This window comes from Coffea arabica, chromosome 2c, assembly GCF_036785885.1.
Source record: "Coffea arabica cultivar ET-39 chromosome 2c, Coffea Arabica ET-39 HiFi, whole genome shotgun sequence".
Lineage (NCBI taxonomy): Eukaryota > Viridiplantae > Streptophyta > Magnoliopsida > Gentianales > Rubiaceae > Coffea > Coffea arabica.
In genome coordinates, this window is record NC_092312.1 from 6,690,235 (window position 1) to 6,950,556 (window position 260,322).

At 36.0% G+C, this 260,322-nt stretch overlaps 26 protein-coding genes, 3 non-coding genes and 1 pseudogene across 69 annotated transcripts; 19 read left to right on the forward strand and 11 right to left on the reverse strand.

The window, feature by feature from the left end:
* Nucleotides 1-1,450: 1,450 nt before the first annotated feature.
* LOC113725490 (ubiquitin-conjugating enzyme E2 7) lies at nucleotides 1,451-6,673 on the forward strand. Of its 4 annotated transcripts, none has more exons than XM_072073954.1 (7): nucleotides 1,451-1,845; nucleotides 1,974-2,076; nucleotides 3,148-3,245; nucleotides 3,370-3,470; nucleotides 4,029-4,140; nucleotides 5,080-5,157; nucleotides 5,939-6,333. In XM_072073954.1, exons 1-6 carry the CDS (start codon nucleotides 1,797-1,799, stop codon nucleotides 5,124-5,126), a joined length of 510 nt encoding a protein of 169 aa, XP_071930055.1. In that variant the 5' UTR covers nucleotides 1,451-1,796; the 3' UTR covers nucleotides 5,127-5,157; nucleotides 5,939-6,333. The 4 variants fall into 4 exon arrangements, 2 of the variants coding, with proteins under 2 accessions (XP_071930055.1, XP_027104475.1); XR_003457347.2 differs by lacking the exon at nucleotides 4,029-4,140 and adding an exon at nucleotides 6,379-6,673 and having other exon boundaries at nucleotides 1,489-1,845; nucleotides 5,939-6,104; XR_011838851.1 differs by lacking the exon at nucleotides 4,029-4,140 and adding an exon at nucleotides 6,467-6,673 and having other exon boundaries at nucleotides 1,489-1,845; nucleotides 5,939-6,104.
* Nucleotides 6,674-9,714: 3,041 nt separating this feature from the next.
* Nucleotides 9,715-11,341, forward strand: LOC113725491 (CASP-like protein 4C2). The gene is made up of 2 exons (XM_027248675.2): nucleotides 9,715-10,587; nucleotides 10,761-11,341. Exons 1-2 carry the CDS (start codon nucleotides 10,186-10,188, stop codon nucleotides 10,983-10,985), a joined length of 627 nt encoding a protein of 208 aa, XP_027104476.1. The 5' UTR covers nucleotides 9,715-10,185; the 3' UTR covers nucleotides 10,986-11,341.
* Nucleotides 11,342-15,131: 3,790 nt separating this feature from the next.
* Nucleotides 15,132-20,357, forward strand: LOC113725492 (uncharacterized). 2 transcript variants are annotated; one of them, XM_027248676.2, is made up of 7 exons: nucleotides 15,132-15,521; nucleotides 15,917-16,300; nucleotides 16,868-17,001; nucleotides 17,963-18,031; nucleotides 18,284-18,540; nucleotides 18,982-19,202; nucleotides 19,890-20,357. In XM_027248676.2, exons 2-7 carry the CDS (start codon nucleotides 15,947-15,949, stop codon nucleotides 20,256-20,258), a joined length of 1,404 nt encoding a protein of 467 aa, XP_027104477.1. In that variant the 5' UTR covers nucleotides 15,132-15,521; nucleotides 15,917-15,946; the 3' UTR covers nucleotides 20,259-20,357. The 2 variants fall into 2 exon arrangements, with proteins under 2 accessions (XP_027104477.1, XP_027104478.1); XM_027248677.2 differs by having other exon boundaries at nucleotides 15,922-16,300.
* Nucleotides 20,358-23,949: 3,592 nt separating this feature from the next.
* Nucleotides 23,950-35,466, forward strand: LOC113723782 (coronatine-insensitive protein homolog 2-like). Its single transcript, XM_027246755.2, has 5 exons — nucleotides 23,950-24,069; nucleotides 32,923-33,259; nucleotides 34,102-34,189; nucleotides 34,456-34,957; nucleotides 35,032-35,466. The coding sequence occupies exons 1-5, from the start codon at nucleotides 23,950-23,952 to the stop codon at nucleotides 35,125-35,127; spliced, it is 1,143 nt and encodes a 380-aa protein (XP_027102556.1). The 3' UTR covers nucleotides 35,128-35,466.
* A 46-nt stretch (nucleotides 35,467-35,512) lies between these two features.
* On the reverse strand, nucleotides 35,513-38,174 carry LOC113725494 (uncharacterized). 4 transcript variants are annotated; one of them, XM_027248678.2, is made up of 3 exons: nucleotides 38,037-38,174; nucleotides 37,302-37,402; nucleotides 35,513-36,111 (listed from the first exon to the last, which is right to left on the reverse strand). In XM_027248678.2, the coding sequence occupies exons 2-3, from the start codon at nucleotides 37,317-37,319 to the stop codon at nucleotides 35,752-35,754; spliced, it is 378 nt and encodes a 125-aa protein (XP_027104479.1). In that variant the 5' UTR covers nucleotides 37,320-37,402; nucleotides 38,037-38,174; the 3' UTR covers nucleotides 35,513-35,751. The 4 variants fall into 4 exon arrangements, with proteins under 4 accessions (XP_027104479.1, XP_027104482.1, XP_027104484.1 ...); XM_027248681.2 differs by having other exon boundaries at nucleotides 37,144-37,402; nucleotides 38,037-38,152; XM_027248683.2 differs by lacking the exon at nucleotides 37,302-37,402.
* Nucleotides 37,617-37,689, reverse strand: TRNAR-CCG (transfer RNA arginine (anticodon CCG)). The gene has a single exon. It is a non-coding gene; the product is annotated as a tRNA-Arg (tRNA).
* A 111-nt stretch (nucleotides 38,175-38,285) lies between the features above and the next one.
* On the reverse strand, nucleotides 38,286-38,357 carry TRNAH-GUG (transfer RNA histidin (anticodon GUG)). The gene has a single exon. It is a non-coding gene; the product is annotated as a tRNA-His (tRNA).
* A 1,758-nt stretch (nucleotides 38,358-40,115) lies between these two features.
* On the forward strand, nucleotides 40,116-44,476 carry LOC113725495 (UDP-glucuronic acid decarboxylase 6-like). Of its 4 annotated transcripts, none has more exons than XM_027248686.2 (13): nucleotides 40,116-40,298; nucleotides 40,949-41,058; nucleotides 41,352-41,438; nucleotides 41,567-41,654; nucleotides 42,077-42,168; nucleotides 42,386-42,450; nucleotides 42,524-42,612; nucleotides 43,078-43,155; nucleotides 43,310-43,403; nucleotides 43,612-43,678; nucleotides 43,758-43,821; nucleotides 43,927-43,967; nucleotides 44,098-44,476. In XM_027248686.2, exons 2-13 carry the CDS (start codon nucleotides 40,969-40,971, stop codon nucleotides 44,281-44,283), a joined length of 1,041 nt encoding a protein of 346 aa, XP_027104487.1. In that variant the 5' UTR covers nucleotides 40,116-40,298; nucleotides 40,949-40,968; the 3' UTR covers nucleotides 44,284-44,476. The 4 variants fall into 4 exon arrangements, with proteins under 4 accessions (XP_027104487.1, XP_071930058.1, XP_027104486.1 ...); XM_072073957.1 differs by having other exon boundaries at nucleotides 40,116-40,295; XM_027248685.2 differs by having other exon boundaries at nucleotides 40,117-40,281.
* Nucleotides 44,477-44,627: 151 nt separating this feature from the next.
* Nucleotides 44,628-45,342, reverse strand: LOC113725496 (histone H4). Its single transcript, XM_027248687.2, has one exon. It carries the CDS (start codon nucleotides 45,098-45,100, stop codon nucleotides 44,789-44,791), a length of 312 nt encoding a protein of 103 aa, XP_027104488.1. The 5' UTR covers nucleotides 45,101-45,342; the 3' UTR covers nucleotides 44,628-44,788.
* A 1,165-nt stretch (nucleotides 45,343-46,507) lies between these two features.
* LOC113725497 (ATP synthase small subunit 6-A, mitochondrial-like) lies at nucleotides 46,508-48,623 on the forward strand. Its single transcript, XM_027248688.2, has 3 exons — nucleotides 46,508-46,713; nucleotides 46,855-46,914; nucleotides 48,421-48,623. The coding sequence occupies exons 1-2, from the start codon at nucleotides 46,593-46,595 to the stop codon at nucleotides 46,902-46,904; spliced, it is 171 nt and encodes a 56-aa protein (XP_027104489.1). The 5' UTR covers nucleotides 46,508-46,592; the 3' UTR covers nucleotides 46,905-46,914; nucleotides 48,421-48,623.
* A 1,133-nt stretch (nucleotides 48,624-49,756) lies between these two features.
* On the forward strand, nucleotides 49,757-59,527 carry LOC113725498 (methionine--tRNA ligase, chloroplastic/mitochondrial-like). 2 transcript variants are annotated; one of them, XM_027248689.2, is made up of 12 exons: nucleotides 49,763-50,737; nucleotides 51,182-51,325; nucleotides 51,423-51,572; nucleotides 52,643-52,810; nucleotides 54,336-54,460; nucleotides 54,811-54,904; nucleotides 55,719-55,817; nucleotides 56,192-56,372; nucleotides 56,481-56,596; nucleotides 57,986-58,141; nucleotides 58,650-58,778; nucleotides 58,908-59,527. In XM_027248689.2, exons 1-12 carry the CDS (start codon nucleotides 50,393-50,395, stop codon nucleotides 59,076-59,078), a joined length of 1,878 nt encoding a protein of 625 aa, XP_027104490.1. In that variant the 5' UTR covers nucleotides 49,763-50,392; the 3' UTR covers nucleotides 59,079-59,527. The 2 variants fall into 2 exon arrangements, 1 of the variants encoding a protein (XP_027104490.1); XR_003457349.2 differs by lacking the exon at nucleotides 58,908-59,527 and having other exon boundaries at nucleotides 49,757-50,737; nucleotides 56,481-56,592; nucleotides 58,650-58,703.
* A 2,053-nt stretch (nucleotides 59,528-61,580) lies between these two features.
* LOC113725500 (ACT domain-containing protein ACR9) lies at nucleotides 61,581-66,119 on the forward strand. The gene is made up of 6 exons (XM_027248690.2): nucleotides 61,581-62,039; nucleotides 62,800-63,018; nucleotides 63,104-63,209; nucleotides 63,660-64,011; nucleotides 64,536-64,820; nucleotides 65,004-66,119. The coding sequence occupies exons 1-6, from the start codon at nucleotides 61,883-61,885 to the stop codon at nucleotides 65,148-65,150; spliced, it is 1,266 nt and encodes a 421-aa protein (XP_027104491.1). The 5' UTR covers nucleotides 61,581-61,882; the 3' UTR covers nucleotides 65,151-66,119.
* A 2,300-nt stretch (nucleotides 66,120-68,419) lies between these two features.
* On the forward strand, nucleotides 68,420-74,315 carry LOC113725501 (pentatricopeptide repeat-containing protein At4g33990-like). 7 transcript variants are annotated; one of them, XM_027248695.2, is made up of 4 exons: nucleotides 68,420-71,701; nucleotides 72,730-73,043; nucleotides 73,122-73,200; nucleotides 74,015-74,315. In XM_027248695.2, exon 1 carries the CDS (start codon nucleotides 69,179-69,181, stop codon nucleotides 71,627-71,629), a length of 2,451 nt encoding a protein of 816 aa, XP_027104496.1. In that variant the 5' UTR covers nucleotides 68,420-69,178; the 3' UTR covers nucleotides 71,630-71,701; nucleotides 72,730-73,043; nucleotides 73,122-73,200; nucleotides 74,015-74,315. The 7 variants fall into 7 exon arrangements, with proteins under 7 accessions (XP_027104496.1, XP_027104494.1, XP_071930060.1 ...); XM_027248693.2 differs by having other exon boundaries at nucleotides 72,730-73,200; XM_072073959.1 differs by lacking the exon at nucleotides 73,122-73,200 and having other exon boundaries at nucleotides 72,730-73,121.
* A 275-nt stretch (nucleotides 74,316-74,590) lies between these two features.
* Nucleotides 74,591-75,571, forward strand: LOC113725502 (enoyl-CoA delta isomerase 1, peroxisomal-like). Its single transcript, XM_027248697.2, has one exon. The coding sequence runs from the start codon at nucleotides 74,735-74,737 to the stop codon at nucleotides 75,455-75,457; it is 723 nt and encodes a 240-aa protein (XP_027104498.1). The 5' UTR covers nucleotides 74,591-74,734; the 3' UTR covers nucleotides 75,458-75,571.
* Nucleotides 75,572-78,636: 3,065 nt separating this feature from the next.
* Nucleotides 78,637-79,661, forward strand: LOC113725504 (enoyl-CoA delta isomerase 1, peroxisomal-like). The gene has a single exon (XM_027248699.2). The coding sequence runs from the start codon at nucleotides 78,788-78,790 to the stop codon at nucleotides 79,526-79,528; it is 741 nt and encodes a 246-aa protein (XP_027104500.1). The 5' UTR covers nucleotides 78,637-78,787; the 3' UTR covers nucleotides 79,529-79,661.
* Nucleotides 79,662-83,136: 3,475 nt separating this feature from the next.
* On the forward strand, nucleotides 83,137-101,181 carry LOC113725505 (uncharacterized). Of its 14 annotated transcripts, none has more exons than XR_011838864.1 (20): nucleotides 83,206-83,817; nucleotides 85,333-85,412; nucleotides 86,560-86,610; nucleotides 87,717-88,235; nucleotides 88,335-88,592; nucleotides 89,659-89,724; nucleotides 90,494-90,673; nucleotides 91,198-91,249; nucleotides 91,324-91,608; nucleotides 92,745-92,855; nucleotides 93,438-93,629; nucleotides 94,356-94,631; nucleotides 96,345-96,968; nucleotides 97,589-97,641; nucleotides 98,174-98,675; nucleotides 98,757-98,817; nucleotides 98,901-99,179; nucleotides 99,953-100,066; nucleotides 100,175-100,493; nucleotides 100,674-101,181. XR_011838864.1 is itself a non-coding variant. In XM_072073961.1 (18 exons), the coding sequence occupies exons 1-17, from the start codon at nucleotides 83,605-83,607 to the stop codon at nucleotides 100,022-100,024; spliced, it is 3,603 nt and encodes a 1,200-aa protein (XP_071930062.1). In that variant the 5' UTR covers nucleotides 83,206-83,604; the 3' UTR covers nucleotides 100,025-100,029; nucleotides 100,333-100,493. The 14 variants fall into 14 exon arrangements, 1 of the variants encoding a protein (XP_071930062.1); XR_011838863.1 differs by having other exon boundaries at nucleotides 98,901-98,969; nucleotides 99,953-100,029; nucleotides 100,668-101,181; XR_011838854.1 differs by lacking the exon at nucleotides 97,589-97,641 and having other exon boundaries at nucleotides 83,137-83,817; nucleotides 98,182-98,675; nucleotides 98,901-98,969; nucleotides 99,953-100,029; nucleotides 100,668-101,181.
* A 1,527-nt stretch (nucleotides 101,182-102,708) lies between these two features.
* LOC113721426 (THO complex subunit 4A-like) lies at nucleotides 102,709-105,645 on the reverse strand. Of its 2 annotated transcripts, none has more exons than XM_027245549.2 (5): nucleotides 105,314-105,645; nucleotides 105,103-105,195; nucleotides 103,976-104,044; nucleotides 103,712-103,893; nucleotides 102,709-103,087 (listed from the first exon to the last, which is right to left on the reverse strand). In XM_027245549.2, the coding sequence occupies exons 1-5, from the start codon at nucleotides 105,539-105,541 to the stop codon at nucleotides 102,955-102,957; spliced, it is 705 nt and encodes a 234-aa protein (XP_027101350.1). In that variant the 5' UTR covers nucleotides 105,542-105,645; the 3' UTR covers nucleotides 102,709-102,954. The 2 variants fall into 2 exon arrangements, with proteins under 2 accessions (XP_027101350.1, XP_027101349.1); XM_027245548.2 differs by having other exon boundaries at nucleotides 102,709-103,090.
* Nucleotides 105,646-112,521: 6,876 nt separating this feature from the next.
* Nucleotides 112,522-123,495, forward strand: LOC113725506 (uncharacterized). Of its 7 annotated transcripts, XM_027248709.2 has the most exons (12): nucleotides 112,547-113,049; nucleotides 113,625-113,742; nucleotides 114,242-115,129; nucleotides 115,248-115,372; nucleotides 116,862-117,059; nucleotides 117,155-117,475; nucleotides 117,656-118,118; nucleotides 118,659-119,171; nucleotides 119,248-119,579; nucleotides 120,455-120,553; nucleotides 120,634-120,759; nucleotides 121,320-123,495. In XM_027248709.2, the coding sequence occupies exons 1-12, from the start codon at nucleotides 112,843-112,845 to the stop codon at nucleotides 123,081-123,083; spliced, it is 5,154 nt and encodes a 1,717-aa protein (XP_027104510.2). In that variant the 5' UTR covers nucleotides 112,547-112,842; the 3' UTR covers nucleotides 123,084-123,495. The 7 variants fall into 7 exon arrangements, with proteins under 7 accessions (XP_027104508.2, XP_027104510.2, XP_071930064.1 ...); XM_027248707.2 differs by having other exon boundaries at nucleotides 112,522-113,049; nucleotides 117,155-118,118; XM_072073963.1 differs by having other exon boundaries at nucleotides 117,155-118,118; nucleotides 119,248-119,297.
* A 1,706-nt stretch (nucleotides 123,496-125,201) lies between these two features.
* On the forward strand, nucleotides 125,202-130,947 carry LOC113725508 (elongator complex protein 1). 3 transcript variants are annotated; one of them, XM_027248713.2, is made up of 6 exons: nucleotides 125,202-125,561; nucleotides 126,105-126,438; nucleotides 126,545-129,614; nucleotides 129,932-130,021; nucleotides 130,125-130,444; nucleotides 130,560-130,947. In XM_027248713.2, the coding sequence occupies exons 1-5, from the start codon at nucleotides 125,403-125,405 to the stop codon at nucleotides 130,432-130,434; spliced, it is 3,963 nt and encodes a 1,320-aa protein (XP_027104514.1). In that variant the 5' UTR covers nucleotides 125,202-125,402; the 3' UTR covers nucleotides 130,435-130,444; nucleotides 130,560-130,947. The 3 variants fall into 3 exon arrangements, with proteins under 3 accessions (XP_027104514.1, XP_027104515.1, XP_071930067.1); XM_027248714.2 differs by having other exon boundaries at nucleotides 125,209-125,561; nucleotides 126,105-126,434; nucleotides 130,560-130,665; XM_072073966.1 differs by lacking the exon at nucleotides 130,560-130,947 and having other exon boundaries at nucleotides 125,263-125,561; nucleotides 126,545-129,573; nucleotides 130,125-130,288.
* A 1,044-nt stretch (nucleotides 130,948-131,991) lies between these two features.
* Nucleotides 131,992-132,063, reverse strand: TRNAC-GCA (transfer RNA cysteine (anticodon GCA)). The gene has a single exon. It is a non-coding gene; the product is annotated as a tRNA-Cys (tRNA).
* Nucleotides 132,064-132,741: 678 nt separating this feature from the next.
* On the reverse strand, nucleotides 132,742-136,644 carry LOC113725509 (pentatricopeptide repeat-containing protein At2g39620-like). The gene is made up of 2 exons (XM_027248715.2): nucleotides 133,380-136,644; nucleotides 132,742-133,261 (listed from the first exon to the last, which is right to left on the reverse strand). Exon 1 carries the CDS (start codon nucleotides 136,280-136,282, stop codon nucleotides 133,589-133,591), a length of 2,694 nt encoding a protein of 897 aa, XP_027104516.1. The 5' UTR covers nucleotides 136,283-136,644; the 3' UTR covers nucleotides 132,742-133,261; nucleotides 133,380-133,588.
* A 2,307-nt stretch (nucleotides 136,645-138,951) lies between these two features.
* Nucleotides 138,952-141,143, reverse strand: LOC113725510 (actin-depolymerizing factor 2). The gene is made up of 3 exons (XM_027248717.2): nucleotides 140,970-141,143; nucleotides 139,451-139,716; nucleotides 138,952-139,346 (listed from the first exon to the last, which is right to left on the reverse strand). Exons 1-3 carry the CDS (start codon nucleotides 140,970-140,972, stop codon nucleotides 139,187-139,189), a joined length of 429 nt encoding a protein of 142 aa, XP_027104518.1. The 5' UTR covers nucleotides 140,973-141,143; the 3' UTR covers nucleotides 138,952-139,186.
* Nucleotides 141,144-146,997: 5,854 nt separating this feature from the next.
* On the reverse strand, nucleotides 146,998-150,665 carry LOC113725511 (uncharacterized). The gene is made up of 10 exons (XM_027248718.2): nucleotides 150,480-150,665; nucleotides 149,824-150,012; nucleotides 149,684-149,732; nucleotides 149,429-149,529; nucleotides 149,113-149,270; nucleotides 148,466-148,651; nucleotides 147,975-148,049; nucleotides 147,748-147,813; nucleotides 147,386-147,442; nucleotides 146,998-147,255 (listed from the first exon to the last, which is right to left on the reverse strand). The coding sequence occupies exons 2-10, from the start codon at nucleotides 149,963-149,965 to the stop codon at nucleotides 147,118-147,120; spliced, it is 972 nt and encodes a 323-aa protein (XP_027104519.1). The 5' UTR covers nucleotides 149,966-150,012; nucleotides 150,480-150,665; the 3' UTR covers nucleotides 146,998-147,117.
* Nucleotides 150,666-155,718: 5,053 nt separating this feature from the next.
* Nucleotides 155,719-158,034, forward strand: LOC113725512 (small ribosomal subunit protein uS8z/uS8w). The gene is made up of 4 exons (XM_027248719.2): nucleotides 155,719-155,858; nucleotides 156,923-157,069; nucleotides 157,158-157,318; nucleotides 157,664-158,034. The coding sequence occupies exons 2-4, from the start codon at nucleotides 156,937-156,939 to the stop codon at nucleotides 157,760-157,762; spliced, it is 393 nt and encodes a 130-aa protein (XP_027104520.1). The 5' UTR covers nucleotides 155,719-155,858; nucleotides 156,923-156,936; the 3' UTR covers nucleotides 157,763-158,034.
* Nucleotides 158,035-161,605: 3,571 nt separating this feature from the next.
* LOC113725513 (ras-related protein RABE1c) lies at nucleotides 161,606-165,789 on the forward strand. Of its 2 annotated transcripts, none has more exons than XM_027248720.2 (9): nucleotides 161,606-161,820; nucleotides 162,048-162,175; nucleotides 163,232-163,304; nucleotides 163,896-163,996; nucleotides 164,458-164,523; nucleotides 164,827-164,924; nucleotides 165,099-165,161; nucleotides 165,238-165,330; nucleotides 165,453-165,789. In XM_027248720.2, the coding sequence occupies exons 2-9, from the start codon at nucleotides 162,103-162,105 to the stop codon at nucleotides 165,534-165,536; spliced, it is 651 nt and encodes a 216-aa protein (XP_027104521.1). In that variant the 5' UTR covers nucleotides 161,606-161,820; nucleotides 162,048-162,102; the 3' UTR covers nucleotides 165,537-165,789. The 2 variants fall into 2 exon arrangements, with proteins under 2 accessions (XP_027104521.1, XP_027104522.1); XM_027248721.2 differs by having other exon boundaries at nucleotides 161,709-161,835.
* Nucleotides 165,790-166,213: 424 nt separating this feature from the next.
* LOC113721452 (uncharacterized) lies at nucleotides 166,214-167,821 on the reverse strand. Its single transcript, XM_027245550.2, has 3 exons — nucleotides 167,619-167,821; nucleotides 167,233-167,311; nucleotides 166,214-167,113 (listed from the first exon to the last, which is right to left on the reverse strand). The coding sequence occupies exons 1-3, from the start codon at nucleotides 167,640-167,642 to the stop codon at nucleotides 166,482-166,484; spliced, it is 735 nt and encodes a 244-aa protein (XP_027101351.1). The 5' UTR covers nucleotides 167,643-167,821; the 3' UTR covers nucleotides 166,214-166,481.
* Nucleotides 167,822-171,546: 3,725 nt separating this feature from the next.
* On the forward strand, nucleotides 171,547-177,556 carry LOC113725514 (uncharacterized). Its single transcript, XM_027248722.2, has 9 exons — nucleotides 171,547-171,744; nucleotides 172,008-173,679; nucleotides 173,871-174,097; nucleotides 174,178-174,510; nucleotides 174,710-174,956; nucleotides 175,313-175,441; nucleotides 175,528-175,743; nucleotides 176,084-176,207; nucleotides 177,061-177,556. Exons 2-9 carry the CDS (start codon nucleotides 172,126-172,128, stop codon nucleotides 177,294-177,296), a joined length of 3,066 nt encoding a protein of 1,021 aa, XP_027104523.1. The 5' UTR covers nucleotides 171,547-171,744; nucleotides 172,008-172,125; the 3' UTR covers nucleotides 177,297-177,556.
* Nucleotides 177,557-179,339: 1,783 nt separating this feature from the next.
* LOC113723783 (2-oxoglutarate dehydrogenase, mitochondrial-like) lies at nucleotides 179,340-183,818 on the forward strand (annotated as a pseudogene).
* Nucleotides 183,819-204,757: 20,939 nt separating this feature from the next.
* Nucleotides 204,758-206,149, reverse strand: LOC113722288 (ribonuclease S-2). The gene is made up of 2 exons (XM_027245695.1): nucleotides 205,810-206,149; nucleotides 204,758-205,392 (listed from the first exon to the last, which is right to left on the reverse strand). The coding sequence occupies exons 1-2, from the start codon at nucleotides 206,059-206,061 to the stop codon at nucleotides 204,937-204,939; spliced, it is 708 nt and encodes a 235-aa protein (XP_027101496.1). The 5' UTR covers nucleotides 206,062-206,149; the 3' UTR covers nucleotides 204,758-204,936.
* Nucleotides 206,150-236,925: 30,776 nt separating this feature from the next.
* Nucleotides 236,926-238,256, forward strand: LOC113723784 (uncharacterized). The gene is made up of 3 exons (XM_027246756.1): nucleotides 236,926-237,103; nucleotides 237,211-238,006; nucleotides 238,106-238,256. Exons 1-3 carry the CDS (start codon nucleotides 236,926-236,928, stop codon nucleotides 238,254-238,256), a joined length of 1,125 nt encoding a protein of 374 aa, XP_027102557.1.
* The last annotated feature ends 22,066 nt before the right edge of the window (nucleotides 238,257-260,322 follow it).

The following is a 260,322-nucleotide window of genomic DNA, read 5'->3' on the forward strand; positions in this document are numbered from 1 at the left end:
CTACATAGGTTTAACTCAAAAGACCATACTTTTCTTTTCTGTTGTTTGGCTAAATCAACTCCCCGTCCAACGGAGATACAAAAAGTTAATTAACGAAGTCTCCTAGCCAACAAAATTTATCTGGAGAAACTTTTGCAGCAAGACGGTAAAATTTCATATTTAGCTCAAAGAACCCAAGAGTTCTGTCATTCAGATATAAGGTGATGAAAGTCTTTCATTTCTGACCACAAATTTGGGAACAAGAAGTACAAAAAAGGACGAGGGCTATTAGAACAAGAGGAAACAAGGATGACTTGAGAGGTTAATATATATAGCGTGAAGATAATTGTTATTGCAAGTTTAAACGAAAACCTTCAAGTGTTGCGCAAGCAAAGAATGCATTCTTCGTTTTTGGGTTCCATTTGGTGAATTTAGTCATCCTTCAACTAAGTATATCCTTTTATCTTTGATTTGTGTATTTTTCGAGTTAAGCTTTTCTTTGTGCGGTTTGACTTCAAATCTTCAAATGACAAAAAATTTGTGTAAATACTTAACTTTATTTTTTAAAAAAAAAAAAAAGTAAGGGTAAGCTTCACTTCTAAAGTTTAAAACACCAAAATATCAGACATTGCATTTTAATTATTCTTCATAGAATATTTTGAAGATACATGCAAGTGTTTGTTCTTTGGCAGGGTGCACTTATGGGTTTGAGCTGAAGATTTTGATCTTATAGATCTTAATCTACAAGTAAGGGTTCTAATTGATTACTTCAAGACTAATACTAGGACCACCATGCCCTAATGAAATTATGAGCTGCATGTTGAGGAGAATCATAGTCCAGGGTAACATGATTAGTACTTTATTAGAGAGCCTTTAATTTAGTAGGTGTGGCTGATTTTTTAGAATTGTGCGCTAATTCGAAACTACTGCTGCAATAAAACAAATCCATATAATAAGGGAAGGTGCTCGTTAGATGATACTTTTTCAGGGGAATATAAATGAGAGGTTTCGAATTCAAACCCTTCTACTTATACTTAAACAAAAAAAGAAGAAAATGCCTTTTATTTATAAATTATACCGACAAAATGCCTCTTGTTTAATCATACGTTTTACACTTATTTTGACCAAAATCCACATTACATTATGATTGATCTTACCATCCTTCGTTGGTTAATAGGTTATCAGAAACCAGATAATGTAGTGGTGCATCCTTTGGAATTGATCCTGAACACATTTTCCATTTTTTAAACCTAAACAGAATAATTCCTAGCTACATTTTGGGAAACAAAATTTACATGAAACATGCACAAAACCAAACTTTAGGTTACCATTTAACATAATGAAGCAAAAGCAACCTTACTTCATAAGAAATACAATCACCGATCCCCGTCAATGATCAACGCCGCATTACCATTTTACATTACTACCTTCTGCCACTGGGGGAAACTTTTGGATCAACCCTCGACCAAGGTAGAAAGAGTGGAATACTAAAACCAGAAACTTTTCTCCTTCATTTTCTCCTCCTATATAACGCAGGATAGGCTTATTTAGGGAAATCTATCCTGTTTCTCCCTCATATATAACGCCATGCATTTACATCTGAAGAGACAGACGGTACTAGTCACTAAATAAATTTACTTACTATAATACTAGCACAATATATAAAACTCCCTGATTATCTTTCCCTCCCATCTCTTTCCCCACCCTAGAACCTTCTTCTCCAAATAACTTCCCCCGTTCCCTTCCCACTTTCTCAACCCTTTTCCATTTCTTGTTTGTCTTTAATTTCTTTAATTGTATTTGTCTGTTTTTCTTTCATGGCGTCGGCTTCACAAGCCAGTCTTTTACTCCAAAAGCAGCTCAGAGGTATGAAGAATTATAAACCCTTTTTGATTTTTTAATTATCTTGAATTGAAATTTAATTGGCTTAAAGGGTTTTGGTATTTCGTAAATATCAAAATTTGTTAACCAAGATCGCTGCCTTTTGCTTGCAGATCTCTGTAAAAACCCTGTGGACGGATTTTCAGCTGGTTTGGTTGATGAAGAGAACTTATTTGAATGGAGCGTTACAATTATTGGACCCCCTGATACTTTGTAGTGAGTACTTCTCTTTGTTAGGTGCTTAGGGATTGGATTTCTAATCAATTGTTTTCGGTCATAGTTTGTCTTCTGATGTCAGTCGTAGATTCGTTCCATTAAGTGCTTTATTACTTCTTATGGAAGGATTTTGAGTTTTAATGGCGTGAAATTAGGGGAATTCTACTTGCTCATTTTTGTACAGAGTTTGTTTTACACTTTTTTTATTGTTATTCTATCTTTGGGAAGGAAAGGGTAGAATCTTTGCCATTGCAAATAAAATTTCTCTTTATTGTTTTTCTCTTTATTGTGGGCCTTTTTTTGGGGGGGGGGGGGTGGTTAGCTAGGGGCATGTTCAATCAGTGCGGATAATTCTCTGATGCATTTGTTGCCAATTGTTGGTTTTTGGATTTTTTCCTTCTCACCAGGGCTTAGGTGCCAAAAGGGGTTGCCCATCAGGTCATACATACAACGCGTGTATTTACGAAATTCAATTGTCCAGAATCGTTTCTTTTATTGTTTTCTTCTCCCCTAGGGTGAGGAGCAGGGTTTGGGAAGGAATTATTGATTGTGGGGTGGTATTGGTTTGCAAGTGCTTGCAGCATCCTATAAAAATGGATTTGCTATAGTGAAGTGAAAGGTCAGGCATTGTTGTCTTCCTCCAATATGTGTCATGAATTGAACGTACAATAAGGTTTCCTGGTAAAGCTGAATCATATGATATATCTAGAGCTCATAGTGGTGATTGCCTCATGCAATTAGAGCTAGACCTCTTCCAAAACCTAATACAGATATATCCATTGTGCAGTGTACCAATCATGCGGCATTGTTTTGGTTTTTAACAATGTTCATTTTTGGGGTCAATATATTTACTTGATTCTATTAATAGTAGCAGTTCTAAAGCTAAGAGAGCCACCGCCCCACTGATCTGTTAATCTGTGAGGTGTACAATTTATTTACTCGTCTCTTATAGTATACTGTTTATTTGAGACTTTTGTGCAAGGATTGAATGATTCCAGAATAAATTTTAATTAATTGGTTTGAGAAAAGGATCTGTTTTTGGCCTTCTGACAGTGAAATTTTTATGTGTAGCGAGGGAGGTTTTTTTAATGCTATCATGAGCTTTCCCCAGAACTATCCAAATAGTCCTCCTACAGTGAAGTTTACTTCAGAGATCTGGCACCCTAATGGTTTGTGTTCTTCATGCACCTTGGACTCTTATTATTGGGTTTAAATGTTTCTTATTTTATATTATAATGCAGATTTTTAATTTTACGATGAGCCTAAATTGCTGAAATTTTGAATGACCTCCAGTTTATACTGACGGCAAGGTTTGCATTTCAATTCTTCATCCTCCTGGTGATGACCCAAATGGATACGAGCTTGCTAGTGAACGCTGGTCACCTGTCCATACGGTATGGCTGCAGCTAGTCCTCGGGTCAATGTTCATTCTATGATTTTATTAACTTTCAATGGATTTCCATGCTTACCTCCTTTTGCATTTTCTCATTGCATTATTTCTTTATCCTATTTCTTACCATGAAGTTATCTATAGAATAGAGGTACACAGATGGTAGATGCAGGAATTGAGTGTTGTGAGGTGCATTATCCATAGAGATGTGCATCACAGGGAGATATTCCTATTTACTGTAGACAGCTGAAAATTTTTGTTAAAATTACAACTGAAAATTATCATTTTTCTTAGGGTACAGTATGACAAACTTTGCAATCTTTTGGTTCAGCTTCCCTGTCTATCTCTTCCATTCTTCAAGTTCTGGGTCTCTATCTGCCTTCCTAAATCATCTACATACTGGTTCCTATTGTAGCTAACAAATTTGATATTGGACAATGCATTACTCTTTTTTAGTCAACAAAATCCTTTGTTCACTTCTACTTTTCATTTTACTCATTGTTAAGGTTGCTAGTCTCTTTCACTTTTGATTTTTCTTACCTTTTTCTTTTTCATAAGTTAGGGGGACGTGGGGACAGGCAGACATGAACATTTCACAGGCCCATCACAGGCCCATCAGAAAAATGTTACCAAAAAGTTATTACTGAGTACCTTCACAGGCCCATCAGAAAAATGTACAGTTACAGCAAAAGTTCTGTGGCGCGAAGCTCTCTTTGATGTTAGGTTGTAAAAGTATGTGAATATTAGGGTGGTCATGCTAAATGATTGAATGTGATGCTGTTGTGCTCCTAATTTTGGTATGGTTGAGGATAGTTTGTGTAAAAATTGAGGTACTTTCACTGTGAAAATCATGTAATGGTATACTTTGGTGGCTGAAATTACTTGTCCTGATCCTAGTGACTGCGATGACAGGTTGGTGCTTCTCCTGCCATTCTGTTTAGGAAAAGAGTATTTGGTGGAGTTTTTCATGTGGTGGCTAAGTGTAAGATTTAAAAAGAAACCTGATTTTGGTGCTGGTATCAGACCCCAAATAAACCTCCTTTAGAAATCTATGCTTCGGAACTTTTACAGTTTTGTCCACAGGGACAAGAACAACTGAATACAAGGAGATATTGGACAGGGTTCTGGCTCTTTTTCTTTTTGTTTTGTGCATGCAGTTGAGAGTTACTGACTAGAGTGGTATTATTTGACAAGGTACATAGATGAGAGAGATTCTTATCTATTTGTTTTTTCTAGATGGGAAAAAATGAGAAGGAAAATGATGAAAATTTGGTGCAAATTCTTAAGAAGCTTAAAATTGTGAACTTATTCTGTTTGTGGACTTTATCACTTGGCCACTTATATCAACGATCAAAATCTACGAGGGTGGGAATTAAGGTTCCCTTGGATGCCGGAAGCCTTCCCAGTTTATCACCTATGTTTGATCAGGGTGAAGAACCTATCCTTGTACATTTCTGCTTCGATCTGGAATTTCTTGTTTTCTTACCATTTTGTCAATTGCCAGCCAACTAAGTTTCATATATCATTGACATAGATCAAAATAAGTTACATGTTTAACTTAATTTTTCTAATAGAATATTGGCTTTGGAAGTTGATCAAAAGGACTCTTTCAGGTGGAGAGTATAGTGTTGAGCATCATATCAATGCTTTCAAGTCCTAATGACGAATCTCCAGCCAACGTTGAAGCTGCTGTAAGTATTTTGATGAAGTTAATTCAGGGGATATTATTATGTTCTTCCCTTCTCTTTTTTAGGTATAAATCTTGGTCATTAGCTGGGAAAATTGCTTTTACAATGATGGAATTTTGTGAATATTTCTGAATGATGTCCATGGGCACTATTCTATCTAATTAATTGATCTCTGCAGAGGCATTACAAATATTCTCCCATAGAGCAGTGGAAGCTTCTAATACCTCAACCCCTAAATTTTGCTTTGAGATTTAGGTGATTCAAAAGGACTAGTTTGCCTTGTGTTTGGATAATCTTGATTTTGCGTGCAGTTGTCTCCAACTATGAGGAGTCGAGAACATAGTCTTTCATCTTTTCAAATCTTAGATTTGTATCAATAACAAAATGAATGGTATTGCTTGCTTGGCCTTGATTGACTTCCCTTTTTGATATTGGTGATTTGACCTGCTTAGTTGTGCATTTGAAGGTGTTGAAGATCAACAGTATGATTTCTAGGTCATTCTTTTTTCAACCATTTTTCCTTTTGGAGATGATCTTTTGTAAGACACGGAGATTGAAGTGTTTGTGCTTGTTAATGTCATTCCTTGGTAATTGCTACCCAATGATGAATAGGATGTCACTGTGAATACTGTTTCCTGACAAGGAAAGTAGCTCTTGTCACGGTTGAAATTTGTTGTTTGCAGAGTCTTCTGACATGTTTGCCAGTATGAAATAAATTTTCTGTGTTTGGGCTGCTTTTGACGGAACTAATATCTTATGCCTTTTCTCCTGTTGCCAAATGCAGAAAGAATGGAGAGATAATAGGGAGGGCTTCAAGAAAAAAGTTAGCCGATGTGTTAGAAGATCTCAAGAAGAAATGATGTGAACTCCTGTAAATGTTGCAGACTGGTCCAGCTCCTTGTCAGATGAAAAAGGATGTTTCTCTGAGAGAGTGGCGTCAAATCAGGCTTGTATGTGTAGAATTGCTAAAATGGCGTCCAAGATTTACCTTTTCTGTATTTTAGATGATTACTTTTTCCTTTTCATGTTAACCTAAACTTCATTCCATTGATTTGGTAGTGAAACTTCTAAAAACAAGGTCTAACTTGGATTATCAATTACTAGATCCCAGGTCTCCATGTACCTTGCAGATATTTTTTTTTTTTTTCAATTGATTGAACCAATCAAACAGTTAAATCATCCATTGCTTGTACGTTTTTGCCTTACTTTAGAGCCTTGCTTCAGGATACTCTGTGATCACCACAAGACCAGACTCAGCTGCGAAGATCAGTGGATATTTGATTCAATCATCTAATTGAACTTCCCTTTGCAGGATTCAGTAGTTGAGGAGGACTTAATTTATGTATAATCTATATTCCTCCTCCATTTGGCCGGAGTGGACTAACATGGAAAATGGAAAGCCTGTGCTATTCAGACAGATCATATTTTGAGGCTTTGTACTAACTTTAGCAGGAATGACATTCTTGTAGTTGGTTGGCTTTGAAAGCTTGAAATTCGTTTGGTTTTGCTCTCTTTTTCATCTGGCGGTTTTGCTGAAAGAAAGTCTCTCTTTTAACGTATTAAGAATCTGGTGTTCTGCAGATTGGAGTAGGGAATGAGGAAGGATGATACAACCTTTAACAATTTAGTATTGGTATAAGATCGAATATATGGACGTATTGGTGTGTGCCTGCAACACATTCCTTTCAGTTTTCTGCAACCGCAACTTCTCTTTCACAGGTCTATTTGAGTTGTGCTGATTAAGAGTACAAGTTGCAGTTCGTTTTCCAGGACAATAATTTTGTTGTTGGAAATAAGATAACCTAGAATCTTTTAGGTACGGGGAGGAGCATTTGAGTTCCTCGGATTGTTGTAAGAAAGGATGAGGAAGAGCTAAGTAGAAAAGATGAAAAGAATTTCTCGTGATTGATAGAAAAAGCCACCTGAAATAAATTAGTACGTGAGATTGATAGAAAAAGCAACCAGAAAAGCGGAGCAGGCCCAACTCTTTTAGGAGTGCCTTGGTAGGGGATGATAGACGACCAAAGAAAGCACTGAAACTTCTTTCTTTTGTTTGATCCAACCAGGCTTTTCTTCGTCAAAATACAAGCAAGCACAGATCACAGTTGGCAAACAAATCGACATGCCCTAATGGGCATGCTTCAATATCACTTCCAAAAGTAACAAAGAACGTGTGGAGTTGATTTAAAAGGTGCTCATTGTTTCTGAATTATTGATTCTGCTTTTTCCTACCTTTCATTAATCATGCATCATTGGATCGCAGCATGATAATTTACAAGAACAACTAAAGATGGGAGCTAACTTAAAACTCTTCTCGTTCGAGTTGATTGCCAGGTGAAATATAAGGTCGGAGTAAAGGTCAAAGAATGCACAAAACAGTGCATTCCTTTGGTCTGAAATCCTCTCTCTTTCTAATCCCCTTCAACCCAATTAGGCCCTTCCGTAATATAGGTCGGACAGAAGGAGCAATCCAGAATCCAACGGCGTCAACGCTCAACGGGAAGGAGACCAGTTTCGTTTGCAGGTGCTGTAGTGTTAAATTTCAAGCGCTTCTTGGAACCACTTGTACCACGTTGAATTAATCCTTGGCAAAATATTCAGGGGTTGTTTGGTAATTTTGGTGTAATTTTTTTATTTATTTATTTAGGGTTCTAAACTGCACAAAAATGGCTGTTCTGGCTGCTCAAAAAAGGTAGAGAGTAAATTGCTAGATTTGTAACATGATAATACAAATCAATCAATCTTATCTATAAATAATACCCCCTTGGGATATCGAATTGGGTAACCGATTTCTCTAATTTCCAATAACTCACTGGCTTCTTTCTTCGTTACTTTCTTTTTCTTTCTATACTAATTTATAGACCCAAGTGTCAAGATCTAGTAATATTGGCCCAATTATGGATGACATTTGAATTGCTACGAATGTTGCTAATATCAATTGGGTTCTCAGAAAATCAAATAAGGTATCTCATGAATTAGCATGATTTTTTTCACACAATCAAATTTACATCATATCATATAATATGAATTCAAATTTTAAAATTCAAATCATATATATGTGGCATACATTTAAAACTACTAATGCAAAAAAAAAAAAAAAAAATCGCTACAAAGAATAGGGGCCTGTTTGGCACCCTAGTTTTTTAGTTACTAATTTTTTAACAACTTTTACTATAAGAATCCAAAAAATTTCTCAAAATTTTTTATCTACACACTTCAAAAATCTATACACAAAAAATTTTTCAAAAACTTTTCTTTCTCCCTCACCCAACCTACCACACCAACCACCACCTCCACCACCTCTCCCGGCGGCAGTCACCTATTCCGGCGCCAATAACCTCAAAAAAAATTTCTCTAATTAAACCTCAAGGGAGGGGGAAGGAAGAAGAATAAGAGGAGAGGAAAGAAAAGAAAAACGAAAGAAAGAAAAAGAAAGAGAAAGAGAAAAAGAAAGAGAAAGAGAAAAAGAAAGAAAAAAAGAAAAGGAAAAAAAGTTTTTTATTTTACAAAAATTTCTACAAAATTTCTCACATTCCAAAAACTTCTACAAGCAAAAACTTCTATAAAAATTTTTTTCAGTGCACTACAATAAAGTTTTAGACAAACTTTCAAAAAATTCAGGTTCTAAACAGGTAGATTTTGGAAAACAATTGGCGGGCTAGTTCATTAATAAAATTTGTTCTCTTTTCTTATAAAAAAAAAAAAGCGCGTCAAACTTATCAGAGAACTTGAGATTTTTGAATTGTGCTGTCCTAGGAGTGGACCGGTTCTTTCAATAATTTTTACTTTGTCGTGTGACGCGACGTTTTGTGTCTCCACCCTGAGCACAAGTCGCGATTGTAAGTCGTGTGCAATTTACAATTATCACAAAGTTATGACGCGATTCTTTCGACTTCATCACTTTAAAGCCGAAGAATAATCAACGAAAACAAATTCGAAGCAGCACGGCTCCTTCCAAACATAACCGTCACAATTTTCACTTCTACTAACGAATCAGGAAAACAAATGCAAAAGAAAAGGACCGGAGTTATCTTGAGAGTGAAACACGTAGGGAGGCCTACTCGACCTTTTACCTAATTGCCTTTGTCTGCTTGTCAAAAGAAAAGTCAACATAGGACATAAGATTCACTCCAGTTTGGCATTAGTATTTATCTATTAATATAATAAGGATGAAAGCGCTGCTAATTTAAACCAAACTCTTAAACAGACTCTCTGCTGTTAATTCTGCTCGATTATGTTCAGACCGCAATCACTCACTATTGGGCTTAATTACATAAAAAAAAAAAAAAATGTACAGTTCTACAACAGTAGAAGTACTGTAGTAACTTTTAATCTTTATTTATGGCACCATCCATGACGGCCGAAGAGAACGCGTGAAGATACCCACATCTTTCTTTCTTCTTCTTTCTTTTTTTTTTTCAAAAAAAAAAAAAACTCTGTTCTGATGTGAAAAAATGTTTGAAACTTGAAAGCGGCAGGAGTCCCGAATTAGTAATATAGAGTTGTCCAGTTGTTAAAAGAGGGTAGTATTCCCCTGCCTTAACACCCAATGTGAAAAACTGGAAAGAAAAGAAACAAAAAAGTGAAAACCCCCCACCACCATTCTCCTCTCTCCTCTCTCTCTCTCTCTGGCTGGCTGCTGTTACTGTATACCAGTCCCTCACTCTTTCTTGCTTTTCCTTTTCACACTTTCCCTCTCCTTTCCTCTGCATCCTCTCACCAGTCGCCCCGCCCCCCGCCGTCTCTCTCTCTCTCTCTCATGGAATTCATGTTATGCCTCGTGAACCCGTCCCTCCAACTCAATTTCACGTCCACAGAATCCATTTCCCCTGACTAATTAAAAACCCCACTCTTCCAACTTTCTGCATTCGTACCGTCTCATTCTACTCGTACCTGATACGCACTACTACTACTACTACTCCTAAATACTGGTGACTGTAACTCTTTTCACACCCGTTGGCGTTATTCCTCTATCATGATCCTTCTTTACTCTTCTTTCCACCTGAACATTACCTTTATTCTTCGCGATATATGATCATGAGGTCGCCTCAGCGCCAGCCTCAGCCTCTGCCTGAAGACCGACTCCGAAACGGCGGAATTGAGACGCCGTCGCCGCGCCCCAGAATCCAGACTCACTTTCACTCCACCGTCTCGGAGCAGAAGCTCCGCCGCTTTAACATTTTGATCCTGATCTTCCGGTTCGCCTCCTTGTGCTTCTCCCTGGCCGCTGCCATTTTTATGTTCTCCACTTCTCGGGTCTCGAATTCGCCCAGCTGGTACGACTTCGACGCCTTTCGATTCGTCGCGATTGCCAACGCCATCGTCGCACTCTATTCGCTGTTCGAAGTCGGAGCTTCCGTTTGGGAAATCTCCGGCGGGACCACTCTCTTTCCTGAGGTTTTACAGGTCTGGTTCGACTTCGCCCACGACCAGGTGCTTTTCCACCTCCCCACAATCTAGTAGTAGCAGTAGTGATTTTATTATTAATTTTACCATTTCCATTAATTTATTCCGCTATGAATACGATTAGAAATAGAGAATTCTGCTTTTCCTCCTTATATTTAACATCTCGAGGCTGATACGCCGTCGTTTTATTTTCGGCTAAGGTATTCTCGTATATGCTGGTGTCGGCGAACTCAGCGGGGACGGAGCTGGCACGATCTTTGAAGGACGGGGACACCACGGGTACGGACAACAATGCGTTTTCCATACAATCGGACATATCTATAGCCCTAGGATTCGCCGGATTTTTGTTCCTGGGCTTGTCTTCGTTGCTTTCGGGGTTCCGACTCGCCAGTTTCATAGTCAACGGCTCTCGTTTTCATTTCTAGAGGAGCGGGATTAATTGTTAGCGTATAATTTTTCCGCATGGCCTGGAGTGGTGAACCCAATTACAAGTTTGAGGGTGAATCCAATTTACTGCTGCTCTCATCTGTGGCATGTGCGCTTGAGGCGACTGCTGTTGGCGGCGGTGGACGTTGGTATTGTGCATATGAGAGTCCTCCATTCTTCATGATTTTATCCCTAAAAAAAATAGTTAAATCCTACTCAGTTAGTTAGTTGTATATTGTACAATTGATAGAAACTTTTTCGATGATTCGTCGAAGGATTAGAGGTGTGACCAAACCTAATATTTCGTTTCTCTTCTTTCTGAATATAAAACGTGGTGGATTGTTGTACCGATTCATGATTTATGTGCCATGTCTCTCTTCAATTCCTCCTTTTGTAATCTTGTCTACACCATTCATATATGTTAAAAAAAAAAAAATTTGTTTGGTATGTGGAGAACTGCGTAAAAGTACTAGTTCACACGGGCATATAATATTGCTGTCACCCTGCATCTTTCTTCAAACAAAAAAGTTGTCCATTTCACAGGGAAAGTATAAAGAAAAGAAAGAGAAGGCAGCAGCAATTAGGCTTTGTTTGGATTGAGCTTTATTTCTTAAAATTTATTTGCTTACATCATCATTACAATTTCCAATACACCTTTTTACTTTTCCAATTACCTTTTTATCTCACATACATCACATCACAAAAAGTGCTACAGTAAAAATATCTCTAATAATTCACAATTGAAACAAGTCTGCCGCATAGAATGTAGACAATCCTGGTAACAGGCTCTATTGCGGCACGGCTGGTAATTTCATATTCAATGACTTTTCAAGACTTGTGGATTTGACCACGCAATCAAATGGCGAGCCGCCGATCCACTTACAAGAAAATACTAACGGAGTGATAATTTAATAGAAAAAATATGCAGTTCAGTTCTTAAATATTCAGTTATTGTGCGATTTTAGTCCTTAAAATTTTAGTAAAAATAAATTTTGCTCTCAATACTTAGCATATGTGCAGTTTAGTCCCTAAAGTTTTCGCAAGAGTAAATCTAGTTGTCAATGTATCCAATTTGAAGCAGGTTTAGGACATTTGAAAATTTTTTTCTCAATTACTGATAGAATTTAGTCACGTCTAATAATATTTTAGTTAAATTAAATTTCGAAATAATGAGGCAAAACAGTAACTAAACACTAGTAAAAAGTAGGAAAATTTTTGTCTAAAGAAAATTAAAACTAGGCAGAGCATCCCGTTCATTGATCCAAAATGTGTTGACGATGATGCAATTGTGTGAGATAGTTTTTTATAAATAAGCAACTATCCAAAATTCAACAGACATGCGACTTCACATGGTTGATCTCGTCTATATTTAGAAAAATCTTTTCAATTGTTTTAAGTGTGCTTCAAATTGAAAACATTAGGGACTAATTTTGTTTTTTATGAAACTCTAAGGATTAAAATTGTACCAACGACCAAATATAGCGGACTAAAGTTTATTTTTGTCGAACCTTCAGAAATCAAAATGGCCCTAGTGGGAAATATTCAAAACCAAACTGCACTCCCTAATTTAAATATTTAATTGGGCAATAGGTTAGGGTGGACTGAAACTGCGCGGACGAGCGCCACATCCTGGTGGTGTGCCACCAGTCAAGCCTTCGTTTCCTCATGTTAACGGGTCAATTGATCAGAAAACTTGGCTGGCTCAACAACGCAATCATTTAATCAAAGTCTACGATCAAGTCTTCGCGACCTTTTTGTCATAACGCAAAATTGGATCGTTAATTAGCGACATTGACTCCGTCCACAGTTTGTTGCTAGAAGAAATAGACTGGTGCAAGACTATACATCAGGGGAAGGAGGTAAAACTTAAAAGGATTTAGGGCTTTTATAATTATCAGTGGTAATTATACAATACAATGTAAACAGTGACATGACAAAAGTGGATCTTAAAATAACTAATACAGACACTAAGGTTGTGTTTGAATTGCATTTTTCATGATTTTTCATGAAAAAATTACTGTAGCGATGTGATGTATGTGAGGGAAAAAGGTAATAGGGAAATATGATCACGGAAAACAACGTAATTTTCCGACGAAAAATAGCAATCCAAACAAGGCCTAAAATAACAACCCTTATATAACAACTAGAGGTGTCAAAATGGGTGACTTGGGCGGGTTTGGGTTGGGTAAAATGGGTAATGAGTATAAGTGAGTCAACTCATTTATACCCATTTAATTAGATGGGTATAAATGGGTAAGTCAAAAAATGAATTGGGTAACCCAATTACCCATTTATAACTCATTTATTTTAACTTTTTGCAAACTCATTTAAATTCATTTTTGCAAACTAAGTTATCAATTTATACCACTCTTTGTACCCATCATTAGTTTTAAATATTTACTTATAATGTTCAATAAACTTAATTACCAATTTTTTTCATTTATACTCTATGTCACAAAATTACCTATTATTTAATAATTGAATAATACGAATATAAAAATTTGAATTAAGTACTATAAAAATTAATATAAAAACTTAATCCAAAAATTTTGAACCCCTAACATTTTTTTCATATATAAATTTAAAATTTCATTTTATAAAGATAAGTAAATAGGCTAAAATTTATCATAAATTGGTAATGTTAAAAAATGAGCAAGTTAACAAACTAAGAAAAAATAAAATAATAAGATAAAACCAACAAATAAGAATAATAATAATAATAATGTTAACATCATGACAAAATGAAAAATTTGAAAAAAAAAAGGTAGGGGAAAAGAAGAGACTTGGGGGGAGGAGAATTTTAAATGGGTTAATTGGGTTTGATGGGTTACCCAATACTACCCATTTATTTTATTAAATGGGTATTATTGGGTAACCCATTTAAACCCATATACAAAAATTTAAGATACCCATACCCATCTATTCATAGGCGGGTATGGGTAAATCTAGTTAAGTGGGTTGATTTGCCACCTCTAGTCACAACTAGAGGTGTCAAAATGGGTGACTTGGGCGGGTTTGTGTTGGGTAAAATGGGTAATGGGTATAAGTGAGTCAACTCATTTATACCCATTTAATTAGATGGGTATAAATGGGTATGTCAAAAAATGAATTGGATAACCCAATTACCCATTTATAACTCATTTATTTTAATTTTTTACAAACTCATTTAAATTCATTTTTGCAAACTAAGTTATCAATTTATACCACTCTTTGTACCCATCATTAGTTTTAAATATTTACTTATAATGTTCAATAAATTTAATTACCAATTTTTTTCATTTATACTCTATGTCACAAAATTACCTATTATTTAATAATTGAATAATACGAATATAAAAATTTGAATTAAGTACTATAAAAATTAATATAAAACTTAATCCAAAAATTTTGAATCCCTAACATTTTTTCATATATAAATTTAAAATTTCATTTTATAAAGATAAGAAAATAGGCTAAAATTTATCATAAATTGGTAATGCTAAAAAATGAGCCAGTTAACAAACTAAGAAAAAATAAAATAATAAGATAAAACCAACAAATAATAATAATAATAATAATAATAATAATAATAATAATAATAATAATAATGTTAACATCATGACAAAATGAAAAATTTGAAAAAAAAAAGGTAGGGGAAAAGAAGATGACTTGGGGGGAAGAGAATTTTAAATGGGTTAATTGGGTTTGATGGGTTACCCAATAATACCCATATACAAAAATTTAAGATACCCATACCCATCTATTCATGGGCGGGTATGGGTAAATCTAGTTAAATGGGTTGATTTGCCACCTCTAATAACAACCAAAGAAAACTACAACCAAAGAAAATTCAGATGATAAAACCCTTATATGTTTGTTCTTTTCTCTCTCTCTATATATTATATATAATTTGTTGTTTATGGAGAAACTTTGAACCTTACAAATAAGAAGTAAAAAAGAGAGTAGAAAAAAAAAAAAGAGGAGAGATTAAAAAATCGAACGGAGAAGTAGTTGAGTTGAGTTGGATATCGTTAAAGGCCCAGTCCCATGGTCGAATGGCATTGGGCCACTGAAAGCGTTGATGAAAAGCAAATTTCAAGTAATTCTTGTTTCAGGCTTTGACCATACACAGCCTAAAACAAAAAAGCCTACGACGGACTGAGCAGCCGAATATTGGCTAGTCGCTTCAGACTGGGAGGTGCAAATCACGTGTTTCATTCCCTCCATTAACTGTCCCTTTCTGTTCCATTCCCACTACGTTTCTCGTCTCTTCCTCCAAAGTTTCAACGTAGCACCACTAAACTTCGACCCAATTCCGGCCGTCTTTCAAATCATCCACACATCCAAAAGTCCAAAACCCTCTCCCCACCGACCTACCCTTTTTCCTCTCCCATACCCAACTCATAACATTTCCAGTACTCTTTTAAACCCTTTTCATACCATCACCGGTCCGAGAAAACCTACGGATTTTATTTTATTTTTTTACAATTATCCTTTAATTGCGGTTGCTATGATTTAATACTCTCGATCAAAGGCCGAACTTGTTCTTGTTCCAGGTAAGTTTACTTCCCATGTTCTCGGCTCATTGTTCTAATTCTCTTCCCTAGGATATTAGAACAGAAAGTTCCTTTTTTTTTTTTTTGCATAATTTTTTCCCTTCTTAAGTTCGGTTTGATGACGACAGTTGTTTTTTATGTATAGAATATATTTGTGTGGTTTTGTTTCCATTTAAATATATTATAATTTGATTAATTTTGTCTCAGTAGGGGATTCTTTTAATTTAAACTTCTTTAAGATAATCTTTTGATAGGGCTAATAAATCATATGTTATCTCCTACCTTGATATGCTCTTTTTCCTGTATAAACGCAATTCAGCTAATAGCTATACAATTTGCTATTACGATTGTTTGGAAATTGATATGCTAATTGGCATGTTGTTTGTTGGTTGAAGGGTAGCTATAGGACCTGCTTAAATCACATCATGGGAGACTCTTTACGGGCATCTAATTCGGATAGAATTCTTGAAGCGAGGAGGGCTATATGTAGTAAAAGGCAATCAATAACTTACTCAGCTTTTGCAGCCTCAAAAGTGTTGTCACAGAAGGCTTTGAAATGCATAACTTCGGTGAAACAGCAGATACAGGGCAGTGGGGTTGCTGGTGATATAATGGTGTTTTTAGTAACTACTGCTGCATTAGAGGTTGTGAGAAGGTTTTCAAAAGCCAAGTGTCCCTTTGTTTGGCGCGCTCTTCAGGCATTGCAGATCCTGTGTTATCCGCCATTTAAGCGGCTACAAAGGTGGCAACCTTTTAAGGGATTGGTTAAACATTCAAAGGTTGGTTTGCTGCAGTTGCCGTTACTTGATTTTTTTGATAATGAATTGCCTGGATGGTTGGACCCTATTTACACATGGTAGTTTATGATCCTTGGTATAGGCTTGGTGTTTTGTACATTTTCACCAGCTTCAACTGCATTCACTTCTGTTCTAAACATATTTATTTATTTGTTATGGGCATCATTTACTACACGCTTGAAGACAAAGAAAGAAGGGATAAAATAAAGCATTTAACTAGTTTGACTTGACAAGTTTCTTTACTGATTTCTTTTAATAAGAAGCTACATGTCTCATCCATATAGGCTCATGTCATTTTCCTTTTGTCCTCGCCCGTAGCATACTGGAGAAAATTAAAGAAACAAATATCAATTTTTAACTACCAGCAATGGCAGATCAGTCGTCAATCTGAAATTGTTATACGTGAACAAAGACTTGATTCAATGCAGTCTATAGAATTTCCTGTGGCTTTTTTTTCCTGTCTTTTTTCCTACATTTATTTTATGTACTTTGTGTTTCAATTTTTATCTAGAATTTATTTTGATAGTAATGCTGCGTTTTTTCTGCTAGAAATTGTCCAGGCCAATGTTAGTTCTCTCAATTTCAACACTTTTCTCTGATCAACCTGGATATTCAACAGAATCCTTAAATGACAGTAATGAAATTCAAGATGCATCTTCCCAAATGCCAAGGCCAGACACTAGGTAACTTTAGATGCACTTTTCGGCATGATTGAAGTCTAACTTAATTGTGAACTTTGCTGATGTTTATGACAAAAATTTTGATATGTTGAAAGGCATTAATAGTACTCCCTTCTTTGTTGTTAATGCCATTTTTTTTTCGATTTTGTTATGTCCCTGAAGAATTGTCGCTTATCCAATATGGCAATCTTTGTTTTCTCTAATTTCTCGTTCCTACCCTGCATTTTCCTTTGGAGTTGGCCGGGCCTCTATGTTTGCTATTAACATGTGTAGAAGATTCAAACTTGCCACAGCTGTGTGTGAAATATATACTAATGTTTGTTTCACAAATTATCAACCGTGTTCTGATGGAGAAACATTACATCAGTCATTGGATGTGAACAAGTAATGATAATATGCAATTGTTGATAAGATGTCTGCCAATGAAAGTGGCTACAAGAGGAAAGCTAGAGTCATTTAGTCCCAATCTTTTTCCTGTGCATAAAAACACATACTCCTGAAAACAATTGAAAGATTGGAAAGTGAATTGGCCAAATTGTAATGGTCGAATAAGTTATGCAGTTGTTCATCTTGTGCTTTTACCCAGTTTTTGGTCTTCTGAATCCTGTTTGAATGATCGTTTAATCCAATTTATTGAAGACATCTGACTGTAATGCAACTAAATTTAAACAGTATGGATCTGGATTTCCTTTAAGGTAGAGTATGAACATATTATTGTGTCGAACGCTGTGGGGTTACTAGTTGTTGGATTGCTCAGGTAGGTCCACCTTTGGCTCTAGAGTATCAGTAGGCTTATCTTCCCTATATGGCATGACGCAACATGGGATGAGCCATCTTTGGGATGCCATTATATTAGTGAACTTGTTGTATATTGTGATTCTCCTATGTTTGCTACAGCATGACTTATCCTCCTCTAACTAACAGCCTTTCCATTTTATTGGCTAATTATAAAGTTTGTGACTAGTTCCTCAGCAGAGTGGTTGCTAGAACTCCGCAGGGAGCTGAGAAAGCATGGCAGAGAAGTTCCTGAAAGGTATGGTTACATTATGTTTGGCTATTTTCCTTAATAAAGTACAAGGATATTATTTTATGCTTTACTAACTAGTGTTTATATGCCTTAGGGCTCTAAATGATTTTGATTTAATCACATATCTCATGATTTTGATTTTATGCCTTAGTGTGCATAATGTTCTGGCTTGATTCTGTTAAGTAAGGTTATGCAATTGATTATTGATTTACCTCCTTAGTTTTCATGCATAATTCATTGGAAAATGTGTCTGAACAGGCTTGGGGATGATGAACTCCATAGATATTATGCTGCTGTAAATGGTGATTTTTCAAAGTTGGTTTCATCAGTCAAGAAGACAATTGATTGGAGGCAGAGTTATAAGCTCTTTCCACCCCACGAACTTGAGGCTTATTCTCATTTGGTCTTTTGGCATGGACACGATTCGGAGCGGCGACCCTGCCTCATCATTCGCCTTGGACTTGCTTGCTCCAATCTGCAATCTGATGACAGGCCACTTTTCATTAAAGCAGTTGGTATGTGTTTCATGTTTGCTGAATGCTGATGAAATTTGTTCAAAGTTGAGAATGATCTTTGGTCATTGAATTGTTAATTTTATCATAGCTTCATATTGCCTCAAAATTCTTCAGATGCAGTTCTTCTTTTCATAAATTAACATTTTTTGAGATAATTTTATTTCTGTATGCATGTTATTGTAGTTATAAATGTTAAATGTGCAGAGTTTCCATTTATATTTTGGAAGCAAATCTATTGCTGGTTTTAGAAAATGTTGGCCATTAGGTGTCTGTTTGCATTTAGCCAGAATGATTGCTTCTGTTTAGTATCCACCTTCATATAATATGGGTTTCCTGGATGCTGTTTCTGAAATGTTTTCATTGTCTCAGTATTTAATGTTGGTGTGTGTATCATTTTTGTATTTTTGTTAACAACAATTAGATGTTCTACCAAACGTTCAGTTTCCCAGATAGAGCATGGTGTTTTGAACTTGGTTACTGTGGATCAACCTCAGATTATGGTTTTGATGGACTGTGAGGGGCTTTCTCCATTTGGATTTCCTATACACATGATGAGATCATGTGCTACACTTCTGCAAGATCATTACCCTAACCGGCTCGGCAGTTTGATAATAATAAGGCTTCCCCAACTTGCTCGAGTAATCACACAGGCACTATTCCAAGTAAGTGGTTAAGAAATGAAATCTCTTCTCTCATGTTTGGTGGCCATTGTATAATTATTTTGAATGTTGAGCTCTTAGAAGGACCTGATTCATATGAACTATCCTGAAAAACACTTAGTTGACATTACCAACTCTCAGAGTTGATCAGATTTGAAGATTTGGAATTTTTACATTAAGAAGAACCTCTTTCAGTTTTGAACCTATTGGATTGTACTTTTTAACTTTCTTGCATATGGTCATTTAGTGTATGGAAGTAACCAAAGGAGATTACCTTCAACGTCAAACATACTTCTTTGGGTACTTGAAGAAGTTGTCGCTGTTGTTTCTAACATCATGACCATCTGTAAGAGGTTTATATCTCCATTGAATGTAGCTTGTCTGTAGTTTCTTTTTGTTCATTTCTCATAAATAAAGAGTAATTTAGGCCAATATGTTATGCCTTACATTACATGGTCTATATTTCTATTCCGTTTTCAATGACTGTCCTCCTGAGTTTGAGTGGTCAATTGCCTTTTAAAAACGATGACTTGTAATGCATAGATAAGCAGAAAGCCAGTTAGGCCATTTGCTCATGTCTTATGCTTTGTTTATCTATGCGTCATGTTGTCTATGCTGCATTGCACTGGGTTATATTTCTTTTTGCTAATGTAAATAAAGTGTTCCTGATGTGGAATATGCTCTGTGCAGGTTTTGAAACCAGCCACACAGCGCAAAGTAAGAACTGTAGGAGGGAACTATCAGGAGATTCTCTGCCAATGCCTTCGGCCAATTCCCTCTTTTCTTGGTGGTAATTGCTCATGCTCAAGATGTTCAGACCCGCGCAGAGTGCAGGATAGAGATGAAGACAGTGCTTTGATGCCGCCAGAAGCAGAACTTGTGGCCAATAATTCTCTAGATATGCATCTTCCCGCTCCCACCGATACCACTGAGGACAGGAACCAGTTGAAAAGGACTGTCATCATGGTTCTGCTGATGTTGTTGATGCTTATTCTTGTAATTCTCGAAAAACTTTATCCGGAAAAGCTTTCACTTTTGTACCAGCAAATGACCAAATAAATAAGTTTATGATGTAATTTACAATTGGTGCTAGTTTGTGCGGATTCAGTATGATGCATTCTTGGAGCTCCGATATCTTTTTTGCGGGGTGAGGATTCATGATTCTTTGGTTTTAGTTCCACTTCTGCTCGAGTAGATGTTTGAAATTGAGAGTGCACTGGAAAGTAAAAGTGGCAAATTTTCATTGTTCTAGCAAAATTGCTGAGTTCTTGTTGCTCAATTGTCACGAAAGATTGGAGTACACGGTAAGTTCGCGTCTTGCATGCATCGTCTCCAGGATTTTCTGGGTTTTTGTTTTTGGGCTTGTCTTCGCAGCTGTTGGGTTCCTCGACTCGTCAGTTTCATCGTCAATGTTGAACTTTTTTCGTACTCTGTTTTGCCTGATCGAGTCTGAGAGGCTGTGGTTTGAATATCCTAGTATTGTCTGTGTCCCTGATTACAGGTTTGACGTTGGATCACATTATTCATCTGTTGCGTGCTTGAGGCTAGTACTGTTCGCTTTGGTGGTTGTACCATGTGAGAGTTGTACGTTCTTTATTGCTACTTGCTCCAAACCTACTCAATTAATTGGTTGTTTTTTTTTATACCAGCGAGAGAAAATTTTTCGATGATTTGTTGAAAGATTAGAAGTGTGATCATGCCTAATACTACTAATTATCTTCTGCATATGGAATGTGCATGCCAATTCACGATTTATGCAGTACATCTCTCTTGAATTTCCGCCTTTGCAATCTTTGTTCAAGCACAATTATCTATTGCTGAGTGGGCAGAATACCGTAAAGAAAAAAGATGCTGCAGCACATATTGTAATTTCTTACAAAAAAGTGTGCCACGTAGAGTGGGGACAATACTACTGGTAAATAGACCTATGACGGGATATCTCGTTTGGATTGTATTTTTTATCATTTTTCATGAAAAAATTATCATAACAATTTGATGTATATGAAAAAAAAAATAATAAAAAAATATGTTTACGAAAATGATGCAATTTTTCAACGGAAAACAACAATCCAAACAAGACCTTATTATTAGTTTCTTTTTAAATGATTTTAGTTATCACGAGTTCGAATATTTTTTTGTTTTCCCAGAAACGGAAAGAAACACGCACACATAATTAGAACAAATACAGGAGTTAACTGCTAAATCGATCCGAAAGCAATCTAAGAAAAATCCACAAAGAATCTATGTTCCCACCATCCTACATCAAAGACTCGAATACTTGATCGTGATCAATTCACTTGTACGAAATACTAACGAGGAGATAGTAACTGAATTGAACAACCGGTGGGACTGCAACCGCAAGGCCGAACCCATCATTATGGTCTGGTTACCGTCAATCAAGCCTTCCTTTTTCTCATGTTAGCTGATCAATTGATCAAAAACACGACAGGCTTAATGCAATCATTTAAGGGAAGTCCCGAATCAAGCTTCACTACCTTTTTGTCAGACAACGAAATTGGAACTCTGAGGGTCATTCACAAATAATACCTATAAGCTCCGGTGAAATTTACAATTGAATGTTCAAATTAAAAGATTTGAATTTTATCAGAGAATTTTGAACTCTTGGATAAAATAAATTAGAGAACTAGTATTTTTTTTTTCCCCCATAAGTGTCATGCATATAATTATTTTAAGTGGGTTGGTCCTCAAATTTGCAAACAAAAAAAAAAATAAAATAAGAGAAATATGTCTTGTATGGAATCACATTACTGGAAAATATGTATTGAGTTGTGAAATTCACTTTTTTCCTACCATTCCCGGCAACAATACAACACATATTTTAGGGGCGGGTTGGGTTGGATAGTAAAAATGAAGGGATCGTAAGTATAAAATCATGAGTTCAAACTCTTACACTTAAAAAAAAACACGTATTTCCCTTTCATTTTTGCAAAGTTTAAGATCTACTTACTTCAAATAATTACATGCACAACGATTTTAGGAAAAAAAAAAAAAGAATATTAGTATTTCAATTTATTTTATCCAAATAATTCAAAGATATTATTCAATGGTAAAAATCAAATCTTGTAATTTGCACATTCAAAGAAGCTTACAAACCATGTAGAAGCACATTTTCAGCAACTCGAATATTTTAACGATCAATTTGATAAGTTGAACTGAAATAGGGGATAAAATAAATGTTAAGGGTAAACCGTAACTTTAATCAAATCTTAAGAAGAGTTTTTTTATGACCAACCCATCAGAGCAAGGAAGCCAGACGGCCTAAACCCTGCGAAGTATTGTCAATACTCAATAATACTTTATTATTCTGTTAATTCAGCATAAATTCGGACGGAATCCTCAGGCGGCAACCAAACATGATTGACTGTAGAGGACTCTGAAACGTCTTTCTTGTTTACCTTGAACGTCTTCTTGCATGCCTAGTGCCTGCGTATGCTTCGTAAGTTGTGGACCAGATAATGATGCATCGATATAGATGGATAGATGGAGATGCGCGTCAAGCATCCTCTTTTAAAAAAAAAAAAAATTCACAACCAATAATAACCTATTTTCCTTTTCCTGGTACATTTTTTTATCTTTTAATTTGCACTTTCATATTATTTTATTGTTATTAATTTACATTTTTTTTTGGGTAAGTAGGAGGTTTTGTTTTGGACCGGGACCAACTGACTAATCCTCTCACTAGCACCTACATAAGACGGCGAGCTTTATTAATAGAGCTGTAGAAGTAAGGTCTCTTTCAACTGAGTTGGACCTAGTCTCGGCCTTTGGGTACCCAGGGATTGAGCAAATTATCTGGTTGGCCACTAAACTTTTGCAATCGTCGAGTTTTGGTCACTCAACTATTAAAAGTCTAGTTTTAGTCACTCAAATGTATAAAGTTAAAAAGCGAAGCCATTCTGTTAGATTTAGCCGTTAAATTCGTCAATCTATCTGTTCACACAATTTCCAAGACAAAAGACAGGATTAATTTAGGAAAAATTTAGTCCAGACACCGTACCGCACCACTTTGTTAGGGATAATTTAGTAGTAGTTGCTACAATGACAACAACAAAGTAGTGAAAGCCAATGGATTGGTCTTCTGATTGAATTAATTTCAATAGAATTGGGCAATAGCGATGTGTCACAGGGTCGGCTGCTGAATCATAATCACCACCTAGTTTTCAACCATAACCTACACAGGGAATGCAGATGAACCACCGGCACCCCAAAAACCAAAAAAAAAAAAAAAAAAAAGAAGAGGGATGATCGATAATAGTGAGATATCCCACAATCCAATCTTTCAATCAACCATCTATGCTAGCCCAAATTTAATTGTTAAGGAACAAAAAAAGGAGCAAGATCAGCGAGTTTGTTCATGAGCAAGATCCATGAATTTGTTCATGGACTGCTCATCTATATCCGCCTCACCACCCACCTATCCCGGACCCTTTTCGGCAACCGCCCATTTCATCTGAAGTCCCAGCTCCCAAACGAGGACTTCGATTCACTCATCTCCGTCACCACTGATGACGACCTCCAAAATATGCTGGAAGAGCACGACCACATCTCCGCCGTTGCATCTCCTACACCATCCCGCATCAGATTATTTCTCTTCCCCATAAAGCCAGAGTCTCCGAGTTCAGCGCTTCTTGATCTGAAAGCTGGCTTGTGGTTTTCTGATGCTCTGAATAACACGAGGATTGTTTAGAGGGGTCAGTTTGCTGATGCTGCTGGTTTGGGTCAGGGACTAATGGGTTTGGATATTTTGGGTAGATCGGATTCTAATGCAGCCTTGGAGAATCCAGCTGAAAGCATGAGTAATAATGGTGCTGAGGCTAAGAAAATCAGTAGGGCTGTGCTGGAATCGTTGGTATTAGAGAGTAGCTCGTCCTTTGGGTGAACAAGTTCTTCAATTTCAATGTCAAGTGAAGGCCAGCTGTTGGATCCATTGTAAGGATGAGAGCTTCAGTTTGTTCGAGAGGAAGCTCAGAGTACCCTTCTAAACTTTCTGTTTTTCAAGAGGTGCAAATGCTATTTTCAACTTCCCATATTGACCCTTTCTTTTGTCTTGGAAATCGCGCGGACGGAGCGATCAAAGAACTTAACGGCTAAATCTAACAGAATGACCCCGTGTCTTAATTTTATATATTTTAGTGGTCAAAATTGAACTTTTAATAGTTGAGTGACCAAAACTCAACGATCGCAATAATTTAGTGACCAACCAGATAATTTGCTCCCCAGGGATTTGGACCATTGTAACTTTTGGGGAGAACAATTCCAAGTAATTCTTGTTTCAGGCCAACCCAGAACCAACGCCTACTATTCACCATGGGCAGTAGAAACGAAACCGGTGGATTCGTAAACCCCCAAATCCAATACACGGTCAAGAAGAGAGGAGGTGGGAGGGCGTGCGTGCAAATCACGTGTTCCATTCCCTCCACTTTCTTAAATCTGTAAAAGAGTCAAACTTGCCACAGCCGTGGGTGAAATGTATACTGATGTTTGTTTCACAAATTATCAGCCGTGTTCTGATGGATTGACATTGTGTCAATCATTGGATCAGAATTGGGCAATCTGGATTAACAATTATTTCCTTTAGTTTCAGCTTGAACAACCAAAATATGAGTAATGACTCGTGGAGATTGCTCGTAAACATTCTCTCTCAGATTTAGGCATGAAAATGGATTCCATATCATAAGACAAAAGAATCAGAAAAAAAAAAACCAGAATATGCAATTCACTGGAACCCTTACAATGCAAATATAAACGAACAGGAACAATATTAAGATATTGATTCATCGAAGTCATCCACAACAAGAAACAAACGTTCGCAATATCCTTCCCATTGATCAAATATATGGTAATCAAGTCATCAAACATAGACGACAACAACGAAACACCCCAAACAAAATTCCTTTGTTCTGCAACATCAGGCAATAACAACGCCGGCAACATTTTTTTTTATTGTTATTTTGATATTAAGTAGGTGAAGTCATCCCGACAAGTAGTCTGGGAAATCAGCGGTACTGAGTTCATATACACTGTCACCAACCGCCGCGAACAAGCGACTTCCATCATCAGAAAAGCGCAATGCATACACTTTCTGGTTGTGAACAATTTAATTTAATTTGAGTATTTATTTAATTGACTCAATATGGAGTAGGAAAAACGACTTTCTATGAAGAATTGAGCGTTTCATTATTAAGTAACGGCGTACACAGAAGGAAGAGCAAAATAATTGACACATACTTGCCTCCAGCTTTTTTTCCGGCTTTTTTGTTCAGATCATGTTTGTTTGTCTCACTCAGTTGCTTGATGAACACTCACCATGAGCTAGAAGCTTCGTTCGTAACACCCAGAACTTCTTCTTCGTAGTGGCTCCTTTCCATGCCTTATTTCAGCGGGAAATTCAAAGTGACTTTATTTCATTATATTCCATCCATGCCCCAATTCCATTCTTTTAATATCTCTTTGGTGTCATTGACATAATAGATACCTCCCCTGAGGTTTTTAACAATTGCAGAAAACTCCCCTCAAATTTTAAAAATTATATTTATCTCCTCTATTTTCACTATTTAAGTAACATTCTAGATCCAAAAGTCTATACTTTTTTCCAAAATTTCTATAATACCCTTGAGTTATAATTCACAACAAAAATGTAAAGAAAAAAATGGGTTACAGTCTCTATTTTATTTATTTTTATTTCCTCCACCATTACCTGCCCATCAACATCTAAATTACCATTAAATAAACACTTATCTTTGTTCTAATGTTCCTCTTTTACCTAAAATTTTCAATGTTGACCATTGTATCAACTATAAATGCTACATCATATACCCAAAAACTTACCTACAATGTCATAACAATATCAGATTTTACTTAATATACTATAATATTCAACAATATTCCTAAATTTCAATTTCATGACTGCCACCTTTTTAATACAAAATAATCTAAACCATCACTACTAATATTAATATTCAATATATTCCATTGACACAGAGTTCAAAATCAATCATATTCCCTCTATAGGAATAATATCAATAATTGTAAATCAAAAATAGAAACGCAATGCAGTTATAAATATATATCGAGAACACTTTTTTTCATGATAACCATAATAGTATAACTTATTCCTATTCCACGTCTTATCCTTAATTTTTATTTTTTATCACTTTCACTATCTTCATCTCCATCTAATTTGATAATGAAATTAGCAATCAATTTGTCATTTGACAATTTCAATTTGCTAATACCTATCAAAAATTGAAAACAAAAATGGGCGTAAGGAAACTATTTACTAATAATGGAAAATCGATGATTGGGAATAGATACTAAGATATATAAGTATTGGTGATTTAGTGTGTATGCTGATTTTATTAGTAGCGACAGTACACATTTGATTGATAATAATAGATAAATGGGTTTGACAGAAAAATAAATATATGAGAAAGAAATATAGATAGTTAAATAGAAAAAACTGTAGTTTGAATTATTGGTTAATAATCGATGAGAGATTTTTAATATTTGATAGAGTTTTTTAATGAGTTGACAATTAATAAAGGGTATTATTGTCTTTTTATCACAACAAGAGAAGTCTCTGTAAGTATGTAAACCTCAAGGAAGCCGAGTGAAATTGTCGAAAACCTCAGGGGAGGTTTCTGAAATTATCCCTAAATCTAATGATTAATTTTGCTTTTGTTTTAACTTAGAAGCATAAAATCAATATGTATAATGAGCAATTGAATCTGAGTATCTACTTCATTCATTCAATACGAGTAAGAACAACGAGTCCAGAAGAATTCAGCATTTCAATATTAAGTAATGACGCACCCTTCCAAAAGGCTCAGGCCTAATTCGGGATTGGCAGGAAGTAGAGCCATAGATGCCAATAACGTCTGCCATGCAGCCGAAGCCAAGAACATCCATCCAACTTTCAACTCTCAACAGTTTTTTGCTCTCTCAGTCTCAGTGTTCTTTCTTTCTTGAGCATCAAGGCTGCATGCATTATATAGTGGATTTGTCAAGCCTGAAAGATCAAATGTTTCTAGGGACTTCAGAAGCAAACAAAGGCGGGAGATGATGGGTGCCTTCCATGCTGATGGATGCTGGGTCTACTCAATTCGTTGTGGCTCCCGCCGACGAGACAAAGAAACGTTTAGGCGCCAATGGGTAAAAAAATATAATAAAAAAAGTGGGTAAAACCAATAATATATATTTTTAGACAATAAATTTCAGGCACATATAAACACCTCTTTTGTTTGTGTGAAGCAGTTCAAGTCTCAGCAGGGAAAATTAAAAGGAACAGGAATACATGAATATTATTGGACGTACACTTGGAACTTTAAGAAACGAAGGGCAACCGGCCAAATTATATGTAAAAAAAAAAAAAAAACCAATTATGTGGAGTGAAATTTGATAGCGAAACGTAACTGATTTGCTTGGTTAAATGTCGGTTTAACCAATATATTATTCTACTCAATCCTCTTTCTACCCAATAACGCCCACTATTTTAATCTTTCCCCAGCTAATTTGACTAGTCTGCAATTCATTCATTCAGTTGTTGTTCCTTTTTTTTTTGGAGTTGAAGATTAATTGCAACAAAAAAATCAAAATTAGTATTTAACAGAAGATGCCAAAGAAGTACTAGTTGTATATAATGCCAAAGAGGTACTTATAGATAAAAAGGAAAAATTGTTTAAAATGATCCTTACATTTTATTAGATAATTTTTTTTATTCTTCACTTTTAAAATATTAATTTTACGTCCATTCCAAATTCAAATCAATAAAATTTTGTTTCAACCTAAGTTTTTAAACATTTTTTTAATCTGAAATTACGACATAATCACATGTGATCATCTTTCCATGTACAAAACGACTTGTTCTCACTTGTTTAGAGGTGGAAACGAATATGAATCAGATTAGATAATACATTTTTGGAGAAAAATGATTATAGTTTGAATCAAATGTCATTTTTTATAGGCAAATTTAAATATGGATCGGATAACTTATTTAATTACAAATGATATCTAATTTTTCTTCCTAATAAAAAATGATCAAGTGTGAGTTCCTTGATGAATTCAGAGTAAAAATTGGTCAAAATTTTAAATTAAGACTAAATTTTACTGATTTAAACTTAAAAGTGTCGTAGAGTTAATATTTTAAAATGAAAGATAAAAAAATTATTTAAAAAAATTTGAACGACGTTTTAAATAATTATTCCTATATAAAATATTGAAGTACTACTATTAATCGTCATAAACTGGCATGGTTATTGGTTAATCAACCCGGTAAAGTGTTTGCGGACGAAGCACTCCAGCTAAGGTGGCAGCGGGCGACGCATCCAAGATAAAAATGAATGGTGTATACACTTATGGGTATTTAAAAAAGATAACTTCATACAAGTTGAATGTGAATTTTAAACTTTACCAAAATAAAAAAATTAAATTTTACACGTCACGTGCATCTAATCGTTAGGTTATAAATTGTTAACATAGAAAAAATTTAATTACATTTTTTTATAATGTAAAAAAATTAATTAATCATAGAAAAAACTAATCATATTTTTATAATTAACGAACAATAGTATATTTGAATATTTCCTAAACACAAAATATCTAACTGCCGATAGTTAATAAGTTTGTTTGGATAGTATCTTATATGGAAAAAATTTATTCGATTACATTATAAATGTGTTTTCTTAATCACTTTTTTCTAATCTTTCTATCTATTTTTTTTTAATGTCACATACATACATCATATCAACAAAAAAATTTTTTAATATTTTTTAAAAATTATTCTAAATAATCTTCTATCCAAACACACTCATGAAGACTAATATACTAGTATTACTTCTTTTCCGTCGCAAATGAAAGAAGTGAAGGAAGAAAGCAGTGGTAATCATTAATCAAGCGAGTTAAACTGTCGAATGGAAATAATACATGGATCGAACGAGCCACAACCCTTAGACCCACTACCATGGCCAGTTGAAAGGATCACTTCAATATTACAAAACAATTAATATGTTCTTCAAACTGTTTTATTTCTTCAAACTGGTAGGAAAAAGAATATAATAATACCATGTGAAGACGGTCACCTCGACCTTGCCGCTATAAAGAAAGGACCGGGGCTTCCTGTATTTCCGGTCACCTCGGTCCCAGGTTGTATCAACTTGGCTCCCAGTGAAATGCTGAGCTCTCGGCGTCTCGACTAATGAATTGTCCCTAATAATTGACACCTTGAGGGACCCTTAACACCTATATGGCAGAAAGACATGACGTTTGACAAGATTTGACCGCTGCTACATCTTGTCAACATAGACAGGACACACAGGCTGTCAGATCCTAGGGAATTGGAGTCTATCATCCTTCCCTCCGGTTGATCTTCTATAAATGTCATTCTCTCGTAAATAAAGGGAGAGAACTCCCTATTATTTTCATTCCTATTATTCATTTTTCAAAAAACTAACTTAATCATCGGAGATATTTTGGGGGGAAAAACCCCGTCTAATGTGTGTATCAGAAAAAGTACAGCACAAAATCATCTCGCTCGGAAAGATGACGTATTAGGAAAAGTTCGACTTGACCGTCCAGAAATAACCTTTTCACCATGCACTGAGACTCGAATATATTGCTAATTGATAAAACATGTCACATACACCAAATGCTAAACAAGCCAATGAAAAGCAATGAGCGTTTGATTTATTAATAGGGCATTGTTACTACCACTTAATATCTTTTATAGTTTTTACAAAGAAGAAAATAGAGCATCATAAAGAAAAAAAATGTGAAGTGGTTTTTTAGATAAAATTTGTTGAAAACAAGAAAATTTTGTGTTTGGATTGCATTTTTCATGAATTTTTTGTAGAAAAATTACTATAGCGATTTGATGTTGGTGAAGTAAAAAGGTGATAAGAAAATGTGTTCACGAAAAACAAGATCATTTTTTGTCAAAAAATGGTTGTCCAAACAAGGCCAAGAAATAAATGGTGCAGCTTTTCCTCTTCGAAAAAAAATTATAGCATCAACCAACTGTCGTGATAGTCAACCAACTTTCTCCATAACGTATCTGAGTCAACTCGTCATATTTCTTATGAGAAAAAAAAAAGAAATGAGCAAAGGGTGGTTTATTCTTACAACCTTCTCTAATTCAATTGTAATTACTAATTTATTAATTTTTTTCAAAAATATAATTGACTGAGTAAAAATTGTGCACCAAGCTACAAAAAGAAATGGAATTGTTTTTTTTTTAAAAAAAAGTTAAAGCATTATTTAACGTGAACTCATTAGTCTTGAAACATTATTCAACGTGTACTCATTTACAAACTAACAACTCAAAACTCAACTCGATTCGATTCCAATCCTTTTTAATTTACTTTGTTTAGAGCAAACTTTGGTTTTTTGTAGATTAGAAAACACTCAAAAGTAATCGAAATCCTGGTGCAAAACACAATCTAAAATGGATCCCACAAACAATACCATCCAACCAATTGGTAACTGGAAGTGCGGCTGAGAACCTTAAACCCAGGGTAACTACCCCACAATTTTTCAATGTGGGACGGATGACCATCTCCCCCCCTCCCGAGCACACCCTCACCAAATATTATTGGTTTTTTCAATAAGTCGAAATTACACAACAACAGTTATATTAGAAAACACTCAGAAGTAATCAAAATTCTGATGCAAAACACAATCCAAGTTGGAACTCACAAACCAACACTATCCAACCAATTGGTAACTGGAAGTGCAGCTGAATAATTTAAACCCAGGGTAACTATCCCAAGCTTCTGAATTAGCTGTTGATATTCCCGTGCTTCTCCGCGTTAGCCAAAATTTGAAGGTTAAGAACTACTGACAAAGAGAACTACAGCAAACAAGTTAAACGTGGCTGTTCACGCGCGATATAGAAATAGATGCAAAGGAAGATACAACCATACTCGGAACATGGCCAATTTGGGAACAGAAGATAGATGCAAGTTCCCCATAAAAATAAAATCGTTAGCGGGCTGTTTCAAGATTATGCCAGTTTGTAGGACGCTTTAAGCATCATGTATCATGACACAATTCAATTTGACCTGCCAGTTCCTAATAACATTTCACGCATAAGACACAAAGTACAGGTCTTTCTTTTTCTTCGAGTCAATGAAGTTCTTGTTTTCTTGTTCTACGAAGATGATGAAGGTCTAGTTGCTTCTGTATTTTGGCTTTGCCATAGCATAATGGTAAACAATAGCCATAAGAAATATGAACAGACCGAGAAGGCTCGCAAAAAATCCCAAAGCCTGATCATCCATCGCTGCAATAACAGATATTCAAGACAATTATTTAGCGTTAGAGTTAAGATGATTATCTCAGTCAAAAGTAGAGAAATTTCTAACTTTGTGATGAATTTTAAAAAAATTCTACAAAAGGGGTGATTTTGGCGAGAGAATCCGTCGGAGGGTCTTCGCATTTCTGGAATGCGAGCTCTTCTGAGCCCAGAAGTTGCTTACAGAATGCTTTATATTACAAATTGACTCGAGACGCCTAAATGATTGTTGTATTCAACCTAAGGCCAAAACATCACCAGGACTAAAACATCAAAGTCCGCATGGCAGTGAAAGTTTTTGTATTCTGGAGGCTGAAGTAATCAATACAATCATTACTACATAAGTTAAAGTTATTGTGGATAGATCTTTATATTTGTTGCAATAATTAAGATGACGATTATTTCACAAGTAATAGAGCTGTGAAAAAGTAACTTCGGCATGTTTTTCATCCTGTGATTATATGTTGATCTGCTTAATCTTTGAACAGCATCCCTGTAGAACTTCACTCCTCCTGTCAGAGTGCAAATATTGCAGCATATTTTAGACACCTTTAGGATCTTGATTCTTGCAAAGAAGAAATAAAACCCAAAAAAAAAGAGAAAGATTTCAAACTTATATTCTTGAAAAGAACGCTTCTATACCAATTAAGTATGATAACATATAACACAAATAATGCACCTGTTCTTCATATGCATCCATAATTCTGAGAGCTCCTTTGTGTGTAATGGCTTCACAAGATAGTCAGTAGCCCCAAGTCTCAAGCCTTTTTTTTTTTTTTCCAAACACAGCTCGCATTCGTGGAATGCGAGCTCACATTAGAGCTCGCATTCGTGAAATGCGAGCTCAGTGAGCTCACATTCCCAAAATGCGAAGACCCTCATCTGTAGAAACAACTCCAACAATCGCCCTCGTTGTAGAATTCTTTTTTTTTTCCATAATAAAATAAGAATTCACCCGTCAAAAGTAGTACTTTATTGAAGGACGTAGTAAAATGATGCATGCTCTATTAATTCCATGACAGTCAGTAAAATCTGTCACCTTTGCTTGGAAACGTAAAAAATAAATACAAATAAATAAATAAATAAGAACACGGAGCAACTTGCAAACTACAATCCTCAGCTGGCAATCAAGGATTTCTGTTATTGCTTCTTCAAAATTTCTTTATTTGCTGGCTTTGCCTTTTGTGTGCGTAAAACAATACTCTGTAATTAACGCACAAATGGGGTACAGACTTTAGGTTGCCAAGAGTACTGGCAACTATAAACACAGACCAAAAATAACCTTTCCAATGGTGAGCCTCCGACGTGTTTGGGCCTGCCAGCATTCGACAGCCGCCAGAATTGTTTGCCAGCTATGCCAACGCAGCGCCTTACTACTCAGTGTAAGGCATTCTTATCTAAGAAAATTCACTGCAGTGCATTCAAGTGTCATCCATTTATTCCGGCCTTGTCCCCTCCACCACCTTCACCTCCAGTGTCGGTGTCCTCATCGCCTCCTCCTCCTCATCTTTCCTCTCCTCCACCGCCAGTTTATACACCCCATCACCTTCACCACCCCCACCGCCACCTGTTTACTCTCCTCCTCCACCGCTTTCTCCGCCATCGCCAGTTTATTCTCTGCCACTTCCTCCTCCCTCACCCCCTCCACTTTCTCCTCCTCCTCCATCTCTTCCACCGCCATCTCCACCTCCTCCTCCAGCTATCTCATCACCTCTACCTTTCCCTCCATCTCCTTCGCCGACTCCGCCAAACTGTGTGTGCTCACCGCCACCTTTACCACCAAATTCTCCACCACCTCCTTTATTCTCTCCACTACCTATCCTCTAATATTATAATTCACCACCATCTCCGCCACCAAACTCACCCCCACTTCCACCACCAGTGTACATTTACTCATCGCCGCCGCCCCCCCACCACTTGTACACTCGCCACCTCCACCGCTAGTTGTACACTCCCCGCCTCCACCTCATTCACCTTCACCACCACCTTGTATAGAACCCGTCCACCACCATTACTGCCGCCTTGTATAGAACCCCCTGATCACCACCCCTTGATTAAATCTCTTTGATTTGTTATGTTAGTAGGTTAATGAAGTTCAGTGGGTTTTCTCACTATAAAAATGTGTTGGTAAATTTTCCCTTCTATTTTACTTCTTATCTTGTTACCTCACCGGTGAAGTATTCAAAATACCCTTGTTTAAGTGCTCAATTAAAAGTTTGATTAAAATTATAAGGTGATTGGTGAAGTACTCGAAATACTCTTGTTTAAGTGCTCAATTAAAAGTTTGATTAAAATTATAAGGTGGCCGCCACCTTATAATTTTAATCAAACTTTTAATTGAGCACTTAAATAAGGGTATTTCGACGATAAATAAGTATATGGATTAAATTGACCAAAAAAATTAAGTGAGAACTAAATTGACAGTAAAAAATAAGTTTATGAACTAAATTGACCATTTTTCCATAATTTCATATAAAAATATACTCTATACTGTACGCAATTTATAACCTATATTGTACTCGTAACAACACAAATGTTCTGTAAAAATTATATACTTTTTCTTTATAAATGTAAATATTATCTATGATTATGCAGTCATTGTAAAATTGCTTTGGTCCCCGCTTGCAATACAGCTAGTTGCTTTGGTCCACGCTGTTGAGCTGTGCTTTATAAGAACTTTAAGGTCTTTGATACGTTCAGCCAAAGATAAAAGAGCACAACGGAATATGGGGACCTTTCTTACCCTGGGGGTGAATTCTTAGTTTATGATGAAAAAAAAAAAGAAATTCTACAACGAGGGTGTTTCTTGGAGAGGGTTCTACAAATAGGGTGTTCGCATTCCGGGAATGCGAGATCACTGAGCTCGCATTTTAGGAATGTGAGGTCAGTGAGCTCGCATTTAATGTGATCTTCTTTTGTGTAATGTGAGTTGTTTTTACGTGATCTCAGGAAGATTAGAGTGCTCGATTTGATTGAGTCAGAGTTGATAGAAGATGAAGTGGATTGGATTTCATGTTTTCCACAGAATGGAACTTGTCTCGAGTCTTTGATATTTGACTGTGTGGACTCCCCTATTAATTTTGAGGCATTGGAGAGACTTGTGGTTAAGTCACCGTCTTTGAAGATGCTTAGATTGAATCGACATGTAACAATTGTGCAGCTCTATCGTTTGATGGTTCGAGCTCCACAGCTCACCCACTTGGGAACTGGTTCATTTGGCCCCGGAGGGATTGTTGCTCAGGGTAAACAGGAGCCAGACTACGTTTCTGCTTTTGCTGCATGCAAATCTCTAGTTTGCCTTTCTGGATTCAGAGAAATCAATGCTCATTATCTGCCTGCAATAGTTCCAGTGTGTGCTAACCTTACCTCTCTGAATCTTAGCTACGCCACAATCAGTACTGAACAACTGAAATCCTTTATCTATCATTGCCATAAGCTCCAGACTTTGTGGGTAAGTAAATGGAATTTCCGTTTGAATGTTGATTCTGTCAATCTTTTGGTTTTCCTTACCCTTGATTTATGCAGGTGCTTGACTCGATATGCGATGAAGGACTGCAGGCAGTGGCTGCAACATGTAAAGATCTCCATGAGCCAGTGCAGGTGTCATTTGGGAGAGATTAAATTCCCAAAGCTTAAATTTGGGAGAGCTTGCATTCCGCAAATGCGAGCTCAACTTATTGAGCTCGCATTCCGAGCTCGCATTCGCGGAATGCGAGCTCTATTGCCCTCCGAAAAAAAAATTACAAAAAATTCTGCTGAGCTCGAGCTTTGGTGAGCTCACATTCGTGGAATGCGAAGACCCCCCTACGGAATACCTCACCAAAATCACCCCTTTTGTAGAATTTTTTTAAATTTCATCACAAACTTAGAAATTTCTCCCCGTCTGGACATTATTCACTACTCATGAATTCAAAGAACTACGCCTCAACTGCCCCCTTTACTCCACACGGGCTACGAAAACGACTACTTTGTTATTCTTGAGTACACCATTCTCCTTGTAGGCTAATTCAGACAGAACCTATCCGTACTTGCAATAATTCTCATCTCAAATGTCAAGTTTAGCAGGTACATTTCCCAAACACAGACTATGGATTATCAAGAAATAAGATTTAGCCACGTAAAATAATAATAATGTAACCCTGATTCTTCTAATCCTTGTCACAATAGCAAAGACCCTCCAGTTAAAGAAAGAGGGATTCAGAAAAATGCATGCCTGCTATTCTTGAATGGAGTTGATTCTTAAACTTAAACTAATTTGACACCTGCTTCCCTCACGGAATCAATTACTGCTTTAAATTTGCCATGATGCTTCTGTTCTCTCTTCAAGAAAATTGAAACAGCCGGAATACCCTTGAGAAGCAGTCGCTCGCCCAATATCTTGCCTATTTTGCCAGCAGCTGCAACATCCCTTGTACTTTCTTTGGCTTTTTCCATGCTTAACCGCAGTGCCTGCTCTTGTGAGCTGGCAGAGGATGCTACAGTTGCTGTTGGTGTGTGGATTACTTGAGCAGACACAAACTTATTCGTGAAGTGCATCTTCAGGACATGAGGCTTGAGAAAATTGGTAACTCTTTCTGGCCGAACTGCAGGAGGGATAACCATTTTCTGCATCACCAAAGAAAAACGACTTCATGAAACACACGTGTAATAATAATAAAAAAAAATCAATCTACAACATTTTATTAAAAGCCAGTGCAACTTGTTCATTTTTGTTTTCCTGACATCTAACTTACAAAAGATCAAGCACATATGTCATCATATAACACAAAACACCCATATCCAATTAGGAGAGAGTGGTACCTGCGATAACTGTGTATTTGCAAGAGCCAAACGACTTGGACAAAAATAACAGGTATGCGAAAGGGAAGCATAAAGTGCAAATACTGGATGAGATAAAAGTCTTTATCCAGAGAGTTGAAGTATACTTTCTGAGTTTGCAAAAGGATGAGACGTGGATAACACTGTCTTTCATTTATATCCAGACGTCAGACTTGACACACCGATACCTATTCAGATAACTCAACCATTGATGTAAAACCAGCTGAGTTGGGTCAATTTCCAGTTCAAAACCTAAATCTCACATTATTTTATGCATCTTCCTGATGTTCCCAGCTTTTTACAATCCTCTGTTTTTCAAAATGGCAACCTCAATTCCCTCAAAAGACAAGATCCTCCACCCCCCCACCCCCCCGGCAGGAAAAAAAATAAGTCAACTGCCTTTTCGTAGTACCAATTCATTCATCATTTTGTTAAACCCCTATGACAAGAGCACAGCACAATGAAGTGACATCGATAATAGACGCCCTATAGTGTCAATGCACCCATCTCATTTTTAATCTATTCCACAACAAAACTGGGTATTTCTTTCACAAGATTCTTACAATCTTCGTTGATTGGAGACTCTAAATAACAATTATTAAAGAAAGTCAATATTATTTTCACAACGCCACGGTATCAAAACAAAACAGGCAACCATCAAGAATGCCACCCTTGACTCATCGTACTCTTCACATAGGAAGTAAATATCTGATCGAAGAATTATGGCAACTGTCCTCAATAATGTATCCCTAGCTCATTATATATGAATCACGCATCAAAATCAAGAACCCACCTCAAAGATTCCTACAACATCCTTACCTTCAGTAATTGTCATAATAACGTCAAAAGAAATAGTAAGATAATCCATCATACACATGTTTCTTCCTTTTTTTTTCTTTCCTGAAAAATGGATGCATAAACTATTCTTGATTAACTTTATCCCAGCTAATAGACACAAGGAGCCAGCTTTGACACACATCTTTCTGAATTTTCATTTTATCCAAGAACTTGCAGCTGAATCAGCTCAATTCTCTGAGGGTACGAGCTTTGACGCTATTCTTGTGACTCAGGTAAACAACTGCACCATAACGAGGGTCAAAAAAAAGAGTAGCAATTAGCAAATTCACAAACATATTACACAGCTATTGGCCAAAGTCATTCCCCCCCCCCCCAAAAAAAAGAGAGAATTCCTGATAGTTAAACAGGAACAACTAGAATAGCCAAATTCAAAAGGGAGAAAAGATGGACAAGAACCGGGGGGAAAAAAAAAGAAGAAGACGGAAAGCAGAAGGCGATCGCAGTGGGATTCGAACCCACGACCTTTAGATCCGGAGTCTAACGCGATATCCACTCCGCTATGCGATCCCTTTCTAATTTTGCATTGGAATTCTTGGTTCAATTCAGAAGAAAACAGCATACGTACGAAAGAAAGTGACAATTGAGATCTGAACTTTTAGCCCGGTTTTCAGTTTTCACCCCATCTATCATCATCTGATCTAAGACAGTTACGAATGTCATAAATGGTTCCAAAATGAAGCTAATGAATGCAAATACAACCAAAACCTTTTGTTGTCTCCACTCTCACTGCTTTCAAAAATATGAGAGAGTCCAGTAATTTATTTGTTACGTGAGGGAAAAAATTTAGAAATATTGGACGCATGCACGAGATATTCATACAAATAGAAGGAAGGACAGATCGCTGGTGATCGTACCTTTTTCCGATGATAAAAATAAACAAAAGGCCAAGAGTTTCCGGTTAACGGCGGACGTCGACGTCTTTCGTCCTCCTAACCCAATCACGCTCGCGTCGCAAATGAAGAGAGCAAACCGCAAACGTTAGTGAATGAGGGCCCAGGGTTTATTGCTAATTTATAGAGGGGTACTTCCGGAACTGCGGCTGATGAATGAGGGTAGTTTGGGGGTTTAGAAAAATGCACCGCAGAAAAATAAGAAAATGGATCTGTGGCTGCTGGGATTCGAGCCCAGGTCTCCACGGCCACAACGTGGAATTCTTACCACTAAACTACAGCCACTTTGTATAATTTCGTTTGCTAAATTAACTAACACGAAATAAGCAATCAATTTTTTCTACCTACACTTGAAACAAGACCTAGATTGTCTAATGACGACACTAAAAGTAAATTGATGATATTCAGTGCTAATAAAATCAGTCTCTTATCCTTTTCCAATTTAGAATCGCTAGCAAAGCTACTGAAAATTAATCTTTGTGTCTGTATATTCTGCCACAATTATCATCAAATCTTGAATCTAAAATATCATGCGTATAATTTCTCATATTTTATCATTCAATTCATTCGTTCCCTAATAATACGAGATCCGTACTGGTTAATAGCTATTAAACTTTTGTAGTGTGTTAACAAACATCATGAAGACTTTCCTTTGGCGCTTATCCTTAATACATGCATATATATTCTCTCAGATATTTCATTAAGTTGATAGAAATTTCCTCATCAAATAAGATCCTATTCGTACGTTTTCAGCCTAAAAAGGGCAGAAAGTTACAATTTGGTATATAACTTGCGTGTAAGTGACACAGCTGATAAGAATGAAATCACCAAAGACGAGGACAGCTGCTGTCCGATAGGTAGTGCACACTACGTCACTGCAATTACAGGCTTGCCTAACTGGCAATAAATCCAATCGCCCGAGCAACCAAAAATGTCTAAAACCCATAATCACCCAAATTAATTTTGCTAATGCATCAAATTAACTACAGCCTACGTGGCAGGTCACCGCTTGCATCAGCTCCTGCAATACAAAGTAGTTGATAATTTTAGAAATCACCCACGAGGTTTCTAACTATTTCACTTGCCTTTCATAAGTTTCAAAAATTACACTAACTTTATTGAAATTAATTATCTTGTAATATTTAACTCCAACCAATACTTACGAAATGATATTAGAAGAGAGAAAATAATATGATTTTAACATTGCCCCTCATCTACTATATTATTTAATTAATTTAATATCAATCTACATATTTGACAAAAAAAATAATATCAATCTACATATTAAAGAAAAATACTAAAATTTGTTGTTTATCAATAGGGATCAAATCATATATAGCATTAAAATTAGTATATTATTTTATATTTTTTACGTAATACAAGATTCAAATTATTCTTTTCATACTTACTGCCAAATATGACCAACAACAAATGATCAAAAAATTTGCAACCAATATTACAGAGAACAAACTTTAACATCATAAATATTCTTATCAATATATTCAGGTTAGTTGTTAAGTTTTTTATGTTAAATTTGCTCGTTGTAATAGTTTGATTACAAAATTTTCAATTATTTGTTATTAATTATGTTTGACAATAGATTTGTAGGTGAAAAGAGTAATTTAGATCTTATATTAAGTGAAATATATTGAATAATATATTATTTTTGATATCATTTGTGATTTAATTTCTAATAGTAAATAGCAAATTCTAGTGCTTTCTTTAATAATTGGGTTGGTATTAAATTAATTAAACAATTAGTAGATAAGGAGCAATAGTGAGATCATATTATTATCTTTTCTCTGCTAACATTATTACTTTTTAATTGTTGGTTGAATCTAGATATTACAAGAGAATAAATCTTAAGGGTGATTAATGTAATGTTCAAAATTTAAAGGGAGGCCAGTGGAATGGTTAAAAACTTCATAAGAAGTTTCTGAAATTATCCCTGCAAAGTAATAAAAAAAAAAAAAGAAATTTATACACCGCTCCGATAGTATGAAGATGTGGCCCACCTTGACTAATTAGACGGCTTACGAAGAAGAAATCGCCTAACTGGCCGAACACAGGAAACTACTGCACTCTTTCTTGCTCTACGGGACCCCCCCCCACCGCAGCAGTGTCGCAAGCGGTGTATATAAGCGTGGAGACATCAACGTAGGACTACGTTTTAAAACCTCAGAATTCATCTGATTCAGACGCAACAGAGGTAAACTGCAAAACGTGGTGGGTTTAACCCTTTTTGTTCTTTAATTTGTATTCAATATATTCTTAATGATCTTATGCAATCAACATGATTGTTAAACATTTTGACATGTTTGGGACACTTGATTTGTTTAGATTTAGATCTGAAATCGTCAGGTGTGGGACTACACTTTCGTTTATTTCAAGCTTCCATCACGCTCTCCACACACTCATTTAAATCTGGTTTTTTTTTTTTTTTTCTTTTCTCGTTGCCGTGATCTTGAAGATTTTTCAATCTTTCTGTCTCTCTCAAAGGTTGGTACAGTTTGGTGTGGAGCCAATTATTAATGCATGCTTTTCATGTCTGTTGTTTGTCTGAATTTTGCTGTCGAGCATTAAAGTTTTTCGGTTATATAAGCACAAAGCTCAAGTTTTGCCGATTGCTGCATTTTGTTAATACAACTACATTCTTGAGAATTGTATCAGGTGATCAAAGCTTCAAATTTCTCTCCGTGGGAATGAGTTGGGGATTGCAATTAAATCTTCCTTTGTTTTTCTTTTCGTCGTTATTATTGTTTTTAGATCATTGTTTGAATTGGTATCAGGATGCAAACTTTACCAGAATTACTATGTTTTATTGGGATTGACTTGAATTAAATGGCCATTTTTGGGTTTTGTTGGATTTGGTTCAGAAAGTAGAGAAGTGAGACAAATGGCCAAGGAAGTTTCAAACGGAGAGAACCATGTGACCACAAAACCACCCCCGGAGCCCTCGCCTCTGAGAAATGCCAAATTTTTTCAGGTAAAAATATGCGTAAACCCCCTTCATCGTGGATTTTTTTTCTAAATAGATAATAATGGAGTTTTAGGAGGGGCACAAGCATAGAACAAACAGAAAACCATTATAAGATAGAGTAGAAATTTGAAAGTTTTAAAAACATTTTGACTGTTTATTAATTTTGTTCCTGTGGTTGGATGCACGTTCATGTGCACTTGAATCCAATTCTTTTGTCTGATGGTTACTCCAGATTTCTTTCTCTTTTGCCCTCCGTTAATTCTTGGCTGTCATACGGAAATCGTTTTTATCCTGATCAGGCAAATATGAGAATTTTGGTAACTGGTGGCGCTGGATTCATAGGCTCTCACCTGGTTGACAGATTAATGCAGAATGAGAAAAACGAGGTGAAATTCTTAGCTCATGCTGTTTTTTGCAGCAGTTAGTATTAGGATATGGCTACGTAATGGGCTGTAGGCATTGGATATTTGTTCTTTTTGGTCTTTATACTAGAATTTACTGTGATTTTCACTAGGTGATTGTCGTGGATAACTACTTTACTGGGTCAAAAGACAACTTAAAGCAATGGATTGGACATCCAAGATTTGAGCTTATTCGTCATGGTATGCTATTGTCTTAATAGTTATAATATCCTTAGTATGAGAAACTAATATATTAGGCACCAGATTTTCTTGAATTATTATGCTTTCAGTGATTTCAACAATATCAAAAATGAGAGTGATAAATAATGTTTCTCATCTGATGTTTGTGGAGACTCTGAATACTACTTTAAACAACCATGGATCACATCTCCTCAACCATTGCAAACTCTGGAACCAGGGTTTCTGATTTAGGTGTTCTTCCTCTTCAGTTGCTCGTTTAATATGGAGATGCTAATCGTTTTCTTCTTGGTTTTAAAGTCTGTCACATGTTATATCCTGTTTCCATTTTGTGTTTGGATTTAAATATATTTCATTGAGTTGAAGATTCTTTAGATGGCATTTCAGGTAAGGAATGTTAATTGTTTTATTTTTATGATTTGCAGATGTAACAGAACCATTGTTAGTTGAGGTTGATCAAATATACCATCTTGCTTGTCCTGCATCCCCTATCTTTTACAAGTACAATCCTGTGAAGGTTTGTAACCAGGATATTCTCCGTCAACATTTTTATTTTGTGGCCTGTATGTCTGCTACTCAACTAATTCTTGAACTTTGAGGGAGTTCTCCTTCCTCCTCCTTATTGTTCTTTATGGCTTAATCTTGTCAAACTTGTTTTCACGTATAGACTTTTTACAGCTGTGACTTCATCATTGTTAACTTCTTCTGGTTCTCACTTTTTCTTGTCATGGTAGACGATCAAGACTAATGTGATTGGGACGCTTAACATGTTGGGACTTGCTAAGCGTGTTGGGGCAAGGTACTTTTCAAGTTCCCCTCTCTCTATATTTGTTGAGTAGAACCACATTTCATTATATTTGCTTTTGCCACAGGATTTTGCTGACATCAACTTCTGAGGTTTATGGAGATCCTCTAGTGCATCCTCAAACTGAGAGCTACTGGGGAAATGTTAATCCAATTGGTATACTGATCAACCTATCTTTTAGTTCTTGATGATGAATTTGCTAACCCACTAAATGATTGATACTCGAGGAAAATTTGATTTCTTGTATGTTGCCAGTGCTCATGACTGCAACCAATGAGCGAGTGCTTAATTATGACTTTTTTTCTTGTAATTGCTACAGTTATTGCTAACTGATTTTTCTGGCTCGAAGTGTGTAAAATTATAGATGTTGTAGAACAGTGATTCATATTTCACGCCAGAATTTCTTGAAATAGCTAAATATTAAACTCCCTAGCTTAGAACTGGTTTTCTGCATCGCTTGGTTTTTCCTTGGAAGTTCAGACTAAAGACAGTTATTGTCTGCTTTATCTATGGAACTGTAGCCTGAGTTTCATCAAACATGCGAAGAACATGCCTCTGGTTTTATTTGAATGTGATCATGCAAAGAAAAGCACGTACTTATTGCCTCTATGTTAACTGCAGGAGTTAGGAGCTGTTATGACGAGGGGAAAAGGGTTGCTGAGACTTTAATGTTTGATTACCATAGACAGCATGGAATTGGTAAGTTCTCCGCTCACTCTAGATCCACTTGCTCATGGAAAACTTTCAACATGTAGTTAATTTCTTTTCCAACGTAATGCATTGTTTAACTGCTATTGAAATGTTGCTAATGTAATGGATTTGTAATTGATGTGGAACTGTAACTATGTGGCAGAGATACGGATTGCTAGGATCTTCAATACTTATGGACCTCGTATGAATATTGATGATGGTAGGGTAGTCAGCAATTTCATAGCTCAAGCAATTCGGTATGTTACTTTAGTCCTTAGCTCCTAGCTCTCAAGTTACCTTTGCAAGTCTTACTGCAAAAACATTTTCTACCATGTTGATTGTCCACAATGTTAATGGAAGAGTGCTTTAATGTTTGCCATCTGCAAGATGATAGTCGCGTAACTTTGAGATTTCTGCTAAATTTACTCACAAATGCCACTACCTGTTCTTCCTCCACATGCACAGCGATGAACCGTTGACAGTCCAGTTGCCTGGTACACAAACGCGAAGTTTTTGTTACGTCTCTGACATGGTATGCATCCTTATTGAACTGCACACTTATCATGTCTGACTTTGCCTTGATGCCTAATCCATAAATTCAAATCGTGAAGGTTGATGGTCTGATTCGTCTTATGGAGGGAGAGCACACTGGTCCTGTTAACATTGGCAATCCAGGTGATTTGCTCTAACTTTAATTTAATATTTCCCCTGTCCTTGCTTTCTCATTTCTATTAACTCCATCTTTCTCTTTTTCTCGTGTTGCCGAATGTTTTCAAATAGGTGAATTTACTATGATCGAACTTGCGGAGACTGTGAAGGAGGTAGCATCTTGACTCGTGCTCGAATAAGAGGAAAAAATAAAATCTCAAAGTCACTTCTGTACATTTTTGAAGTTCATAATGAACTAACTGGGATAGCTTAGTAAATCTAATTATTGTCGTGCTTTTGCAGCTTATCAATCCCGAAGTGGAGATCATCACTGTTGAGAACACCCCTGATGATCCTCGTCAGCGAAAACCGGACATCACAAAAGCCAAGGAGCTGTTAGGCTGGGAGCCAAAGGTCAAATTACGAGAAGGCCTTCCCCTCATGGAGGATGATTTCCGAAAGAGGCTTGAGATCTCCCGGAAGAATTGAACTAAAACTTGTTCAAATACTTGATACGTCCATGTCATGCTGGAAATTTCCTACTCTCTCCCCTTATTATTCCTCCTCATCCCTTTCGCGCTTTAAGCTGTAGAGAATGAGCTACATTCAAAATTTGCGTCATAATATACAAATTAGTGAAAATGTGAGTGGTCAGACTGGCCTCCTTATGTTTGAGACTCAAGATGGTTTTTATACCTTTATGTGGTGGTCATTGTGTTAGTTGAACACAAAAGGGCTTTGAAGTTGGTCCGAAGATGGACTTTTTTTTTTTTTAAAGGAAAACTAATACTAAATAAAAGAGCGAAAGAAAAGATTTGTCCAATGTGAAATACTAACTGAAATTTTACTAAATTTCTCATAAAATTGAAACTTGATTCAATTACATTGATCAAACCCAACCAGATCAAAGTAAAAACCCATTGAAAACTAAAAAAAAAAAAAAAAAAAGGAAAAAAGAAGGAAAGACAAAGGGGCGGGCCAATCCACCTAAAATTCAACCACCGAAGCCATAGAGAGTCCTGCCCTGCCTCTTCAAAGCGTAAACTACATCCATGGCGGTGACGGTCTTCCTCCTAGCGTGCTCTGTGTAAGTGACGGCGTCGCGAATCACATTCTCCAAGAAGATCTTAAGAACCCCTCTGGTCTCCTCGTAGATCAGCCCACTGATTCTCTTCACTCCACCCCTTCTAGCCAGCCTCCGAATTGCCGGCTTCGTGATGCCCTGAATGTTATCTCGGAGCACCTTACGGTGGCGCTTTGCTCCTCCCTTGCCCAATCCCTTGCCTCCCTTTCCACGGCCTGACATTTTCTCCACAAATATTTGTGTGACTTGGAAGTTACCCAACTTCTGTTGATTGTGGCAATTGGGCGAGTAGACTGGGTTTGTTTATATAAAGGGATCTGAAGGTGAAAGCGGGGCTTGAAATTCTGGCGGCTGTTTTAATTTTTGGTTTTGGGCAATTGGGCGGTTAGTTGTGAATTTCCATTTACTATTTGATTTTTTATGGATCAGGCGAAAATCGACGGTGGATATTTCGCTATTTCTTTGGTTCAATCTGGACCCATGACCTGGCCGAGTAGCGAGTCGTACGATTTACGTCTGATGGATGGCGGGACCTCGAATTTGCTCCAAGGCTGATCCTTGACGTGGAAGCATTTTTGTTTTACGATTAGCTAATCTTTTTGCCCTTTATCCCATTCCACGCCTGGCCATTTGCTACACTGGTGCAGCCCCCTAGTTGCTCCAAGCCCCTAAACGTCGAAAACATTTTTGAAAACATTTCCGAAGAAACCTGCGGAGGCTGTGCTGGGCGTATTTTGGAAGTGCAAATGTACACACGTACATGTTGCAATTCATTGATTTGGCCCTTAAATGTTGAAAAATGTAATTGTAAAATAATTAAGCATCAAGACAATAGTTGTGTTGAAATTTTGTTAGTTCCACACAAAAATGAACAAATAAATTACTTAGATGTTCCTAATGTTCCTAATTACTTAGACAAATAATTCCAAGCTAATGTTCCTAATTACTTATATGCTACAAGAGATAAGTCCAAAAGTATTCGTTACTTCAACCTAGTCGCAAAACAATCAAATAAATTAAGGTTTGAAGATTTTAAGGTAAGAGATGTAGTGCATGCATAAGTTGTATTGCATGTCAGCCCATTATCCACAATTATTTAGATTTTTTTATATATAGCCAAGAATCTTGTTAGGGTTACATGCAACATTACTTGCTATAAAACCTAGATTTTGATTGAAAATGGAAGGAAACATGGTATGTTTGGATAGAGGTTTATTTGCCAAAAAAATTTTAATTACATCACAAACATTTTTTTTATAATTTTTTTAATCTTTTAAACTACCTTTTTATATCATACACATCACATCAAAAAAAGATGTTACAGAGTTTTTCTTTAAAATATTATTTCAAATAATCTCATATCCAAAATAATTTTGAGGTCCATTACCCTCTAGACGAAATTTTTTTTTTTTTTTTTTGAAAAACCTCTAGACAAATTCTACTAGCAATAAATTTCATGGGATTTTGAAAAGAATATTCTTGATTCATGGTAGCTATTATAAAGTATACGCAAATGGTATGTGGCCCAGTCTCCGTCAAACATGACCTTGTTAAAATCGATTAGAGGCCCAGCCCAATTCAGAAGCTAAATTGAGCCCTTTCACTGACTACTTGTGGGTCTTTTTATCTCACGTCTCAACTCGCAGGAGTCTCATTACCAGTTTTCAGCTGACCGCTCGAGTGTATCCCAATTCCATCGAGAAGTGAGAGAGAAATGAGGAAATTTGATCCGTGGCCGGTGTTTTTCAGGAGAGAATGGAATCGGTGCTGGCCTTTCCTCGTCGGCTTCGCTGTCACTGGCACCATCATTACTAAGATGTCCCTCAGCCTCACCGGTCAGCCCGCCGGCCTTTACCCTCTTGCTGTTTTCCTGTATTTATTTTGTATTTGTTATTCATTTTCTATTATCTTCATAATTTTTGTGCCTGACTTTTACTTTTTAATTATCTTGGTGGGATGATTGATTGATCTGGCAGAGGAGGACGCCAAGAACTCTCCGTTTGTGCAGAGGCACAAGAAACACTGATTAGAAAATAGTAAGTCCGTTATCTGTTCTATTACACTAGCCCTAGCAAAGCTTTTCCAGATTTTAGATCCAATCCACTAACTCTCTTTGTTCGTTACTATTTTAATCGTGGCTCTTGATTCTTACATTGTTTGGTTTATTTTCTAAGTTCTTCGTTCGTTTGGAGAAAAGTTTGAGTCCTTAATTGCGCCGTTGTTTTAATTGTAACTGACTGAAGCAACATTAGGTTGATTGTTTGGTTCTCAAATCTCAACATTCACACACTTGCCCTCCCCTAGTTTTCAATTTGCCCATTATTTGCAAGTGGAAGTCAAAATTGTCTGCGGATTACATTCACAAACCCGATATTTCTTGGTGTATGGTTGTTGGTAGTACCATATCATTATTTTTCCAGGGTGATGCACATATTGTATACTTTTGTGGCATTATTCGAATAATCCAAACTGTTGATGATATGACGGACATCGTTGACTATGAGTTAGCATTTGACCTAAGTATAAGATGCCCCATGAGTTCATAAATTCCGCCATTGCCAAGCTCTTTACTCAGTTTTGTTAGACTAATAATGACAGTGGTATCTACAATGAATGAAATAATTTGAGTTGTTTCTTGCCCTCATGCATGATTATTTATATAATATAGTACTTGAACTGACTCTAATTGAGGCATTGTTGAGAGTACATTCGAGAAGTTGCTCAGTTAAAAGTTCCTGAGTTGTGCCTTGCACGAGGAGCAACGTCTTTGTGGCAACTGGAATTTCGTCTGAAAGTATAAATCCACTTGCGGGCATGATTATGTTTGCTTTAGTTATTTATGACTAAAGAAGTAAACTACTATCCTGGGAAAGTTATGTATAAGGGAAAGTGCATTTTGTGTGCAAAGTTTCAACAAGTTAAAACTAGTATGAAATAGCAGCTCCAAAGGTACTCTGAAATTTACATTTTCCCAGCTAAATATATGACAGGTCAAATGCTAACTATGCAGAAGCTTGCTGCGGTAGATGATTCAGTCTGTCTCCTTAATGTGCAATTATGCTTATTATCAGCGTTTTTCATGTAATTGTGATATTTTAGATTACAACTTGAGATGTCGCTACCCTACCTATTTTCGTCGCACATCATAAGTTCACTAGCTATTTTTACAATGTATGGCTTTTGTTTCTAATAAATCTTCAACTTTAATTGCATTTACGGCTTTGATGTCCTGATTATTTGGCTATTGTATTCTGATTTGGCTAAATATATGAATTCACCTAGAAGTTCCCCTTGATGTAAAATAATCTACAAGTAAAAGATTAATCCTTCTTGTGTTCTGGTTAGCTAAAAACCATTTCCTGATCGTCAGCGTCACCTCCTGTATTCATTCTGGTTAATAATTGTTATCTCACATTTAAGTTATGAGCTGGTGAACAGATTTTTTCTTCTTTTAAGTTTTTATGTACTAAAGTACAGTCTAGACAGGACTAAATATTTGTATCTTTTTCATTCTACTGACTTTGTTTCATTTACATTTGCAGGTGAATTTCTTTACGCATGATTTCCTGATAAGTGGAGACTCTTTACAGTGTTGGAAAGGGTTTCATCTCTGTAATTTTCTTTTCCGGATTTGTTGAGCACTAGTATCAAAAAATGATGGCTCTGGTTGCATAAATGTTCTCTTAACCTATCTGGGTGCAAAACTAGCTTGAGTTTCTATAAACTGATACTGCAAAGTTCGGGATTTTGTGGTTTTATTGGTTCAGTTTATTCAGACATGACCTTTGAAATCTTTCACTGCATTGAGATTCTGTTATGAAGGTGACAGATGTGGATGTGCAAAACAGTTCCCATGTCCGAGATTAGTTCTGAATAGTTAGAACTAGGGGTGCAAACGAATCGAGCCGCTCGCTAGCGGCTCGATTCGAGCTCGAGTCGAGCTCGAGCTGCTCGAGCCAGAGTCGAGCTCGAGCTCAAAACATTCAGCTCGGCTCGCTCGAGTATATATATATTTATTTTTTTTATTTTTATTTTTAATAGTAAAATTACATAAATATTCTTAATATTTTATTATTTATTAAGAAAAAATATTATTTTATTTATTTTTTTAAAAATAAAATAATTATTTTTTATTTTTTTCGAGCTCGAGCTTGAAAATTACCAGCTCGTCGAGCTCGAGCTCGAGTTCGAGTTCGATGAAATTAAGTTAAGGCTCGACTCGATAAGGCCAAAGCTCGACTCGACTCGGCTCGTTTGCACCCCTAGTTAGAACTGTGTCTTGCACGCATAACAGCAGAAGCAAATTGGTAATGTGATGCCATTTTGCCTTATCTGAAATCATAAATGGAAGTACTTAAACTTACTACCATCTAGACTGCATGCATGCCGTGAAAATATGCATCATGAGCTGCAGTGTGTGATCGAATGGCTCATTCAAGCATGAGAGCTATTGGAGTGCAACCAGTTTTAATCAATACGTGCAGGAGAAATTATCATTAGCTGTGTTAACTTGGTCCCGGAACCATTTGGATATTTTATGTGTGCCTTTCGATCTTGAAATAAAAAAAAAAAAAAAAAAATTCTTGCAGGCACGTACGGAGTAGAACAATTTTCTTGTGAATGTTTCACTGCATTAAGATTCTACTGCACTAGGCTTCATTAAGGAAGATTTCAACTTTTCAAGAGCAACTAAATTTCGGGCATGGTTAATTGTAGAACTGGATACAAAGAAGTCAAAACTCTGTAGTGATTCTCTGCAATCTGCACTCTGTACTGGTAGACACAAAGGGTTGGTCCAGCTCAAAATTCAGCTAATTTTGGAGTTAGATCTTTAAATTCCTTTTCTAGCAAATTTTTGGATTGCAAGAGATGGTCCTGAACATCCGACCAAGGAGCTTTTGTTCTACTTGGTCATTTCTCCGCGGATGAAAGTTCTTGAGAACCCCATGAAAGTGATGCTGTACAGAATGCAACGAATCAGACTCGGAGTGAATACGTTCGACTTCTCCGTGCTTTTGTTTGTTCAAGAACCGGACAAGTGAAAACAAAGAAAGAAAAAGGCAATCAAATTGACGAAAGAATCGATTGCATTTTTTCCCTTCACTGTATTCAACAGTAAAAAAATATGAAGGCTCTTATCTGTTTCAGAACAAAGTAGTAATCCAGCTATACGAAGTGAAAATGCAATCTGGAATACTACAAGACTCGTCGCATGCCCTTTCTGGCGCCATATCACCTTATCCTAGTCTTGAGCACATAAAATTATTGCTCCTCCTGTTCCCCTGTTTCTTCCCCCCGAGACTGCTTAAAGCCTCAAACTTGCCTTTATCCTCCCAAAACCTCCGGCTACGAGCCTTCTTCACAACGTTCGAGTTTTGAGGTGGCGAATTGGTGACTACCGCACGTCCCTGCTTAATTAAAAAATTCACTCAACAACATGTATCTGTTCAGTCTTTTTCAATAACTAGTAGCTATAGATAAAAGCTTCGGCAGAAAGTGGAATAATACAGAAAAATGGCTTCTAGAGTTCAAAATCCCATACAAAATAGGCTGTGGTTGCTATCATTCTCAACTTCATCGACTTCTTCTTTGTGCAATTCCGTAAGTTTAAAGAAGACCCGTTTCACAAATAGGTCCCTTTTCGGCAAGAGAATGCCGTGGTCTTCTTCAAGACGAAATCTTTACTGTACTTGCAGTACCAGCAGAGGCAGCACTATGGATTCTAATACTAGTCCCAGTAGTGGCAGGCAAAATGCTGAGCCTTTTGTCATCACAACTCCGCTTTATTATGTGAATGCCCCGCCTCACATGGGCAGCGCCTATACTACCGTTGCTGCTGACGCCATTGCTCGTTTTCAGGTTCCATCTCTTTGTCCTTTCCATATTTTTTTTCTCCCCTTATTTGGAGCGTAGAATTGTTTATTTAATTCAAAATATTACTTGGATAGGGGTTAGTTGTCTCTTCAATAATTGTCCAAAGACACTAAAAGTTTGAGATGGAACCTTAGAAAGATAAGGGTACAGTCAAAGCAACTATGGATGGTATCTTCGTTTGAAAATCAAATAACTTCTTAGGGTAATTGATGCTAAAGTTTCATTAATTTTCTCTTGGGGTAAATGATGCTAATGTTTCATTAATTTTCTCTACCAAGGTGCATTTTTGCCATTTAATCTTACATCCTGCCTTTGCATGCAAAAGTTTTAGTTGAGTTATTCTTGTGCTAATAATAGAAGGGAGCCGCCTTAGAATATAGGCTGATAAGGAATGTAAATTTTAATCCTTGTTCATAATTCTAAGTGCAGAGGCTTCTGGGGAATAAGGTTGTATTCATTACTGGCACAGATGAGCATGGGGAAAAGATTGCTACTGCTGCGGCTGCCTGTGGTTGTAGCCCTGCTGAACACTGCAATGTCGTATCACAGGCTTACAGGACACTCTGGAGAGATGTATACTTAGATGCTTCTATATGACTTTCTTAATTCTGAAGCATCTAACTAGAACGACACTTTGTTCTTATTTCAATCCTTTTTACTCGGATTGCAGTTAGGCATAGCTTATGATAAGTTCATCCGGACCACTGATCATAAGCATGAAGCAATTGTGAAGGAATTCTACTCTAAGGTCTTAGCAAATGGTGACATTTATCGGGCGGATTACGAGGGACTGTATTGTGTAAATTGTGAAGAGTACAAGGTCATACCTCATATTTAAATTTTATTTATTTTGCTTTTGGGTTGTTTCATTATCTTTGTTATATGCATCACTTAAGCCTGAGTTGCCTGATTTACCAGACATGAAGTGCACACAATTTCTGCTTGTTAAAAAGAGCGCATGCTATATAACTATGCAGGAAACTTGTAAAAACTTATTCTTTCTCTGGATCCCTCCATGAATAGAAATGCTTAACCTTGGGAGTGGAGATGTAAACAGTAAAAGTTTGGATAAAGTTCATAAACTGTCTGTTCAAGTATTTGAAACCCGTGAATTTATATTTTGGGATAGTTCATTACTTCGTTCTCTTGTTGTTCATATCACTTTCTCTGATGAATGAGAGTTTGTTGTTCCTCGGATTGAATTTAGACATTGTACTTATCGCTTTAATAGAACAAGTTTCAGAGAGATTATCCCGGAGAGACCAGCAGGGGCGAACATTATTTGGGAGGTGAGAAGGGGAATAATTACCAGAAATCATGTGTTTGCAAACGGTTAATTTATAATTTTATATTTTCAGTGCAGTGAGAACCATCAATTTAGAATAAAATAAAAAAATAAATCAATTTAGGATCTAGGATAGGTACTAGTGGCACCTTTCTTGTCCCTGGATAAATTAGGAAAGCAATATGGTTGAGAAGGCTTCATAAAAGGGGTGCTCCACCTTGTGCTTTTGGTAGAGGGAGAGAGAGTGCCTAGCTAGCATTACTTATTCGTTTGTCTTTCTTTTGTTTGAGATGTTATAAGCTCCTTTGTGTTTCACCGACTGTGGCAGTACATGGGATGTTTTGCCTTATGCATGTACACTTTAAGTAGAAACTAATCATCAGCAGTGTTTCCTGGTGAAGGAAAATGAGCTGCAGATAACTTAGCAAGTTCATGATGTATTAAGGATATCCAAAACAGTCTGTTACAGAAAAACTGAATGGTCTTCTGCTGTGTGCTCTTTAGCCTTAGTTTATAGTGTTTACCATATGCTATAAGCAGTGAGCTATGGTGGTATTGTTTCTTTTGCATCTGGTTCGGTAAAATTTTGCTCTGTTAAATTTCAGGAGGAAAAGGAATTGCTGGACAACAACTGTTGTCCCATCCACCTAAAACCATGTGTTGCCAAAAAAGAAGACAATTACTTCTTTGCCCTGTCAAAGTATGAAGGATTCCTAGGAAAGATGCTAAGTGAGAATCCAGAATTTGTGCAGCCTTCTTTTCGCTTGAATGAGGTATGACAGCACAATCTTATTGCTCCTGGATTTTTTATGATCTTTTTTGCACGTACTATTTGTTTGACTAATATGTATCATCTGATATAGTTGTGGAGCTGTGAATTGAATAATTGATTGAGCTGGGAGAACCTGATGCTGGCTTGCACATGACATATACACTTTTCATATGTTAAAAAGTTTTATGCATCTATCTGTAATTCAACTTATGCTTCATTTTATTTTAGTAGCTTGATTTCAAGTTCTGAGTTTTTAATTTTTATTATTAATGTGAACTTCATTGCATTTACCACCTTTGAATTTTAATGGAAAAATAATTAGAATCCGAAGAATGTATACGTGGGTTCTGATTAGATTGTTTCAATTTGGTTACTATCTCTTAGACCTATTCCTCGTATGCAACAGTTTGAGGCATATGGAAGTGGTCAGTAGGAAGGGACACCAAAACTTCTAATTTAGTCTTCTATTCTTGAGTCTAAACTACTTTGGAAATTGTAGTAAACTGACCTTGAGCTCCGTAATATACTCAAATTATGCAAAACATTCAGTTCCATGATTGAAATAGATTATACAGTCGAAACCTTGTGAAAGTGGAGAGGATTCATGGAATTGGAGAGAATAATCACTGCAGATCCTACTACAACATGCTACGAGGATGACTGGAAAGAAGATTTCCTCAGTATGCTATTTGGGGAAAAGGCTCCAAAGGAAGCAGCATTCTTGTCCTCGCAGTAGCGGGAATGTAATAAACTTACAAACCAAACAGCGTATGGGAGAGCTGGTGAATATAGAGGAATGGTTTTAAATAAACTTACAGTTTGGACTGTCACGTAAATGCGGGGTAATGGTTTTAAATATGTTAGGATGTCATTGGGTCATACCAAGAAGGGTTTCAGATGTTATGTTTTGTTGGAGAAGGCAGGTAAATATAGAGGAAATGGAAGACCTTGGGAATGTGCAGGACTTGCAGTGTTTTGGTAATCTGGAATGATAGAAATACGGGAGCTTCTCAACACCTTAAACCTCCAGCGAGCTTGAAGCACTGGTTTTGTTCTGTATGTTCTCTTGGAGTGGGCAGACTATTCCTACATGCATAGCTTCTGTCCAAACTTCAGTTTGTATTGTATACCTTCTGATAGAGGGAATACCCTTTTTTAGTATAGTGCTGGATTCTCCTTTTGCTTAAGAAAAGCAACCCTGGTGCACGATAAACCTTATGTTGTAATGTCATTGCTGGAGTAGATTGAACTAAATACTATCCTTCCAATTAAGAGTATTCATTCAAATTTCTACTCATAAAACTTAAAGGGATGACTTCATTGAAATGATGATTGCACTCATGCCTATATATTTTTACCTGGCTCCATATGCATTTTTTTTTATTAATTTTTATCTCCCACTAAAGATGTTCTTCATTAAGCATTACTAAAGTCCTGCTTCAGAGTACATTATGACTAGTGGGTGTTATCTGTTCCTTTATCAAGCTCATTTTCATTTTTTATTTCTGACGTAGAACTCTATTTAGGTACAAAGCTGGATTACAAGTGGGTTGCGAGATTTTTCCATTTCCCGTGCATCAGTAGATTGGGGTATAGAGGTCCCTAATGATGCCAAGCAAACTATATATGTTTGGTTTGATGCTTTAGTAGGGTGAGTTACTTAATTCATTCTTCAAAACCGGTAGTTCTTGACTTGAGTTTAAATGCCTTCTCCATTAATCTGACTGTTTGGTTTTGCATTGCTTCATCTTTTAGCATGGAATTGCTTGACAAACTTCCTCAAACTTAATTTTGTTCAGTTCATCTTCTTTCTTACTCTTTCGATTTGTTTCAGTATTGTAGCAATCTCACTTTCAAGTTTTTTTTTTTTTTAATTTCCCTTTTTTCATGCTTTTTCTTCCTGGTTTAAGGTGGAGTAGCCCCTCTTTAGAGGTTCCTCCAATACTTCTTTTGGTTATTCTGCTTATACTTCCTTCTCTTTCTTTTATTTATCTTGAGCAGTTATATTTCTGCTTTATTGAATGATGGGGAGCAGCCAAACTTACAGACTGCAATCTCATCAGGCTGGCCCACATCTCTGCACTTAATTGGCAAGGTATGGTGTCTTTTTGCTTACTTTATGATTAAGGCTGTGAAGCTTCTCTTTTTATGCTTACCTCAGAGATATAGAGATGAGATAAGATGTACATGATATATTATACTCCTTCCTTCTTGGCTCCAAAATCTATTGCAGCTACAAGAACATGAAAAGGACAACTGCTCTGTATGTTAGGTTCTTATGGTGTTCATCTGATATGAAGAACTTCATTCCACTTATTTTATAGCATTTAACTTCTCCAGTGAAAAGCAAGTGAGTCTTATAATATTATCATGCTGGGCAAGCGTTTACAAAGTCTCTTGATTACAGAAACATCACTTTTTACCTTTTAATGTTTTATTTGCACTTATTAAGAATTTTCTGATCTACAACTGCATATTTCTGTTACTTTTTACCTTTTTTTGTCTTCACTGTTAATGCAATAAATTTTTTCTATATATTCTGTTCTTGTTTCTTTAATTTGTTCACGAGAGATGTCTGTATTACCCATTTTAGGAGGCAGCTTGTAAGTAGCATGTGGTTTAGTCTGTCAAAATCAAACCATGTACATCCTATTGATGGGAAAACCTTTGTTCTGCTTGGCTTGGGATAATAACACGTGGTGTAGCTTTTTAACATTCATTCCCGCTTGTCTCCTCCAACTTCTTATGTTTTATTAATTATTACCTTCAGCATATAGCAATAGCAGCATCAAATAATCTACTTGGTCCTCATTGCAATCTTGCCCATCTGATTGAATTTTGTGATTTAATGTGTTCAATATTTCTTATTTTAACAAATAGATGAATCAATTTCTGACATTTCCATGCAGGATATATTACGGTTTCATGCAGTTTATTGGCCAGCTATGCTCATGTCAGCTGGACTCCAACTTCCTAAGATGGTATTTGGCCATGGGTTTTTGACAAAGGTACTTAATCCTGAATAATATTTGTATTCTTCTTTGTCTTAATGGAATGTTTTCCTAGAATTCTGTATGGTAGTTTTATTCAATTCTTTTTGGACTTGTTATATATCAAGGACCATGATTATGTTAGACGTCCAGAAATTAACTCTTCAGTTATGGTTCATAATTAGCTATTCCTGCTTTTAAAACCTTCCATGGATCATTACTACAATACCTTGGTTTTAGAATTCCACGTAGTAAAGGTTAGTATTCCTCCAAAAAAACTATGTATTTTGAACTGAGAAGAAGAATTGAATGATAAGTGATGTGATTTCACTATTTATATGATTTATATACCTCGATTCCTGCAGCAATGTTTTTCATTTTAACAATTTTAGGATGGCAACAAGATGGGCAAGTCACTAGGAAATACACTAGAACCAACTGATTTGGTGCAAAGATTTGGACCTGATGCTGTCAGGTACTTTTTCCTCAAGGAGGTTGAATTTGGTAGTGATGGGGATTACTCTGAGAGCCGTTTCATTAATACTGTCAATGCACATCTTGCTAACACAATTGGTAATTTCCAATTCCTAAAATTTGGCATTGTTTGGGTCCATCATCCATTCCTCTTTAGGTTCTGGTAATTGGTTTTTTCAAGGCTGACCTTTTAGTCACTTCTGCAAGGGAATCTTCTGAACCGAACACTTGGGCTTCTGAAGAAAAATTGTCGATCAACTTTGGCTGTTGATTCAGCCATTGCTGCTGAGGGAAATACGTTCAAAGATGCAGTGGAGATGTTGGTAAACTATGCATATTACGTATTCTATCTGTAAAAAGTCTGGCATGTGATAGTCGTTATTGCTTTTGCAGATATCTTTTGTCTTATAATATACAGAGAATTAGTGGGGGAGATTCTACAGTGCTTTGTTTTAGTTTATTTAACTCCACAATATGTGTACGTGTGTAAATCAAAATCATTTGGTGTAGTACTACAATCACTGTAAGATACTAGTTACCACATGCATAGACTTTTAGGGCTAGGGTTAATAATGAGCTTCTATGTACATAGTTGTGCCAAAACCTTTTCATATGGATAGGCTCTTCTGTATCTGTCAACTTCTTCTTGAAGTTACCACTGATCCTTGAGTTACATGTTTTTTCTCTGCTATTTATCCAAAAAGGGTGATATCTTTCACTTCTTATAGTTTGAAAAGTAACTTTTGATCATTTAAATGATCTTCACGTGTAGGCATATTCCATAAAGCAAATGTTGTTTTCTTGTGATTCCTGATTAGGATTGTTGCGTATGCAGTTCAATTTTTTACAGCTTTTATTCTGCATGGTCTGAACCAGAAAATTTTCCCCCTTTCATATAGACTGCAGAGCTCCAATATTAAACAGTCATTCTGCAGCTGTTACCCTCATGCTTAGTTTGTGAATATATACCATTTAGTCAGCCATTTTTGTTAAGACAAAATCAAGTAATTGCTACCCATGCAAACTCTTGGCAAATTTGTCAGACTAAAGAAAAAATGCCAAGAATGAAAAAATCTAATTTGAAGTTTAAACATCTGTTGGGAATGTTTTATTACATGTTATTTTGAAGGCATATAGAGTTGACTGTTAATTACTTGTTGGAAAAGACAAAAGTGTTGGCCAGAGGAGGCCAAGGAAGAAAATACATAGCAGAAGTCAAATTTATAGCAAATTCCCTTTGGACAGTAAGACTTTTTGTTCAAGTAAATTAGATCTCCATATTTAGCCATTCACCATCAAAAGAACATTATAACTAGTATTCAGGATACTGTGTCATCTTGGGATAGGATTCCTCAATCTCAGGAGAATTGGAGACTGCCAGTGGAGTGGGGAATCCGTACTAGTTGCATGAGGTAGATTAGTTGGTTAGAGTTCCAGCAGTGTAATGGTTGTACAAGGAAGATTAGTTAATGTTTAGAATTCTAGCAGCTTCCCTCTTAGATAGATGGCACACTTTTCAACCATCTGAGGGTTCACAGATTAGGCCCATCCCTCTCTTCCTTGTCCTAGCTATATTCAATTTTCCCTGGACTCTTCTCCTGGACTGAGAGATTCCTCATGTGTTGTCTCTCTCTCTCTCTCTCTATCTCTCTCTGCTCTTTTGCTTTATTATGAAATTATTCACAGTGTTGTTTGCTTGATTTCGTTCCTAGGTCACGAAGGCGAAAACTCATTATGAAACCCTTGCTCTCTCGTCAGCTTGCGAAGCTGTGCTGGAGATTGGTAATGCTGGGAACTTGTACATGAATCAACAGGCGCCTTGGTCTCTTTTTAAGCAAGGAGGTGCTGCTTCTGAAACTGCAGCGAAGGTTCCTTTCCTTGGCCATTTGCTTTCATGAGGAATAGCTTGCATGGAATTTGTTATAGTTTTTAACAGACATCATTATGAAATAACTCATGTTTATATGTTATGCAATGCATCGTAACATCGGGTCTACACTGCATGTCCAGTTTTTATATGTGCGGTAGAAGTGCAAGTAAGTTCCTTTTGGTACGACTCCTGAAATTCACCAAAAAATCACTTCACTGGCATTAAAAATTGCCTTCATTGTGCACCTTAGGTCTACCTGTTCTTTGTGTAATTCTATGGGGTTACCCATTTGTTGCTTTAAAGAGTACAGTAGCATAGGGACTACATGGACATTTATGATTTCTGGTGATTTCAATTTGATGGTTATTTGAGCTAAGGTTTTGTTTTTTTGCTTTTAAAGATATTTCTCTTGCAGTTATGATGGACCTTGCAAGTGTGCACGATAATTTCTTGATTTTGCTGTCACTGTTATTGGTGCTAAGTGTTTGTTTCTAAGTTGTGGATAGGAACTTGTAATTGTGCTGGAAGCAATGAGGATCATAGCCATAGTTTTGTCCCCTGTTACACCAAGCTTATGTTTGAGAATATACAACCAGCTGGGCTACACAGAGGACCAATTCGACGCCATCACCTGGGTCTCTTTCTCTCTCTCTATTTGAAATGCACACTCACCAAGATATGCACTGCCATATCCACATGTGCACATACATCACAAAATTTTGCTGCATCCTTGCTTGCACATGACTTGTTCTAGCATCTTGCAGAGTGATGCCAAGTGGGGTGGGCTTAAGGCTGGACAGGTTATGGCACAGCCGAAACCTGTCTTTTCCAGGATTGAGAACCAAATAGAAGATGGTAATGCAGGCGAAACAGTAAAGGCGGGAAGTAAAGACAAGGAAAATATAAATCAAAATAAGAGCGCTATTGAAGTGTGAAAGTTTTGGTTCCAGCGCAGGTAATTGATGAAGTCCTTTCCGATGATCCAGAGGAGTTGGATGAAAACCTTTTGAAGAGGTTGGAAGCAGCTCATTCATTCGGTGAGGAAACAGAAGAGCTACTGAATGGATTTGGAACAGTTGATTGAAAAATCTGTGGAGAATTTTCTCCGTTTTGGTGTGCTTGCTGCATTGCTGGTTCTGATGTTTGACAGGCGTAGCTCTGATATCATAATCCGCTTGCAGGAGAGTCTATTGCCATTCTTCTTGATAAAGCGAGATAAAAGTCTCATATTGCAAATGTGAAGGTAGTTACCTCAAAGGCCTTACATTGTTTTTGGCCCTTCTGGCATAATGCTACTGAACTTCCAATTGTGATCCATCAATAACTTAGATGACGATGATCCAGCTACCATTCTCCTGAAAAAGAAATATCTTTGCTTTGTTTACATTTACTCTTTTAGTTCTTTTTCTTTTTGCTTTGCGTTTTATTTCATAATATCCACACACCCGAAAAAAAAAATAGAATTTCTTTTCTCTAGCATATGTTGGCAAGTGTTCTTTATTGCCAAAGGTCCCGAAGCATTCACTACTCTCTCAGTGTTAGCGTGGTACATATATTGCATTTTCGGCAAAGTAATTTATGAAATGAAATATTTGTTAATCGCCTAGGAGATTGCCCTTTCCACTGACAATGGAATGAGTAGCTTACTGTTGATGCTAGAAATATCTTTCCCTCTACTCTTTGTTGAAGTGTATCTTATATTGGTCCCTAAACCAAAGCATCCCGAAGTACTTTGCCTCTGGCTTCTTAGTGATTATGGCTTCCTTCTAATGCTAGGCTTCGTTCTGCTGGGGATCAATGTTGACTTGTGTTGGGTACGAGGAGCCATGGCTGGCTTCTCAATGGGGAACTGGATCCATTTGCTTTATAATGGCTGGTTGTGCAAAAGAACTGATCAGGTCTTTGACTTTATGAAAAGGTTTTACCAGTACAAAACGTTCATTGGGCTCAGCTTGATCAATTTTATTAGTGCGCTTGTTTTGATCGTCCAAGTAAGCTTGCTGATGAACTATATATTTTCAACTTGAGCAAGTTTTGTACATCACATCAAAGCAAACTAGTGGTTCGCTTGTTCTGCAGGGCATAAACCAAAAATTCTTTTGATATGCATGCATGACTTTATTCTTTTTTTGTACTTTAATCCAACGTCCCGAAAGAAATGAAGTTCTTATCTGCGACAAGATTAAATTAAAAATAAACCAGAAAACAGAATAGAGTTTTTAGAGTTTATCTTCAATGGAATGATATCCGCCAAAGAAAATTCAGCTCGACATGATAATTCTGAATTTTTTAATTTTGTCTGCACCAATAGCTTCGCCGTCGAATGTTTGTTTTGTTGCTGTGATAATTAATGTGCTCCAATCATTCGCTGTTGGATGCTGATGTTTTACACATTTACGGTGCAGGTTGCCCAACAGGCAACAACAACCATCCAGTGCTCCCCTCTTTTACTGTTTTTTTATAATTATAATAATGGCATATCATGTACTCCCCCGTCCCACTTTGATAGTCCTGTTTCTTTTTTCACACAGTTTAAGAAAAAGTAGTTAACTTTGTTGGAAAAGTAAATTTAGATTGCTATTTTCCTAAAATACCCTCACATTAAATAGAGTACAACTTTATGGGAACTTGAATTGATGGTAAAAAAAGAATCAACTCTCATTAAATATGGTAGGTTTATAGCAACAACAACTTGTATTGAATAAGGGTATTTTAGGAAAATGAAAATATAACTACATTCTTCAATTGGAAAGTGGACTGCAATTTGGGACAGACAAAAAAGGAAAACAGGACTATCAAAGTGGGACGGAGGGAGTATATATATTATAATTATCACTTTTCATTTCATTTATATACTTTTATTATTTACATTTTTTATTTATTTATATTTCCTCGTTAATTATATACTTTCAATATTTTCATTAATATAATTTAATATTATATACTTTTGGTTTATTTTTATTAATTATTTATATTGTGCTTGAATATATTTTAACGCGTGTTCAACATCCATCTATTATAGACAAAAATGAAAAGAAGTTTAAATTTTAAAATCATTTTTAATTATGACGAGCAAGCCAGGAAGATGTATTTTTTTTTATTTTTAAGGAAAAAAAAAAGGGGAGGGGGGGGCTTGAGATGGCTAGGCATCACAGGAACTGTGACAACAATGCTATCGTTTTATAAATCACATCAACTCTCTCTCTCTCCAACACTCCGACATTTGATTGGTTCAATTGTCGCTATCCTTGGATCCTTGGGATTTTTCAGGATTCCTAAAAGGGCCCCGACAAACCCGAGAAAAAAAAAAAAGACAATCAGAGAATTACGAAAAACACGTGGTAATTTGGCTGGTGAATGACGAAAGCTTACGTGGATCAGGCATGGCCTGTGACCCCACGCCACATCCCGCCAGCCCTGCTCGACACAGCCCTCCAACATCAACTAGCTCCCCGCCCCCCCCTCGGGGCGGCTCTCTTAATAAAACACAGCACAGCTTCTCTTACCTGCCTACCTTTCTCGAAACAAACAAAACTAACTTCCTCCTTTTTTCTGATTCTTATTTTCTCATAGAAATAAAAATACAAGAGATTTCAATTTTCAGCCAGGGTTGTTCTTTTCCTTAAATTCGACCTTTCTAGTACTGCAGCAAGTACAACAATTATGACTGTAGATTAATTGATAAGAGCGAGATTTCCTAGCCCTTTCTTATTACTTGTACGGGTCCAGGAAGATAATAATGGGGATTCCTTCTTGGGACGATATCGTCTTGATCGAGCATGGGAAGAATTCCGGTGAACCGAGCGTTGTCAAGGTGAACTGCCCTGATAAGGCCGGACTCGGGTGTGATCTCACTCGCATTATTCTCGAATTTGGACTCTATGTCACCCGTGGAGGTTTGTGATTATACTAACCATTTTCAATTTTAGATTGCATTCTTCATGCAATTCCAATCTTGGCAGTTGTGGTTTACAAATCTCTTTGCACGGGATGGATTTCTGATTTTATTCATGTGTGTTGAGCTTGACAACTTGCAATAGTTTGTCAGAATTGTTGATGATGGAGCTGACATGCATGTGCATGTAGTGCTGTTAGCTTCTTTCCAAACCAAATGGTTGGTTTCCAGATTCCATATAAAACATTAACGATAGATGATAAACAGGGCATGGGCATAGAGATCTGCAGACAAGCATATCTTTTGGTTTGAGTATTATACCTTGTTCTCATGATCAGAGAATTTTCTTTTCTTGTTATTTTGTTGGTAGATGGTTAAGCTGCTCCTCAGGTTGATGCTCCATTGTGAATCCTTTTTGTTGTTTCTCATAGTCAGTAAACTAGGAATGGTTAAGGAAACAGAGAAGTTTTTGGGCTAATCGTTACGTCCTTCTGAAGGCATTTATTATTTGATGGTATAGGCTCCAGATGATTTTACATATGAATAACAGTTTCTTGAAGGAGCCACATGGTTTTTGTCTTTTTTTTTTTTTAATCGTATGTCTCTTCAATTAACAGAATCATTCGCAATTTTTGTGCTATGTTAATTTATGCAGTTTCTCTAATTCTTGAACGCGTTGATAAAAGATTGGAGTTATATGCCTTTTTCGTGTACACAAGATGTTGCATATAACACACTATGTTTTTGTGTTTCTATTACAGATTTCTCTACTGATGGAAAATGGTGTTACATCGTGTTGTGGGTTGTTCCACGTCCAAGCTCTTTGAAGATTGATTGGGAGAGCTTGAAAAGCCGGCTTCTCTCTGCTTGCCCATCATGTTTGATTTTGTCCTACTTCAATCAACAATCTAGTTGTTCCCCTCCCCCCCAAGTCTACTTGCTGAAGGTTTTTTGCTTGGATAGGAAAGGACTCTTACATGGTAAAGTTAGGACCCCACTTCCTTCTTTCCATTTTTCGTGTGTATTTTTTATTTTTTGACAAGATTCTGTGGGTTTTTTCTTCAGATGTAACAAAGCTCCTTTGTGAGCTTGAACTAAGCATTCAAAAAGTCAAAGTGATGACAACTCCAGATGGCAAAGTGTTAGACCTTTTCTTCATCACGGATGGCATGTGAGTCATAAGCCTGACTCTTTAATAATTGCAAAGAAGGTTTTTTGATGCATCTGTCATCATCTTGTACTTTTTCTGACTTTCTCTAGTATTGGAACTATGGATATTTATTTATATTGTGAACTATTTATGTGACACGTGATGTTGTTCTTGAGCTTTCAATCACCTATTTCTTGTCATTTTGTGTAGTGCTTGATGATTTTGTTGTTTCTCATTGCGTTGCAATAGTTAATCTGGAACTTTCTTGAACCCCTCCCCAGACTTCTCCTAAAAATTTTGATTGTGTTGGGACTAGTGAACAAATCCCTTATGATGCTGCCTAATGTTGCTCAGTTTTTGTGTCATAAGATCGTTAGTCACTGTTGGCCACTTTGAAGGATACACAATTGACAATTTTTGGGTCTCCTGCATCATCTATCCTTTGTCTAACTTTATCATCTATGACATCAGGGACTTGTTACACACTCAAGAAAGACGGAACAAAACTTGCAAACATCTTGGCCTTGTTTTAGGCGACTATTGTATCAGCTGTGAACTTGAGCTAGCTGGGCCTGAATATGTTGGTCAGCAGGACTTCTCCTCTTTGTCACCGGAAGTTGCTGAAGACTTATTCAGTTGCAAGTTGTCCCACAAAGATGCTTGTTCACAGGTTGTCACTTCTAAAGTGGCAAGGGTTAACAAAGCTACGATCACCGTGGATAATGTGTTGAGCCCAGCCCATACATTGCTCCAAATACAATGCACTGATCAAAAGGGCCTCATCTATGACATTTTGAGGACGTTCAAGGATCTAGATATTCAGGTATGCCATTGCAAAACTTCTTTGGGTGTATTGCTTATAACTAACTGGAACTGTTATCTTGTACTAAATTTGGTAAAACAGCACCCTTTTTTTCCCTCTGGAAGTGCTTGTACTTTAAGGACCTTGAGTCGTAAATTTATTGACTGGATTATCAAGAATTTAATGGTAGTTGCTTCTGCGCTGTATTGAGTTTTCTGTGCATTATCCAGGATAGGCCAGTTTATATAGTTTAGTATTGGACAATTGTTTAAAGGATCTTTCTTGGATAAGGGGGTCAGGCTTGATGTTAGGTCCTCCATATTTACAAGCAATCATTTGAATCTAGAGCTTCTCACTTGAGTTGACATGGACTGAAATACTGTGTGGGAAATGTTGCAATGCCAATTTTTGCTGTTTTCTTCTAGATTGCTTATGGAAGAATTCCTCCATATTTCTTCTAGATTTCTTCTAAATTGGCATTCCTTGATTTTCTTTGTAACTTTGTGGGAAATGTTGCAATGCCAATTTTTTCTGTTTTCTTCTAGATTGCTTATGGAAGAATTTCTCCTACTGCTAAAGGATATCGGAACATGGACCTGTTTATCCAGAAAAGAGATGGGAAAAAGATTGTAGGTCATGAAAGTCAAGTTGCTTTATGTTCTCACCTAAAGGAAGAGATGCTTCATCCGCTGAGAGTCACCATTACTAGCCGTGGCCCTGATACAGAACTCTTGGTTGCTAATCCTGTTGAGTTATCTGGAAAGGGAAGGCCACGAGTTTTTTATGATGTTACATTTGCCCTAAAAACACTTGGGATCTGTATATTTTCGGTATGCAAACACATACTTTAAACAATTACACGATCTTGGTTTCTTTTGCTCTTCCAGCTCACTGGCCTTCCCCCAGCCCCTCTCTCTCTATGTGAACGAACTTACTTTTGTGCATTTAGAGAAGAGCGAGAAGTCCTTAAATTATACCTATTCAAATTACTTATCCTTTTGATTCATTTGCAGGCTGAGATTGATAGGCATTCAACATCAGATCGCCAGTGGGAAGTGTATAGATTTCTCTTGGAAGAAAGCCGAGGATTCCCATTAGCTAGCCAGCGAGCTCGAAGTGAAATTGTTGAGAGGGTTAAAGGAACTCTGATGGGTTGGTGAATTTTCAATTAATACCTCACTCATTGAGAACTAGCACTTTGTCTCAGGGTGATGTGTTCATAAGGCATCAGGTTTCTGAAGATATAAGAGCATTTCTGCTCCACTTGAGTTGAGAAGGCTTGCTGTTGCAAACTGTATGGCTCGTCAACAAAGGTTTCAACAAATGAAATACATCAAGCTCCTCACCTTCTGCTCATGTTCTTGTTGTAATCCTTCGATCCTTCGTGTAGCTTAGCAAAAAATTTACCGTTGGCTTTATTTGGTTCTTTTTAGTATGCTCAATTACTTGATATAATTTGTGAGCGTTGTAAAATGAAGAGTGGAATTACTTACCAAGACCCAAAAAAAAAAAAAGAGTAAAGAGGAGAATGATAATAAGCTGTCATGGCTTTGAGCCCCCTAGTAGGAAGTATTCAAGGAGAAAAGAAACGATGATGAAAGTGGGCATGTGCTGATGTAGGAGTAAATTCAGTGTGTATCAGCCTGCTATAGGTTGGACATTGTTTTAAATGTTGCTTAGGAAAAATGAAATTAGAGGATGAGAGGGCAATCGCCTGGTTGCTTAATCAACACTTGGGGCATCTAATGGTAACCTCAAAACTTGACGTGGCATTCCCATGGACGTATGATGCAAAGAAGTCCCAGCAGAAATGGTGTCCAATTTTGCCTGGATATCTAACTACAGGAGTGTACCTGCAAGATCTTGAAGTCTGGAAGCGCAATTATCAACATGTAAACTCAGAGAGGGGACTAAAGGTGCTGAGAAATTGGCCAAGTTCGGCCTGTCACACAACTGTGAAGACGAATTGGCCCTAAAGTTTGAGCAGGCATAAGTAGTCTCGTATAGTGGCCTCATTTTAGAAATCTATTGTACCCAGAAGAACATATAAAAGCTCCGGCCAGGTCAGCAATGGTTTTACCGAGGCTCAGCCAGCCGGCTGGCACGTCAGAAAACAACTTTCATTTTTACTCGTGGAGATAGGCAGTCCTATTTTCTTTCTTTCTTTTTTTGTTTTAAGCCTCTTTTTCTTGGGATGAATCCAGGTAAGTGCTTCTCGTGAGCCATGAGGGAGAAAGACTAGAGTGTGACCAAACTAATAAGAGTGGACGAGTTTTTTTAAGCAGTTTTAAGTAAGCAATTGATTGGATCTTAAACAAGGGAGATTCTCTCACACGGAAAAGAGCTAAGAGGGAAATAGGAGGATTTCACAGTCGGGAATATGGAGTAACGACTTGATCGAGTCTTAATTAGTTTAATTGGCCCAAGGAAGTTTTTTTCTTTGAAGGACAAGGAAGTTTTTGAAAAGCGAGTAACATCTCGACCTACGCTACAAGACTGCATATTTTACAGAAGATACTTGTCAAGCCGCCTGTGGGCCAAAAACAAATCAATTTCCTTGTCATTGCCACCAGTGGGGTGGCCGCGTACCAAATCTTCATTTTCCAGTTTCCTTGTGCTCTATTTTATTTTTGGGGGGTTTGGGGGGAAAACGTTGAGCCTTTGGATTGAGTGATTGAAGGGAAATGACCTGAGTGGAAAGGAAAGGAGAGTTAAGAAGAAAAAAAAAAGGCAGGTTCCCTTTAATTTTGTTTGGACTAGGGTTCCGTTTGATAAAACTGAATTTGAATTCTGAAATCTGAATACTGAAACAATTAATTTGCTGAATTTTAAGCACTGAAAAACAATATATAAATGTCTGAATTTTAATGCTAAACCTATTTATACTGTTTGATAAATATTTATAACTGAATGCTTAATAAGTTAAATTTGACAATTTTGCTTTTATATCTTTTCATCCAAAAACGAAATAGAACATATGATTTAATTAGTTAAAAATGTTAGGTATGAAAATGACAATATTTATTTTTAAATCAAATTAATATAAAAGATAAATTTTATTATATGAGAAGTATGGAGAAGAAGTGAAAGTCATTCAAAAGGGAGGAAAAGAGAAATAGAAAATCATTAGATAGAGAATATTAGGTTGTTTAATTATATTAGAATTTTTAACATAATTAATAAACAATGGTAGATTTGGTAGATAAGATAAGGTAGTTGAAGTAATTCTATTGGTTCTTATCAAAATTAAGCATTCAATTAGGATTCTTGTGCTGAAAAAAATACACACAAGTTCAGCACTACTTAACAAGTTCAGCAAATGAATTTTCATTTATCAAACACTCAAAACATCTGAATATCTAAAAAAGTTCAGATTCAGCACTTTTTTATGTTATCAAACAAACTCTAAGTATGAAAAGAAAAATAAATAAACAAACACCAGTGTTTTATTTAGATTAAGGAAAGTAAAAGTTCAAGTCTTAATTAATAGAAAAGAAATGGAATAACATATATTTAAAAATTTTAAATTATTTCATTTAATTTAACTCTTTTTTTTCACCCATTTTTGGATGACAATTAAATGTCAAACAAATAATATAGACCCCTTCCTACCCTTTCTATACTTTCCCTTTCCTCTTCAAAGAAAGGAAAAATGAAGGTCATTTTCCCACTGCAATGGATCTTCTGTTTTACACTTTGTGCCATTCTTTGTCTCACTTTTTATTATATTGCTTTTTCTCTTTCATAAATATTATATTTTAGTTATTTTTTAATTTTCTTAAGATTCAATGACTATTAATTGAGTAAAATAAATACAATAACTTTAAAAAATAATATATAATAGAAAATTTAAAAATACATCAAAAAATTCATAAAAATCTCATTTTTTATGAATTTTATTTTTTGAGAAAAATAAATACAATAGTTTAAAATTTTAATATATAATAGAAAATTTAAAAATACAACAAAAAATTTATAAAAATATCATTTTTTATGCATTTTGATTTTGTGAGTTTGTTAAATTTTGTGTATTACTCAGTTAATAGTTATTGGATTTTAATTAAAAAAGAACTTAAATATGATGTTTATGAAGGAGAAATAGTAATATAATAAAAAGTGAAACAAAGAGTGGCATGGAATACGAGACAAAAGATTCGTTGCCTGAAAAATAATGAAGGTAGTTTTTTTTTTCTTTCGAAACCCAAAGAGCTTACGTCAATTTTTACAAATCTAAACCCCGAGGGAACCCCAAAAGCCGGTATCCTTTGAGGTCCCACGAGGAAGATAGTTACTTAAGAAAAAAGAAGAAGGAAAAACAAGGAATTCCTTTCCTTTCCTTGCCTTAAAAATACCGAAGAAAGTTACTTAAGAAAAAAGAAGAAGGATAAAAAAGAAATAGGGAAAAAAAAGAGAGAAAATTGAAAATGCTGTTTAACACTTTAACGGCAGCGTTGCACGCATTGCCTTCAAATTTCCCAAGTTCGAAGGTACAACATCAGTTCACTCCCGCCGTCCTCCTCCTCCTCTGAGGTTTCCTACATCATAGAATCGATGGTCTCATTCCACTCCTGCTTTCTGGTAGCACTTGGAGCGGAATTAAACGCAGAAAAGCTAGTCTTAGGAGGTCAGATTATTTACCTTTGTTCTTAATAAATCTTTTTAAATTTCTTCTCCACTGCAAAAATTTCTCACCATTCATGCAGAGAAAAACGAAATATATCTTAGTAACTTCGACTGAGTACAATACTATTGGCAGGTTTTAGTCAAGCGTTAAGGAAGTTTGTTTCTTTATAAAGCTCTTATTGATATAGGGTTGAGTTAAATTTTATGTTTCAGAAAAAATTCGACGGAAGAAAGCAGCAAAGCGAAGAAAATACTCCACAATTAAGTATTCCGTCTTGGCAAAAAAGGTGTAGTAATGACTAACCGTGCAAATTAATTATCTGAAAGGTCCATAGTAGTTGACAAGACTTGATTCTGGTCACCTGTTTCTGATGGAATTTGAAAACCTATTCAAAAGAAAAAGGCTATAACAGCAGACCTGCAGAGAATGTTGTAATAACTCTTGGTACTCAGTCTTTCTAAAATAACTTGGTTACCGATATTGCTTTGTGTCCTTGTCCCAGTTCCAGCACATAAACTGTATGTATTTAGTATTTGCCTTGTGATATTGCTGTGGCTCTAGGGCATGTTCAGATTGTTGCCAGCCTGGAAAGGTAGGCATTTTTCAACATCTCTTCCATATGTTCGATCTAACTATCATTGGTATTCCACGAATGCAATCTGCCTTCAGATTCCACCAAATGACATTGAGGATGAGAAGAATGAGATTGATTTTGAGCTTTTATTCAGCTCATGCACCAAAACTGATATCGTTAAGAGGCTTCATGCCCTCCTTATTGTCTCAGGGAGGGTGCAGAGACTGTCCCACACAACTAGACTTGTCAATCTTTATGCCCATCTGGGTGATGTTTCATTATCTTGCAGTACTTTTAATCAGATACAAACAAAAGACACCTATAGCTGGAACTCGATGTTGTCAGCTTATGTTCGTAATGGCCAATTTACTGAAGCCGTTAATTGTGTTTACAAAATGTTGTCAATGTCTGATGTTCGGCCCGATTTCTATACTTTTCCTCCGGTTCTGAAAGCTTGTCGTAGATTAATTGATGGGATGAGACTACATGGTTGGGTTTTCAAATTGGGCTTTGAATGGGATGTTTTTGTTGCTTCTGCACTGGTCCACATGTATTGCCGCTTTGGGCAGTTTATTGTTGCCAATAGGATCTTCAAGGACATGCCATCTCGAGATATGGGCTGCTGGAATTCTGTGATATCTGGGTTCTGTCAGAATGGGAATGCAGCGGAGGCGTTGGCAATCTTGGATCAAATGAGATTGGAAGGAATTAAGATGGATTCAGTGACTGTTTCTAGCATTCTTCCTGTTTGTGCACAAATGAATGATAGTTTACGAGGCATGCTGGTTCATTTGTATGCCATAAAGCATCGCTTGGAAGTTGATGTTTATGTGTCCAATGCCCTGATTAACATGTACGCTAAATTTGGTGAATTAGAAAGCGCCCAGAAGGTTTTTGATCAGATGGTGCTCAGAGATATAGTTTCATGGAACTCAGTGATTGCTGCATATGAGCAAAATGATCTCCCAGGTTGTGCAATCTACTTCTTTCATCAGATGCAACTCAATCAACTTCAGCCAGATTTATTGACAATGGTAAGCATAGCTTCCAGCATTGCTCAGACTAGAGATTATGTTTCTGCAAAATCCATCCATGGATATATTCTACGGAGATGTTGGATTAATGAAGATGTTGTACTTGGAAATACAATTGTTGACATGTATGCTAAACTTGGCATTATGGACTCTGCACGCATGGTTTTCGATGAAATGTTTGTTAAAGATGTGGTTTCATTTAACACAATGATCGCAGGTTATGGTCAAAATGGTCTTGCAAGCGAGGCCGTTGAAATATTCCGCATGATGCCTTGCAAAAACATAACACCTGATGAGGGTACTTGGGTTAGTGTTTTACCTGCTTATGCTCATCTTGGAGCCTTGCGAGAAGGGACTAAAGCTCATGGCCAGGTTTTCAAAAGAGGTCTACATTGGGATATCTTTGTGGGCACATGCCTGGTTGATTTGTATGGAAAGTGTGGGAGACTGGATGAGGCATTGCTTTTATTCTATGAGGTTCCCAGGACTAGTTCTGTCCATTGGAATGCAATTATAGCTTGCCATGGAATTCATGGATGTGGTGGGACATCTCTACAACTATTCAGAGATATGCTGGATGAGGGGGTACAGCCAGATCACATAACCTTTTTGTCCATATTGGCAGCTTGCAGCCATTCTGGCCTGGTTGACCAAGGTAAATCATATTTTCACCTGATGCAGCAAGAATATGAAATTAAACCTGGTATGAAGCACTATGGGTGCATGGTGGACTTGTATGGTAGGGCCGGACATCTGGAAAAGGCATACAATTTTATTAAACGTATGCCTGTACCTCCTGATGCTTCAGTATGGGGTGCTCTTCTTAATGCTTGTAGAATCCATGGAAATATTGAGTTGGGTAAAGTGGCTTCGCACCACTTGTTTGAAGTTGATTCAGATAATGTTGGGTACTATGTCTTATTGTCAAATATATATGCAAATGTTGGGAGATGGGAAGGGGTTGATGTAGTAAGATCATGGGCTAGAGACAAGGGATTGAGGAAGACACCTGGGTGGACCTCGATTGAGTTAAATAATATGATTGAGGTATTTTATACTGGACATCCACAGTCTGAAGAGATGTACATGGAACTGGCCATTTTAACTGCCAAAGCAAAAGACCTTGGTTATGCTCCAGACTACAGCTTTGTGTTGCAGGATGTTGAGGATGATGAGAAGGAAAACATTCTCACAAGTCACAGTGAGAGATTGGCTATTGCTTATGGAATCTTAAATTCACCTCCAAAAAGCACTATTCGAATTTTTAAGAACTTGCGTGTTTGTGGAGACTGCCACAATATGACTAAATTTACATCTAAGATCACTGAGAGGGAGATTATTGTGAGAGATTCAAACCGTTTTCATCACTTCAAAGATGGATTTTGTTCTTGTGGAGATTATTGGTAACGACTGGATGTCATTACTTGGTGCTGAAAGTTTCCCATTTGGATTGATTTTCGGGTTCATCCAAGATCCAGGGTAAGAACTTATAGTGGTTTCTTTTCTGAAGGAACATTCTTGGCCATATTGTACGAAGTATATTATTTAGGATCAGAGTTATAGGTATTTATATTCTCAATTTGCAATTTTTTTAATTAGTCAAGTGCTGAACAAGAGCATATTAAGGACACTGACAATAGTGTCGGGTGATTATTGCTTAGACAGGGATGCATTAAATGATAAGCTTGAGAGTGCTACAATGTTGGGTTTTGCAGATTTTAGCTGTTTATTATGGACCCTAGTCTTCTTCCTTTGGTTTCATCCACAATTTTAGTACCAGCCTTTATTGTTGGATTCAGTTTGCTTAATTTTAAATTAATTTTTCCTTTTTATTCTGAATGAAGTCTTAGACAAAATATATGTGAAAGTCATTCCAACATGAGAGAGAGTATCAAAAAAGCTATTTGCTGAATGCAATGTTGATAGTTTTCAAGACTAAGTGATGTGGCTATGATAACTGTGGGGAATGTTGTAACTAGTTCCTGATTTCTGGCAAAATCTTTCTTTTCCCCCTTGACTGCCCTCCCCCCCCCCCCCCTCTCTCTCCCCAACACCCAAATCTTTTTTAGTATTAGTTAATCACTGCTCTGTGAAGCTCTAGTAATTAATCTTAAGCTATTATGTCAACATGGAAATGTAGAAAATTATCAATGCTCAAGTGATTTTCTGTTTTTGGTTGTTTGAGCAGGAAAGATTCATTGGATTATTATGACTGTCACTGAATTTAAAGTGAGTTGTGAATCTAGACTCTGACTTTTTTTCCATTTTTGAATGTTTCACGGTTCTACTTTGGGTCCCTGTATTATTCCCGCCAGAAGTGAATCTGTAAGGTTTCTCAGCAATAAGCATGCATCTCATGAACATTTACCTTACATGATTGTCCTTTTATCTGCCAGTCTTTGTTAATCCTCAGCTGGTCATTTTCAAATCAGAAATGCTGACAGGCCTGACTTTCTTTCCTAATTTTTCAACTAATGACTGAACTGAAGTCAAAGTATCTTTTGCAGATAGTTTTGCAAACGGTATCGTGTTCTCTCTACAGAATTGCTTCCAAAACTTGGAGAAACTTGGATGAGGCCATTGCCTATTAAAAAACAGATGAGAATCCTCTATGCTCCTTTAACTTGGAGATATTGATTTGCAGAGTAAACTGCAGAGATCCTTTTCAGGAGGAGAACATGAACCTATAATTGACAACTCCGCGGAACCAGTGCTCCTTGAATCAGGCCTGTTCCTGCAGTACATTACAGCCATCTGAGTCGGTCTTGCCATGAGAAGGAAGCTGGAATATGACTCTCTAAGGAATGATGCTAGTTTGTAGGTGAGCTTTCTTTTCATACAAGTCAAGCAGCCATTGGCAATTCTGATTATTTGGCCACTGCCGTGCAATTCCTTGAAGGTACTATTTTTCGCTGCTAGTTGACAGCCTTCATGAACAAGTAACAATTGCCATTATTTCACAGCCCATCCGACAATAGGTAAATTTATTTGGTAACAATTATGTCCAATGAGTTGTGTAGCTGCCGTTCTTGTCTTTTGTTTACATTGATTTATTACTGCTTACATCCAAAATCATCACTAAATTGAGTGAGAATTTACTGTTTCCAAGTGTCAAATTTGAAACGAAAAGATTGTAGGGAAATTTTACTGGAATCCTGTTTGGCCTTTATATCTAACTGCGAAAATGAACGCTGTTCTATCAATTTGACACACTGTTTAACGTGCAAGGTATATGCATTCCAGACGGCTTATATGGATGATATTTGCCTGTTTAGTACATTGAATTTCATCTTTTTAAAAATTGTTAATGTGAAAATGTGGTAAATTTCCACCTTCTGATTACCCGATAGATTCGGTTTTTTTTTTTTTTGACAAATTCAAGAAACAATAAATTTAATTTAATTCAAAGATACAACAACAGTTCTAGGGAAACAATTAATAATGAATGGTACCTAGAAGTGACAATTTGGATTGAGATCCATTTATCCATCCATATAATCCATAATTAAATGGATAATGGATTATCCATTTATAGTATTGGTTTTAAATGGTTGATTAAAGTAAAATCATTAAATTAAATGAATTTATATGAATTATTCACAAAAATCATATATATCCATTTACTTAAAAATCAAATAAAAGAGAGGGAAAGGAAATGACTAAAAAAGGAGCCATCCTAAAATTGTAGTTGGGGCGTGAAAAAGCCATCCCCGTGAATGGTAACCAACCCTGAAACTGAATGTTGGGGTTTACTGCTGAACTAATTAATCATTCCTTTGTTTCTTCTTCTAGACTCCACAGTACAAAGGGATTTCGATTGGCTTTGAAGAGGTCGGGACAAAGGGAACATGCCCTGCTTGGTACACCCATGCACCTGATTACTAGATGTTGAGCTCAAAAGTCATCCGTGGCTTTAGTAGTAGACATTGCAGGTGTTGTGTGAGCACGAATAAAAGCCAGTGTTGGTATTTTTGTAGATACCCTACATACGGTCTATGCAGGACTTCTATTGTTTGGGCTAGTTTGCAATATATGACTACTCTGTAATATGTAATATATATATACATATATATAATAATAATAATTTCAGATAGTTTTTTAGTGCAACGAAGGTTCATTTTGCTTGAATTTACATCCGTGGTATTTTGTGGCTTGAATTTATAAGAAATGATAATACAAAAAAAAAAAGTAACAAAAATATTTAAATAAATTATAAATAGATAATTAATTTTTATTTAATCCATTTAAATTCATTTATTAAATAGATCTAAATAGATTGGATAAATTTTATCTATCATTTATTAAGTTAAAATTAATTATGAATCATTTATCCATATTGCCACGTCATTGGTACCCAATAAATTCGGCACCATTGCTACGGTACCTAGATGTCCGGAGAATAGACACAACCTAGAAAAATATCTTCCCTTAAAAAGGCTGGGAACTAAAGAAATAGAATCATTGCAGTGACTTGGGAGCTCAGAGTAACATCTGAAAACAAATCCAAGAGATATGTGCTCTCTGGAGAAGCGAGGCAGCGTCTTTATACTGACCCTAACCGGCAACGATGAGCACCGGTTAAACCCGACGCTCATCGACTCCATCCGGGCCGCGCTCCAGCAAGTCAAAGCCGAATCTACTTCCCCCTCGGCCCTGATAACCACGGCCCAAGGTAAGTATTTCTCCAACGGCTACGACCTTAAGTGGGCCGGAAGCAATGGCGGCCGCGCACAGCTCATGTCCTCCAAGCTTCGTTCTCTCGTTTCCGAACTAATCACTCTGCCCATGCCCACCATCGCGGCTATCACCGGCCACGCCTCCGCAGCCGGCTTCGTCTTGGCGCTGTGTCACGACTACCATCTAATGCGAAAGGATCGAGGGTTTCTCTACGTGAGCGAGCTGGATATCGGATACAAAGTTCCTCTCTGGTTTGCGGCTTTGATAAAGAGCAAAGTTAGCTCGCCAAAGGCTCGGCGGGAGATGATAATGAAAGCGGCTAAGCTGACAGCTGAGATGGCTCTGGAGAGGGGCATTATCGACTCGGCGCATGATGGCGCGGAGGAGACGGTGGACGCTGCCGTGAAACTCGGGGAGGAGTTGGTGAGAAGGAAGTGGAGTGGACACGTGTACGCTCAGAATAGGACGGCTGTGCTGGATGAGGTGTTGAGTACGCTTGGATTTGACGAAACCGTGGGTGATTATGGGAGCTCAACCAAGACTTTTTCAAGACTCTGAGATTTTCCTTTGTAATAATCCTACTCTAAAAAAAAAAAAAAAAAGTCATGTTAGTTCGTTTGTCTTTTTCATGTTAATTATAATTTATAATTTATATATTTTTATATTTATATATATTTATGCATTTATAATACATTTATAAATATTTATAAATAAATATATTTATATATTTATATAAAAATATATAAATGTATTATATTATATGTAATACATAATATAAATATATTTAGAAATGTATAAGTGTATATTATTATAAATATATAAATTATAAATGAATATTATATAAATTAATATATCATAAATATATATTAATATTTTGTAAAAATGTATTAATATAATTAATATAAATATATAAATGTATTAATATTATGTATAAATGTAAAATTAATATTATGTATATTAATATAAATGTATCAATGTATTATATTATATATAATACATAATATAAATGTAAATTATAAATATACATAAATATATATATTATGTATAAATGTACATTTATATAAATGTATAATCTATATAATATATATTATATTATATTATATTATATTATATATAATTTTATAATATATATTTTTTGTATAAATATATTATAAATATATAAAAATATATATTAAATAAATAAATTATATATAATATGAATAAATAAATATATAAATATATTATTTATAAATATTTAATATATATAATATACATTAATATTAATTATAAATATTTGAATATTAATAAATATGGTGTTTATATAATATTTCAATTTGTAATATTTATTGTATATTTCATTATATAAATATTTATATAATATATAAATATATAATATAAAATTTTGCAATTTGTATAATATACATAATATTGTATATATATAATATAATATACATAATATACATTATTACATTATTACATATTATGTATATTATATATTATACTTAACTTTATTATACATTATTATACACAATAATGTACATAATAATGAAAGTACATTAATAATGTATATATTATAATATAATGTACATAATATATTATGTATAAATATTTATACATTTATGTATACAATATTACATATTATGTATATTATATTATATTATGTATAATATTAATGTATGTAAATATTTATATAATATATAATATATAACATATAAATATATAAATTTCAATTTGTATATTTCAATTTACATATTCAATTTACATATTTCAATTTATATATTTCAATTTATATTATATTAATATAAATTGAAATATACATATTAAATTTATATATTTGGAGTTGTTTTTTATATAATGTTTGGATATGGGTGTTTTTGGAATTGTTTTTGAAATACATATTTACTGTAGCATTTGGAATGTGAAAAATAGTTTTTCAAAAACAGGTGCAAAAACAAAGAATCCAAACGAACCCATTGGTTTTTGGAAAATGAGGTGGAAATTGTGAAAGGAGGAATGCTAGTTGGGGCAGGAGCAATTATGTTCTAGGTGCTGTCGTCCTTGTTAAATTGTACTAGCGTACGAGTTCTTTACAAAACCGCTTGGCCAATGGCGCCACCAACAAGGGACTTAAGTCCTTCTTGGACTGGACTGTAAGGGTACGAATATCATCTATAGCGAATGTCATAATACTCTCTTAATTTAGTTGAATCTGTATATTTATTAGTTTCTATAATAATCTTTTTAGGCTTCCTTTTTTTTTAAATTAAGATAAAATAGATTATATAAATATATTGTTGCTGATAAAAAAAAGTACCAATTTTTTACAAAATACAAAATAATGCAAGGCGTGAGTGATTCGTCCAATTTAAAGGAGGCCAAAAAAGCAAATGTGGAGGCGAAGGTTACCACGTATTCAAGAAGACAAGATAAAGAAATCTAGAAAATAACACTCAATGCTAGACATGAAGATTGACAGCGTCTGTAATTATCCAAACTTCCAAACTTGGATCTGTATTGTTATCTTTTTAAAAGCCGACAGCTCATCTACGGGATAATTGTTGGTTTGCCAATTTGAGAGTTGACCTGATAACAAAGAATGATAACGTAATGGATTAAATAGGTTGCAATCAGCCGTTGCGTCAAAACTCAGAATTCAAATAGAGTTTGAGCGCAAAATTGAATTCGAACTTGAGTTCAAACTCAAAATATTAACCACAACCTTGAGTATATATATTTTTATTTTTTTATTTTAATAGTAAAATTGTATATATATTTATAATATTTTATTATTTATTAAAAATTATTTTTTATTTTTTCCAAGCTCGAGTTCTAATTTTAAATTGCTAGCTGGTCGAGTTTGAATTCGAGTTCGAGTTTTATAAAATTAAATCAAGACTCGACTCGATTAGGTCAAAATTCGATTCTCGACTCGTTTGCAACCCTAAATAGATATACAAATAAATAAGAAATCGAGGTTTAGTATGAGCTAATGAACTCTGATACCTGTACCTATTACAATTCAAAAAAAAAAATGCATCATACAAGTTAATGCTATCTACCTTTTTTATAACTATTATAATATAAGATGTATGGGCAAATGATATCGGCACTTTAAACAAGTTTTAGGTACTCCATTCTTATTTTTTAGTTAATGAAATGACACAGAAAACCTATAAAATGTTTTAAGAGACGAAATTGGCCCTTGATGTATTTGCTGATAGCTCTCCCTATTTCCTTTTCAATTTGTTCAATTTTCACTAGTCTTACACTAGCCCTAAATTGTTGTATCATTAATAACGGATGAAATTTTTAAAAAAAATATTATTCTATAAATGCTGTATGATTATAAAATATTTAGTAATTCATAAGTAAACTATTATTCTTTGTGATTTGGGTTTTGAAGTTGTGTATTATTTTTTGGAATTGTTCATTACTATTCTTTAGTAGAACTTTACAACTTTAACCAACTATATGTGTGCATGAATCTATTTACATTAAGTTTTAGAACTTTGTAATCAAAAGTTTAGTGGTCTTCACAAAAAAATAATGCAAAAGCTATCATTTACTATGCCTTGGAGGTATTTTTGGTATTCAATTTGTTAAAGAATACAGGTTTTAGATCTTGTAGTCATTTTTTACTAAAATAAACAAGCGTAGAGTGCCTGGCTGACAAAATCAGGCTGACTGCTGACCGTCATGTTTGAAAATACTCTTGCTTGTTTGTTTCTGATTACAGCTGCCTATCCTGACTTGGCCAAAAAAATAAATAAAAACTTTGCTTGTTAGGCTGATCAAACTCCCTATACCATAATAAAGTCTCCATAAACAAAATGTTTGCTCATTAATCTACGTACAGAGGGCTGACTCTCAATAATAGTAGTACTAGTTGTTAATTAGTAGTACAAAAATATGTGCACTCTTGAGAAGAGAGGCAACCTCTTCATCTTAACCATCATCGGTGATGATGAGCACCGGTTGAACCCAACGCTGATAGACTCCATCAGGGAGGCTCTGCACCGTGCTCGGGGTGAGTGTAGTGGCCCCTCCGCCCTCATCACCACAGCCCACGGAAAATTTTTCTCTAACGGCTATGATCTTGCATGGGCCCAATCCGACAGATCCCGGTTACTGCTCATGGACGCCAAGCTCCGGTGTCTTATTTCCGACCTCATCAACTTCCCCATGCCCACCATCGCCGCCGTCACAGGCCATGCCTCGGCAGCTGCCTTCGCCTTCGCCATGGCCCATGACTACATCCTAATGCGCAAAGATCGGGGTTTTCTTTACATGAGTGAGCTGGATATTGGGCTTGTGATCCCGCCATGGTTTGTGACTTTGTTGAAGTCCAAGGCCAAGTCACCGGTGGCTTGGCGCGAGGTGGTTTTGAAAGCGGCTAAGTTGACGGCTGAGATGGGAATGGAGATGGGTATTGTTAGCTCGGCTCACGTTAGTGCAGAGGAGACGGTAAAAGCAGCTGTGGAATTAGGGGAGGCGTTGGTGGCGAGAAAATGGGACGGAGAAGTATACAGCGAAAACAGGAGGATGGTGTTTGTTGAGGTGCTGGCTGCGACTCGTTCGCATGAAACCGGTGCCGGCGGTGATGATGAAAAGCGTGCGGAATCCGTCGCTAAGACTTTGTCAAAGCTGTGACTTGAAAACCTTCTTGCTGTTGGATTCATTTCTTTGCATGTATCTGATATGGCCCATGCTTTTTTTATTATCTGGTTGTTTACAAGTAAGACCAATAAAGTTGAAGCAAAAAATAAATTTTTTTTTATTGAAACGTTTTACCCAGTACTCTAATTCTTAAACCAAAAAACTTTCTAGTGATGGCAGTAAAAGTTTTCTTTAATCGTGATTAAAGATAGCTTTTCCTAGCTTTGAATTCATTTCTTTGCATGTATGTGGTGTACTGTTGTACCTATTTAACTTTTTACGATTAATTATTCTTTTTTTCCCCTGTTGTAAGATATAGTTAAATAACGAAGATGTCATATTAATGGGGAAAAGTTCTTTGATCAATGATTAATTTGGAGAGGGTTGGATTTGGTGGTAAAGAAGAGGTATTGTAAGTACGGAGTCTAGATTTAAGATTTCCCGCTTAAAAAAAAAAATTAACTCCAGTCAAAATTGAAGTATGAGTTCTTGCAGCATCTATATTCTATTTTCGTGTCCTCTAACTCCTAGGATGGCCTTGACTTTGTTTAGATTTTACAAAATTTAATTATAGAAATTGATCACCAAAAAAAACTACTCTTTGGATGATTATAAATTTTAATGATTTTAGTCATTAAAAAATTCATAATCAAAATACAAAAACAATCGAGAGTATAAAAAAAATTAATTATCTAAAATCAAATTTATAATCAATTAAAATAACCAACAAAGAACAAATCCAATGTCATTTTGATATGCTTAACTGCACTTCAATTATAAAAGTGTAACGAACGTGCCTCCACATTTTTCCGTGAATACAATTACCTGCCTTCACCTTCTAGTTTTATTATTATTATTTTTAATGAACTTGTTGGCATTTAGATTGGTTGTTATACGAATACTAGGGGAAAAAGCCCACGCCATGCGCGGGAGTTTAATACCTATAATTAAGATAATTAATAATTATTATTTAGTATTTTGTAATATAAGAATTGAAATATGATAATTTTATTATGTGATATTAAACAGAAAAATCATAAATTACATATTGAGTAAAAATATATAATATGCAATGAAATATAATTATAAAACATGATTAACCACTTTGCGTCTAATCTAATAGAATAAAATATTTACTTATATCTGCTCATGCACTTTAGGAATATTAAAATTTGTTGTTTAGTTTTAATTTGATTTTGATACGAGGGCAATCCACCTCATTATCTTGTCATATAAGTAAGATTTGAACAATTAATATACTTGAAAAAATCATTGCTAGTGGAATTTCAGCTCTTGCAAGCTAAATTCTTTGATTTATATTGATTCCAATGACATATCATCATGAAATATCCACATTGATCAATCAATCAATTATGATTTATTGTATGATTTAGGACATATAACAAAGCATCTTCTTCTCGGTAGGGGTTACAATCACAAAATATCAGTTTTTGACCTAGTTGCAAATATATACAATAACTAACATGCTAATCTAGATGAATAATTACCTAAAAAAAGTACTAAAACATCTTAATCCACTCAATTCAAGGTAACAATTAAAAGTAACGAAGTACATACTTTAGATTTGCAGCCAAATAGTTTTAAGTAGATAGTTAAACATATTGACAAATCAAATGAAGTGAAAAATTACTTAAATGGAATCATCAATAAAGTAGCAAACAATTTGAAAATTACCGTAACTAATAGTTAAAACAACAAGAGAAGTAGATATAATATATAAATGAAAAAATTTATAATGATAAACTTATTCTAAACCACAAATAACAATTAACAAATGTGATCTCCTCCCTATCAAGCCTATCTAACATGGGCAGTTGAATTAAAACACTAAAAAAAAGTATTGTACATACAACTTGCAAGATTACAGATTTTTTACAACAAAAAAAGTAGATTAGCTAAAAAAACATATCTATTGAAAAAGATGTTGCAAAATGGGAAAGAGGAGCAACTAATATAGCAACATCTGAATTCAATAGACTACATGATTGTAATGGAACAAAGTTATAAGTAAATGAAATGAATTTGAATAGATGAGAGTTACTATAGTAACGGCCAAGAAACCAAACTTCTCTACTAATCAGTATTAATTGTGTCTTAACATCTATATATCATAAATTTGCAAATAACTGATAAGAATGACATTAAGAAATTAATAGACTTGGATTATGTTAATCCAATTAAATGATTAAAAGGATTTTTATGTAATTCCACTAAAACACAATCTGAATTCAATTGTACCCAATGTTTAATCAGATATCGAATACTTCTTCACATGTTAAACTTACCTATAGCTTTAAATGTCTGACAGGACATTTAAGTAATTATAAAAAAAATCAAATTAGTTATAATGATTCATATTCAATACTCAAATTGCACTTTAAATACTCTCATATTCCCAAAATAGTCTCACCCTTGCGGTTGAAATCTTTGTCCTTAACTCATTTTTATATAGTATAAGGAAATTTGAAATCTGTGGTGATGCAACTCTTTGGTTTTTCAAAAAAAAAAAAAAAAAGCTCTGGTTCAAATGCGGTTGATAAAAGTCTTAATTGTGTCTAAGGTAACAATTCCATTGATTACGTTGTTATTAGTCTTGTAAATCCAACTATAAGAAAGGCTATTGTGTTCTTAAGCATTTGTCGAATTGTTTAATAAAAAAGATCATTGTCCTTATATGGCAATTAAATGTCTTTCTCCCCCTAAACCAACCGATCGTTGTCAATTTCTCTATTGATTTCTGTATAATGGAGATACACCTTGAGCACTTATAATCTTGTTACGAGTATGAGATTTAGCTTCCATTCCATCATGTATTGTAATAAAGCCGCGGCCACAAAATGTCTTGTCATGAGGGGAAGTTTCCTTCCACTTACCCGGAATTGCCCAGTGGTCCTGGTAGCGGGCTGGATCTTTACTCTTCGAGCTCAAAGAAATAAGTCATCGTCTAATGTTTCAGTACGGAAGCCCATTAGGCATTATTATCTAGGAAGCCTGGAGACTCATGAAGAAAGTTGCCTAAGCAGCAAGCTTCTTCCACGAGCATGGAATTGATTGGGCTATCAAATCAGCTTTCTATTTATAGCTGTAAGTCATAATTGATGGCATCCGTGTAGTGGACTAATACGTAGCAACTTCAAGATAATTGTTAGCATATATATATATATATATAATAAAATTAGATGAAATTTAAGAATATTAACAATGATTTTTTATTATTATTATTTTTTCAACATTGAAAAATATCTCAGATTTACCAGACTAATTTTTTTGTGCTTTTGCATCCTGCCAACCAAGAATACATAAGTGATAGAGCCGTGACTTGAACACACGATCTCGAAACTTAATTAGTTTACTCCGAAATCATCTGAGCCAACTCCAAGGGACTCCTAACAACGATTTATTAGACATCAATTAGAAAAATTCTATATTAAATGAGAAGAAAGTAAAATATTCACTGTGAATTTCATGGTGGCCTGAATCCGAAGCGAAATAGTCAATTTCTACTACTACTAAATTTGTATTGACGTGTCTATCCTTTTCCGCCCCCATTAAAAGCTGTAAGCATCAAAGAATTCTTACTCCTACTAGATTTGTATTACCGTATTTATCCTTTTGCACCCCTTAAAAGCTGAAAGCATCAAAGTAGAAACAGGATGGGGCCAATTAGTAGCGCTTGACAGCTAATAATCCTCCGTCATACTTAACAGCTAATCTCCGCTAATGTTCCCCACACTATTCATCAGTAGCGGAAGAATTTGTACATCAGAAATCAGATTCATACCCACCAAAATACACCGCCCACATCCCTCTTCTCTCTCACACTCCCCAAAAATGCGCAGTCTCTGTTTTCTTGTTCAAATGTAGTGAAACAGACGCTTCAATTTGGACCAACACGTTTGCTCTACGTAAATCTGAGCCTCCCCAGAAAAGGAGAAAAAAACACACACACACACACTTACTTATGTATGTATAGATATATACTGTATTATATGTTCTGTTTATTTATACATACATATATAGATACGGTATATACATTAATATAATAATCGATGACGACGAGCTTTAACAGTCCGTCGAGAAGCCCGGCCAGTAGTAGGATACAATTGGGCGGAGGTGGCAGTGCTTCCAGGCTTAGATCTTCATCGCTAAAGAAGCCGCCGGAGCCCCTCCGCCGAGCCGTTGCCGACTGTTTATCGTCTTCGGCTTCGTCCAACCATGGGAGCTTCTCTGCAGCCGCCTCCGAAGCTTTACGGACTCTTCGGGTTTGAATTTACAAATTCTCTTTGCTCAATTTAGATCTTCAACTGTTTAAGCTGTTTTGTCATGTTTTATTGGTTCTGAAGTTAGGGTTTTATGCCGTTTCGGTGTGTGATTTCGCGCTAATTCTTTTAATTAGAATTTGATTTTGCTCGTCTGCATTTAATTGGAAAGTTTTTTTATTTTTATTTTTATTTTAATTGAGTGCTTTATTCTGCATTCGGAGCTTTGCATAAATTTGGTGACAAAAAATGCTGCATTATGAATATTTACTTATATAATGCCAAATGTTGGGGTTGTAAAGGTTGGATTTTGCATGAGGGTTCTGAAGGTTTATTTCCCTGTTTAGAGATTTCGCAACTATGCTGCTGTTAAAGCAACTTTCTCACGAATTTATCTCCTGCATTAAGAGAAATGAAGAGAAGAGAAAGTATAAAGGAGAAATTAGAAAGCGGGAGGGGGACATGTGAATTTTTTTGGTTATGACTTGGCCATCAGCTACTTACTTTTACATAAAGGCTCTCGCTTTATGTAAGTGTGTTAGAGAGTGTAGAATGATGACTGTTGTGTTCAAATGGAGAAGGAAAAGAGGAAAGAAACGGTATTGACTGCTGTTTTTAAATGTTGCTTGGATTTGGCAGTCAGTAGTTTGAAATGACAGGTCGTATATAATTATGAGATAGAACACGTACACGCTTGTATTACTATGCTAAAAGAGAGATAAAGGTACACGTGCATGTTTATATAAACATGCTTATATAAACATGCCACTACTCTTCAGTGAGAACCTTGCATCAGAAAGTGTTGGCTTCATGTTGTTCTTGGGTGTTTTGACGGAGCCTACTGTTGATTTTAACGGCTACCAAATTATTGACCGTGAACATTCTGAATTTTTTCCTTATGTAGTTACTTTGACTAAAATTGAGCTGTCCCGTAGGATTAAGTATCTTCAGTTCAGCAGAACTGTGATCCAATCTCGCTTAGGACAAGCGATAATTAAATAGCAGTGTTGAAAATTACTATAAGACAAAGAACTCCCTTGTCTTGGAAACTAATGAGATTTAATGAGCCATTATGTGGGGCCTCTTCGTTCGAGACATGCCTCGTGGGGAACTATCATGATGGTGGAATAAATTTAAAGATGATTTTCACAAGGGAAGTAATCTATGAATGAAATGGACAAGATTTCCTGTTGCAAAATGATTTCGTCCATCTGAACATCAAACTGCATAAGGTGAGATGAAAAGGCATAAGTTTTTCATGTTAATATCTTTTTTGAAGATACAACTTTGCTTGCTTTCTTGGTTTTTTGTTGTATGTTTGTAACCTTTTACTCTTTCTTGAATCATTTTATTTTTCAAATATCAGCAAAATGCACTATATATGGGGTGCATGGGCCTTCTCATTTGTAAATATATGATTCACCCCGGACTTTGGTTTTTTGAATCACCAAGTACATGGTTTCATAATACAATTAAAAATTAGCATGGTGGATGGTTGAGATTATCTATCTATGGCAGGATTACTTGGCAGCAAACTCAACAACTGACCTGGCTTATGGTGTGCTTTTAGAACATACACTTGCAGAAAGAGAACGCAGGTACATAAATTACACATTCAATTATTGCATATGGTTTAGATACTGTCAAATTATTTATTCGAGAGTTATAGCAAGTTTTGGTGTTTTATTCTGCCAACATATCTTTTCACAAGTCTTCTCATCCTAAAGTTCTTCTCGAGAAAGACCAAGTATGTGTCATTTGCAGTAATATTGGGTTTGGACTTCTGACCATGAATCGGCCTTAGGTCTTGGTATTTTGTGCAAGACTTTTGGGTGTATTTAATCGAGTCTTAAGTATTTTTATAATCCCTCAAGGAATAACTGAGCTGCATTTTCATGAAAAGGGTATGTTTGTATTTGTTTTATTTTTGTAACCATGAAACTTGCAACCTTGTAGCCTAACAGATGAAGTTATATTGCCTGTTAAAAGTAGGAGAGTTTCTTCTGAGATTGCATTCTCACTTTCAGTATGCAGATTTACTCAGATGAACTGCCTGGTAGACTGATTATTTGAAGCATCTTTCTTAGCTTTGCCATTCACTCTTACTATTAGACAAGTCTTGGACCAATGATTTGGAGAATTATTTATTCTTGATGGAGATTGAGTAAAAAATTTAAATATTTCTGTTTTCTCTTTTTTTGGGCTTAGTCTTTTGAATAACCAATTTGCAAACCATATAGGTGGTATGTAAAAATTCAGGGAAATCCAACTCATGGATCAAAATTGGAGCAAACAAGAATAGAAAAAATTCTAAACATTAGATATCCTAGATGAAAATCTCAAAGCTCGTGGAGTGTAAGTTAATGCAGTTAAGTCATGCAAATGTACAGGATAGATAGGAACTTAAGGGTGGTTTATTGTCATCTTCTCAGTCAGTTAATTCTAAGTTAAAATTTTGTCTAGGATAGAGTATATGCTTCCTTCTTTCCCAAACCATCTGTCCCACTATTGTTTTAGAGAATAAAAAATTTCTTCCTAAAGTGAAACTTCACTTTTTAAGAGACCTGTTAAATACTAGATTGGGCAGTTTTTTTGATGGTTTAAAAATGCAATACTTGCTTGTGTTGGGCAACGTGTCTTCTCTCCTTTACATTGAAATTGAGTAAAAGTTTCTAGATGATGTTCATAAACAATTTTCTGTTACTCTGTTATTTTTGCTGATGCAATACTTTTTTGTTTGACCAGTCCAGCAGTGGTTGCAAGGTGTGTGTCACTTTTGAAGCGATATCTTTTGAGGTCAGTCTGGGTATTGTATATAAGCATTCTTTCTTTCTCTAAGCTATAAATTCACATATTGAACTGTGTTTAGGAGTTGATGCACAATAATATATATTTTGCAACTGCTATAATTGTGTACTAAAGGTAAATCAATAAGTACGTAGTTATCCATGCATGGTAGTTTGAAGTGATTAGAGTTAATTCAATAAAAAGATCACTACTTGTTGATTTGGATTTCTAGAATTAGAAATTTCAACATTTGTTTCCCTTGGATGAATTAATCTTCCAGTGTTATAAAGCTGTTCTGCTTGCTTTAAAGTTGTTTGGTGAGAGTTGTGTCTGGCAAAAGGAAGATGATTGCGATTCATACTTTCCTGTTTGTGTTTGTCCATAATTTTATCTAGTAGCACCCTGCTATTTTTCTTTTTTTACTTCATCATGCCTTCACTAAGTAAATTACTAAATGAAGGACCAATGACTGGTTTCATATTCTTTCTTTCTTTTCCTTTCCTTAGATTAAATTGCTATCTTTGTGGAGATTGACTCTGCTTCTTCAGCATTGGAATTATTAGCAGATAAATGCCAATTCTCCAATAGTATATGTTTGATCTCTTTCGATAGCAACTACCCCTTGTTTTATTTTGGTTATAAAAATGGGGAAGCTTCCATTTTTTCTAGTTTGAGCTACTGGTTATCTATTTTTATTTTATGTTTTGATTCTAATTTTCATCTCCTCATTATCGTCTTTTAATGTTTACTGCTTTCTATTCCATAACATTGGAAACCTTCTTGTTTTAATCACATTCAAGGTTCCTTGCGTAGCTTAAGTAGTCATCTATGCTTTAATAATTAAGCTGATTAGACGATATATTTAGCTTGTGCTTTGAAATGGGTTTATCTTCTATTGCATGTTAAGTTATTGAAAGGAGGGTGGTAATTTTGTGAGTTAAGTTGGTCTTGAGGTTGCAAGTTCATAATGCTTGCCAAGTATGTTGGACTCTCAATAATCCCCTTTACCTCTAAATAGCACGCATACTATATATGTAGGTTTACTTCTCGCAGAATGAGCTTTTATTTTGCTCTTTCATTTTAGTGATTCTGCAAACCTTTTTGATGCTTTGCAGATATAAACCTAGTGAGGAGACATTGCAGCACATAGATCGGTTTTGCATTAGCATAATTGCTGAGTGCAATTTGAACCCAAACCATAAATTGGCAGCCCACTCTCATTCTTTAAACCTGCAATCTGCAGCGCCCACTACATCCACAAATGTTTCTCCTTTGCCTGTATCAAGTTTTGCATCAGGAGCACTGGTGAAGTCACTGAGCTATGTTCGCTCTTTAGTGGCTCAATACATCCCAAGACGGTCCTTCCAGCCTGCAGCTTTTGCTGGAGCACCAACTGCCTCAAGACAGTCACTTCCAACTTTGTCATCTTTATTGAGTAAATCTTTTAATTCCCAGTTAAGTCCAGTAAATTCTAAAGAAGCTTCTGAAAAGAAAGAAGCTTCTGCATTATCGGTTTCAGACTCAGCAATTCCTGAAGAAGTTGATGTATCTGAAGACTACGAATACATAGCCCTTGACATTTTTAAATGGCGCTGGTGTAGAGATCAACAGTCGTCACTTCTTTCACCTAAAAGGTAGTTGATTTCGTCTGTTAGTGATTGGAAACACTAATTTTTATCTCTTTTAGCATTTTGCAGTGGCTATGTATGATTCTTACATCTCCAAACTTTCAGTGATCATGTTTTGAAACCCCAAGATGTCAGCACACATAATTTTCTGGAAGTAGGTGCTGCAGCCCTTCTTGTAGGGGACTTGGAAGCTAAAATGCAGGGAAAACCTTGGGGAACTTTTGGGACTGCTGATATGCCATATCTTGATCAACTTTTACAACCTTCTTTGCTTACAACTGTCACCAATTCTGCTGCTGCTCGAGCGCACTTAAAAGCAATAACAGCCTTAAAACGCTCTAAACCAGGACCTCAACAAATCTGGTACGTTCTTCTGACTCCTGGATTCTTGCTGTTTGATATTTTATTACATACCTGCTCTTCCTGTCATGATTACTCCTTTGATAAGTTAACATCGGCTAATATTCACCAGTTGTTTGGTTGCTGGCAATTGAGACATGTATACATGTATAGTGTTAGATATGAAATTCTTCTTGCTGAAACTTTTAAAGTAAAGAGATTTTTCTCCTCTCCTGTTGAATATCTCCTGTTGTATAGACTATAGAGTGTTAACATATTGAAAGATAATTGTTGATGGTTTGGTGACTTTCATGAATTTCCAGTAACTAGCACTCATAAGTCATCCCTTGCTTGTCTTTTAGTGGGATGCACATATTTGAGCTTATGCTTATTTTTTTTTGAAAATTCTTATATTATCATGGTTGCATTTCTTTGCTATGCAAATCTAGGAATTCATATGTTTTTAGCCTCGAGGCCATTTTTATGTCCAGAAGTTTTAAATTGCACCGTAGGCTTGTCCTTTAGTTGACACATGATAGTTGATATATTAGTTCGTTTTCAAATTTCTATGTAAATCAACTCAAAGAATCAGTGATATAAGTCCAAATGCATATCTCTACTGAAGGTATTTGCTTATCTTCTTATAATTTTTTAGACAGACAATGAAAACATGGTGACAACTTATGATCAACGGTCCTGATTTACTTATCTTTCTCGTAGAGATGGGCCGTGTTAGGACATAGTTTTAGTGCTTGATATGAGTATGTATGATGACATTAGAAAATGGATAAATTATTTATGATTTTTTTCCCTGTGTGATCATCACTCCATGGACTAGAAACCTGATGAGGATATAATCTCCTGAGAAAGGATACGAATTCCTAAATTTTGTGAATTTTTAAATTACAAATCTAAATGTACTGGATATGCTGGATAGTAAGATGATTGGGTAGATACTTGGTAATTAAAATGTCGTAATTACCCTTGTTTGTGCTTTGCTGCGAGTAAGTATTTCAAGCAAGTTGTCTGATATTTTTGTCATTCAAGAGCGTAATTTTTGGTGTTGAAAGCCATGCTTTTTGTTTGTCAGGGAAGATTCGCCCATAAGTATGTTCCGTCCACGTGCAAAACCGCTTTTCCAGTATAGGCACTACAGGTATACAGAGCAGGAATACTTTCAATTATGATATCAGATTTCTTATATTGGCAGCATCTGATTTTCTTTTCTATGTTCTTTCTGACTATGACTAGTATAGTTGTATTTATATTTGTGGTAGCTCTTTTTGCACACTAGAGATCATCTGTTGCTCTTGCAATAGGAATTAGAGTTTCTTAGTCATATTAGAAGGGGCGAAAGGAATGGAAGGGTGTGATGACTCTCTGTTTAGTTGGTTCGAAAGGCGGAACTGTTTTGAATTTTATTCTCTAGTTCCTTTCATACACTCATTGATAATGCTGTTGATGAACGTCATGCTAAACATTATTAGTATTCTGAACCATGTTGTTGGCTTGTATATGTAGAACAATGTTGTTCTTTATGCACCCTCCATTTGACTGTAGAACATTTTGTGCTTTGGATTTGTGACTACCAACTGGATCAACCAGCATTAGTTGTTTTAACTGCATATTATCTGGTATTCTTCAGTTTGAGTGTTAAGAGTATTTAGATATCTAGAATGATTGCAAACTGTACTGATCGATGCCCCCCCTTGCATCTTGCCAGGGTCAGAGAGGAAAAGTTCTAGGTGAATAGGGAACTAATATATTGTCTGAACTTTGATGACTCTTTAATTCAGAAATTAGTTCCTACATACATACTGTCCTCCCGTTTTCTTGGTTTCTCTGTCATTGATCTATAATTTTTTGCGTTTTGTTTAATATGCTCTATTACCTGTCTTACGAAATGAGAATTTGAATGTTATCAGCGAACAACAGCCTTTGCGTCTGAATGCGGCAGAGGTATGCGAGGTTATAGCTGCAGTTTGCACCGAGACACGTTCTCCAAATGCTAATTTCATGACAGTCTCATCTAAATTAAGTAATAACAGTGGAAAGCCATCAATGGATGTGGCAGTGAGCGTGCTTGTCAAACTCGTGATTGACATGTATGTTCTATGTTTTGTTTTGTTGGTAGTTGGTATTAACAGAATTTCGACTTTGAAATTACTTTTCCCTCCCTCCCTCTCTTAAATATACTGACAATGCTTTTATCTTCTTTCACGTAGCATGGTTACTACTGCAGCAGATGCTTTTAATTTGATAACAGTTTGTATGCTTCACGTCTAATTGTTTAATGGTCACTATATTTTTCACATCCTAGTGTAAGGATGAATTCAAGATAATTTCTGAATCATACATAAATTCTTCGAACAAGGTGCAGATACACATTTACAAGCACATACAAGGGGGGGGGGAGAGAGAGAGATTCTGTATGTGTGTGTGTATCTGTGCATTTGGCCAAGAATTGATATGATTGAGCTGATTGAAATAAAGATTTTAAGCTTAAAGTTGCCCATTCAAATTTGGGGAGAAAACTGAATTAGATTTTCATACAATTATGTGTGTTAGTTGATGCAAGTATTTTCTTTCTTACTCGTCTGCTAGTGATGAACGCTAATTTGTTTTGTAGGTATGTTTTGGATTCTGAGACCGCTGGTCCACTCACTCTATTTATGCTTGAGGTGCTATTTTGTTTACATGTTGGCTGTCAGTGGTAGAATGTGGATATTTTCATGGTAATAAAATCTGATTGCAGGAAATGCTAAATTCTCCAAGGCTGGTATCAAAAACTCGGGCTTTTGATTTAATTCTGAACCTAGGTGTTCATGCGCATCTACTGGAGCCTCCACTGCAGGATGAGGACTCCCCAGTTGACGAAGAGTATTCTCAGGAACAAATTTTGGACAATGAAATGCCACCTTCCTCAGAGGCAACGAGAAAGTTGGATTATTTTAAGAAAATGGGAAATTGCTCAGCTGTTGACAAATTTGAATGCTGGATTTTAGGCATTCTCTCTGAGGTCCTTCTTCATCTTGTGCAGGTACATGACTGAATGATCCTAGAATTGTGCCTACACCTGTCCCTGGTTTGCCACTTCAAACATCTAATATGATGGACAAAAATTTCGAAAACAAATCACTGAATGTACTAATTTATTTAAACCACATAATTTAAATATGTGCATCATTAGCTTTGATCTTTTTCCATTACTCAGTTCATGACTACCTTAGTATCTTTAAGGTGCCTTCCTTAATTCTCAAAGGTTTGCTTAACTTGTACTTGTTGATTAGAAAGTTTTTCAGCCTAAAAAAATTTAACAACCAGCTCATCATAATCACGAGTTTTTGACTTAGCCATGTCTCCGATGCTATTTGTAGCCTTCCTTAATAACTAAAGGTTTACCAACTCTTTGTCGCTAGCAAAAGATGTGCTCTTAGCATGCTGTTAATATTGTTCAGGATATTATGTTGTCCAGGTATAGCATTACTTTAGTGGATTAGGTCCATCAGGATTTCTTTGGATATAGTTGAAGTGTTCCCTATTTCCAACAAAATGCTGTTTGCAAAGTATGATCTTTTGCCTTAAATATACATTGTATGCAACTATAGATGAGGCCTAAAATGAGCTCACTCTTCACGCCAATGTGCACGTCACATTGCTACTAATCCAACCATGTCATTTTTGTCAGCAAATGGGATTTCGATCTGTTGATCAGCTTGCATATACCATCTTGTGGAAGCAAGTAGATGAAAGAGCCTCTTTAACTGCTGCACTTTTTGTTTTTCTGGTTTCGTCGTGTTTAAAGTTCCTGAGTTACTGGATTCTAGCTCAATTTAATGTCTATACAAGGGTAAAAGTGATGCTTGAGCAAATGATTGAACATTATGAGTGTCTTGGCTCGTCCATTTGTAGTTACCTCATGTGATCTTTTCATATAGATGGTAGATTAGATATATTAAGTTGATTTTAAGGTGCCAAAGTACCTTGTATGCATGGTTTAATACTCTTAAATTGAGCATAGACTATCTCTAAGTTTAGAAGTCGATTATTTGCTTGACTAGTCTGTCTTTAAATCACTAATATGAATTGTTTGTGAGTTTTATTTTTTGTCATCTCAGAGTTTACTATTTCTGTTCCTTATTTTATATAATTCTTGAGAATTATTCTTCCTCACAGGTAGAAGAGAAGGAAGAATCTATCTGGGCTTCTGCGTTAAGCTGTTTATTGTATTTTGTCTGTGATAGAGGCAAAATCCGCAGGAGCAGATTGAAAGCACTTGACATAAGAGTGAGTCCTCAGATACTAGCCTTCATTATTCTTTATGAATGGTCCTGCAAAACTTAAAATGTACTGTCATCCAAGCTGGACGTGAAACCTTAACAAAGGGCGGTTAATAAGTTTGGGAAAGGACACCTTTAGGAGATGCAGAAACATATTAAAGAGAATATTCTGCTCTGCATCAATTGTTCCTCTCCTTCTATATAGAAGATTACAATCTGGATTCAACTGATCAACACGTTCAACAGTGTGTTCTTTGTTGTGTGAGCTATGACTGATACTGAATCTACTTCTCTATTAGCTTTGAATTTATAGGGAACTTTATTAGGGAAAGCAGCATGTAATTTCTCTGGTCTAATCTTTCCATTAACTATACATAATTGACTATATGAACTGTCTGTACCATTTTCCTTTCAGAGCATAAAAGAAATATCTCCAACAGAAGTTGCCCCAATTCAAACGATAGGCTAAATCTTCATCTAGTTGTTTGTGTACTCAGTAACCATGTATACTGAACTGTTCTCTCCTTTATATCATTGTCTGTCTGATGAAGAGTTGGACCAAAATCATCGTTTTTGGATCTGTTTGCAGGTTATCAAGGTTTTGTTGACAATAAGCCGGCTAAATTGTTGGGCAGAAGTAGTTCGAAGCAAGCTTATCTGCATGTTGACAAACATGTTTTATGAAGTTCCGGATGGTTCTATTAATTCTGCTTCAGCTACCCCTATGTTTTTTACTGAGCAAATTGATCTGATTGGAGGAATTGAATTTATTTTTGTTGAGGTATACCTCTAAGTACTTCTTATAATTTGTTGCAGGTATAGATTCTTTAGACATGGAAATAGGCTTGCGTTTTGCTGGACAAAAATATTCTGCCATGTGAATTTATTTTGATTCCCTATTTGCTGTGTAAATTGATGATATTCTTGACCAAATAAACTATTAGAATGAGGCACTATTTGCCATCTTCTTCATATTGAATCAGATTCTTTGTATAGTTCAATTTTAACTCTGTGCATATCATTTATGGCATGGATTTGGGTTATCATTGAAAAATGGTGCAGTTACTTGTAATTATCCAAGTCTCAAATTTTGCGCAAAAACATCAACTGATCTCAAAGTATTGAAGCCAAGTAAAATTTTCGCTAATTTTGATCTAGTTTATGGTGAAAAATTTTGGATGTACATTGATTGAACTTAGTTGTTGATCAAATTGTGTAAGTTTTTTTTTGATGAAATCAGGCACAGATGATAAATTTGATCTTATATTTCAATTCGATACGACGTGACATTAGGTGGCAATTAAGAAATTGAAGAAATTTATATAGCAGGGTGACTTTTGCCCAATTTTGTTGAGTTTTGATCAAAGTAGCAGGGTTTTAACTTACTGTTTTTCTGTAGTGAAGTGGTCTTAATATATTTTGTCAAAAACTTGTTGAGCTTTTTGACAGCTTAAACTTCGCTTGAACACATTGATATTTCTTTACCTCACTTACTTTACAAATGTAGTTAGTGCTTTCAAACTCCAGAGATGCACGGAGAAATTTGTACCTGGTGCTCTTTGACTACGTCTTACATCAAATAAATGAGAAGTGTATTGCAACTGGGGAGTCTGAATACAATGATGAAGAGGTCCAACCAATTGCTAACTTGCTTATGCTTGCCGATGCCCCTGAAGCTTTACATATTTCTGTTAAGCTTGGAGTTGACGGCATTATAGAGCTTTTGAGGAGATCAGTTTCTGCTGCATTGTCGAGATATCCCAATAGCGATCGCCTTATTGTGGTAATGCCTTCTTATTTGACTTTGTTCACAAAACAGCTTCTTAGTTTGTTTATCTTGAGTTCGTAAATTGGAAATCTCAGGTTGTATAACCATCTCCAATCCTGAGAGGCAATTGTGGTGTCAAGAGATTTTGAGATTGGAGCATGACTTGTTGCATAATCTGTTCTGTGAATGGTGTCATGTTTCTTTTACTTCAGTACTGAAAAATTGATAATTAGTGTGATTGCAATTATGATTGATTGGAGACACAGGGTTGCACCATTTAAGTTCAAAAAGTTGATTGATTGGAGACACAGGGTTGCACCATTTAGAGGGATTGAGTTGTACAGAACTAAATTCCTTCTTGTAGACTCAAAAAGTGGAGACAAGTGTTCAACCTGTTTCTTATATCTGCCCAACTTTTTGTCCCTTCCATTGTAGAATGGTAGTGAGATTGATAGTGAATTCTTTTTCGTTCAACCTGTTAACCATTTCCTTTCGTAGTATTTGGTACATCCCTTTTATCATGAAACAGAGACAAATAACAGTCACTTGGTTTTTCACTTCTAGTATCTTTACCATCTGAAGCAGTACATTCCTTCCTTAATTTCCCACATTGATGGAACTGACATTATTTCACCTTTTTGCAATATAATTCACTGTGTAATATTTTATGTGAACTCACCTGCATAACTTTTTACTGAAAAGGCAGTTTACTTCAACTGCTTGACCAGCTTCATGTAAAATAGGAACTTTACGGTAAATTTCTTACAGAAATTACTTATTGAGTTTATCTTTTTGGCATTACAATTTAGTAGTTCTTATAAATAATAATCAGGGCTTTTAGTAGTTTTAAGCAACTTGAAGAGGTCATGGAAGACTAGCAAGAGTCTTTTCTCCAAACTAGGATTCCTAGATCTTGAAGCTCATTGCCTGTCAGACAAGTAGTTTACTTAAATTGAATGCTTCCTTTGTAGATGAACATAAAAGTGGAGTTTAATCATGAATTCAAGCTACTGGTGGAAGAACATTTATGAACCGTTTATTATAGCAGTTTTACGGAGCCTTGTGTGTGAGAATGGAATGACCACTATCGATGGGAAAAAATGCTAATTTGTTTTGGAATGAGAATGCATAAAAATGATGAATGAATTAATATAGTGATTCAGATGAATCATATCATCAGAATTGTGATAGGCAAGATGTTAGGTCTTTAATGCGGATAGTCATATTGCTATGTGCAGTATAAAAGAGGGAAGATAGGTGTATAAAACAGCATTACTGGCATTTTAATGGGTTTGTAGGTTTCTCGCTGAACAATATTTCTAAGTTATTCAACCGAAAGATATGGTATACATTATGTTGGCAACAACCTAATTATGGGCTATTTATTAGTTAAATTTAATTTACTTGCTAGACCTAATTATCCCTCAGTGTTGCTGATGGCACTGAGTTTGATATCTTAGTCCTGCTCTGACTTTGAGTTTCCTTTATTTATGTCTGGTGTTATTTTGTCCCAACCTGATCAGAAACGATGAGCGCTTTATAGATTATGTTTTACTTTTGTTTTGGTATCCTTACCCAGACATCTTGTTTATACAGTTTTATAATGTGGACATTGAATTCTTTCATTTCCATTTTCCTCCTTGCAAATGACGACTACAGTAACTTTAGCCTGGAAAATTTCATTGTGTTACAATTTTAAGCTTAACGTAAAATTCATTGCTGTTGCAGCTTTTGGAGAAAATTGTTGAGAAGTTTGATGCACTTATAAGTTCATTTACTCATGTGGACAAAGAGTTTGCGCACATGATAAAGACAGCTAAATCTTGTAAGTTTCTGGAAAGTATTGAAAGATATCGGAGAAACAGCTTGAGCATGAAGGCAAAGCTGTCTTGGGCCACTTTACATTCTCTTCTTCATTCTGAAAGAAATTTGTATCGCCACCATGGTTACTTGTGGTTGGGGGATTTACTAATAGCAGAAATCAGTGAGGGAGGTGATACAAGTATTTGGTCAAGAATTAAAAATTTGGAGCAGAAAATTGCCCTTGCTGGTGTTAATGATTATTCAGCTGCTTTGGATGTACCATTGCATATATGGCTTTTCTGTGGACTTCTAAGATCCAAGAATAGTTTCATCCGGTGGGGCTTTCTATACATCCTTGAGAGGCTTCTTATGCGAAGCAAATTTCTTTTAGATGAGAGTGAAGTCCATCATGCGATCAATGTTGAAGCTTCTGGATATATAAATGACAAGAGTCGTCTTGAGAAAGCAAATGCAGTTATAGATATTATGAGCAGTGCTTTGTCTTTGATGGCTCAGATAAATGAAACTGATCATATGAACATACTGAAGGTAATTTCTTCTGGCCCCTTTTTGTTATTCTAGCAAATCCTGGAAACCATCTGTACCCAGATTCTAGTTTGGCATATTCTTATGACATTGATGCATTGATATCTTATGGATGAAAACTGCTTGCTGTTTGAGCCAACTTAACATGTCTTGACTGCTTCTCCTCTTCATGAATTGCAGAAACCAACTACTTGTAGTGAACTTTTCTCCGGCATTGTGATATTAACTTTGCTAGGGTTTAGAGGATGTCTTGAAATAATGATTGTTGCTTAGGCTAGCAACTTGTTTCTTTATTAAGATGCAGTTTTGACTGGGTTCTGAAACTGACCCAAGTCCAATTAAAGGCATGGGATCCAATGGTAACAAAACCTCTTTATCCTTTGTTATAGCACATGCTTTGGGAGATAAACAGATGGTGTAAAAATACTCTTCTATATTATCCAAATATTGTTCAGCATTTGTGAGTTATAAGATTTTATTTTGTCAGCTTTCTTCTTTCTCTTATGTTTATTGCTATTGGTTCTTCTTATCTAATTTTATCTCCCTTATTTTATGTGAAAGTGAATATTCATTCAAATAGTTTGCTGTAGAAACCATAATCTGGAGTTACAAAATTCTTGCAGTATTGGAGGTCGTTTCATGCAGACAATACAAATTTGCAGCCTTTTGCTAAAAGATAAGGCTTAAGTGCTTTATCACATGGATTCATTAGAGGCGAATTTTTTTTTTTCTGCTTTATTTCTTGTTACCATGTACCATAAAACGATCTGATCCTTAAGAGAATTCATTCTTACACCCTAAATAAGATCATCTTCTAGAGTAAGGTTCGAAGAACTACCTCTCTTAGGCTCCCGAAGGTTCCATTCTAGGTTGTACCCACAAATAGATGAATACACTGATTTCATGGTTACTTAATTTATTTGAAAAATTTTACAAGGTTCTCAGACAAATGATTGTTTATTATGTCATTGATTCATTGTAATTCATCTGATGCAACTATTCTTTCTACTAATTAAAGTAGTTAGCAAGTCAGTGCCAACAATATACCTGTTTGAGGTACATACTTCTTTTTGCTGATGTTGTTGCTGAAGTCTCTATATATGGAGCAATGAACACTTCGGTCTCTGTTATCTTCAAATGTCTAAATGTGGCTTTGTTTCTTATTTGTATTTTGATTTTCCTAACATCCATATTTCTTTCTGCTGCACTTGGTCAGATGTGTGACATTCTGTTTTCTCAATTATGCCTGAAAGTTCTACCTACAAGTGCAATCCCACTAGGAGATGTCATGCTTGGAAATAGAGATTCTAGTGTAGATTGGAACAAGAAAGCTGATTCAGAACATTTCACTCGAAATGAGAGTCACAGCTGGGATGAGTTTTGCGATACTACTAGCACATTTAACCCAAGCAAAGATCCCTTGGTTGGAGAGACTGCATCCATGGCAGCACTACTCCTCCATGGGCAGGCCATTGTTCCTATGCAATTGGTTGCACGTGTTCCTGCTGCATTGTTTTATTGGCCTCTTATCCAACTTGCAGCTTCTGCAACAGATAATATTGCTTTGGGCGTTTCTGTGGGTAGCAAAGGAAGAGGAAATGTGCCTGGTGCTACCTCAGACATTAGAGCTACGCTTCTCTTACTTTTAATTGGCAAATGTACTGCAGATCCTGCAGCTTTTAAGGAATTTGGTGGAGAACAGTTTTTTAGGTACTTTGCAATTTTACTTTCTTCAGTGATGGGGTCCCATCTATTCTATAGTATTATTTTTACACAGACATTTTTTTACAGGGTGTTGTTAGATGATACGGATTCTAGAGTGGCATATTATTCTTCAACTTTTCTTCTGAAGGTAAGTGTCATTTTATGCTTCTGACCATCAGATTGAACTATCTTCAAGGGAAGATTTTACTGATGAATTAGATAATTTTGCAGAGAATGATGACGGAAGAACCAGAAAATTATCAAAGAATGCTACATAGTCTCGTTTCAAGAGCTCAACAGGTAGGTTGTCCTATAATCAGGCTTGGATAGGGAAAGGGGTGGTGCAAAGAGAATGTTTCATCCTTTACATGGTGTCAAAAAAGAAGAAAAGAAATGGCGGCATCCCATTCCTCTCCCTTCACGAAACAAAAGAAATTTCAAAAATAAAAACTTATGAACATTATACAGTTTACAACACTGCATGGAGCAACAGGGAGCTACAACTTGAAGGTGTATGTCAATTTAGTTGGTATTTAAAGTACTTAACATTTTATTATTAGATACAATAGCGAGAAATGTGAAGTTCAAGTTTAGGACTTGCATGGAGTTGAGCCAAAGCAAAATTTGCATGTATTGCGTCAAACTTTAGCAAATTTTGCAATCAAGTGAAGCTTGAAGTTGATTTCATATGCAAATATTAAATTTCAAAAGTTCAGTAGTCAACATTTCAAGCTCATTTTTTAGACCCTAAAACATATTGAAGATTTGTAAATGGGATGGTGCACATATAAAGATATCCTAAGAAGAAGTTGTAATTCTCAAAAATATTCGAGATATACAAGCGTCTTTATGTATACTTTTAATTGTATATAGCAAACAACTTATAAATGAAAAAGTAGAATGGTGCATATGCAAGCATACATAATATACAATGCAGGGGCATCGGTAAGAAGTGCTTTCTCCTGTTGCTCGGACTTCCAAGCCTAACACTTAACACAATTTTTTGTAGAATCGTGTGTTTCTAGCCCTGTTTTAGACTCATTTCCTCTTAACGAGGTTTCACATTTAGGTAGAGATTGGAGTAGCTTAGCTATAATAGTTTCTGTAAAAAACTTGGATTTTCATTTTTCATGTCATGTCATGTGGTTGGGTGATTTTCAGTTGATTTTTTTTGGTGGAATTACTATGCATATAGCATTAACAATGTTTTGATGTTATTAATTTCCTGCTTCTATAGAGTTCATTTAACTAATGTCAAGGTGGCTTGTACTTCAAATTTGCAGAGTAACAATGAAAAGCTGTTAGAGAATCCCTACCTCCAGATGCGAGGCTTACTTCAGCTTTCAAATGAATGACTTTGGTGCTTATCCACCACCTTCTGTTGCTATCATCAAAAAGTGAATTTTATCGCTCCTGATGATCACAAAGTTTAATTGTGGGTATAGCTGCTAAATATTTAATGGCTTGACAATTGGATGCTTACATTTTTGTTTTGCATCAAACAGTTGAAGATGTGTATTTGTTCCTTTACCTGGCCAAAGTATGACATCCAAGAGAATGGGTGCCGAAGTTAATTGATACTCTAGCATACTTGCTCTTTGTGTGCTTCAAGAAAATTTGTGTTGGAAGTTACAAGGAAATTCATGACTAGCTTCTTCATCAGGATCATGTTGCGGACTTATGGAAATATCTTCGGCTTATTAAATTTGTGATGCTTCATGTTGTGTGTGGATAAGTGCTCAAATTGCACATCTAAGATTATCCAGCTCAAAGAGTGAAGGACATGAATTGATTACATGGCCACTGCATTTGGATCTTTTTCAGGTATTGATTTGTGTGATTATTTAGCTAACATAAATAGCTTGCTGATTTCCAAGGGCATCTGTGCAAAATATTGCCTTCAAGCTGCATAACTTTAAGCTAGTATAGTTATTCAATCTAAATTCTTTTGATGTCATCTTTTTCTGATGTTAGATTGCAAATTATTCTTCTTTGTAGAAACAGTTATTGGCAAGAATTGAGTGTGGAATTTTTGCTAGATGTGCTGCACGGTGGCAAGAATTTTTTTTGGATTGAATGGATAATATGGAGATACTCGCTTCAGTACATTGACATGCTTCGTGTGATTGCACTTGTGGATGAGCAATGAAGATCCCGAGGTTTCATTTGATGGCCACCTGGTAAATATACTGTGGTTTAGATCTCTCAATTGCTGCACTTATCACATATGAGGTTGCTTGGTATGTATTTTTGGAGATGATTGATAGGTCTTATTATTCTTAGCTTTGTAAATATGTGGTTTTGATTTGTCATGTTCATCCCCCGATATTATGAAAACGGGTGGAAGGATCATGTTGCGATAGTTGTAAGATAGCTGTCGAGAAATTTTGCCATCCTAACATGTAAATGGTGAAATCCTAGAGAGCAATGTAATATCTTATATATTCTATTTGGAACTGTTTAAAGCTACTATCATCAAATTCAATAATAAGGAATAGAAAGTTCTGCTTTACTTCATGTTGCTGTTAGATTAGAATGTTCCTCAAATGCCTGAATTAGTTTATTTGAGTCATTACAAAATGCCGGAGATTATTTTCTGGTATATACTTAGATATTCTTGGTAAAGAGACGGCATACTTGGACTAGGATGATTCATCTCAGTTCATCAACTGGCAAATGGCCAAAAAGAGAAGCAAGGGTATGAGCGGAACGAGCTATTCCTTTTTCTTGTCTTGAAAAGGCAGCGTTGTTAGATGTTTTTCATGGGGATTGGCTTCGTGTTCATAGTGTAATAAAAGACATTTACTTGCAACTCCGTGAAGCATAATCATATTGTCAATCTGAAAGTTGTATTTTTAAGTTCCAAGTGAATTTTCATAAAATCTTCCGCAAGTATGGTAACATGATGGACTTTTCACGCGATGACCTCGAGGAATCAAAGCCAAGGCCGCCTTCTTTGAGGACGGCATCCGGCGTCCACTCATGGTTCAAAGTTGCGGTTGCAGTCACGATTGTGGCTTGAATCGTTTCATATCGGTTTCGATATATTAGTCGCAGTTTCATGGAGACATAAATTTTTGAAATATTTAATATTTTAAAAATTTTTTTAAAAAAATGATAAACAAAAATAATAGAAAAATTAGTAAAAATAATAAAAATTCGAGTTAATTCGGATGATTAGGGGCGATTCGGTCGTTTTCATTCTTCTCAAAAACGTGACTCGATTGAATTTTCGACGATCCATTAACTCAAATTCATCGCGTGACTCAGCCAGGTCAACTCGATTTTGGCCGAGTCTTTGAACCATGCGTCCACTTCCGTAGAAGAACGAAAAGTTATTTTATTTTGTATTTCTTTTCTGGGTTAAAATGAAAAATGCATATTCAACAGTCAGACAGCTGGAAAAGTTTGTTAGCTTTATATACCTGCCTGGATCTGTTTCTGGACTTTTTCAATTTGATTGTCTTACGAACGAGATTCACAGCAGACTTTGATCAAAGCGAACTTATGAACAATCAACCCAACAAATAATAGCACGAAAAGTCGAGTCTAGGTTAAAGGTGTCATTTGCATTAGGTACTTCGCATGGATCATGGTCACCGCTATATATTTTTCAAAATTTGTCTATCATCTCAATTTTCAGTTTGCCCCACCCTTTTTCCTATTTCTTCTTTTCTCATTTTTCTTTTAATACCAATTTTGACAACTTAAATACCTTATTATTCCTACTGAGGAAACAAAAATTAACTTATTATGCAATGATTAAAAAAAAAGTTGAATGAAACAAATGCAAACTCTTTTTTTTTTTTGGGCGAAAAAGATATACAAGTGAAGCGTCTTCGCAAGCTTAAGTTACATTTTAACTGATTATGCACAATCACTTTCACAAGCCTTTTTGCCAAAAAAAAGTTACACAAGTTTTTGGCCCCCACTAAGCATCATTGCATGTGAACTCTTTCTTGTAGCATGGTATTATTGTCAAAGACTCAAACTAGAAACAGTAGACTTTGTTTATCGAGATTCAAGAGAAGGCATCATAATGTTGGAGGAGTAAAATAATAGTAGTGTCAGCTAATTTCTCAGTGCAACCATCTACTTTGAAAAAAAAACCTCAGCAAAATGCAACTAAATCATCTTTGTACAAGTCACAAGAAGGGTTTATGTTCGGAACCACCCCAAAAGGCCAAAAGAACCAGGAAGTCAAAATTATGAACTAAGCTACTTCTTCCTTTTTTTTTTTTTTGGGGTGAGTGGGTAGGGGAGAGAAGGATGTTTACGTTTGAAATTAGCTGCTTAGCAGAGCATCTTCATGATATTTCTCCAAATCAGCATCAAGAGCTTCAGCTGAGACTTTTTCAGCAAGATTTTTCTTTCCTCGACCTTCCTGTCCACGTCTCCCTGCTTGCTTAAACCCATCCCTGCTGTTAATGACCAACAGAACAACGCAATATATAATTAGGGCAATGAAACAATGCAAAAGACACCATCTTACTGATTGTAGGCTTTCTTGAAATGCTTATTTATTACAGAAAATAGTTTTTCCTATATACTATTGCGTAGTACCATAAAAGAGAAGAGGACTCGAGGACCTCAATAAACTTCATCTCAACAACTAAATCATGTCGTACCAGGACAAACATGTCAAATCCATAGTTACGGCACTTAACAAGAGTCAGATAATGGACATTCTAAAACAAAAATAAAACTGATTGGAAACACACACCACGCAAACCTAAAATAAATTAAACCAAAAAGAAAAGGGGAAATAAGAGGTCCCTTGAGACCAGTAGAAATAAACAAATGATTAAACGGAATAGAAAACAAAAATCATGCCTCTGAGAGAGACAGATAAGAGATGTCAGCTCATTGGGTAACAACAAAATTGCTGATATTAAAGAAAATAATCCCTTACCACATGCAGTTAAGCAAATTGGTACAAAGGTGGTACAGCAGAACAAATAGACTGCCAGATTCCGAAGCAAAATAACAAGACATGCTCATGAAGACAAGCTATACAAAAGACATGAAGACATGTTACATACCTTCCGAAGGCCCCACTTTGATATCCCAAACCGCCTTCACTTGATGGAGGCACAGCAGATGGAACAAAATCAACTCCTATAATCTCAATTTTGATTGGCCTCCCATCAAGCAGCAAATCATTGTATCTATTGATAGCTTTTAAAGCATCTGAATGTCGTGCAAATACCACTTCTGCAGTACCCTAAGTCAAAAAATGTTGTCTAAGCTCGTGGCCAGAAAACATCTTCACAATGAAATATAAGTAACCAAATGCATATATGTACCATGGACTTTCCAGTCCGGTCATAGTGAATTGCATATCGCTTTAGCTCACCAACATCTGAAAATAGTACCTGCAAAAGATTACGTATATGCAACGCTTGATCCGAGCATTTTGCTATGAGATAAAATGTATGTTGTTTGCTTACTAGATTGAAGAGAAAAGAATTAAATATGCACATCTGATTCTATTCACAAGCAAGAATTGCTTCTAAAGACACCTAACTACTTCATTGCCCATAGTCGGCTTATCTTTTATCCATTCTGCTTTAGCAGTGTATTTCTGGCATTAAAAAGCTATATGGCAAGACAACCTCAAAATTTACATTCTCGAATAGTTGATCTCTCAAAGTGAATCGGAGTTGGCCAAAAGCAGAGAGAGAAGAATTGCAAGGTAAAACACAAGAACTATCTATTCCTCTGAATCTGCAGTTTCTCAATTAACGTGTAAACGTAGTTAATGATCAAAGGAGTGGCGCATGTATTATAAAGCAAGCAGGCGTGATACTCAAAAGAACTAGGGAACAACTAGCAAATGAGCTCCAGAGAAATATCTACTGAAGACAAAGAAAAAGGGAAAGAAAAAGAAACTGAGCTCCGGATTCCATTTAGGCAACTGAAAATACCCACACGAAAACTGATGTATTTCCTTATATTCACCTTGCGTTCCGTGCAAAGAATACGCAACGAATCTAATAACAAAGCCCATCAGAGTAGATTATGTATCATACATGCTTCAAAGCTTCATGGATTCATCATTCACTCTCGTTAAATTGTTAAAAAATTGGAAGTCCAACCCTCCAAATACTTATTTCAACTTGCCAGAAACAGGGCCCAGATTTTCATATTCAAGAATAAAGATGACTAAAACTTCTGAACTAATTCCAATCTTCGCAGAAGTCCTGATGCCCAGAAGCCCAGGAAGGGTGGATCAAGAACCAATAAACCAAATTTCAACCACATAAAATCAGCCAGGATCAACAAAGTACCAAGCTAACAAGCCCTTTTTCTTTTCTTTCTCTCTTTGCCTTGTTTGAATGAACATTTCTGTGCTGAAATGCTCCATGAAGTAAAAAATCAAAAACAGGCCAACAATGACAAGCACTGGAATAAGAGGAACCAAAAAATGCACCTTGATATCGTCATTAGTAACCCCATAATAGAGGTTGGACACGTAGAGTTTTGTCCCACTGCTAGCCCCTTCTTCTTCAAGCATCCAAAGCCCCTGCATTCATTTTTAAGTGCTAAATAAAACCTTAAAACCCCACCATTTTTTGTACAGATCCCTTCATTACGGGAAAACATGCAAAAACTAGTAAAAAAGAAAAGGAGGAGGGGGTGACCGGAGATCTTGAAGTCACAGCCACACGTGGTCGAAGGTACGGAACCGTACGGTACGGAACGAAGACCGGTGTCCGGCGGGTTGGGCCGGGACCAGAACTCATACAGTGAGCTTGGCCAAGGCCACGGCCACGTCCTCCTCCGCGGCCTCTGAAATTACCATGATCTCCTCCAGATTTCCTGTTTCTGTTGATAAGATCGTCTAGGGACATGTCCAGAAGATCGGCCATTTTTGAGTATCAATCAAGAAAACAAAAGCATTGAGGTTTTTTAGTTCTTCTTTTTGAGGAGGATTGGAGAAGAGGTTTTAGGACAGTGTGGCTGTTATGCGGGGGTTTATGAGTGACAAATGAAAAGCGAACAAAAAAATTCAAAATTTCACGTGATTAGTTAGGAGCACGAATTTTACTAGGTATTTACCAAAATAAACCAATATTTATTAGAAGTTCTGAAGTTAGCCCAAACCTTTTGAATTCTCTCTAAAATTAGAGATTTCGTTATTTGAAATAGCCGCTTAAAAGTCACTATTTGAAGTTTCAAAAGAATGACCTTACATGTTTAAAACAAGAAAATTAAAGATAAAAATAGTTCAAAACAAAGAATTTTAAATCGTCATCTCAAATGAACATTTCATCGCTATTTAAAAAAAAAAAAACGAAATCTCTACTTCAGAAAGAATTCAAGAATTTGAACCATTTTAAAAATTTTCAATAAATGTTGGATTATTTAGGCAAATAACCCCGAATTTTTCAATCACTTATCCAATTGTTGGTATCTTAAATTACCAATTTGCCCTTTTTGGATTTAGTGCATTAAAGGAGATCTTTCAGGGTTGAGTTTGGTAGAAAAGGTGAAACTGATGGGCGTCTTTGAAATTGAAAATGTACCGTACTGCAGTAGCTTCACGGGACTTAATTTTTGAATTTGTTTTCGGTTTTCACTTTTCACAGAGACGCAGGCCCGATATAAACTTGCTTCGCAAGAAAGTTGCCAGTTGCCACTTACAGAAATCCGAATGTAACCTTTCCTTTTTTAGTGCATCTTTTCTTTTTTGTTTAGAGCTCCGTTTCTTTTAGTCGCTCCTTTTTCATGCTTGCATTTATTTGACGTGTTAACTGATATTCGTACCCGTGACAGTTCGATGTTTAAGATCTGTTAGACTATTTATTGATGATAGGATGCAATTATGACAAGCAATATATATACATATTTGAACGTATATATCACTTTATTAATTTGAGGAAATCCATCATGTTGGCCGACCAATTTGGTGAGTGTGAAAATTTTGTTGTCACAAATTTGCTATAAACTCCGAGGCTTACTCGTATTACGCTGCGCAATCTCACAATTTGTACTCATACACGATTTATTTAGTCTAAACTTTCGAAAAAAAAGGGTAAGTCACAATTTGGATTTTTGGGCCTGTTTGGAATCTGAGTTTTTTGAGAATTTATCTAAAACTTTACTGCAGTGCACTGTAGAAGTTTTTGAAAAAATTTTGTAACTGTAGAAGTTTTTGAAAAAATTTTGTAGAAGTTTTTGTAAGGTGAAAAATTTTGTAAAAGTTTTTGTAAGGTAAAAAACTTTTTTTTTTCCCTTTTCTCTTTTTTTCTTTCTTTTTTTTTTCTTTTTCTTTCTTTCCTTTTTCTTTTCTTTCCTCTCTTCTTCTTCTTCTTCTTCTTCCTTCCCCCTCCCTCTTCCCCATTACCTCCCGCCAACCCCAATAGCAACTCCACCAATGCCACTTCCCGCCACTTCCCTCCTCCCTTTCTCCTTCTCCTCTTCTCTGTCCTGCCACCCTCCTCTGCGCCTTCGCCCTCTGCCCCGCCACCCCCTCCCCTACCCCTGCAAAAGCTCCCTCGCTACCCCTCTGCTCGCAACCCCCCTCCCCCACCCCTGCAAAAACTCTCCCGCCACCCTATTTGCCCGCCCCCTGCAAAAGTTTCTCCGCCACCACTCCCTCTCCCTCTCCCTTTGTCGCCACCTGAGTTTTGCGCATGAGTTTTGCAACAACAGAAATGATTTTTTTTTCCAATGTTCCATCTCCCTCTCCTCTCCTTATCTTGCCGACAGAATAAGCAGCATCAGTCGAGTGTATATATACATATATTTTTGCAATTTTCATTCTCCCCAAACTGCGGGAGGGAGAAGGTGGCGGGGAAAGACAGAGGGAAAGAGGGGAGGGGGGAGGGAGAAAGAAAAAAAAATAGAAAAAAGAGATTTTGGAAACCAACATATCGATCAAAGGGGGAGGGGAGGGAGAGAAAAAAAAAAGGAGGAAGGCTGGCAAAAGTTGGCCGGAATAGTTATCGGCGTGGGAAGCGATGGTGGAGGTGGTGGCTGGTTGGGTGGGGGAGGAAAAAGAAAAAAAGTTGAAAGGAAAGTTTTTTGTGTATTATTTTGAAGTATGTAAGTAAAAAACTTTGATAAATTTTTTGGGTTCCCGTAGCAAAAGTTGTTAAAATACTAGTAGTTAAAAAACTTGGCCAAAAATTTCACTTCCAAACAAGCCCTTTATGGCAAAAGAAATGAAATCCATCGAATAGTCATTATTTGAAATTTTTTCAACAGGGAGAATTGAATCCAAAATTTATATTCCTCAGGGTCTTTCGTGGAAAAAAGGGTAAGCCGCCATTTGGATTTTTATAGCCAAAGAAATGAATTCCACTAGATGATCATTATTTGAAATTTGGGATAATTTCATATACCTCCCCCTCATGAGGTTTCTGACAGTTTCACTCTCTTCCCTTGTGGTTTCAAAAATATCACAAACCTCTCATGTTAGAATTTAGGTCCCATTTCTTACATCATCATGGTCAAAAAGACTTAAATACCCTCACAAGTCAGCTAATATTTCATGATTATCAAGACAAATACATTCAAACTCACGTAATTATTTTTTTCTACGCTATATCTAATCTCCCTTTTACATGTATACATAGTCAAATAACTAACACCTAACATGATATACATTTTTTTAAGGGATAATTGCAGAAACCTCCCTTTAAATTTTTGACATTTGCACTGACCTCCCATGTGGTTTGAAAAATTACACTAACCTCCCCTGAGGTTACTAATCCTTTGCAAATTTAGTCTAAACGATTAAAATATTATTTTAGGGAGTGAAATTAGAATTTTGTACCAGATTTGCCCTTTGTGCTACATGTCCAATGAATGATAAATTACTATAAATCAATTAACAATTAATAAAGTTTAAAGAGTATAATTTATGGGCAAACACACATTACTCATTTAAAATACAGGCTCTCTACGGGTATTTTATTTTCAAACATTTAATTTGTGATAAATATATCAATATTTGTAAGTAAAATTCAAAAAGTGTTACGGTAATATTCTTGCAAAAAGGAAATCAGTAGGTTATTTATTTAATATAAATTAAATATTTTTTAAAAAAATGACCCATAAAGTATTAATTTTTTATGATTTTCATCAATTACATGAGTAAAGTATTCGTTCTTTATGTAAATTTTATTCATTTAATTTATATTAAATATATAAATATTTGTAACTAAAATTGAAAAAGTGTTATATTAATATTTTTACGGAAAAGAAATTGGTAGGTTTTGTATTTAACAAAAATTAAATATTTGAAAGTAAATACAAATCTGTATTTGAACGTAAATATTTGTATTAAATTAAATATTTGAAAGTGAAATACCCGTAAAGAACCGGTACTTTAAATAGTTACCGGCTCTTTATGGGTAAACACGCATTACTCATTTAAAGTACCGATTTTTTACGAGTATTTTACTTTCAAACATTTAATTTATGATAAATATATCAATATTTGTAAGTAAAATTCAAAAAGTGTTACAGTAATATTCTTGCAAAAAGGAAATCAGTAGGTTATTTATTTAATATAAATTAAATATTTTTTTTAAAAGAAATGACCCATAAAGTATTAATTTTTTATGGCTTTTATCTATTACATGAGTAAAGTATTGACTCTTTATGGGTGTTTTATTTTGAATCATTTAATTTATGTTAAATACATAAATGTTTGTAACTAAAATTGAAAAAGTGTTATATTAATATTTTTACGGAAGAGAGATTGGTAGTTTTTGTATTTAACAAAAATTAAATATTTGAAAGTAAATATAAATCTGTATTTGAGCGTAAATATTTGTATTAAATTAAATGTTTGAAAGTAAATGTATTTGCCTATAAACTATACTCCTTAAAGTTTATTAATTGTTAATTGATTTGTAGTACTTTGTCATTCATTTGACATGTAGTACAAAGGACAAATTTGGCAAAAAATTCTAATTTCACTCCTTAAAACAATATTTTAATAGTTTGGACTGAATTTGTAAAGGATTAGTAACCTCAGGGGAGGTCAGTGTAATTTTTCAAACCACATGAGAGGTCAGTGCCAATGTCAGAAACCTCAGGGGAGGTTTCTGCAATTATCCCTTTTTTTAACACCTAACCATGTCAAATTTATGCGTACCATTACACTATATTTTATAGATATACACAGTCAAATAACTAATATATAATATAATGTATATATTTATAAAATGATTATACCTCATAGATCACCCCGTGTAAAGTGTTTATAGGCAAATTAGTATTAGTCATATAGATAAACTTACATACCCACTGCAGCTTGTAAGGAGATGCACAAGTGGGTCAAAGCACCAATAATCATTCCAAATGTATACATACCATTGCACTATGCATATTGATGCGATGACTAATTGCAATATGCATGTGAACAAATAACTGCATGTTCAACAATTTCTATGCATTCTACTTGGTCGATAACACGGTGTACGTTATTTCAACCAGATTGTACATTCACTGCGTATTTATATACATGCTACTTATTGAAGCAAACTAATAAACTACATCTCTACTAAATATTTAATGTACTCTCATAAGCACTAATTGTCGATTTAATATGCAATTGGAACAAATAACCATCTAGTAAAAGCTTTTGATATAATATTATTGATGAATAACATATTGGGTTTGTTTGGATAGTGGGTTATTTCCCCAAATATATTTGCTTACATCACAATTACAATTTCCAATACAACTTTTTATCTTCCCAATTACCTTTTTATTTCACATATATCACATCACAAAAAGTGTTACAGTAAAAATATGTCAAATAATTTACAATCAAAACAAACCCATTGTATATGAAATTATCCCTTTTTCTAATTTATTTTTTATTTTTATTAATTTTCATTATTTCACTAATATACCTTGTACAGTTACCTCAGGAGCGTTTAGGGAAACAAAATTCCTTCTCTTTCCTGAAAACACTTTTTTATATTCACTTTTGACATCATGGACTGATTTTGTTACAAAATCCTAAATCTCGGGGGGAGGTTTGTGATATTTTTGAAACCACGGGGGGAGGATGGTGGGACTGTCAGAAACCTCAGGAGAGAAACCCTCAGGAGAGGTTTCTGAAATTATCCCTTGGAATATTCGTTTGAGAAGGGGGAATTGAGTCCAAAATATAATTCTTAAGGTTTCAACTTTAACTAGTATACAAATGTCAGTTTAGTTGCAAATGATTATTTTACTTATATCATAAATATATTTTCTAATCATCATTTTATTTCATATATATTATATTATAAAAGTACTATAGTATTGTTGTGAATAATTTTTTCGAATAAACTTCTATTTTCGACAATCTTATGTATGTAAAAACTAAATAGGTAAACTATACTCGTGAAATTCCAGAGACTGACACAAAATAGTAGATATCAAAGGTTAAGAGAAGATATGTTTAAACGAACACTCATGAACAATTATCCCAACCTGCAATTAATTGGCACTAATCCATTGCTTTAGCAGTTAATACTGGTAATTAAATGAAACGGCATAATAGAAACTTGAGACACTACTAAGGGGCGTTTGGTAAAAGGGTATCGGAATGAAAGAATGAAATAAACTCCATAATTGACGTTTGGTTCACTGGTATGGAAATTGAAATTTTGGAATGATTTCTAAAAATTTGGTATCCCTCTATTCCTTAGTAAAAGGGTGGGTTTTGTCCAAAACCCAAGTGTGATTCCAAAATCTTATAATTACATAATATTTAGCATAATTAATATATATATATATATTTATATTTATATTTATATTTATATTGTATTATATTATATTATAATATATACATATATAATATATTATAATTATAAAATTTTATTATAATTATTATTTTATTATAATATTAGTATATTATATAAATATATATTATAATTATTTAGTTAAATATAATTATATTTATATAATATATATTATAAATTTCTTAATATTATACAATAATATATTTATAATATATATGTATATTTATAAATGTATATTATATGTGCATATAATTATAATAAATACATGTATATAATATTAATAAATTATATAATTATAATTATATTTATTATTTTAAATATAATAACTATATTTAATATGTAATATATATTATATTTATATAATTAATTTTTGTATATATTATATAATTATAATTATATATTTATATTATAACATTTGCATATTTATATTTAATTATATATAATATTTAATTTAATTAGTTACAAACTTATAATAATAATTATTAGTTATATGTATTATATACTGTATATTAATTTATGTAATATAATTAATATTATCAATTATACTAATAATTATACATATTTACTAATAGAAATTATTAATCAGTTAGACTAAATTTACTAACATATTTAATTAGTAAAAATTTCTTATATTCCATTTACAAAGAAGCAATAACTATCATTTACGATGTGATTTATAATAATTTATTATATTCTATTCCAAAAGAGTCGACGAACCAAACATTAACTATAATAATGATACACATTTCAGGTACTTGAACCAAATAAATATATTGAAATGAATAATCTAATTCCAAATCCAAAATATCCGATTTCGATTCCAATTCCGATGTGCGAATCAAACGCCACCTAATACAACCTCACGGTGTGCTGAGGATTGGGCTGCCTTGGATCTAGGGAAATGTTTCCCTTTTGGCGCGGAAAGCGTATTTGGACCGATTTTTATTTTTTTAAAATACATTAGCATTTTTTTTGGGTGACATAATGCACCTGAAATAAAAAGTCAATTAAAAAGATAAAAAATAAAAAAATCAACTAATTAAGACGCAAGCAAAATTCTCTTTTGTCTAAAAGACAAAAAAAAAAAAAAAAAAAAAGAAGTTCTCCCGCAATCACGTATTCAAGCAAGATGAAGAAGGAAGGCAAAGGCGGCCACCTGCGACCTCCGTAAATGCCGACAAAAAAGAGGCCACCGCAGCCCAAAATTAGTTACTACGTCATAATTCACAGTAAGAACGCCCAGAAGAAGCCACCATCCTTCCTCCATAACACTTTTATTCTTTTTTGCATAAATTTGCATTTCGTGAGGGGGTTTCCAATTTCACAGTTTTTAACCGCCAAAGCCGATGTAGAAAGAGAGAGATAGAACAAGACCCCCCCCCCATCCCCCCAAAAAAAAAAGTGAGTTGGAGAGAGAAATGGAGGAAAGCTATGAAGTAATGAAGAATAACAGCGACGACGACGACGACGACCACAATTCTACCCAAAAAGCCGGCCAGAGAGTTGCTGTAGCTAGGGGGGAAAAGCTCGCTCCGGCTACTAATTCCAAGGCTAAGGCTGCAGCTAATGACTCCTCTAAAAGCAGAGAAGAAGGCGAACTCTCTTCCTCTGATGATGACGACGATGTATTCTCTCTAGCTTCAAACCCTAATTTTATGTTTCAGTCTGAGCTATGAACTTATCACCTGCATCGCTGCTGGAAATTATGGACCTTTCTTCTTTTCCCTGTATGAATCACGAGTAAATCTTTTGTTATTTTCTGCTTTAGTTGTAGGACTTTCTGAAACATTTGTTACTTTTCTTCCATTAAAATGGTTGAGTATGAGATTTTCTTTTTGGTTGATTTTGGTAATTTTACTTTAAAAAAAAAATTTATTAGTCTTCGAACGCTAAGAAGAAGCCCTGTTATTTGAGGGCTACGTTTGTTCTGTTTAGTTTGCATTTGTGTTGTTCTGTTGCTTTTCTTTTTTTCTGTTTTTTCTTTTAAACGTTAGAGGCGGAGTTGTTGGTGACATTCAGTTTTTTGATATGCATGCTTGTGGAGATTTGATTTTAGGGCTTTCTTAATACATGCAGACTTTAATAATTGTCGTTCTACAATAGAATAGGTTTTTGGTCACGGCACCTTTATTTATTTTTGCTTTTAGGAGGTGGAATTTAGCCAAGTTGTTCTCCTTAGGAAGTGAATTTGATCCTACAGGACTTCCATGCTACTGCATCTGCATCTCATCTTGCTGGATGTGATACTGCTCAGACGGATTGGCCAGATTCTGCTGAAGCTTCTTCAGTAGATAAGGTCATTCAGGATGCAGAGAGGGGTACGTTTACTACACCTTGAGTTTAATTGTTTTTAACCTTCTTGGGGTAACTATATATAATCTGGATGGACGATTAGTTACTTGGTATGCAACTGTTCTCTTTAAATAATTGGCGGACAATGCATTAAGTCATTATATAATGGTTGTTCGGAATCCATGCTCTAATCCCCAATTTCTGGGACCTTTTACCATGTGTAGAAGTTGATAATTGTCTCTCTGTATAGAATCATAAAAACTCCTTTTGGAAATGCCATATGTACAGTAACCAGCTTTTCGAGTCTGAATTTTGTTTGGTCCAGTACTTTGGGATTCCACTATCTACTCCTCGGTGGTGATATTTGCATGTGTATATAGACCCATTATGTTATGCACGATGACTAAATTTTATGCGCATTTGTTGGAGGTTCTTTCTGTGTCTTGGGAAGGGACAAGAATGTTATTGTTTAGTGTAGTTTGCTTGCTTGATTCTCCAACTCCATTAGTTGCTTTTTGTTCACAGAACAGCATGATCCTGCCATCAAGTCTGCAAGCATGGTTGGTCTATCTTCTAGAGCTTCTCAGCAGTCAGACCATCTCAAGAGTTCTGAGAAGAATCGAGGACCATTTGTGCCATTTGTCATAAGTTTTTCAGATGATGAGAGTGGCAGTGATTCTGATGATAGCAGGCGTAATACCCTGGCAACTAAAGACCAAACACAGCGAGTAGATAGAAGTGGCAGACCGCCTGTATCTTCTCTCCAAAGGTCGCAGAAGTTGCTTCAAAATAAAACTAAGAAAGCTAGATTAGTCAACAGAGAAGCCTTTCCTAGTCGCCCATTTGTCAATGGAGCAACTTCATGGAATTGTAGACAAATGCCTAGCTCTAGAAGTTTCAGTACTGCACAGAAAGGGGTAGCCAGTGATCATGGGTCTTTGCAGAAATCAATTGTACATGTTAATACTAACAAAAGACAACTGCAAGACCTAAGACAGCTAATTGCAATCCGAGAAAGTCAGTTAAAGCTCAAGTCAACCCAGCAAACTAAAAATTCAGTTGGTGGATCAGGTAGTGATGGTAAATTTAAAAACCCTGGCAATCCTGGGAACAGGGTTCGTAAAGACTCAGGTTTTGACTTGCGCGGTGAGTTTAACAAAGCTGACAAGAAGCGCCTAAAAACTGGAGAACCACAGTGTAGCCAGCTAGATTTAGATAATAATCTTCATTCTCTGCAGCCGATTTTAACATCAGGAAAGTCTAGGGTGGATAATAGTGGTAAAGAGAGTGTAGATGATCATGATCATCGTAGCAAAAAACTTTCGTTGGGTACATCGCTTTCTGGAGTGCAGAAACAGTCAGAGGCGAGGGACTCTCTTTCATTAGAAAATCCTCTTAATACTGCTATTGCGGGTAAGTGCTTAATTTTCTTTTTCAATGCTTTGCTTTTGGAGAAGGGGGGGGGGAGGGATTGGGCAGCATACTGCACAGTTTGAGATGCCTAATGAATGGCGTGATAATTATTATGCAGGTAATAGTACTGTTGCTATTAACATACAGTGTGCCAGGAATCCTAAACAAGGCGATCCTGTAATTTGGTTGAAACAATCTGGGCAAATAGGAAAAAGGGCGACTGGTGATTTTCCAAATAGATCAGTAAGACACAGATATATATCCTATATATGTCTTTTGGTAGCTTTGATCATTATTTTTAGAGATGTGCAGAGCCTAAAAATTGGCTTATTCTAGATCCAAACATGCTTATTTTGATATCTTGAAGTTCAATTTTACCAGTTAGAATAATGAATAAGGTTACTACCTGTAGAAGAGCAATGAGGCAAAGTTCAACTAAGAGCCAATTGTTAATGGCATGCAATGGTGTTGCAACATGGCCATGTCATCTACCTATGTTTTTGCCACGTGACTTGCTCTTTTCCTATGAATATGTCTGGAATATAAAAAATACATGGATATGCACTGATCTTTGAAGTTTTGCCTTGCCTTTTAAAGCTGAAACAAATAGCTTAATGTTGTATGTGACTTTAAATTCTTTCAAGTTGTCCTTTGTGATCTTTTCCTCCATATTCAGCTTGGTCTTAGAGTAATTCTGGGTATTTATAATTTAGTTGGGAGAGATTTATTCTCCTAGCTGTTAATGGAAAAAACTTAGTAGTAGCCGCATAAATATTGGTTTTTTTTTTCTTTCTTTCTATTTTTTCCTCTCTCTTGGTTGTACTTTTTAACTTGCTGAATTAGGACATCTACCCCCTACCATCAGACCATACTTCTATATGATTGAATCTTGATGTTTACGTCTTTCATTCACCAAACATGCCATAATTACTTTACTAGTTGTTCTTGGCTAGGGTTCTGAGGAATGTCTTAGCAATTTCTTTATAAGGTCTCTTGTGGTGTGGTATCAGCTATTTGATCTCATAGTGCTGAATCAAGGAGCTTCATTTTCTTTCTAGTCTGTGCGACAACTTGTGTATATGAATCTCAAGCAGATCTCTTGTTTATTGTTATAATCTCATGAACATGGTGGTGGAAGAGCTGATATCTCTGCCTGTTCCTACCACACCATCTCCGGTCCTCAATGGATCTGCTTGTGTATTTTATTGTAAAACAGAGCTTTTCTATAGCTTCTCGAGCACTGATGCTTATTTAATGAAATTGCAATCCTTTTTGTCCCAATTTTCCTCATATTGGTATATGGATGTAATTAGGAGTCGATCTTTCGCTTGTTTTGTTGTGGTGTGCTTTCTTCTTTAATTTTCCTGATCTGTGTCTTTGTGGGAGCTTAACAGATGAGGGGAGTTGAAAAACAAAGCAGGATATAGTTAATTTGGTCATAGCTGTTTCTTAAATTTGGGATAGAATGTGGGTTTTTTTTTTTTTTTTTAATTTCCAATTCCTCCAAAAATCTGCAGTCCCATGTCTGCCACAAAGCTAAAAAGCTTCAGTGAATCTTTTCCTTTATTCTGTCTATACTTGAAAGATTTATTATTTTTCTGAAGCTTCTTGTGTTAAACAATTCTGTTTTGGGTGGGAAGGTGTTTTACGTTCATATCAAGGTGTGTGAGTCCAGACTTGTGTTATATACAGTTTTACGTATGCATTGTCATTCTCTTTTCTTACTCTTAAGAACAATGTGGAGTTGGATCCCGAGGAGTATGCTCGTCATGATGTGCAAGTGTCCATCCAGAACAATGTTACATCTGGCACTAATTTAACAGAAAGGTGTGATAGCGATCAAGCAAAATCTAGTGACCAAGTGAGCAAATTAAAATCAGATGACAAAGTTCAGGCATCTAGCCTGTATCTTGTTGATGGTAACTTACAGGTTTGTTCTGTACCACAGCTTTTGCTTTATTTATTTACTTTTAAAATCTTGGGCCTCACATTCTATTTTGATTATCTCTTTCTGTTTCCTTGCAGAAGGCAAGTCTGAGTAATCCAAGTTTGTTGAATGGTTTGGACAAGTTAAACATGATGGGGAATAACATGGATTTGCAGTCACTGCTGGAGTATGAGGAGTTGCAAGATAAGGAAATAGAGGATGCACAAGAGCATCGGCGCCGATGTGAAATAGAAGAAAGAAATGCACTTATGGCTTATCGGAAGGCCCAGAGAGCCTTGATTGAAGCTAATGCGAGATGCTCTCAACTCTACAGTAAAAGGGAATTATACTCGGCACAGCTTCGATCTCTCATGATGGAGAACCCAAATTTGGTTGTCTCCCTAAGACAGCATGATCAGGTAGAAACCCAATTGGATTCTTCTAATTATGTTTCTGATGTTAATGAGCATCAAATACCCGCATCCAGCCATCAAGTGCACACTGGATCTGATATTAATGGCATACGTGGTTATGATAGTAATGTACCTCCTGCAAACGATCACTATCAGAACCTGTCTAATATGCATGTGAGTGGGCAGAACTTGGTATCTGATCCTTGCTCCAAGCGTGAGGGAAGTCCTTCAGAGGGTCACAAGCAACCTGTGTCAAATGGTGTCTGCTCCCCTTCTGGTGATTTAAGTCAGTCATCTTATCAGGAAGGTGAGATATTTGAATTTAACCATAAATCTGCTCAAGAAAATATAGAATCTGAAAGAACATCAGAATTCAACAAAGATAGGGAAAAGGACATCTATGAGGAGTCTGAAAGACAACCACCATTTGATAGTTCTCAGGACTGTTTTCTTCTTGAAGCGTCATTAAGGTCACAGCTCTTTGAAAAGCTAAAGACAAAAAAATTGCCAAAAAAGGGGACAACCCAGGGCACGGAAGATTTAGTTGAAAGAAATGATGAAAATGATGACAGTAGACAGATGATGGAGACTGATACTGCAGATGTACCATTGTCTGAGGCAGAGAATGGCAAACATTCAGATTATGAAGGTAATATTTCTTCTTGAGGATTTACCTGTTTGTCCTGTGATCCTTTCTCAATAGTTCTGGGTAGAGCATTAAAGAAGTCCAAAGTCATGAGAATGGAAATTTTATCTTACTGTAAGGAACTCCAGAGTACACCTGCTACTTTGTTCTTTTGCAAATGTTCTATTTATTGCTATTTGTCATTCCATTGTGTAGATTTATTTTTTGACTTGACTCTCTAATTAAATCTTGGATAAATAGTGAAGAAATCTATTTGTGCAGTCACCACCTCTCTCTCCAGTAAACGTTGTTTTCGATGCTGTATGACAAACTCGCTTTCATCTGATTGGAAGCCAATTATGTGACTTGCACCGTGCGGAGACTCTCTTCCCCCTCCCCCTCTCCTTTTGATATGTCTACCAAGTGGAGACTTCGATGATCCATTTTGTCTCAGATGTTTGTAATTGTACATGTTGACTCTTGCTGTCATGTATCCTGGTTTATGATCTTTATTTTTGTAACTTGATATTTTCTGTGATTTTACAATTTCTCCTTTTGGTACAGATTATAGCAAGGAAGAAAGATGTCCTGAACTACCAGTCCAGATTAACAACCAGTTTGATATTCCGCATTCAGAGCATGCATCTTCCTCCCAAGATGTTTGTATGGGTAGTTGTATTTCTCTGGGAAGTCAAGAATTTAAAACCTCTGGCACTTTTCTCTTGCCGTCAATGAAGAGTGCATTTAGTGCCCTGAAGTTCATAGAACTTTGCAGTGTGCTAGAGTCCAATAATGCAAGTAGAGGTATGCTCATATCCGATGTTGATGAGGAGAATGAGGATAACTGGGTCACTTGTAAAAGCAAGCCTAGTATATCAAACTTGGATTTGCCTGAAACTTCAATCGACTTATTTGTTGGACAAAGTGGGTATTACTCCTGCAATCTAGCTATTGACCCATTCTGGCCACTTTGTATGTATGAACTCCGAGGAAGATGCAACAACAGTGAGTGTTCTTGGCAGCATGTTAGAGACTACTGCTGTGACAACATGAAACATGATAGTACTGATTATTCTGGTAATGTTAAGTTCGCTTAATCTCTAATATGAATCATGAAATTCTTTTTTATACAATGTCTGTTTTTCTTTTGTAGTTGTTCAGGTCAGAAGACAATCACCCAGGGAACAATTTGACGGTGCTATGGTGCGTAGGAAGTCTCTGAATCACGTTGATTTAGCTGCCCCTACTTATGTTGTCAGCTTAGACATTCTGAAACCTGATTCACAATCATTTATACCTACTTCATCTCAAGGTTATGGACAATGCTGGGGGAAGTGTTTCAGTGCTTTCTTGGTTTTGTCTAGTTTGTGTCCGATGGTTTCACAATCAAATGAGCCATTTTTGCATGGCACTCAAGCTCGTATAGAGGTCCACTGTAGCTGGAATAGACAGACATCTTATTTTAACAACAGAAATGGGACACTGGTTTGTCAAAGAATCCTTTCCTTCTTTGGGTAGTTTGTTTATGAGTCCTCATCCTTGTGGCTTCCAATTTCATTTACTTGATTGTTGAATTACTGCCGGCCTTTTGGCTTTGAGGTGGAATGCTTATTTTCATGGAGTTGATCTTTTGGATAGGAAAGTATAGGAATTGGTGAATGTTCATGTTTCTGCCTTTCTAGAGTTTAATCTTTAATGGAGTCTTTATATTGTGTTCCCTCTTTCCTAAACAGAAAATGTAACTTCGTTAATGTCGTAAATCTTGAAAATGTTCTTCTGAGATGTCAATTCCAATTTGCTTTTCATTTTGGAACATCAAATTTTGTTGTGGTACAGGATCTATAAGCAGATAAATACTTGAAGTGTTTATTTTATTAAAACAAAATACTGGAAAGACAAGCACTCCTAGGTTCCTTAACTTTCAGTGCATATCTGCTTAGAAGACAGCAATTCCCTAGTGTTTGCTATTGGCATTCATATCTATTTCTGTTTTGGAACACATGAAGTCATTACCTATGATTTGTGCTTGTAGTGTTGCTTATGCACTCTCTTGGATTCTCATGGTAGATGTTGTTCATATCAATCTATTTATACTTAAAGTGGGGTAGCTCATGCTGGAATTATGAGGATCCGCCTAGCTTTTTTCCTTTGCTCCTTGTAGAACTCTGTCTTCCTTCCCCTTCAACTGATTCTTGTTTTACTTTGTGCTAGTTTAGCGTGTGTTTCTGCTAGCGTTTTGCATTTAATTCAGTGTAGTACACCTTCTAATATTGCAATTTTGGTAGGCTCTCCAGATGAATTGTTTTCTCATTTTCATGGGTATATAGCAATTAACTTACATATTCTTGGGGTTTTCTTAGGGTCAAATTGATCAATGTGTCGTTGATGCTGACCAATCCCTGGAAATAGCTCTCCTTAATTTCAATCAGGAGGCTGACAAGTATAAAGCAAGGATGCAGGTATTAAATGGTTATTGAGTTGGACCAGAGTATTCAGTTTGGAAGGATTTTGTTCTCATTCCATTATCTAAAATATTTAGGCTCTTAAAGTTCTTGCTCAAGCCATTGAGGACAATCCCACATCTGCAGTTCTTTGGATAGTTTACTTGCAAATTTTCTACAGTAATCAGAAGGCAATTGTAAAGGATGACTTGTTCCGATATGCGGTATGTATGTTTCTTTTATTTTCTATACAATGAAGAATTGGAAGTTCGAGACTCCTCAGTTGTGCCTTTTGGATTCAATGTTTGATATAACCGTGTCATTATTGAAAGATTTCTATGAGTTTTATATGAAAATAAAGGCGTGATGAGAGCAAAGGTATCTTATTTAGATAGAAGGTCTTCACAATATCAAAGTCTTCAGGATTTGATATTCACTACCATTTTTGCTAAATGGTCATAAACAAACTATTAACATTTAGTACTGTTTCTTTTCTGTCTTTCTTTTTTTGAATATATTCTTGTTCTTGCCCTATTTTCCCTGTCCCAGTTCCTGGATTACTCTTTCTTCTCTCTTTGTTTCCTGTTGTTTATTCATGGTATTAAAAACAGAGGTGCATTATGACGACCTTAGTGATATTTATTAGTCTTGCTTGCAATCGTCCCTGTTCTTCATGGGGAAAAATATCACTTGTTCACCAAACTTCTGTTATTGTTGTCTAGGTTTCCAGTTTTGTGTTTATTTCAGTACCAGGAGTTTATGAACTGCTTTATTTGATTTCCAGGTTGAATACAACAAAGAATCTTATGAACTCTGGCTTTTATACATTAACAGTCGTGTACAGCTTGATGATCGGCTGGCTGCATATGATATTGCCCTATTGGCTCTTTCTCACCATACGTCTACTTCTGATGGAGATGCCATGCGCGCAAGCCATTGCACTTTGGATATATTTCTGCAGATGATGAATTTTTTGTGCATGTCTGGCAGTGCTGGTATGGCCCTTGAGAAGATCTCTGGGCTCTTTTTGTCCTCTAAGAAATCTGACAATAACCTTCAACTTTCTCTTCCTGATATTGTTACTTGCCTGACCATTTGTGACAAATTCATCTTCTGGATCTGTTGTGTGTATATACTTCTATATAAGAAATTGCCTGATGCTGTGGTACAGAAATTTGAATGTAGGAAAGAATGTTCTGCTATAGAGTGGCCTTCGGTTTCTTTAAGATCTGATGAGAAGCAACAAGCTGCTTCACTCTTGGAATTAGCTGTTGATTCACTAGCATTGTACATGGATCATGAATCACTTGAAAATGAAACAACTCTAAGGGCTGCACACCTGTTTGCTCTCAACCATGTTAGATGTGTATCGGTCCTGGAGGGCCTCGAATGCAGTAGAAATTTGCTTGGAAAATATATCAAGTTGTATCCGTCATGTTTAGAACTTGTTTTGATGTCAGCTCGGGCTGAATATGACTTGGGGGGCTCCAATTTTAATGGATTTGAGGAAGCTCTTAGAAACTGGCCGGATGAAGTTCCTGGCATTCATTGTATTTGGAATCAATATGTTGGATGTGTCTTCCAGAGTGGGAAATTTGATTTTGTGAAGGACTTAATGGACCAATGGTTTCATTCTGTTCTGGAGGCAAGATATTCTGATTATGGAGTTTTGCAAGCTAAAGATGAGAAGTCAGATAGTTCACTGATGTCAATTTCAGTGTCAGATCTCCATGCTTGGTTTTTGAGTTGTGGTCAGAATGACACTGTGTTCGGGATGCTCAATCTTTCATTGTATAAATTACTGCAGAACAATCAATCCGAAGCTCAAGCTGCATTAGATCTGGCACTGAAGGCAGCTGCCGCTGATAATTACCAGCATTGTTTGAGAGAACTTGTCCCGTTTTTGCTTATAGGTAGTATCAGAGATAAGGGGGTGGTTCATCTCAAAGGCATATTGAACATTCTGAATGTTCATCTGGTTGATGTTCGAGCTTCACTTGGCGCAGAACCACTGTCGCGAGATTTCATTCAAAAAATCAAGAAGCCTGTTGCCCGACAGCTTGTCAGCAAGTTGTTGAGTCCAGCTTCAGCTGACTTTTCTTTGATGAGCTTGGTTCTTGAAGTATGGTACGGTCTTACTCTGTTACCCCGTGTTTGTGATAAAGTGACGGATTTGGTGGACTTTGTGGAAGCCCTGATGGAGATTCTGCCTTCTAATTATTTGCTTGCATTTTCTGTCTGCAAAAAGCTTAGTTCCAATGCCACAAAGTGCTCTGCCAGTTTATCTTTCTGGGCAAGTTCACTCTTGGTAAATGCACTTTTTCATGCTGTTCCTATAGCACCAGAATATGCATGGGTGGAAGCAGCAGATGTTTTGCATGATTTGACGGACATTAAGTGTATACAGGAGAGTTTTCACAAGAAAGCTGTATCCGTATATCCGTTTTCCATCAAACTCTGGAAATCTTATCTCCGTTTATGCGAGACTGAAGGAAATGTGGGATCTGTTAAAAAAGCTGCCAAAGAAAAAGGAATCGAGCTGGACTAACAATATGTTCATGAAAGAATGTCAGGTTGGTTGCTTTGGCAATCAGCTGAAGCAAATTTTGGGGAAACGTGTATCTGTTACATTTAGGCAAACTTGCTAGATGATGATTGAGTAAACATAGTTGTGTAAATACTTGAACCGTCAGTATATGTGACATGTCGGTTTACAGGATAGTCGCCTGGTGCTCTGGAACTCATTCCTGTGCATCCATATTAGTTCTGTCTTCTCTTTTGTGAACGAGCTAGACTGGATCATATGCGGTTACCCAGTTTAGTTCTCATTACCAGTGTATCTTCGCATAAGAGTTTTGAGTTATAAATATCCAGTCATTTATAGTTTATGCACTCTGGTCAGAGCCCAGAGGAAGGAATTGAAGCTTGAGGAATTGAAGCTTGTGTGTTTTCTGGTGCAATGTTTTTTCATTTGCAATGAATGGACGGAGTGAGCAAGCATCTTGGTCTGCTTTCATTTGTTTATACGCGGATCTTCGGAGGGTTAAATAGAAGGATGGTCAGGGTGACAAAAGTATGGAGCTAACGGAAGCTAAATACGTAAATACTTGCGGGAGAGGTAAAATATGAGCATTGTGCTTTGAGAATACATGAATTAGACTGGTACAGCCATGAATCTTATGCGGTAACTCTCTATTCCGCCTCTAGGTCAAACTCATATTCTCCGTGATTGTGATATCTTATATTTTTTTGGTAGAAACATGTAGAAAGGTAAGGAAGCTATATGTCATAGTAAGATAAGAAGTTTCTGGTGAAATCAATGCGAAGTTGCTATTATAACGTGTTTGAGACCCGTACTTTTGACTCGGTGTAAGAATATAATTGCAACTCAAGAGTCATAGAAATTATTATTAATTATAAGTTTTTTTATGAAACAATTATTTATAAGTTGATGATAGTATCAAATCACAGTTGAGGCAGAGTCTTGACTCCTTGTAAGGATGCTTCTATAGAGTCCAATTAGCTAGGATGTAAGCTAAACCTTATTATGAAATGTAGAAGATTGTAATTCTCATTATGGTAGCTAATAAATACTCCCTCCCTTTTTTTTTATAACTGATGTTTAAGGTTTTGCACACCAATTAAGAAAAGTTTTTCATTGCTTAAATCTGTATACTACTTTCCTTTTGTACCCTCATTAATTGTCCAATTCACCTATGGAGGGGCAGATAATTACTAGGGTTGTTACAAAGAGAGAAGCAATAATTACTAGGAGTAATAATTAAGAACCATGTATTGGAAAAGAGAGGTAAAAGGGTAAAATTGTGAAAAAATAATTAATACTGTATGGGGATAATAAAACGACAGATAAAAGTACACTAGAGTAAATTTCTTAAACGTCAGTTATAAAGAAGGGAGGGAGTATTAATTGTGAGAACTAAAAACTTGTTACGAGTATTCTCACACGCTTGCATTTTGCAAATTGGGACAATCAAGGTTCATTGATAACTCAATAAAAAATGAAAATTTTGAAAAGCTATTAAAGAGAAACAAAAGTTGCTCAACAAAATTATCATGGAAAAAATAATGGCATAAAAATAAACAAAAAATTACTCATGGAGAAAATGTTATATGTAAGTTGAAAACAAAGATAGCTTGAAATTATTGGCTTCAGTAGATATGATTCATATGCAAACCAATCCTATCAAAAAAGTGTTTATTTTTCTTTGAATTGTTGTTTATCTTGTACAAGAAATTCTTGTTTTGCTCAATTTAATATAATGTTAAGTTATCCATCTTTCGTTATCTAGCAGTAATGCTCGATTTAAAATAAATCTATATCACTAATTTGTAGCATAACTTTTTTTTCAACATAAAACTTCTCAAAATAGAATTTATAATTAAATATTTCAACAGTTTTATTTTGGCTGAGCGACATATTTTGGCGTGGGCGACAATTAAGGTTAATCCTATGGTTGAATTTGAACCATTAGAATCTATATTTTGAAGAAAAGAATTGAAATTTAAGTGTACATCAATTGTGATCCTATATTATTGTACTCCATATTACTATTTGCAATTCCAAAACTCGCACTTAAAAAAAAAAAAAAAAAAAAACTCAAAAGACAGCCTTTTAAATTGTAAACCTCATTAAGGAGTAATTCTTCTATTATTATGATTTATTTTTGGTCGTCCGACAGGAGCAAACCTCTTCTTTTCTCAGTGCTTATACCCTAGTTGTCAATAAAACCTCAGCAGTTGGAGTATTTCGCAGAGCTTATATCCTTTTTCATGCTCATGAGAATCTTTCTTAGCTAGGGTTCTGGTTAGGCTTTCATCTGGTTGATAGAACTTCGTTAGAGTAGAAATGAATAATCTGAAGCTCTCATGGGAGCTACCGTCGAAGCTTCAATTACACTCGGAAGATGAAGTTGTCCAATTTGCAGCATTTGATATTGAACGCAACCGTATCTTCTTCGCCTCCTCGGCCAACTTCATATACACAACTCATATTCCATCTCCTCAAGTAATCTCTTTTTCCTCTGAATCGTTTTTCGTTTCAGTTTGTACTGTCTATCGTATTCTTCTTTTCGCTTTGGCGCGGAAGATTTGAATTATTGTTGTAAAAAAAAAGTTTTAACCTTGACAAATTGAGTAAAGAAAAAGGCTGGGCTTTAATTCAATTTGTGCTAATTGGCATGCATGAAAGTAGTAGCGATTAGATATGAAATCATTTACGCCTATTATCAATGATGGTTGTTACGGAGGGTTTGAACAATGGATTAGTAAATTCCAAAAAGTGGCTTGAGAGATAGGTCCCTGTAAATGATCAAGATTTTGCAAAAGAACAAAGCTTCCCTACCCATTTAGAGGTCCGGAACCAAGCTGACCAATACAATTACGAGGACTACGTTCTTTATTTCTTTTTTTTTAACCCCCTAATAACTGATCAGTGCCATCTAAAAGGTCTTTGGCTGAATATTTACTCTTCCAGCTTGTTGTTTCGGTAGTTGTTACATGTGTATAAAGAGGAGTGTAGACATACCTGACATGTGGGATTTTGTGCCAGGATGAAGGAACATGGGGTTCAGCTTCATTATCTGCAGCAGCTGACTCTATTGATATGGAACCGGGAGATTACATTACTTCCATGGATTATCTGATGGAGAAGGAAGCACTGATAATTGGGACTTCGTATGGGCTTCTCTTGCTATATATTGTGGATGATGGTACCACAGAAGTGGTCGGGCGAGTGGAGGGTGGCATAAAGTGCATTTCGCCTAGTCCAGATGGAGATTTGCTTGGTGTCGTTACTGGCTTCGGTCAAATACTAGTGATGACGCATGATTGGGATGTGCTATATGAGATGGCACTGGATGATCATCCTGGGGATGTTGACGTACGTAAGGACTTCTTCCTATATTACTTGATCTTTTTTTACACTGCTAGCTCTTCATATCAAGTTGGTGTGGGTAATTAAGCCTTTTGATAATCTACCTTTTCTTTCAGATGAACCAGCTGTCTCCTCCAACTATTCTTGTGAGAGTCCCATTTCTTGGCGAGGTGATGGCAAATTCTTTGCAACCCTAAGCAAAGTGCATGATGCACTTCCCTTACGTAAAAAACTTAAAGTTTGGGAACGAGATTCAGGTGCACTTCACTCTGTCTCAGAACCAATGGGTTTCATGGGAGCAGTTTTGGACTGGATGCCCAGTGGCGCAAAAATTGCATCTGTTTATGATCGAAGGGAAGAAAAGAATTCCCCATCAATAGTTTTCTTTGAGAAGAATGGGTTGCAACGAAGCTCATTTGGTGTTAATGATAACACTGATGTAAAGGTAGACTCTTTGAAGTGGAATTGTAACTCTGAGCTTCTTGCATTTGTGGTTAGAGGTGAAGATCATGAGTCTATCAAGATTTGGTTCTTCAATAATAATCATTGGTATTTGAAACAAGAGATTAGATACTTAAAGCAGGATGGAGTTAAATTCATCTGGGATCCAACAAAGCCACTACAGTTGATAAGTTGGACTGTCGATGGCCAGATAATGATATACAATTTCATGTGGATCACAGCTGTCATGGATAACTCAACAGCATTTGTAATTGATGACTCCAAGATACTAGTCACCCCACTTTCTGTTTCTCTGATTCCCCCTCCTATGTATTTATTTAGTTTAAAATTTCCCAGTGCAGTTCGAAGTATGGCTTTCTTTTCTCACGGTTCTAAACATAATCTGGCCACATTTTTATCAGATGGCAGGTTGTGTATTGTAGAGCTTCCTGAAATAGATATGTGGGAGGAGCTAGAAGGCACTGAAGTCAGTGTTGAGGCTGCCTCATGTGATATTGGATTTGGATCTTTTACTCACCTGGCATGGTTGGACTCACATGTACTTCTTAGTGTTTCTCATTTTACCGTTAATCAGATTAATTGCTCATTAGGAAACTTTTCTAGCAAGGATGGGCTGCCTGCCTATTACCTGCAAGAAATTCAGGTCATGTGTTCTGAAGATCATAAACCTGGTCCTGTAACATCCACAGGCTGGCAAGCTAAAATTTCCAACCAAATTTCTGTTGAAGAACGGGTAATTGGAATAATCCCTGGCCCACTAAATAGATGTTCAGCATATATTCAGTTTGATGGTGGAAAAATAGTCCAATATTTGTCGAAGTTAGGGGGCAACAGAGTGGTTCCTCTTCAGAAATGTGATGACATGTGTTTCTCATCATCATGCCCATGGATGACTTTGGCTCTTGCTGAGGGGTTCGTGTCACAGAAGGCTTTACTTTTTGGACTTGATGACAATGGAAGGCTTCAAGTCGGTCGAAGGATATTATGTGACAACTGCAGCAGTTTCTCATTTTATTCGAATGCCACAGACCAATCAATAGCACATTTGATTCTTTCAACTAAACAGGATCTGCTATTTATTGTAGACATTGCTGATATTCAAAATGAACAACTGGCTGTTAAATATGGGAATTTCCTACCTGCTTTCAAGACTAGAACTGGAGATGATGGAAGAAACTATATAAACATATGGGAAAGAGGTGCTAGGGTTATAGGTGTGCTACATGGAGATGAGTCTGCTGTCGTTATTCAAACAATTCGTGGAAATCTTGAATGTGTCTACCCAAGGAAACTGGTTCTGGCCTCAATCATCAATGCCTTGGTCCAGGGGCGCTTTAGAGATGCGCTATACATGATACGGCGACATAGGATAGACTTTAATGTTATTGTTGACCACTGTGGTTTGAAAGCCTTTATTCAGTCAGCTCCAGAATTTGTGAAACAGGTGAGCAACTTGAGCTATATAACTGAGTTTGTTTGTGCTATCACAAATGGAAATGTGATGGAGACGTTGTATAAGGATTACATATTGCTACCTTGTCAAAAGGAGTTGAACACTGTAAAATCTGGATATGCTGACAATTCTGATAGTAACAGCAAGATTTCTGCTGTCTTGTTGGCGATAAGAAAGGCCCTGGAGGAGCAAATAGTGGAAAGTCCTTCAAGGGAACTTTGCATTTTGACTACATTGGCTCAAAGCCAACCTCCAGCTCTTGAGGAGGCTTTGACAAGGATAAAATTTGTCCGACAAATGGAGCTATCAGGTTCTGATGGTCCAGGACGGAACAATTATCCTTCTGCTGAGGAATCTTTAAAGCATCTGTTGTGGTTGTCTGATCCAGAAGCAGTTTTTGAAGCTGCTTTAGGAATTTATGATTTGAAACTAGGAGCTATGGTTGCATTAAACTCACAGAAGGATCCAAAAGAATTTCTTCCATTTCTTCAAGAATTAGAACGTATGCCAGCTGCATTAATGCAATATAATATTGACCTTAGACTGCAAAGGTATGAAAATGCTTTGCGACATCTTGTTTCAGCTGGAGATGGTTATTATGAAGATTGCATGAGGCTCATGAGAAGTTATCCTCAGCTCTTCCCCTTGGGTCTGAAACTCATCAGCGATCCTGTTAAAAAAGCACAAATTCTTGATGCATGGGGAGATCATTTGAGTTCAATGAAATCCTTTGAAGATGCTGCTGTCACTTACTTGTGTTGTTCTTCTTTGGAAAAAGCTCTGAAAGCTTATCGTTCTTCTGGTAATTGGAGAGGAGTTCTTACAGTTGCTGGGCTGATCAAATCTGGGAAGGAGGAAGTAATACAGCTGGCATATGAACTCTGCGAGGAGCTCCAGGCACTTGGTAAACCAGGAGATGCTGCCACAATAGCCTTGGAGTACTGTGGTGATGTCAAGGCAGGTATTGATCTTTTGGTTAGTGCAAGGGATTGGGAGGAGGCTCTGAGGATTGCCTTCCTTCACTTGAGGGATGATTTAGTCTCAGAAGTGAAAATTGCTTGTCTTGAGTGTGCCAACTTGCTGATTGGTGAATATGAGGAGGGTTTAGAGAAAGTAGGGAAGTATGTGGCACGCTACCTAGCTGTTCGACAGAGGAGGTTATTCCTTGCTGCAAAGCTTCGGTCAGATGAGCAGTCAGTAGCTGAGCTTGATGATGAAACTGCTTCAGAAGTGAGCAGTAGTTTTAGTGGAATGAGTGCATACACCACTGGGTATCCCTCATGCCTATATTGCTTATTCTACTGTTGCTTCACTTTAGGGTAGAATGTTGGATGTGCACGTCCCCTAATTTCTTAGTCCCCTAAATTTATTTTTTGCCTGCTAGATATGTACCGACAGAATTTTTCCTTTTGTTGCTGATGATCTTGCACTTCTTATTTTTGCATTCGTTCTTTGCTTTGATGACCCGTCGTACTGAAAATGCATCCGGAACGTGAACTAGTTACTTTTTGAGCTGATTGACTTTTGTCAGTGGCATCCAATAGCTTCCCTCATGCCTGAAAACTAACCCAACATCTTTCATGGACAGGACAAGGAGGGGTTCAGCTGCTTCGATCAGTTCAACCTCTACGAAGGGGAGAGGGCGTCAGCGAAATAAGGGAAAAATTCGTGCTGGCAGGTATATGATTTGTACAAAGATTGAGTTTTTTTTGTCTACTTCTATAAGCTGTGAGATTTGAATCGGTCACATTCTCATCTTCTATATGAAAACTTGCTTGTAGCCCTGGTGAGGAGATGGCTTTGGTTGAACATTTGAATGGAATGGCTTTGGCTACTGGAGCAAAACACGAGATTAAATCTCTTTTAATGTCCCTTCTGATGCTTGGAGAGGAAGATCTTGCTAGGAAATTGCAACGCGCTTGTGAAAATTTTCAACTGTCCCAAATGGCAGCAGTAAAATTAGCTGAAGATGCAATGTTGACTGATAGCATGGATGACTATGTGTATTCCTTGGAGCATTACATTCAGAAAGTGAGGAAAGAAGTACACAATTTGGAAGCTTTTTCTTGGCAGTCTAGAGTTTTGGTTTGACGATGAAGAGGTAATATGCATTGTATTCAGTTTATTTTCCATGATATTACGTGTCACCTTAATTGATTAGAATATACTTTTCTGATCATTTTTGTTTGCATGTGTCCCCCGTGTCCTTGATACAGAAAGCATTGCATTGGACAGGGATGAGATCATGAAGTTGTGTGATTGGAACTTGAACCTATTTTGTCAATGCCTTCCGCGTTTTACTGGAATCTGCTGTACTCTAAAGGAGGTCATGCAGAATAGATTTGAATGAATCATTCGTTTGCAATGCTTAATCTAGCTGGTGCCATGCTTGCAAGTGTTGGTTCATTCTTTATTGAATTTATAGGATTGGCTTGATATGGTGGAGGCTTTCGAGTAATCACTTCATTCTGTAGTGTATCTATTCATGTTGATTTATCCTAGATTTCGCTAGGAAACTCTTTCAATATTATGAATACTAGTATCTCTGTCCTCCTCAGACCCATCGACCTACTAGTTATGAAGGGATGAGGAGAAATTATTATACTTGGTAAATCTTCCTGTCTTTCCAAACTGAGATGACCTGGCAGTTCGAGTAATGATGAATGTATTTGGAAACAGGACGATCTGTTAGCAACTAGCTCTTTGACATTGCAGGAGCATGGGGTTCATGTTCGGATAAAAGGACAAGGATTTGTACCTTGCATAAAAACTTCTCTCCTAATGATACATGTCAAATTTATTCAGTATAAGCACGGTTTGAAATGTGTGAGGATGGAAATTGGGCTTACGATCTTTTCGTCACGTAAATGGTGTAGACTAGAAATTTCCTCTAAGAAACCTTTTCTGGGTCTGGAGGTTGGAGTTCGAAGAAAGAGAATTTTCTTTTGCTCTTTGATTTCCATTTTACTCCAGAAGAAATTAATTTAACTACTTCTAGGTTTCCCGTTAAGGGATGTATTCGCTCTCGCAATGGCACCCATTTTCATCTTGAAACGAATCAATCCATTTGTAGAAGAATTTGTACGAAAAATTGTTGATTTTTTCTCCCCTCCTTGACACCTTTTCTTTGAGGGACTTCTGTGGCAGTTAAGGAGCCAAGCATAACCACAGAGCTCTAGCTCAGTGGCTACCACCTCTCTTGATGGGGTGGAAGGTCAGGGTTTCATCAAATTGCCATTTTAGGTGACAGCCTTACAGCTTTAATTGGCTTTCTTCGATGGAGTCTCTACTCACATCGAATTCCCCTCCCCTTTCCTCTATATTAGGATAGATTAGATTATAAGAATTCTACCGTTTAAAAAAAAAAAAAAAAAAAAAAGAGCCAAGCCTATCTTCCTCTGAAACAAATGGACGCAAAGGGGGGATAAATTGCTGTTATCACCCTTACCAAAGCAATGTGAAGAATGCTTTGCTTTTCGTGAGGAAAAATTTGGTTAATTACTACGTGCGTGTTTCTAGGCATGATGCCCAACCTAAGAGAACAAGAGTGCTCGAGCATCATTAACACTGAAAATAAATTCGTGAACGTGAGAAAACGACAAGTGCTTGAGTAGAATGCAATGGGCAAAACAATGGCGGAAATCGCTTAGGGCCCAACCGGGTTCGAACCGGTGACCTCTTGATCTGCAGTCAAATGCTCTACCACTGAGCTATAGGCCCTTCTGTGCTGCGTTGGAGGCAGTCCGCCCATTATGGGATCACTTTCCCGCCTAAAGAAAGCTCCCATACCTAATTGTTTACCCTTCTAAACTTATTTTATCAGCAATTTACCCCCTGAAGTTAACGATCAACTATCAATCACCATGAACATTTCCGTTTGAAAATATGATAAAATGGCTTACATGCCCCTTAATATGAAGTGAATTGACTAACTTGCTTTCTTTTTCTCTCTTTTTTCTTCTCAATAATTTTATGTTTTAATCTCTTATTAGCTTCCTTACACAATGTAGTTTTTAACATAAACAAATATTTTCTTATTTATTCACTCTCTAAATGTTTATTTCTATTTTTTTTTTTTACTAAACAAAGCTGTTTATCATTCCCTTTGATAATTGCGTGGGGTAGTGAAAGTTCGTAAACTTTGGCAACCAGTGATTGATAATTATCGATTTCATCATTAGGACTCCTAATTATCGATTTCATCATTAGGATTCCACAAGACATGAAGGAAAATTGATTCAAAGTTTATCCAAAAATTCTTTTGCGAGTGTCAATGTTTCTTTCTCTTTTTTTTGTTTTTTTTTTGTTTTTGGTTCTTTGGGGGGAGGGGGGGGGGTTGTGATTGATTGAGGAATGGGTGGATCTACTTAACTTTTTATTGTAAATACGAATCCCGTATATTCTAAGGCACATTTAATTAAATTAAGATTGTGATGCATCAATTCTTTATCATGAATAAGTAAAAGAATTAGCTAAACAAGACGGCAGCAACCAAGACTTCTTTGGAGATGTGTCCGGCTTCAAACTGAGTGCTGGTCTGAACAAGGCTTGAGCAACAACATATCAATTTTGCCTGCACCATTCTGCAAACAAACAAGAGTTGAATGCAAGCCGCGTCTGGCGGGCCTTCTTCTGTTCCCCATTTTTGCGGAGTGTGAGAAAACTCGTTGCTAATGGATTTGAATAAATGCAGCTTATATCTTACCAAAAATTCTTATTCAAGTCAATACCCTCAAATCAGGTTCTGAAACAAGTCACAGCCATAAAATGGGACTGCCATAGGTGGGAATATGATACAACATTTTCCACTATATTTGTTGTTAGGACCCTTCTCTTACCATTGCATAATTTGCTATAAGTACCTTGAGTTTCATAATGAACACCATACCTTCGACCGTCATGAGGTACTCTTGTTATCCTGTAAATTTTCAAGGAGAGAAGTTGGAGGAAGAACGAGAACCATCAAGATCAAAGGAAATTTGGAGAGGAAAGACATTACTAAGTTTTGATCTAAACAGTTCTAACAGCCACCAAACCTTCTCTGGCGGCAAAAAGGAAGGCAGTTTGCCTTGCCACCCCACTATTTGTCCGCAGCAGAGGTGTTGTGGTATGTGTTTTGCTATCATACTCAAGAAGTCATTTTATCAACATGATTGGCAGCGCTCTTATCAGGAAAGAATACCCAATTGCCACTTTTACTCCAAACAACTCATTTGTGACTCGTGCTCTGAAGTAGAAGCCTGAGTTACCTACACAATATGCAAGGCAAGGCATCCTCCTTTACTTCAACCCAACTACATCCTGGAGTCTTTTTCAGTCCTGTCCCCTTCATACTTGATCTCGCATTTGTTGCATCATCCCACCTACCTGATTGAGAATACAAGTTTGATAGCACTATATAATGGGCACGGTTCCCCAGCTCAAGGTCGGTGAGATTTTTCAGTGCTAGCTCACCTAATTTAAGATTAGAATGCATTCTAGATGCATCAAGCAATGCTCCCCAAACACCAGCATCAGGTCGCATAGGCATTTGCTTTATCAAATCCATAACTTCATCAAGGAATCCAGCACGCCCTAACAGGTCCACCATACATGCATAGTGTTCCAAACCTGGTTCAAGACCGTATTTTTGCTTCATGGAGTTAAATATTTTTTTACCTTCTTCGGTTAATCCTGAGTGTCTGCAAGCAGACAAGACACTAATGAAAGAAATAGAATCAATTTTGGCCTCACTCTCTTGCATGAGATAAAAAGTTTCAAGAGCACGATCACCTAGCCCATGAACTGAATATGCAGCAATCATGGCATTCCAAGAAATCGTATTCTTGTGATTCATCTCAGTGAATATTTGTTCTGAATAATCTAGGCGGCCACATTTTGCATACATGTCGATGAGACCATTTGCAACAAGTGTATGAGACTGAAATCCTCTTAGGATTACATATGTATGAACAACCATACCTTCTCTAAGGGCAGTCAAATATGTAGTTGCTGGCAGGATGCTCACAATTGTGACCAAATTAGGTTGGAAAGCCTCTGATATCATATGATAAAATGTAGAAATGGCTTCCTTAGCACATCCATTGTACATGTATCCTGCAATCATTATATTCCATGATACCTCATCTTTAAAGGACTCAAGGTGTTTAAATATGACTTCAGCTGATGGCAGGCTTCTGCATTTGGCATACATATCCATTAGAGCATTCTTCATATGGCAGTTTGACTCAAAACCGTATTTGATAATTTGTCCATGGATGCAGCTTCCTAGGCATAAGTCACCTAATATGGCACAAGCTGGAAGCACACCAGCCATTGTACCAGAATCTGGGTGTAACCCAGCTAATCTTAATTTGGAAAACATCTCCATCACATGGTAAGGATCACCAACCTGTGCATAGCCATTTATCAAAGCATTCCATGTAACAACCTCTTTATTTGGCAGCCCATGGAACACAATCAATGCTGAAGAAAACATATCACATTTTGCATACATGGAAACTAGGGCTGTCCCAACAGATAAATCAGAGTCAATAGCATATTTGACAGCATAGCAGTGCAAGCTCTTCCCCAGCTTCACACAATATAATTCACCACAAGCTGGAAGAACACTCACTAAAGTCACTGCATTAGCCTTCAATTTCTCATTCTGCATTTCCCGAAAAACAGAGAGAGCCTCTTCATAATTGCCAGATTGCGCAAAAGCAGCTATAATTGCTGACCAAGCAACTAAATCCCTTTCTCGAATCCCCCAAAACAACTCCATCGCCTTCTCTACTTCTCCACACTTTGCATACATGGTCATCAGAGAAGTAGATAGCATAACATCCGAATCAATCCTTTGTCTTACTGCATAATCATGAATTTCCAGCCCCTTCTCAAAATCCCTCATCTCAGAGGCTGCCAACAAAGCATTCACAGCTGAAACCTTATTCATCTCCAGATTCTTCCTCTTCAAACAATCAAACAACTCCAAAACCTGACAAAACCACCCATTGTATGCATAGCCAGCCATCATTGTCCCCCACGTAACATCATCTTTCCCCGCCATTCTATCAAAAATCATTCGAGCTTCATTACAATATCCACATTTCGCATACGCATCAATCAATCCATTCAAAACTGTAGTTGGAAAATTCCTCCTCCACACAAAACCGTGCATGGACATACAAGCTTTTGCATCCATCAGCTTACAAACTGCAGGAAACAAATTTAACAAGCTGACAGCATTCGGCTCCACCCTACTATCCAACTGCATATACTTAAAAAGTTCCAAGGCCTCATTCGGCTCCGCACTCAGCGATAGCCCTGAAATCATAGCGTTCCAAGCCACAACATCCTTGCTAGGCATCTTATCAAATACCTCTCTGGCACGCTCTAAATCACCAAATTTACAGTACATGTCGACAAGTGCAGTAGCAATGAAGACGTCGTTTTCAAGCCTTCTTTCGACTATTTCTCGATGAACAAGATTGCCCTCTTTTAAATCTAAAATTCCAGTGCAGGCTTTGAGTACAAAAGTGAAAGTGTAATTGTCTGGTCGGACCAAATTTTCTCGCATTACGCGGTAAAGTTGGAGGGCTTCTTTGTGTTGGTTTGTTCTTGTGTAGGCTCTGATCATTGAGTTCCACAAAATCACACCAGGGTTTGGCAAGGAATCGAATACTAATCGAGAAAGTTGGCATTTTTGGAAGGAAGAGTAATGGTTGATCAGGTGGGTGTTTGATGAAATGTCAAAACCGAGTCCAGCGGTGATCAAAACGGCATGAACTTGCTCAAGATTCTTGGGGTCTTTACAGGAGGACAGGAGGCCAAGGAGGTTTTGGTGGTTGGGGAAATTTTGAGGTTTGGTGAAGGATAAAGATGGGGTCCTGCTGGCTAGTGTTGAAAGGGATTGTAAGTGCGGCTTCAACTTTGAATTAGCATGTCTCATAAACATCTTCCTCACCTAGGCAAACATATTTGTCATGGTTAACTAGTCACCAGACACAGCGGAGCGAGATAATTCTGCTAACTGCTATTGATCTAAGCTTTTAGATTAAAGCAAAGAGCATGTGAGAAGACGAGACGAGGAAGAATGGCTCCTCTTGGTTCATGCAACGCAACTAAGGAAGATACATAATTACATGGTACAACAATTCTCATGAATTAAATCTGCAATAGTGAGACCACTGATCTTTATATGCTAAAGTTCATCAAAATACTAGGCTACCTGGTTCTTTTTTCTTTTTCTTTTTCTTTTTTTTTTCCTTTTTCCTTTTTGAACTTTTTTTTTTTGCCCCACTGTTTTTCTGGGGATGAAACTCAAAGTCCAAAGCTGTCAAGTAGCCTAAAATCCTAAATAACTGATCATTCATGGTCTGTATTTTTTGTCATTCATCCTAAAATCCTAAGCAACCCATGGTCTTGTTTCAACCCTTTCTCCATTCATTGTCCATTTTTTTTTAATTTTGGTTTCAAGTTTCAACCCTACTAAGCTAATGTTCGAATTATGTTGTATGTTTCAGACATCAATTTCAGCAAAAGTAAAGCACAAATTACACTTTTGAATTGGGATGTTGTCGCTACCTATTTGCCCACTTTCCTAAACAATCATCAATTGTTAGTGCTAATTGTAGAAGGCCACGTAAAAGTCTTGTAAAATGTTCGCTTCCATATTCTCCAAATCATTTTGCGGAATATAGAAACATTTCGAGATTTTTTTTTTTTTTTTGTCGACACAGGGGTGTTCGAGTCTATTTTTACGGGGCCCGACTAATCCTCTGCTGTTCGGGCCCGGCGCCCCAACTTGGCCCGAACGCGTTAAGTGCGTGGAGGAATCCAGCGGAGCGGAGACTCGAACTTATGACCTCAAGGTTCACTGGTGAGAGGCGCTGCCGCTGGACCATTCACGCGGGGGCATATTTCGAGATCTTACTTAGAAGAACTTTTCACAAGCACAACATCATGCAATGCTATCAAGAAAATCGGATGATTATTGAAAATTACTGAGAGCTTTCCAAGGATGGGCAGCTGGACTAATCTGAAAAACAGACGGCTTTTTTGCTAGGCTACCGGGAATCGATGTGAGGCAATGAGCCAATGACGACTGAGCTAGAGGTGGCTCTTTGGGCTATTAATGAATGATTTCTGGACACAGAAATAGTCTAAATGCAAAATCTAGTCTCTGGGACTTATGCAGTGGGATCTTGATTCTTGCATCGCACATGTAGAAGTCGAAACTGATTCCTAATTGGGAGTACTTCGAGCTTATGGGTGCAAACAAATGAGTTGAGTCGAGTTTTGATCTTATCGAGTCGAGTCTCTAATTAATTTCATAAAACTCGAACTCGAACTCGACGAGGTCAAAATGTCAAGCTCAAGTTCGAGCTTAGAAAAATAAAAAAATTAATTATTATTTTATTTAAAAATAAAAAATAATTATTTTATTTTTTAAAATAACTAAAATAATAATTTTTTTAATAAATAATAAAATATTAGGGATATATATAATTTTACTATTAAAATAAAAAATAAAAAATATATATAATCCAGCTCATGAGCCACTCGCGAACCAATAAGTTTAATATTTTTGAATTCGAGTTCGACTTGATTAGCTCGAACTCGACTCGAATTCGATATTGACCGAACTCGAGTCGAACTCATATTCAAACCGCTCGCGCTCGACTCGATTCGTGAACAGCACTATTCGAGCTGCCCCTGAGCATCCTCAAATCGACTTCATACGAAAGATTGGAGAGCCAAGGGAAATGTACAATATGGTCTAATAAGACTTATATCCACTCTTTGAAGTTCTCTACTTGCTTCTTTTGTTTTGTACTGGAACACCATGTAGAATTTTAAAAAATCTTAAAACATCATACGTCTTTTACATTGTCCTTATCGTGCACTTCACCGAAAAATTTTACCATACCCAAAAAGAAAATTAAATGGTTTATCAAAATCAGTTTTCTTTGACTACATTGCAATGCCATACCAATAAAAGCAAAAAAAAAAAAAAATTGCCCGAATTCAGAATTATAAGTTTAATGCTTAATAATGGAAGGTGCTTACATATGCAAAGTCATTTAAAAGATATCCATTGAATACTCATTAGGACGTACTTTAGGTGCAAAATTTTTTGAAAAAGTAAGATTATTTAAGAAAATTATATAAATACAGGAGAGAGCTATAACTGATTAATTAAAAAAATTATATTAATACAAAAAAAAATAATCATTAATATGTATACATACATAATATATTTAAATATATTGCCCAATAAAACCCACCATACTCCGTTGGGTGACTTGGTAACTTACAATACTCCCAACTTCACGGCCTACTCGAAGCACTCCCAAATACAAGAAGGTCCTGAGCTTTGAGGCTTTGAAGGAAAAAGTTACAGCTAGCCCAGCCCAATTCTCAGTCCTCGGAACAAAATAAGGCTTTGAGTGAGTTTGGCAAAGAGAGTCTAAAACTAAAAGAAACACAGAGCAAAGCGCATTTCATTGCAACCAGCGATTCTTTTGGATCGAAAAAGAGATTAACATTGGTCAAAGCCATGCCAGTACAGAATTAAAAATATACGGAAAAGGGGCATCAAGCTACAAACATTAAATCTATCCCTGCGCACAAGACACAACATCCTGCTTGATAAATCACACCCAAGTAGTAAATAAATCCACAAATAACACTGATAGTATACGCGAGATCACCCAAGTTTCATGAAGCCAAGACGCAATGAAAAGATGAACAACAATCGGATATATCATCTAAGCAAGTTCTACTTTGACACAAATATAAACATTTAACATAAGCAACGCATGCCGTATGGAGGACCCTCATCTGCAAGAATGACAACTCAAGCAGCTCCACCAGCTCGGCTTTTGATAACATCAAGCCCAATTTCTGTAGGATCTGTTGCTTGCAACTCTACCTGGATACCATCAAGCTCCCTCTTGAACCTGTCCTTAGAGCTTGCATAGATCATCTTGCTTCTGACTTTAGATGTATCCGGCGACCTTCACAATTGCATAGAACTATCAGACCAAATACACTAGGAAATAGAAAAAAAAAGATTAAGTTGAATATTTACGAGATAAAACAATGTGCTAGATTTACTAACCAAGCAATAAAAAAGATTCTGCTCTTGGGGACATTTTCCTCAGTCATAAAGTCATAGTCATAGACAGCATATCGGCACTCATCAGCAGGTAGGTTTGCAGTGAATTCTTCATAGCCATTTGCAGGCTCACCAAGCTTTTCCACGATAACCTGCTTTTGCTTCTCTTCGATCTTATAAATTATGAAGCGATAAGTTCTTTTTGCCTTCAATTCTAAGAACTTCAGCTTACAATCATCATGAACAGCCATGCCCGATGCTGCGTTAGCCTACATTTTTGACAGAGCTTTTATCTCAAAACCATCCAAAAGACAGAGAATAGAGACCATTAGACACAGGTATGCATTTTAGTAATGCCCAATAATCTTAGAAGCATCAGTTTGTCAAAAAGATTCCTTGTAAAACCTGTTTTTCCAGCTTAAAAATGCAGGCCTCTGATTATACTTTTTGTGTCCTCCTTGTCCAGCTTATTTACAAACTTCCAATTGGAACTTTGATGTCTAATCTTCTAAAAACTTGTAAGAAAGTTTTGGCCTGAATACCAGAATGCCACAGGCAATATTTCCCTACTACCAACTTCTAGTACAAAAGAATGAGAAGGGAAAAAGACAACCCCAGAAAGAAAATTAGGCAAGTTCACTGGCAATAGCAACTTTTTGTATTCATATTCATGCCTATGAGTTCAGTTCTATGAAAGCTACATGTAGTGCAGCAAAATCATGACATTTTGTCTGAGAATAGGCAAAATTTAGCACCACAGAATTCCCATTGGACTGCGATTAGTCATCTTCAGGAACAGAATTAGATAGGGCATTGGAACTGTTCCTGATACAGCTTAGTTTGAACAGGATACAATACCAATTGGGATAGAGAACCAAGCACGAGGAGTACGAGAAGGCAGGCATTTTGGTTCTCGAGCCCGTAATCCGTAGCTCCAAGTTTAAAATAATCAATTATTGGACTTGCAGCAGGATCATAAGCTTCTTAGTGTTATAAAGCAATCAATACCACAGACCCCAAGAACAAAGGGTATTTACGGGTACACGACGTCTAAGAAGATGATCTATCCATCGACCAAAACTGCGTCTTGAACTAAATGATTAGGATCCTTAATTCTTAATTTTTCACTTCTATTTAAAGATAAAAAAATGTGGCGAAGTCGAATCCATATTTGCACGTACCAATTATATTTATACACCCTCAAAATAGCCACAAACACAAAAGAAAAAATTCCGATCATCAAACAAACACGTCATATCCATCAACCAAGCCCAAATCAAATCAGATCCGGGGACCATCCAGGCCTAATTCAACCTTAAATTTATCACGAATGCTCAGAAATGGATCAAAATTTTAAAAAGTCAGACCCATGTCCACGTTATTAATAGATCCAACCCAAATAAATTAAACCAAAACAAAAGCACATAGATACAGGATATAAAAGAATATTTACACAAATGACAAATATGTACAATCAGAAGAAAAAATAAGGGAGAAAGAGAAAACAAAAATACGAACTAACCATGCTTTGAGGCGACAAATCGAGACGAGGAGAAATCCGTGGAGAGAGCGATGGGAGGAGAGGAAATCTAGGGCTCCGATAAAAGAGTTTTGCTGTTTTAGATAGACTTTTCAATCCGAGAGGTTAAGAAGAAAGAGGCCTATTCCTTTTCCTCTCTTTTTCTTTTCCTGTTTTTTTCTCTTTTTTTTAAAGTTATATTGGCTTCGAATAAATTGCCCGAAGATCCCTGAACTTTACCCAAAGTTTCGTCTGACCCTCACGTTAGGAAAAATTGCACTACTTTGTGAAAACTTTTGCTAAATGTATAAATATGGTCATTTGGCATAAATTAGACAAATGACTAGAAGTGGCAAAATGGATTCATATCCACCAATCCATCCATATAAACCAACCTTAAATGGATTTGGATTATCCATATAAATTCAATGGTTTTAAATGGATAACCATTTAAATCCAATTATGTTGGTGGATTTAGATGGATTATCCATCTTATCCATATACATCCATTTAACTTAAAAAAATAGAAAACACATTTATAAAAATGTGAGATAAAATCTTGTGGGACTATCTATTAGGGGTGGGCAAAATTATTCGCTAACCCGAAAACCCGTCATATCCGATCCGATCCGATCCGAAAATTAGGATATCCGATTTTTATTATTTGATCGGGTCAAAATAGGGTCGGGTATCCGCTAAGATACGGGGTGGGTTAGGGTCACATAATTAAAAACCCGCGGGTACCCGATCCGCCCCGCATATATATATTTTTATTTTTATTTTTATACACACACTATAAAATAACAAGTTAGAACTAAATAAGTAATTTTATTGAACAAATTGCATTACAAATATGAGAGACTATAATTTATTTACAAGATTCATTTGTAAAGGCCATGATCTTATATTTTATAGAAAAAGTTTAATTAATGTGGAACATATATATTAAAAATTGTGCTACTTATTTCAAACTTTTATTGATTTTGAATTCTTTTAATTTTTTTTCTTTATCTTATATTCTCTTCATATGCTTGTTTCTTGGTGGGAAACCTTTTTTTAGAAAAAAATTATTAAATTTTAGATGAATGTGTAAAATATAAAATTAAATTGGTATAAAAATCATTTTTTTAAAAAAATTAAATGATAAACGGGGCGGGGCGAGTATCCGCTGATCCGACCCTATCTCAGTGGGTACCCGTTATAGGGTACCCGCTGATATGCGGGGCGGGTAAGGGTCAGAAAATGGCTGACCCGCAAGGTGCGGGTCGGGTCAGCCAAATGGTGAATGGGGCGGGTACCCGACCCGCGCCCACCCCTACTATCTATTCTTTTCTTCATAACTTCCTCATATGTCAAAATAATTTTGTGGGACCACCTATTCTTTCCTTCATAACTTCCTCACATGCCAAGTTGCCAATAACATTAATTGCATTTTGTTTGCTTCTAGTTCCTAGACTTCTTCCATCCTTTTCAAAATTATGGGCCTGTTTGGAACCTGAGTTTTTTGGGAGTTTGTCTAAAACTTTACTGTAGTGTACTGTAGAAGTTTTTGAAAAAATTTTGTAGAAATTTTTGTAAGGTGAAAAACTTTTTTTTTTCTTTTTTTTTCCTTTCCTTTTTTTTTTCTTTTTTTTTTTTTTCTCTTTCCCTTTCTTTTTCTTTTTCTTTTTCTTTCTTTCCTTTTTCTTTTCTTTCCTCTCTTTTTCTTCTTCTTCTTCTTCTTCTTCTTCTTCCCCGTCACCTGCGCACCCCCAGCAGCAACTCCACCTCCCGGCTGCCCCGCCTTCCCCCTCCCCCAGCCACCCCCCTCTGCCCCGCCTTCCCCCTCTCCCTTGCTGCCCCCATCTGCGCCGCCCCCCTCTGCCCCGCCTTCCCCCTCCTCCCTCCGCCACCCTCTGCCCCTTCCCCCTGCGCCCCTTCCGCCGCCCCCGTCTGCCCCCCTCGCCACCCCCGTCTGCCCTTCTCCCTCTCCCTTGCCGCCCCCATCTGTGCCGCCCCTCTCTGCCCCTTCCCCCTCCCCCCTCCGCCAGCCCATTCCGCCGCTCCTCTCTGCCCCCCTCGCCACCCCCGTCTCCCCCTTCCCCCTTTCCCCCGCCGCCTCTTCCCCCTTTCCCCCGCCACCTCTTCCTCCCTCTGCTCTCCTCGCCGCCCTCCTCTGCGCCGGACGTAGAGAGAAAAAAAAAAAAAGACAAGAGGATGATGGCAGGGGAGGAAGAGGGGGAGAGGGAAAAAAATAGGGGAAAAAAATTCTTGTCCGGCACCGGCATCGGCACCGGAAATTGGTGACGGAGCCGGCAATGGAGGTGGTGGTGGGGGAGGAAGAAGAAGAAAAGGGGAAGGGAATTTTTTTTTTTTATGTTTTGGATATTTTAAGTGTGTAGGTTAAAAACTTTTGATAAGTTTTTTGGGGTTCCTGTAGCAAAAGTTGTTAAAAAACTAGTTTTATACAAACTTGGTAAAAAACCAAGCTTCCAAACAGGGCCTATAATTTAATCTCTACTCTTGTTTTTTTTTAAATTAAACTCTCATGTAGTAATGATTGCAAACATTTATATTCTTAAGTAAAAAAAAGCGAGAATGCATCATGCAGTGTCAAAATAATTTTTATTTTTTTAATTCTTTTATTTATAAAAAGAATTTTTCTAACGAGTGTCCCCACAACATTGGTTAAGATATGTAAATGACACTTTTTTTTTTTTCCAAATTCTCATACTTGCAATCCCTCTCTCCTTATCACCCAATCCAACTATCCAAAAAAAAAAAAAGACACCTAATTTACTAAGTAATATAAGGTAGCTTGTATATCAATGGTATAATAAGGAGTTTCATACATTTTTAGGTACTACGTGCACATGTAATGAAAATATTTTACTTGTCAAATAACATAAGATTTTTTATTAGAACTCCACTTTTATTCAAGACATCACTCTTGAACAGGAGTGCAAAAAATTGGAAACGTAAACTTCTTTTCACTGTAAAGCCGTATTCAATTCATTCAAAAGTTATAAAAATATAACCAAGTTCTTAATTGTTCATTACTTTACAAAATGATATTTAAAGTAATGACGAAAGGTTAAATTGACCACAGCAGTTAAATTTTCTTGGAACTAAACTAATTTTATGAAGAACTGAAATAGAGTAGTAGTACAAGCATTTGTTATTACCAAAAGGTTTTAGGTGATTTAAGAATAGAACTTTGGGGATCTGTATTTTTTGAAAAAAAGCATTTGGATCTTAAATTTAGGATTTGGGAGAGTAAATGGATAAATGGATGGATCATGGTTTACACTATCCATTTAAATGACATCCATTTAGATCCATTTATTAAATGGTTTTAATTGGATTGGATCAATTTGATCCACTATCCATTTAACTAAAACCATTTATCAACCATATATCCATTTTGCCACTTCTACAAATGACATTCAATTATTCACCTTTTTCTTTTCAGGTATTAATAGGTTTTGTTGTTGGATACAGATTACCCTGCAAATTTTTGTTAAAATAATTATAAAATAATACACCATTGATGTACAAATGCATTGCTCAGATAATCATTTCAAAGTTGAGTCAATTGCATCTGAATGAATGCGATTTTAGTTTAAGCATTATTGTAATACATAGGTAAATCTAAATTGAGCTTCATCTAATTTATTTTGTAGTTCGAAAATTATGTCATCACTATTGAATCATGTAGTCTTGTATAATTTTTGTTGTGTAACATATATATTGTTGCATATTTCACAATTTTGAAAAATTAAATATGGCAATTATGTCAGATTTATTAGTTAAAGAGTTGGAAAACTTTTGCCAAAAGAATCAATTTGATTTACCAATTAAATATAATAATTAAACTGCAACGGATGGACATGCCAAAACACTAAAATGAAAAAAAAAAAAAATTTATTGGACGAATTAGATAACTAAAAGTTCGCACGGCACTTTCAACTACAATAGCATTTTATATGGTCTCTTTTTCTAAAATTTTCGGATACGCTGTTGCTTTTTAACTTTTTGGGGTTTTCTTTTCAATTCTAAAATGGGAGAACAGAATCACAGGCGACCGGTGACAGCGAAAGTTGAAGTAATTTGGTCCAGTAAATTGATGCCACGTATTATTTGACGTAAAAAGCTTTGCCACGTTATGGGCAGGAAGGCTGGCGCACAGCGTAAATGACATCCATGTGCCCACACTACAGGAGGAAAAGTATTCAGACTCTGTTCTATTAATTACTACAAGCTTCCCTCAAATTATTCACATATCTAGTTTGGACCTCTATAGTTTTGAAATCATTTGTTTTCTTACCCTGCTAATTTTTACCTTTGATAAAGTGTTCTTTGAGCTTGTAGCGATTAAACAAACCAAAAGAGTTTCAGTTAATTTCGAATTCAATCATCGATAGTGTATATGTATATATATATATTTTACTGTGTATTAATTGCAAGTTGATGACTGCCTAATTACTGCAAACTTATTTGTTTTTTTTTTTATTTTTTAGTACTTAAGAGACATTGGATATAGACAGGCATAAGTGGATCTTAAAAATATATTTGGTTTGTTTGGATTGTGAATTATTAGAGATATTTTTACTGTAACACTTTTTGTGATATGATGTATGTGAGATAAAAAGTTGTGTTGGAAATTGTAATGATGATGTCAGCAAATATATTTTGACAAATAAATCACAATCCAAACAAACCTAAATAAATTTTGCTTTGATATGTTCAACCCACTTGAAAACCTAAACTTGGGAAAAAAAAAAGATCTTGTCGATAATATGATGTCCAAAAAAAACATTATAGTATGAGAGTTGGAGGCATGTCGCTGAGTGGACATCCACTTGGATTACGTGTTTATTTTTTAAAAAACATATTTATGATAAGCAAATTCCGTAGTCACTTTAGAATATAAAACCACTGCTAACGTTTATATAGGTTGTTTGGGCATGTTGTATCACGGGCTGTTTGGGCAATGTGTTCAATCACCTTAATAGCCTATTAAGTCAGAAGCAATTTATAAGGGTTTTCTAACAGATACTTGTTGGGTACTCGTTAGTATACCTAATATTCACCTAATCTACTCTACACATATACAGACTACTAATTATTACCTTTTCTTATATTTATATACTTTTCTTATTTAATCTTACCTATTCTCTCTTATATTTATTTACTTTTTTTAATTAATCATACATTTTTAAAAACATGACACTTGAAATATATTTTAACGAATATCCTATAAGCATCCATTAAACAGATCCATTTAAAAATAGATTCAAGAAATTATGGTGGGAGAATTTGAATAGTAGTTATGACGTGGTTGCTCATGGTTACTCAGGACCAAGAATTTGAATAGTAACTACAACAGTTGCCACTCATAGTTATTCTGGACCAATATAAAATTTCCCCTTTTTGTGGTAAGGGAACGAACCTTTGTAACAAAACACTCAACTCGTTCTCTTTCCTTTTTCTCTTTATTCTTGAAAATCAACTACTGGGAGCTAGGGTTACGATTCATGAAATCAATGTTTGAGTTCCTCTTAAACAAAAGTTGCTTCTAGCATTTTATGTTGGATTAATTTTTCTTACACTGAGTGTATATACTGTGAGCGTTGGATTCATGATAGCTATGCAATTCAAATTTTACACACATATCATGAATTCAATAATAATAGTGTATACACGACTGACTGTTATTATTGTGTATAAGATTTACTCTTTTCATGCTACTCGTAAACCTTCTTAAAATGTGCTGGTATCTTTACAGGTCCTTTAAGTACGTAGATGACACAATTATGAATAATTTGACGATAAAGTGCATGATTCTAGTGGAATAAAGACAGTGGAGTTTACAAAAACTGGACTGCTTTCTCTGTACCTTTTCCAAATATCATGCAATAATCATAAAAGGACAAAACAGCTTAATCGTAAAGGTCTTTCGGACTTTTATGTGTCTGGTAATAATTGCTGTCTTTTTGCAGAATTACGTCGTTAATAATCTAATGGAGGTTAGTAGTACAAGATCAATGCATTACCGCTGCAGATAAGATTTTCATTACTTGAAATCTGTGGATATATTCGAAAATGAAATAGGAAAGGACAAGATGGTTGGGAGTAAAACTAAAAACTGGTGAAACTAATTAAAAATGTGTCAAAGTATTCTGTGAAGGCTAGTGTTTGCCGTAGAGTAGGGATTGAAAGCATCCTCCCTGATGAGATTCCGAGTCAGTGAAACTGGAACCAAACAAAACCCCATGCTACGTAGATCAAATTGGCTCTCTCCGGTGATCTGTTTAACGAAAATAGGGTTTAAAAGTAGCAATTAGCAAGAGGGATCAATTCCAATATTCATGTTTAAGGTAAGCTCATGTCAAACATTAACAGAACTTTTAGTGTTGGGAGGTGAAACGTTTGTATACCTTTGATTGAGAATATTCGTGGTCCATAGAAGTACTTCTTACCCTGTTGAAAGTATTCTGCACAAAAGCAACGAGAGAAGTTGAGAAATGAACGCTCTGAAGATAAGCTACTCATTTCACTTTGTTGACTGCTCTCATGTTTTAGCAGAACCTGCTGATTAGCCCTTATTAGTGTTTGGATGACCTTAACGATGTATAACAGCCTTTCAATTACCAAGTAATTATGTTTCGAAAAGATGAGCAATCTTCCTTAAAAGCATTAGATTTTGCATTTTATGGGACTCTGAGAGTAGCCAGTTTAACCCCCACTTATGCTAAATGTTTTACAAAGGAAGCAAAATTGTTAGAGATTAGATTGAAACCTCTATTTGATCTTGAAGAACCTTGATAAACACTGAAGCCTCGTGAAGCACCGAGGCAGTATCAGTCTGCAGTTAAATTCAACTCCATGTCAGGATTGGGAATCAAGTATCTAAGAAGCATGATAAATGCTGCAATTGAAGGTATACATAATGCAAAAGAAGGTTGTCCAGTAAAATCCTTAGTGGCAAATTAGTGCAGTGGACCTGAATTTCTAATGGTGGCTTACCTTACCATATGGAGACACCAGTTTTTGAAGAGCCGTGATCTTGTCAGCCAACTTCTGGCTTCTCCTCACAGGCACCTGCATAACAGTCAATTGCAAAGGACATTATTGGTTTTAGGATTTACACGCAAACATTCCGCCTCCAAACACATCCATCGCGGTCAAGTATCTAGTTGGTCATTTTGAACCGGAATGTGTGCAATGATTGAACTAAATTTCTACTTTCTTGTCTTAACTTATTAATCCCAATTTTTAATGCTCTCTTGCTCCTGGTTGATGGCTTTAGTGTTAACCTAATAGACTGGTTCACACCAATTAATGCTGCATTCTACTCTAATTAATTCCGGATGCATGCCTTAAGTACAGCAGATGTGTCAAAATTAAGGGCGGAAATACAGAAAAGAAAAGAAATCCAACCAAGGGATCACTCCAAATTTTTACATGATCCAGCATATATAACAAATTATTTATCATAACCAAGCAGGTACACATACTCTATCTTTCAGAACTTCTTTAACTTCCTTGGGGACTTGATGATCTTGGAAACAAACTGCCATCTTCTTATTTGCCGTCCATTCAGTATGGAAGGGTGGTCTGTTGCCTGCTATAGTTTCAGGGCTTTTTCTGCTCGTCATATCAGCATTTTCAATTGGACGCTTCCTTGCAATTCTTATTGTTCCCTGGAGTAAAAGGATAAGGAAAATTAAATAGGAAAACAACAAAAAACTGTGAATGGTGCAAGAAGCAAGAACTTCTGAATAGTTTAACTCAGATTTTAATATGTGATGAATATGCTTTATTAGTTACATCAGCTCTGTCTCATTGACAACCACCACAATTCACTAGGTTTGACTTGAGATTGCACGCAATTACTGATCAGCATGGAGCATTTGGCCCGATCAACTGACGGATTTCTATACACAATCATCCTATTTCATATGTTAATCAACTTGGTCTATGAGGGAGAAAAAACTATTAAATATAATGACCAAATTTAAACTTGGAATTAGTAGCTATTGTGAAGACGAATATTAAGACACGCCTGCTTCAATTATTGTGTTTGGACATCGTTCGGAAGATTCGTTACATGACTTCAGATATCATTAATCAAATACTAAAGACAGGATCATAAATCATATACAATTTCATTTGGTTGTCCAGGAATCGCTTCAACATGGGACAATTGCTGCTGCTTAACAATATTGCTGTCGTAGGTAGGCATGGTAGCCTTGGTACCGAAATGATTGGCTCCAAGAGGAGGGCAATCAAGACTTTTGATGGTCATTAATGGGGATGGCCCTGAAAATGAGATTAAAGATAAATCATTAGAGAGTGGTTAGGACTTGAGGACTACCTAACCATGGTTGTCGCGAAAAATAATGCATGACAATTATAGAACGGATTAGAAAAACCTGATCATAGAATTTGTCAGCGAGAACAAGAGAGATTTATTGAACCTGATTGATAGTTGATAGTAGGGGACTGCGAGCAGATAGTGAATACTCCGTGCTGGTTATGTGGAGTTGAATCCGTGTAAAGGTTGCTGTCATATGTATGTCTGTTGAGAAAGTATGAAATTACTAGTGGAAAAATTTGTATATCGAGAGGTCAAGTTTCGATTCAATTAGACTAAAACTAGTAAAGGAACCAATTACTTCTCGAACTGAACAATCAAGAATGGGAAAAGGTTAGTCGGAAGAGCAGTGACGTACAATTTGCTGTCTATTTGTAGAGGGATATCAGAAACGGACTCGTTGGATCCTGAAATTGTCAAAGGTAAGAATACTGTCAATTTTTCCCATATTTGATGTCATTTTAGTGGATTTTACATAATGAGTTCTTGAATTATTACCGTATCCATTGAGCTGAGAAGAAGCTTGAGGGAAAATTGTGTTCTTCATCCTGGAAAACTGTAGATTTTCTGATACATATCTCACTGAGGCACAAGAGATGGCTTCTGAGGCTTGTATTTGTGCTCGACTTTCAGACAACATTCCAGCAGTTTCAATAACCTTCACAAGAGTTTCCACTTATGTAATACCTGCAGAGTGTTAATCAAACAATAAACCAAGCTGCGTTAACTTCACAAGAGAGAGAGACCAAGGTGTTAAATGGATGAACAGATTTAGAAAACCAATAGGCAGCAGTATAACGACAATCTTTGATGAAGTACGATTTCCATGATAAAATTCAAAGGTCATACAGGTCCACAGAACGAAAGAGTCCTAATTATCCTGCAACAAATCTTGTCTTAACATCATGCTGAAAATTCAAAAAAAAAAAAAAGGAAATAAAAGTTAAAACAGATTATTATCCTACCCAAGCACTCCTTGCACTAAAATACCATGAAATCTCAATATCAAACTGACATCTTCCTTTTGGGAACAAGTTAATCCCGTCACTAGCAAGAAAGAGGATATAATATACTGGATGCTCCATCTACAAAGATTACTTCTATGACAACCAATTACTGGCAAGAGATTGACAGTATATGTAGTATGTATGTACCTTTGTCATCGGTCACTACTCTAGACTGAATGGCTGCCAATAAAATTTTTCTGAATCAGCTCATGAAGACTGTCTCGATGGATACAATGCAGAACTGGAAACTATTGAGGTTTAACAAGTCTGTACTTGGTACTTGCTTTTAAAGGAATCCGAAGATCACCCTTCAAATAAAGTAATGCATGCAAGGAAAAATACACGTCCATTTAACAGTACAAATCTAGAAAATTTTATTTTTAACACTTAACGGGCGGCTCTGAGTGCAGCATAGAGTATAGTTTTCTTTTAAATTTTGTCTCGTCCTGAATCTACTATTTGTCTATTTGACTTGTGGAGATTAAGGAGAAGAAGCTGCAATCGTCCAGATAAACCTTGAGTAAGGATAAGATTAGTGACAATATATAACAGAGGCAACACTTTGGTCGGTCAAAACATCAGGTCTGCTGTACGTTTTGACTAGGAAAGGAGTTCTTGGCACCAACCGGGGCTTGCATTTTGGTCTCAAAACATACTTGTCTGAACAAGCTTCTACTGTAATGACCGATGAAAGTATACCGAGAGTGGATCTTGTGGTATTTGAGGACTTTAAGCCGCCGTGTAAAGATTGTTGTTTTATACTAATAATAGTTTTCATTGGCTCCTAAAAAAGGAACAAAAGAAAACAGCTTCTACTCTAATGCTGCCCAGCTGTTACTTTACTAGGAGTGAACTATTCAGTGAGTTCACATCATCTTGAGAAGCTTTTTGATTCTTAGTATTTTATTATTATGGGTCTAATCCAATTATTTGATTAGATGGACTTTCGTGGGCTTTTTTTTAATTTCTTCCATGAATTTGAAAATCAAGTTTGATAATAAGGTTAAAGTCAGATGGTCTTATCATTGTATGATGTACCATCATCATGGGGTTTGCTCCAAAATTCGGCTCAAGAACTGTGGACACTTAGAAATAAAAAAGTTAACTACCGTGTAAAATTGATCGTAGTTTGGCATTGCAGTTAGATTTATGGGTTTCTTCCATTGTAACTTTTGCATTATTTGGTGCAGATATTTGAACCACTTATCATCATAACCTCGTGTCCCTTTATCATGAACAGGAGTTATTCTTCGTTCTGATTTCAGTTTGGTATTGCCAACGAATGACAGGATTGGAGAAGGCCAAACACTCCAAAATTTCAGTTTGGTATTTTTATTTTATGGTGTTTTTATGGAGGAGGTTTATCAAAATGCATTCTAAGCACTCCAATTTTGATCAACATTTCCTGTATTGGAATTCTCTAGGATAGAAAGAGTGGAATGTCATATGATATTCTTTTTGACAAAGAAGACCTTCAGAACATTGCAGCTTGCGATTCATCTGCATTTCATTAAGCTGACCGTTTCATTTTCATTGATTTAATGACATAACTTGGTTGTTAATCAAAAAAATAAATAAATAACAACGAAGTCATGGGAACCAGTTGATCACCAGTTCCTCAGAATCATGCAAGAGCCAGAAACTGACTCAAGAACCTACAAAATGACTGTTAACTCTGAAAATTACTAAATGTTGGATTCAACTAATTAAATACTGAAGTTATTATCCTTGCGCATTTTCTACAAATCTATAAAAAGGTCTCCCCAAGAAAACTTGTGGTACGCATTTAACCCCAGGAATTTTGAGATAGAAATTTAACCTTAGATGGGTAAACAAAAAGGGACAGGCATGCATGAAGAAATAGTATATAGATTTCACTTAATTTTCTTTGTGCTCATCGCACCTGGATTTTGTGGCTTGTCTTCGAGTAGTGCCTGTTGACCTCTTCTGCATTAATTTCCGTAATTAAGCCGATTAAGTCATTAAGCTATAGTAGCACTAGCAAATTTATTGCCTAATTTAATACCGGTAGTATATGGCATTAAATTAATTGCTTTCGGATGCTTTCAATTCAGAGTATAGAGGCCTGTGCCCTCCTATGGAAGCCAAAATTCAAAAGTAGGCAGAAGCCTGTTTTGTATTTAGGCAACAACTAGTTCTCAAGAACTATGTGACGACATGTGGAAGCAAGTGGTAAATTAGAATTATTTTCTAACCAATTAATTAATCAATATTACAGGCTCGATCACCTTAATTAACTTGGGATCATCAAAAAAATATAGCCGATCAAGTATACATGCAAGGTAATCGAAGAAGGAAGTTGAGTCATTTATGTCTTTCTGCCGAGCCACAAGGAACTAAAAACAACCACAAAATTGCTGATGCTGTTTACCCAACAACTGTGAATGACCTTTGCAAGAATATATTATATGCTTGACTTGGTGCTAGTAAACAAATTTTCACTTTTTCTACAGCAGATGAGGCTATTAGACAAGACATCATGAATCAAGATAGTTTTTCAATGCAACTAAAATGTCATCCAAGAACTAATATATATATATATGTGTGTGTGTGTGTTTTACAGTCAAAGAGTTGTTGTAACTTGTACTTTAGGACTTGTACTACTCATATTTCGATTTGCATATACATATATATATATATATATATATATATATATATATATATATATATGTCATTACTTTCCCTTCTTAATATAGACTATCATATTAACCATTGTACATCAGCAATGAGTGTCAACTCTTCTGAAAGACCAGATGTCTTAAAGGTCTACTCTTAAATTAAAAGTGTAATGGTTGTCAAAATCTAAATGTAATCTTCTTCTTATTAAGACTTGTAAGTAATACTTAATTGATTATTTTAACAAGAATAAAGCGGTGGTCGTATGCATGCAAGCAGGCCAATTTATAGCTTTGGCTATTAGATACCTTTAAATTTGTTATGTCATTTTCAAGAGTGATTTATTTTGCATTTCAATCTCTTTGCCCAGTAACATCTCTAGAATAGTAGTAGTTCGAGCATATTTTCATGTTCAGATTCTATGCTAAATCTGCCAACCAGATTCCAACAATCAAATTGACTCTCTATATGATACTCAAATAGTTTGACAACTGTAATTATATATTTAGAATTTATATAGCAAAAAAATGAATGAGATAAATCGCTTAGCTCTTGTTCGAATCGAAATTGACTTGAACAAAAGGGTAAAATTTCTTTAGAGTATATGGTTTTGTTTAATTGCCTGCCTTCCGTACTTTAATCTGAAAAGAGGGATGTCAAAGAGGGGAAGGGAGAACGAGGGAAGCAAGCGGTTGAGGTATCGGCCTTGAGTTGCTGGTTCTTCATTAATCGGGGTTCGATTCGTGCCTGCTGCGCTACACATCCTGACTCGTCCGAAAAAGCTGTATGGGGCTATCAGCTTCCTTTCGGTTTGGTGTGCCGGCTCGGGTTCAAAGGGCTCGGGTCGGGGCATGTTCCGGGTTACCAAAAAAAAAAAGCAATGGGTGTGTTTGAATAGAAATTATTTGTCAAAAAATTATCGGTTTCTGTCACAAATATATTTTTCAATGCACCTTTTTATCTTTCTAACCATCTTTTTCGTCCACATACATCACGTTGCAAAAAATGCTACAGTATTTATTCTAAATAATATTTTATATAATCTCCTATCCAAAAAATGGCAACCTTGTTTTAAGACAATAATAAACCTTCTAGAAGCATTTTACTTGATATATTGACTATTCGTGCTAATTGTAGTTTACTATTATTTGAGATTAGATATATTGTTGTCTTCACCTGTCTTTAAAGCAACCTCTAGAGATTCTCCATATACTCTCGATCTCTTAATTTTTTTTTTTCCGAAACGATAAGTACTTGTATTACTAGACAAGAAATTTACAAGTGCGAGCAAAGGCTCGATTGAACTTTACAAGCGGCGATTTTACCACTAAGGAAACCAGAGTTCCTCATCCAAAATAATGCCTATGGCATGAATGCTAAGCTTGGAGCTTAGTTGAGTCTTATCATTTCTAACTATGGCAAAAGGAGCACATATGAAACAAATCTCTTAGTTGAATAATGTCATCAACCACAGTAGCTAGTCGAATGTCACTCACTCTGTTTGTGCGGATATAGTTGAGGAGTTGAGGACTTTGCACTTGGAATAACACTTCCGTTAGTAGCTCTGCGGCAGCCTTACACATTGCCAATTTAAGTGCAATTGCTTCATCCACTAGGTTTGATCCTGAACTTCTAGCCCGTATCGCCCAACCTCGGTGGAATCCTTGATCACCTTGTCTCATACTTATTCCAATGCCTAGGCCATGATTGGTCATATCTGAAGTTACTCCAATCCTCATTTCCACTGTCCCATGTTCTGAGTCTAACTGCGGTATTTGTTGATGAAGAACTGATGTTTCCTCTGTGCTCCATCTCTTAATTAATTATGTACTAATTGTCTAGTCTAGTACACAGCTTGATTCGCCGCTATTTGATCCGTCGAGTCAAGGCAATAATAACTAGGAGAGACAAGCAACCTCTTCGTTGTTGTAACTTTACACGGCAGGTCATGATAGAGTTTATTGAGAAGTTGAATTTCTTATCGTGCTATGTTTTTTTTTTTTTTTGAGCGAGTTATCGAATATTTCTCATGAAAATTCGCTTTCACGTGATTTATCATGATGGAATCAATTTTTTTATAATAAATAATGAACTCTTTTTTCTTTTCTCTTTATTTTTATGAATAAATCGAAAAAACATGAAGTAAAGATACAAGATAGAGTACCAGTATTTGAAAAAGTTGAGAATGCAAAATAGAAAATCAAAGCTAGCTAACAAATCCGCTACACAATTACACTTTTCTTTTCTAACACCAAATGAATAGGGACTGTTTACTTTTTCATGACTATCTATTGTCATTACACATGGTTCTATTAGTTGTTTCCGCAGAAAATTTTTTGGGAGAAATCTACGTATAAACCAATTTGGTTTTGATTAGCAAATTAATGAAGAAAATACTAATCAACTCTCTCATTAAAAAAAAAAAAAAGTGTTTCCAGTTGTAGTATGAACACAGAGAAGAACGATGAGCCACAAAATGTATAATTATAAAAATATCTAATACATAATTAAAAACAAAAATCTCGCCGTAGTAATTTGTGGACTTTGGGTCAGATGTAAATCAGAAGCACATGGGCTTCTGTTTAGACAGAAACAGGACAGAGAGATGCGGGCCTAAATAGAGCAGAAAAGAACATTGAGATTAGAATTCAGATTGGTTTAATTTACAGTGGTTGGTCATCTGCCGAAAAGAGTGGGGCTATGTCTCCTGATACATAAGCCCAACAAAAAGTTGGCCCAGTGTAGCCGAAAAAGGATAAGCTAGGGTTTTTGGGAGTTCTCACTAGCTTCTTAAACTACCTCCAAGAGCAGGAAACCTAGCTCTCTCATTCTTGTCCGTCTTCGCTCCGGAGTCCTCACTAGCAACCCTCTGCCTATCTCAGCCTTCTGGTAAGCTGTCAATACCCCAATCGGCGCTCATTTTCATTTCTTTGGACTTCCTTTCATGAGTCTTTTCTCTTTGCGTTCTTTCTTTTTATTTTTTTCCTTTTGTACACTAGTTTATATGTATGTGCTTTTCGTTTCTGAAATTATGCTTATATAACTTACCAAAAAGAGAGAATAAATCATGCTTATATATGTCTATTTAGTTTGTATAGCAGCTGTTTGGGTGGATCGATGTCTTCTGTTTCATTTTTAGTGATTTTTTATTAACTTGATTTTTGTTTTTAAAAACTGGATGCTGAAGAGATTGTTTTTAGTTTTGATGTTTAGAGTTTTTCCACGGCTCTTTCTCTCTCTTATTTTTGAGAATTTCATGGGGAAATGTTTAGTGAAAATGTAAGATGGAGGAGCGTAAGATTTTTGGAAGCATTTCTGATTAGAGAAAACTGGGGAGCTTGTGGGACTGAGATGATTTGTGTGCTTTTAATCAGAAAGAGGTTGGATTTGTAAATGAGATTCATTTTTCGTTTGTCTTAGATGGTCTATATAAAATGTTTTTGGAAAAAAGGAAACTCTGAATGTTGGATTGATTTCAAAGTGGTAGTGGTTGTGTAGATTATTGCAGTTTAATGTGTTGGATGGTTTTGTGGGTTTTGATTGGTTTATCTTCATACCCGATTCCATATGTTGTTCGCAGTGACGAACTGAAGGCTTTCGTGATTGTGTTCAATTTACTAAGTTTAATTGGATTGATTGGATGACCCAGTATAGTTTAAATGAAGTTGTAGGAAAATAGGCTATCTTACTTAATGTTCGTTTTGGGAATGCGCCAGCTTTTTAGATTTGCTGTGGCCTATCTGGTTTGCCTCCGGTATAAGTTGATTGAGAATATGAGGCCTTATTTCCTTGAGGATTTTCTTTGGTGTTTGTCCCCGGGTTTAATGTGACAGTTGCTCTATGTTGGACTGACAAACTATCGCTGCAAGTCAGTTTTTGAGTCTGAAATTATTCTCTTGATTTATTATTCATGAATTATGATTCCTTTATTGAGGCTTGATCTACATTTGCAGAACTACCAGCGAAGATGGTGAGAGTTAGTGTCTTGAATGATGCTCTCAAGAGCATGTACAATGCTGAGAAGCGGGGAAAGCGTCAAGTCATGATTAGACCATCCTCAAAAGTGATTATCAAGTTTCTCTTGGTGATGCAGAAGCATGGTATGAAATCTTTGTTTGGGTACCATTTTTGTTTCTTTGACTTGGCTGATCCTAAAGTTTCTCACATACTGTTGGACATGGCTGGCAGGATACATTGGCGAGTTTGAATATGTTGATGATCACAGGTCTGGGAAAATTGTTGTTGAACTGAATGGGAGGCTAAACAAATGTGGCGTCATTAGTCCTCGCTTTGACGTTGCTGTCAAGGATATTGAAGGATGGACTGCCAGGTTGCTTCCCTCTAGACAGGTAATATCAATATGTTAACAACTTTGGTCAGAGCATTTGGAAAGCAAACTACCTGGTTAATGCTTACAATTATTATCGTTATTTTTGGGAATTGATGACTACTGTACGGACTGTTTGCAATGCTGTTAAGATGATAAACAAGTATACAAGTATTTTTTTTTCACCTTAGGAAAACTGAAATATTCATTCTTTTTATGATCAGTATTATACAACATATGCTTTGCTACGTCACATTTTATTACTTCCTGTTTAGTTCACGAGTTAATTGCCAGTAGAAGTTATCAAGTTTCTCCTCTGCTTACAATATATATCGGTTCTGAGCATTTGTTTGTCTTGAACTCACAGTTTGGGTACATTGTGCTGACTACTTCCGCTGGCATCATGGACCACGAAGAGGCTAGGAGGAAAAATGTTGGTGGGAAAGTCCTTGGTTTCTTTTATTAGTGTTATTGGGTTTCTGGAACAAAGATATAAATTGACAATTTTGACGAGTTTTGTCTGTGACTTGATTTACTTCTGGGTAGTTCTGTGTTTGCAAGATCTTTATTTCCTTACAAATGTGAGTAGAGGTCGTTTACTTGCATTTTTTGAATGTAGTATGATTATCGACTATAATGTTTAGCGGAATAGTGGCGTTTCTTTCTTTCATCATGCCTAGACATGCATGTATGTTGCAGGTATCAATTAAGCTGAAAAATTTCCTTTGCACGTTTGAATCAGGGTCCACTACATATAAATGTAATTTCACTTCTGCGTATCATAGATCTGTTGAAACTTTATATGTAACCTAAGAATGGGCGTGCTCGTGGGATGTTTATGATATGCTTGATCATATATTCCGATACTAGGAAGTGCTAGCACATTTGCAATCCTAAGAGGCGGCAATATGTAGGACTTATATTTACTCAGTCCAATTGTTGAAATATTTATTCATTTCAATTGTTGAAAAAATTACCAGTCCGGGGGTTTTGGCACGGTTGGGGATGATTAAGTTGGATATTGATTGTATGAATCGATTCATAGACCCCAAGGGTGGTGATGAGGTGCTTTCTAGTGTCGTCTACCGAAGATTATTTCATATTCTCAGCTATCTATAGGCGGATCACCCTCGGCCGCACCAACTTAAAAGACATAATTACGTGAATGAAAGCGAGTCAAGGGATGATTGTAATAAGCAAGGTTTTGGTTTCCATCTCAACAGCACATTTCCTTTGTAGCTTCTTGTTTACAGGTCGCTGAAGCAGAGGCTTTAATTTTAGGACTTTGGCATACAGAGCCTAACAGACCTAGATTCGGTACTTCATGACGGACATTTTTTTTTTTTTTTTGTCAGCAACGATATATTTATATAACCTACTATATCCTAATTTAGGGGTATCCTAATTTAGGGGAAGGGGAGCTTAAGAAGGCTGTTGTAAGAGTTAGTGGGTATACAGATTCAACTAGATTAAAGGAATATTATGGCACAACCTTTAAATTTTTTTCGTTACTTGTGAGATTTGAGCCTAAGAAGGGATTTAAATCCCTCCTAGTGGCCACTAAACCATTGGCCTAGTGGTTTCATGACGGACATCTATTAGGGCCGTTTTCTGCACTTCTGTTTATATAAGATCCCATAGTTTAGTGTGTGAACATCCTGAAACTCATAGTATGATACTAGCGTGCACGGATCAAATTGATCTCATCATTTCCCAGCAACAGACGACAAAATCTTTAGAACCATAATATCTTATAATGCTAAATTTGAGGCGAGTGGGAGCATATTTGTTAAACTTTATTCCATAAGCAAGCTAGTTAAGTAGTATAATCTTAAACAATCCAGTCAAAACAGAGAAGAAAGCGACCAGGATGCACAACCACCAATAATGATTTCTAGTTTTTATGCCGTCGAGAGGGGTTTAACAAGTAACAATTACCAGCGGAAAAACAAAAACACCTATTCTTCTTTTAGCCAGGTGAAAAATTTAAGAAGAGAGAAACTGCCAAAGGTTTTAGTTGCCCTAATGGTGAGTTTACCATTACGACTTTTAATCCAGATGGTCGACTTCCTTAGCCATCTTCATCGATGCAAATGCTACCATCACCAGCACTTCCGCGGCCACTGCTACCATCTTCACCAGCTTTCTGATCTTCAGATCCCATTAAATCTAAAAGAAAAAAGGCACAGCTAGGGCTTAAGAGTATGAGGAAAATGCGGCAGCATTAACATCAATGGGATGGAAGCTCTCAAAATGAGAAGAGGGAAGAAGCCTAGGTACGTGAATGGCTTTTTGTAGAGATGGTGGGAAGAGCATCTTCCAAGCATATGCTTCCCATAGCATTTAGCTTTTTCTCTCATTTCCTCGAGTCATTTATTAAGCTTAAGGGGGACATATGGCATTTTATGGAATCTACCTAAGACGACTTCCCATCTTAGTCGTCTCCTTGCACTTTGGTCCCCCGCCTTTACAAAAACTGATCAGTCCTTTTAAGCAAATCACTAGTAATGCTGCTTCCGTAAAATAGAGCCATGGTTTGCATATTATTCTCCCAAGACAGTCATGGCATAAATAAGCTTTGAATTAGGAACCCAAAGAAAAAAAAATATTGAATAAGCTTTCACGTTTCAAGGAGCTCCATTGGTCTTTGCTTTGAACTCTTCTTGTTTTTAAGACTACAAGTTTGCAAGTGTTTGCAGTCAATTGTTGAAAACTGATTTTGAAAAGTATTAATGCACCTCTATACCCAATTTGAGAAATAGAAGAGAGACAATTCGAGGTTCTCCGCACCATAAATTGTTGCATGATCATACAATAGGAGACTAAGACGCAGTTGAAGTTGAAGCTAAACTTTGCTTACGTAATTGTTCTAATTATATCACATCATGCCCGGCTTACAAGCTGCAGTGCTTGACTGACTCGCTTACTTTTTTGAGTTTCATTTTCTTCGAAGTATCTTTTTGACTAAGCTAATTTGTCATTTTCGTCAATAATAAAGAAATTACTTCCTGTCTAAGTCGTCACCTAATATTATCGATAGAACATAAGGGTTGCTTCAACAGAAAAAAAAAAAAAAGAACACAAGGGTTTTCCTTTTTCTAGTTTTTGGCATATCTTCATTTACGCCACAATTAATTTCGTGAGCAGGAATGTGGGCGAACCAAGCCGTTTGCAAGCTAAAAGTTTGGCTCGAACTCGATTTGACCGTGTTCAAGTTACTCGTTTCATGTAATGAGTTGAATTCGAGTATCAGTAGCAATGACTCGAGTACTTGACGAGTTTAATCAAGTATTTATATTATTTATATATATTATATTTTTTAATTATGAAATTTTTTATGAGTTCGTATTTTAATAAATTTACATGAAGTTATATTCAGTAAAGAAAAACTCGAGTTTGAACTCGAGTTGTTCGACCTTAATATGGCTTACAATTTACTTGAACTTAAACGAGTCGAGTTCGAGCTTAATTTTCATCATGTCGAGTCGAATTCAAACTCAAATTTATATACTCGTTCGAGTTCGAGCAGTACTAATAGTGATCAAATTTGAGATTGAGCATAGTGCTACTCGAGTTTGACTTGACTTGATAGCACCCCTATTCGTGAGTGGCAATAGTGGGTGCTCCACCATACTTTTATAAAAAAAAAAAGAAAAAAGAAATTGTAGAAGCACACCTTTATTTAGAAAAGAAAAAATTGGGAAGGACCTCAGTTTTACGATTCCAGGTTGCTATGTAAATTTTGATTAGAAATGTTGGATGAGAAAGTTATATTTCCCAAAAAAAAAAAATCAAAAAATTTAGAAATTATACTCCCTAAGAATGTCTAATAATATTTTTCTACAATAATTCTCCTATGTTGGGAATTAAAAATATTTTATTTAATACATACACATGACAATGTCCATAACAATCGGCAGTCAATATAGTCCATTTGGATTATGAGTTTTCGTGAAAAAATTTTAAAATTATTTGTTGCATTTTCAATCAATTTCTTATCTCACACAATCATGAAGCTACAATATATATATATATATATATATATATATATATATATATATATATATATATATATATATATATATTACTAAAGTTACAAAAAAGGACCTCAAAAATTTAGAAAATATTATTTGCAATCCATTTTTTTATCATTCGCACTCTTCCAATTTGTTTTATTATATAATCTAATAAATAAAAATTATAAGATTAAAATTATAGTGAAAGTATGATTAACAAAAATAAAGTACAAATAACATTTCTCTCGTAAAAACATACACGTAGATAAGTACCTGATACTTATACAAGTACTATACGCGGAGAGAGAAACCGAAAACAGAACTGAAGTCGCCCACCCTTTCGGAGAGAGATCTCCCTCCTCTCCCATTTTCTTCCTCCATCATTTTTCCACCGTTAATCTCTTGGCTAGATAATTTTGTTCTCTTTTTTCCTAATTTTTATTTTTTTCTCACGTCGTCGTCGTCGTCGTCGTCGTGCTAACTCGCGCCTCTCAAATCCACCGCACTGGTAACCCCTCCTCGTGTGTGTGACTTTCTCTGTTTTATTTTCCTTCTCTCTTTTCAACCCATAATTTCTTTTAAATTTGATATTGAACTTATCAATTCTCATTATTTTCCAATAGTCACTCACAACTTCACACTGTGAAGGTGTTTATTATGTGTACGCTGATGTAGAATATCAATGAGATTGCACTATTACAGGAACGGAAGTTTTACATATCTTTTTTGGTGTAGGGTTTTGAAGAATTGGTTATTAATTTAAAAAGATATATACTACTGGAAGAAGACAATGGCAGCTCCACCAACAAGGGCAAGAGCTGATTATGATTATCTTATCAAATTGCTTCTCATTGGCGACAGCGGTTGGTTTTTCTTCTTCCTCCTTTCCTTCCCACACTCATGTCAAATTTAATTCTTTCCTAATGGGATCGTATTAGAGTGAATTTGATTGTCTATATGAATTGTTGTTTAAAGTTGGTATTCGATATTTCGTTTTTTGAGAGTGCTTGTTATATGGATTTTTCTAACAGTGATATGCTTTTCACCATTCTATGTTCTATTGATGATTCAATATGTTGGGAGTTTGTGGCCTGGTAGAGTTTTCTCTTTTCAAAAAGGGGAAAATTAGGGTACAGGGAATACGTGTTGCGACTGAAACCAGGACAAATGTCATGGGTCTCTGGTGGCATTACACTTTACCACCCGAAGGAATCTAAGCTAACTTCTCATTTAGCAACAGAGAAATGCTTGGATATTTACAATTCCAATTAACAGACCATTCTGTATTTCCTATTACTTGCTCTTTGTTCTCTGAACTTGAATTATGCTGGGGTTTCTCCAGGATTTGATGAATTTTTGTGCGTCCCATTTTTGTTTTATGTTTTCATGTAAAACCTAATCAACATTGTCTTAACAATGAAATCTATGTTTAAACTTTGACTTACTCTCCATTGAGACGTAGTGTCTTGGGCACCCTATAAATGGTTCCTCTTCCCCAATTTTGAATTCTGAACGCCTGATAGCGTTCTTGGAATAGGATGATGAAAGTCCTATTTCATTACTGTTATCATCCTTACCCAGTCTTGTGTTTCAGTTTTGAATGCTCAAAAGTTGGTTTATTGGTGCATTCTAGTATCATAATCAATTCTCTGTTGTTCATTGGAGCTTCCACTAGCTCTCCGTACTTTGCTTTATTCATCTTCTTTTCTTCAGGCATCTTATATATAGTCTCTCTTCTCTAATATTTGAGTTGTGGCTTTCTTGGAATAGAATGATGGATGTCCTGTTCCATTACTATTTTCAACCTTGCTGAGTCTTGCTATTTTCAAGTTGCCTAGTTGAATTCTCAACAGTTGATTTTTTAACCAATCGTAAAACTATTACTAAAGGTTTGATGTTTTATATTGTAATGATTGTAGGAGTGGGGAAAAGTTGTCTTCTTTTGCGGTTCTCAGATGGTTCCTTTACAACAAGTTTCATCACCACTATTGGGTTGGTATTCTAAGTTCATCTTTCCTTTTGTATTGGCTGTTTTAAGCATGACACTCCATGTAGTCAATTTTTTCATGAAGAAACAATTAAACATGAATGATGAAGAGGTCAATCGCTATTGGCAAACACTGAAAGTTCACTGACTCTTCGAGAAAAAATAGCACTGAATTGCGTATTCTGCTTTTTTAGAATTAGGGTCTCTAATACCATTATGAATTTTCAATCACATGATTGGCAGGTTTGCCACGGGCCTATTTATCAGGGTATCAAAATAGCAGTTTTTCCCCTCTCAACTTAAAGTTATTTGGCCAAGTGGTTTGATAGATCCAACATGCGATCATGTACAGATGAAAATCTATAAGATATTCAAGATTTATCTTGGTGTGCACTACATCCTAATATGTTTCTCTGGATAATTTCTTCGTGCACTTGTTTTTAGGCCAAGCCACCTGTAAAAGAACTATTATTCTGAAGGAGTAATTGAACTGGACACTCCAAACTACGAGAAGCCCAAAGTGAATCAGTTTAAGATCCTTGCTATTGTTTTGATCCCTTCATCCTCTGATTCTACAGTTTTATCTTCTTTGGCAGCATTGACTTCAAAATAAGAACCATTGAGCTTGAGGGAAAGCGTATCAAGTTACAAATATGGGACACAGCTGGTCAGGAGCGGTTTCGGACAATAACAACAGGTGTGTCACATTTTTTGATTTTTACCTGTTGAGTGCCAGTAAGAGCTCCTCATTTTAAACATACTTAGGACTTTGGTAGACATTATGCATTGCATTTTGTGTTGCTTCCTTTATCCTTTTTGTTTTCAACCCAAATAAGCAGGCGTTGAAGTTATTAGTTTAAGTTTACTATCTTTATATCCAGCCTGGCAGCGATTGAGGCACATAGATGGTATGGCCATCTTGTTTTAAAAGGCTATTCATAAGTAACAATCTTAGGTGAACTCCAAGTTCTTTAGTAATGGACTTTTGCCCATAAAGGTGCAAATCTATTTCTTCTGGCCGCATCATGTACTACTCTGGTAGTCTGGTTGATCTTCACCTTGCTCAGGCTATTTAAGCAACAAGTGGCTTTTGAATTGTCTGCAGTTTCTGATGCTTCATACTCTCAATGTCAATTACCCATATCTTTAATTGTGCAGCTTACTACCGTGGAGCTATGGGCATTTTGCTAGTTTACGATGTAACTGATGAGTCTTCTTTCAACAGTAAGTTTATTAACCTTTTTTCAACTTCTTGTTGTCTGATTTGTGGTGGCTGCAACTTCTTTATGTTTCTTTTCTATTTCATTTTTAGAATTCTTGAACTTCTTTCTGGTTCTTCGTTGCCAACTTGTGTTATTTTGCCAATGCTTATCTACTTCTCTTCCTTTGTGACCAGCTATTTAAACATGTCATCAAATTCTAGCTGAATTTTGCATTTGCTACATTCTTCCTTTATGGAGCATAGTTCCTTCTGTAGAATTAGGCTTGGCTAGATTACTCCAATCACATTTTGTTTGATCCTTTCAGATATCAGAAATTGGATTCGCAACATTGAGCAACATGCTTCGGATAATGTAAACAAAATATTGATTGGAAACAAGGCTGACATGGATGAAAGCAAAAGGGTAGGTAGTCATTGTTGTAAGCTGCTCCTAATCAGATTTTGCTTCTTTAATATTTTTTAAACAAGTTGGTTGCATGGATTACATAGTGTAATCTTTTCTCACTAAGATCAATTCTTTCATTAAGTTTGAAATGTGCTTTTGAAATTAATTAATACTGAAGTGTAACCCCCATAGGCTGTTCCAACCTCGAAGGGGCAAGCTCTTGCTGATGAGTATGGAATCAAGTTCTTTGAAACAGTAAGTCGAGGTGCATCTCATCTTTAGCCTTCATCTACATCATTAGTTTTCTTAGCTTTTGGAATATGAGTTGCAGAGTGCAAAGACGAACATGAATGTGGAGGAAGTTTTCTTTTCAATAGCAAAAGACATAAAGCAAAGGCTTTCAGATTCAGATTCTAAGATTGAGGTACATAATTTAATCCTTTGTTTTTAGTGCCTGGTGATTTATAGATGCCAGCAGATTTAGTTCCAAATCTCCTTACAGTTTTAGCATCTCATAATTGTCTTTTTCATTGTTGGTGATCGCAGCCTCAAGCAATCAGGATTAACCAAACAGATCAGCCAGCTGCAAGTGGTCCAGCTGCTCAGACATCAGCTTGCTGTGGATCATGATCGGACAAAATATGTATCCAGACAAGGCTTTATCAAGTGCTCTCTTGAAGTTGTAAAATAATTTGCTACTGAAACTAGTAAAAAATAATCAGTTGCCTTCGCATTTCTTTGTTCAGCTCTACTAGTAGGTGCCATATCTGTTGAAAGTTATATACAACTTTTACATGTAATTTGATACCAAACTATTCTTCTGACCATTCTTGTAACCTAGTAATGGTTTTTCCTTAGTAGTGTTCTTAATCTTGAGATTTCATTGTCTGTCTTGAGATTTTCATTGAGGAACTCTTTCAGTATTTGATGTAGAAACATAAATTAGGGAGTAAAGAGTTAAATTTTAGTCTAAAGCCAAGGCGCAAATTGCTAATTCTTGATGGAAGTGGGGCGAATATGCAAATTCGTTGAATTTGTCACGTCTCTAGGTACCCAAAGCAGCTGACTAAACTAAAGTGAGGAATCGAGGTCTGAATGTTAAATTGGGCAACAACAACAGCACGGCAGATTCTGGTTTGTGTTTCATGTGGGACATGGGACTTTGGCTAAAAATTCCGCTATGCGAGGTTTTGCTGAGTTGCCATTCGTTTATGAAAGTAGCAAGCATAAATACTTCATCCATGTAATTTGATGGTCATTCAAGGTCTCTAAGTAGCATTAAAGTAGAAAAGCAAAAGAAAAATGAATCCACACAAAATGACAGTTGCTTCATAAGATGACAAGGAAAACATAAGCTTGTCCAGATGAACTTTCAGATTCCACCACCTATTGCTACGCAAAGTGTAACTTATCAACTTCATCAACTAGAATAATCTGCCAGTACGCTGTCACAATAACAACTCTTGGCATAGCAAACGAAAGAACCTAAGTAAACTATGAATCAAACTCATTTTAGAAAAATTTCAACAAATGAAGTAGCCAAGAACTGGAAACCTCCATTCTCCTGAACCTCACTCACATATAGGGCCAGTGCCTAGGATACGGGGCATCATCATGGTAAGAGTAGTCATCAAATCTTGGCCCATAATAGCTCCCAGAGTAGAAACCATATCCAGGTTGCTCCATCATTGGATGCGGCGCCATCCTTGGGTAATCATATGGGGAAGCGTTCCCATGGTTAAGAAAATGACTCCCGCTTCCACCTCTAGGAAAATAACCGCCAGTGTGGTGAGGATGATCAGCACAGTCGATTGAGGGCACCTTGTTATGAAAGATTGGTCTGCTCTTATGGAGTTTGCAGTAAGGATCCCTGCATACTTCTCGGTCAATTTGGGGTGCTACATAAGCTTCAGGCTCATGACTACTCTCTTCCTTCTTACGACCCTCATCTTTTGGATAGCCACGATTTCTTTCCTTCCCGTTTTTGGGAAAATTTTTGTGCTCAGGGCACTTATCCCTGACGGGCTTTGAGCTCTGGGGCTTCTCCTTATCAGCATGGTTATTGAAATTCATCGGACCTCCATCATAGCCTAAGAATTTTGCAGTTTTTCCCCATGCTTTAATGGAAGCAATCAGTTTGTTCGGGTCTACTTTGCCTTTAACAGCGACCAAGTTTTTTTCGCGGTACACGGCAACTGAAAGAACACCTAGTGACAAAGCGGGAAACAAAAACGGAAACCAGAAGCACGACGAAGAAAAAATTGCATCAAAAAATGAATTACACAAGAAACAGCATGCGATCTAACTTGAATATATGCTATATTACCATCGATTGTTAGCAGTGCTCTCTCCAGTCTCCCGGGGCAAAACTCACAACAATTGATATTCATCTTCAGCAAGATAGTCTGTAATAATACATCAAAAAGTTTTTAGGTCAAAACATAATAGAGTAGGTTTGGTTTGTTTTTATTCTTCTTGATGCATATATTTTGACGACGAAATTCAATGTGATTATACCCAATTGGCACCAAAAGAGATCTACAAGACAAGTGGTTGTGTCATCTAAAAATAAACATGCAACAGCATAGATTCACAACATAACGATCAAAATAAATCATGAACTTAAAAGAACGTCAAAGTAATATACCACCATCAAGGCTAAAAAGATCATGATTAGAGAACCACAAGGAAAAAAAAAAAACAACGATTTACCGGTTCGGTGGAAGGATTTTCCATAGCGAAGAACTTGAAAGTATTTTTCTTCTTTGAGAGCTAGAGGCGAATTGGAGGCGATAACAATTCAGAGGGAAAAAACTTCACCGGTTTTGTAAGGATGGAATACAATAAAAGCTAAAGAATGAAGTTCCGGAAATTTTTGCGGTATAATATAGGTTTAACATTTTGAGAAAAGAAATAATCTGAAAGTTTCCATTAATGTGATCAATATAAAAGATTTCGTCATTAAGATGGTACCCAAAAATAGTTGCCATCATGGTGCTACTCTGAAAAACAGAAGCCTTCTTTTTTTTTCCCCGTCAAGGTAGAGGGCATCTATCTATATCTATATAAATTTGAGAAGGGATTTTCAGGAACAAGCCTCCACAACCCTTCCCACTCTCAACTCTATTTTCCTAACATTTTACATTTATCTTATTTCGTAAAAAATATCATGGGCCCATTACATCCCCACGTTTCTCTCAAATAAGAAGTTAATTCCAACTAAAACTCCCACGTTCTCTCAAACAAAAATGTAACTTCCACTTACATTAAAACTCTAACACTCCCACGTTCCCTCAAACAAAAAAATAACTTCCACTTACATTAAAACTCTTCCCACTTACAATATAGTTGGTACTTGGCCCCTGATCCAACGGAATTGAGGATTGCACCTGATTTCTTCCCAACTGCCACGGAATATACTTGGTACTACTTTTGGGAATTACTACTTTTGGGAATTACTCTTACAATTTCACTCCACACCCACATTTCCATTTCAATTAAAAACCCTTTCAATCAACTTCCTTCTCGAACCTCTCTAATTAGCTTCACAATAGAACATGGCCGTTTACAGGCATGTCATCAACACCTGAATTTCAAACTCGCAAGATTGCAACGGAGGAAACATCTGCTAATGAAACGAAAAGGACGCCACCACGGTCCCGCACAAGAATTGGAACAGTTCCAACAACTTTGTGCCGAGGAAAGAGAAATCTCACATCAACTACGATGGATAAAATCTCGACTACATCAACTCAAACGCCGCGCCAATCAAATTAAAAGTTTCGGTACTATTTATTCATTTAATATTGATATTCTTTTAATATTGAAAACCTGATCATATCATGAGTTGTGCTCATGATGTGACTTATGTAGTCTTTACCCCAAACTCTTAATATGGTAACATATTGTAGTACCATCAATTTTGATCACGAAAAATAATACTACTATTAATTATGAGTTGTGATCTGTGGAGTTTCTTCGTTACTTTGAAATAAGATGTTCAGAAGGTTGACATTAAGAGATTACTACTAGCGGGTAGGTTCGTTTTTTGTGTTTTGGGTTTTTTTTTTTTGGCAGATTTTGTGTCTTACTGCATTACATGTCCTTGGGCTGTTCAAATCGGGATAAAATCATGCCGTGTCCAAACTCTCTCCGGATAAAATCTTACATATATATATATATTTTAAAAAAATTTTGAACTCTGGAAAAAATCCTATATTTCTTAAGCATCAAATAAAATGAATCCCCCAACATACTCGAACCTTAGTTATATATTTAGTCGCAAAATTGTCTCAACAGCTTGTGTGTGTGTTGTAGTCGATGGATCCTAGGAATGAGGTTCTAAAAAAAATTAAAATTCATGTCACATCTTGATTCTGCTATGCATGGGCACAATCCAGAATTAGATGGTTTCCATTGTTTATAAGAATCAAGTTAGAAGTTTCGCCACTATTTATTCTTTAAATATTGGTATTTTCATTATACTTACAATTATTAATAATATTTCTAATATTATAATATTATTATTGTTTTCATTGTTTATAAGAATCAAGCCGGTATTATCTATTCTTTATATATTGCCATTTTCATTATAATTGCAATTATTAATAATATTCCCAATATTATAATATTATTGCTGTTTCTATTGTTTATAAGAATCAAGTTAGAAGTTACGGTACTTATTCTTAAAATATTGGTGTTTCCATTGTTATTTCAATTATTAATAATATTTCCAATATTATATTATTATTGTTGTTTTCATTGTTTGTAAGAATCAAGTTAGAAATTTAGGTCTTATGTATTCTTTAAAATTTGGGAATATTATTGGGATTATTATTGTACTTCTAAGTATTAATAACATTCCGAATATTATAATATTATTGTTGTTTTCATTGTTTATAAGAATGTGGAAATAGTACCAATTGTTTATAAACACTTTAATAAATGCCACCGCAAGCTCCCCAATGGCTTTGTTAATATTTTACATGTTAACAAATAGTACTAAAAGCTATTATTGCAGTGGTCAATCCTAATGAATAGGATCACTACAATCTTATCTAATATCAAAGGTTAACATAAATATATTGTCATTTTTACTACCAAAATTGACAATTTGTTTGAGGCAATAATTAACATAATAAAAAATATATTTTACTATTCTAAATGTTTAATTACATATCATAAAAAATATAGTGACTCAAAACTCATATGGTCGAAATCATGCTTCACATTTCACATCGAGTTCACCCACTAAATAATGTCTCAAACATAAAATATTATCAACTACTATCATAAACATTACCAAATTAAGGATAGATTTTCTCAAATCTTACTATTAAATACACATATTACCATTCATTAATTAAAAAATAATATTTTATAATATTATTTTATAGTAAAATATTTTAAATTCTTCCATAGATTGTAATTTTTTTTTATAATGTAAGCACCGTGCGTAGCACGGGTATTCACACTAGTATATAGAAAGGAAACTATCAAAATTCTGGGCGCTTTATCAACTTTCCTTTTTCACGATAGAAGTAATAGTAAACGTTTCATTGACTACTAAAAGCACCCATTTTCTCCCAAAATTTTCTTATAATTAGGAGACGCAAGAAAGAAATATTCACTTTCCCGCTTGCTTCTATTCAGACCAAACCATACAACGAGCAATTGCAAACACATGAATAGAACTATAGAAGCATACAATTATAAAAAAAAATTACTTCAATCGGATTGAAATAGAGAGGTTCGTTTGCTCCATTTTTGCTCTCACAATTTTTTTTTTATCAAATTATTAAAAATTTCTATGCAGACTTTCTCGCTATCAAAACCAGTATGAGTCTTGAGACTCGAGACTACATCTATAAAAGAAATCTAAAGTAGTTAAATTCAGTAATTGGAAACTCCTCCGGTAGACGACACAATCTGCAATCAAATCTATTAATTATTGTAATTACTAGTGTTTGGCAGTCAAGTTTTTTGCCAAGTTTTTTGTCTATTACAAGCTTTTAAAAACTTTAGCCACAATAACTTCAAAAAATTTCTTACAGTTTTTAAACTATACATTTTAAAATATTAAAAAAAATACACTTTAACAATTTTTTTAAAAACTTTTACAGTAAGTTAAAGTAAAATTTTAAATAAATACCTAAAAAACTCACATTCCAAACGATATACAAAGCACAAGAACAGAGTTTGGTGTTAAAAATTCTGTGTCATTTTTGGTTTTCGAATTTTACTCTTGGAGAAGTAAAAATTTACTAAAGGTCACTTATTTAAGTTATTTAACCTCTAATAGCTTTTACTTTCAATAACTTCCATTTTATTTTTTGTTTATTTGCCAAAAAAAAACTTGCATTAGTTTACATAAAAACAACTTAATTTTTTTTTCTTAATTTGCACAATCATTGGGCGTGCTTTCCCCCGTTAGCCTTATATAGTACAAAAGAAATGTCTTTTGCTGATTTAAAAAAAATGCATTTTTCTTTTTAATCTTGTTTGTTATTATCTTAATGCATTGGGCGTACATCTTAATTATATTATTACTTTATTCATTTGAAAACCAAGAATAGGACCCACAAGGGAGAGGAAAGGGCGAAAAAATAAATAAAGCAAAGCACATATCTTGGAGAAAATTGCTTCGAGAAGATGGGAATTGGAAATGGCTTAGTATAGCCGCTGAAACAGAAATGCGACTTGTCTAGTTGTCTCTCTTCCAGTCTTCCTCGTATATTTATACCTGAAAAGGGAAAAGAGAAAAAGTCATTAAAACTCTCAATTCCGATTTCGCTAGGGTTGCTCTGAACCGTCGACTTCTCTTCAATATCTCTCCACGGTGTGCTTCTCTTTCCAAATTTCTCGAGTATTTACTCATTTCTATGTTCATTATTGTAGATTTGCATACACAACACAAATTTATACGTGTATAAATTCATTTTTAATCACTTCTCGGAAAATGTTAGAAATTTTCCTATTGTAATTTTCGTCCGATATGATCTGATTTGATCTTGAATTATTTGTTATTGTTGTCTGCTAATTGTTAACGTAATCGTGCCTTTTGTACTTATTTTTTTTTTTTCCTTTCTATTGGTTCAATAGGTTTGGTTCGAGATTGAAAGATGTCTTTTAGGTCTTAAATTTGGTTCACGACGTTAAAGTTTAGCTCCTAAACTTTGTGGAATAATCTCATCTGATTTGGAAATTTGAGTTGAGAGGAATGGCATGGTTTCGAGCTGGGTCAAATGTGGCAAAACTTGCCATCAGAAGGACTTTGTCGCAGAGAGGTGGTTCATATGTATCCAGAACACGCGTAGTTCCAGCACAAAATCGATATTTTCATACCACAGTTTTTAGATCAAAGGCGCAATCTGCACCTGTCCCACGTCCTGTTCCGCTGTCTAAGCTAACTGACAGTTTCCTAGATGGGACAAGCAGTGTTTATCTTGAGGAGCTTCAGCGGGCCTGGGAGCAAGATCCTAATAGTGTTGATGAGTCATGGGACAACTTCTTTAGGAACTTTGTTGGCCAAGCTGCCACTTCACCTGGAATTTCTGGTCAAACGATTCAAGAGAGTATGCGACTGTTGCTGCTTGTTAGAGCTTACCAGGTGTATGGTCACATGAAAGCTAAGTTGGACCCATTGGGCTTGGAACAGAGGGAAATTCCAGATGATCTGGATCCTGCACTTTATGGTTTCTCGGAAGCCGATCTTGATCGCGAGTTCTTCATTGGCGTGTGGAGGATGTCAGGATTTTTATCTGAGAATCGACCTGTGCAAACCTTGAGAGCGATATTGACACGGCTTGAACAGGCTTACTGTGGTGCTATCGGTTATGAGTATATGCACATTGCTGATCGTGAACAGTGTAATTGGTTAAGGGACCGGATTGAGACTCCCACACCAATGGAGTACAGCCGCGAGCGGCGTGAGGTTATTCTTGATCGCCTCATGTGGAGTTCTCAGTTTGAGAATTTCTTGGCCACTAAGTGGACTGCTGCAAAGAGGTTTGGGCTTGAAGGGGCTGAAACCTTGATCCCAGGAATGAAGGAAATGTTTGATAGGTCCGCAGATCTTGGAGTTGAGAGCATAGTGATTGGAATGTCACACAGAGGGAGACTTAACGTGTTGGGTAATGTTGTTCGGAAGCCACTGCGCCAGATATTTAGCGAGTTCAGTGGTGGTACTAAACCTTCAGAAGAAGTTGGCTTGTACACAGGAACTGGTGATGTAAAGTATCACCTGGGAACCTCTTATGACCGGCCAACTAGGGGTGGAAAGAGAATTCATTTGTCACTCGTGGCAAATCCCAGTCACCTGGAAGCAGTAGATCCAGTTGTGGTTGGGAAAACCAGAGCGAAACAGTATTATTCTAATGACATTGCCAGGACAAGAAACATGGGTGTCTTAATTCATGGGGATGGTAGCTTTGCAGGACAAGGAGTTGTTTACGAGACCCTGCATCTTAGCGCTCTTCCTAATTACACTACTGGTGGAACTATACACATTGTGGTTAACAATCAAGTAGCCTTCACTACTGATCCCAAGTCAGGAAGATCTTCTCAGTATTGTACTGATGTTGCTAAAGCACTGAATGCTCCAATTTTCCATGTCAACGGTGATGATGTGGAGGCTGTGGTCCATGTCTGTGAGCTTGCAGCAGAGTGGCGTCAGACATTCCATTCGGATGTTGTGGTTGACATTGTTTGTTACCGCCGATTTGGTCATAATGAGATTGATGAGCCATCTTTTACCCAGCCCCAAATGTACAAGGTTGTCTCTTTCCCTATGTTGTTCATATAACTCGTATGATTGAATTAATGATTCAGTGTTTCTAAATTTATCTTTCTTTGGATAACTGCTTTTAAGTTCCGTCTTTTGAGTATTCTTCTTGACTAATCTATCAGTTGTTTATGTGCTATCCTGGTCTACTCATGTTTTCTATAATTGAATGATACCAATAGGTAATCAGAAATCATCCTTCAGCCATGGAGATTTACCAAAAGAAACTTTTAGAATCTGGTCAGCTGTCTAAAGAGGGCATTGATAGGATAAATAACAAAGTTCTTTCAATTCTTAATGAAGAATTTGTGGCCAGCAAAGATTATATCCCCCAAAGGAGGGACTGGCTTTCCGCTTACTGGATGGGGTTCAAGTCTCCTGGGCAGCTTTCACGTATCCGAAACACTGGGTATGATATGTTTCTTGAAAGCTAGTTATTTAAGTTTCAGAATTTTTTATGTTGTGGCTCATTTTTATACTGGTCTACAGTGTAAAGCCAGAGATTTTGAAGACTGTTGGCAAAGCAATCACAACTCTTCCAGAGAACTTTAAACCTCACAGAGCAGTTAAGAGAATTTTTGATGACCGTGCCAAGATGATTGAGACAGGCGAAGGAATAGACTGGGCAGTGGGGGAGGCACTTGCTTTTGCGACACTGCTGGTGGAAGGAAATCATGTCAGGCTTAGTGGTCAAGATGTTGAGAGAGGTACTTTTAGTCATCGACATTCTGTCGTTCATGATCAAGAAACAGGGGGACAGTATTGCCCTTTGGATCATGTTATGATCAATCAGAATGAAGAAATGTTTACAGTTAGTAACAGGTAACTGCAAATGTATCTCTGGCCTTTCCAGTTTTGATTGTCCAAACGATAAAGTTCTGAGGGATTTGTGTTAGTAAAGATGCTTATGCTGAAATACTAACTGAGTGTATCCATGCATCTTGTATTATCAGTTTTTCCTTCGTGGAATAGTGTCAGCAATGTGGAGCGGAGTTTTGAACTTTAATCTTTCTTTACGCAGCTCTCTTTCTGAATTTGGTGTCTTGGGCTTTGAATTGGGTTACTCCATGGAAAATCCAAATTCTTTGGTACTGTGGGAAGCCCAATTTGGTGATTTTGCCAATGGAGCTCAAGTGATATTTGATCAGTTCTTGAGCAGTGGGGAGGCCAAATGGCTTCGTCAGACAGGACTAGTTGTGCTTCTGCCTCATGGTTATGATGGCCAGGGCCCTGAACATTCTAGTGCACGTTTGGAGCGTTTCCTTCAGGTATATTTGTATATTAAATCCGTTGGATCGGATCTCTCTCTCTCTTTCTCTCTCGCACATGGGTGTGCACATGAACGTACATAAATATTCTGATCTGTTTCCTATTTTTAGATTGACCTCTTATTTTCTTTTGGGCGAGATGGAGTTTGATGAAAACTTTTTGACTACTTTTGTGGCCATAACCTTATGTTTCATTTTGAATCAATTTGCTGGCATATTTTGCCTGCGTTGGAGTTGACATTTTTTACCATTATTGATTCTACCCTTCTCTCTCATTTTTGCGACTTCTTTTGACTATGACCAATTTTAAGCCTATAGTGTAGGTTTAATGGCCTTGACCATCATTCTGTTCTCAGATGAGTGATGACCACCCCTTTGTCATCCCAGAGATGGATCCAACCCTTAGAAAGCAGATCCAAGAATGCAATTGGCAGGTGGTAAATGTAACTACACCAGCAAACTATTTCCATGTTCTGCGGCGTCAAGTAAGTGGAGCTAATTGGTTCCAACTTTTCTCATCCTGTAGAAATACTACTCTTAGTTTTCTCATAGTATTGTCTACACATCTCAGATCCACAGGGAATTCCGTAAGCCTCTTATTGTGATGTCTCCGAAGAATTTGCTTCGGCATAAAGACTGCAAATCCAATCTTTCTGAGTTTGATGACGTGCAAGGCCATCCTGGTTTTGACAAACAAGGGACCAGGTTTAAGCGCCTCATCAAGGACCAGAATGACCATAAGGAAGTTGAGGAGGGCATTAGTCGCTTGGTTCTTTGCTCAGGAAAGGTGTGTATTGCTTCTTTATTTTTATTTTTTTTCCACCATAACATTATCTACTTTCGATAAGATAGGCTCCTCTAGCCCCAGTAAGTTTAGATCTGGTTCACCTTATATGGTAGAATTCTCTGACTCAACTTGATCTACTTGTCATTCTGAGGCAGGAAAGAGAGCACAGAGATACTTGTTTGGAGTTTACAACGTGAATGTCTATTTCCTGATATTTAACATCATTTTATTGCATCAACTCTTTATTTTTATATTTGTGTTTTAATTGGGGTAAAATAAATTCTTTTTTTTTTAAAAGAAAATATGGGGTATGGGCTCAGTTTTATTTCACATTTTGCAGGTTTATTATGAACTTGATGAAGAGAGGAGAAAAGTGAATAGGAAGGATGTTGCTATATGTCGGGTGGAACAACTTTGCCCCTTCCCTTATGATCTCATTCAACGTGAATTGAAGCGATATCCAAGTATGTGTTTTGATATTAACCTAATTATGAGATTCTTTATTATCTTCATATTTGATGGAAATTATGAGCATTGGCTATGAAGAACTCTATGAAGGTTGGTTATGGTATAGGCCATAAATATGCCTTCGTATGTCTAAGCATGCAGAACCCTACTTTGTCGCACGGTAGATTTGCTGTTTTTCTTTCCAATTAATCTTTTGCTTCTCCTAAAAGCTTACTTCAGGGGATACTTTCTGGCCATTTCAAGATGGACGTCTTAGTTTGATTTGGTATCTGTAGTGAGGAAAAGTGAAAAAAAAATTATTTTAAACAAGAGGAATGAAAATAAGCAATGGGATCACTTTGTTGGTTAAAATTCAATATCACAGTGGGAATCCTTCAGGACTCTTTTAACTTCTTGTTTGATATTTATATGCCAATTTCTTCAATTGCACTGAAGGATACTGAGCATAACAAAGCATGGCTTGAAGACAAAAAGTAGGATTTCCATTTTGGAATAGGAAGAACAATTTAGCATAAGTTTGGACATCAGTGTTCTTAACGGTATTGGACTTTCACCTTTTACATTAGTTAATTTACACTTAAAGTGAGTGCCTTTTGGTTGAATTTAAGAAGTTATTAGAGCTTTACTTTCAGGAAGGTTAAGTACACACCTTTGATTAATTGAGTAGAAACTTAATAAGCTTGCCAAGTCTTTAATACATTCTGTGGGTTGTCTGATCTGAACGTGTGGTGTGGTTTATAATATTGTAGTGGGAACCTCTTCTAGTTGATTTTGGACTATTTGTGGTCCATTATGTCTCCCATGCTCATTATGCTACCTCTTTTGACATATCATTCTTGTGATTATCAGATGCTGAGATCGTATGGTGCCAGGAAGAGCCCATGAACATGGGTGCCTACAATTATGTTGAACTTCGACTGGCTACTGCCATGAAAGCATTGGGAAGAGGTGATTTAGATGATATCAAGTATGTTGGACGTGCTCCATCTGCTGCCACAGCTACTGGTTTCCTGAGCGTGCACCAAAAGGAGCAAAGGGAACTTGTAGAGCAAGCCTTGCAGCCTGATCCAATTAGCATTTCTTGATGATGTTTTCTCCATAAGCAGTTAAAAGTTTAATTCTGCTTAGAAAGATACATATGTTTTTGTTTGTACCCAGAAGAAAACAATAATGTGTTTTGCAATTCTAACAGTTTCTTGAACAAAACAAGTCCTATACATCTTCTTGTCAGTCAATCTGGTAGTGGATGCAGCCTTGCTGTTCTCTAGGCGGACCACTGCTTCTACTCATATTGTCGTGTAATAGAAAGCATTGCTGAGTGAATAATAAAAAGACATCTTCAACATCCCCTTCTTCGAATTTTTAGCTGTGATTGTGCTTTTACTTGGAGCCTGGACCTGGCAAGGCTGGATGGCAGGTATCTTGCATGGCAGCAGAGTCTTTAATGCCTGCGCGTCGTCTTCACAGCTAAAGACATTGTCCAAATGTAGCGCTCAAGGACCAGATGTGATCATGTAAAACGGAAAATGCTGATGACACATCATGACGACTTGTTTTCCTCCAAGTAACGAAGTTTAATTACTTAAAAACTCGGCAACTTTTAAGGGTAAGTTATCACCAAAAGACAACGTGCAGGAGGTAGAAAATGAAAATTAATTTGGACAGTTGACGGATGGCACCCGACAGATGACACTTGCAGGACACTGGAAGCTTGTAGTAGTTCAATTTGGTGAAGGGCAACTGCGAAGTAAAACTTTCTTGTTTATGCGATTAATCTGCCATTGATCCCACAGTTGGCCAGGAGCGTCGAGAGCGAAGACCACGCTAAAAGATCACTAATAAGCTGATCCTTTGCAAACTTTCTTGTTTTTGTTGGTTTTGAGCATCATGTTGTAAATTTTTTAAAACTTAAGATATATTGGACAATTACTAGATGATCTTTTGTTTAAGAGTGTAGCTGAAAGTTATAATCTTATGTAGGTCTGGAAACATTAGAAACGATTTTCAAGATTTTTTGTGTATCATTATTATTAAATTGGCCTTTGCTAATGAATATGTTGATTGTTATCATAAAATCCAAAAACAGGGATAATCATGTGAGTTTTTTTTTTTTTTTTCCAATCATGTGAGTGTTTTTCCTTTCCTTTTGTTTTACTAAGAGAAAGTAATGGTCCTAAAAGAAGAAAACCTGAAACTATCTTGACGTTTCTCTCACATTAGCAAATAAACTCAGAACTTCAAGGTTGCCATTCTTAATCCCTGTTGTCATTTGCTTGTTATGTTTATTGGTCCACATTTTATGTTCACTAAGTACCTAGCATATCATAAATTAAGTTGATAGTTGAAATCCAGAGCATATATCAGACAAATACTTCTGACTCGATGGAGAATTATAAAGAAATATCAACTCTTAAATTTGATGGATAAATTGATGAGTTTTTTGTTTTTGGCCGAAATTGAGGTTGTATTTCTCACGATTTCTTACCAAGTCGCTTTAAATTGGTCAAATTATATTTCTATGCAACCCAAGATTTTTCAATAACTAATATGTTATTATTTTAATATTGGTTAGGTATGTCTAATTTTGAGCATCAGCTTAACAACGGGGATAACACAATTTGCATTGATAGCGAAGAAGAAAGTGAGTGCCAATGCAAGAGTAAGTAAGAGGGATGACGAACATAATGTCTCAGATGAATTAGTAAATGAAGAACTGGAGAAAAAATTGAGAAACCAAGTTGTGCAATCAGAGAAAGAGGCATACGATCTGTATTGTGCTTATGCTCATCAAGTCGGTTTCAGTGTTCGAAGGGGAAAACAATACTATTATACAGGGACAAAAAAAATCAGATCAAAATCATATTTTTGTTCTAAGAGAAGTCTTAAGCTTGATGAAGAAAATCAAGAAGTCACGACTGATCCTACTTATAATAGATTAGACACTAGAATTGATTGCAAGACGATGATCACATTTGAGGTTGACAAAGATGATCACTTTTGAGGTTGACAAAGATGGTCGGTAGAAAGTTACTAAATTTGTTAAGGAACATAATCATGGGATGGCAAAAGAGTATGAAAAACATCTACTCAAGTCTTGAAGAGTAGTCACTGAGGATAAGGCTAATACAATGGCTCATATATTTGATTTTGGAATACCTATAACAGATGCATATTCATGTTTGGCTAAAGAAAGTGGAGGTGTTACTAATGTTGTATTCTCGAAAAAGGAAGCTTTTAATTTCATATCCACCAGGCAAAATTCTATTATTGAGAAGAGAGATGCACAAAGTATTGTGCATAATTTCAAGAGCAGAGTAAATACATCAGGGATGTTTTATTGGGATGTAGAGTTGGGTGATGATCGACGGATGCTAAACTTTTTTTGGAGGGATAGGCGGTCGTGCATAAACTACGACTTCTTTGGGGATGTTGTGATTGTTTATACTACTTACTGAAAAAATATTTTCAATCTGATTTGTGCACCATTCATCGGGATAAATCACCATTGGCAAACCATTATATTTGGATGTGTTTTTATATCCAATGAAAATGCTGATTCTTAATTCATGGGGATGGTAGCTTTGCAGGACAAGCAGTTTTTATATACACATTGTGGTCAACAACCAAGTAGCCTTCACCACTGATCCCAAATCAGGAAGATCTTCTCAGTATTGTACTGATGTTGCTAAAGCCCTGAATGCTCCAATTTTCCATGTCAATGGCGATGATGTGGAGGCTGTGGTCCATGTCTGTGAGCTTGCAGCAGAGTGGCGTCAGACATTCCATTCAGCTGTTGTTGTTGACATAGTTTTTTGTCGTCGATTTGGTCACAATGAGATTGATGAGCCATCTTTTACCCAGCCCAAAGGTATAAGGTCAGCTCTTTGCCTGTGTTTGTTCTTATGATTCATCTCACTAAATTCATGATGCAGGCCCTTTGAATTCACCTTCCTTTGGATAACTGCTTCTAAGTAGCATCTTGTAACATTATTCATTGCTATTATACCAGTTGTTTTATGTGCTATCATGGGCTTCTCATGTTTTGTACGATTGAATGATACCAATAGATAATCCGATATCATCCTTCAGCTATGGAAATTTACCAAAAGAAACTTGTAGAATCTGGTCATGTGTCTAAGGAGGATGTAGATAGGATAAACAATAAAGTTCTTTCAATTCTTAATGAAGAATTTGTGGCAAGCAAAGATTATGTCCCCCAAAGGAGGGCCTGGCTTTCGGCCTACTGGACTGGGTTCAAGTCTCCTGAGCAGCCTCACGTATCCGAAACACCGGGTATGATATGTTTCTTGAACTTTTTATTTGTTTAACTTTCAAATTTCTATATGTCGAGGCTCATCTGTATAATGGTCTACACTGTCAAGCCAGAGATTTTGAAGAACGTTGACAAAGCAATAACAACCCTTCCAGAAAACTTTAAGCCTCTCAGAGCAGTTAAGAGAATTTTGGATGACCGTGCCAAGGTGATTGAGACAGGGGAGGGAATAGACTGGGCTGTAGGGGAGGCACTTGCTTTTGCAACACTGGTTGTAGAAGGAAATCATGTCAGACTTAGTGGTCAAGATGTTGAGAGAGGTACTTTTCGTCATCGACATTCTGTCGTTCATGATCAAGAAACAGGAGAGAAGAACTGTCCTTTGGATCATGTTATGATCAATCAGAATGAGGAAATGTTTACAGTTAGTAACAGGTAACTGCTAATGCATCTTTGCTCTTTCTGACGTTGATTGTCCAAAAGAAAAATATACCCTGAGTGCTTTGTTCTAGAAAGGATGCTCATGAAGTACCAATCGAGCATCTCTGCACATCTGATGCTTTCAGTTTGCCCTTTTATTTGTGACATGGAGCAATCTTTTGAACTGCAATGTTTCTTTATGCAGCTCTCTTTCTGAATTTGGTGTTTTGGGCTACTCCATGGAAAATCTAAATTCTTTAGTACTGTGGGAAGCCCAGTTTGGTGATTTTGCCAATGGAGCTCAAGTCATATTTGATCAGTTCTTGAGCAGTGGGGAGGCCAATTGGCTTCGTCAGACAGGATTAGTTGTGCTTCTGCCTGATGGTTATGATGGCCAGGGCCCTGAACATTCTAATGCTCGTTTGGAGCGTTTTCTTCACGTATTTCTGCTTAGTAAAACCTTTGGATGAGAACTCTCTCTTTTGGACTTCACAACATGTGAAGACCTTTATTTTGTTCTATCTTCCCTGTCTCCTTAATTGTTTGGGATTTAAGTAGTTTTTTGTGGGCTTTTCTCTTTTTATTGGTGTTTCTTGTTTTACCTTGACCCTTATTTTCTTTTGGATGATATGGACCTTGGTTTAAACTTTTAATTGCTTTCACTGGCTGGAGTTTTGAATTTATTTTCTGTAACTGTTGTTTGATTTCACACTGTCATGTAGCTTGATCTGTCTGACCATTTTTGATTGATTGTCTACCCATCTCTATCATTTTTTCAATTTCTTTTGATTTTGACCTATTTTAAGCGTGATACTGTAGTTTTCATGCCCTTCATGTTCCGTTGTCAGATGAGTGATGACAACCCCTTTGTCATCCCAGAGATGGATCCAACCCTTAGAAAGCAGATCCAAGAATACAATTGGCAGGTGGTAAATGTGACAACGCCTGCAAATTATTTCCATGTTCTGCGGCGTCAAGTAAGTTGAGCTATTTGATTTCAAGTTTTATCAGCCTGTACAGATGCTTAGTCTTCTCATGTGTTATCTACACCCCTCAGATACACACAGAATTCCGTAAGGCTCTTATTGTGATGTCCCCAAAGAACTTACTTCGACATAAAGACTGCAAGTCCAATCTGTCCGAGTTTGATGATTTGCAAGGCCATCCTGGTTTTGACAAACAAGGGACCAGGTTTAAGCGCCTCATAAAGGATCAGAATGACCATAAGGAAGCTGAGGAGTACATCGGTCGTTTGATCCTTTGCTCAGGAAAGGTGTGTATTGTTTTTTTTTTTTTTTTTGGCTAATGTAATATTATCATCTCTTTTGCATGAGATAGATCCCTCTAGGCCCACTCACTTTAATTATTGGTTGCCTTTTTAGTATAATGCCCAAAATCTTCCTGATCCACTTGTCATTCTGTGGGATTATGCAATTCCAGGAAATAAAGCACAAAGGTACTTGTTGAAGTTACAATATCAACACTTATTTCATAATGTTCAACATCATTTTATTGTGTCAACTCTTTATGTTCATTTTTGGGTTTGATACCAGTTTGCATTTCGTTTTTTAAGCATATTTGGGGAAGGGACTCAGTTTTATTTCTCGTTTTGCAGGTTTTTTATGAACTTGATGAGGAGAGGAGAAAAGTGAATAGGAAGGATGTTGCTATTTGTCGGGTGGAACAACTTTTTCCATTTCCGATATGACCTCATTCAACGTGAATTGAAGCGATATCCGAGTATGTGTTTTGAATTTAACCTAATAATGTAAATAATTTTTTTATTCTCTTCATAGTATATTTTTAGTTTGATGGAAATAATGATCTTTGTCTAAAGAGAACTTTGAACAGGTTGGTATAGGCCATAAATAAGCCTCCATATGTCTAGCATGCGTTTATCTGGTAGACTTTCTAGCCTTTTGGAGTTCTATTGGCTTTTGGATGTTCACCTCCCACTTTAGTTATGTACTACTTGAAATGATTACCCTTTTGGTTGAATTTTAGAAAGTTGTTAAGAGTTTAGTCTCAGGAAGCTTAAGTAGGAGCCTTTGACTTAAACTTTTCCGGGCTAGCCAAGTCTTTAATACCATTTGGGGTAGCTAGTCTAAACGTGAAGTATGGCTATGCTATTGTTCCCTCTTCTAACAGGGTTGTGGTGTATGTACCTAGCCTTTTGAACCTTGTAGTAGTTGGAACCTCTTGAATTTGATTTTGCACTTTTTTCAGTGCAAGATTTCTCCAATGCTTACAAATTACAATGCTATACTATACCTCTTTCAACGTCATCTGTTTTGTGGTAATTTCAGATGCTGAGATTGTCTGGTGCCAGGAAGAGCCCATGAACATAGGTGCCTACAATTACGTTGCACTTCGACTGGCTACTGCCATGAAAACATTGGGAAGAGGTGATTTTGATAATATCAAGTACGTAGCACGTGCTCCATGCATGGTTCAAAGACTCGGACGAGACTGAGACGACTCGGTCGAATCGTCACTAGAATGGGGTTTTCCGATTCGAGGCCGGGACGAGATGACTCCTAGATAATGAATCGCCGAGAACTCGGCCGAAACGAATAGAAACGGTCAAGTAGTCCTGAGTCATCTCGAATCAGCTCGAATTTTTATTATTTTTGCTAATTTTTAATTATTTTTATCATATTTTTTAAAATATTAAACATTTCAAAAATTTGCATCTCGTTGAGATTGCAACCGATATGCCAAACCGATATGCCAATATCGATATGGAACGGTCCGGACCGCGACCACGACTTTGAACCATGGCTCCATCTGCTGCCACAGCCACTGGTTCCTAAGTGTCCACCAAAAGGAGCAAAGGGAATTTGTAGAGAAAGCCTTGCAGCCTGATCCTATTAGGATCCTGCATGAGGCAATGTTTGGGTTTGATGCTGGTTAGAAAGTTCCAATTATTTTTGTTTGTACCTAGAAGAATAGAAATTTCTGCACTTTGAACAGTCTCTTGAACAAAAAAGTCGATAGCTCCTCTGGCAAGGCAATCTGGTTACGTGTGCTGCCTTGCTGTTCTCGAGTCTGATGAGGCTTCTAGGTCTATTCAGCTTTTTAAAACATTGCTGAGTGAATAATGACCCCTGTAATATTCCATTCTTCGTGTTTTTGTCTGTGATTCTGTTGCTCTTCTTTGGAGCTTGGACGTGATAAGGCAGAATAGCTGGTATCTAGCATGGCAGTACAATGTCTTAAATGGCCGTATGCCTGTATGTTAAGTGTTCTCACCTGATTGACAACATACCTATTTTAAGTTTCAAGCCTTTAAAAGTCGGGAAATGAATTTCAACCGACACAAACCAAGTGCGACTCCAACATGAAACGGCTGCCTGCTCACCAACCGTTCTCCACTTCTCTTTTCTGATCCGGTGATCTGCCCACTGCCCTTCCTACCCGCAGTCCTCACTGCCTCCTGTCTCTTTGCAATTGAGTTTCTTCTCCCCTTGCCCCTGCTTCTGACCCCTCTTCCTTCCCCCCAACTAGTTCATCTGGTGCGGCGGGTGATGGTGTTTGCAGCAAAGGTTGGTGTTGATTATAGCTGGCAAAAAAGCTCAAACCAGCCCAACCCGGCCATTAATTTTAAAGGATTGATTGGGTCAATTGGATTATGGGTTTTGTTGGGTTGAATAAGAACAATCGAACTTATTTATTGGGCGTGTTGAGTTTTTTATTTAGGCACTCAATATCCAATCTGTTTAAAAATAATTCAAAATGGTAAATACAAAATTCAATACACATCTGTCCAATCACTTGTATTTAGACATGTGTTAACAATTCATTGACCAATTTGTATTCAAAATTCTCATATATATGTTTTCAATCAATTTTTTTGAATTTTTATTTAAAAGAAAAAGAAATTTGAAATAAAAATTCATGCTTATTTTACTTTTACAATAATAGTTAAACTTGCTCAACATCTATAATAATTTATTATGCCTTTTAAGAGTATGTTGTTTTCCTCCCTTCTTTTCTTTTTTCCTTTTTGGTTGTTGCTCTTTGATTGCTACTTCTGTTTGTTAATATTTCGTGTACCTAGAATATATTTTTAAATTTGTTCGAATTGCATTCTTTTACTTTCCCTAACTTGTTTTATTTCATTGTTAATAATTTCTCATCAATATTATAATATAACAAATTATATGTCTCTTAATTACATTTTTAAGCATAATATAATCTAGCATTCAATAATTTAAATGCACAGAATACTACAACTTATACTAGAGCAGATATGAATAGTAAAAGTATTAAATAAGTGGTGACAAAACTAAGTTTCAATCAATTAGTGGTATTAAAAAGTATAAAGTAAACAAATTTTTTTAGCTAATCTATTTAAATGTGCAATTTATTATCTAAAATATCCAGCAATATAAAATATTATTCTATTTATGATGTGTTTCCAAGGAGTTTAAGAATTGAGTGCGGGTTTGTGTGTGAAAGTGTGTGAAAATATATTTACATGTGAAAATGCATTTATGTATGTAAAAAAAATCTTTTTGTCTATGTAAATGTTTAAGAAAGAGTTTATGTATTGCAATGTATTAATTAATATGTTAGGTCATATTTGGATCATGGGTTTGAAATGATCCAATATGATCTAATGCAAAATCAACCCAATTTAAAATTGAACTGGTTCGGTATAATCCATTTAAGTGAAAATCTAACATCAACCCGCCCAAAACTCGCCCTGTCCATCCAATTGCCAGGTATCCTTATACTATATAAGAACGAGTTTAGGATAAAGATAGTTTTTAGATTTCAACCGCAAGGGATGTGATTATTTTGGGAATGTGAGAGTGTTTAAAGTACAATTAGAGCATTAAATACAAGTTATTACACTTTAATTTTGCTATAATTACTTATATAACCTTTCAGACATTTAAGGCTAGGGGCAATTTCGATAAGCGACAATGTTTGGTGCCAAGTTGAGTATCAAGTATAACTGAATTAAGCTTATGTTTTGATAGAATTACATAAAAGGCCTTTTAATCATTTATTATACTAACACCCAAACCTTCCAATTTCCTAAAGTCTTTCTCATCCGTTAAGGAATTAATTGGATGTTTATATAATTGGATTTTAATTACAATTAATTAACCTAATTATTACTTGAACAACCATTATCATAGTTATGCCCTATGTTCATCCGATTGTCCTAAACAACCATCACCATAGTTATGCATCCATGTTCAGCCGATAGCCGTTTTTCTTTTTTCGTTTCACCTCTTTGGTTTTATTATGGCTATTAAATATTTGGTGGAAGGCATAGCTTTTCCTTTAAATTGAGGTGAGCTCTTTGCGTTTGAGGTGGCTTTTTTTTGATGATTGGTTTATTCAAGAACTCCATAAAGTTTACTTTTTGATAATTCTAATTCCAAAACTTAACTAATTGTACTATTTTTCTGGTTCTTGTATTTGTGGAATAGGTTGAAGTTGGTATCAAAATCGGGCTTTGTTGCATATATCTTGAATAAGGTTAGCAATTTTATCACCTTGCTTATAATTCATTGAATGAAGTTGTGTAGAACTAATTTTTAAAGTAACGAAACTTATTTCTTCTTATAAATTTCCTTATACTATATAAGAACGAGTTTAGGATAAAGATAGTTTTTAGATTTCAACCGCAAGAGGTGAGGTTATCCTTATACTATATAAGAACGAGTTTAGGATAAAGATAGTTTTTAGATTTCAACCGCAAGGGATGGGGTTATTTTGGGAATGTGAGAGTGTTTGAAGTACAATTAGAGCATTAAATACAAGTTATTACACTTTAATTTTGCTATAATTACTTATATAACCTTTCAGACATTTAAGTTATATAATTACTTATAAGTTATAGATATTAAATCAAAGTTTAATTAGAACAGGGTATAACATGAGGGCATTGCAAAAGCAAGTGGGAGGATGATCTTGAAGAAGTCCCTCCAAGCCTGAAGAAGATCGATTTGCTTTTGGAAGTATTGAAGCTCGTGCCACACTGGATCCAATACATGCTTAGTTTCATATCCTATCTTCTCCTTCTCGGCCAAGTTGCAACATCAAATATTGCATTCATTAGACTTTCTGGTATGCCGTGATTTATCACCTACACGCGTCGTCACATACTATGTATCACTTAGACTATGTATTTTGACAGTTCTAGATAGGACTGTCAATGGGGCTGGGCCAGCTCGAACTCGGCTCGTTTGGCCCGATAGAAAGCCCGATGAGCCCGATCATTTAGTGAGCCGATCTGAGTTTGAGCCTAAAAATTAGGCCCGAATTAAATGTGAGACGAGTTTGGGCCTTATTAGGTTCAAACCCGATATAGGCCCGACCCTTTAATTACCTATATATATAATATTTATATTTTGATATTATGTATAATTATATATCCAAAAATATTATTACTAAATACTAAATATATATATATATAAATTACAAAATACAATAATACATCTAAAAACTCTTTCATGAGCTTTCTTGAGAGCCAATATTAGTAATGCATAACTAAATTTCTAATTTTTTTTATTGGTTCAGTAAATTTTTGTATTGGCATAATATTGGTTGATTTTTTTTTTGTCTACAAACACAAAAATCATCAAGCATATTTGGATTTAAATCACAAAATTATAAAAAAAAGTTTCAACTTTTAAAGATGTATTGGCTTATGATCGCATGTTTTATTACTATTTTTCATGCATTTTGAACGGATTAAATATAAATATTGTTGAAAAATTTTTTGGTTTATATACTTTTTAAGAACTATTATTTGTTCATGTTTAGTTTTAATATTATAGTCTTGTAAATGTTAAATTAGTTTTACAACTTAATAGTTATAGTAATTATATTAAGAAAATTAAGGAGTAATAAGTGAGTTTGGGCTAAACCCGATTAAGGCTCACAATCCGAATATTATGTGAGTTGAGTATGAGTTTCACATTTACGAACCCGAAACTCATAGCTCGAAACCCGAAAATGTTTCAAATTAAATAAGCGGAACTTGAACTCATCAAATCCCGACTCATTAGGCCCGATTGACAGGCCTAATTCTAAAAAGAAGGGAGTCTGAATTTCTAGAATTCCCGGTGTCTTGTTGTTACTAAATTGCTAGGAATCCAAATTCCCAAATGAAAAAGAAAAAAATAAGAAAAAGGAATGATCTGGTAGTTACCATGAAAAAGCCCCAATCTTGACATCTTCTTCCAAAGTCTCAGATAGCTTGAAGATTCTAATCAATATTGTTCAAAGTAAGGTATGAAAAAATAATGTTAGGGATTGAAACTTGAGGTTCTGAGGCAATAGGCTTATGGGCGTAGGTGTTGCAGTAAGCATAACAAGAAGGGATGGAATCGAGACCCGGTGATTCTGCCAGTAGTTTAATGCTTGACAAAATTTTTGATGATTGAATAGAATTATTATGGCATTTTATATTATGGATAACTTATGGTTCAAGTAGTTATTTTTATTTAGTTTTTCATGTAATATGATTTGGAATTCAACTAATCATGCTACATAGTACTAAAATGTAATTTGCACTCTATTTGCTTTCCATGTTATGATCTCATTCTTGTATTCTGTTGTTTATATAATTCCAAATACAAAAAATTTGCTTTTGTACTTTGACAACTAATTTGTAGTGGAACTTGATGAGTTTAAATGCTTCAGTTACAACACCATTTTGATTGCATTGTATTAATTCATTTACTCATAATTTTATACTATACACTAATAAATAATGTTTCTTGATTTGATTGAAACAACTATTATTCATAGTTCAAACCAATCAATTATGCAGAATTGCTATATTGGATAATTATACAAGTAAACATTGGAAAATATCATTAAGCAGATTCTACCATAGCTTGCAATTCGAATTCATATAAGCAATTTCTTCTGATTTTAGTTACCATTTCCCATAATTTTAAATTTAGAAAATATTATTTGTACCAATTTTTTATAATCAAGGTAATTTCAAATTAGATATTTAACAATTATGCAGATTTGAACTTATTTATAAGATTATGAAGAAATGTCCCTAGCAAAAAAAAACCAAATCTGAATCGTTTCTACAAAACTTTAAAGAGACAACTTAAGTTTCTTATCTCTCTATCATTTTTGGGCATTATTATCTCTATAAGAAACATGTAATGAAGTCGTATTATGTCTACCAATTATATAAATAGTTAGTCTAAAATCAAATTATTTTAGATTAGATTGGACATAAAGTGATTGATGGATAAACTTGACTTGATAATTCAAGTTGAGCTTAAGTCGAGAGAGAAATCAGAAGTATTACTTGAGGGATCTTTCACGAATATATATAGATTCAGGAGATGAGGGGTCCAATTGATACTTTTAAATGTTTTATCATTTTGGATAAGTTTTAAAAAAAGAATTTTAGATACTTTTCAATTGCACTTCACACATTCTTACATTTTCAAACTACCTTTATCTTTACGGTCGAAATTCAAACGTAACCTTTGATCATAACTGATTCTTATATAGTATAGGGATAAGGATATTTTATTGCATATTATTTTATTGACTCACTATGTAACTTATAAATTTTCTATTCAAATCACATGATAAAATCATCATACTTCAGTTCTTATACTATAAAATATTAAACAATAATTATTAATTATCTTCAATCACAAGTACCAAATTCCCATGCGTTGCAGGGGTTCTCCCTCCCTAGTAATGTTGATGTGAAGCTGCTGAGAATGGAATGGCGGTGAGAAACACAGGAAAGTAACCAAAAATGGAGAGTCGCATTGATATCTCGTCTTGTGGATGTCGCTTTGTCTAACAATGGTTTTAAAAATTTTTCTGTTAAAGCGCTCAAAGTTTTTGGGAGCTTCAGTCGTGAATCTAAATCAACGCAATACTAAATCAGCACAAGAATCTAAATCAATGCAATACTAAATCACCGCAAGAGAAACATAATTGATTCTGTCAGATTTTCCAGTGGTGCAACTAGCTTGCACCTTCGACAACTGGAGAATGTAGAGTTTGAATAAGCAAGAGATGGCAGCCTTTTCTGGTTAAGAAAACCTACTCCTGATTTTTGGTGTCGTCTTGCTCTGTCAGTAATTTGATGTCTTGACGTGCCTAAAATACTTGGGATAATTTCATAATCCCCTCTTAAGGTTTCTTTATACTGGTCTCCCTTAAGGTTTTAAAAATTTCAGAGACCTCTCGTATCAGAAAATTAGATCGCAATGCTAACCTCAGGCCTGATAAAATGACATTAGTAGCCTTAAACTTACAACGTACGTGGCAATTACATGGACTTAATCAATTAAACCAAGAAGTTAATCGAATTAATATAAATAATCATAATTTATAACTAAAAAAATGTCTATTTGCCATGAGAAAAGAGCGCCAAATTCTAAATAATCACAATTTAATAAAAAATTTCTAACTCGGGATTACAACGGTAATATTTGTTCTTGATGCTGAATAATGTTGGTGAATTCCAAGATTCACTATATCTCCTGACCTTTTACTTTTTTAAAATAATAATTTATATTTTTATACCAGATAACTAACTAATGTAACATATGAGGCATATTTTTAGGGATATTTTTTTATTGTTTTTTTTTTTTGAATTGGGCTTGACTTGTTACAAGCCAACATGTTTTATGGGAGGTTTCTGAAACTTTTGATACCTCAAGAGAGGACACTAAAACTACAAAAATTTTCAGTGAAGGTTTCTGAAATTATCTCAAAATATTAATATAGGCATTTTCGTCCTTTAGTTTTCAATATCAAGACAAGAGAGTCCCAAAATTCATTTCACAAATCAAATTGTTGGTCTGTCTATCGAAACAGAATTACATTTAACCCACAACCTATGGATAAACATTAAATCCAGAGCAAGAAGAAAACTATTTTTCTTAATCCTCGTGTAATCAATTTCAATGGGTCGATTTTATGTGGGGCGGTGTCAAATACCCGATTTGTTCTTATTGCTCCTTTAAAATTCTTTTGCCCTTTCATAAATGCTCCTATGATGGTATCGGGCATAAAAATGATTAGAATGAGAATTGGGAAAAAATTGGCGCTTTCATTTCTGTCAGGAATGTAAAATGCATCATTTGAAAGTAAGACAAAAAAAAAGGGGTGAAATGTGAGGAATGTCTCCCTTGTGTGTAAAAAAAAAAAAGTGGCTTTCCCGTGGAAGGGAAATAGGGCTGGGGAAAATGTAGGGTTGGGGCTGGGCGGGGGAGAATCCGCCCCATTAAATGGGATGGAAGAGGGACTGAGGATGCTCCCACAGTCCCACCCCATCCCCACTGCATTCCCAATCTATAAATATAAGTTATCATTATATATATATATATATATATATACACTAGAGGAACCAGTGCAAGGCACAGCCGAGGGCCTCTTTGAAGTTTAATTATACATGCGATAAGATTTTTATTTTTGCAGTATTGTGGACAGAAACATGTGACTAAAACCAGTGACAAACTGACAATTAAATAAACTTGAAATCTCTTATTAATACATTTGATCAGTTAAGCAAGTAGCTAATTCTAGTGATGGTAGAAGCATTTTGAGACCTTTTTTTTTGCAGTAAATGAAACTAACGTATCTAAGACAAATACAATATCAATCTAAAGAATTCTAAAAGGAACAGCAATCTTGCATACATAGATGTTAAGTACTATACTTTGAACAGTAATCTTACACTCCTTTGAGTACTATACTTTCATAGATTAACATAGGGTTAATACCACTTTGTCCCCCCAAACTTTGGATAATTATCCACTTCAGTCCATAAACTTCAAAATGGGACACTTAAGTCCCTAAACTTATAAATATCTCCCACTTAAGTTCCTAAACTTATAAAATGGGACACTTAAATCCCTAAATTCTTATAAAATGGGACACTTCGACTACCAACGGCATTCAGGATTTGTTAACAATTTTCCTTAAGTGGGAGGTATTTATAAGTTTAGGGACTTAAGTGTTCCATTTTGAAATTTAGGGATTGAAGTGGGTAATCGTCCAAAATTTGGAGGGACAAAATGGTATTAACCCATTAACATAAAATAACATGTCGACTATTTAGTGGGAAGTACAATCATAAGTTATACTTGCATTACATCATATGCTAACATCCATTAAATTGTACTGTAGGATAGAAATTTAGCGATCCTAATATCATGCCAAAAGAAAGAGGAATTTGCATACCATGGGAGGCTTCAATTCATGATACTAATTTCATATCATGTCATCACATTTTTTTTAATATGCTCGTTCATATCATGTCTCGCCCCAATTGGTTTTTTGTGTGATAGTGAGTCTGTTGGATCATTCTGAAGAACAATTGGTTGAGTTTCTAGTCTTATCTCTTCAAATTTCAAAATCAAGACTCCATTCCAACTTTGAGTTTCTTCTTTGCAGGATGGACATCTAACAGTCCATTCTAACTTCGTTTTGATAGAATTTGGGCAATTAATTAATGGGATAATTTCAGATACCTTCCCTGAGGTTTCTGACAGTCCCACTCCCCTCCCCTGTAATTTCAAAAATACCACAAACCTCCCCTAAAACTAAATAGAGAATGTCAAAGTAGATCCAATTTGAAAATACAAACAAAAAAAAATAGGGAGCTGGAGAGAGAAACAATTGTATACCACAAATGCCTTTATTATCTTGCATTAATGAGCTAATCTCATATAAAAAAAAGCAGGGAATTTAACAAAAATGAAACTTGAAGGGGTGTATGTGAAATTAATGCATATTCATTAAGGTCTGAACATCAGTAGAATGCAATGCAATGGAAGGCAACGGCTCTTTCTGGCAGTCATTTCTAACGTCCATATTCAACGGCCAGTTCGGAAGGCTATTTATGAGAGTAAAATGCAGCAGCATGCAACTGAAGTGCTTGGTGTTGGATGAATTGCAGCAGCAACAAACACACGCACAAATGGTCAGTTCAAGCAGCAGAGGTGAATTCTGGAATTTACCTATATCATTTACAATTAGAAATAGATATTGTCGATGTAATCGCAAGGCAACAATTAAAATTTCCGAGAGTGAACGGAATCCACGCAAGAGTTGCAGATTACTGCCATCACCGACCCATGACTCAATCAGGCATGATTGAACAGATTCTTGATGCTGGGGTGTTAGGTTATTGTGCACCAGAGTTGGCTGCATCTAAGAAGCCTCTGCCTTCCTTTAAATCAGATGTTTATGCTTTTGGAGTTATATTACTGGAACTACTAACCAGAAAGTGTGCTAGTGATGTTGTTTCTGGTGAAGATGGAGGAGTTGACCTGACAGACTGGGTGAGATTGAGGGTGGCAGAAGGTCATGGATCGGATTGTTTTGATGCTGCATTAATGCCTGAGATAGGGACTCCTGCAACCGAGAAAGGAACGAAGGAGGTCCTCGGGATAGCTTTACGTTGCATACATTGTGCATCTGAAAGGCCAGGTATCAAGAATATATATGAGGACCTCTCGTCCATATAGCTTGTTGATTTTCTTTAGTGAACAATGATGAAAATGGGAATCAAATAGCTCATTGACCTCCCTTTTGAGTAGCAGTTCAATTAGGATTTCTTTTGGTGTCCTGAGCTAATTTACTAACCATTTTGTAAATTGGTGCATATCTCCAATGTACACTGGAAGCACCCCCAGTTGGCGAGTTTTGGCCATCACTGAAAATGTTAAACGAGAAATTCTAATAAAATAGACTGAGACAAGCAAATCCTATGGGATGGGATGCTAGTGAAGATGGGTTTGGCTTCTGATGTGTTTGTGGGGAACACATTGATTGCTGTGTATGGGAGGTTTGGGATTCTTGGGAATGCCGACAAGATGTTTGAGTTTATGCCGGAGAAGAACTTGGTTTCTTGGAATTCTATGCTTTCTGTTCTGTCCGAAAATGGGTGTTTTCAAGAATGTTTTAATTTTTTTAGAAAATTGTTAATGGGTTTGGATGGATTGCTTCCTGATTCAGCTACAACGGTGACTAGTTTGGCTGCTTGCGCAGGGGAAGGGGATTCTGTGTTGGGAAAGGCTGCTCATGGTTTAGTGGTGAAATTTGGCTAACTTGTGAGGGTATTTAAGTCTTTTTGGCAATGATGATGTAAGAAATGGGACTTATTATTCTGACAAAGGAGGTTTGTGATTTTTTTGAAATCACAGGGAGGGGAGTGAGACTATCAGAAATCTCAGAAGAGGTATCTGAAATTATCCCTAAATTAATATATGTCGTATGCCACAACCTTCACTGCCCAAGATTTTTGTCCATCCTTTGGTCCAAACTGTTTTGACCTATTATGATCAAGTTGTAGTACCTAAATCTTTCTACGAGGTACAAATTGCAAGCCACTTGTCAAAACTGACGTACTCACATTTTAAAAAATGTTGGATGGATTCCCAATGGTTATGATATCAACCTCTTTAAAAAAAGGGTCAGCAGCTTGACTTCACCTATATAAGCCATTTCTTGAATCAATTGTGCAACCTCTTGTTTATTGGCATTATACTTGTTAAAAAGAAAATATAGCAAATCAAACTACTTGAATTATGGAAAATGAAGAACTTTGTAATGTTGGTGCTGACTCAACTTACCATCCTTTCATCAGATTAACAACTTCTGATGTTAGAGGATTAATTTTAGCATTGAAGGATTAAGACATTAACAGCGCTTGAGATTTTTAAGCTATGAGCCTGCATAATTTTAAACAATCATATCCTTTTTCGTCTAAGAGTAGCCTCTCTCCATTAACTTTTTTCCCTCACAATTTAAGCAAATTCAGTCACAGAGTCCACAACAATGAAAGAATGTTGGTTTAATTTGTCTATATATAAATTATTCACCCTTATAGTCAGTATATCAGGGTGAACACTATTTGATTGAAACTATAAGGTGCATGATTACATGGCTCGTTCATTGTTCCATCAACCAGGTTACTGTCTTACATTTTATGCCTCATTCCCCCCCCCCCCCCCCTCCCCCAACTTTTTATCATGCTAAAATTAAAGGTCCACATTAAATGATGTGTCCAGAATGAAACATTGAAATCAAAACCAATAAGCAAAAGCAAAAGCAACTAATTATCTAACAAAAACTATCTAAAACATTAGAACTTTGAAATATCTTCATATAACAAAAGCTATTCAATGCATACGAACTATAAATTTTCTTAGCAGAAATCAGAATATGTCACATTAAATACTTGCTACATTAGGCAACAACCCACATAACAAAGGAAGAAAATATAAGTATCACAAAAAGCAAATCTTTACTTTATTTAAATTTGTAGTAATCTTTTAAGAAGTATAGAAATTTCTCAAAGCACACCCTAATATATCATGATTTCATCATAGGTAAAAATGACAAACAAAAGTCAGCTAACAACTAATGGCTTCCCAAAGATAGATATAGTGTTCTCATTTATTTTGTCATTCCATTTGTCACATGACAAATAAATATCTCTAATTTTCCATATCAACAGTTCAGGTATAGGAAATGCCACCTTGATAAGCAATAGGAGTTGAAGTTTTGAATGGTTCCAAGGTCTCTCATGGACTCCTACATCAGCTACAAATATGAAGTTAATAGTTGTTAAATGATTTCTTTGCACATTAATTTGGATAAAAATTTCTCAAAAATATGATTAGAAGAAAAACAATACTTACACCTGATGTATTCGTGTTTGAACTTCTCATACTTTACAACTATTAAGTCCCAAGTGTTTAAAAAATCTGAGGTGTTGTAGTAGACCTCCAAACATTTAGAAATTGAGAAGTTGTTCTTGGACTATAAGTTTACAAATCAATTTCATTAGTTATTAAAAGGCTAGGATTTGTTGGAAATTAGGCAATTGCATTGAGGCAGTTGCCCTGCCAAGATTTTATCTAGTTGCTATTAGCTTTAAACCTAAAATAAATTAATATATGTATCGTCATAGCCTGAACCCAAATGAAATCAAATTTTGTGATCTCAATCTACTACAAGACCCCAACAACAAAGATACACTTTTGATTAATGAAATTTACATCTAGTGCAAAATTCTTACAATTAAGAAAACAAAAACAAAACAAAAAGAAAAAATTATCAATGTAAAAAGAAAAAAAAATGTAAATATGCAATCATGTGAAAAACAAAAGGATAAATGATGTGATAACTTACCAAACCACATAACCACCACCAATTTGCAAGCAGAAGGAAGAGTTAAGTTATGAGAAAAGAGATGCTGAAAGTTAGACAAATATTTAGTTTTTCCACTGCAATAACAATAAACTAATATCTTAAAAACATGGAAAAAAAATAAAAACTCATTCAGATGATCCAACAAACAACAGATTAAAAACTTGCTACCAGAGTTTAGAAAAAAGACAGTTTAGAATAAAGACCTTATTTTTTGTTTCTTATTGGTCAAGTGAGAGAACGTTGAATTCCAAATGATAAAATTTTTTCCCTTTGATGGGTACCTTTTGAAGTCCAAGAACAAAGATTCATACCTGAAAGAAAATGAGTGATTCATAAAGTTGTCTATTTGCACAACAACTAATCACCTGAAAAAAAAAAGGTAAGCAGCAATCGTTTTTAGTGCATCGGTTATGAAAAGAAAAAAGAGAAAAGAGAAAAAGTGAGGGTGGTACCGTGGTAGTACTGGTGAGAGAGGAAAAAGGCTTAGTGCCATTAGTTATGAAAAATAAGTGACAAAAAAGAGATAGAAAGCAAAATAGTAATGGCACGAGGAAAGAGGAGATGAAATTGGGTTTTTGTATTGGGTTGTGTTTGTGAGAAAAAAGATGTTTTAGCCTCTTAGGCCCAAATGCCCAAACCAAGGAAGAAAAGGGATGAAAAAATCAGCTAAAATGAAGAAAAAGTGCCATGTGTCAAAAGAAGGAGAAGTCATGCGTCAACCATTGAAATTGCTACAGTAATCACCATTTTCTTTTTATTATACTTGAGGGATATATAAATATATATATATAAACAAAAGCTTTGTCCTCCGTATCATTAAATTCTTTTGTGTCTCTCTCGATCAATAAAACATACAAAACAATTCATTATTTTTTTGATAGATCTTAATGTTATAGTACTAGTTTGTTTCCTCGCGCAAGTGCAAATCAATTGGAATTGCGTACACAGTGAATTTAGGTTGCAAGCAAGCCCAAACACTGCAGTGGTTTCACTTTCACATATTTTCTTTACATGCTAATAAAAATTAACAAAATTAGAATTTGCTAAGAGCTTTCTTGTTAATCTATCCAGATTAGTGTGTTCTTATTACACTTCTCAGTTCTCATTCTTTAGATCAAAAAACACTGCAGTGAAAGTAACCGAAAGGGAAAGCTAGGTGTGCCAATAGTGTGGAAGAACATTAGCTGGCAAAACCCTCCCTAGGGTCAAATTTAATGTAGATGGAGCATCAGCGGCAAACCCAGGAATGGCGGGAGCGGGAGGTATTCTAAGAGATGACAAAGGCTGCTGGCTGAAAGGATTTTGTTCGAACTTGGGAGTTGCAAGTAATGTTACAGCTGAGCTATGGGGATTAGCATAGGGGCTGGAGATTGCTTGGAACGAAGGCCGTAGGCAAGTATTGGTGGGAACGGACTCTCTCGTCAACTTGTCCATGGTGGAAGGAACCAATGAGATCATGGTTCGCCGTCACGGATCGCGATCGCGTCACGGTCTCAGTTGTTTCACATCCGTCACGGCATATCGATTGAATATCGAATGATATGCACATTATAGTATATAAAAAATTTCAAAAAATTTAAAAAAATTAATAAAAATAGAAAATACCATAAAAAGCACAATTATCAAATTAAATTTACTAAATACCTACATTATCATATATAGTTACTAATTATTAAATAAAATAATGCTGTCATTGCCATAAGGCCCTATTGCATTAGTAATAAATGATTGAATCAAGTGTGCATTCTAATCCTATTTTACATGAATAAAAAATTATATATAAGAATAAAATCACCATATCTTATAATACAATACAAATATCAATATACAAAGGAAGTAGCGGCATTTAGTTCAATATAATAAAAGAAACAAATACCTATCAAATAATATTATGAAATACAAAGACATAAAGATGCAAACATTTTCACCATATTTTCAATTAACATTTTAATCCTACATTGATCCACTACAGTGCTCAGATGATTGATCTCAATTCCTAAAATAAAAAAATAAATATCACTGAAATATTAAAATTAATGAATTATATACAAATATCTAAAGATCACATCTGATACTAAATTCAAAAAAATTAAAATTAATAGTTATTTTGAAAGAAGATGTGGACTTTTTCGCTGATACTTGAGTTTAAGATTAGGAGTCTAATCTCTTAATTACTTGGGCCAAACTTGGATTTTAAGTGCTTCTAATTTTTCCTTCTATTTTTTTCCCTATCTGTGGCTTCGTTAAAACAGCCCAACTTCTCCACCATTTAGTGTTGTTCCTCTTAGATTTAGCCGTCCCTTTCTTCGTTATTTTTTTCAATTTCCATTTCGCCCTTTCAATTTCCCTTTTAAATTTAGCCGTCATCTTCATTCTTTCTTTCACTTCCCCTTTCCCTCTGTTGTCTCCTTCCCTCTTTGCCGTCACCCTCTGTTTTTCTCCTCTCCTTCCTTCACAGCTGGACGATGAAGAAATTGAAGAACCCCTTCAGTTCGCTTCTCCAAATAATCAATCTAGATGTTGCTGTCACCTTCGTTCTTTCTTTGCCTTTTCCCTTTCACTCTGTTTTCTCCTTCCCTCTCTGCAAACCTGAAGATATTCCCTCTGTGCAAAAGGCACACAAAAATTGGCAGTATGTTTCTCCTCTTATCCTCTCTTTCTCCCTAAATCTTGTCTTTGTGGCTAAAAAAGAAAACAAGAAAGGATGGGGAAAAGACTCTGTGCAACAGCCGTATTGTTGGTGCACAGCCATTTGTAGTTGTAGGGCAATAATTCACTTAGATAATTGCACTTTTGTGGCATTTTGTTCTGTGTTCATATTTTGTTTGGTTTATGTAAAAGTAAAAAATGAAGAGGTGAATTATTTGGTATTTTAGTTGTTTATGATTTGACTGATTCATATCCGAGTCGAATCCGAGAATTTGGCCGGTATCTTTCTACACGATTCTAACTTGGAGAATAACGATTCTAACTTGGAGAATATCAACTGGTTTCGAGCGATTCAAATCGGATATAATCTGTGTTTCGGATATTGATATCCGCCGTTCCGGTTAAGACTCGGCCGAGTCATCTTGGACTCGGCCAAGTTGGTGAACCATGTTAGAGATAGCCCATATGCAAACCTGGTAAGCAAGATCAAGGATGGTTGAACAGAGATTGGGAAAGTAGAATCCTCCACTCAAGGATGGAGGGGAATAGAGTAGCAGACAGCTTAGCAAAGAAGAGCCTAAGGATGGGAACAAGACTAGAACTGCTATAGGAGGCCCCAAGGGAGGTTAGGAACATTTTGTATAAAGATGTGATTAGGGTAGCAACCCCTAGGTTAGTACACAATTAACGGGACCCAAATCCCTCCTTTGTACCCAAAAAAAAAAAGGTAATCGAAAGATACCTATCTGTCTTTTGGGCTCGACTCGAGAGGATCAAACAGAAGATAGTGCCATGCAGGCTAGCATGAGGAGGGCAGGAGCTTTTGTTTTGCAACATAGAAAACTTGAACTTATCATTTTAACCACAAAGAAAAATTGTTATTTACTAACAACAAAAGGAGTGGGTATTTTGACAAAGTAAATAAATACATTCAAAGAATCCCAGGGAGTTGAAAGATGCCAATCGAATTCTTTCCCTTGAAGTGAAATTCCACGTAGGGCTGCAAAAGAGTCGAGTCGAGTCGAGTTTTGAACTAATCGAGCCGAGTCTCGATAAATTTTACCAAACTCGAGCTCGAGCTCGACGAGCCGCCAATTTTCGAGCTCGAGCTCGAAAAAAAATCAAAAATAAATATTTTATTTTTTAAAAAATAAATAAAATAATATTTTTTTCTGAATAAATAATAAAATATTAAGGATATATACGTAATTTTACTATAAAAATAAAAAATATATATAATATACGTAATTTTATTATTAAATAAAAAAAAATATATATATATATATATACTCAAGCTCGCGAGCTAACGAGTTTAATATTCTTAGCTCGAGTTCGAGGTGATAAATATTTCACGTTATTCGAGGTGATAAAACTATCACGACTTTTGAGATGATAGAGATAGTACGATTTTTAATAAAGCTATTACGATTTTCGATAAAGTTATATGGTTGTTGATAAAGTTATGACGACTTTTGATAAAACTATACAACTATCGATAAACCTATCATATCTTACTAGAAGATTATATCACCATTTTGAAAAAGTTAACTGCTTACTTTCTCCTATAAGTAGAGGTTACCCTTTTTATAACAAAATGATAGAAAACTAAAATTTCATTTGAGTGAATAAAATTATAGTACTTTCTTACTTTTCTTTTATCCTGAGCTCTTTAATTTTCTTATTCTCTTAGTATATTACTCACCATATAAACAACTCGAATCCTACATCTGTTATAAAACTAATAAAATAAAATATTACAATAGGAATTGAAGAAGTATTAGAGAAAGAAATAGAGAAAGGGAGAATGATATCCTTATATTTCAACAAAATACAAAAGTCATTCCAAAGGGTGTCAATGTACCTCTATATATAGATACTACAAGATTAAAGGTACATTAATCTTATTAAACACCTACTACTACAAAAATATGAAGAAACCTATGAAACGGTTTCTCCACTACATGAATAGATTTATGAATTGTAATTTCTATACATAATGTAGTCATAAATCATGAATTAATTCTCTTGGGAATATAAAGAGACATCCACATTTTAGTTGTTTCATAACACTCCCCCTTGGATGTCCATTACACAAAAAATATGCCTCGTTAAAACCTTACTAGGGAAAAATTCAGTGGGATCAAAAACCCTAGTGAAGAAAAAAGAGTACACTATTCTTGTGTATTAATTTCTCCCCCTGATGCAAACATCATTTGAGATCTTTTAATCGTCGCATTCCAATATTCTTCGCCAATTGCACTGAGATATGGTACTTCAGGACCAAGTATCTCTTCATCTTCCTCTTGCGATCTAAAAGGATCCTTTTTAGGATCTAATGATCTGACGACCATTGGAGTACTTAATATATGTGCCTTATCTATATAAAACAGCTTTAATACCTTCTAGGTATATGCAGTTTGGTGGATAAAAATTTCACTTTTCAAATGCTCAATTTGTAAACCAAGACAGAATTTTATCTTTCTAAAATTTTTGATCTCAAATTCTATCTTCAAATATTCAATAATATTTTGAATCTCTTCAAGAGTTCCAATTAAATTTAGATCATCAACATATACAGCAATTATCACAAAATTTGATCCATTTTTCTTGATAAAAACACGTGGACATATTGGATCATTGGTATAACCTTCTTTAGTTAGACATTCATTGAGACGGTTATACCACATACGTCTAGATTGTTTGAGTCCATACAAAGACCTTTGTAATTTAATAGAATAAATATCTTTAGAATTTGATTTGCATGCTTCAGGCATGTTGAATCCTTCGGAGATTCTCATATAAATATCATTTTCAAGATTTTCATATAAATATGCAGTAACGACGTCCATTAGACGCATATCTAATTTTTCATGTACTGCAAAACTCACAAGATATCTAAATGTGATAGCATCCACTACAGGTGAATACATTTCATCATAATCAAATTCAAGCCTTTGTGAAAATCTTTAAGCTACTAGCTTTACACCTTTAGGTGTTTGGACTACAAGTCCAGAAATTTTTCTTTTAACCAATAAATCCAATTCAGATTGGATCGTATCTTTCCACTTTGAACAATCATTTCTATACCGACATTCATCAACCACTATAGATTCATGATCCTCATCAACTTCTAAAATATCAAGTGCTACATTTCATTAGGCTCCAATTAAATTTTCTATGATTTAATTCTCTTCAGGAGTTGGCTCTTCAGGAGCAACCTCTTCAAGAGGTTGAATTTTGTCATGACATTTATTGAATCTCCAGAGATATTTGAAATCAATTTATACCTTATTTAGGTAGGCCGACCTTAAATTTATTTGTAGCACTTATGCATGTCCTTCAGGGACATCAATTTTAACCAGAGTATTTCCTGCAGGAATAGTTGATTTAATGACTCTTCTGGAGTCGATAATATATTTGACAATTGGTTTGCAGTTTTCTGCAAATGAATAATTTCTTGAACTTCTAGTTCACATTATTTTGTATGAGAATCGAGAAAATTCAATTTTTTAAAATGATTTCCTTTCGGTTGATCTTTTCCTCCCCCTAATGTCAGGAATCGTAACTCATCAGAATAAATAAATCATTCAATAGATCACCCATCAATATTTTACGATATTTAATCGTAAAAGGTGATTCATATCCGACATAAATTTTAAATTTCTTTTGGAGCCATATATAATATAAATGGGGTATGTATAAATACTTATCGGCTCTCAAATATTCTTACTTTTGTTAAATCATATATTCATTGGGATCAGTAAACTTCTGGTTTACTACAGGTGATAATTATAAATCAAATGAGAATGAAAACAACTATATCGATAACCATTTCTCTCTCGAATGGTTATTATGATATAATTAACCTTTATCTCATTTGTTTCTAAACATAATTATATTATTATCTCATTTAGTGTCTCAATTTGATATCCATTTCGATGAATATTCAAATTCAATAAATTCTTCGAGACATGGTAAAAAGTAGTGCTTCATTTATCATAAACTTTTCTCCTACAGGGAGAAATATATCATTGGCTCTTTTGGAGCTTTCAATCACTTAAGCACTACCACTTATTGTGTTTGTCTCTCTCATTGGAATATAGTGTATATAGTAGCACTTGTTAATGAGACACATATCATTGTCACCATAATTCTTATGGGACAAATATCATCACCATAATTCTTTGATCCCAAATATTTAACATCCATTTTTTCTTTAGGAAAAAAAGTCAATTGCTATCATAAATTAAATCAAGCGTCATACACCTTCAGAGTGTTTAAAGAAATTGGCCATGTGAAGATGCTATTATAATTTTGATTCCTCATATGTGCTTCGAGACATTTATCTTCAGGATCCTTACTTTCTTGTCCTCATCATTATTATCCCACTTCAAGTGGTAATTTTTTCTCTTATCATGGTAGAATATATATTTACCAAAATCATAGTCATGGCAGCAACCATAACTAATAAATTGAAATTTAGTCGCATTCACTTCTTGGAATGGACTAGAATTAGCATGCAATAAGTACAAAATGCTTCTCAAAATTTCTCTTAATATAGCTACTATAGGAGCATATTCGAGAAATTAATTGTGGAGAATATCATTTTCAATATATCTTATGAGTAAAATTTTCTCAACACAATTTCAACTGAGAAGTAATTCTGAAAATTGCATAATTATGTTCTTGTAGCCACAGGTAAATTTATCATACCAGGCTTTTGAAATAATGACCATCTTCTAGTGGCCAAATATTTTCGTTAAAGGACGACCATCTTCAGGCGGTTGAATCTTTTTCTTTAAGTATTTCAAAGGACAAGTGAATTATCAAACATAATTGATTTTCTATAATAGCATCTCCAAAACTCAATGCATTAGAATATAAGTATTTATAATAAATAATTATAAAGATAAATAAGTAGAATTAAAAGGAGAAATATTACCTCAAAGATGTCAAACAATATATGTTTGTGTTTAGTGATTGCTCAACAATAGGCACTTGTATTTTTCGATCATTCAAATGTTAGCCATAAGAAATTGAAATAAGTTTGGGGGGGGTCAGAAATTTACCTCAGAAGTTACTTGAAAAAATGCAGGTAGAATTTTGGCAAAATCTCTTGTTTCACTTTTGTTCAAGGTAGAGTCTCCGTTTTCACCTTTTGCTCAAAAATAGAGACTCATGCTGATAACGTGTTATAAAACTAATAAAATAAAATATTACAATAGGAATTGAAGAAGTATTAGAGAAAGAAATAGAGAAAGGGAGAATGATATCCTTATATTTCAACAAAATACAAAAGTCATTCTAAAGGGTGTCAATGTACCTCTATATATAGATACTACAAGATTAAACATCCACTACTACAAAAATATGAAGAAATCTATGAAACGGTTTCTCCACTACATGAATAGATTTATGAATTGTAATTTCTATACATAATGTAGCCATAAATCATGAATTAATTCTCTTGGGAATATAAAGAGACATCCACATTTTAGTTGTTTCATAACAACATCACATTAGTATTAGTTTTATAACAATAATAAGATTTTGAAAAACATTTCTATAAATACTTAATTCATGCAGAGCCCAAGTCCTTGTGACTTGATTTTAGAAGCATAGCAGCCATGAGCATCGTCAACAAATGAAAAGAGCAAAGCTGTGGCAGAGAAATTGTAATCGATTCACCTGATTGATACTGTTGATGGTGTTGTCATTTGGGTGCTTCGGATTCCCCTTTTTTTAAATTTGGAATTTCCAAGTTATAATCTTCGTGTCCTGTACTTTGTTTACTTTTCTTATTTATTATTATTATTGATATTATTGTTTGTTGCCTGGTGAATTTGATTGATCTCATTTTAATTAATAGTTGGGAAGAGAGAATTTTTTCTGAATTGTGATTTACTCTGATATCTATTTGCTTGCACCAATTCCGTTTTTCCAACGACTTTGATACTGTTGTTGTTGAGTGAAGATACTGTAGGGAAGCTCTCGTGGAAAAATAGCACGAAACGAGGATGATAAAAATTCACTACCATCATCTAGCATTTCTCTTCAGTAACAACAGAACAAAGAACAAGCTAGCGTAAACACCAAATTTATTAAAAAGAAGAAGAAGAAGTAAGAAATAGAAAATGTCGCATGCTTCTACTCTGAACCATATCCTTCCAAGTAATTCCGCTTAACAATAATAATAATTAAAAGTTCGTTGGTAGATAGATTCTACTTGACCTTCTTCCACAAAATACATTACCTGGACGAGTACAATTGATCACTCGTTTTCCTAGAACATCATAGCAAAGGACCACCTCCATCAATATCTTGTTGTTGTTATAATAGCGGCACCGCAACTCTGGCCTAGCTTGAGTAAACTTGGAGATGGCCAACATGACGTCCCGAACTCTAGGCCACGGCAATTGGATTGGAGATCGTGCGTTAAAGAATATATACGTAAGATCATAGGTAAACATCAGCGTCTTTGCTAGATTAAAGTAGTTTTGTTGGTTGAAAACATTCTCCGAACATGTGCCATGACGATTCCATTCCATGGCCCAAAAGTTCTGCTCAATGCGCCAATTACCTTTTGCAGATGGGGGTTTTGACAAGAAATAGTCATACCAATAATTATCCCGTGCATTTATGCTTCGCTGATCCTACAAAAACCCACTTACATATTAAAAAAATTAATTCCATTAAGCGAATGAAAATAGTATGGTTCTATCTTTTTTTAGCTAGTATATAATAATTTTTTTAGGGGTTAATATTGTAAATTTATATTTGTTAAGTAGAACAATTTAAAATTTTTATAATCATGTCCAAAAAGGAAAACTTTTGTCATATAAAACACTTTAATAGAAGCTTTACTAGAAGTGATGATATGCAGAAAGTAATTGTTGGTAGAGTGATTGTAATAGTGAAGAAATACTGGGGAAATTTATGTATTATATAAATTAAACAATTTATGGGAATTGAAGATATGCAAAAAGAGACAGATGGCATAATTGAATAAACTATAGCGTGCATGTCAAATGTACTATAATTATATAAATTACTAGTATGAAGTCTTTAACCTTTAGTGGTATGTAACGGGTGCCGCCACAATTATACAAAGGTTGCGTGTAATTATCTGGCCAGAGCCCATGCAACGTAAACTTGGGTACTGGCGGTGTTCGCTTGCATGGGTTTAGGCTACAACGTGATGGACCCCAGAATGAAACTAGCCGGAAGAACTCGTATTGACCACTGATTTTTTGGGCATCGATAATAAGCAAAGCCAGTGTCAGTGTTAAATAGGACCTTGTCAAACAGTTGGATCCTGCCATACGGAAGGGTTTGATGAATTATTTTCTGGATGTTTACACAGAAATTTGGGAGGGAGCGAGCAAGCCAGGGGAGCATCCGGTCAAGTGACCACATACGAAGCACCTTCGTCGGAGTACTTATAATCCACTCACTATCACGGCATGTGATGGATTGGACTTTGAGACCCCACAAAGTTAAAACATAGCAAATCCTTTGCCAAACAATATTAGGCAACTCATATCGCGGCATGTGATGGGTCGGCTCTCCAAAGGCGTAAATTCACATGTAATATGAATATGAAATGTCCCACCAAGGCTGCATATGAGTGGAGTCATTCTTATCACGAGCTGTTTGACTCGAGCTACTCGAAACTCGACTTAATCGTTAGTTTGTAATTTACTTCGATTATATTTATATTTTTTATTTTTTTGTTTTAATAAAAAATTATATACATCTCTAATATTTTATTATTTATTAAGAAAAATTACTGTTTTATTCATTTTTAAAAATAAAGTTTTTATTTTTTTAAACTCAAACTCGACTCGGGTTGAATTTGGGGTCAAACTCGAGTTTAAGTTTTACATTAAAAACTCGTCGAGTTCGAATTCAAATTTGATAAAATTAAATTGAAATTCAACTCGTTTAAATTAAAATTCGATTCGACTAAACTCTTTTGCCGTCCTAATCCCAATTTTCACATTGCATTGAAATTTATTTAATCAGGAAATTGTATCATATGTTATTCAACTTAAGTTCTACAGTATTTTTGCCTGATCAATTTTGGGTTTTTTGAGTGTTCAAGATTTTTCGAAAAGAATGGTTCAGATTAAGTAGAAAGCCTTTCGTGAGAATGGTTAAATTAAGTAGAAACCGTTTCCTATTTCAAGCCTTGATATGATAAAAAAAAATGCAATAAGATTCGAAGAAAACTTGAAGACTCTGTTGCGTTGGAACTTAAAGATGGGATACGTGTATGTTCTTTAGAGAAAATCCTATATTTGGGCATAGGTATAGGTATAAAAGGGCAGAAGTTTGAAGACATGTACATCATCTTACTTATCTTTCAAAAAAAATAAAAAAAGAAATTCTATCTTGAAAACATGCAAGCATATAAGGGCTACACCACCTTAAATGTTATCTCTCTCATTTTTATTTATTAATAAAGAGGTAATACTTAACATATGCATCCTTGATTGTGATTGGCTAGGTTGTAGAAATACATAACACGACACAATTCATTGAATATAAGACATATATAAGCATTAAATAACTTTAAATGTTGTCCTTTTAACAAAAATTTAGATATTTATTCTTAATTTGCCAAGTCACAAACATGACATGGCATGATTTGATTGGTAGAGACACTCCAACATATTTAATTGGTCAAAACAGCCTAACAAGCCACGTGAAGAAACATAAATGGCTATCTAATAACAAAACCTCCAGATATGCATGACATATCACAATATTCTATTAGATAAAATAAAGACACAAAAATAATTTATAAATTAATGATAATTTTTAATTAATTAAAATTCCATTGTCTACACCCTACTCCCCTCCTTTTACTTCATTATGAAGAAAAAGCGGGCATTTTGAAAACTGAGGGAGTTTTGATTTTCATCATGCAAGGTGGGACTCTCTTGCCCTGTTACAACTATGATATCAATTGCTAATCTTGAGAATCCTGTTCAAGAGCTCATCTTAATTGTTGTCCTCTGTATCTTGTATGGGGTAATTGTGTTAGCTTGTTTGATTCCGCTACTAAAATCTGCTTAATGGAAAATATAATGCATCCATCAAAACCAGTAGCATACTAGATATGCCTGTTTGTGCTCTTTAATACTGCTATAACTTTGTCCAGGGTGGAATCCTATCTTGCGGGTTATTTGGATTGGGAGTCCTTTAGTAGGCATTGGCATTGGATCCCTTCTAAAATAGTTGTCGGTGCAGCACAAAATTTCCACGTGAACTAAATAACCGAATGATATACTGTGACTAAATTCTCAATCTTTGCAAGTCATCCTAGACATGTACGACGTCCTCCTTCAAGTGGAACAAAGCATTTAGGAGCACTGAACACACGGTTGCAAATCCTGCATGATCAAACATTGCAGGTCCTTGGATCATGCTATCGTCCATATGTCTCATAACGATAACCCAGAATGTCTGGTTATGGATTTAATAGATGTTTTGTCAGTTCCATGCAACTGATATGCCATGATGAATTGGAACAACTGAGACCGTGACTGTGATTGTGATCTAGGTGACAATGGTTAACCATAGTTCCATGTTAATAGGAGCAATATAATTGCCGCTGCAAAGTGAAATATTTCCAAATTGATATCCAAGTTCTTAATCAAGAGGGAAAAGAAGGGTAAATTGGTTAATTTTATCCTTGAACATTTTTGCTAAAGCTGATTAGTCCTTAAATTTTAGTTTTGGCCAATGTGGTCCTTAAATTTAAATTTTGAGTCCAATTCGATTCAACCACCAGCCTTTGGGCTAGTAGCCACCACCAATGCATTAAAGTTTGGTGAACCCTTGTCTCCCACCAATTTGCCACAATTAAACATGGCCTTGTTTGAAAAATCCAGGCGGGTGCGTATTGCACCCGTCTGGTCCGGTGGTGGTTCAGTCCCCTCCAGATTACCCCAAAGCCTCTTCAGGCCCTCCCCTCCTCATAGTGTAAGAAGCTATGTTATCGACAAAAAAAAAAAGTCCAATTCGGTTCCTTTACAGCGAGCCACCACCTAAAACCATCCAAGTTCTAATTTATTAGTTAAACAAGGATATTTTTAAGAGCTGTAGATGGATCCACATAAAATGAAGTGTTTTAAAAATTTTAGAGATAGTTTTAAAATTTTTAAATAAGTTTTCACCCCTCCCCCTCCCTCAACCCTCCCTACCAAACATGTCCTCCCATCTCCACCACATCCCTTCCTCTGCCACCTTTCCCAATCCCCACCACTGCTACACTATCCCTTCCCCATACCAAACCCACCACCCTCCGTAGTCTCCTACCATTACCCCGTCGCCCCCTTCCCTTTCCCTTGTCTCCCATCAATCACCATCACCTCCTTTCTTTTTTCCCTTCCTCCTCCTCCCTCTACCCTCTTGCTTTCCTCTTTCTTCCTGCTCTCCCATCTTCATTATTACTTAAAAGCACAATTGCCACGTAGGTCATGCATTTTTAAGGTAATAATATATGTATGGTGTTCCTATAGTATAACTCCACATATCTAGGCACAATTTGCTATTTCATACTTTCTTAATTTCAATTTTTTTTGAAGGCCTTAATTTTAGTATGTTAAGCAGCAGAAACTCTTAACTAATTACATAATTAGGGTGCCTATACCAAAATGTATTGTTATAGATCAAAACGTGAATTTTTGTTTTAAGGCGACGATGATTAGGTTTAGTGGAATCTAGTTGATTGCACCATTATTGAGCTCCCACCAATTACCTATAGTTATTCATTCTGTGATAAATTTGATGGTTGCAAGGTGGTGGTGGTACTGAGTGCTGATGCATGTGTAAAGAGTCCTTTTGTTTTACTGTGCGATTGTAATAGGATAACTCCCATTGCTAGAAACAGTATTGTTAGACCCGAACCGGATCAATTGGTCAGACCATGAACTAGCTTTCTTCCGAGATGGTTAGCAGTACAAAATTACTTTGGTAAAAAATCAGTTAAAATCATAAAAAATCAATAAAACCAATAACCCAATTCAATTGTTTGACTCGGTTCTCAAACTTTTATTTTTTATTTTTTTCAAACATAATTTGAACTACCTAAATTATAAAATTTTCATTTACTAATAGGAATAAAAAAAAACCATCCACTTAGTATAAACACCAAAATCACTCACACCCCAAAACAATCTCTAAACCAAGAAGTTTTCATCTTTGTCATCTTATTAATTTATTATCAGTGATTCCTACTCACATTAGAGAGCCATATTCCCAACAAAAATAATTTCAAATTGGGTATGATTTGTTTTAATTTAGTTTTTCAAATCGTTTTGGAGAATAGATATATTTTAAACATGAATTCACATTTTTATATATAATTTTTAGTTATATATTTGATTGCAAGCCTAATGTTTTTGGAACATTTTATATAGTTGGTCGAAATATAACCAAGAACTTAATTTCAATATTTTTGAAACTTATAAAAATATAAAAATAATTGTGGCATCATGCCGGCATCAATAGGATTTTGAGAACAGTCTAATCGATTCGACTAGTAGACCTCTGATTTAGTAGTTTAGTCGAGTCACTATGCAAATCTGCTAGAAATAGTCCCAGGTCAACAAGTCTATCCGGGACTTATTGCAAAATGGAAATATGTTCTCTTCCAGCATCATATCTGAACTTGGATGAAAAATAGAGCTTTATTAGAAGGGGAAGAAGGGAGGGTGTGACGGCCCCACCTTCCCCTAAGGCGAACCAAAAGGGTTAGCGGACTGCCTGCCCAACTCTCGCCAGGACTAACGGTGAAGTTTAGAGCGATCTAATACGTTTCGGAACATACAAACGCGCGTAAACAAGTCAAAATAAAAAAAAAAATGAAACCGGAGTCGGTCATGAATAGTAATCGACACGTCAAAATCCCACCAAGCATCCATCAACATTTATATGTTGAAATTAAGCATATACAATCCAAAGTGGCATACAAAAGTTATTCAAAAGTTGATACATGTACGGTTTGCCAAATTAAAAGAGAAAACGGACTCCAAAAGTACATTTAGGGTTTCAATCAAGGAGCTATACAAAAGATATGTCCAACTAGCTCAATTCGGCAACTAACTACCAAATCCAGTCCAAAAGTATTTATTTTCCTGTAAGGAAAACAAAAGGGAATAGAGTGAGCTTACGCCCAGTGAGATAATACCACTCAAGCAGCAAAGTTCACATAAGCATAAAGCTTTTCATTCCAATTCATCAAAAGTAAGCAAAGGCACACATCAAATGTGGCAATAAAAGGATACGGCGGCTCTCAAGAGCCCTTTTCCCCGTTTGCATTCTTGATCGGACTTCATTGACCCTCCATCAATGTTTAAGAGTAACCAACCGTAGACTCTACTTTACTTCCATCCCTTCCACCCAACATACCCCTACCGGATCCGAACTCCAAACAGTAGAAATTTGGTAATACTCGAGTATACCGGAATCAAGAGTCTCACTACTACAAGATTCCATATAACAGTCCCCATGGCTCGTCAATTTTCACGACCAAACCCTCGCCGGCTCGATCCAATCGACTACCAATGGGGTTGAGCTCAGTCGTATCAGTAATGGTCGTTGGATACTCGTCCAAGCGACACCAAATTCATGAACCAATTCAGTATTTCATGTATCATTCAATCATTTCAGTAAAACAGTAGACAATCATATGAGATACCAAATGAGTGAGAGCGATCAAGTACACCCGCACTTAATCAAGTTCAACGGAGCAAATAAGCCTTCAAGGCATCAAGTTCACATATACCAAAGTTACATTGTAAACAACAAGTGAGTGGTACATTCACCAAGCAAGCAAATGATATTTCATAAACCACCGCCCAAAGAGCGTCTTGGACCACCGTCACGTCCTAAAACATTCAAATAAGCACAATAAGACTCGATTATCGGTCATAAACCAATTCCAAATACCACCAAATAGGGTTCCATAAGAATGTATAAGCACTAGAGTAAACCAGAAAAATCCAGAAATGGAATTAAGCTTTAACCCAAAAAAATAGTTTTTGACATCATTTTGCGGTTTTGGTGCCATTGGCACTACGATTATCGGATGGAGGTGTAAGATACACCATTTCGAAGCTAAGAGATAGGGCTACAAAGTTACAGAAGGCTACTCTGTTCAGTTTCGAGTGTAACTAGGTAAAAAATGCAATATACTACACCAGAACCGCAAAAACAGGTTCACAAACCGCATTCTGGTTCAAACATCATAAGTCAGGCTACCTAAGTCCAAATTAGGTGATTCCAAAGCCATCCGAAAGCTAAGATACAAGGCTACAATTCATCAGAAGACATCAACAACCAAATCAGAAGCATTCCCACTCAAATTAACCAATCACAGACGCAATTATCAAATTCGGATAGAAACAAGGCAGCAGGAGTAATTCAATCTTTTCACAAGCTACGTTGCTCCGATTGACCTGAAATTTTGCAGGCATCTCTAAAATATCATTCCCTACAACTTTTATGTTATAACCCAAGGCCAATTCGACCTCTTACTATGAGGTACTTTGCCGGGCAGAATGTAAATTAATGAAACCCTAACTTTCCAAATTTCTTTTCAAAGCAGAAATTTCTTGTAATTAACCACCATTTACACCTCCTAACTTCATTCTAGATCATTTCCCCTCTTCATACCAAGTCACAACATATGAATCATATTAAATCAGAAAAATCATCAATAATTATAAAACTTCACCAAATGCAACCAAAATCAAGATATAATCCACAAAATTACATCCTAGACTACCACAAATCATGGATTAAACATCATTAGGTGGAGGAGAGAGGTTCCTTCACAACTCACCTTAGCAACACAAGAGAGAGATCAACTAGTTACCTTAGCTTTCCAAACAACTTCACCAAACCCCTCACAAACACTAAGTGAAGAGGTTTTGATGAGAATATAAAGATCAAGACCCATTCAAGCACACGGGGAATTGGAAGATTCAAGTGAAGACTAGTTGATTGCACGAATGCTTGAGTTTAGTAGGATTATTTGATTTTCCTCGTTGATTTTGGTTATTTCTCGTTTTAAAAAGTTTAGGTAATTAAGATAGTTTAATTGCGGCCCATTTGTTAGTAAGTAAGGCCCAAAATCTTTCTTAAGTATGTAGGGTAGTTTGGTCAACTTTTGGATTAGGGTAAATGCTTGTAAGGGTTATAAATAGCCCCCACTTCCTCTTTGTTTGGGACCAGTTTTTGGCTATTAAATACAATGAGTGAGTTTTCACTTTCTCTTTGGCAAGAGAGTTGCCTTTGAATACTTGAGAATCTTCTCAAGTTATTCACCTGAACTTATCAATCGAGTATCTCCTTGATTGTGGCGTTCTACTATCTCCAATTTGGTTCGTTAATTCGAGTAGTGACGGGTTGAGATAATATCAAAATTGTTCGTGACTTCTAGGGATTAGTTGGGTCAAATTTCTGCTGCCTAATCCATGGTGTTTTGGTTGTCTAGATCGGGGTTTCACATCAGTTGGTACCAGAGCTAGTCAACAACCACCAGGTTATATCTTTTCTTTTTTTTTCTTTTTCTCTTCGTTTATTTCGAGTCATATATGTTTATCCCAATCTGTTCGTTTGTTTAGAAAAAAAAAAAGTCACTGTTCACTGGTACTGTTCACCGACACTGTTCATAGTTACTGTTCATCCGAATACAAATCTGTCCAGCCTTGTTGTTTGTGTTATCCAACTTGTTTACTTGGTTTTCAAATTTGAATTTTGGCAAAACTTGTTGGAATTTTGTGAATCTTGAAGAGAACTTACAATAATTTTGAGCTTCTTGCATTCTTGATCACAATCTTGAAATTTCTGAAGTTCCTGACAACTTTCTTGAAAGTTCTTGAAAGATCTTGGAGTTCTTGGTAGTTATTATTTGTGGACTTCCTTGTTTTGTGTCGTGGTTGATAGTTGTAGTCAAGAAAAAAAAAACAGAAAACAAAAACGAAAAGAAAAAGAAAGAAAAGAGGAATCAGTTGGCAAGAAAAAAAAAATGAAAGGAAAGAAAGTGGCAACTGAATTGTTTTGAATAGGAAACCAAATCTGATTTGTACAATCTTTCTTGGAATAGAATTTGGAACTTACTAAAAGTTGTTTCAAGAAGGTTACCAAAAGTTGTTCAAGAGGAAAAAAATTTTCAAAGGGTTTCCAAAAACTAACTTGTTTCCAAAATCAATTAGGAAATTAAGTAAAGCACTTGGATAACTCTTTGTACTCATTTGGACACTCTCTCTCCTACCTTTTTTAGGAAACTTTCCTAAATTTTCTCATCCATTTTTTTTGGAAACTTTCCCAAATTCTCTCATCCATTTTTAGGACCTTTCCTATATTCTCTCATTTACTTTAGGAAACTCTCCTATATTCTCTTCCTAGATTCTAGGAACACTTTCCTACATTTTCTCCTACATTCTTGTGATTACAATTGTGGAAAGGTTGGTAACGGTTGTTGGACTTGAGCAGCATTTCTCAACTATCTAACCCAACAGGTAAAGGTATTTGGTAAGTCCATTAGAGTGACATCCATATACACGAGTGCGAGTGGATACACGTAAGAGAGCGTGAAAGGCAATATCTTCGGTTTCGTTGCTAACTTTTTGCAGGTTCCCTCATACGTCATGGCGAGTATAAGACGCATAAAAGCTAGCCCACAACATTGTCTTCCTGATCCTAAGGGAGTCAAAGAAGTGGCATTACGTGGTGTAGATGAGCAATTGAACCTCGTCAAATCTCAGTTGCTTGGTTGGTTTTATACTCGTTGCGGTGTCAAAGATAAAATTTGTAGCTTGGCCATTAATGGTAGTTGTGAAGTCAATCTTGCAAGTGCTATCATGGTTGAGAAATTAAATCTTCCAACCATTGATCATCTTCAACCGCACAAGTTGACGAGCACTCATGGGGATGTTTGGGTTACTAAGCACACACTTGTACCTATTCAAATCGGCAAATATGTGGATGAGGTATTGTGTGATGTAGTCCCAATTCAAGTGACACATGTGTTGTTGGGCAAAGCATGGATGTCGAGGCGAGAAGTTAAAATTGATGGACATACTAATAAGTATTCCTTCGTATTTAATAGTCGTCGTCTTGCACTTGTATCACTTACTTATGACCAACTTTGTATTGATCTAGCATGCATGAAAAGTGAGTTTGAGCGTTATAGAATGGAGAAAAAACTAGATGAGGGAATTGTGCCTGCAGAGGTAAAACCCGAGGAAGTTGAAAGTAATGAGATAAAAGGGTCAGTTGTTGAACTAGAAAAAGAGATGGAAAAATCTAATGACATGGGTGGTAAAAAGGAAGAAAGAAGAGAAAGTGGGCTGATCTTGAGCAACCCGGTGAAGGCCTATTATTTTCTTAACAAACTTACCTTTGCTGTGTTTAGTGTTTCTTCTTTTATACAGATCAAGCAAAGGCAAGTTGAGCTGATCTTGGTGTGTTCCATTCCAAAATCAATTGTAGACGTTGCAAGCCTCCATGGAGTTGGTACTCCAAGAGTTAAACCCCCTTGGTATCCATTCATGGAACAATGTCAATTCAAATCAGTCCACACTAAAGGGGAGTTGATTCGAGCTCATCTTGAAGGGAACACTCCATGTTTTAGGGATGGTTGTGTACCAAGGGTTCGTTTAAAGAACAAGTACCTCAATAACCATTATGATTTTCGTCTTGCTCTTAGTCCACATGCAGCTCCAACATCACCAAATCCGCCTTGGTGCCTTGCAAGTGTGTTCGAGCCGGAGTTCGATTTCACGGGATACACTTCATACCACTTTGAGGACCCTTACCTCATGACCACAAACAATAAAGTTGAGCATACATTGAAGATGGTTTGTGAGAGTCAAGGTTCGACGAGGGTTATTTTCCAACTTAGCACATGGACTTTGCATTGGATGCCATCTGTAGCCATCATAACAAGATTGAGTCGAAGGCATGTAACTCGTCTTATCAACATTCGTGCTTCAATTTGTGGGCAAATTGCTTTTAAGAGAAGGAGAATGATGAGAATATAAAGACCAAGGCCCATTCAAGCACATGGGGAATTGAAAGATTCAAGTGAAGACTAGTTGATTGCACGAATGCTTGAGTTTAGTAGGATTATTTGATTTTCCTCGTTGATTTTGGTTATTTCTCGTTTTAAAAAGTTTAGGTAATTAAGATAGTTTAATTGCGGCCCATTTGTTAGTAAGTAAGGCCCAAAATCTTTCTTAAATATGTAGGGTAGTTTGATCAACTTTTGGATTAGGGTTAATGCTTGTAAGGGCTATAAATAGCCCCACTTCCTCTTTGTTTGGGACCAGTTTTTGGCTATTAAATACAATTAGTGAGTTTTCACTTTCTCTTTGGCAAGAGAGTTGCCTTTGAATACTTGAGAATCTTCTCAAGTTATTCACCTGAACTTATCAATCGAGTATCTCCTTAATTGTGGCGTTCTACTACCTCCAATTTGGTTCGTTAATTCGAGTAGTGACGGGTTGAGATAATATCAAAATTGTTCGTGACTTCTAGGGATTAGTTGGGTCAAATTTTCGCTGCCTAAGCCATGGTATTTTGGTTGTCTAGATCGGGGTTTCACATCAGGTTTTATGGAGCAAACCCAAAATTAACCGGTGGAAATTGAAGATTGAAGCAAGATTATGAAGTAGGAAGTTGGAGGATTTTTTTCTTTCTTTGAGCAAGAGGTTCGGCCAAGAGAGGTAAGAAATGAAGATGATTTTTGGCCAATTTTAATTAAATGGTAAAATTATGAATAGTAGTCAAACTTAAGAATTAATCTTATGGTGACACTTGTCACCCTATTTAATGCATCTCTATCTCTTTGTTCCTCTCACACCAATCCACTTGGTAACCTCTAATTATCTCTTAACACCCGATAAATTAAATCCAGTATCCAAAACTTAATCTAGTTGGCCGAATTTTTTCGAACTTTTCGTACTAGCGGGTCCCACGTCCGGTATACGCTCTTAATTTCTCAAAACCTAACCGATACTAGAAAAATAATCTAAAAACTATATTTACTCATAAAAATTATCGAAAAAATTTTTCCAATAAAGAAAATACAGAAAACATGTCATTAACGAGAAAACCCCTAGAAAATGAGAAAATTACGGGTTCTCACACTCTCTCCCCCTTAAAAAAAATTTTGCCATCGAAATTTCTCACCTTAACTCCCGAAAAGGTCAGGGTATTTCCTTTGCATCTCTTCTTCCACCTCCCAGGTAGCTTCCTGTGCCCCATGATTTCTCCACAATATCTTAACCAACGGAATCTACTTGTTTCTTAACTCTTTGATTTTTCGGTCAAGTACTTGGACAGGTTTCTCTTCATAAGCAAGCAATTCGTCTACGTCAATCTCCTCTGGTTGTAAGATATGAGATGGGTCGGGATAGTACTTCTTGAGCATCGAGACGTGGAAGACGTCGTGAATTCGAGAGAGACTGGACGGCAGCTCTAATCGATATGCTACCGCTCCTACGCTCTGGAGGATCTTATAGGGTCCAACGAACCTCGGTTGGAGCTTCTTTCCTTTGCCTGCTGTGACGCTCCGTAAGGGTGTGATCTTGAGAAACACATGGTCTCCAACTTCGAATTCCAAGTCTTTACTTCAATTGTCTGCATAACTCTTTTGTCGACTTTGAGCTGTTTGGAGTCGTTGCCGTATCAATTTGACCTTTTCTCGTGCCTCTTCCATCCATGGAATAGTTGCTGGATCTAGCGCCTTTCTCTCGCCAACTTCATCCCAGTAGATCGGTGACCGGCATTTTCGTCCATATAGTGCCTCGTAGGGAGCCATTTGAATCGACGAATGGGAGCTTTTGTTGTACGCAAACTCTACTAAGGTCATGTGTTAACTCCAGTTGTCTCCAAAATCCAGAATGCAAGTCCGTAGCATATCCTCGAGAGTCTGGATTGTCCGCTCTGATTGTCAATCCGTCTGAGGGTGATAAGTCGTGCTCAAATTGAGTTTAGTCCCCAGAGTTTCTTGGAATTTCTGCCAAAACCGAGATACAAACCGGGGATCTCTATCGGAGACGATGCTCACAGGAACGCCATGTAACTTTACAATCTCGTCCATGTACAGTTGAACCAACTTGTCCATGGAGTACTTCATGTTTATTGGCAAGAAATGGGCCGATTTGGTTAATCGATCGACAATCACCCAAACGGCATCGTGTCCTCTTTGCGTCCGCTGCAACCCTGAGACGAAGTCCATGGTGATGTTTTTCCACTTTCACTTAGGTATCTCAAGGGGCTGTAACAATCCCGATGGTTTTTTATGCTCTGCTTTCACCTGTTGGCAAACGAGACATTTTTGCACGTACAGAGCGATTTCCTTATTCATGTTGTCCCACCAATAGGTTCTTTTCCGGTCTTGATACATCTTGCTACTACCCGGATGAATTGGATACTTGGACCGATGGGTTTTCTCTAAGATCTCCGTTTTCAATGATTCATCCTTCGGCACCACTATTCGGTTCCGGTATTTTAAGATACCCTCAGAACTAAAATTGAAATCCGTTGTTTCTCCTTTCCCCACTTTCTCTCCTCACTTCCTTACCATCAAATCTTCTTTTTGCGCCTCTTTAATGCGTTCCAGTAGAATGGAGGTTACTTTAACATTGCTAAAACTCACCTTATGACTCCTAAGATAGGATTTCTACTCACATACGGATTCCAATAAATCCCACTCTTTGATCATCAACCCTGCTACTTGAACCTTACGATTTAAGGCATCGGCTACCACGTTTGCCTTTCACGGATGGTAGTTGATTGTGCAATCGTAATCCTCCAGAAATTCCATCCATCGTCGTTGCCTCATGTTCAATTCCTTCTGGGAGAAGAGGTGCCTAAGACTTTTATGGTCCGAGTAAACCTCAAAGGTCACCCCATATAGGTAGTGTCTCCACTTTTTCAGCGCGAAAACAACGGCAGCTAGTTCTAGATCATGCGTCAGGTAATTCTGCTTGTGAAGTTTCAACTTCCTAGAGGCAAAAGAGATCACATTACGGTTCTGCATTAAAACGCAGCCTAGGCCTTCTCGTGACGCATCAGTATACACCGCAAATCCGTCCACTCCGTTTGGCAAGACTAGCACTGGAGCCATGGTCAATCTTTTCTTTAGTTCGTGAAAACTCGTCTCACATCGGGCATTTCATACGAATCGACCATGTTTCTTTGTGAAGTCGGTTAGGGGACCGGCCAGTTTGGAAAAGTTCTTGATGAAACACCGGTAATATCCGGCCAGTTTGGAAAAGTTCTAGAAAGTTGCGGACCTTGGTGGGATTCTCTGACCTCTTCCAATTAGTCACAATCTCTACTTTCGCCGGGTCAACTGAAATACCCTCTTGAGAAATTACGTGTCCCAGAAAAGAAATTTTCTCCAGCCAAAATTCGCACTTGCTGAACTTGGCGTACATTTGATGGTCTGTTAGGGTTTGTAAGACAACCCTCAAGTGCTGCTCATGCTCTTCACGTGTCTTGGAATAGACCAGAATGTCGTCAATAAAAACAATGACAAATCGGTCCAAATAGGGCTTAAAAACCCTATGCATTAGATCCATGAAGGCGGCAGGAGCATTGGTTCGTCCGAAGGGCATAACTGCGAACTCATAATGCCCATATCTCGAGTTGAAAGAGGTTTTCGGAATATCCTCTCTCCTAATCAACAACTGGTAATACCTTTGGCAGAGGTCTAGTTTCGAGAAGACCACTGCTCCTTGCAACTGGTCGAACAACTCATCAATGTGGGGCAGTGGATATTCTTATCCGTGACGTTGTTCAGGCCCCGGTAGTCGATACACATCCTCAAACTTCCGTCCTTTTTCTTGACAAACAGGATAGGAGCTCTCCAAGGAGACCCACTCTCTTGAATGAATCCCTGCTCCAGGAGGTCTTGTAATTGCAACTTTAGTTCCTTGAGCTCCGCGGGGGCTATTCGATATGGTGTTTTTGAGATAGGTGAGGTTCCAGGTAGCAGGTCTATCTTGAATTCTATCTCTCTTTCCGGAGGTAGGGCTACTAACTCATCAGGAAATATATCCAAAAATTTCTTTACTATGGCCACGTCTTCCACCTTTAACTTATCCGTGGGGGTGTTAATCAGAAAGGCTAGAAATCCTTGCGCCCCTCTACTTAGCAGTTTTCTAGCCCGAATGCCCGAAATCAAAGCAGATGAGGCTAACCCACCCCTTAGTCCAACCTTAAGGTTGCTTCACCAGGAATGCGGAATTCTACCACTTTCGTTTTACAATCCAGTTTGGCATTATACTTGGCTAGCCAATCCATACCCAAGATCACATCATACCCCTTAATGACCAAGCTTATCAAGTCCCCTAACAATCTCTTCTCTCCTACCCACACTTCGCAATCCCTATAAACCATACTAGTAATCAAACGTTGATTCCCCATAGGTGTACTAACTTCGAGGTCATATGGTAAACTAGTAGGTTTTATATCGATGCCACACATGAAATCAGGGTTAACAAAGGAATGAGTGGCACCAGGATCAATTAAAACTTTGGCAAAGCGGTGAAAAATAGGGATCGTACCTTCTACGACCTCTGAGGACTCTGGGACCTGTTGGGGGCTCTAATGAATACACTCAAGCTGGCACCTTTGGTTTGGACCCATCTCCCTTAACTGGTCCAGCATTGGCCCTCGGCAGTGGTCGGCTCCCCTTTTCGTCTCGTTTTAGGACAGGACAAGTGGCCAACTGGTGGTCTGCACTTCCACATCGCAGACATTTGCCCTCCTTCCTCCAGCAGTTATCTTCTGTGTGGTTTGGCTTCCCATAATGCCCACAGGGACCGCGAGGTGCTGAAGCTGAGCCTCCATGAAAATTTCCTCTTTGGCCTCGCCCAGTTTGGCTACCCCTAGACGAAGTCTCTCTGCCTGAACCCGACTGTCGTCCACCTCCCATTTCTCGTCCAAACTTGGAGGGGGTACTCTTCTCACCCTGTCCTGAACTACTCCCAGGAAAATCTCGCTTCTTTGCCTGGAAGTTCCGGACTTGTAACCTCGCACTCTCCATCCGTTGGGCTTTCTCCACGACCTCGCTAAAAGCATTGATTTGAGCCACTGCGAGGTCTTTCTGAATTTCGACATTTAAGCCCTGGATAAATCGTCTGATCCTCCGCTGCTCGGTCATGATCAACTCAGAAGCAAATTTGGACAGGCGGGTGAATTGACTATCGTATTCCACCAATGATTGAGCCCCTTGGCGGAGTCGGATGAACTCGTCTTCCTCTCTCTCCTGAACTAGAGGAGGGAAAAATTTCGCGTTGAATTCCCTTATAAAATTCACCCAAGTCCTGGGCGTTTGTTCCCGTCCCTATTTTTACCGTATTACGTTCCACCAGGAACGGGCCGTTCCTTCTATCTGAAAAACGGCAAAAGTTACCTGCCGTTCTTCAGTGTAGTGCAAGGCCGCAAAACTATCGACCATCTTCTCGAGCCACCTTTCGGCGACTTCCAGGTCGGATCCCCCAATAAACTTAGGTGGAGCAAACTTTTGAAATCGCTCGAGAGCTCTGTCTTCGCTCTCGATGTGGTTGCCAGGGTTTCCAGGATTAGGGTGTGGGTTTTGGCCCTGTTGCTGCACCACTTGTGCTAGCAAGTTGGTCATTTGCTGTATAGCGACAGCGATTTGCACGTTGGGGTCAGGATTAGGTCCAGATGAGGTTTCCCCAGTACCCCTGCCCGGTGTGGATTGTCTATTTTCGCGCCCACGTCCCCGTCCATTCCGTGTACCTTCCATGAACTTTATTTGGTCTAGGCAAATGTACTAAACCAATATAACAACAGTGCATGTAAGTAAAGCCCAAAAACTTTTACAAACATATATATACATTCCAAACAAGGCACACAACACACATATCAACAACTAGTCAAGTCAAGTACAGTCAAGTCAAGTACAAACATGGACAATCCACGAGAGAATGGTCTCATCAAAAGAAATATACACATAGCTAATCCAAACGTACAAAACGATTAGCTAAGGCTCTTTTTCCTATCCGCCGTATATGCGAGAAACAAAACTATCCAAAAACCCTAAGAGTCGTGACCTAGTTCGTCGACGGGCTAATAGACCCAGCCGACGGGGTGGATCCAACCCCAGCCTCGGACCCCGCACACGAGTTCTCGTCACTGACGCCCTCGACCACGTCGGCGCAGAGGTTCAGGATCGATGCGGTTCGAACCTTCACCTTTCGAGCTCGCTTAGACTCGCGCTCACGTGTCTCCCTGAGTTGAGTGCACAAGTCATCCACCCGATCCTCTATCTCGAGCATATCATACTCTAAATCCTTAATTCGCTTGGCTTGTTTCTCATTATCCGCCCTCAACTGCTTCACCTCAGTCTCAAGCCTAGAATTATCTGCGGCCAACTCCTTACGCTTCTCAGTCACGGCCAACACTAAGGCATTGGGGTAGGCGTACATGTGTCGACACTCGCAACGTCGGAGGCGGTTAGCCGGGTTCCAACGAACAACGGCCCCTCCTGGCCGAATCTGGTATGGGATCACTGGGAGCGCTCCACGAGGTCGCTCGCCCGAAGGGCTATCACTAGGCTCACCCCGTCCGTCCATCCTACACCGAAAGAGTACATAAATGTAAATAACCTTAAGGAACATACTTAACATAATCCTCAAGTCAAGCCTTTCTAACACGCCTAGACTAATTCAAACCTACGCTCTGATACCACCTGTGACAGCCCCACCTTCCCCTAAGGCGAACCAAAGGGGTTGGTGGACTGTCTGCCCATCTCTCGCCAGGACTAACGGTAAAGTTTAAAGCGATCTAATACGTTCCGGAACATACAAATGCGCGTAAACAAGTCAAAATAAAAAATAAAAAAAAAATAAAATCAGAGCCGGTCATGAATAGTAACCGACACGTCAAAATCCCACCAAGCATCCATCAACATTTATATGTTGAAATTAAGCATATACAATCCAAAATGGCATATAAAAGTTATTCAAAAATTGATACATGTACGGTTTGCCAAATCAATAGAGAAAACGGACTCCAAAAGTACATTTAGGGTTTCAATCAAGGAGCTATACAAAAGATATGTCCAACTAGCTCAATTCGGCAACCAACTACCAAATCCAGTCCAAAAGTATTTATTTTCCTGTAAGGAAAACAAAAGGAAATATAGTGAGTTTACGCCCAGTGAGATAATACCACTCAAGCAGCAAAGTTCACATAAGTATAAAGCTTTTCATTCCAATTCATCAAAAGTAAGCAAAGGCACACATCAAATGTGGTGATAAAAGGATACGGCGGCTCTCAAGAGCCCTTTTCCCCGTTTACATTCTTGATCGAACCTCATTGACCCTCCATCAATGTTTAAGAGTAACCAACCGTAGACTCTACTTTACTTCCATCCCTTCCACCCAACATACCCCTACCGGATCCGAACTCCAAACAGTAGAAATTTGGTAATACTCGAGTATACCGGAATCAAGAGTCTCACTACTACAAGATTTCATATAACAGTCCCCATGGCTCGTCAATTTTCACGACCAAGCCCTCGCCGGCTCGATCCAATCGACTACCAATGGGGTTGAGCTCAGTCGTATCAGTAATGGTCGTTGGATACTCGTCCAAGCGACACCAAATTCATAAACCAATTCAGTATTTCATGTATCATTCAATCATTTCAGTAAAACAATAGACAATCATACGAGATACCAAATGGGTGAGGGGACCAAGTACACCCTCACTTAATCAAGTTCAACGGAGCAAATAAACCTTCAAGGCATCAAGTTCACATATACCAAAGCTACATTGTAAACAACAAATGAATAGTACACTCACCAAGCAAGCAAATGATATTTCATAAACCATCGCCCAAAGAGCGTCTTGGACCACCGTCACATCCTAAAACATTCACTTAAGCACAATAAGACTCGATTATAGGTCATAAACCAATTCAAAATACCACCAAATAGGGTTCCATAAGAATGTATAAGCACTAGAGTAAACTAGAAAAATCCGGAAATGGAATTAAGTTTTAATCCAAAAAAATAGTTTTTGACATCATTTTGCGGTTTTGGCACCATTGGCACTACAATTATCGGATGGAGGTGTAAGATACACCGTTTTGAAGCTAAGAGATAGGGCTACAAAGTTACAGAAGGCTACTCTATCCAGTTTCAAGTGTAACCAGGTAAAAAATGCAATATACTACACCAGAACTGCAAAAACAGGTTCACAAACCGCATTCTGGTTCAAACATCATAAGTCGGGCTACCTAAGTCCAAATTAGGTGATTCCAAAGCCATCCGAAAGCTAAAATACAAGGCTACAATTCATCAGAAGACATCAACAACCAAATAAGAAGCATTTCCACTGAAATTAACCAATAACAGACGCAATTATCAAATTCGGGTAGAAATAGGGTAGCAGGGGCAATTCAGTTTTTTCACAAGCTACGTTGCTCCGATTGATCTGAAATTTTGCAAGCATCTCTAAAATATCATTCCCTACAACTTTTATGTTTTAACCCAAGGCCAATTCGGTCTCTAACTATGAGGTACTGTGCCGGACAGAATGTAACTTTCCAAATTTCTTTCCAAAGCAGAAATTTCTTGTAATTAACCACCATTTACACCTCCTAGCTTCATTCTAGATTATTTCCCCTCTTCATACCAAGCCACAACATATGAATCATATTAAATCAGAAAAATCATCAATAATTATAAAACTTCACCAAATGCAACCAAAATCAAGATATAATCCACAAAATTACATCCTAGACTACCACAAATCATGGATTAAACATCATTAGGTGGAGGAGAGAGGTTCCTTCACAACTCACCTTAGCAACACAAGAGAGAGAGCAACTAGTCATCTTAGCTTTTCAAACAACTTCACCAAACCCCTCACAAACACTAAGTGAAGAGGTTTTATGGAGCAAATCCAAAATTAACCGGTGGAAATTGAAGATTGAAGCAAGATTATGAAGAAGGAAGTTGGAGGATTTTTTCTTTCTTTGAGCAAGAGGTTCGGCCAAGAGAGGTAAGAAATGAAGATGATTTTTGGCCAATTTTAATTAAATGGTAAAGTTATGAATAGTAGTCAAACTTAAGAATTAATCTTATGGTGACACTTGTCACCCTATTTAATGCATCTCTATCTCTTTGTTTCTCTCACACCAATCCACTTGGTAACCTCTAATTATTTCTTAACACCCGGTAAATTAAATCCTGTATCCAAAACTTAACCTAGTTAGCCGAATTTTTTCGAACTTTCCGCACTAGCGGGTCCCACGTCCGGTATACGCTCTTAATTTCTCAAAACCTAATCGATACTAGAAAAATTATCTAAAAACTATATTTACTCATAAAAATTATCGGAAAATTTTTCTTAATAAAGAAAATGCAGAAAATATGCCATTAACGAGAAAAATCCTAGAAAATGAGAAAATTACGGGTTCTCACAGAGGGGACATGCTAGTTGTTGTTGAGAAGAAAAAGGGGGAAGGAAAAGAGGGCAGTGTGATGGTGGTTAGGGAATAGTGAGGAGGTTGAGATAAAGATGGGGAGGGGAGAAAACTAATTTAATAATTAACCCTTAAAATATTCTAATAGTATTCCAAAATTTTTTAAAATATCGCAATAAATGCAAATCCATCCAAAATTTTTAAACATCCTTGTTTAGCTTATAAATTAGAACCGTGGTTAGTTTAAGTGATGGATTTATCGTTAAGTGACTTGATTAGAATCGACAATTAAGTTTAAGGACTATGTTAGCTGAAACTAAAATACAAGAACTAAATCGGCTTTATAATGAAACTCCCCCTTTTTTTCAACTTCTCTCTACTGCTTCTTTTCTTTGAATCTCTTCCTCTTCACGAAAGTAGTCTCCCTCCTATATATTTCATTTTTATTATTTTTCTAATAAAGTCTCTTCTAAATTTTCTTAATGGGAGACCTCTGTTTCTCTTAAGGTTCCTAGTGAGAATTTTTGTTCTCTTAGGAGCTCCTAGTAAGATTTTGTGTTATTTTTCTTGTTTAAATTTGAATTTACTTCAGATCTGGTTGTTAGATATGAATTTATTTCATATTTGGGTATTAGAGCTTACAACTGTTGATTAGCAGATTTGACGATTGCAACATGCACAGAGTAGGCTGCAGTAATTTATTTTATGTGAGGAGATGATTTTAAAATTTATGATACTTTTTAGATCTATTCTTAATCTCTCAGATCTTTTGTATCTGTTAAATTGCATATCTATAATTTTAATGCATGTTTTATTTGCCATTAGGGCAGCGATTCTATACCTATCGTGTTGGACGATTTTCAACAATTCATTAATGAAATATGTTTTGTTATAAAAATAAATCGGCTTTACAAAAATGTTCAAAGATGAAATTGGCCATTTTCCTGAAAAAGAAAGATATAGATCAAATGTTGGATACTCGATATTACTTGCTATCATTTAGAAATGATGTAGCCGTCATACTCTATATTTTATTCATTTCCTAAAACCTCTAACGACAAAACTAAAAGGCTAATTCCCCAAAATTTTAGTGTTTTAAAACCAATTATGCTCTGACAAACGATTTTTTACTTGGGATAATTTTGAAACCTCTCTTGAAATTTTCAACAATTACAGAGAGTTTCTCTCATGTTTTAAAAATTATACATACCTCTTGCTTTTAAAGCTATGTAACAATATAGATTCAATAGCCTATATTTTTTCACATATATTCTAAAATACCCTTCTTCTAGAGAATGAGACAAAACAAAACAAGATTTTAATCTTTAACTTCTTGTACGTGGCATACTCACTAAATCAAATAAAGTCCAATGACTCCAACTCATTTTAAAATTTATTACTTGCTAATTCTTATCTAATGCAGCTCACAACTACCATTACCAATACAAAATCAGAAAACACCCCTATATCCCTAAGAACATAATTCATTATTACTTTAACACTCTTAGAAATAGAGACAAAATTCTATTTTCACATTAAAATCACAATAAATAGGTAAATTAAAAAAAAAGAACCAATGAGTTTTTTAATTGCTAGACTTTTTTACTTAACAAACATAATAGTCACTTATTTATCTTTCAACTCTCAATTTCATTTTTTTTGTATCACTGTCACCCTTTTCATCTTCCCCTAGTTTGATAATAAAATTCACAGTCTGCAACTTGTTAATTTGGTAACTTCAATTGACTAACATTTGTAAAGAGTAAAACTATTTTTTTTATAAAAAAGAAAGGGTTTAAAATTTTTATAGTAAGAAAAGACAGGAAAACAAAAAAAAAGTACATATAAATTTTGGAGATGATAAAAAATTGATAGTGGTGTGATTAATAACAATAGAGCGCAATATTTAGTGAGAGGAAGAAATGATTATAGGAAAAAAGAGATAAAAGTATGAAAGAGGGATGGAGGGAGGGAGGGAGAAAGAGATGAAAATTAAAAAATTGATAAAAATTGTTCTTTGAAATTAGGAAATGGCAAGTACAATGACAAGAAGTATTTTGTGACTTTAAATGTCCCTTCATGAATTAACTATTAAGTGATGGATATTTTAGTCATTTGATTAGATCAAGGGAGGTCTATATAATTATTGAAACCTCTAAGGAGTTGAGTGAAATTGTAAGAAACCTTCCTTGAGGTTTCTGAAATTATCCCTTTTTACTTTTATACCTACCAAGCTGATAAGGTATGATGGGTTGAAGATTTGTTTTATTCAAATGTAAGGGACTATTGTGCTTTGTAAGCATAACGACCCCATAATATCATCAACATAACATACAATGCACCAATAGGTTTCGTCATCGTCATGTGCCATGCGCGTCAGCTGTGTAAGTCTGCGCTTCTCCGCATGCTCCATTGAAATGGTTCGGGTAATTGGGTTGCCCATGGGTTTTCTGCTTTGGAATGGATGGCCATACAAGTTCCTTTCCTTTCCTAGCTTTCACAGCTGCATTGTCCGGAACTAACAACAGAGCTTTCTCAAGAATGGTAATTGGCGTGATTTATCATGGCTGTGTCTTCCGATGTCGTCCGAATTCCAAGACGGGCTGGTTATGCCCTTTTTTCCTAGGGTTTTCTCATCTGCTTTTTTCATTTCCATTTTCTGAAATTGGTTGTGCCCTTGAGCCCGTTCCCCTTTTTGAGCTCCTTCCTCTCACCGCCTTATCTGGCCAGCTTGATTGCGAGTCTGGTTACATTTTTTTCGTGCGTTTTAAGCTCGGTTTCGTCGAGCTTCTTTTACTGGTGCGTTTTTCCTCTGCGTATTTGCTTCGTATGATTTTTTTTCCCATTTTACACTGCAATTTGTTGTTGCCCATGGTGTTTGCTTTAATCTTTGTCCTGCTTTTGATGCTATTTCAATGCTGTATCTCGCCCTTATTCTCTTGTTGCTCAGTGTTCTTTGCTACCGTTAATTATTTCATTTTTTTATTAAGTTGTAAGGGAGTAATCCTGCCGTTAATTATTAAGATCTGCGCGGGGTTGTAGTTCTAATCTTTTTTTCTATGGATTTCGTCCCTGTTTTCCCTTGGGTTTTTATTTCACTTTTCCAATAGCCTTTTTGTCATGTACGGTCCTTTCCGTGACATGCATGTGTTATTTTCAAGTAATGCTTATTTAGAAAATTTGAACGTACAAGTTGGCCAAAGCTCCTTTCTCTGGCAGTTTTGCCGTAGGGTGGGGGAAATTTTCAGAGAAATCCATCTAAGCGAGATGATCTTTGTGTGGCTATAAATATGATCTTTGCCCACAATGACATTAATGTAAATGGGTTTATGCTTTTTGCCTTGAGTGTTATTTATTTTGTTAGTGCATTTCCTTCTTGATTCCCTCGAGTTCTTCTTGCATGTTTCATTAGCCTTGCTATGTTGTGCATCTGTCTTTTCTTCTTACATTCCTATTAGCCTTGCTGCTTACGAAAGATTTTCCTTGCCTAATGTTTTATTGCTTCCTTTTCCCGTGCCCTCTAAGAAATGACACTGGGATTGTGCACATATCGCGAGTTGATAAGTCTGCATTTGATTGGACTGTGCTGGTTCAAGTTATCGAAGCTGATCATGTAAAGATTGCTCGAGATAAGGATTTATCTACATCTTTTCGTCGGTTTCAGTTTGGTGACTTTCAGGTTTGTGCCATCTAGATTGATCCTTCTTGTCCATCTTCTATTGTGCTGCTTATGTTTTTGTGTCACTAATTGAATCTATTGAGTTTTCCCCCTATGGATAGGGTATCAAGGTCCTGTGGTTGTCTTTGATGATGCTGTTGCTATTGTTGATGGCCGTCTTTTGCCATTTAGGAAGTATTACATATCAAATGCAGAGGTGCACGAAATTCCTGAACTTGTGGGAACTGGCCTGTATTCATTTTACTAGGTTATCAACGAGGGAACTATTATCGAAGAGGTTGCTGGCTCAGAGGAGTTGGCCCTTCCTTTCTATTTTGAGTTGCGCTCTTTTCAATACTTTCACTTTGTGGCTGACACAGATATTTTTATAAGTTAGTCTCTTTATTGACACGTTTTGCATTTTTTTACCTGTCTTGGCATTTGATTGTTCCTGATTGTGTCCATGTACGCTTTTAACCTAGATGTCATGGGAGTTGTTATTCATGCATTGCCTCCACGGGATGTGTATTTTGAAGGGAGTAAGCGATATGGCACAGATTATATTATAGTGGACCAAAGGTTAATTTTTTTCTCTTTGAAGCAGGCCCTTTTATTTGTTTTGAGATTGTTTCCCTCTCAAACAAGACCTTTCCATGCGATAGCTTCTTGTTGCTTATTTTAAGCTTGTTTTGCTTTTATGTTTGATGCATACGGTAAACGCCCAGTAGTGTTGACTTTGTGGGATGATTATGAGGCTATTGAGAGCCGTATTATTGATGAATCAATGGCGTCCATGCCTATTATTATTGCTATGAGGGTCAGGGTTACCACACAGAATTGTATGGTTCCTTGTCAACTCTGTTTTTCCCCCCTGTGTGGTTTCTTTCCTTATGTGTGCTTTTCTGCTCTATTTTTCAAACCTGTCGCTGTCAACTCAACCATCACCTGTTATCATTGTTGCTCCCGATGTTCTTGAAGCAAAACATCTTGATGATTGCTAGTCATTGTCTATTTATTTATTTTATGTTTCTATCATATTTTGAAGATTTTTTATGCACAGAGCTATTTTGCTCGTGTAGGTCTAATACTAATATATCAAAACTGGTTCGTATGATTTTTGATGATATGGCCTACCGTGATCCGTGCATTTTGTTGCCCCCTGTTCATGATGCGACGCTCACATTGATCTCTAATCTTATATTCGGGCTAAATCTGTTAGTGTCGGGGTATTGTGATTTTGTACTCTTTTTAGTATGCTTATTTTGTTTATGCCTTTGTTTACGTTCTGTTTGGGACCCTACTCAACTACTTTTTTGTTGTTTCTAGGACCAGGGGACTTTTTGGATTAAGGGTCGTGTTGAAATTGCATGGCCTTTGGCTCGGTTTTGGCATATGGCCTGTCCCCACTATTATGAGCTCTATGAATTTTTGTCAACTTTGGGGATCATATGCCTGAGTTGTGGTCAGGGAATGTATGAGTTCCCTAGGTGATTTCTTAGTCTATTGCCTTTGTGTATGTTTCTGTGTTATTAATATGCAGTTGCTTGTATTCATGTTTTAAACTTGTTGCATATCATGTGTTGTCTAATAGGGCATGGGTTCGCCTTACGATGTTCGACAATACTGGTTACGTGAATGTTATTGCCTTGGGTCCAAAAACTGAGAACCTTATCGGCCTAAGTGTTACTGATATGTATCGTGTTTCTGAGCATGAGGTGATGTGTGTTTAGGTTTATTGGAGTTGTTATAATATTTCAGGTGTTCGTGGTTTTGCTTTTACTGTCCAATTCATTTATTTACTCAAATTTACACCATATTGATTTTATGCAGACTTTTGAAATCTCCAAGCCTGCGTCTCGTCGGATTGACGATAAGGAGCTATTGTGTTACCTTAAACATTCGTCCAAGATGATCAGGACAACAACATTTACTCACTACGCTATTGTTGCTTGTTATCCTGTTTCCGAAAGTGCCTCTTCTCAGCATATGCCTTTTGAAGACAGTGTTTAGGTTCTTGCCTTAATTGGCACCCTTGTAGGTCCTTGCATTACTAAGCTTTATGTTTGTATCTCATGGTTGGCTTTTGCTGTGTTTAGTTGTTGAATTTACAATTTGTCAATGTGTAATGAGGGTAGCCGTCTTGCTGGGTATTTCTTGCCTGTTAAGTCTTATGGTTTGTAATGAATGAATTTTATTTTAATGGATGTTTATGGCTGGTATTTATAGTGGTTTTCTTTGGTTATGTTTTCTGATGTTGTTATATGCAGGTTGAGTTGCTCTGGCTGTTCCGCGGAATCCAATAGATTCCATGAATTTTGTGATTCGAGGTGTTTTTTAGCTACAACAGGCGTATATATATGTGTGGACATTAAACAGGTTCGGCCAGATGTAAAACTTATGTATTCACAGACTTATGCGTATACCTGGAATTCATTTTGCTTCTGTTAACACAGTAGACATATTTTGCCTTGATACCACCAATGGGTTTTGTGCCGTGCGGCTTCTCCATATTTCTTACCATTTCTTATACTTCCTTATTACTTTTCCCGAGTGGTTTGCCAATTTAACTACTGATCTAAGCTCTATTTTTCCTACCACCCCACCTACCTTTCAGATTTGAGTAACACTTTTCAGCTTACTAACCAATTCGTGTGGATTCATTTTCATGATCCTACGTGCATAATCAATTGCCTTGTGAGAAATGAGAAGAGCTTATGCATCCTTGGTACTGTATGAGTAGAGCTTACGCACCCTTGATGCCGTAAATTTAGAATTTATATATTACGTTACTAAGGTCCAAATTATTGATGCAATTGTTCTTGGCCGATATAATGTACCAACGGCTGGTTTTCATATTTCTAGATTATTTCACTTGGTTTATCTTTCTATTGAACTTCACTTTTTTTCTTCCTTGTTCATTCTACCTGCGATGAGTATATAAATCTCAAAAAAAAAATAAGCGGATGTATGGGAACCTCTAGATATTTAATTCTATGATGTTATAACTATCAATGTAATGCTTTCTTAATGATGCCTCAATATTCAATGGATCTTGTTAACATTTTTTTTGGTTTTCTCGTTGTTTGGCTCTTTAAATTAAATAGAAGGGTATCATATATGTACTTTGCCTATAACATTTTTTCCTCCATAAAAGTTTTTTTTTATTGTCTGCCAAGCAATTTTTGCCTAATCATAGTTTTATCCGTAATAACTTTTTATTGATTTTCTCTTTTGTATCGTGGCTATAATTTCTCGTATACATTTGTAATTTTGCTGAAAAATAAACACATACATTTTTTCGTCGCCATCCTTGTTTTATATGTGAACATTATAACGATCTAATTGTCTTTCATTACTAATTTTATTTGTCATATTTTGTAGTTTAGTCATAGAAGTGTCTAATTTTTCAGTTTCTTTAGTGTTGCCCTTTATGTCTAACGTCTGCTTGAGAACTAACCTTTTTTACTCTTTCTTTAATTGCAATATCCTTTATTACTCTATACTAATTTTTTTCCTATCTATTGAATTTATTATTTCTAATAAATATTACTCTTTCACTTGCACATTTTGGTATTCTGTTGATATTATTAATTTTTTTTACATTATGTCTGTTCCTTGCCAATAGTTTTTCCCTTACGGATGCGTTTGCTTTCACCTTAGTTAAGGATACTGTGATTTTATCCAGGTTCTCTAGTATCGAAACTTAGCAATTTTTGTGCTATCTCAAAATTCGTGTGATCAACAAAATCCAGTAGCTTACAATCTTTTAGACTATGGAATAGAACCGTTCTTTCTCGGCTATCTTTTCAAAAATACCGCTCGATTCTCCAATGCTGCAGCATTGTCCATTAACAACGTCTCATTTTCTTGGTCAATGTGCTTCTAGCTCTTCAAAATTTTTGCTCAGCTTAAGTCTTCTTTTGTTTATCACATGTTTTTGTTTAGTTGTGCTCTTCCATTGTATTCTCGCAACTGGTGCCTTGCTCTAAACATCTGTCCTCTATGTTAAGCTTTCCAGGTATTTTTTTTGGTTCTCCTCTTATTGTTTGTTCTTTATCTGTACACACTGCACCAGCATTGTACGTAGCCAAGCTAGTGTTATCTTACACGCCATGTGTTTGTTAGATGCATGTAATGTGTAAGGTAGACTGATGTAGCATTTTGTTTGCTTGAACGTTAACGTTGTAAAAAAATATATGTTTACTGTCTTTCAAGTTACCTTGTTCTTTTTTACGTGGGTTTCTTCTTTAACTGCCCTTCCCTTCAACCTGCATTGGCTACTTTGTTCTCAGATAAACTTATACACTCGTAAGCCATTGGCCCTTTTCCGAAGCAATAGCTATTCTGTTTTCATTTTTTGGGTTTCTCATAACATTTTTAGTTCTGAAAGAATTATATTTACTCTTCTTTCAAGTTATCTTGTTCTTTTTGGCAAGAGTTTCTTCTTGGGCTACGCTTTCCTTGAACCTGCATTTGGTGCTTTGTTTCCAGGTAAACTTCTACATTTACAGACCATTTTTTTTTCTGTTCTTGATCTGCTGACCTTTGAATCTTGAAGTTTGTATGTCTCCCAAATTTTTATTATTCTTTTTAGTCGTCCTTTTCTTATTTTTGCTTTTCCTGCATTGGTTTCTTCTTTATGTGTACTGTTTTTCTCTACCTTTTGTTTTAACATGCTTACTATCTGTTGTGAAGTTTTTGGTCCATGTTATAACATGGTTTGAAATTTTTTGTGAGCTTAACTGTTAATATCAATGCCTTTTATGTTGATCATCATATAGCATTTACTTCTTGGCTGAATGGATTACAACTTAAAACGGCGTATGTGATACGCTGTTATGGATCAAGAGAAGAAAGATGCATTAAATTGCTGTAGGAGGGCTTCCTATGCTACAAAAAAATAGAGTAGTCCGCTTGCTCCCACCTTTGTTGTGCAATAGTTAGACAAAAATAAGTCTATGTGTGGCCGTTGTTCAGATGGTTCCAAGACTACCTCTTTTCAGGCAGATACACCCTTTGCAGCCTATGAAATACCTAATATGGATGTTCAGAATATAATGGGTAGTGATGAATTAGCTGATGCATTTGATGGTATTTCTGAGCAATTAGCTTCTGATATGAGAAGCCAAAACTTACCTCCTGAAAGCTCATTACCTGTCAGTTCTTCTGCTGTGCCTTCACCGCTAGGAGGTATATTATTTATGAGAGTAGATTCCTGAGCTATAGAGTTATTTTTCTCTTATTATTATCCATTGCTAGTACTTTTATATATTTATTTATCCCTCTGGCCAAATTCTGATTGGGGCTGCTTTTATACATCACTTCTTTTTAATCACTTATATAGATTTCTCTGTTCTTATCTCTCCGATAATTTGTAACTCACTCTCTCGTGCACTACTGTTGTTCCTTCATTGTCTCTTACGCCAAAATTTTCTATAGTTGATCCCAAATCATCATTTCTTTTGTATATTTCTGTTCTGGTTACTTTAGCTAAGATTGGTGTCCTGTCTTTTTTTAGTTCCTCTTGTCCTGCCCAGTGTTCCTGACAGTGAGCACTGTGGAACAAAGAGGTTTACCTTGGAACCACCCAAATTTTGTTGTCGTGGGGGGGAGATTTTTGTAGTTTGTCCGACAATGCCTTACGAACCCTTTCATCTTTACACTGGTATTGACAAGGAGTGTGTTGAGTTTCGAAAATGGCTTCGAACCTATAACAATAATTTGGCTTTCACATCATTTGGCGTCAAATATGATCGTGCCTTAACAAAGAATACCAAGGGTGTTTATACTTTTCGGGTGCAAGGCCAAGTGTACCATTTATTGAACAGTTTGGTCTCTCCCACTGATCAAGCTACTGGTGTCTAGCTATATTTCTACGATCAGGAAGAGGAGTTATCAAAAAGAGTCGCTGGTTCGCCTAGACTACGTGAAAGCACCCTCAAATTGTTGATGCGTATTCTTGAGACTAATCCATACACTAAATTTTTCAAAGGTCTTCGAGATGTTCCTGATCTAGACAATCATAGGATTGTTCTCAACTCTGATCCTCAGCTGGATCAGCGTGTGTATAATTTGCCTGCTTTATCCCAAGTTACTGCCATTTGGACAAAGAATGAGGATGAAGCGCTTGAAAAAGGTGCTCATATTCAGGTTTATACACACTCAAATGTGCCTCATAGGATATCACATTATTTTGCGTGCTACGATCCGTTATAGTACCCTCTCTTATTTCCTCGGGGTGAGCCTAGTTGGCATTATAGCATCCAAAAAAGTACTGATCCTAATGAAGAAAATAAAGAGGCTGACAATGATGATGATGTTGTGCCTAATTTTTTCTTAATTGAGAGTGCATTAGGCTTGATTCAACAGGAACACGAAGGCAAGTCTTCTTAGTGTGTTCCTGATTTTTTTCTTGCCACCCACGTGTTATATAGAATGTTAGATAAGTCTCTTATTCCACTTTTTCCTTGTTCGTGCTTGTTGTGTAGCTGCTGAAAGTGGAAAAAAACAGCGTGATACTATTTCTGCAAAAGAGTGCTACTGTTACTTACTTCAGATGAGAGAAAACGATAGATCAATGTTGTTGCACACAAGGAGACTGTTACAGCAATTTGCTGTTGATATTTACGTGAAGATTGAAACGTTTAGGCTTGACTTCCATAGAAAGAACCAAACTAATATTAAGACTGAGATTCTACATGGTGTAATGGAAAGTCTATCTGCTGGTCAGACTGAAGAAAAATATTGGTTGTTGAGTTTATCTCCCAGCTTATTTCATTGGTGGTCCAAGGGACATGCGCCGCAGATATGTTAATGCGATGGTATTAGTCCAGAAATTTGGTAGGTCAGATCTTTTTATTACCATGACATGTAATATGCAGTGGAGAGAAATCCAAGAATATCTTAAATATGGAGAGGATGCACAGGATAGGCCTGACTTAGTGTCAAGAGTTTTTAGAGCAAAGTTTGAGCTACTCAAAGCTGAAATAGTGAAAAAAAAAAAAGATTTTTGGGGATGTAGCTGCGTGTGTTCATGTGATTGAGTTCCAAAAAAAGGGTCTGCCTCATGCTCACCTCTTGGTCATCCATAAACCTAAATTTAAACCATTGAACTCTGATGCTTTTGATCGTATTGTGTCTGTCGAGATTCCAGATCCGGAAAAGCAGAGCTATTTGTATAATCTTGTGATCAAGCATATGATGCATGGACCATGTGGAGTTTTGAATAAGGACAATATTTGCATAAAAGATGGCATTTATAAAAATCATTATCCAAAGAATTTTAGTGAATTCACGGTCCATACTGAGAATAGCTACCCGCACTATAGAAGGCGAAATAATGGTCGATTTGTAAGGGTGCACAATAGCAACCTAGACAATTGATGAGTTATGCCATATAACCTGTACCTTCTTGCTCTCTTTGACTGTCACATGAACATCGAAATCTATTCGACGGTTAAGCTGGTCAAGTATTTGTATAAATATGTCTATAAGGATCACGATCATGTTTGCTTCAACATTTATTCAGAAAATAACCCTGACGACATAGATGAAATAAAGAATTTTCAGGCTGGGATGTGGGTAGCGGCTGTTGAAGCTTTTTGGCGCATTTATAGGTTTAATCTGAATGAAATGACTCCTGCTGTGTATACTCTTCAATTACATCTTCCAGGTCAACAAATGATCTCTTTTCATAAAAGTACAAATCTTGTTGATCTCTTAGATCAAGCCGATTTTTCCAAGACAATACTGACAGAGTTTTTTCACATGAATAAAACCAACAAAAGAGCTCAAAGTCTTAAATGCCTATACCGTGAATTCCCAAAATTTTTTGTCTGGAAGCCTGCTAAGAAGAGATGGACTGAACGGAAGAGAAAAAGAGTCATTGGTCGTGTTGTGACTGTTGCTCCAAATGAGGAAGAGCGCTAGTACTTGCGACTTCTCTTATCTCACGTTCGTGCTCCCACGTGTTTTGAAGATCTCTTGACTGTTAATGGAAAACTTATGCTCTCCTATAAAAAAGCTGCCTTCCAAATGGGACTGCTTCAATCTGACACACATCTGGAAGACACGCTTAATGAAGCAGCGGCCTTTCAGATGTTTTCTTCATTGAGAACTCTCTTTGCAATCTTGTTAGCCTATTGTTCGCCAAGCAATCCTAGAGTCATCTGGGAAAAATATGAAGCTAAGATGTCAAGGGATTTTGAGAGAGGTAAGAGTTTTTCTGCTTAAAATGTTGAACAAATAAGAAGATGTGTTTTGCTAGATATAAATAAATCCTTGAAACAAATGGAAAAAATGTCAATGACTACCACTTAGTACCTGATGGTTTCATTCTCAGTCATGATGAGCGCCTCACAAGAGAAATTTGGAGTGAGCTAAGGATTCAGTTTACAGAGCAAGACTTGCTATTGCCTTCAAAGCTAAATATAGGCCAAAGATATGCCTATGACGTTATTCTACAAGAGGTTTTCTCTTCTGGAAATAGTAGTTTTTTTGTTGATGGACCCGGCGGAACTAGTAAGACCTTTCTTTATCGCTCTATTCTAGCAACGCTTAGATCCCAAGGGTTCATAACAATAGTTGTTGCATCATCTGGAGTAGCTGCATCTATTATTCCAGGAGAGATGACCGCACACTCAAGGTTTAAAATTTCGTTGGACATTTTTGCAAGTAAAGTCTGCCATATCAGCAAACAGAGCTCTGTTGCTAAGCTTATTATAATGGCTAAATTAATTCTATGGGATGAAGTTTCTATGGCCAAGAGGGACACTATTGAAGTATTTGACAGGTTGCTCAGAGATGTAATGGATTCTAATCTGCCTTTTGGCGGCAAAGTAGTAGTATTTGGAGGAGACTTTCATCAAACTTTACCTGTTATTCAGAATGCAACAAAGGATCAGCAGATAGAAGCCAGCTCTGTCAACTCACCTTTATGGAGTACTCTTCGGAAGTTAATCTTAACTGAAAACATGAGAGATATCTCTGATAGCCACTGCTCTGATTTCCTGCTTAGGATAGGCGAAGGTTGTAAACAAAAAGACGAAGATGGAAAAATAACTCTATCAAAGGATATATCAATCCCGTTTGATAACAAAGTAGATTCACTAAACAGGTCAAAATTCATTTTTTCTTTCAAACTCCGTAGTTACTTTGTTGTTGTACATCGGATTTATTAAATGGTCTTATCTTAACTAAAATATTTGTTAACTAGGTTAATGGATTTTGGATTTTTGGATTTGAGCGTGTATTCATCTGATCCATACCAGATCACAAACAGATGTATTCTTACTTCAAAGAATACATGTGTCGATGATATAAATGAGATGATAATTGATCGCTTTCCTGGACAACCTTTTGTGTAATGAGCATTGATCGAACCATTAATGAGAGGGATCAATCTGACTACAAAGACTTTTTAAACTCTTTGAATCCCAAGGGTCTACCCCCTCATAAATTGGTGCTAAAAGGAGGTTGCCCTATTATTCTTCTTAGGAATTTAAATCCTGCAGAAGGCTTATGCAATGGAACGCTACTTATATGTAGACAGCTAAAGCAGCATGCCATTTGTGCAGAGATTGCAGTTGGTCAGCATTGAGGAAAAATGGTTCTTTTACCAAGGATTCCTCTCCAAACATCAGACAATGAAAAGAATGGGGTTCCTTTTAAGTGAACTTAGTTTTTCATCAGACTTTGCTTTGCTATGACGATTAACAAATCGCAGGGACAAACCTTGGATCGTGTTGGAGTTTATTTACGAGAACCTATGTTCTCACATAGCCAGCTATATGTTGCGCTCTCTCGTGCTAGAACATCATCTTCTGTTAGAGTTTTAATATTACCAAGAACATTCAGTGATATTGTAACTGAATTCAAGACAAGAAATGTTGTATTCCATGAAAATTTTCGTTTGTCTAAGAAATAAATCTTAAATTTTGAGGTATACATAGTGCTCGTGTGTAACTGTAATATTATATGAATTGTCCTTTTATGCAGCCTTTTTTGTGTCATTCCTCTTTAGCTTGACAAATTTATTAGTTTTATTTCCTTGCTTATTCCAGGATGGCAAATGCATTGTATATTGATGATATTGTGCCTGGAATGAAGTCTTGGACAGCTGAAGTAATAGTTCAGGAAAAGTTGAACCAAGGCTCTTCAACTTCCACACCAACCAGATTCCAGAGACTTATTTTTGTTGACTCAAAGGTATATTTCTATTCACTATCTTTCAGTTTAACCTGACCATTGTCTATGTTCACCCTTAACCATTATCATTATACGTTTTATTTATAATTGGCCAGTCTCTGTTTATATAAATTGGCGTTTGACACAGGGTTCAAGAGTTCAAGGAATTCTTTTTAACTATGCTATTGAAAAAATAGGGCCAAAATTGCAACTTTACAGGAAATATCGTATCTCAAATGCTGAAGTGAAGAAAATTTCAGAGAAATTAAAGACTGATGGTATTGAGATGCAATGGGTTATAGGAACACAGATTGTTGTTGAGGAAATTGAAAGTGAAGAAAACAGTATCTTGCCGTTTCAATTCACACTCACACCATTTAAGGAATTTGCTCGTTATGCAGATTCAAAGACTGAAACTGTTGGTCAGTTTGGCCTTTAATCTACTGTTCATTGGATTTTTATGCTGTGATTTATAGATCTCTGATTTAAACTGCTGGTCAATAAATATGTATGCTTTCATTTGTGATACTTTGTCTACCTTTACTACTATCTTTGTTCATATTACAGATGTTCTTGGTACTGTTATTGATGTCTTTTTTGTCATCCCAATCAACAAAGACTCAAAGGAATTATTTGTGCAGAGATTTGTTATTATCAATGAGGAGTATGGACGTTTTTCCAATTATTTTCTGTTTTACACTACATACAATTATGTCCTCAAACTTATGTGCTATGAAAACAATTTAAAAGGTTACATTTTACTATTTCGTATGTAGGATGAATCCAATCATATTATCTATTTGGAATGATTTCATTGAAAATGAGGGTAGGACTATCACTGAATAGAAGGACAAGTATCCGATTGTGATAGGTCACAGACTCAAGGTTGTTACTTATGGAGGTGAGGCCTAATAGAGGTTAGGTTCTTGATAATTTAATTCTATGTATGTTTATTGATTCCTATTCTAATTGTATCTACCTATCAGGAATTGCCCTATCAACAAGAAATGATTCAGTTATTCTTGTCAATCCACTAGTTAGAGATGCCAACCAAATCAAACACTGGTCTTGCAATGTTTATTGTTTAATTTTCCTTTTTTTTTGCTTTCTAACTGGGATAGGTTACTTGACATTCATTGCTGCATTTATTCTGCAATGAAATTTATAGGGCTGTCAGAAATGAAAAGAGTTTCTCTACTCTTGTTCAAAACAAGTCATACAGCAATTATAGTCCCAAAATGTTTTATGATCGAAACCACAAAATTACCTCACTTGTGGATATTACACCAGCTCAAAAGGTCATGACTTGTTTACTGCTAGATTCAATTCTTTAAATGATACAACTGTGTTATTTTCTTGATCTGTTTATACATTTATATATATCTAAATGTTCCTGTAATCTGTTTAAAAATTTCTGCAGATGTCATGGGTTAAGGCTTGCTTTTCTTTTAAACATATACTACAAAAGTATTGGTATATGTCTTGTATCAAATGTTGCCGAATGACATCAGCAAACTATGATTTAGTTTATACATGCAACCACTGCAATGAGAAACAGAGCGTTGTACCAAAGAAATTAGCGCTTTGTTCATAAGCTGTTATTGTTCTACATAACATTGATTTTCTTGAATTTACTGACTTATTTCTGAAGTACATATTGATGCAGATGTCGTTTTGATGTTGATCTCACTGATGAAACTGACACGGTCACAGCTTCAATATTTGGCGAGCCAGCGGAGTCGCTGCTTGAATTCACTTCACTTGAAGTGCCGAAGCGTTATAACAAGGTCGGAATTACAAATAGCTTTGAATAGCTCTGTATTAGATATATATAGATTATCATGCTAATGCAAGTTTATGGAGTTATTTAACAGAATGAAGAACTTCCACTGGAAGATGTGCATAGAGAGGTTAAAGAAAATATGTTCATTGCCCAGCTGAAATCAGGAAATACTAAGGATGGTAGTGGAAATCGCCGTTACACAATTGCTTATTACTGTGAAGAAAATGCAGGAACATCTTCTTTCAACAAAGATTCCTGCATCAATGTTTAGAATCAGTTTCTCCAAGCTGAAGAACAGAACTCAGAAGTTGGTTCTTCAGGTTTTTTTTTAATAATTTTGCTTTCCATTCCTCTTGTTCGATTTATTAACATTGCTCTCGTTCTAGAGAGACAACGATTTTCTTCGAAACCACGAGTTCGTCTCACAAAAAGGTTTAGAGATGCTGGAGAGATAGAAGAAGAACCTACAGAAGTGGATGACTCTGGCAGCAGCAAAAAAAAAACTTGTCTGATCTTTCCTTATCTATGCTACTCTTTCAAGTTGCATTAGTGATATTGCAAATCTTTTGAATACTGTCGAGAATAGACAAGGCCAAACAGATGCAAAGCTTATGTTTTGTTGAACTTATATATGTGTCTTGCATTCCATTTAGATGTTTTTGCTTGGAATAATGCTTCAGTTATCACAGCTGACATCTTCTACATTGTTGTTAGGAATGGATTTTATACCATGTAACTCCCAAATACTTATCACCATTTGGTATATTTATCCATTTATTTATCAGAGCACCTGAATTTTGGAACCAAGTAGCATATTGATTGCTGTGATTCTGTATGTGTAATGAACTGATCTATCAATTTGCTGCACAATTTGACAGCTGGAAATACTGTCAAATAGATACATTTGGTTTGAAATGAAAGAACCTAATCTTCACAACCTATTATAATAAGGGGAGAATTAGACCAACCGTCCCTCACATATCCCTGATGCGAAAATTTAGTCTCTCAAAATGAAAATGATTAATTTTAGTCTCTAACAAACAAAAAATATCACCTTCAGTCCATTTTCACTTTTCCGAACGAATTTTAGTTGAAACTTATTGGATCCACATGATGTGGCCAATTTTTAAAAGATAAGAATGGCAAATCACCTTGACTAGAAATGTGAGGGGACTAACGGTGCAAAGTTATAGTTAAACATTCATCAAAAAACACATAACTAAGCCACCATTACTAACAATTCATCTCCACCCATTACAACCCTAATTGCAAACTCCCAACAATTGATTGAAATTCATCCGAAGGAAATTGCTGATTGAAATGCTAGATGTGTTGGGTTCAGAGACAATGATGAAACAACCGCAAACAAACTTGGTGATCTTGGCTTGATCAACGGATGTAACTTCGACAATTTCTCCACTCTCCAGCATTTAGGCCATCCTAACTTTGATGGAGAATGGGTTCTTCTAGACTTCAGTAATTGCACTACCACTGTAGACCGTGACAGCACCATCGTCGGCCATTATTGCAAGTGCTCATAAAATGCTTGAGTGAAATGTCCGGCTGGTTAGAAATTGTATGTGATTAGTGTTAGGAAGCAAAATATGAAAAAAAGGGATAACATAGGCGGAGAGTTTAAGAAGAAGATTAGGGGAAATTAGAAATGGGGCGGTAGAGTATGGTTCAAGAAGCTTCTAGCAGGTTACTATGTTAGGTTCGTAAGACGAAAATTAGATAATGTAGAAACTTCTGATGTCTCTAGACTCCAGGGAATATGCTTTACTATGCTTGCCTACTTCATGTACCATCTACGGATTACCTTTCTTTTCTCTTTTCTTTTTTTACATTTATCTTTTATAGTACATTTGCTTGTTATTTTATTGTCTTCAATCACCAATTTCCTTCGAATGAATTTCAATCAACTAAGAGGAGTTTGCAAATAGGGTTAATTTTGGGTTGAGATGAATTGAAGATTTGCAAGTAATGATGGGTTTGTTTTTGTGTATTTTGATGAATATTTAACTAAAGATTTGCACCATTAGTCCCTCACATTTCTGATCAAGTTGATTTGCCATATTTACTCTTTAAAAATTAGACACGCCATGTAAGCCTAATAAGTTTTGGCTAAAATTCGCTCGAAAAAGTGAAAATAGATCAAAGGTGATCATTTATTATTTATTAGAGATTAAAATTGATCATTTTCATTTTGAAAGACTAAATTTTCACATCAACCATATGTAAGGGACGATTGGTGTAATTATCCATATAATAAGGGATAATTTCATAAACCTTCCCTGAGATTTCTAATAATTTCACAAGCTTTCCTTAAAATTTGTAGAATTACATAAATCTCCCACGAGGTTAATATTTTGATAATAAAATTAGTTTAATTAGAAAAAAATAACATTAAAAAATTCTTTAAAAAAGAGATGAAACTTTTTTACCATAAATACCACTTATGCATGTATATAAATTTTATTAGTAAAAGAATGAAAATAATTAAAAGTTAGAACTAATTAATACACACATTTTATTATTCAAAAAATTCACATTCAATAAATTAGACAACACAAATAAGTAACAAAACTGCACTGATGATCACAAGATTTAGCAAAACAGACTAGTCAACTCTTTTGATATGATTCTTGTAATTTTGAATAGAAAAATTTTTAAATTTTACCTTTTTCCTCCTTTTTTCTAATATCTAACAATTAATTAATTAGAGTACTAATTAACTATTACGAACTAATTAATAGAAATAACTATTAAAAATTTCTTTAATCATGAATGATGACTTGTAATTATAAAATAACATCAATTAATATATCTAAAGGCGTTATTTTGTGATTGACAGAATTTAACAATGACCAAAAATCAGTTGTAAAAAATGTAAAAATAAGAGTTTTGATAGAAGGAAAAATACTAAGCAAAAGAAAGTTATTCATGAGGATATTTTCTTTGAAACTCTTAAAGTTGTGACAATTATAAAGTAATTTCGTAGAAGTAAAGGAGAAAGAAGGGGAAAAAATAAATTCAAAAATTTTTCTATTCAAAATCGTAAGAATCATAACAAAAATCATGTTAGAAGAAATGACTGATCTGTCTTTCTAAATCTTGTAATTATTAGTGTAGTTTTATTGTTTATTTGTGTTATCATGAAACATGTATATTAATTATTTCACACTTTTAATTATTTTTATTTTTTTACTAATATAACTTATATACATGCATTAGAGGTATTTATAAAATAAAATTTTATATCTCTGGTTAAAGTACTTTTTAATATTATTTTTTTTTCTAATTTAACTAATTTTTTTATCAAAATCTTAATCTCAAAGAAGATTTGTGTAATTTTATAAACTTTAGAGGAGACTAGTAAATGTAAGGATCGAAAACAACCTAAGAGGGGGTGAATTAGGTGGTTTAAAAATTGGCCAAGATATGAGTCATTTTTTTTGAGAATTTGCCCACTTTTTTTAAAGGATCACACAATGGAACAATTGATGAGAAAGCACAAGTGCTTGGGAGTAGAAGAGATAAACAATTTATATTGCAAGACAGTAAATAAAAGGATAGAATAGCAAATCAAGTTTCAAACTCCACTTGAGTTTGAATACCACTTTATATAGCAAGTTTTTTCAAGTTAATCAACTTACAACCAATCTCTTGTTTACAAAGGAAGGATCACTTCCTTCTCGCCCCAAACCGCACTTGTCATGCAAGGAAGTTTTATTCTCATTCGGATAACCCTCACAAAACTACACTATTGAAGAAATAGAAACACACTTGAAAGCTTATTGAAAATTCCACAATTAAGAGTACAAATCTTTTTTAAAAAGTATTCTCACACTTGAATCACTCAAGATTTGATGTAGTTTCAATGTGCGAAAGTTATTTGAAGTGGTTGACTTTTTTCATTTTATAAGAGATCAAAAAATTCTTCAATTAATGCTGCCAACGGGTAGAACGTAGTTGAAGAGTCAACTAGCCGTTGGTAGTGTCAGTCGTCCGGTAGGTTAGTTTTCTGCATTCGAACACAGGTAGTGAGTTCAAGAAGTTTTCTTAAATTGTTTAGAACGTCCGGTACCTCCAGAATATGCGTCCGAAGGTATAATGTAAAACTGAAAATTCTCCTTTAATTCGTTCGGACATCTGGTGCCCCCAGTGTTTTGCGTCCGAAGTGTCGCTACGTTTATCGGACGTCCTGTACTCAGGTGTTATACGTCCGATCGAGGTTAATTAGCTTGGTTTATCATCTTCGAACGTCCGAGAGTAGGTTCTTCATGCATCCGAAGTTACTCAATGATTGTCGGACGGCCGATACAGTCTTTATGTGCGTCCGACAGCTATTTCAGCACATGTTTACCTTTGAACCTGTTCTGCTCCAATTCTGAAAAGATCTAATCAGAGAATATTAGTAACATCCTTTTTTTTAATCATCAAAAGTTACGAATTAAGATAAACAATCTCCCTCTCTTTGATGATGACAAAACAATGGATGAAGTAAAAAGGTTTTAGGTACAGCTCCTCCTAACTTAATGCATTCAAGGAATATTCACAACTTCCCTTCAGAATAATGTCCACACAAGATTATTCACAACTCCCCCTTAAAATGATTCCCCCTCACATATAGATTACATATCCATATCTCCCCCTTTTTGTCATCATTGAATCAACCAGTAAAATTATCCATATTACCAACAATGTGGCCGTTCATTACCTCACCAATATTATCACCAGGTATTATCAGCAACACACATCCAAGCTGAATTTAGCAAAACAGTAAAACAAATTGAAACTAATATTGGCAGAGCACAGCAACACTATCCATCCAGAATTGAAACCAAACATTACCAACCAGATAAACTGAAATAAGCAACATTCAACATAAATGATAACTAAATAGTTTTACAGACCAGTAGAGGAGTAAAATTCTTAAGACAAAGCACACTAAACATTTTTAAGTGCAAGAGATGCAAAAAACTTACTATGAACTATTATCCTAATGATGAAGTGCAGTAGCCTAGTAGTGCCTATATGGTGATCTTAGAGGATCCAGGCCTTCTTCTAGCCAGGCGAAACTGGGCAGGGTCTTCTTCCTCAGTGTCCTCATCCTCATCATCACCATCCTCTTCAGTCTCTTCTTCAATTGTCGGAGCTTTTTTCTTGTCCTGTGGTTGAGAACAGGAGGCACGGTACTCTGGGGTAGTCTCAGTGGTTAGCTCAGTTCTACACCCTTTTCAGTGTGCATTTTCATTTTCTGGAGGAATGACAGGTATAAGCAAATTTCTTTTGCCAACGAAGGTAACTTGCTGTTCAGAAGTCATGGTCATCATCAAGCCATCTTCAAGAAGTAGGATATGTTGTTTGAGGTCATCAAGTAGAGAGATGACCTCAAGGTTGGATGAAGTATGCATAGAGACTGACATTCTCTGATGAATGGTAAAGGATATTACATACATAGACTGGTCTCGAGTAGTCCTAGGGGTTACAGGAGTTTCACGAAGATTTTTTCTCCTAAACTCAGAGACAGTTTATTTGTAGTACCAATGACCCTATCAAAATTTCAGATTTTTCCTTTCAAAATAAACCTTTAAAAACACAATTGATGTATTCTTTTTTGGAAATTTGCCAGTAAGAGGGATTTCAAAATGAGTAAAAATAGGAATCAAAAATTTTTCATAGGACAATTTTCTACGGCTGTCAGTGCTAATTTTGAGTTGAAATTTGTCCATGACAAAATCAAAATCAATTCGAATTTGTTCAAGAAAATAGTAGAATAGATAAAGTTCCATTTTGTTTGCATCAGTTCTCTGACCATCAGTAGGCACCAACAGATTTGAAATTATGGCAAAAATGATCAAGTTTTAAGGACTAAGATCTTCCAATCTTGCCTCAGTAGGAGTATTAAAGTGAGACTGAAAATAGGTCATCTATTTTGCAACATGAAAGTGTTGGTATGCAGAGAAAAATTCTTCATAAGAGAAGAAATTTGCAATTTTACCTTTAAACCATCTTCAATTTTGATTTTCAAAACAGAATTGACAATTTCAGGATTCAGCTCTTTGTTAACAGAATTGACACGTGAAATGAGATAAGTATGTGATTTACCCTTTCATAAATTTGCAAAAAATTGATTAAGCATGTTAGGATAGTAGGTGTTTGGAATGGTCAAAAGATGGGTCCGTTTTTTAAATTCAAAAAAGTTGAGAACAAATTCAAGGTCAAACTTTCGGAATTCGTAGGGAATGATGGTCCTTTGAGTGATGAAACTTTTCTACGAGATCCGTTCAAACCTCTCCCTGGCTTCATCATCGATGAACTTGGGCAGGGGAGTTAGTTCAACAGCAGTTTGTGTCTCTGGTTGTTTATTTTCTGGATGCTTTTTTTTTCCACTATGCCGAGTAGTTGGTGCAGTACCCTGGACACCAGACCTTGTCCTTGGTGACTTCCTGGTAGATGGTTCATCAGTCTGCTGTTCCTCAGCATTTTTCTTTGCATCTTGTTGTTTCCCAGATGGATCAGCAGTTTGCCATCCCTTGGGTTGAGCAATACTCTTCTTTTTGACAATTTTTTTTCCTTTCCTGGGTGATTTCGCGGTGGTTACATCTACATTGGTAGGCTGCTCCAGTTCCTTTTCATTGCCACTTACTGGATGCCCTTCAGATTGATGCCCCTCCATCTGCCCATCGAATGGTCCAACAGATGGCTCTCTGGTTTGCTCATTTTGCTTTTTCCTTGCAAATTGCTTCATTTTTTCACCACGATTTCCAATTTTCTTTTTGGGTGATTTGATGGAAGGTTTGATAACTTGAACATCTTTATCCTCCTCATCAAGAAGCTTGAAAGTGCGTCCGGCACTCACAGATCCTCCTCTAATCCTCACCCTGATTGCAATGCAGTGTGATTTTGTTGTGTAATGTGATACAAATAAGCATCAAACGATGAGGAGTGCAGTATGTACTACAATGGATGCACGAACTGTCCACAGAGAGAGAAATTTTTGTGGTTAGGATTTTGGGTAAGAATTAGAATTTATTGTGCAGTTGACGGTCGGGGAAAGTTATGATGCGCAATAAACTCACAATAGGTATGTGAAGGTGTAAGTCAGAGTGATTTCTTGGTACTTATTCCGAGAATAGATGAATTTGAATTTTGAACTTGAGGAAATATGAAGAGTTGTATCCGAGACAAAATGGTAAGAATGAACTGAATAACGCAGAGGGCTTCCTTATAAGACGCAATTTTTGAGTGTCGGATGGCCGAACGAATTAGAGCGTCCGACACCTCCGTCTGGACCAAAATTTTCTAGGTAAATGATCAAGAACACTGTCGGACGTTCGTTCTAACACATCGGACATTCGATAAAGAGTGACCAGAGAATTTTTAGAAAATTTTTTCTAAAACGCCCAATTTTGTTCTCAAACACATAAATTGATCCAGTGGTAAGACTTTTGTGAGAATATCAGCAATTTGATCTTTTGATCTGATATATTAAACACAAATTTCACCCTTATGGACAAGATCATAAATGAAATGATGCTTTATGTCTATGTGCTTTGTTATAGAATGTTGGATGGAATTTTTTGTCAATTTTATTGCACTAGTATTATCATAATACATAGGTACACACCCATATATCAATACAAAGTCATTCAAGGTATTTTTCATCCACAATAATTGAGCAAACAAGCTCTAGCGGCAACATATTCAGTTTCAGTTGTAGATAATGAAATAGCATTTTGTTTCTTGATAAACCAGGATATTAAGTAATTTTCAAGAAAGTTACATATACCTATTATACTTTTTCTATCAATCCTACAACCGCCGAAGACAACCTAAGGGGGGTGAATTAGGTGGTTTAAAAATTGGTCAAGATATGAGTCACTTTTTTTGAGAACTTGCCCTCTTTTTCTAAAGAATCACATAATAGATCAATTGATGAGGAAGCACAAGTGTTTGGGAGTAGAAGAGATAGACAATTTATATTACAAGACAGTAAATAAAAGGACAGAATAGCAAACCAAGTTTCAAACTCCACTTGAGTTTGAATACCACTTTATATACCAAATTTTTTCAAGTTGGTCAACTTACAACCAATCTCATGTGTACAAAGGAAGGATCACTTCCTCCTCGACCCAAGCCGCACTTGATCAAGTAAGAAAGTTTAACTATCACTCAGATAACTCTCACAAAGATACACTATTGAAGAAATAGAAACACACTTGAAAAACTTATTGAAAATTCGACAACTAAGAGTACAAATCTTCTTTAAAGAGTATTCTCACACTTGAATCACTCAAAATCTGATGTAGTCTCAACGTAAGAAAGTTATTTCAAATGGTTGACTTTTTTCTTTTTATAAAAGACCAAAAAATTCTTCAATTAATGCTGCCAATAGATAGAATGCAACTGAAGAATCAACTAGCCGTTAGTGGTGTCGGACGTCCGATAGGCTAGTTTTCTGCGTTCGAACAGAAGCAGTGAGTTCAAGAAGTTTTCTTAAAATGTTTAGGACGTCCGGTACCTCAAGAATATGCGTCCGAAGGTATGATGTAAAATTGAAAATTCTCTTTTAATTTGTTTGGACGTCCGGTGCCTCCAGTGTTTTGGGTCCAAAGTGTCGCAACGTTTATCGAATATCCGATACTTAGGTATTGTATGTCCGATCGAGGTCAATTAACTTGGCTTATCATCTTCGGACGTCCGATAGTAGGTTCTTCATACGTCCGAATTTACTTAATGATTGTCGGAAGGCCGATGCAGTCTTTATGTGTCTGACAGCTATTTCAGCACATGTTGGCCTTTGAGTCTGTTCTACTCCAATTCTGAAAAGATCTAATCAGAGAATATTAGTAACATCCATTTTTTTTTGTAATCATCAAAAGTTTCGGATTGAGATAAACAATCTCTCCCTTTTTGATAATGACAAAACAATGGATAGAGTAAAAAGGTTTTAGATACAGCTCCCTCTAACTTAATGCATTTAAGGAGTACTCACAACTTCCCTTCAGAATAATGTCCACTCAAGATTATTCACAACTCCCCCTTAAAATGACTCCCCCTCACATATAGAATACATATCCATATCAGTGAAATTATCAGAAATCTTAGGAGAGGTTTCTGAAATTATACTGTATAATAATGGAGGGGACCTGAAAACTAGCTAGAGACTTGAGCATTAATGTTGGTGACGGTTGAGATATATATTTTTATGCACGCGCATACACACAAACAAGTACATACCTTTCTCTGTCCGTCGGTCGAAGTATTCAGAATCTCAAAGCACCTCTTCGGTTTACTAGGTTTTTATACCTATTAGCTCCTTATACATAACTTCTTTAGACTCCCTTCTCTCCTAGATTAAGATAAATAGATTATAAAAATATTATCGTTGTCGTAAAAAAAAAGAAAAGGGCTATTAAATTTTCTTTTTTTGGTTTTCGATGAAATTATCATCTACCAGAGTATTCAGAATCTCAGAGCATTAATTTTTGCACGATCCATTTTTTGAAAAAAAAAATATATATATGGGGTGCCTTTTTGCTTTTTTTTTAAAAAAAATATTATGGGGCCGTCATGCTTGGTACATTTAAAAGAAAAAGCTTCAACCCATCTTGCCAAATTTTTTTAGAACATCAATATTTTGAAGAATTAACCGAACTCTAAACATTACTCTTGGAGTCTCCAATGCCGCTCCCTTGGCATATTTCACCTTGCTAGGTCTTCCCGCATTAGAAAATGTCCTGAGGTTTTGCTCTTTGCGATTCATCATGTTCTGCAATTGGTAAAAAAAGGGAAAAAAGTTTCTTGATTACTGTGCTCTTATTAGATGAAGTCACCACAACATTTTGTAATGCAACCAATGGGAAAAATGAAAGCAATTAAGATACAAGGTTGGGCTTATCATTTATAAGAGCTTCATAAACTCTTCAAAATTATTGGTTGGAAATCTCATAGCAAAAGAAGTAATTAAGACATAGTATATTCTGTCCTGCTACGAGAGCTGATACATTTTGTGTCTCATCATAAAACAGCAATTCCTCATTGTTTTCGCCAACTGTGCTCAGCTAGCAAGAAATCAGATCCTGGTAGGATGGTATTTGAAGCCTCTTCTTGCATAAAAGTTCCTCCAATATCTGTTGATTTGCACTAGACTTGATTGATGAAGCATGTGAGCAGCAGGTTAAGGAAAATTGATCAGATTTCTTCTACCATACTTTGGAAATACTCAATGTATTGGTCTCTTTTTGCTCCAAGTTTAATGCCAAAAAGAATTGAGCAAATTATGTTGAAATGAGCCTCTGGACCAATGGTGCTACCTATCAGCAATACCAGACACAATGTTGAGCAGAGGTAAAAAGTCATAATAGAATTTTGAACACTTATAATTTCAGACATGGATTAATATTCTATAGTCTCATCCTAAATGTACGTGCATTTACAAGACAGGTGAATGGTGTTTGCTGTTCACTTCCTGTTTATCTTCGACTACAAAATACTATCCTCGGTTATACTTCTACTGTAGCAATGACTAGCTGTTCCGGATGGATTTTTGGATGCAAAAAGTGTTCATTTTTCTGGAACTATTGTTGTAGCCTTTATTCTGACCAGACTGTGCTCTGTCAATCCCTGGGAACATGCTAACTAGGAGTATTTAAAGGAGAAAGAACTAGATGATCTACTTTTTATGTATGAACCTTTTTTTTTGTTAAAGCCAAAAAAGCTAAATCTATAGTTATAATTTGCTAGAGTAGATTTGCTAAATTTATAATTATGATAAGCATTTGGAAATCTATTTGACTTTGACTAGACATGACTTATTACAAGTAATGGGCCGCATTGCAAATAGATCCATATAAAATAGGATGTTAGGAAATTGATTTAATTTCTTTTGAATAGATTTCTTATTTTATATGGAAGTAACTAGTTTCTTAATTGATTTTAGTTACTGGAAGTAGTAGTCAAGGAATTTTCTATTTTATTTAGGATTAGAAGTTATTTTTTGTTTTAAACCAGTGTAGGAATTAGAATTGATTTCATATTATTATTTGGGTTATGGCCAAATAATGTTATTTATAAATAAGTGGATTGGCATACTGCACAGATACGCATAAGAATACATGTAACCTTATACATGGGGTAAGAGAGGATTCTTGGGAGATGAGAGATAGTATACAAGAGATAGTATACGGTGTTTGACTGCTAAAGAGGTAAGGAAAATTTTTTCAACTCATTATAATGGTAAGGGTCTGCTTGTTTGGATTAAAATTTTTTTTTTCAAAAAATATTCTCTCAAATTTCTAGTGTTTGGCTGCTAAAGAGGTAAGAAAAAAATTTTTCAGCTAGAAAATGTTTTAGGGAAAACTATGAATATATTTTTTTCTATTATGTGCCTTTAGGAGATGAGACCAGATGCTAATTGTCAGGAAAAGTTTAACATTTCTTTTTAAAATTTTTCTGAATTTAGGAGATAGATGATAATATTTAAAATTTAAAATGAATCCACCACTTATTTTATGTATGCTTATCCTATGCTCTACGGCCACAAAAATTTTTAAAAAAACTATATAGAAAATTGGAGGAATGAAAATTTGTAATAGATAATAATTTTGAGTAAATCTTATTAAATCGAGCCGAGTCGAATTCGAGTAGTGACGTACTCGAGCTCGAGCTCGAGCGTGCTGGAAAAATAAAGATTGAGATCGACTCGATAAAAGCATATGCAGACTCGAACTCGACTCGATCGAGCTCGACATGTCATTCGAGCTCGATATCAAGTCGAGTACTCGAGCTAGAATGAGCTTGAATTGATCCTGGTTCTTACACAATTCCTAATAATATAAAGAATCTAGTCTTTGTATCTTAAATACAACACTACTAATTTGTACTAAACAATAAACTAAGTTGCACTAAACATTCAAATTAAAGTACATTAATATCAATTGAACAAGATTAATTGCAATGTAAAGAAACAAAACTTAGAACCCAATTAAAGTCTTGGAGCCACATGGACAAGACTTAGAAGCATGCCATTGCGTACAGACAACCATAGGGTCAGACTTCGCCAGACATTTAAAACATTCAACAAACTTGGGGAGGTCAGATGCAATCATGCAACCTTGCACTGCACAGCAACACGCACGACAGGGGAGACAGAGAACTTCAATCCTCTAATTGAATGAGCATCAACTTCCTTTTCATTGGTCAAGGTTGCATTCTTGGTGATGAATTGACCCAAAACAACCATAGCAACTGTGTTACCACATGGCACATCCTCAACTGTTTCTTGCTTCTTACCCATCCAAATAATTGTTCTTTGGACATACTTAACATACAAGTCCTTTTTCTCTCCCGAAACATAGTTGGGACCCATGATTCTAACCTTCATGCCAGTGGCAATTTTTCCAGAAAACATATGGCCAAAAGCAAAGAATCTACCTTTGTCAGATGCTGGAATCATCTTGGATACATAGAGCATAAGAAGTCCCTCGGGAAACACCTGTCCATCTTGTTGATAGATTAAAACAGGCCGAATCCTTTCTCCCAGAGCCTGTCGAAGGACAATTTCTGTTTGGACACACACACCCTCAATACAATCAACCACCACCAATGCACCATCAGTAATACGAAGGGCAGCAGTCACCTCAGATGAGAAATCAACATGCCCAGGGAAATCAATAAGATTAATAAGGATTCAAGATTCAAGAATTCTAGCTTCCAAAATTCAGAAATTCTGTAAAAAAGAAACCAATGAGAAACAAAAGAACAGGCAGATTAAAGAAACACCATACGCATGCAGAAACTAAGTGGCCATGATCCACATTAACATTTTAGCAATATACATAAGCAACAACCCGTTCTCAACCTTATCAGAATTTCACAAAAATACAAAAAGAAGTGCAGCCAATTGAAAGGAAAAATTTAGGGAAATTTTCTGGAGTCTAATGAGCATTTAGAAGCTCTTGTTTGTAATCTGGTAAATGAAACAGATTGTTTGCTCCTTATGCATCGTTAAACTTCGGTGTACAATCTACAACACCTAGCCATACACAAATAACAAATCAACCAACTCATGTATAATTTAAATTTAAAATTTGAACACAACTTATAGCAAATTAAGAATAAGAAAATGAGAATTCACAAAAAGATGGACCTAATTTCCAGCAAGTTATTTGCTCCATATGCAACTTCAAACATTGAGCAGCTCATATTCTTTGAGAGCTTTTTGTGGCTGCATTTAGGTGGTGGAAATGCAAATAATGTAATACTTTAAAATCAATAAACAAACTAACAAATACTAATTTATCTCTGCAATAACAAATTCACATAGATATAACTTACTTTCAATTTCTTTTTGACCCCGTGCAAATTTCTACACCAATCGCCTGCACACATTAACATTTGCACTGTCTCCGGAGCAAGTGAAGCACAGTATGAATCAATCACCCTATTTCCAGCACTAAAGGTGGCCTCAGATGCGACGGTAGTGATAGGAATGGCCAATACATCAGCTGCCAACTGAGAGAGTACCGGGTATGCTAATCGGTTGATTTTCCACCAATCTAAACAGTTGAAATCCTTTGAATTTTGTCCAGTAGGTTGGTGAGGCTTGTCTAGGTAATCCACCAACTCGCTCTTATGTGGTTCATCGGATTCGAATTCACCACAATACTCATCCAAATCATCCCAATAGTCAACACTTGCTCGAGGAGGATTCACTATTTTGGATGCAGGATTTAATGAACAACCTGTCCCTGTACTTCCACTTGTAGCCATTGCAACGTACTCGTCATAAAGCTCAAAGATGGCTTTTCGAACATATGTGATATTCTCTTGAGCTTCATATGTGGAATACATCTTAGGGAAGGCAAACTCTATTGCTCGCATTTTCTGTCTGGAATCCAAGATAGCTACAATGGACATCAATAAATTGCACTCTTTCCAGTATTTTTCAAACTTGAGTTTTATTCTTGTAATCATACCCCAGACAAAATCATCTTCATCATCCATTCGTGCATCCAAGAGTTTCTTCACCTTTAGAATCTCAGGGAGGAATAGATTGCTAGTTGGATACTCACTTCCCGAAATTATGTGCGTGGCTGTGTAGAACTTCTCTAAAATGGTGCAAACTTTCTCAACTTTCTCCCAATCCTCTGAAGATGGACAAGACTAATAAAGGGGCTCTCGAACTTGAAAACGAGGAAAAACCTCTTTATATTTTATAGCACAATTCAACATTTCATATGTTGAATTCCATCTCGTCCTACAATCATGGAGCAATTTTTTTCTAGGAATTTGTAGGTGTTGACCAATTTCAGCAAATAGCAATGCCCTACTATCAGAGTTGTCACAAAATCCACACTATCTCAACTATTTCACAAATATCTACTATCTTTTTCAAGCCATCTTGAACCATAAGGTTCAAGACATGGGCGCAACAACGAACATGAAACAGTTTTCCTCCACCCAATAACTTCTTGCATCTCCCGAAATCATCTTTCAACAATCTCACGGCCACATCATTGTTTGAGGCATTGTCCACAGAAATAGTGTGAATTTTTCCCTTAATTCCCCATTCCTTTGCACACTTGAAAACTGCATCCGAAATCTCAACTTCTCGACGTGGTGGTCGAAAATGAACAAAATTTAACACCCTCTTCTGAAGCTTCCAATTTCCATTAATCCAATGTCTGGTCACCACCATGTATTCAATTTTTTTGATTCTTTGATTTCCACATATCGGTAGTCAAGCTGACTTTCTGTACATGCCTCAGCAAGTTCGTCAACTTCTTTTTCTCTACCTCGTACACCTGTGTACAATCTTTTTTAGCTGTCATGCGTGAGATCTTTTGCCACTCCGGCCACCTGCGTTTCATCATTATGTTGAAACTCTCTTCCTCCAAAATTGTAACAGGATGCTCGTGCATCAAGATCCAATGTGCAGCAGCCTCTCTCATTGCTTCCATATCGAATTTGCCAGTGTGCAATGGTGGTACAGTTGGAAAACGCTCATCCGCTTTGCTGAAAGTTTATCTTTGATTGATGCTTGGCCTTTCTAAGCTTGGCTTTTCTAACGGAACAGTTTTCTCGATGCCTCCACATGCTGCTGGTTTGTTTAGTTTTTTCCCGATTCAGTTTCTTGCTGCAATGTTTACAAATGGCATAATATATGCCATTTTCTTCCAAATCGTCAAAGTCTTCCCATGCCTTAGATGTTTTATTCCTTTTAGGTACTTGAAATTTACCATCATCTTCAGCTACATCTCCTTGCTGCCTATTGGTGTCTTCGGTTCCCCCTTGTTATGTTTCACCATCCTCTTGTGTGGGATCACAGGGGTCACGGTTTACAAATACTGGGCTGTCAATCATGACTGGTGTGGATGAATCGGTCCCAGACACACGTGGTATTGAAGAAACCTCGGGAGGACTAATAGACATGCCTTTAATAGAAAAACAAGCATTTACATTAAAATGAGTTCAACTTCAAATATTTTCACACGGAGCATTAAATTCAAACCAAACAGACATTAGAAGAAATTGAAAATGACACAAGCACCCAAATCTTGAAAACATCTCCCAAAAAACATTCATATCAGGGCTAAAGTTCATAGCAAATTCAGATCTTATATAATATTTCAATGCTATGAAGTATAAAACAATTCATAATAAAAGTAAAGAGAACATCAATCAAATGTGTATCGGTCTCAAAGCAATTACTCACAACAGAAAATAAAAGTTAATTTGATATGAGTGTTAACACTCAAAAGCACATTCTAAAAGCACATTACCCAGAATTCTACAAACAAAAAAGAAGTCAGACTGAAAGAACTCAAATATTAAATTTGACTGAGAGCTGGCAATTTTGTTTTTGAAAACTAACCTAGAGACTCAGAACAGTTTGAATAAAGAAAGACTACTGAGCCTGGAAAAGTTGAATATGCATATCTGAATTCATCAATACTTGAGAAAAATGACATATAGAGGTAATTATGCTTCCCAATTTCATCATTCAGTTTTTAATTTACACCTTAAGTATGAATTGTAATGGTCAATGCACCCAAAATACATATAAAGTTACTTCAAAAACAGAACTTGAAGAACTAAGCTCTTTGGTAGAACAACGGTGTTGCAATCATTCAATCATACCACGTAGGGAAATGCAACAAAAATTAGTTGCATATTGCTAGAAATTGGATTTAACATACGCATTATACTCTGTCATAATGGCTATATTATCAGTACTTGTACAGCACTTTTAGGCATATTTCAAAGGAACAACCTTCGTGGCAAACAAGAAAGAAAAAGGGTGACAATAAGGAACTACAAACAGTATTGAAGATTGTCTTTAAATTTTCTTATTCCTAGAAAAATTTGTTGCGTTAAATAAAACTACATAAACTAGCATCAAAATTATTCTCCAAATTCCTAACCTACTTAAGAACATAACTGAATATTCTCATTAATCTCATTAATATACTAGTTAGTTAACACTTAATAATCTAATTCAGATGTAAAGCAAATTTCTGAAATCAGTGCATTTTCACATAAAAAAAAACCCACAAACATGTTAGAGCCAATGTCAAGAAACTTAACAATTCTTGGAGCTGTCGCGCCAACCATCGAATCACTTGTTGAAGGAATCGAGCTGCCCTCCATTTCCTCAAAATTCTAGTATAGCAATGGAGAGGGAATGGGATACGCAAATGAAATATATTGAATCGCAAGCTGCAGCCCCCAATTTTTTTGGTTAAGGTTTGGAGATTAAAAATTAATATTACATTTATAAAATTTAACCTCATAATGCACATATTTACTAGGGTTAATTCCATTTTGTCCCCCCAAACTTTGGACGATTACCCACTTTAGTCCCTAAACTTCAAAATGGAACACGTAAGTCCCTAATCCTATAAATATCTCCCACTTAAGTCCCTAAACTTATAAAATGGGACACTTAAATCCCTAAACCCTTATAAAATGGGACACTTCGACCACCAACGGCATTCAGAATTTGTTAACAATTTTTCTTAAGTGGGAGGTATTTATAAGTTTAGGGATTTAAGTGTCTAATTTTGAAGTTTAGGGACTAAAGTGGGTAATTATCCAAAGTTTGGGGGGACAAAGTGATATTAACCCTATTTACTACACAAATGCACAATAAGTACCTTAATTTGTCAAATGCAGCTATTGAAATTGGTAGGTTTTGATTTGATTTCAAACCCTTACTCAAAGGTTGGCTGCTCACGCTGCTACCTACTCCATTTTGAGCTAAACTACTGAAGTGTTTAAAACTTTAGATGATCGGCTGCCTTGTGAGTTGTGACTTGTGACAATTGAGAAGATGAACCAAAGAATAAGAGATTGAGATTTGAGAGTCAAGGCTGAAGAGTGAAGACTGAAGAGGAACGACCGAACGAAGAAGAAGAATGAACTATGAAGGACGGATTTGACGAGAGCTTTTTCATTTTTGGTTTTAGTTTCCATCATTTCAACATATTTCTCAAACCAAAATTACTTATTCACCTTTCATTATTACTACAACATAACTGGTTAAACCCGTAAATATTCTAGCTAACAAACCTAAAAGAGTAAATTGATATATAAAATAAAATACAATATATATATATGCTACCGAGCTCGAGCTACTTGACGAGCTCAAATTTCTTACTCCTAACTACGCGAGATCGACTCGTTTACTGTAGCGAGTATCGAGATCGACTCGAACTCGAATTTGATCGAGCTCGAGTCGAGTAGCTAACCAAGCTACTCGCGAGCTCGATTCAAGTCACTCGATTTCTCTGCAACCCTCAACTGACAATATATACATTAACATTGTCGGATGCACGACACATATGTAAAATGAGTAAATCTTATATACAATGATAGTGCATACATTATCACAATTAGATGCATGACATATATACAAAATTTAGATTTCAAATTCAAATTCGGATTATATAACATGTATCTAATGGTAAAAGTGTATACACTGTCAGTGCATAAAAAATTAATCCTTGCAAAATTTGAGTTTCAAATTTAAATTCGAATTATGTGTCATGCATTCAATGATGAAAACATATACACTGTCGATGTATAAAAGATTAATCCAATAACTTTTAACAAATTTGTATTTGTTGTAGAAGGGACTGTTCATTAGTCATAAAAAAATGGTTAATCATATCTATCTTTCCTGAGCTTTAACCATATTGCCAACACAAACATCGCAATTCGACCGAAAAAAAAATCAACCTTTCAAATGTCCAATTATTTGACAAAAATACCCTTGCCATTTTTAAGATGTCAAAAATAATAATACGGACATTAGCAAAACCAAGGGCTATATCCCAAAATGCCCTTCTTCTACCTTCATGCTTCAGGTCCAGGCAAATTCACTCTTTTGTTTCGAAATTTTTCCCCCACCAAGACCCATCAACCCAACCCTCCTGGAACTTCCAACACCTACTTTCATTACTACCAAAATTTGGCACTCCAAACCCTTTCAAATTCGGCAAATTGAGATACCCTAAAAATGTTAACATCCAACAAAATCACCATCTCTAAGTGGCTCAAAGTTATCCGATGATTTCTGGCACCATGATAGTCAAAATACCAGAAACAAATTAATACGGAATGAACTTTTTCCTTTAAACAAATTCTAAGTTGAGACTTTTTAGCAAATATGAACTTGGGCTTGGGTATAACACGGAATGAACTTTTTCCTTTAAATTAATACGTTGTTATACCAAAAAATTTATACGCCAAAAAAGAAGTAGATTTACATATCAATCAGCCTAGAGTACTCAAACATATGAATCAACCACACCAACTATCGGGGCCAAACAACCTAATACCTTAGCCTTGCTCCATCCTCGGTAGCATCATCATCATCAATCTCCCTTATTCACCAAAAATTAACATTCGCCCTCTGTCCTCCATCTTCATCAGAACTCCAACCATGATTTATTAAATTGGTCACACCCGGTCCTTTATCATGGATAAAGTGTAATGAAGTCAATAGCTCAGTAGTGGAAGGCGTGAAGGAAAGACAAGGGAAGGCGTGCCAATGGGAGGAAGATGTCAAGAGAAGTTGTGATCTGATTAGAGCCAACAGTTAGCAGTGTAAGGAAGAAGAAGGCGTGAAGTCAGGAAAAGAGAAGTCGCAAAAGAGTAAGTGAAGGCGCGTTCCATCGATCACGCCTTTACTGGAGTTCATGCTATTCTTGCTGAAACTGGAATCCATCGAGCTTGAAGATTCTACTTACACGTGTCAATACCTCATTAGTTACTTTAAGGAGTTAGTTAGAATAGCTTCTATAAAAGATACGATCATGTAATTGGTTAGCTATCAATTGGTTAAAATTTGTTATTGCATCCAGAGAGGGAATAACCCCTCTGTTGTCCTTCTCTCAATTTCCTGCATTCTTTTTCCCCTTCTTCCTCTTCCCGCCAATTCTTATTCTGTA

Excerpts from the sequence above, each read along its gene's own strand:
- LOC113725490 (XM_072073954.1), top strand. The coding sequence starts at position 1,797 with ATGGCGTCGGCTTCACAAGCCAGTCTTTTACTCCAAAAGCAGCTCAGA. Across the intron at positions 3,471-4,028 it reads GCTGGTCACCTGTCCATACG|GGGGACGTGGGGACAGGCAG; the intron begins GTATGGCTGCAG and ends TTCATAAGTTAG. Across the intron at positions 4,141-5,079 it reads CACAGGCCCATCAGAAAAAT|GTGGAGAGTATAGTGTTGAG; the intron begins GTACAGTTACAG and ends GGACTCTTTCAG.
- LOC113725491 (XM_027248675.2), top strand. The coding sequence starts at position 10,186 with ATGATCATGAGGTCGCCTCAGCGCCAGCCTCAGCCTCTGCCTGAAGAC. Across the intron at positions 10,588-10,760 it reads TCGACTTCGCCCACGACCAG|GTATTCTCGTATATGCTGGT; the intron begins GTGCTTTTCCAC and ends TTTTCGGCTAAG.
- LOC113725492 (XM_027248676.2), top strand. The coding sequence starts at position 15,947 with ATGGGAGACTCTTTACGGGCATCTAATTCGGATAGAATTCTTGAAGCG. Across the intron at positions 17,002-17,962 it reads ATGCCAAGGCCAGACACTAG|TTCCTCAGCAGAGTGGTTGC; the intron begins GTAACTTTAGAT and ends GTTTGTGACTAG. Across the intron at positions 18,032-18,283 it reads GGCAGAGAAGTTCCTGAAAG|GCTTGGGGATGATGAACTCC; the intron begins GTATGGTTACAT and ends GTGTCTGAACAG.
- LOC113723782 (XM_027246755.2), top strand. The coding sequence starts at position 23,950 with ATGGGTTTGGATATTTTGGGTAGATCGGATTCTAATGCAGCCTTGGAG. Across the intron at positions 24,070-32,922 it reads GGGCTGTGCTGGAATCGTTG|TGCATTCAAGTGTCATCCAT; the intron begins GTATTAGAGAGT and ends AATTCACTGCAG. Across the intron at positions 34,190-34,455 it reads TGCTTTATAAGAACTTTAAG|GAAGATTAGAGTGCTCGATT; the intron begins GTCTTTGATACG and ends ACGTGATCTCAG.
- LOC113725495 (XM_027248684.2), top strand. The coding sequence starts at position 40,604 with ATGCATGCTTTTCATGTCTGTTGTTTGTCTGAATTTTGCTGTCGAGCA. Across the intron at positions 42,451-42,523 it reads GCTAAGCGTGTTGGGGCAAG|GATTTTGCTGACATCAACTT; the intron begins GTACTTTTCAAG and ends CTTTTGCCACAG. Across the intron at positions 42,613-43,077 it reads GGGAAATGTTAATCCAATTG|GAGTTAGGAGCTGTTATGAC; the intron begins GTATACTGATCA and ends TGTTAACTGCAG.
- LOC113725496 (XM_027248687.2), bottom strand. The coding sequence starts at position 45,100 with ATGTCAGGCCGTGGAAAGGGAGGCAAGGGATTGGGCAAGGGAGGAGCA.
- LOC113725497 (XM_027248688.2), top strand. The coding sequence starts at position 46,593 with ATGAGGAAATTTGATCCGTGGCCGGTGTTTTTCAGGAGAGAATGGAAT. Across the intron at positions 46,714-46,854 it reads GATGTCCCTCAGCCTCACCG|AGGAGGACGCCAAGAACTCT; the intron begins GTCAGCCCGCCG and ends TTGATCTGGCAG.
- LOC113725498 (XM_027248689.2), top strand. The coding sequence starts at position 50,393 with ATGGCTTCTAGAGTTCAAAATCCCATACAAAATAGGCTGTGGTTGCTA. Across the intron at positions 54,905-55,718 it reads CTCTGCACTTAATTGGCAAG|GATATATTACGGTTTCATGC; the intron begins GTATGGTGTCTT and ends ATTTCCATGCAG. Across the intron at positions 56,597-57,985 it reads AAGATGCAGTGGAGATGTTG|GTCACGAAGGCGAAAACTCA; the intron begins GTAAACTATGCA and ends TTTCGTTCCTAG.
- LOC113725500 (XM_027248690.2), top strand. The coding sequence starts at position 61,883 with ATGGGGATTCCTTCTTGGGACGATATCGTCTTGATCGAGCATGGGAAG. Across the intron at positions 64,012-64,535 it reads TCAAGGATCTAGATATTCAG|ATTGCTTATGGAAGAATTTC; the intron begins GTATGCCATTGC and ends GTTTTCTTCTAG. Across the intron at positions 64,821-65,003 it reads TTGGGATCTGTATATTTTCG|GCTGAGATTGATAGGCATTC; the intron begins GTATGCAAACAC and ends ATTCATTTGCAG.
- LOC113725501 (XM_027248693.2), top strand. The coding sequence starts at position 69,179 with ATGTTCAGATTGTTGCCAGCCTGGAAAGGTAGGCATTTTTCAACATCT.
- LOC113725502 (XM_027248697.2), top strand. The coding sequence starts at position 74,735 with ATGTGCTCTCTGGAGAAGCGAGGCAGCGTCTTTATACTGACCCTAACC.
- LOC113725504 (XM_027248699.2), top strand. The coding sequence starts at position 78,788 with ATGTGCACTCTTGAGAAGAGAGGCAACCTCTTCATCTTAACCATCATC.
- LOC113725505 (XM_072073961.1), top strand. The coding sequence starts at position 83,605 with ATGACGACGAGCTTTAACAGTCCGTCGAGAAGCCCGGCCAGTAGTAGG. Across the intron at positions 83,818-85,332 it reads AAGCTTTACGGACTCTTCGG|GATTACTTGGCAGCAAACTC; the intron begins GTTTGAATTTAC and ends TATCTATGGCAG. Across the intron at positions 91,609-92,744 it reads TCCTTCTTCATCTTGTGCAG|GTAGAAGAGAAGGAAGAATC; the intron begins GTACATGACTGA and ends TCTTCCTCACAG.
- LOC113721426 (XM_027245548.2), bottom strand. The coding sequence starts at position 105,541 with ATGGCCGATCTTCTGGACATGTCCCTAGACGATCTTATCAACAGAAAC. Across the intron at positions 104,045-105,102 it reads TTACTAATGACGATATCAAG|GTACTATTTTCAGATGTTGG; the intron begins GTGCATTTTTTG and ends AATCTTTTGCAG. Across the intron at positions 103,091-103,711 it reads CAAAGTGGGGCCTTCGGAAG|CAGGGATGGGTTTAAGCAAG; the intron begins GTATGTAACATG and ends GGTCATTAACAG.
- LOC113725506 (XM_027248707.2), top strand. The coding sequence starts at position 112,843 with ATGGAGGAAAGCTATGAAGTAATGAAGAATAACAGCGACGACGACGAC. Across the intron at positions 113,050-113,624 it reads CCTCTGATGATGACGACGAT|GACTTCCATGCTACTGCATC; the intron begins GTATTCTCTCTA and ends TTGATCCTACAG. Across the intron at positions 113,743-114,241 it reads CATTCAGGATGCAGAGAGGG|AACAGCATGATCCTGCCATC; the intron begins GTACGTTTACTA and ends TTTTGTTCACAG.
- LOC113725508 (XM_027248713.2), top strand. The coding sequence starts at position 125,403 with ATGAATAATCTGAAGCTCTCATGGGAGCTACCGTCGAAGCTTCAATTA. Across the intron at positions 126,439-126,544 it reads TCCTGGGGATGTTGACGTAC|ATGAACCAGCTGTCTCCTCC; the intron begins GTAAGGACTTCT and ends CTTTTCTTTCAG. Across the intron at positions 130,022-130,124 it reads GGAAAAATTCGTGCTGGCAG|CCCTGGTGAGGAGATGGCTT; the intron begins GTATATGATTTG and ends ACTTGCTTGTAG.
- LOC113725509 (XM_027248715.2), bottom strand. The coding sequence starts at position 136,282 with ATGTTTATGAGACATGCTAATTCAAAGTTGAAGCCGCACTTACAATCC.
- LOC113725510 (XM_027248717.2), bottom strand. Across the intron at positions 139,347-139,450 it reads AGAATCTTTTTTATTGCTTG|GTCGCCGGATACATCTAAAG; the intron begins GTTAGTAAATCT and ends GCAATTGTGAAG.
- LOC113725511 (XM_027248718.2), bottom strand. The coding sequence starts at position 149,965 with ATGTTGTCTGAAAGTCGAGCACAAATACAAGCCTCAGAAGCCATCTCT. Across the intron at positions 149,271-149,428 it reads TACTATCAACTATCAATCAG|GGCCATCCCCATTAATGACC; the intron begins GTTCAATAAATC and ends TCTCATTTTCAG. Across the intron at positions 147,814-147,974 it reads TGGTGTCTCCATATGGTAAG|ACTGATACTGCCTCGGTGCT; the intron begins GTAAGCCACCAT and ends ATTTAACTGCAG.
- LOC113725512 (XM_027248719.2), top strand. The coding sequence starts at position 156,937 with ATGGTGAGAGTTAGTGTCTTGAATGATGCTCTCAAGAGCATGTACAAT. Across the intron at positions 157,070-157,157 it reads CTTGGTGATGCAGAAGCATG|GATACATTGGCGAGTTTGAA; the intron begins GTATGAAATCTT and ends CATGGCTGGCAG. Across the intron at positions 157,319-157,663 it reads GGTTGCTTCCCTCTAGACAG|TTTGGGTACATTGTGCTGAC; the intron begins GTAATATCAATA and ends TTGAACTCACAG.
- LOC113725513 (XM_027248720.2), top strand. The coding sequence starts at position 162,103 with ATGGCAGCTCCACCAACAAGGGCAAGAGCTGATTATGATTATCTTATC. Across the intron at positions 163,305-163,895 it reads AGTTTCATCACCACTATTGG|CATTGACTTCAAAATAAGAA; the intron begins GTTGGTATTCTA and ends CTTCTTTGGCAG. Across the intron at positions 163,997-164,457 it reads GTTTCGGACAATAACAACAG|CTTACTACCGTGGAGCTATG; the intron begins GTGTGTCACATT and ends TTAATTGTGCAG.
- LOC113721452 (XM_027245550.2), bottom strand. The coding sequence starts at position 167,642 with ATGGAAAATCCTTCCACCGAACCG. Across the intron at positions 167,312-167,618 it reads AAAATCCTTCCACCGAACCG|ACTATCTTGCTGAAGATGAA; the intron begins GTAAATCGTTGT and ends GTATTATTACAG. Across the intron at positions 167,114-167,232 it reads AGCACTGCTAACAATCGATG|GTGTTCTTTCAGTTGCCGTG; the intron begins GTAATATAGCAT and ends CTTTGTCACTAG.
- LOC113725514 (XM_027248722.2), top strand. The coding sequence starts at position 172,126 with ATGGCATGGTTTCGAGCTGGGTCAAATGTGGCAAAACTTGCCATCAGA. Across the intron at positions 174,957-175,312 it reads GTTTGGAGCGTTTCCTTCAG|ATGAGTGATGACCACCCCTT; the intron begins GTATATTTGTAT and ends TTCTGTTCTCAG. Across the intron at positions 175,744-176,083 it reads TGGTTCTTTGCTCAGGAAAG|GTTTATTATGAACTTGATGA; the intron begins GTGTGTATTGCT and ends CACATTTTGCAG.
- LOC113722288 (XM_027245695.1), bottom strand. The coding sequence starts at position 206,061 with ATGGCAGGATCCAACTGTTTGACAAGGTCCTATTTAACACTGACACTG. Across the intron at positions 205,393-205,809 it reads CCCGTTACATACCACTAAAG|GATCAGCGAAGCATAAATGC; the intron begins GTTAAAGACTTC and ends GGGTTTTTGTAG.
- LOC113723784 (XM_027246756.1), top strand. The coding sequence starts at position 236,926 with ATGGGACTGCTTCAATCTGACACACATCTGGAAGACACGCTTAATGAA. Across the intron at positions 237,104-237,210 it reads GTCAAGGGATTTTGAGAGAG|TACCTGATGGTTTCATTCTC; the intron begins GTAAGAGTTTTT and ends ACTACCACTTAG. Across the intron at positions 238,007-238,105 it reads AAAGTAGATTCACTAAACAG|GTTAATGGATTTTGGATTTT; the intron begins GTCAAAATTCAT and ends TTTGTTAACTAG.